We start from the raw sequence: 288,358 nt of genomic DNA on the forward strand, positions 1-288,358 counted from the left end.
GCGTTAGTTACAATCATAATGGTTTCCTTATATACAGCACTACACGTAATGGTTCAATTAGGCACAAAAGCATATCGGTTAGATTTCACATACTTAGACCAACAGTGATACATGTCCAACAACATAGTCCTTAAAATAAGTTGGGCGCTTGGAAACTCTGCCAGACCGCCGGGGACTGGTAGCCAAGTCCAGGGGGCCACACAATTCCTGCTGAGGCTGTGGTACAACCCTAGGTGGCGTTGAAACCAAGTCCCCTGGATCCGCTGCTGCGGGTGGAACCTCCGCAAGTGGAGTTGGCGGAATGTCAGGCACGGCAGTGGTCTGAGTCTGTGGTAAGTCTGGCAGACCCGCTGAAGCAGCTTGGTTCGGCTCAACGCTGGCAGTTTGCGAGAGAGGTGTATGTGGAGCCTCACCATCTGTAGGTGTCTGTTCCGGAGCCACGAGTGATGTGTTGCACGAACAAGTATTCGGCGACCCGCTCGTGCCAGTCTCCCCAGTCCAGGCGCGCCAGTGCCTCTTTTGCCGAGCGCACCATTCTCTCCGCTTGCCCGTTGCTGGATGGATGAAATGGTGCTGTTAGAGCATGGCGAATGCCCAGTCCCAAAAGGTACCGCTCAAAAGTGCCTGATGTGAACTGCGGTCCGTTGTTAGAGACAAGGACATCAGGACACCCATGTGTCGCAAAGAGGGCTCGCAGCACCCAGATGACGGCCCATGGTAGTGGTTGAGGGCATGAGGGCCACCTCCAGCCATTTGGAATAGGCGTCCACCACTACCAAAAAGGTCTGGACGTGAAAGGGGCAGGCCAGATCGATGTGCACCCTCGACCAGGGTGTCTTGGGCGTCTCCCAGGTTTGTCCCTTAGCTGCCGGTGGTGCAGGCCTCGACTCTTGGCACGCTTGAGAGGCGGACACCCAGGCAGTGATGGCACCGTCCATGTTAGGCCACCAGACGTTACACCAAGCCAACACCTTCATTTTGACGATTCCTGGATGTGTTAAAGAAGGATCGAACTTTTTTTATGTATGCAACAACGGCAGCAAGGATACTCATCGCTAAGAACTGGAAAACTCAAGATCTACCCACACTGGAAGAATGGCAGATGCAGCTGATGGACTATATGCAACTGGCGGAGATGACTGGCAGAATCCGAGACCTGGGAGAAGAAAGGATTGAAGAAGATTGGAAGAAATTTAAGAATTATTTACAAAAACATTGTAATTTGGTGGAATGTTAAGAAGGATGCTTGATTATAAATAATTGGCCATCACTAAATTGGTTCGGAATTTGATGATAAATGAGATTAAGAGAGAAAAAAATTTTTTTTTTGGAAAATTGTTAGTTTATATTTAAAGGAGTGGATATAAAATTGCAAATAAGAGGATAATTTGCTTGAAAAAAAAGTTATTAACGATGTAAGTGGGAGCGGGAGATGTGAGGAAGTCCAAAGAAGTTATGGAACATTGTTAAGATAAAAGTAATGTTGTTTATTATTTTTGTATTTCTTTTATAAAAAACCTTAATAAATATCTTTTTAAAAAAAACATTTTGACGATTCCTGGGTGGCCAACGTGCAGAGCCTCCAGGACGCGGTCTCCCCACAGCAGACAGCCGTGATGAGCCGAGAGTTCATGTTGTCTGGTTGCGAACGGCTGGAACTCCGATGCAAAAGGCCCTTGTGGCCACCCCCTCCACGCCCAGTTCAGCACACAGCTGATGGTGCGATCCTGGGCAGATGCGGAGGCCACAGTGGCAGCTGATATAGGCGCTGCTGGAAGATCCTCAATCAGGAGGAGCGATAGAGCAGGAGCCGAGTTTTCCACAAACGCTGGAAGAGGGCAACGGCTGAGGGCGTCAGCATGGCCTATCAATTTCCCCAGGCAATGGACGAGTGGTAGGCAGCCAGGAAAACAGTCCATCACAGCATGCACAGCGAGAGGACTGGTGGAGTTGGTCAATCACCAGCAAGGAGGCCCAGAAGCAGCTTGTGGTCGGTGATGAGGTTGAAAGTTCTGCTGTAGAGGTATTCATGGAACCTCTTCACTCCGGCCACAAGTGCCAGTGCCTCCTTGTCGAGCTGGCTGTAATTCCATTCAGTCGGAGATAGGTTCTTGGAAAAGTAGGCAAGCGATGCTTCTCTTCCGTCTGGAAAACGGTGACTAAGGACAGCACCAATGCGAAAAGGTGAGGCATCGCAGGCAAGCACCAGCGGCCTGACTTCACTGTACTGTACCAGCACACTGTCCGATGAAAGGAGAGCCTTGACTGCGTTGAAGGTCGCCATCTCCCGATGACCCCGGGACCAAGGTATCTTCGTGCTGAGGAGTCGGTGAAGAGGCTCAGCCACCGTGGCTTTGTGGGGCAGGAACATGTTATAAAAGTTCAGCAGTCCCAAGAATGCCTTGTTCTTTGGGATGGGGGCCTGCTGGATAGCGCGGATCTTGGATGTCGTCGGGTGAAGGCCAGAGGCGTCGGTAAGATAGCCCAGGAACTCCACCTGTGGAACAGCGATCTGGCACTTCTCCCTCTTTACCTTGAGCCCGGCCTCCTGGAACCTGGTCAGCACGGCACGGAGGCGCTCGAACAGCTGCTGGTGTGGGTCTGCGGACACCAAGACGCCATCGAAATATGGCACCACGCCCAGAAGCCCTTGCAGGAGATGCTCCATAAGGCTTTGGAAGATGTCAGGAGCCACACTCACCCCAAACTGCAAATGGCGGTAATGAAATGCCCCTCGGTGGGTGACAATTGTCTGGGCTTCAGCGGTGGCATTATCAACGGGCAGTTGTTGATAGGCTTGGGCAAGGTCCAGCTTAGCGAAGACCTTACCCTCACCCAGGAAATGCAGCAGGTGTTAAACAACAGGAACCGGGTAAGCATGCTGCTGAAGTGCCTTGTTGATCGTGCACTTGTAGTCAGCGCAGATTCTCACCGACCCGTCTGGCTTGACAGGCGTGACGATGGGGGTTTCCCACTTGGCATGGTCAACCGGCTCCAAAACTCCTTGGGTGATCAGCTTGTCCAGTTGTTCGTCCACCTTAGTCTTGAGAGCAAAGGGAACCCGGCGTGGCTTTAGCTTGATGGGGGCGACTTGTGGATCAAGGCTAAAGGAGATGGGCGTACCTGTATATTGCCCCAAAGTGCCGTCTAAAACCTCAGCAAAGTCTTTGACCAGACCCTCAGTCTCTGCGTTAGAGATGTAATTGATGCCGGTGACTTCCAGGCCGAGGGCATCAAACCAGTCTAGCCCTAGGAGGCTTGGCCTCTGCCCTTCGACCACCACCAGTCGGAGCAGGCCTGAAAAGTCCTTGAAGGCGATCCGGAACCGGCCAACGCCTACCACGGGAATGTTGTTTCCCTGGTAGTCTCTCAGGTGTACATGGTGAGAGTCGAGTTGCCTTTTGGACACTCTGGGTACCAGTCTTTTGATGGTGCTCCAAGACACAATGGACAGGACAGACCCGGTGTCGATCTCCATGTCACATGGAGCTCCTTCAATGAGCACCGTGACGTTCAGCTTGCATCGCGTATGCGAGTCAGTTTGGCCAATCGTGGTTCCGGACGGGCAGCGACAGTTGGTGAGAGCGAAACAGCTTTCCTTGGCGGACTGGAGTGAAGACTTGGACTTGCAAGTCAGTGGATGGGGGGTGTCGGACAGAGCCGATCGGCAGACCTTAGCGATGTGGCCCCTTCTGGAACACTTCTGACAGATGGCGTCTCTGAATCGACACGTGGCACGGGAATGGTTGCCTCCGCAGCCGGCACATTCCGATTGGCCCTTGGACTTCTGTTTGAACTTCCTGTGCTCCCGCTTTGTCTGGTGCACGTCAACGTCTTCACTGGAGAATGCCCCGTCACTGCTGGCCTCTTCGTGATGCACTGGAACTGGCTTCCTAGCAAGACGTGGGCTGCTGGCCTTGCGGATCTCCAGGGCCAATGGCTTTCTGCAGCGTGAGGTCTGGCTTGGCGAGGAGACGCCGTTGCAAATGGATGTCCCGGACCCCACAGACGATTCAATCCATCAGGGCATCATCTAAGTCTCGGAACTTGCAGTGCTTTGCAGCCTGTCGGAGGGCAGCAGTGTAGTTGTTAATTGACTCCCCCTTTGCCTGGTTCCGGTGGTAGAATGCATGGCGGGCAGCAATCTTAATAATAATAATAATAATAATAATTTTTATTTATACCCCGCCCTCCCCAGCCAAGGCCGGGCTCAGAGCAGCTTTCAAGCAATAATAAAAACAAGTTGAATGAATACAACTTAAAAACAAAATTAAAATACAACATTAAAATATTGAAACATAAAAAGGAAAAGGAAAAAGAAAGAGAGGGAGGGAATCAAATTGGCTCCAAGCCAAAGGCCAGGCAGTACAACTCTGTCTTACAGGCCCTGCGGAAAGAAATCAGATCCTGCAGGGCCCTGGTCTCATGAGGCAGAGCGTTCCACCAGGCTGGAGCCAGAGTTGAAAAGGCCCTGGCTCTGGTTGAAGCCAATCTAACTTCCTTAGGGCCCGGGACCACTAGGGTGTTGCTATTTATGGATCGGCTCCCACGAAACCATCCAGCCACAGCTTCCAAGCATCTGGCCAGTGTGTTCGGGGCCGAGTCAGCTTGGACGGCTTTGGCGCGTAGTGTTGCGGAGCTTCTCTTGAATCGTGTCCCATGATGCTGCCTGGACTGCTTGAGGCGCAACCAATGCTCGGGTCGTCTTGAACACCTCGGGCCCACAGAGGCTGAGGAATAGGCCCCGCTTACGCTCCTCTGACACTTCTGTCAGCTCGTTGGCTTGGAGGTAGCAGTCAAACTGAGGGAGGTAGGAGTCCCATGATTCAGAGGCTGGCGCAAATGGCAGTAGAGGCACAAGTGAAGCCATGATTCCGATGCCGGCGTGAAGGGCGATGGCTGGAAGACAGTACTCTAGCCAGAACAGTCAACTCCGAATTGGTTCTGTCCAGTGATTTCGCTCAATGATTCAGCTCAGTGATTCAGCTCAGTTCAGAGGATGGCCGCATCTGGCTGTGCTCTGATGTCCATCGATCCCATCCTCATTGCCAGTGTTAACTTGTGGGTGAACATATCAAATGACACAGCGATTCTTCAAACAGCTCCTGTTTATTCACAGGCCAGAACAGAACTGAACTGAAGGGTTCAGCCAGCCTGCTTCTATAGAGCTCCACCACAACGCAACTGTAACACTTTCTGTAACTATCCAATCACTGAACGTCACTTTCAATCCCTTATTTGCATATGTGGACCTGAGTGAAAACTATCTACAGTATCCCCCTGCTGGCCCAGGGTGAGAACTTCAGTACATAGCAGACTCTGCAAAGGTTGAAAAGAAAGGCATGAAACAGAGATGATGATGCTCTCGAACAAGCGGCCCCATGAAGTGGCCTGGAAGCCCCCGCCCCCCCCCCGCAGAGGCGCAGACCAAGCCGGGCTGCAAGTCCTCCGAGCCCCCGCCCGCCCGCCCGGGAAGTGGCGTTTCCTCGGGAAGTGCTGCCATTCCCAGCCCCGCGTCGACCCTACACTTCTGGGGCACTGGCGGGGGGGGGGCGTGCTGGACGGGCAGCTGGACTCCGGCCCCGGGGCTGGCCCTGCCCCTGGCGCTGGGCCTCGTCCCTGGGCGGGCGCCTCGCCGCCGGCCGGGCAGCAGCTGCTGGGCTGGCGGGCCGCCTTCCTCCTCCCGCCGCCGAGCCAAGCTCAGCCCTCTTCCCTCCTCCGCCCCCTCCAGTCCGCCCGCCGGCCTTTTAACGCCGCTTCCCCTCCCCGCCGCCGCCGCCGCGCCTCTCCTTCCTCCGCGGGACGCGATGCTGCTGCTGGGTCTCCTCGCGGTGCAAGGTAAGCAGGTGCCAGAGAGCCGGCCCGGCCGCCGCCGCCGCCGCCGCTCTCCCCGGGGCCGGGCCGGGGCTTCTCGGGGCTCCTCCCGCCGACTGAGCGCGCTCGCTTTGTCCCCGCAGCCTTGCGCGTCTCCGGAGCGCTGCGCCTCCCGCCCGCCGGCTCGTGCGCCTTCGAGGGCAGCGCCTGTGGCTACGCGTCCGAGCCGGCGACCCTGCCGTGGACCCTGAGCGAGGAAGGTAAGGAAGATGCTCCCGGTTCCCCTCGGCCTCTCCGGCTCAAGATGGCAGAGGAAGGCACCCACCTCTCGCTGCCCCGTTGCGAAGCCTCCCAGAAGAGACGTCTGCTCGAAGCCGGCTTCTCGCAGCCGCTCCAAGGCCCTCAGGGACCCCCGCAGCTCGGCTTAAGCCATACAAGAAGAGCGCAGACTAGATCCCATCCAAGGGCTAAGCTAACGAAAATGCTTTGGGAACTGCTGTCAGGCAGCTGCATGCTTAAAAAGTTTAAAGAAAGTTTTCAAAACACATGAAGGAGCACCCAAGACTGCGCCAGGGGGCTCGGCCTCCAGACACTGACATACATGGGGGGGGGTATTAATATTTTGCTGAAATAATTTGAATTACCTATAAAGAAGTAAAGTGATGCAGAAAAAAGAAAAAAAGGGGGAAAGTGTAGATTCATGTCAGCTGTACTGCATCATTTGGAAAGGGAGACTAGTGCATGTGCAGATGCACATAAGTAGGGTTTCCTTCAACTGGGAGGGAAAGGTTACTGTGTGCACATTGGCATCTAGCTAATGCTTTTTTAGAAGTCCCTTTCAAATGTCTGAAAAGGGTGAAAATGCTTTGCAGAATAAAATATTATTTATGACATACATACACACAAAGTGAAACCAACAAAACATCCTAAAATCCAAACAGAGAAAAATAAAAGCAGCAGAAAAAATACCACAGTACTCTCCAGAAAAGAATGTATACCCAAAAGCTAGGTGGAATGAGTGTTTCTGTTCTTTGAAATCTGTTTCCAGGGAAAGCCTGGAGCTACCAGTGCAAAGGCCCTGCTCCAAGTACAAGAGTGGCTGGTGAAACCCAGCCAGATGGGCGGGGTATATATTATTATTATTATTATTATTATTATTATTATTATTATTATTATTATATAACAACCTAGCTTCCAAAAAGGATGAGAAGCAATTGTCTGGGGTGGGAGGAACCATTTTGTTGAAAACATTCCATGAGATCTAAAGCTTTTAACTTTCTACAGTGGTACCTCAGGTTAAGAACTTAATTCGTTCTGGAGGTCCATTCTTAACTTGAAACTGTTCTTAACCTGAGGTACCACTTTAGCTAATGGGGCCTCCTGCTGCCGCCGCACAATTTCTGTTTTCATCCTGAAGCAAAGTTCTTAACCCGAGGTACTATTTCTGGGTTAGCGGAGTCTGTAACCTGAAGCGTCTGTAATCTGGGGTACCACTGTATTTGAAAGTGTTATGCAACCTGACTGCTTTCCATCAGCATGTGGTTGGTCACTGCACACCGAATGCTGGACTACATGGGCCACTGGCCTGATCCATATAGACCACTAAGCATTAGCAAGTAGTGTAAACAATAAAATTGCAAAAAAGAAGACAGGTAAAAACAGTTTTCCAAAAGACATTTGGTGTCTCCTTGAGTCAACTCATCCTTCTGGGAAAGCCTGTAGAAATAGGAGAGTTGTGTTTCCTATTAATCTCTCAGTAGTATGCAACCATGTCAGAAGCACAGAATCTATACCAGTTACCGTATTGGCCCGAATATAAGCTGCACCCACAAATAAGCCGCACCTTGAAAAATGAAGGGGGGGGAGGGAAAACCCCCCACAATACCAAGGCTGCTTCCTGGGGAGGAGCCACACCGCTTTGCCGTTAACCTCCCTGATTCTTTCCGGCAGCTTGGGGGAGGCTGGGGAGCGTTGGGCGGTCGCGCTCCCGGGCTGCTTCCTGGGGGCTGCACAACTCCCCCCCCCCAGCAGTCTGGGAACGCAGGGCAAAGGCGCGCAGCCTGCCACTGGAGATAAAGGGGGGAAGCTGCCAGCAAAGCAGCGTGGCTCCCCCGCTTCCCCCCTTCGTTTCCACGGTTTTGGGGAGGCTTTGGAGCAGAGAGTAGCCATGCTCCTGGGCTGCTTCCTTGGGGGGGGGGGAGCTGCACCACTTTGCTGGTGGCATAAGGTCCCGAATATAAGCCAATGCGGGTGGCGCTGTGGTCTAAACCACTGAGCCTCTTGGGCTTGCCAATCAGAAGGTCGGTGGTTCAAATCCCTGTGACGGGGTGAGTTCCCGTTGTTTGGTCCTTGCTCCTGTCAACCGAGCAGTTCGAAAGCATGCCAAAAAGTGCAAGTAGATAAACAGGTACCGCTCCGGTGGGAAGGTAAACGGCATTACCTCCGAACTGCCAACCTTCCAATCGGCAAGCCCTAGGCTCTGTGGTTTAGACCACAGCGCCACCCACATCCCTTAAGGATATTGCTTAAGGATGTTCAAAAACTGAATGAACATAACAAGGCAAATTGTCTTATTATTCTTAAACTTGCACTGAATTAATCAGTAAAATTAGATGGGCAGATGTGTCCCGGTTTTAAAAACATGACTGATTTTGTTTTGTTTTCTTCTCTAGTCAGGAATATAATCTGAGATCTGCTGATCTGCCAGTTTGCTAGTGCTGGAGATAGGCTGCAATAGATGGGCAGCTTGCAAAACAGACCTTGTGTATTATGCCATACGTATTTTTCAAGAGTTTAGTGATGTGAGCTGTGGGGGAAATTATGAAGTTTTGTGTCCTTCTGTGTGTGTGCCTCCAGTTTATGGGCACACCTGCTTGTCCAGGCAATATACTGAAATAATAAAGCCAGCATTATGATTTATAAATAGATTGTAATATTTATAAACATTTCTAAAATAAAAAAGGACTTTGTAAATTATGCTGCAAAATATTTAAATATTGAGTGAGCATTTGTATAGAAAGATTTTTACCAGAACTATTGAATAGACTTTTATTTATTAAGTTTTGAGTTAATGTATAGATGCTTCCAGATAAAAGGTTTGTCGAATGTCAGTTTTTCTTAATTGGTGCACCTGACTCTCAAAAGCCTCTTTGAAACCATGACAGTCTTGGTGCTCATTGCAGCTAAAATGGAAGACTGTTCTCTTTGCCCTACATTGGGCAAAAGGTTTCCTGCATTGCAGGGGGTTGGACTAAATGACCCTTGTGGCCCTTCCAGCTCTGCAATGCTATGATTCTATGAATACTGCTTTAATTGTGTTTTAACACAAGCTCTGGGAACTTCTCAGCTAAAATAGCCTAAAATAAATGCCTAAAATAAACAAATAATACAACTTATTTATTTATTTTATTTTAACACATTTATATTCTGCTTAATATTTCAGAAATATTAAACCAGAGATTTGTGATACCAGCACAGATGGGACACTCCAAATGCAGGTGTAGCTCAGAATACTTGAGGGAACTTTTATATTTCTGACTGAAAGTTCAAATGTTAACTTATTCCATCTCTCTAGCCAAAAGAGAAAAAGAAGGGACACAAATGGTCAGATCAAACTGCTGAAGATTCAGAACAGAAAAGGCTAAATTAGTTGCCACTCTCTGAGGATACCACAATGTCTTCAGGTCAGCTTTTTACAGCTAACAGATGCCTGGATTTTGATCTTCCTTGAACTCTGTGTCTCTGACTGACCAACCTTCTGGCCTCACTTTTTATTCATTTCACTCAGAACAACCCTACCCTCAGTCTCCTAAAGTATCTCTTGTCACCTCTGTTGTTTGGACCACAATATAATTACTTGAGAAAAAATTATCTAAGGGTTTTATTTTCAAATTCTCCACAAGTGCTATAGTGCAACTTTGATGAGTCGCTGGTGGCCATTGATACATATACCGTATTTTTCGCTCTATAAGACGCACCAGACCACAAGACGCACCTAGTTTTTTGTGGAGGAAAACAAGAAAAAAAATATTCTGAATCTCAGAAGCTAGAACAGCAAGAGGGATCGCTGAGCAGTGAAAGCAGCAATCCCTCTTGCTGTTCTGGCTTTTGGGATAGCTGTGCAGCCTGCATTCACTCCATAAGACGCACACACATTTCCCCTTACTTTTTAGGAGGGAAAAAGTGAGTCTTATAGAGCAAAAAATACGGTAATTGCGACCTGCATTTCAAAGTTGCCTGTGACCGATAAAGTGGCTACCCTCTGACCATAGAAGGGTTCGCTTTCCTGTGGTCAGGTGCCCGAGCCACCTGTGGGGCAAGGCGAGGGAGGGTCTGTTATGAAATGAAGATAGGCCATTCTGCTCACTGGTTTCTCACAGGCATCCAGACAGCCACTGTGAGAGCAGGATCATAGAATTGTAGAGTTGCAAACTACTTTTAATGCTTGAAATTCATGCTAAGCATATTGGTATAATTATTCTGGAGTGCTGCTATTTGACATGTTTAGTTTTGCAAATTTAGCTCTGGCTGGCACTGGTGAATGGCTTCTGGAGACAAAGCTGAGCCCAGCTGTTGCTTTATGCTGATAAATTTATAGATACAAATCTGGATCCATTGGCCAGTAATAATAGTAATAATAATGTTGTTGTTTAGTCGTTTAGTCATGTCTGACTCTTCGTGACTGCGTGGACCAGAGCACGCCAGGCACTCCTGTCTTCCACTGCCTCCCGCAGTTTGGTCAGACTCATGTTTGTAGCTTCGAGAACACTGTCCCACCATCTCGTCCTCTGCCGTACCCTTCTCCTTGGGCCCTCCATCTTTCCCAGCATCAGGGTCTTTTTCCAGGGAGTCTTCTCTTCTCATGAGGTGGCCAAAGTATTGGAGCCTCAGTTTCAGGATCTGTCCTTCCAGTGAGCACTCAGGGCTGATTTCCTTCAGAATGGAGAGGTTTGTTCTTCTTGCAGTCCATGGGACTCTCAAGAGTCTCCTCCAGCACCAGAATTCAAAAGCATCCATTCTTTGGCAATCAGCCTTCTTTATGGTCCAGCTCTCACTCCCATACATCACTACTGGGAAAACCAGAGCTTTTACTATACGGACCTTTGTTGGCAAGGTGATGTCTCTGCTTTTAAGATGCTGTCTAGGTTTGTCATTGCTTTCCTCCCAAGAAGCAGGCGTCTAATAATGCCCTTCTTAATTCTTAGCTCATCTATAAGCTCCTTATGCAGCCACACTGGTATCCTGAGATGCCTCACACTTTTCTTTCATGTTGGAATTGTCTGTATTTGGGCCTTCAGTATTTCTCCTTTAAGAAACTCCCATCCATCTTGGACTCCCTTCTCTTCAAGTATTTCTGACCATGGGATCTCACCTAGTAGCTCCTTAAGCTTTTTGAAATTGGCCTTCTTAAAGTCCAGAGTGTTCGCTTTCCCTTGCCTCTGTATCATGAAACCTAGGAGGGCATGATTATTTCCTCTGAAGTTTCTGAGTACCGTATTTTTCGCTCTATTGGACGCAGTTTTTCCCCTCCAAAAATTGAGGGGGAATGTGTGTGCGTCCTATGGAGCGAATGCAGGCTTGTGCAATAGCCGCGCACAACCCCTCTGGCAGGGAGGGATCGCGTGGGGCTAAAGAGGAAGCCAAAGCAGCGAGCAGGATCCATCCTGCTGGCTGCCTTGGCTTGTGCCTTCCGGCAGGGAGAGGCTGCACGGGGCTATGGCTTCTTTAGCTCCACACAGCCTCTCCCGGCAGGGAGAGGTTGCGTGGGGCTAAAGGTAAAGGGACCCCTGACCATTAGGTCCAGTCGTGACCGACTCTGGGGTTGCGGCGCTCATCTCGCTTTATTGGCCGAGGGAGCCGGCGTACAGCTTCCAGGTCATGTGGCCAGCATGACTAAGCCGCTTCTTGCGGACCAGAGCAGACACAGAAACGCTGTTTACCTTCCCGCTGGAGCAGTACCTATTTATCTACTTGCACTTTTACGTGCTTTCGAACTGCTAGGTTGGCAGGAGCAGGGACCGAGCAACGGGAGCTCACCCTGTGGTGGGGATTCGAACTGCCGACCTTCTGATCGGCAAGCCCAAGAGGAGCCCACAGCTCCACCCGCGTCCCCTGCAGGGGGCTAAAGATCCCGCTCGCTGCTCCACCCGCGCCTTGGCTCGTGCCATAGCCGCCCGCAACCCGGGGGCTCAGGGGGAGCCGAGCTGTGTCGCCGGAGGCCTTTCCCCTTTCTCGCTCTCTCCCTTCCTGGCCTTGGGGGAGAGGACGGAGGACTACGCAAGGGGCAGGCACCGCTTTGCCACTCTCCTGGCACTGTTTGTCCCGCGCTCCTGGTTGCATACCATAAGGTCTCGAATATAAGCTGCACTTTAATTTTTCATGGTTGGAATTGGGGGGGGTGAGGCTTATATTCAGGCCAATACAGTAATTACCGTACTTTTCTGTGTATAACACGGCCCCTATTTTGGGGAACTGCAATTTCAGAAAATGGCCCAAAGTTGTTGAGCTTTTTTTTATTTTTTGGGCATTCCTCAGCAGCCCTTGACACAGCAACCAATCACACACCAATTTCCCACAGCCAATGCAAAGCAACCCTTGCCGCAGCCACCAATCACACTACAAATTGCCAGCTCGCAGCTGCAACCAATCACCCATCACCCCTACCCACTACCCGTGTAGAAGATGCCCCCACTTTTTAAACCTTCTTTTTGAGTAAAAGAACCTAGTCTTATACATGGAAAAGTACGGTATTTCCCCAGACTTTTAAGTATTGTGATTTTATAGAATCATCTATAGCATTTTATGGTTTTATGCGTTTTAATTGAATCGAGTATTGGTTCTGCTTCTCCCATGTATTATCCTTTTATGTTTGTTTGTTTTCCCATAATACATTTGTACACCACCATGGGATCAATGACGATGAAAATTGGGATAAAATGTTTCTAAATAAATAAACTATAACTAAAACTAGGAGATTCCCAGTAGCATCAAAGTCCTTTCTTGTAATCTCCCTATTTTGATGGCAGTAATAGTTGATGCAAAACCAAAATTTAGAAGCTGAGCAATGAGTGCTGGATGTTGGACCACGTTTATTTCAGAACCAGGTCATAAAGGTAGAAAAATTATCTAGGTTGCTTTGTGAAGTCAGTGCATGATGGACTCGATACAGCACATTGAAAGTATTCCTGCTGTTGCTAGCCAGATGTTTGGGAACAATACTGTGTTTACAGATATGAAATGATGATGATGAATATGCTTTCCCCTTCCCAGAACTTGTAACGTTCACATAAATGACCTTTTGGTTTAAAGTCATAGGGTTTTAAGTAGCAACTAATCTGATCAAGTCGATGAAATAAATTTGACTTGATTAATCATTTGGTTTTTAATAGATTAATCCATTATTTTTAAAAAATACTTTCATAGCACCAAGCCATCAGCACATGTGCCTAGAAAGATCCCTGTTAGGTATACTTATTCCCTCCACCAGAGCAGCACCTTCCCCTTCCTCTGCACATTTGTCAAGAAGCCAAGACAGAAACTGAGCAGCTCTGCTGAACCCCAGCTGCCTTCTGTCCACCTCAATGATCAAATGGCTAAAGTAATAACTGTCCTGAGTGGAAGTGGCAATTTAAAAACATTTCACCTTCCAGAGGCCCACAGATGAGGAGAGATGAATTAGCTGAGACCTACCGCCAAGAAGATAAGCAATGGCAACCAGAGCAGCTGCCCTGTGATGGCCTGGGAATCTGATTCAGAAGCTGAACCTGAGGAGTCCCCACCTCCAGGGCCGGCTGAGCCGGGGCAGGGGCTTGAATCTGAAGGACCTGCACCTGTGCCGTGTCCTCAGGAGCAGACACTAGATGTATCCACTCTGGCTCCGGAGGTGATCGAGGACCCATTGCTTGCAGGTGCACCTCTCCCAGCCCTGTCAGGGGAAGAGGAGGTTGCCTCTGGGTCCAGTAACCCTCCAGCCTCTCCTGAGCTGCAGAGGCTCAGGACAGAGAGGCGGAGGGAACTAGGTTCTCTCAGGAGGAGTGCTCACCTTAAGGCCAGGAGAGGCGAGTCACCTGTGGGCCGGGACCGCCCTAGGCCTCATAGGAGATAAAGGCCAGTCAGCCCAGTCCCAGGTTGATGGAGCAACGACGTTGGAAACCGGTTTCTGCCAGCACCCGGACCTGTTTTTCCGGAGTTCCCGACCACGTCCGGCTTCTTGCTTTGGACCCCACTTCGCCCTTGGTGGACAGCCTCCAGACCCTTGGCCCAGGACCGGATTTTGTCCATGCCTCACGTTAACCCCCCCCCCCCCGGGACCAGCACATGCCCAGTCTGGCATGTAAAGTGGTACATGCATAGTCTGAGAAGTCCTGAGTGCCAGAATAAAACAAGAAATAATAATGCATTTGTTGTTGTTGGCATCTGCCTGTCTCAAGAGACAATGGAGGGCACCTCCAGGAGTGAAGTCAAACCTTTGTGTTAGCAGCACCCAAGTGACCTCCCCAGGACACAGGCCTGGGCAGTGTGTCTGGAGGTCCCGGGTTGCCCAGATGACAAGACGCTCCTCGTGCAGCCTGGCAAGGGGCTTGGTCCAAAGGAAAGCAGAGCAATACATTTGGCACCCCCTTAGCTGCAGGAGTAGCCAGAAGGAGGCATGCAAGGTGCCGTCCAACTGTCTTAGGGACCCACTCAAGATTTGTGTAGGATTTACTCCTTGGCCTTTTCCTCTCCCAAAAATATCTCCCAAGGCAGTGGAGGGTGGGGATCAGAGTTGTCCTTCTCCCAGATGGACTACTTTCCAGGCTGATGAGCCCCATCTACCACTCACTTCTCTCTACAACATGTGTAGAAACTGCCTTCTTGACCATTGGATGTACTATTTAATCATATGAAAAATATTAATCTTCCTGTAGAGCAATTTGAAAGTGATGCCCATGTAGTTACTCTAATATGTGCACTATCCCTAAATGAGCCATTGAATTCCATCAATAGTACATGACTTTTATTACAGACTGCTTAACTTGTATTGAAAGAAAATATTGGTGGGGGGGGGGAACCACCAGTATTCTTAATGGTTCCATGTCAGGGGGAGTCCTAGTTTAAAATCTTTGCTAGCTTTAGTAGGTTTGTCATATCCTTGGTTCATCCTCAGTTCCCACCTAGGGGGCCCAATCTGGATGAGTTAAATGGTTAAAAGTCCCTCTATATCCCCAAGTTCTGATTCAGAATTTTGATTCAAATCTGGCCCTCTGTTGTTGTTTTTATAAGATATTTATTAAAGATTTTCTTAATACAATAGAAAAAAACAGACAAAATAACATATAACTTTACAATAGCCATATTTTCTTCGCTTCTTTGGACTTCCTCACATCTCTCGTTCCTGCGTTCCAAGTTTATCAAACTTTACCCAGCAATTTATCACCTTGTTTCAATTCTTATTTTATAATTTTCCAATATTGTGTCCCTAATTTTAGATATTTTTACCCAAACCTTAAAAGCTTAATTTTAGCATAATATTTATCCAAAATTTTATCTTTTCTTATATTTTCACTTATCTTCATACAGTGGTGCCTCGCAAGACGAAATTAATTCGTTCCGCAAGTCTTTTCGTCTTGCGAGTTTTTCGTCTTGCGAAGCACGGTTTCCCATAGGAATGCATTAAAAATCAATTAATGCGTTCCTATGGAAACCGAACCGCCTTCAGACCAGGTCTGGGGACAGTCTGTCCCCCGACCTCTTCTGAAGGCTGACGGGGGCAAAAGTCTTTGCTTCCCCCCGCCTGCCTTCCCGGGACAGCGGAGACTTTTCCGCTGTCCCGGGGGCTTTTAAAATGCTGGCGGGCGGCAGCGAAGCCTTCGCTGCCGCCCGCCAGCATTTTAAAATCGCCCAGGGACAGCGGAGGAATTCTCAGCTGTCCCGGGGCGATTTAAAAGCCCCCGGGAAGGCAGGCAGGGGGACAAAGACCGGGAAGGCAGGCAGGGGGACAAAAGTCTTTGCTCCCCCCCGCCTGCCTTCAAAAGCCGTCCGGGGGCTTTTAAATCGCCCCGGACAGTCCCGGGGCGATTTAAAAGCCCCCGGTTAGGCAGGCAGGGGGGGCAAAGACTTTTGCCCCTCGCCCGCCTTCGGAAGAGGTCCTGGACCTCTTCCGAAGGCGGGCGGGGGGCAAAAGTCTTTGCTCCCCCCTGCTTGCCATTCCGAGAGAGCGGGAAGGCAGCGCTGCCTTTTCCACTCTCCCGGAAAGGCAGGCAGGGGGGAGCAAAGACTTTTGCCCCCCGCCCGCCTTCGGAAGAGGTCCAGGACCTCTTCTGAAGGCTGGCGGGGGGCAAAAGTCTTTGCTCCCCCCGCCTGCCTTCAAAAGCCGTCCGGGATAGCGGGAAGCGCTTCCCTGCTATCCCGGACCGCTTTTAAAATGCTGGCGGTGGGGAGCAAAGCCTTTCGCCCCCGCCGGCCTTCCTGGACCTCTTCTGAAGTCCGGAGGGGGGGGAAAAGGCTTTGCTCCCCACCGCCAGCATTTAAAAGAGGTCCCCGAGATTTCCCTATGGGCTTTCGTCTTGCGATGCAAGCCCATAGGGAAAATCGTCTAGCGAAGCGTCGCAAAAAATGAAAAACCCTTTCGTCTTGCGGGTTTTTCGTCTTGCGAGGCATTCGTCTTGCGGGGCACCACTGTATTCCTTTCAACTAACTTAATGGTGCCATATTATTTATAATCTTACATCTTTCTTAACACTCATACAATTTACAATATTTTTGTAAATAGTCCTTAAATTTCTTCCAGTCCTCCTCCACAGCCTCTTCTCCCAGGTCTCAGATTCTGCCAGTCATTTCTGCTAGTTCCATATAGTCTATCAGTTGCATCTGCCATTCTTCCAGTGTGGGCAAATCTTGGGTTTTCCAGTGTTTGGCGACAAGTATCCTTGCTGTTGTTGTTGCATACATAAAAAATGTTCGGTCCTTCTTTAACACCCTCTGGCCGACGATGCCTAAGAGAAAGGCCTCTGGTTTCTTAGGGAAGGTATACTTAAATACCTTTTTCAACTCATTATATATCATTTCCCAGAAAGCCTTAACTCTAGGGCAGGTCCACCAGAGGTGAAAGAACGTTCCTTCAGTTTCTTTACATTTCCAACATGACATGGTATATTTTTGCAAGCTTGACTGGAGTCATGTACCACCTATATATCATTTTCATAATATTTTCTTTCAAGGCGTTACATGCCGTGAATTTCAAACTGGTGGTCCATAACCTTTCCCAGTCAGCAAACATGATATTGTACCCAATGTCCTGTGCCCATTTTATCATAGCCGATTTGACCGTTTCATCTTGTGTATTCCATTTTAACAGCAAGTTATACATTCTTGAAAGTACCTTAGTCTTGGGTTCTAACAATTCCGTTTCCAACTTTGATTTTTCCACCTGGAATCCTATCTTTTTATCCAACTTAAAAACCTCTTTAATCTGAGCATAATGTAACCAATCTCGCACTTTATCTTTTAGTTTCTCCAAACTCTGCAGCCTCCAATTATCTCCATCTTTTTCTAATATTTCCCAATATTTCGGCCATTTGGCCTCCATATTGAGTCTTTTCCGGGCCTTAGCTTCCATTGGTGATAACCACCTTGGGGTCTTGTTTTCCAATAAGTCTTTATATTTTGTCCAGACATTAAACACTGCTTTCCTGACGATATGGTTCTTGAAAGCCTTATGACTTTTAACCTTGTCGTACCACAAATATGCATGCCATCCATAAGCATTGTTAAAACCTTCCAGATCCAAAACATCAGTGTTTTCAAGAAGCAGCCAATCTTTCAACCAGCAGAAAGCTGCTGATTCATAATACAACTTTAAGTCTGGCAGGGCAAAGCCCCCTCTTTCTTTAGCATCAGTTAATATCTTGAACTTAATTCTGGGCTTTTTGCCCTGCCAGACAAATTTGGAAATATCTATTTGCCACCTCCCAAAACACTCCGTTTTATCCACAATCTGTAAAGTCTGGAACAAAACAGCATTTTTGGCAGTACATTCATCTTTATAGCAGCAATTCGGCCCGACAAGGAAAGTTTCAATCTTGACCAACCTTCTAAATCCCTTTTAATTTCAGACCAACACTTTTCATAGTTATCCTTAAATAGACTCAGATTCTTAGCTGTTATGTTTACCCCTAGGTATCTTACTTTTTTAACCACGTTTAACTCTGTCTCTTTCTGAAACCTTTCTGATTCTGAAGGTGTCAATTTTCCCCCCAATACCTTAGTTTTCTGCTTGTTGAGTTTAAATCCCGCCACCCGACCAAACTCCTGAATCAATTGTAATACCCTTTTCGTACTAGATTCTGGTTCCTGTAGGGTCAAAACCAGGTCATCTGCAAAAACTTTAAGTTTATACTGTTTCGCTCCAACCTGAATTCCTTCCACCAACCGGTCCCCTTAAATCATATTCAAGAGCACCTCCAGGACCGAAATAAATAAGAAAGGAGAGATAGGGTAACCTTGTCGTGTTCCTTTTTCAATTTTGAACTCTTCCGTCACCACATTGTTCACTATCAATTTAGCCTTTTGTTCTGAATAAATTGTGTCTATCCCATTCTCAAATCCCCGTCCCACTCCCATCCCTTCCAAGTTTTTCTTCATAAACTTCTATGAAATATTATCAAAGGCCTTCTCCGCGTCTATAAATATTAACACTGCTTTTGGATTAATATTTGTTTGCAAAAGTTCCAAAATGTCAATAATGTTCCTTGTGTTAGCAAACAAATGTCTACCTGGGAGAAAGCCTGCCTGGTCCTTATGAATTACTTCATTTAAAACTTTTTTAAGTCTACTTGCTAAAATGTCTGCAAATATTTTATAATCCACATTTAGGAGGGAGATGGGGCGGTAGTTCTTGAGTTGTGTCTTTTCAGTTTCTAGTTTAGGTATCAATGTGATGAAAGCTTCTTTCCACGATTCCGGTGCCTTCTTCCCCTCCATAATTTCATTGCAAATCTCCATTAATGGATGTATCAGATAGTCTTTCAATGTCTTATAGTATTTGGAGGTAAGCCCATCTGGCCCTGGAGACTTGCCCAATTGCATATTCTGAATGGCTTCTTCAATCTCTTGTTGTGTTATTTTATAATTCAGGATTGTTCTATTTTCTTGAGACAGCTTTGGTAAACCATTCTTTATCAAAAATTGTTCTATCTCAACCTCATTTTGCGGCCCTTGAGTGTATAGTTGTTTGAAATATCTCTGGAAACACTTTCTGATATCCACTGGATTCTGAATATTTCTTCCTTCAATCTCTAGGTTTGTGACCGTATTTAGTTTTTGTCTCTTTTTCAACTGCCATGCTAACAGTTTTCCACATTTATTTGCCGATTCTAATGATCTTTGTTTCATTAGCTTAACTTTCCACTCCACTTCCTGGTTTATCAATTTAGAGTATTGTGTTTGGTGAAGTTTAATTTCTCTCAAAATCTCCTTTGACTTCGGTCTCGATCTTAACTTCTTCTCACATTCTTTAATTTTCTCCAGGATCTTGTCTTTTTTCTCATTCTGTGCTCTTTTCTTTATGGTGTTCTGTTGTATCAGAAATCCCCTCATAACCGCTTTACTTGCGTCCCAGATGATTCTTTTTTCCACCGTAGTGTTCAAGTTTATCTCAAAATAGTCCTTCAAAACTTTTTGGGCCTTTTTAGTAATCTCCTGATCTCTAAACAAATTGTCATTCATCTTCCGTCTGAAGGAGCCGGTTGGAGTTAGTCTCATATCCATCTTTACGGCATTATGGTCGGAGGAGGTCTTTGGGCAGATTTTCACTTTTCTTGTCTTAGGTGCCAGACCTCTAGTTATCCATATTTGGTCGATTCTTGTCCATGTCAATTGGGCTTCAGAAAAGAATGTTCCTTCTCTTCCCAGGGGGTTCTTTGTCCTCCAAATGTCAATCAAGTCCATATTGTCAGTCAGTTCAAAAAATGTTTTAGGTAGTCTGCCATCTTTTGTCACGTTTTGGCTATGTGACTTATCCATGTTGGTTGATGCCACCCCATTCATATCTCCCATCATAATGATGTTGTCATAGTTCAGATAGTCCAGCATTATCTCATGCAGCTTCTTATAAAATTCTGATTTCCCCTCATTTGGTGCATAGATTCCTAATATCAAAAACTTTTCAAATCTGGCCCTCTGGACTGGGAGTTTGTAAAAGGACCTCGAAGACAATGTGTCTAATGCCACATGGATTTGGGCCCTTATTATTGCCTCCACAAGGTTATAATGGAGATGAATAGCATCTGGGTTAGTAAGCACTCTGTACATTTAAAGTGCTGTGTTAATTATAAAATGGTAAAAATGTTCTTTGTGATTATGTGAAAATTATGGTTACATGAATTTTTCACTTGAACTGGTACACTTTAATATAAACCAGCTTAGTCTTATTTATATGAATGCACTTAGGTTAGTTATATGATTTATTTTAAGTTATGTGGATTACAAATAACACATGTCAGGTCATAGTAATGTTAATGGGAGTTTAGGAATTTGTTCCCATATATATTTTGCAGGTTCATTATTTTTCATAAGTGTATTTATGCAATTGAATGGAAACATCAGAGTATTTTTTTTAAAATCAGTAACAGATTGTTCCCTAAATATAGCTACTTTAGTGCTTATTTTAAACTAAGTGTTAAGTCAGGATTGTTATGATTCTACCTTCTATTTTAAAAAGGGCTTTTCACTACAGCTGTCTTATATGGTCATGAAGGCATGAAGAGGTCTTAGTGCATGGTGGTAAAAATAACAGAAAATGAAGCACCATTGTCAAAACTTTCTTTTATTGCTATCCCCTTATTTATGTTTTTACACACCATCTGCTTTGGAGAATGAACAGAATGTCTAATGCTGTGGTCTTCAAACATGTTGCCTCCCATAAACCTTGTCCATATCAATTCATGTGCCTCTGAATAGCTGCCAAGGCATCCAGGGTACCCTGGACCACAGTTTCAAAACCAATGGGCAGATGCATTCAAAAGACCCAGAAACTGTACATGTCAGCAGAAGGCCTGTGCAAGGACTTCCATTTGTACAATGGGGCTTCTCCCTTCCTCCCTGCATGCCCCCCAAATTAGCTCTTAAGGGGTCTAGTGGAACCCCCTAAATAGTGTGCAGGGCCATTGTTCCCTATGTTGTTGTTGTTTAGTCGATTAGTCGTGTCCGACTCTTCGTGACCCCATGGACCAGAGAACGCCAGGCACCTCTGTCCTCCACTGCCTCCCGCAGTTTGGTCAAACTCATGCTGGTAACCTCGAAAACACTATCCAGCCATCTCATCCTCTGTCGCCCCCTTCTCCTTGTGCCCTCCATCTTTCCCAACATCAGGGTCTTCTCCAGGGAGTCTTCTCTTCTCATGAGGTGGCCAAAGTACTGGAGCCTCAGCTTCACAATCTGTCCTTCCAGTGAGCACTCAGGGTTGATTTCCTTCAGTATGGAGAGGTTTGATCTTCTTGCAGTCCATGGGACTCTCAAGAGTCTCCTCCAGCACCATAATTCAAAAGCATCAATTCTTCGGCGATCAGCCTTCTTTATGGTCCAGCTCTCACTTCCATACATCACTACTGGGAAAACCATAGCTTTAACTATACGAACCTTTGTTGGCAAGGTGATGTCTCTACTTCTCAATATGCTGTCTAGGCCTGTCATTGCCCTTCTCCCAAGAAGCAGGCGTCTTTTAATTTCGTGGCTGCTGTCACCATCTGCAGTGATCATTGAGCCCAAGAAAGTAAAATCTCTCACTACCTCCATTTCTTCCCCTTCTATTTGCCAGGAGGTGATGGGACCAGTGGCCATGATCTTCGTTTTTTTTATGTTGAGCTTCAGACCATATTTTGCACTCTCCTCTTTCACCCTCATTAAAAGGTTCTTTAATTCCTCCTCACTTTCTGCCATCAAGGTTGTGTCATCTGCATATCTGAGGTTGTTGATATTTCTTCCGGCAATCTTAATTCCGGCTAGGGATTCATCCAGCCCAGCCTTTCGCATGATGAATTCTGCATATAAGTTAAATAAGCAGGGAGACAAAATACAGCCTTGTCGTACTCCTTTCCCAATTTTGAACCAATCAGTTGTTCCATATCCAGTCCTAACTGTAGCTTCTTGTCCCACATAGAGATTTCTCAGGAGACAGATGAGGTGATCTGGCACTCCCATTTCTTTAAGAACTTGCCATAGGTTGCCGTGCTCGACACAGTCAAAGGCTTTTGCATAGTCAATGAAGCAGAAGTAGATGTCTTTCTGGAACTCTCTAGCTTTCTCCATAATCCAGCGCATGTTTGCAATTTGGTCTCTGGTTCCTCTGCCTCTTCTAAATCCAGCTTGCACTTCTGGGAGTTCTCGGTCCACATACTGCTTGAGCCTACCTTGTAGAATTTTAAGCATAACCTTGCTAGCGTGTGAAATGAGTGCAATTGTGCGGTAGTTGGAGCATTCTTTGGCACTTCCCTTCTTTGGGATTGGGATGTAGACTGATCTTCTCCAATCTTCTGGCCACTGCTGAGTTTTCCAAACTTGCTGGCATATTGAGTGTAGCACCTTAACAGCATCGTCTTTTAAAATTTTAAATAGTTCAGCTGGGATACCATCACTTCCACTGGCCTTGTTATTTGCAGTGCTTTCTAAGGCCCATTTGACTTCACTTTCCAGGATGTCTGGCTCAAGGTCAGCAACCACACTACCTGGGGTATACGGGACATCCATTTCTTTCTGGTATAATTCCTCTGTGTATTCTTGCCACCTCTTCTTGATGTCTTCTGCTTCTGTTAGGTCCTTTCCACTTTTGTCCTTTATTATGGAAATCTTTGTACGAAATGTTCCTTTCATATCTCCAATTTTCTTGAACAGATCTCTGGTTCTTCCCATTCTATTGCTTTCCTCTATTTCTTTGCATTGCTCGTTTAAGAAGGTCTTCTTGTCTCTCCTTGCTATTCTTTGGAAATCTGCATTCAATTTCCTGTGTCTTTCGCTATCTCCCTCGCATTTTGCTTGCCTTCTCTCCCCCGCTATTTGTAAGGCCTCATTGGACAGCCACTTTGCTTTCTTGCATTTCCTTTTCATTGGGATGGTTTTCGTTGCTGCCTCCTGTATAATGTTACGAGCCTCCATCCATAGTTCTTCAGGCACTCTGTCCAGCAAATCTAAATCCTTAAACCTGTTCCTCACTTCCACTGTGTATTCATAAGGGATTTGACTTAGATTGTATCTTACCGGCCCAGTGGTTTTTCCTACTTTCTTCAGTTTAAGCTTGAATTTTGCTATAAGAAGCTGGTGATCTGAGCCACAGTCAGCTCCAGGTCTTGTTTTTGCTGACTGTATAGAGCTTCTCCATCTTTGGCTGCAGAGAATATAATCAATCTGATTTCGATGCTGCCCATCTGGTGATGTCCATGTGTAGAGTCGTCTCTTGTGTTGTTGGAAAAGCGTGTTTGTGATGACCAGCTTGTTCTCTTGACAGAGCTCTATTAGCCTTTGCCCTGCTTCGTTTTGATCTCCAAGGCCAAACTTGCCAGTTGTTCCTTTTATCTCTTGACTCCCTACTTTAGCATTCCAATCCCCTATGATGAGAAGAACATCCTTCTTTGGTGTCACTTCTATAAGGTGTTGTAAGTCTTCATAGAATTGGTCAATTTCAGTTTCTTCAGCACCAGTAGTTGGTGCATAAACTTGGATTACTGTGATGTTAAAAGGTCTGCCTTGGATTCGTATCGAGATCATTCTATCATTTTTGAGATTGCATCCCAGTACAGCCTTCGCCACTCTTTTGTTGACTATGAGGGCCACTCCATTTCTTTTACGGGTTTCTTGCCCACAGTAGTAGATATGATGGTCATCCGAACTGAATTCACCCATTCCCGTCCATTTTAGTTCACTGATGCCCAGGATGTCAATATTTATTCTTGCCATCTCATTTTTGACCACATCCAACTTACCCAGGTTCATGGTTCTTACATTCCAGGTTCCTATGCAATATTTTTCTTTACAGCATTGGACTTTCCTTTCGCTTCCAGGCATATCCGCAACTGAGCGTCCTTTCGGCTTTGGCCCAGCCGCTTCATCAGCTCTGGATCTACTTGTACTTGCCCTCCGCTCTTCCCCAGTAGCATGTTGGACGCCTTCCGACCTGAGGGGCTCATCTTCCAGCGTCATAACTTTTATATGCCTGTTGTCTTTGTCCATGGAGTTTTCTTGGCAGGGATACTGGAGTGGCTTGCCGGTTCCTCCTCCAGGTGGATCACGTTTGGTCAAAACTCTCCACTATGACCTGTTCATCTTGGGTGCCCTGCTCGGCATAGTTCATAGCTTCTCTGAGTTCTTCAAGCCCCTTCGCCACGGCAAGGCAGTGATCCATGAAGGGGTTGTTCCCTATGGGAAACAGAAAAGCTAGTCCTGACACAATGATTGAAAGAGATGATGTTGAATTCCTCCTAAATAACATCTGCAAAGAAAGAAAACACCACAAAACGAAACAAAAAGCCGGGTAGGATAATACACAATACCCTGACATGCAATTGGATGACAATTACATCTTCTGCACACTCTATAAAAAATGGAAATAAAAATAAAAAATTATCAGTAGCACCTTATAGACCAACTAAGGTTGTTCTGGTATAAGCTTTCGTGTGCATGCACACTTCTTCAGATACAGATACAGATAAAAAAAAAAACTTGTGTACAAATAAACAAGATATAGCTTAAGTTAATCCTATTAGATATTAGAAATACAAGGTATTGTGTGGTCAAACTAGGTTTGACTCCAAGTAGACCCACTGAAAATTAATGAACAGCACTGTTAGTTCCATTAATTTCAATAGGTCTACTCTGAGTAAGAGTTACTTGAATTTCACCCATTACTTATAGATGGTAGAAGTTCTGTTCAAAGAAGATACCAGCTGTAAAGGTAAAGGGACCCCTGACAGTTAAGTCCAGTTGCGAACGGCTCTAGGGTTGTGGTACTCATCTCGCTTTACAGGCCGAGGGAGCCGGCATTTGTCTGCTCTGCAGACAGTTTTTCCAGGTAATGTGGCCAGCATGACTAAGTCACTTCTGGCGCAACAGAACGCCAACACCAGAGCAGCGCACGGAAACACCGTTTACCTTCCCGCTGGAGCAGTACCTATTACCGGTAATCTATGTTCTAATTCCTCACCCACAATTCAGGTGCTGCTGAAAGGATATTTTATTTTTTCCTTTATTCAATAAGCAGAAAAATACTGTCATCTTCCACAAAGTAGATAGAGGATGCTACTTTAATGCATTAAATGGACTTATTAAGTGCTAGTAAGTTTCTCACTGGGCCAAGATACAGTACAGTAGTTTGAGCATGTAATGCCAATCCTGGCCTGACTTCACTGACTTCAAAGGCCTTTAAAGCCTTAAATGGCTCAGGACTGCAATACCTCAAGGATGCCTCTCCCCATGTGAACCTACCCGGACCCTGCAATCATCCGAGGCCCTTCTTCTTGTGCCTCCTCTGCAAAAGGTCTGGAGGACAGCAACATGAGAAGGGGCCATTTCTGCGGTGTCCCCCCTTGTGGAATGCTCTCCCTAGGGAGACTCACCTCGCCTTTGGTACAGATCCAGGTGCCAGGCTTTTGGCTAATGAAGCAATCTATGGCCTTTATACTGGGCAGGAAGTATTGTTTTGTTTGTTACTTTGTTATATATTTTTGTGTTTTTATATTGTAAACTGCCCTGTGATCGATGATCACATTGAAGGGCACTATACAAATTTAATAAATAGGGGGAAATAACATTAATTGCATCTTTAGTGAATCTAACTGAATGACTGGGGGGAAAGTTTAGTAGTAGTCTAGTTAAAACTTTTTAAAATAATTGACAACTTATTCTTGGCTGCATCCAGTAATTTAAGTACACTTAAATACACTTAAACCAGTACATCTTATTTTAGCCTGGGACAAGTGTTTATTATAAGCAGAGTGTTCAAATGCATAAAGTCATGGTGCATAATTGTATGCAGAACTGGCAAACTAGACTGCATATGAAAATGTGTGGCAGCTGATTCATCTACGGTGATCACAAGAGTGCTGCAGTTGTATTTGTGTTTAAGTATTTGTGATGAAAAGGGCTCATGTGGCTGAGAGGAGAAATGGGCAGCTGCTTGCATATAAAGAAATCAGATTGGTGAGAGAGCCCTATTAATTTCAAAGCTGGTTTCAGCAACAAATCTTTCTCCCCATCCTCCGTCCATCCCTCTGCTTTTTAATTTGTTAGCGGCAACGCTTTTGGCTTAAGAATACAGCTTCTCCTTTCAGACAGCAAGAAAACTGGAGCGTGTCTGTGGTTATAGTTTCAACTGTCTACACCAGTAGGAGTTTGCAAGCAATCTCAGTTTTTCCCAAATGATTTGTACTCTTTTTTATAACCACCAAAAAATTAAAAACAGAGTTCCATTTCCCCCCTTTATATTGTTCATTGAACTCTAGTTTTCTGACTTTATTTTCTTTAATCAAAATCCATCACAGTGCTGATAAAATATGTTTCACTATACCCAAGAATTTTGCTTTTGTTATTGTTATAGGTTTTGTTGGATGGTATGATTCGGTAATGAACATGTTCATTTTGTTGAATCTTTTTTGTTAGCATCCAAATCTTTATGATGTTCCATGAAAACTTGAGTATTGGATTTTGAAAACACCAAGGTTAGCTTTAAAAAAAGGAGGAGGGGGGGAAGAATGTGTGCCCTACATGTTCTCTTGTGTGTGTGCCTTTATAAAAAGCAACAGCAGTAGGACCTAATAGTTTTGAAATAGCTGCTTTGTCCATATTGTATTGAGCTCATTGAAGCAACCTTCAAGGTATTAATGACAAAGCTGGCTCATTGTACTTAACCATTGTTTGTTGAAAACAATAGTTACCCCATTTATGCATACTGAATAATCATTAGATCAGAATTAAAAATGACATTAAAAGATTAGAGAACTGGGCCCAAGCTAACAAAATGAATTTCAATAGGGACAAATGTAAGGTTCTGCACTTAGGCAGGAAGAACCAGATGCACAAGTATAAGATGGGGGACAACTGGCTTACTAGAAGTACACGTGAAAAGGATCTAGGGGTCTTGGTGGACCTCAAGCTTAACATGAGTCAACAATGTGCTCCAGCAGCAAAAAAAGCTAATGCTATTCTAGGCTGCATCAACAGAAGTCTAGCATCCAGATTAAAGGAAGTAATAGTCCCACTCTATTCTGTCTTGCTCAGACCACACCTGGAATACTGTGTCCAGTTCTGGGCACCGCAATTTAAGAAGGATGTTGAGAAGCTGGAATGTGTGCAGAGGAGGGGGGCCAAGATGATCAAGGGTATGAAAATCAGGCCTAGTAAGAAATGGTGGAAGAAGTTGGGTATGCCTAGCCTGGAAAAGAGGAGACTGAGAGGAGACATGATAGGCATCTTCCACTATCTCAAAGGCTATCACATGGAAGATGGAACAAGCTTGTTTGCTCCTGCTCTGGAGTGTAGCATTCAAGTCATTGGCTTCAAGTTACAAGAAATGAGATTCTGACTAAACATCAGCAAAAATTTTCTGAGAGTAAGAGCTGTTTGACAGAGAAACGAACTCCCTCAAGGGGTTGCAAACTCTCCTTCCTTGGAGGTTTTTAAGCAGAGGTTGGATGGCTATCTGGCATGGATCCTTTGGGTTTCTTCCAACTCTACAATTCTATGATCGACTTATGGAGACTTGTTCATAGTTCAGTATTTTGTGCAAACGCAGCCATTAAGTTTCATCATATTGAGAATGCATCATGTAGGGAAAGTTTTTTGGAAAAATTGCTAACAATATAATAAAATGGTAATGTGGCTGTCATGTTGCAGTTCCCATGGCCACCAAGAGGCAGCCATGGCAACCCTAGTGTGATGATAGCCCAGCAGGCAGGTAAGCAAGCGGTATGGGTGGCAGGAGGCCAAGGTGAGCTGTTTGAAGTAGAGGGGGAAGTGCTCAAAGAGCAGATTGGCAAAGCACTGCCCCCCTCACCATTGATCATGGTTGCAGTGGTGTTTAAAGGAGACCAGGATGAGTTTCAGAAAGCAGCGTCATGAGCTGGCAGGACAGTGGGGAGGAGGAAGAGGATCCTGGCGAGGGGTGCTGCCGTGACTGGGACACACCAGAACAAGCTGGGGGTGGATAAGGAGAGGTTGCAGGCAGGTGTATTTGTGGTATCAGAAGGCAAAAGCACATAAAAGCTTCCACAACCACACAATAAGAAATGCAATTTTTAAAGTCTTGGAGAAATAAAAGGATTTGTTAGAACAAAAAACACCATGGTGGCTTTCCCCACTGGAAGCAATTATCTGTGAAAAAATTAAATATGAAATCTAATTGGGCAACATATACAGTGGTACCTCGGGTTAAGAACTTAATTTGTTCTGGAGGTCTGTTCTTAAACTGAAACTGTTCTTAACCTGAAGCACCACTTTAGCTAGTGGGGCCTCCTGCTGCCACCGCGCCACCAGAGCATGATTTCTCTTCTCATCCTGAAGCAAAGTTCTCAACCCAAGGTACTATTTCTGGGTTAACGGAGTCTGTAACCTGAAGCGTATCTAACCCGAGGTACCAATTTAGAGAGAGCTGTTAACAGAGACAGATTACCAATTAAAATTGAAGGATTTTCAAGAAGTAAAAGGAAAGTTTACTGATTGGTTACAATATTTCCAGTTAAATTAAATATTTAAAAGTGATAAAAAGAAATGATTTACTTATGAAATTTCAAATTTTCAGAGAGAAATAACTGAAAGTGGTCCTAAATTACTATTAAAAATGTATAACTTGCTGTTAGAATGGGAAGCTAAGGATGAAGAGGTCAAGTGTGTTATGATAAAGTGGGCAAAAGATGTAGGACATAATATTCAGATAACAGATTGGGAAAGACTGTGGAAGAATGATCTAAAATTTATGGCCTGTATCTTACTTCAAGAGAATTATATGAAAATGATCTATAGGTGGTATTTAACACCGGTTCAATTGGCAAAAATGTATAAAACAAGAGAAAATAAGTGTTGGAAATGTAAAGAAATAGAAGGTATGTTTCATCATGTGTGGTGGCAATGTAAGGTTATTAAAAGTACTGGGAAATAATATATAATGAATTGAAAAAAAAAAGTTAAGAATAACCTTTGTTAAAAAACCAGAAGCTTTTTTATTACAAGAATGGTTCTACCTAAAGAATATAAGAATTTGTTTATGTATGCAACAATGGCTGCCTAGATATTGCTAGCCCAACATTGGAAAGAAGAAGAAGTCTCCACTAAGGAAGATTGGCAAATTAAGTTAATGGAGTATGCTGAAATGGCTAAATTAACTGGGAAACCTAGAAATCAAGATGATAACAAATATTTTAAAACTGGGAAATATTTATTGTATATTTACAAAAGAAATGTATGCAAGTTAATTATTTAGCAGGATTTTTTTAAAAAAACACTTGTCATATTATAGACAATGTACAAAAATTGGAAGTATTCAGAGATAAAGATTTTATTGATATACGTGAATGAAAATATTATAAAGGAACCAAGGGAGGGGGTGGAGAAAATTCAGGGGATTCAAGTAATCCCACACAGTGGATTCAATATGGATTGTATATATAGTTGTTTAAAATGTTTTATTTTATGCTTTTGTGAAAATTAGTAAGAATGTTATACAAAAAGAGAGGGAGAGAAGGAGAGGCTGGTGAAGGGGCGAGGGAGATGGTGATGGGATCAGGGTCAGGGCTCAAGACCCACCCCAGCAGGACCCAGAGCCAGAGGGAGCTCATCAGCAAGGGTGGTGCTGTTAGTTGAACAACATTTAGCAAATCCACTTAACTCGGTGATGCACAATAATGACTTAGCTTTTGTAGCTCTCCACTTTTATCTCCCAGTCTTTAGGTTAATAAATATGAAAGAGTAAAGGGAATTGCATGCAGTGACAAAATTGCTTTACGGAGCTAACATAACTGTAGTGCAGAGACTTCATCTGCATTTCCGGTTTGCCAGACAGATGATATCGCTTGGTTCTGATTAAATGTCACATTCAATTGAGAACAAACACATTCTTGCTGTATTTTGAGGAGGGGAACAACAAATTCTATAGTGGCATTGACATTTAGATAGGAGACCCCAGAGGACACAATTTTAAACAAGTGGCTGTTTGAGACAGAGAAAATGCTATGCTGCTTAGAATGAACAAACCATTTAAACCCTGAGGGTGCCACTTAAGATATAATTCTGACTGTGGTGCTGTTGTGAATGTACCAAAAATGTAAAATGTCATGGTTTGCATCTACAGAAAAGCTTTCTCATATGTTTAAAGCCAAAATTCTAACCTACAATTGCAGTATGGATTTCGAAGTGTACGCTACTTTGATAATAATATGTTGATCTTGGGTAAAAGCAAGATTATTTTGGAATACTTTGTTTTAATTTGAATGTTAACTGATTACTGCAAGCAGAAATCAATCAGAATGACCTTTTAAAATTCTATTTAGGAATTAAAATACAGTATCTCTTGGCATTTGTTTTTACCTTTTAGGCCCTGAATTTTCACTCTGAGGAAATAAAATTCAATTGATTTTAAATGGAGATTATATACCTAAGTTAAGTGTGCCTGCAGTTATCAACTTCCTTGGAAGTGTGTTTAATAAAGCTATGGGAATAAAGACTGATGGAAGTGTTTCAGTCCTTATGTGGAGGCTGCCAATGAAAAAGGTTTCCGTGTAATGGCACAGCCACAGGATTGGGCCCAAAACATGGTTTGTAGCAACACTGGGGAAGATTTCCCTCCACCAGCCCAATAGTGTAGAGAGGGCTGCACTTTCAGATGTATTTTGAGATTGATCAAACTGAAATCTAGGGATTAGAATGATTGTGTGGATTCCTGGATGCTTTGTTTTCCTTTGGCTCTCTGATTCAGGTCTGGAGGGAAGCTCTCCAACTTCACTGCTAGCTGGCAATTGTCCTGAGAGAGCCTCTGGGCAGCAAAGGACAGAGCGTGCTGTTCTTTGGGATAGGACGTCCACTCTCCACAGCGACACAGTGCCCTAGTTGTGTTGGAAAGAGAGCACGTTGTGTGAAGTAATCATTATAGATTTATAGTTTTATCTATCAGGTGACATGATGCCAGCCTCCCTTTCGTCTTGGACTGCTTCAGCTGTTACTCATGCAGTGCAGTCTTGAGCCTATTTGCCGACAAGCAAGTTCTAGTAACCTCAGTGGAGCTCACAGCTTTGAAACATGCTTAGTATAGTCATAAACATGTACATGTTCCCCTAGATTGTTTATAAAGGCACACAAATTGCTGGGAAATTATTATTATTATTATTATTATTATTATTATTATATTATTATTATTATTATTATTATTATACCCCACCCATTTGGCTGCATTTTTCCCAACACTCTGGGTGGCTTCCAACACATAAAACCATAGTAAAACATCAAACATTAAATACTTCCCTATACAGGGCTGTCTTCAGATGTCTTCTAAAAATTGTATCGTTATCTCCTTGACATTTGGTGGGAGGGCATTTCACAGGGCGGGTGCCACTGCTGAGAAGCCCCTTGCCTGGTTCCCTGTAACTTTACTTCTTGCAGTGAAAGAAATGCAGGAGGCCTTCAGAACTGGACCTCAAATACATATTTGTGTTCTATGCTGAGTGATACTTTTATGCTGAGTGATACTTTTTACACTTTAGTGTTTGTGTGTCTTTTTTTTTTAGGGATGGGGAATTCAGCGTATTTTCTAATTTCATAGAATCATAGAATCATAGAGTTGGAAGAGACCACAAGGGCCATCGAGTCCAACCCCCTGCCAAGCAGGAAACACCATCGATTTAATTTAATTATGGATGCCGCATATAGTTTCTCTGTTACAACTGAATTTTGTTTCTGCATTTCTAGGTCATTATATTTCTGTGGACACCTCACAGGGAACAAATGGTGACACAGCTGTACTCCTTAGTCCTGACCTATATAGCGAAGAGTGGAGCTGTCTTAGACTGATATATCAGATTGCAGCATCTTCAGAGTTACCAGTAGATCCTACTGCCTTAAACCTGTACCTAAGGGTGGAAGGTGAAAGTTTTGACCATTTGCTTTGGACAACCACTGAACGCTCCGAGAGCTGGCTCATAGCTAGTCTAGATATACGAAACAGTACAGACAAATACAAAGTAAGTATAACATTTGTATGCTTGAATATAGTCTACATGCATATACATTGAACAGATATGGGGGTGGGGAGGCTGTGCCCTCAAGGCAGCAGTAGAGCTGTGGGGATTTCCTGCAGAGGTTGTAGTTGACCTCTGTGGGTGAGGGGAGTGGCAAATGCTACCCTGTGTAAGAGAGGGGTCTACTCTTGTGCATTCATTGTATCTCAATGTACACCTGAAAAGAGCTACAGGATTTGTATTATTATTATTATTATTATTATTATTATTATTATTATTATTATTACTACTACTATTACTACTATTACTACTACTATTATTATTATTTTATATTTTCTGAGGAAGACAACTGTTGCAGGAGCTACCAAGGTAATCATATTGGAAAAATCAAAGCTTTTTTGTTGGAATACAAACAGGATTCCTTCCCATTTTGACCTCTGACCAGCGGCAGAGCGCATGCTACCGCTACCCAGGGGTGGGCATGCAGGGCACGGAGGGGCATGGAGCTCGCTCGCTGTGCTTCTGGGCCAAGACCTGGGAGTGGAGCTGTGGGCAGGAGCGAGAGAGCTGCCTCAGCAGCATCCGAGGATGGGGTGGCAAAGTTGCCACCGACTTTCCTTCTCTCTGCCCTGGTGGCCCTGGGCCATCGCACAAGGAAGCTGTCTCCGTGGTTCCTTTGTGCGCAGCTTGTTGTAGGGGTGCCTGGTTGTGCCCCCTCAAAAACATGTTCCCAGGGCCACAGCTCCCTGTCAGCCCCCCCCCCCGCGCTACACCACTGTGACTGACTTCATTTATATGCAAAATGAGATTGTGAAAATGCAGATTTTCACCTACGGGTGGCGGGGGGGATCTGCTGCAGTCATGAGCAGAGGATCCATGGTTCCCCTTCCTTCCCTCCTCCGTGGCTCGCTTTGAAACAGCAAAGCGGGAGAAGAGCAGCTGAGTGGGGAGGAGAGAGGGACAGAGAGCCTGCTTCTTTAAAGGAGCAAAGCGGGAGAGGGGAGGAGCCGCTTACATGAGTGTAAGCGGCTCCTGTCCAGTTGGTTCCTTTAAAGCAAGCAGGCTCTCTGTCCCTCTCTCCTCCCCACTCAGCTCGCTACATAGCAGCAAAGTTTTTCAGCTCGCTAAGCCGGGGATGAGCGGGGAGGAGGGAGAAAAGCAGAGCCTGCTTGCTTTAAAGGAGCAAAGTGGGAGAGGAGAAGAGCTTTCTCCCCTTATACCCCTCTTCTTCATTATTAGCAGCATCCTTCTCCACCCACTCCACGCGTGCTCCTTGTCCCTTGAGTGCTTTTCCTTCCCTCCCCACTTAAAACGTGGTTACAAAGCACGGATCCACATGGATCCTCAGGATTTTTGCACTGGGTCACCCCAAATTCACCATCAGATCACATAGCATGTCCATGGCTACATCTTGCACCAAAAAAATCACGCACCCGCTGTTGCCTGGGGCCGCAGTGGTGCAAAAACGTGGTTACAAAGCATGGATCCCCAAACTCACTGTCAGATCACATGTCTGTGGCCACAGCATGAACCACAAAAATCATACATCCACTGTTTCATTTAGAATATTTTTTTTGTTTTCCTCCTCTAAAAACTACATGTGTGTTATGGTCGGGTGCGTGTTATAGAGCGAAAAATACAGTATTTCTCTCTTTTATATACATGTAATCTCTGAACAGATATTCAGGGACTGTACTAGCTGAAGGTGTTAGGCATTGCCCTTTGTTAATAATAATTAATACTAATTTTATTATTTATACTCTGCCCATCTGGTTGGGTTTCCCCAGCCACTCTAGACTGTTCTTCAATAGAGTCTTGCAAGGAAAAGAGTCATTGTAGAGTCTTAATTCCAAAACTGAGATCTCTGCTGCTTCCTTAATTTTAATAAATGTTATGAAAAATATTAGCACTAAATTCCTGTTTTTGTCTTATTTTGTAGATTGTTCTAGAAGGCATCTTGGGAAGAGATATTTTTGCCAGCATAGCAATTTTTGAAATTAAGATAACTACTGGCTACTGTATAGGTAGGTGACTCTTGTAATAATCGGCTCTAGTTAAAATGAAAATTTGGTGTTTAACTGTGAAACTGGGAACATTAACTCACATTGGTATCACATTAACATCTTCCTTCAGATTGTTTTAGTAGGAATTTATTATTTCCAGAATAAAGTCAAAGTATTGTAACTAACATTTTATTTATCTTAAACTGAACAGCAGCCTAATTACTCTCACCTGTCTAGGGAATGTTGCACCAGTACAAAGTTGCTGCAGCAAAATATCTGGGATGTAACAATTACTGCAGAGCAACTTCATGGTGTTGTCATGCAACAAATGAGGATGCAAAACATTTATGGCAGTGGCAAAAAACTTAATAGAGAGAGACGAAATGATTCACACATATCTGTAGTTGCTTGCGAGGTCTGGTGATGTTTTTGTGGGGGTATCGAACTGCAACAGAACGGGGGGGGGCTCCTTCTCCTTCTTTTATCACATACGGTATTTATCAATTGAGATAAGCCGTCAAGTTTGGAGGCACTGATCCAATTTACTATAATAGCAGATTTGGAGATGAGTGTTACTTTTGCCATTCTTTCTTGCTGAGAATCTTGAACCATGGGCAGAGCTTGTCTGAGGCCCTTGATGGGACTCTTGTTAGAATAAAGTTATAAACTCAAACTAAAAAGCAGCCGGTCCCTGGTGGGGGCCCCTGGCCTCTGAGGCCTGGAGCAAGTGTACCTGGCTACCTTTCCCCCCTGCTGACATGGGCCTGCATGTGGGATTTGGGAAATTTGGTTTCATATCCCAAATCTGCCTCTGATTCCCTGTGTGGTTTGAACCTCAGGTAGCCCTTTGTAATAGTGAGTATAATAATGAGGCATTGTACAAAACTGTTAAATACTTTGTTTTGAAAGCAAAATAATAAACACCAAAGTTTATGGAAATGTGAATGTATAGATTTGCTTCCAGCCATTGCTGCTATTAAGTGAAAATTGGCTATCAATGGTGCATTTGAATTTTTCAAACAACAACTCCTGTAGCACTGGAAAGAAAGAAACCAGCCACATATTAACAGTTTGGTTGAAAGTTTAATGAGTGGGTGATGATGGTAACAGGTGGGAGGAGAGTATGGCTCAACATTTGTATATCTTTGTGAATAAAATAAGAAACATACTTTTAAAAAAATTATTAAAGGACTGTGCTGGTTACCACTAATGCACCAGATGTTTAGGGATATTGTGCAATGAACGGTTGTGCACCATGCTCTCAGAGTTTCATTGTATGCTTTGCAACTGCAGAATGTAATTTTGAAGAAAACCATCTGTGTGGTTTTATGAATCGCTGGAACCCCAATGTAAACTGGTTTGTTGGTGGAGGAAATGTTGGAAATTCACCATCCATCCTTCCAAGAGATCACACTCTTGATGATGAGTTTGGTAAGCAAGAAAGATCATTTGCTTGTTCACTGGAAAAGTGTTTTCATTTCTTGTTTCATCTATATGAGGGTCCTTGTTCTCATGGGAATATAAGAGCACAATTGATTTTTTTTAAAATAGCATACAGCTTTAGAAAGTACACTGGAAGAAAGAGGGAAGGGAGGGGAATATGCAGACTAAATAAGTTAATGGCATTTCTTATATAAAGAGGGCATTCCTCTGGGGGAAAATCTGTTAACACTTTTTCTGGGGGAAACATCTGTTAACAGTTTTTCATGAAAGTCTGCTCCCTAAAATACTTACATATATGACATACATTAGTGCAACTCTGCTCTTGACTATTTTCCAAGTAAATTGTGACCTACATCTTCACTAAATGTTTTCAGGCTTGTTTTTTTTCAAGGGCTGATAGGTTTTTAATTGTATTCCCATTGAATAAATTCAGATACTGTGACTTATCTAGGCATTTTTCCAAAAACAATTTCTCTGGAATGTTGTCAACTGTGCATATAGTCCAGACTAATTATTAATTAGCACTGCTAATTAATTAGAACTTTGCTAATTCTTGATTCTCCTGTTTTTTAAGGAAGCTGAGGCTTTGTAGTAGAGCACAGGAAGCCAGTGTGTTACCCTTCAGATGTTGTTGGACCACAGTCCCCAGCAGGCCCACTCAGCATGGCCAATGGTTAGGGATGATGGGAGTCATAGTCCAACAACACCTGGAGATGTTGGCAGAAGGTCCTAGGTTCAACCCCAGCATCTTCAAGTACAATTGGAAGAGGCCCTGGAGACCCACTGCCAATTCCTAGGCTGACCAAATATGTGAATCCATTTGTACCTTGGTCATTACTTGTTACTATAAAGAAACTCTATTCCATGAACCACACCATTGAGAAAGTGTTAACTGTAACATACTGTGTAAAGAAACATGAATAGAAAGAATATGTAAACCTGTTCTTCATTTCTGTGGAGACTTCGGCTTTTCTGGGCCATAGTATTGAATAACCACGCAAACTCTCTGGGGCAGGTTGGATCTTCTGCTTTTAGGCACTACAGACACAACTAAGAGATGCCTCAGGATGTCCTCTTGGTTTTAATGTATCATGTGGGATTTACTGTTGTTAGTTGTAAGTTGCTTTGAGTTGCCCTGAGCACATTTAATAAATACTAATTCAATAAATAATAAATAAAAATCCAAAAGCAGATGTTGCCCTTTACTTTCAGTGAGATGTAGATACAGATTTTTATTGGGATGCATATTCCCATTCTGAAAGGCAAATTAGACATAATGTTAAATGCATTTGCATTTAATGTACACCAGCTGCGCTGTGTGATAATTGTTGTTATCATACCTGGTAGGGACAGGAAATTTAACCCCTTTCCTGCTGAAGTCCTGACCATCATTGTTCCCAGAAACTGCTATTTGCATTGGGATTAAATGGGTCTGAGAGAATTTGTCCACACAAACAGAACCACAATACAATGGTACCTCTGGTTGCGAACACCTCTGGTTGCGCATGCTGTGGGTTATGAGCGCCGGTAACCCGGAAGTAGCCGCTCCAGGTTGCAAACTTTGCCCTGGGATGCGAGCAGAAATCTACCAGCTCCATCTGGTCCACAGGCTGAGACCCTCCCTGCCTGCAGACTGTCTTGCCAGAGTGGTGCATGCTGTAGTTACCTCCCATTGGACTACTGCAATGCTCTCTATGTGGGACTAACTTTGAAGGTGACCCGGAAACTACAACTAATCCAGAATGCGGCAGCTAGACTGGTGACTGGGAGCGGCTGCCGAGACCACATAACACCAGTCCTGAAACACCTACATTGGCTTCCAGTATGTTTCTGAGCACAATTCAAAGTGTTGGTTCTGACCTTGAAATCCCTAAACGGCCTCAAAGACCCAGTATACCTGAAGGAGCGTCTCCACCCCCATCGTTCAGCCCTGACACTGAGATCCAGTTCCGAGGGCCTTCTGGTGGTTCCCTCATTGTGAGAAGTGAGGTTACAGGGAACCAGGCAGAGGACCTTTTCGGTGGTGGCGCCTGCCCTGTGGAACGCCCTCCCATCAAATGTCAAGGAAATAAACAACTACCTGACTTTTAGAAGACATCTGAAGGCAGCTCTGTTTAGGGATGTTTTTAATGTTTGATGTTTTATTGTATTTAATATATTTTTAATATTTTGTTGGATGCCGCCCAGAGTGGCTGGGGAACCCAACCAGATGGGCAGAGTATAAATTATTATTATTATTATTATTATTATTATTATTATTACACGTACATACACATTTGCTATCTAGGAAAGCAGTCTAAATGTCTGTGAGATGAAACTCCTTTAAATCTAGGCTTACTCATGAAGCTCCCTTCATGTGCCCTAAGGGTAAAATAAAACAAATTGCCACCACTCTGAGCTTTGCAATAAAGCCTGAAACACATCAAAATAAATAGTGAAAGAAGAATATTCTTCCTTTTCTTTTACTAAAAGATAAACATTTTAAATTGAAGCAACTTGACCAGAAGTAGAATTTCTGGCCTCTTTAAACATTCAGAGAATTGTATTTATTAATTTGCCACCTTCTGCCATGCTGAGAAGAAAATAGAATATATTTTTGGTGACAAATAATGCATCTGCTAAATAAAGAGAGCCGTGTTGAGATGCCTGCATTGCAGGGAGTTGGACTAGATGAGCCTCGGGGTCCCTCCCTCCTCTGTTATGCTGGCATGTTGTAGCCCTAATAAGAAATACATTCACAAAAAAGAAAGTGAGGGCCATGTCATCTTTTCTCCTACAAAAGTTTATATTGCCTGTGAAGTTTGTTTCCTCTGTTTCACAATCTAGGGATGAGACGGCAAATTAGAGGCTTCTTCAGAGATGTTAAACCACAAAGTATTATATTTGTTCACTGGAAAGACTGAGTGCAGCAGATGCATTTTGCTCTAAAACTAGAGCAGATGTCAACTCCAGAGGCTACTTTTGCTCATTCAGCAAATTCTGCTTTTTCATGTGATCTTTTGATGACAAAAGGGAGTTCCACAGCTACGTTTGCAGAACTTTATTTGGCAGACGCAAATAATATATGCAACCTTATGTTAGGATGATTCTTTCTGCATTTTTCTTTTCCTGCATAGTTGAGATATACCCTGAACAAACAAAAAAAGCATGATTTTTTAAAAAAATTAACAAGTAATGACAACTGAATTTTAAATTTTAAGTTTTTTATGTTTTTCATATAATTGTTTGTATTGTTTTATTGTTCTATTGTTTGTTTTTTGTTTGTTTTTTAAAGGTTTTATTTTGTTCTTAAGGGGAGGGGTCAGGGCTGCCGGGGAGTGGGCCCCAGCCCACAAAATGGCTGGGGCATGTTCCACGGGGGGGATGCACTGGGACAACCGATCTCAGTGATCACGGGTAGGAGGAGGAGTTACGCTAAGACCAGACCATGTCATTACAGAGGAGGCAGGTTTAGTCGTTGTCTGAGGACTATCCCTGCCTCCGGGTCTGGTCCTGACCGGATGGATACTAGAATCAGCAAGGGATACCCACATGACCTGAAGGTGCTGCTGTGCAATGCCAGGTCAATGATTCATAAGACCACTGCCATCCATGACTTGATCATGGATGGAGGACTTGACCTGGCATGTGTAACAGAGGCTTGGTTGGATGAAGCAGATGGGCCTGTCCTTGCCGCCGCTTGTCCACCAGGTTTCTCTTGCGCACAGCAACCCAGGCCTTGTGGGCAGGGAGGGGGGTTGCAGTGATTTTTAGGAAGTCATTAGTTGGCACCAGGCGTCCTATTGGGAAGACCCAGTTCTCTGAGTGCATGTTCTGGAAGTTGGGCAATAGGGGCAGTACAGGATTCCTTCTGGTGTACTGACCTCCCCGCTGCACCAAGGATTTCCTGCCCGAGCTGCTTCAGGTCATGGCAGATGTTCTCCTGGAGACACCTAGTTTGGTTGTCCTAGGGAACTTTAACATCCATGCCGACACGACCTTACAAGGGGCCGCTCGGGACTTCGTGGAAAGCATGGCCTCCATGGGGCTGTCCCTGAATAAGTCTGGCCCAACCCATAGCCGCGGACATGCCTGGGACCTGGTGTTTACCTTTATGGATGTTGGTGATCTGACACTAAGTAAAAGCGAAACGAAAGAAGTGCCATGGTCAGATCACTTCCTGGTGCAATTGGACTTCTCTGTGACCCTTCCCCTCTGCAGGGAGGTGGAACCGATTTGGATGGTCCGCCCCCGCCACTTAATGGATCCAAATGGTTTCAAGAGAGTGGTAGGGGATGCTTTATCCCGTGTTGATGGCCTTTCAGCTGATTCCCTGGTGGCCCACTTGAATGTGGAGTTAACCAGGGCTATTGACTGTCTGGCTTCGAAGCACCCTCTCTGATTGCATGGAGCCCGGACAGCTCCGTGGTTTTCCACGGATCTGAGGGCAATGAAACAATCGCTGAGACAGCTAGGGCACCTCTGGCGGATAACTCATTCTGAAGCTGACTGGACACGGGTTAGAACTCAACGTCAAGCCTACCAAGTGGCAGTAGTGACGGCAAATAAGACTTTCTTCGCCGCCTGTATTGCATCTGCAGAAAACAGAAGCAGGAGACTTTTTCAGGTGATTCGCAATTTAGCGGAACCACCTGCTACATCGGGGCCTAGTGCGGGCCACATGATCTCCTGCAATGATTTTGCGAAGTTTTTTGCAGATAAAGTCATGCAGATTTGGAAAGAGCAGGGCCGGGGCAGGAGAGTGCTAGAGTCCTGTCTAGTCAAGTTGTGTGGGATCAATTCCAACCTGTTACTTCCGAGGATGTGGACAGGCTGCTTGGACCAGTGAAACCAACCACCTGTCTCCTTGATCCTTGCCCATCCTGGCTTATAAAAGCTAGCCGAGAAGGGCTGGGAGATGGGCTTCGTGGGGTGGTGAATGCTTCTTTCTGTGAGGGAGCCTTCCCAGACCCACTGAAAGAGGCGGTTATTAAACTGCTTCTTAAAAAAATATCTTTAGACCCAGCCAGTATGGCCAACTATCACCCAGTTTCAAATCTTCCATTCTTGGGCAAGGTGATTGAGCGAGTGGTTGCTGAACAACTCCAGGCACACCTGGAGGATGCGGACCATTTGGATCCCTTCCAGTCAGGATTTAGGCCTCATCATGGGACTGAAACTGTTTTGGTTGCTCTGGTCGATGATCTCTGGTGGGCAAGGGACAAAGGTGAAAGCTGTTTCCTAGTTCTGCTAGATCTCTCTGTGGCCTTTGATACCATTGACCACAACATCCATCTGGAGCAGGGGTAGGCAACCTAAGGCCTGGGGGCCAGATGTGCCACAATTGCCTTCTCAATCCAGCCTGTGGAGGGTCCAGGAATCAGCGTGTTTTTACATGAGTAGAATGTGTTCTTTTATTTAAAATGCATCTCTGGGTTATTTGTGGGGCATAGGAATTCGTTCTTTTTTCTTCTTTTTTCCCCAAAATATAGTCCAGCCCACCACATGGTCTGAAGGACGGTGGACTGGCCCATGGCTCAAAAAGGTTGCTGACCCCTAGTCTAGAGGGGCTGGGAGCTGAGGGCACTGTTATACAGTGGTTCTGCTCCTTCATTCTGGGCCGTGTCCAGAAAGTGGTGTTCAGACCCCTGGGCTCTCACTTGTGGGATGCCTTAGGATTCTGTCCTCTCCCCCATGCTTTTTAACATCTCTGGGAGAGATCATCAGGAGGTTTGGGCTGGGTGTTCATCAGTATGTGGATGATACCCAGCTCTACCTCTCTTTTAAATCAGAACCAGTGAAGGCGGTGAAGGTCCTGTGTGAGTGTCTGGAGGCAGTTGGAAGATGGATAGCAGGAAACAGATTGAGGTTGAATCCTGACAAGACAGATGTACTGTTTTGGGGGGACGGGAGGTGGGCAGATGTGGGGGACTCCCTGGTTCTGAATGGTGTAATCATGCCCCTGAAGGACCAGGTGCGCAGCCTGGGAGTCATTTTGGGCTCCCGGGTGTCCATGGAGGTGCAGGTCAATTCTGTGTCCAGGGCAGCTGTTTATCAGCTCCATCTGGAATGCAGGTGAGACCCTACCTGTCTGTGGACTGTCTTGCCAGAGTGGTGCATGCTCTAGTTATCTCTCACTTGGACTACTGCAATGCGCTCTACGTGGGGCTACCTTTAAAGGTGACCTAGAAATGAACTAATCCAGAATGCGGCAGCTAGACTGGTGACTGGGAGTGGCTGCCGAAACTACATAAAGATTAAAAAAAGAACTTATATGGGGGAAATAGTGCAATGTAGTGATAATCTCTTGTAGAAAGAGAACCATTGTTTTACCTCAAGCACTGATTATAGAATTGATGAAGCGCCACAGGCTAGGAGGAGGTGTTTTATTATTATAAACTTCTTCCAGACTCCAAGACAGCACTCAAGGGTACGCAGTCCTTTTTTTTTTATAAATTTTTATTAGTTTTAAACAGCATAGAAGACAGAATAGAAAAAAAAAGAAAAAAAGAGAAAAAAGACATACAAACAAACATACATGACTTCCCCAAACCTTCCCATCACTGCACCCTTATTTTTAAATTAGCTTTAAGCAATCCTTCTTTCAATTTTAAAACAATACCTTTCTTTAAATTTTCTTGGGTTTAAACTTTAACAGCTATAATTCTCTAATTTCATAGCCCTTGACATCTTATCATTCCAAAATTTTACAGAAATTCTTAAGATACACTTTGAATTTTTTCCAGTCCTCTTCCACCGTCTCTCTCCTCTGGTCACGGATTCTGCCGGTCATCTCTGCTAGTCCCATATATTCGATCACCTTGATCTGCCATTCTTCCAGAGTAGGTAGCTCTTGAGTCTTCCAATACTTTGCTAGAAGAATTCTTGCTGCCGTGGTTGCATACATAAAAAAAGTTCTATCTTTCTTTGGAATCGTTTGGTCGACCATGCCCAGGAGAAAGGCCTCCGGCTTCTTTACAAATGTCCACTTTAGGACCTTCTTAATTTCATTATAGATCATTTCCCAGTAGGCCTTAATTCTTGGACAGGTCCACCAAAGATGATAAAAAGTTCCTTCACATTCATTGCACTTCCAGCACTTGTTATTGGGCAAATGATATATCTTTGCAAGCTTGACTGGGGTCATGTACCACCTATAGATCATTTTCATTATGTTCTCTTTTAGGGCACTACATGCCGTAAATTTAATGCCTGTGGTCCATAACTGTTCCCAGTCCGCAAACATAATATCATGTCCGATATCTTGTGCCCACTTAATCATTGCTGACTTTACTGTTTCATCTTGAGTGTTCCATTTCAGCAGCAGATTATACATTTTAGACAAATTCTTAGTATTGGATTCCAATAGCTCTGTTTCTAACTTTGACCTCTCCTTCTGAAATCCTAGTCTCCTGTCTTGCTTAAACATCTCATTAATCTGATGATAATGTAACCAGTCTCGAACTTTAGATTTTAGTTTCTCAAAGCTCTGTAATTTAGGCTTTTCACCATCATATTCTATAATTTCATAGTATTTTGGCCAATCTGATTCCATATTAAGTTTTTTTACCGCCTTGGCTTCCATAGGTGACAACCACCTGGGGGTTTTATTCTCCAACAAATCCTTATAACGATTCCAGACATTATATAATGCTTTTCTGACAATATGGTTTTTAAAGCCTCTATGAACCTTTACCTTGTCATACCACAAATATGCATGCCAGCCGAAGCTGTTATCATATCCCTCCAAATCCAAGACATCTGTATTCTCAAGAAGTAGCCATTGTTTCAGCCAACAAAAAGCTGCTGCCTCATAATAAAGTCTTAAGTCCGGCAGGGCAAAGCCCCCTCTATCCTTTGAGTCAGTTAAAATCTTAAATTTTATTCTGGGTTTTTTGCCCTGCCAGACAAAATTAGATATGTCTTTCTGCCACTTCTTGAAACAGTCCATCTTGTCCAAAATTTGCAGTGTCTGGAACAAAAACAACAATCTCGGCAATACGTTCATCTTAATTACAGCAATTCGGCCTAACAAGGAGAGTCTTAGCCTAGACCAAATGTCAAGATCTTTCTTCACTTCCAACCAACATTTCTCATAATTATCTTTAAACAGATTCATATTCTTAGATGTTAGATTCACCCCCAGATATTTCACTTTTTTTGTTATTTCCAAACCCGTTTCCCTTTGGAAACTATCTTTTTCCTCTATTGTTAGATTTTTTCCCAACACCTTTGTCTTCTGTTTATTTAATTTAAAACCTGCCACTTGACCAAATTTTTCAATAAGTTCCAATACCCTTTTTGTACTGGCTTCTGGTTTTTGCAAGGTCAAAACTAAGTCATCTGCAAATGCTCTTAACTTATAATGTTTAGCTCCGAGCTGTATCCCTTCCACCAGCTGGTCTCTTCTAATCATGTTTAACAGTACCTCCAGGACCGATATAAACAATAGGGGGGATATTGGGCATCCCTGTCGTGTCCCTTTTTCTATCGGAATCTCATCCATCACCATACCATTCACAATTAGTTTAGCCTTTTGCTCAGAGTATATTGCACCTATACCGTTTTCAAATTTTTGGCCTACCCCCATCCCTTGCAGATTCTTCTTCATAAAGCTCCAACTAATGTTGTCAAAGGCTTTCTCCGCGTCCACAAAGATCAAAACTGCTTTTCTGTTTATATTCGTCTCTAAAAGCTCCAAAATGTCTATAATGTTCCTCACATTATCTGACATATGTCTCCCTGGGAGAAAGCCTGTTTGGTCTTTATGAATCTCATCCAGTAACACTTTTTTCAATCTTTTTGCTAAAATGTCTGCAAAAATTTTATAATCCACATTTAAAAGTGAGATAGGGCGGTAGTTCTTAACTTGGTGCTTCTCAGTTTCTGTTTTCGGTATGAGCGAGATAAAAGCTTGCTTCCACGATTCAGGAGCCTTTTTCCCCTCCAAGATTTGATTACACACTTCTTTCAATGGTTGTATTAGCCATTCCTTAAGTGCTTTGTAGTACCTCGCGGTCAATCCATCTGGTCCTGGTGATTTCCCCAATTGCATACCCTGAATGGCACCCTCTATTTCTTGTTCTGTAATTTTCTCATTCAGAATCCTTTTATTATTTTCACTGATCTTTGGAAGTCCATATTTTTTAATAAAATCTTCTATCTCTTGTTCATTCTTTGGCCCTTGTGCATATAGTTTCTTAAAAAAACTTTGAAAACAATTACTGATCTCATTTGGTTTACTGATGAATTTCCCCTCTACCTCGAGGGATGTTACCGTGTTCAGCTTTTGCCTCTTTTTCAGTTGCCATGACAGCAGTTTCCCACATTTATCTGCTGACTCAAAGGTCTTTTGTCTCATTTGTTTTATTTTCCATTCTATTTCTTGGTTTATCAGTTCCATATACTGAGTTTGTTGGTACTTTATTTCTCTTAAAATCTCTTGAGACTTAGGTTTGGATCTCAACTTCTTTTCTCCTTCTTTCATCTGTTCCCAGATTTTTTCTTTTCTCTCATTCTGTTTTTTCCTTTTTATAGAATTTTGCTGAATTAGGAAACCACGCATCACGGCCTTACTAGCATCCCACACTATTCTTCTTTCCACGTCTGATCTTAAATTCACCTCGAAGTAGTCTTTCAATGTCTTTTGGGCCTTTTTATAAATAGCTTCATCTCCAAATAGGGTGTCATTCATTCTCCATCTGAAGTTTCCAGCTGTTGTCAGTTTCATATCCATCCTTATTGCGTTATGGTCGGAGCAGGTTTTTGGGCAGATTTCTGTCTTTTTAACCCTTGGTGCCAGATTACTAGAGATCCAAATTTGGTCAATCCTGGTCCACGTCATCTTTGCTTCAGAGAAGAAGGTCCCCTCTCTTTCCAGGGGGTTCCTTGTTCTCCAAATGTCAATCAAGTCCATGGTGTCAGTCAGCTCGAAAAAAGTCTTTGGTAATCTCCCATCTTTAGAGATTATTTGTCTTTGCGCTTTGTCCATGTTTGTGGAGACGACTCCATTCATATCGCCCATCATTATGATTTTAGAGTCCATGTGGTCCATTAAAGTCTCATGCAACTTCTTAAAGAACTCTGCCTTCCCCTCGTTAGGTGCATAAACACCTACAATCAAGATCTTTTCTCCATGTATTTGAATTTCCACTGCCAGATATCTTCCTTGTTCATCCTTGAAGATCATTTTTGGTTCTAATCTTTCTTTAACATACATCACTACCCCTCTTTTCTTAACTTTGTCTGACGAAATGAATTCCGATCCTAGTCTCTTGTTTATCAGCAGTTTTCTATGTATCCTGGCAATGTGGGTTTCTTGCAGACATATTACATCTAGATGTTCTTTCTTTAATATATGAAATACTTGGCCTCTTTTTCGAGGGTGGTTCAGACCATTACAGTTCCAACTCAGAAGTTGCAGAGACATTTCGTTACTGGGCTTCTTTTCCACCGACTGCTCCAAGTGCTTGTTCCTCGTCTGTCGGTGCTGGGGTCAGGCCAAATGATAAGTTTGTTATATCCAGTACCTCCCTCTCAGTCACAGTTCCTTTTTGAAAATCCTCAGAGTTTCTTTCCAGGAATTGATCTTTCTCTTGGATTGTTTTGATTTTAATCTTTTTCCCTTTGAAGTTAAAGGACAACCCCTGTGGGAACTCCCACCTGAATCGGATGTTATTTGCTTTCAGTGAGTCCACTAGGTCTTTAAATTGGGCCCTAACTTCCAAAAAGTGTTTAGGGATATCTTTGAAGATCTGTATTTGGGAATTTTTGATGATCAAAGCCTTCTGGAAGTGAAGATTCAATAGTTTGTCCCTTTCTTCTTTGGATCTCAGCGTAATTAAACAATCCCTTGGTTTCTTGCCTTGTTTCCTGCCAATCCGGAAGGCTGTAGTTATTACGAATTCGTCTTCCTCACCTTCCAACTCATCCGTCCAAAATTCTTGAAATTTGTCTGTGAGAAATTCCCCAAGGTTGTCCTCTTCCTCCTCTGGTACCAATCTTAATTTCAGATTCTTGCTTTTTCTCTCCAATTCCATAAGTGCCAAAGTAGCATCATGTTCATGTACTTTCTTTGCAATAGGTGCAAATTTTCCCCTGGTTTCCTCGGCAGTGCTCCTAGCGGTCTCGGCTATTTTCCTTGTCTCGGTACTTTCCTGAATTAAACGGTTAATAGAGTCAGTATTTGAAGATATTGCCGTTGTGTTCAGGTCAAGTCTTGTTGTCAACTCCGTCAGTTTCTTGGAATTCTCTGTTGATTGCTTAGTAAGTGCTTCTAAAGATTGATTTATTCTGAGCAGAGCCTGTGTCATAGAATCCATTGATGCCGTTGTGCCTTTTTCCTGTGCAGCTGCAGCTCCTGTTAAAGAGCCTCTTTTTTGAGCTTGCTTTTGAGCTTGTTTTGTTTTGCTTCTTGTTGATATCTCTTCCAGTGGAGTGCTCATAACTCAAGGTCATTCACACAGGAAAGTTGTAAATGGAAAGTCCCACTTTCCTGCCTTGATTTTCTGTTCTAGTCCTCTAGAGGGAGAAGTTGTATCCAGATAACTATAACAAAGAGACAGGGGAGCCAAAAGCCATGCAAAGTCCCGAAAAGAAAAGTTTATCCAACAGTCTTACTTTGTTGCTACTGAAAAAGTTACAAATTTTGCCCTCTAAAGTCCCGATACTTTTGTTTCAAAAAAGGTCTTACTTTGTAGCGCCGCTTTTTCTTTGACAGTTCTCTCCCAGGCGCTCACCGCTCAGGCAGCCCGGCCAGGGGTATCGACAGCGGAGAGTTTCCCTTTCTAAGCTCTCTTCGTTTAGCAGGTTAAATTAAGTCAATCTTCTTCCCCCCCTCTCCCGCTCAAAGAGGGGGGGAGGTCCCCTCAGATATCAGGCTTAACAAATTTCAGAGTAAAGTTCCTTTTAAATATAGCTTATTCCTTTCATTGCTCCTTAAATCGTGCAGTTCCGGGAGGCTGACTTCCTTATTTTTCGCCTTCCCGTTTTCAGCCGAATCTTCTTAATTTACTGAATCCGTTAACTTTATATTTGCCGTTCTTACTCACGGGTTATTGTTGCCAATCGGTAGTTTCAGGAAGGAATCGGCGCTCTCCGTTAATGGCGACGCGGCTTCGCTCCGCAAGCTGGGTTGCGATCCTCAGCACCGCGCTCACACCCGGTGCCGTTCCGGAGCCTTTAAAAAGGCTCTTTCACGATACCGGGGGGCGCAAAGGTGCCCACCGAATCTCCTTGTCCACAGGCTTCAGCGCCTGTGATTTTAGGGGTCCCCCGCTCGCCGTAGCGGGACAGACCCGAACTTACGGAGCAGTCCTGCTTCAGAGCTTGAAGCAAGGACCGCCATTAACGCTGGCGCCGACCGGAAGTCCTCAAGGGTACGCAGTCCTGGCACCTTTTTGTTGTTGCTGTTGTTAAAATGCGTGGCACTTACTTAGAGTTGCTATATCTTAAAGAGCAAAAAAGAGGACAGCCCAAGCTGGGAAGGAGGGGCCCAGCGCCACCAGACCTGCAGCCGCTTTCTTTGGCCTGGGCTGGCAGTGGCTGCAGCGTGCAGAGCAGCCCGAGCCAAAGAAATCCAAAAATAAACAACAAATGTAATCTCCCCCAACACCCAGACATTTCCTTTAAAATTTCAAAATCCCCCGGATGGGCATTTGGCCCCCCAAGAGAGGACATGTCCGGGATTTCCCAGACATATGGCAACTCTAGCACTGCTCCAAGGCAGTGCTAGAGTTGAAGAGTGCTTGAAGTGCTGCTTGAAGAGCAGGAAACATTAAATGCTCGATGATGCTGAAAGAGGAAAGGAATAATTTACAGAGCTGACTCATAAGTAACAATAGCCTAACTACTGTTGTCTATGTTCTGGTAACCTCAAGGTTAGATTACTGCAATGTGTTCTACGTAGGGCTGCCTCTGAAGACGGTTCGGAAACTCCAGCTGGTGCAGAATTCAGCGGCCAGGTTGCTCACCGGAGCAGGATGGTTTGAGCATATTACACCCATCCTGGTCCAACTGCACTGGCTGTTGATTAGTTTCTGGGCCCAATTCAAAGTGCTAGTTTTGACCTATAAAGCCTTAAATGGCTCAGGACCACAATCCTTCAAGGACCGCCTGTCTTCATATGAACCTACCTGGACCCCGAGATCATCTTCCGAGGCCCTCCTTTGTGTGCCTCCCCCTTGAGAGGTGCAGAGAGTGGCAACTCGGGAATGGGCCTTCTCTGCAGTGGCTCCCCATCTGTGGAATGCTCTCCCCAGGGAAGTTCACCTGGCGCCTTCATTATACACCTTTAGGCGCTGGGCAGAAACGTTCCTTTTTAACCAGGCCTTGGGTTGACCTGATCAACATCCCATACCCTTTTAAAATGTGGTTCTTTTGGAGGAGGGTGGTATTATTGGGTAATTGCTTTTATTTTTATTTTATATACTGTGATCCTTTTATGTGAACTGTCCTGAAACCTTCAAGTATAGGGCAGTATATAAATTCAATAAATAATAATAATAATACTAATAACTGCATTTTAAAGACGTGGAATTATTTTATGTTCTATCAACACAGGGTAATATAGCATACTTCTTTGTCACCTTTTTGCGCTAAAAACATATTTTAACAATGAAAAATACTAGAAGTGGGATGTCTCAGGGCTAGTTTTAAAGACATATTGTACTCTGGTTCAGATACTTGATTATAACCTATCAATGCAGTAAATTAGTTATTAAGATGTTTATTTACTTTGGGTAAATACTAACGAATTGAGCTCCTGTCTTTGTATTCTGTATGGTCACAGAATACAACTTTCTGTGTATAGAATTAGAAATGGATATTGCAACAAACTCCCACGAGAATGGTTACCGTAGAGGGAAAAAGAATAAATAGGTGGTGAGTGAGTTCTTAGAATTCCAGAGAGGTAGAAAGTGGCCCCACCTTGCCTGGACAGTGGTCACTGGTCACACTTTTTGGTGCTGAGTACACATGGATCACTGCCTTGCCGTGGCGAAGGGGCTTGAATAAATCGGAGAAGCTATGAGCTATGCCGTGCAGGGCCACCCAAGATGGACAGGTCATAGCGGAGAGTTTTGACCAAACATGATCCACCTGGAGCAGAAACCGGCAAGCCACTCCAGTATCCCTGCAAAGAAAACTCCATGGACAAAGACAAAAGGCATATAAAAGTTATGACGCTGGAAGATGAGCCCCTCAGGTCGGAAGGCGTCCAACATGCTACTGAGGAAGAGCGGAGGACAAGTACAAGTAGATTCAGAGCTGATGAAGCGGCTGGGCCAAAGCCGAAAGGACGCTCAGTTGCGGATATGCCTGGAAGCGAAAGGAAAGTCCAATGCTGTAAAGAAAAATATTGCATAGGAACCTGGAATGTAAGAACCATGAACCTGGGTAAGTTGGATGTGGTCAAAAATGAGATGGCAAGAATAAATATTGACATCCTGGGCATCAGTGAACTAAAATGGACGGGAATGGGCGAATTCAGTTCGGATGACCATCATATCTACTACTGTGGGCAAGAAACCCGTAAAAGAAATGGAGTGGCCCTCATAGTCAACAAAAGAGTGGCGAAGGCTGTACTGGGATGCAATCTCAAAAATGATAGAATGATCTCAATACGAATCCAAGGCAGACCTTTTAACATCACAGTAATCCAAGTTTATGCACCAACCACTGGTGCTGAAGAGACTGAAATTGACAAATTCTATGAAGACTTACAACACCTTATAGAATTGACACCAAAGAAGGATGTTCTTCTCATTATAGGGGATTGGAATGCTAAAGTAGGGAGTCAAGAGATAAAAGGAACAACTGGCAAGTTTGGCCTTGGAGTTCAAAACGAAGCAGGGCAAAGGCTAATAGAGTTCTGTCAATAGAACAAGCTGGTAATCACAAACACTCTTTTCCAACAACACAAGAGACGACTCTACATATGGACATCACCAGGTGGGCAGCAATGAAATCAGATTGATTATATTCTCTGCAGCCAGAGATGGAGAAGCTCTATACAGTCAGCAAAAACAAGACCTGGAGCTGACTGTGGCTCAGATCATCAGCTTCTTATAGCAAAATTCAAGCTTAAACTGAAGAAAGTAGGAAAAACCACTGGGCCGGTAAGATACAATGTAAGTCAGATCCCTTATGAATACACAGTGGAAGTGAGGAACAGGTTTAAGGATTTAGATTTGGTGGACAGAGTGCCTGAAGAACTATGGATGGAGGCTCGTAACATTATACAGGAGACAGCAACGAAAACCATCCCAATGAAAAGGAAATGCAAGAAAGCAAAGTGGTTGTCCAACGAGGCCTTACAAATAGCGGGGGAGAGAAGGCAAGCAAAATGCGAGGGAGATAGTGAAAGATACAGGAAATTGAATGCAGATTTCCAAAAAATAGCAAGGAGAGACAAGAAGGCCTTCTTAAACGAGCAATACAAAGAAATAGAGGAAAACAACAGAATGGGAAGAACCAGAGATCTCTTCAATAAAATTGGAGATATGAAAGGAACATTTTGTACAAAGATTACCATAATAAAGGACAAAAGTGGTAAGGACCTAACAGAAGCAGAAGATATCAAGAAGAGGGGGCAAGAATACAAAGAGGAATTATACCAGAAAGATATGGATGTCTCGTACACCCCAGGTAGTGTGGTTGCTGACCTTGAGCCAGACATCCTGGAGAGTGAAGTCAAATGGGCCTTAGAAAGCACTGCTAATAACAAGGCCAGTGGAAGTGAGGGTATTCCAGCTGAACTATTTAAATTTTTTAAAGATGATGCTGTTAATGTGCTACACTCAATATGCCAGCAAGTTTGGAAAACTCAGCAGTGGCCAGAGGATTGGAGAAGATCAGTCTACATCCCAATCCCAAAGAAGGGCAGTGCCAAAGAATGCTCCAACTACCGCACAATTGCACTCATTTCACACGCTAGCAATGTTATGCTTAAAATTCTACAAGGTAGGCTCAAACAGTATGTGGACCGAGAACTCCCAGAAGTGCGAGCTGGATTTAGAAGAGACAGAGGAACCAGAGACCAAATTGCAAACATGCGCTGGATTATGGAGAAAGCTAGAGTGTTCCAGAAAGACATCTACTTCTGTTTCATTGACTATGCAAAAGCCTTTGACTGTGTCAACCACAGCAAACTATGGCAAGTTCTTAAAGAAATGGGAGTGCCTGATCATCTCATCTGTCTCCTGAGAAATCTCTATGTGGGACAAGAAGCTACAGTTAGAACTGGATATGGAACAACTGATTGGTTCAAAATTGGGAAAGGAGTACGACAAGGCTGTATATTGTCTCCCTGCTTATTTAACTTATATGCAGAATTCATCATGCAAAGGGCTGGGCTGGATGGATCCCAAGCCGGAATTAAGATTGCCGGAAGAAATATCAACAACCTCAGAGATGCAGATGACACAACCTTGATGGCAGAAAGTGAGGAGGAATTAAAGAACCTTTTAATGAGGGTGAAAGAGGAGAGCGCAAAATATGGTCTGAAGCTCAACATAAAAAAAACGAAGATCATGGCCACTGGTCCCATCACCTCCTGGCAAATAGAAGGGGAAGAAATGGAGGCAGTGAGAGATTTTACCTTCTTGGGCTCCGTGATCACTGCAGATGGTGACAGCAGTCACGAAATTAAAAGACGCCTGCTTCTTGGGAGAAAAGCAATGACAAACCTAGACAGCATCTTAAAAAGCAGAGACATCACCTTGCCAACAAAGGTCCGTATAGTTAAAGCTATGGTTTTCCCAGTAGTGGTGTACGGAAGTGAGAGCTGGACCATAAAGAAGGTTGATCGCCGAAGAATTGATGCTTTTGAATTATGGTGCTGGAGGAGACTCTTGAGAGTCCCATGGACTGCAAGAAGATCAAACCTCTCCATTCTGAAGGAAATCAGCCCTAAGTGCTCACTGGAAGGACAGATTGTGAAGCTGAGGCTCCAATACTTTGGCCACCTCATGAGAAGAGAAGACTCCCTGGAAAAGACCCTGATGTTGGGAAAGATGGAGGGCACAAGGAGAAGGGGATGACAGAGGACGAGATGGTTGGACAGTGTTCTCGAAGCTACAAACATGAGTCTGACGAAACTGCGGGAGACAGTGGAAGAAAGGAGTGCCTGGCGTGCTCTGGTCCAGGGGGTCACGAAGAGTCGGACACGACTAAACGACTAAACAACAACAACAACACATAGCCCAGACATTTCTACGTCTTTTTCAATCCAGCATTATGCTTTGGTTTTGGACAAAATTGTTCCTTAGGTTTTACTCATTGGTTGCACCTTTAAAGAAGGGAAAAAGATGTCCTGATCGAATTATGGTCAACATAAAATCTGTGTTGGAAATGCATTGGGAAGCAGGAGTTTGCCAGCACCATAAAAAGAGGCACCCACTGTAAAGCCAAGTCTTTTCATAATCCAGAAGTGGCCAGTAACTAAAAGTTAACAGTTTGAAAAAATGAGCCAGTTACTTCTGCTACTGTTGTATAATTCCTCCCTAGCAACAAGTATACACAATACAACACAAAAACTTTTTATGTTGTTTTAGTATCCAGCCCCACAGCTTTTATGCACATTAGCTTGACTAATGTCTGATATTTTCCTCTCTCCCTCTTTACCCCATCTCCTCAATGAAACAGTTTTTAAACTTTGAGACTACAAGCAGCCGTGGTACTTAACTAGGTCAGTCTGGCCCAGTATTTTTGTATGTGTGCCTGAGGTGGAAAATCTAAATGGATCGCCTTTCTGCATATGTATTAGTCCATCAACCAGTACCCGTGATCTCATTGTCATGTCACACTAAGCCAAACGATGGTTCAGTGCAAATGTGCTGGCTCTTGAGGAGATGGTAGCTGCTTTGCTCTTCCTTGGTCCTTTCAGGTCAGCATGGTGGGGCAGCTAAACCAGAGTTGGGCTTGGCCATGCACACCATACATTTAAGCACTCTGATACCACTGTAAACAGTCATTGCTGCCCCCAGGGAGTTCTGGGAGCTGTAGTTTGTTATAGAGAGGTTAGGACACCCCTGTTACCCTCCCTGAACTACAATTTCTCAGAATGATTTAACAATCAATTTCTCTTCATAGGGAACTCTGAGAACTGTAGTACTGTGAGGGGAACCAGGGTCTCTTAACAACTCTCAGCACTTATAACAGGCAACTGTTCCCAAGAAGCTTTAGGGGAACCTTAGTTTGTTGTTTGAACAAGGGATCCTGGCTAAGCTCTCTCCTCATTACCTGTGACCTGTAGCCAAGATTTGTTTGGATGATATGCTGTATGACACAGAACTAAAAGGATTCCAGGGAGTTCCAGGGTTGTGTTTTGGCTGGAAAATCAGGACACAACGGAGGCTACAATGTCTTTATGAACGAAGGTTTATTTACATTGGCTCCCAGTACATTTCTGAGCACAATTCAAAGTGTTTGGTGTTGACCTTTAAAGCCCTAAACGGCCTTGGTCCAGTATATCTGAAGGAGCGTCTCCACCCCCATCATTCTGCCCAGACACAGGTCCAGCTCCGAGGGCCTTCTGGCAGTTCCCTCACCATGGGAAGCCAAGTTACAGGGAACCTGGCAGAGGGCCTTCTCGGTAGTGGCGCCCGCCCTGTGGAACACCCTCCCACCAGATGTCAAAGAGATAAACAACTACCAGACTTTTAGAAGACATCTGAAGGCAGCTCTGTTTAGGGAAGTTTTTAATGTTTAATAGACTATTGTATTTTAATATTCTGTTGGAAGCCGCCCAGAATGGCTGGGGAAACCATTCTGTCCCTCCTTCCTTTTTGCTCTTTTAATAAAACTCCTGCAAAGGCCGCTGTTCTCTCCTGTGGTTACATCATGTCAACCTCCCCCTCCCAGTTCTCCTGTCTCTGTCCACGCATGGGGGTGGGGACAGTATTTGCATTGTCAATTAATCTTAATGGCCTGTTACTCTTGCTGTCTCTTTGTTTCTTGATGGCACCTCTGTCAGCCAACCTGAACAGGAAAACTGGTATAGCCTGCATTTTTACACTGTGTCTGGCATCTTCCCATAATGCTTCAAATATTTCCACTGGCATTCCTGAAAAACTTGAAGTAGAATGCTCAGTATTTGTTGTTTATAAAAAGTAACGCATCCGATTTACTTCCCACTGTTTATATGTTGCAGAAGCCATTTCATTAAGCATTAAAAGAAGCTTCTCTGATTTTTAGGTCATTATATGTATGTGGACTCTCTCTATGTCAAACATTTCCAGGAAGTGGCTCAGCTGGTCTCACCTAGGACAACAACTCCTATGTCAGGCTGCTTGTCCTTTTATTACCAAGTGCGGCAGGATAGTGGAATTGTGTTCACGGTCTACATGAGAGACATAAATGGCTTTTATGAAGAACTTTGGAAAGCAGATGGTTCTGTGAGTAAGGATTGGGTCTTAGGAGAAGTTGATTTCAGTGCACCATATCCAATGGAGGTAAGGCTCCAAATACTGCACACTTGCATATTCTACAGTTTGAAAAGGACTATCACATGAAAGTGACTTTTTTATGCCATTCTCTTTTCTTCAATATGAATAGTTAAAACTCATACAACTTGAATGTTCCACTTGGAAGTAGATGTCTTCTGACAAATTGCTCTCTCTCCAATATTGCTGTGAAAACTATGTTTAACATGCAGCCATGGAGTGTGTGTACAGACTTGATGCATTAAGCAGTGTATTAATATACAGTGGTGCCTCGCAAGACGAAATTAATCCGTTCCTCGCGTCTCTTCGTCTTGCGGTTTTTTCGTCTTGCGAAGCACGGCTATTAGCGGCTTAGCGGGTATTAGCGGCTTAGCGGCTATTAACGGCTTAGCGGCTTAGTGGCTATTAAAGGCTTAGCAGCTTAGCAGCTTTAAGAAAAAGGGAAAAAACTCGCAAGAACTCGCAAGACGTCTTGCAAAGCAAGCCCATAGGGAAATTCGTCTAGCAAAGCGACGCAAAAACCGAAAACCCCTTTCGTCTTGCGCGTTTTTTGTTTTGCGAGGCATTCGTCTTGCGGGGCACCACTGTACTAAATAGAATAAATTGCTTTTTTTAGAAGATATGATCAATTTCTAGGATGAACCCTAGAAAAATTATGGGTGATCCGTACAGTTCAGACAGCTTTGTGGAAAGTCCTTCTTCACAATGTTCTGCATGGAATGACCATAGGGCTTGTGATGGCTCAGGGTGGGGAGGGGTCTTCCCATGCTGAGGGACTCACATGTTGTCTAAGGGTCCGTCCCAAAATAATTACTATATATTTTAATAATTATTTTTATATTTATAGCCTAACTTTTCTCCAAAGAGCTCCCTCCCTATTTTATTTTCATAACAGCCCTGTGAAGTTGGTTAGGCTGAGAGACTGTAACTGACCCAATATAGTGACACATTGTGGTGACAGTGAGCCTCATGGCAGATTTGAACAATGGTTTCCCAGGTCTTAGAACAACACTCTAACCCTTGTATCAAACTTTCCCTAAAGAATATTCATATTGGATTTCTTCTATAAGAAAAACACCTTGAACTTTGATAGATACACATATTTCTATTTATGAGCACGATCAGGTTTAGTTTCACTACCAACAGTTAAATGTTGGCGAATAGACGCCTGTGCAATTGTCACACATTATGCTGTACATATGGTGTGCACTTATGAAATCTTACACAAGCTGATGTATGCACAGAGCAATCTGTATACACTACTGTATATCAATCTGCCTGCCATTGTTGGTCATTAGTTGCCTTTTATTTGAGTTATATGAACACCTGCCCCTGAAACAGGCATGAAGAACCTTGGCCTGCAGACCAAATTAAGCCCGCCAAGGATCTAATTTGGCCCATGAGGCTTTTTCCTAAGCCACGGTCATCCTCTCCACATGCCCTGTCCTCCTGCCAGACACCTGGAGGCTGTAGTTTCAAGCGTTCCCTCTCATGTGTGGTGTTGGGAGTTGCATAGCTTTGTTGCAATGAAATAATAAAACTATCATTATTAAGCTATTAGTTAATGAATGATTGGTACAACAATGAAGTTTCTCTACTTGGGTTTTGTTTCCAGGTGATTTTTGAAGTTGCTTTCAACAGTGCGAATGGAGGATATATTGCTCTTGATGACATTTCTTTCTCTCCCGTTTTCTGCAGCAATCGGACAGGTATGAATTTCCTCCCTGAGTTTTCTGATTTGCTGTTAGATTTCAAAATGTTACATGAATTTGCAAGTGCTGTACTTAGATGTATCTTATTTAGTGCAACTTTTTTATTTAATTAGTCGTGTAAATTGGGACCATCAGTAACTCAATAACACAACATTAATGGGGAATAATGGTAATATGTCACCTATATCAAATGACCACTGAGTTAAAAGAACTCTCTCCATTTGTATTTCCATTGTACAGTGGTACCTCGGGTTAAGTACTTAACCTGAAACTGTTCTTAACCTGAAGCACCACTTAACCACTCAACTAATGGGGCCTCCCGCTGCCGCCGTGTGATTTCTGTTCTCATCCTGAAGCAAAGTTCTTAACCCGAGGTACTATTTCTGGGTTAGCGAGGTCTGTAACCTGAAGCGTATGTGTCAGGGGCTCAGGAGCAGAGGCACAGGAGAGGGAGGAAATGGAGAGCGAGGGGGAGGAATCCGAGGGGAGCGTAGGCGATGACAGTGGTCCAAGGGATTCCCTGAGTCTCTCCAGCGAATCGGAAGATTCACAGAAGGGGGCGCCTATGGCCAGGGCAAGGGGGGTGCCAAGGGGGACACCCCAGAAGGAAGGGGCCAGAGGGGACTCAGAGAGCTGCAGTTGGAAATCAGGACCAGCTTCCCCACCAGAGCACAGTGGGGGGGAGGAGTCCCAGGTATCGGGACCAGGGTGTTCACCACCAGCGAGAGGAGATGAGTCAGGATTGACCACGCCTCCATCGGAGAGCGCGGAAACGGTCGAGAGGAAGGTTGGAGGCTGGGCACGCGCGCCAAGTTCAAATGTACAGGCGAGCGGCACAGCAGGTAGCCCGGATAGGGAACCAGGTCCTAAAGCCCGCCGAAAGGAGAGACAAGAGTCAGGGGGGTCAGCGTCAGAGGAGTCCAGGAAGGAGGAGACCCCGGGGGGCAGACGGACCCAGAGGAGGAAAGAACAACGGAAGAGGTGGAGTAAGGCCAGGGTCTTAAACTGGTGTATAGGGGGCGGAGACTCAGACAGAGCTTCGCCGGTCTAGGTTCTAGACGTAGAGCTGCACGCTGCGGCTTGTAAATGGAAACTGAACTTCAATAAAGACTTTTTTACATTACAACTGGCTAGCGTTGGTCCTCTGTGAGCTGGGACCTGGAGGCAGCTCTGACAGTATGTAACCTGAAGCGTATGCAACCCGAGGTACCACTGTATTTCTGTTATGTGTAATCCCAAACGTAGCAAACGTTGGTGATTTGGTGTCAAAATTGCATATAGCTAATCTTTTTAAATTGGGTGATATATAAGTATTTCAACAGTTTCAAATTTTGCCAAGTTTTGTTAATACTTTGTGCATGGTAGAGAAGGTGCCACCTTTTCTATTTTAGTGCTAACATGACCCAGGTGCCATTTATCACAGAAAAATATGATGCAGGCCAAACTGTGCTCTTGGCATTCTCCATATATGTGGATATATAACAATTCATCTTTATTGATTTTTTACAACAGAAATGCTTTCTTAACATAAGATCACAATATAAAGTTTCAATTTCTTGTTGATGTACAGTGGTACCTCAGATTACATACGCTTCAGGTTACAGGTTACAGACTCTGCTAACCCAGAAATAGTACCTCGGAGGCCCCACTAGCTAAAGTGGTGTTTCAGGTTAAGAACAGTTTCAGGTTAAGAACGGACCTCCGGAACGAATTAAGTACTTCACCCGAGGTACCACTGTACAATTGTTTCTAAAGCATGATAAAGAAAAAACAAAAATATATTCTTTATTCTTTGACTTATTGATATTCTAATTACCTATGACTTCCTTCCCCTTCTTACTTGGTTCTTTTAGAATTCTTTGTCGAATGCATATCATTGTGAATATAGATTGTTGGTGACCAGCTTATCCACTACTTTTAGATGTTTCTCATTACAATAGTTAATCTAAACCAGGCAAAAATTGCAATTCTCCACAGTGGTCTTTCACTTTGAATGTATTCCAATCTTTGCTAAATTTTTGTTTCGCTTGATCCCTTCTCTGTCCCGTCAATTTATCCATCTTGGTGTATTCAATCAGTTTGATCTGCCAATCTTTTATTGATGGTTTTGTCTCACTTTTCCAGATATTTAGATATCTTGGGATCTCGCTCCCGATAATCACTAAAAGAAATGCCTCAGGTTTTGGGGGAAATGAGATTTTAAACATTTTTTTCAACTCGTTATAAATTAAGTCCCAAAATTCCTTCATTTTTTTACAGGTCCATCAGGCATGATACATCGATTCTACCGCCTCCTTACATTTCCAGCAAAGATCTGAATTATTTTTGTACATTATTGCTAATTTCCTCAGTGTTATATACCAGCGATAGAAGACCTTCATGTAGTTTTCCTTAATAGAATAACAAGCTGTAAATTTAAGGTCTTCCCTCCACAGTTTTTGCCAATCTGAAAGCTGTATGTTATGACGTAGATCTCTTGCCCACTTTATGGTGGCAGATTTTACCTCCTCATCCTTCACCGACCATTCTAATAAGATTTTATACATTTTGGACAGTATTTTATCGTCATTGTATATCAAGTCTCTTTCAAAGCTTGAAGGTTCTTTGTTAAAGCCCCTTTTTTATCCTGTTTGAATAGGTCATGTATTTGGTCATACTGTAACCAATTAGTCACTCTACTTTTTATTTCTTCAAAATTATTGAGTTTTAATTGGTTGCCTATTTCACAGAGAATTTCTTTATATGTAACCCAATCAGTCATTATGTTAACCTTTTTTTACTGTTATGGCTTCCGTCAGTGACAACCACCAGGGTGTCTTTTGTTCCAAGATACCCTTGTTTTTTAACCTTGTTCCAGGGTGTCTTTTGTTTAACCTGACTGCATATAGGGACCTTCTTATTATATGATTCATAAAATCTGTGTGAACTCTCGCTTTGTCATAACATAGGTAAGCATGCCAACCAAAATGATTGTTAAAGCCCTCTAGGTCTAGTATGTCAGTGTTCTTCAATACTATCCATTCCTTAATCCAAGATAGGCATGCACCTTCATGATACAACTCTAAGTTTGGCAGTGCAAAGCCTCCTCTTTCTCTGTAATTTATAACTTATTCTGCCAAATAAATCTTGTTATATCTTTCTGCCAGGTTTTAAAAGGTTTTACACTGTCCACTACTGGGATGGCTGGGAATAGAAAAAGCATTTTAGGCAACACGTTCATTTTTATTGGGGAGATCCTACCCCAGAATGATAATTTTAACCTGTCCCATATTTCCAAGTTTATTTTTATTTCCTTTCAGGTTGGTATATAGTTGTCTTTATAGAGATTTATATTCTTTGCCAATATCCAGATTCCTAGATATTTGAATTTTACAAGTTGTCAGTCCTGTAAGTTGTTGTAGTTTTCTTCTATCCTCCTCCCTCATATTTATTTTAATAACATTTTGGTTTTTTCTTTATTGAGTTTGAAACCTGTGACTAGCCCAAATTCTTTTCTAGCACTATTGACACACTTTCTTTTGGGTTTTCTGTTGTTATAGTCAGGTCATGAGCAAAGGCTTTTACTATGAAGGTCTTATTTCTGATAACTATACCCCTTATGTTCTTTTCTTTTCTGATGTTCATCTTCAGAATTTCCAACACCAAAATAGATAGCAGTGGGGATAAAGGGCACCCCTGTCTTTTACCTCTCTTAATATTATAGTTTACTGTTAGATTGTTATTTATAACTAGTTTAGCTCTTTGTTGCGAATATATTGCATTTATACCTTTATAGAAATTCTCTCCCACTCCTATCATCTCCAGTGTTTTTTCCATAAACCTCCAGGAGACATTGTTGAATGCTTTCTCAGCATCAATAAACAGCAACACTGCCTGTTTTTTGTTTATCACTTCTAGATACTCTAGAGCAGGGGTAGTCAACCTTTTTATACCTACCGCCCACTAATGCATCTTTCTTGATGGTAAAATTTCCTTACCGCCCACCAGCGCTCGATGGAAGGAGGATTCAGTTGTGCCGTAGAATCTCCTACCGCCCACCTAGAATCCTGAAACACCCACTAGTGAGCGGTAGGGACCAGGCTGACAATCCCTGTTCTAGAGTATCTATTGCATATCTTATATTATTTTTCATGTGGCACCCTGGGAGAAATCATGCTTGATCCTCACGGATATACTCTTTCAATATGCATTTTAATCTATTTGCTAGTATGTGTGCAAATATTTTGTAATCGTTATTAAGGAAATATAGGCTGGTAATTCTTAACTGATGTTGGATCTGTTCTCTTAGGGAAATATTGATTTATGTGTTTTTTTATATGTTAGAGGGCTGTCATATTGAAAACTTTAATTTCTACCATATATCTTTAAAATGGAGCAACAGCACAAAAATGGATCTACTTAAGCATGATATCTTGAAGGAGTTTTCATTCTTTTTGATATGTTATTTATTTTTTATACTTAAAAGAAATAAAGACGACTCAATTTGTCATACAGATGTGAGAGGTTTATACCCGCTTGAGTTTTGCCATATTTATTTAGAGCAGGTATTCATTCTGTCCAGTGTGTAGAGACAGACTTCCATAGGTTCACTGGTTTGATTTCCTGTTTCCATGTGTACACAAGGCCATGGGCAGGCAATGGGACCTTAGGTGAAATGGGAGGTCTGGACACATCTCCCCAGAGCCTCCCTTCTTACTTACTTGTTCAGACAACTTGCACTGATGACCTGAGTGGGAAGGCTGCATGGGAGCATGGGAGGCATGCACAGACCTCCCGCCCCCCTGTTGGCCCTGTTGCATGGCTTCCACATATGCACAGGTGGGTGCAGAGGGACCTTTTAACCCAAAGAGAGTCTTCACATATGACTGCCTTGGATAATATGTACAGCTGCCGTTAATGAACAAATAAAACAACATTGATTGTTGTCTTGATGCACTGTTGTTCTAATGCTTGTATTGCTCTGTGTACGCTTGCTTACCATGCAAATTCATTTTATCTCTTCCTTTCTCCTAACTTCCTTTCAGAAATTTCCTTCAGTCCTTCACAGGCAAGTTGCAATTTTGAGGAGGATCTGTGTAATTTTTATCAGGATCGCAAGGATGGCCCTGGCTGGAGCAGGGTCAAAGTAAAGCCTAATGCATACAGGCCAGGAGACCATACCACTGGCATGGGTAAGTGACAAATCTTCTTCACCTGAAGAACAAGCAGAACATACAGATGAAGTACCTCAATGTTCTGAACCCAGTCGCACATTGCCACGAAAGTTTTGTGGGAATTCTGGAACTCCCAGCAATTTTTCCAAACATTTTTCTTAGGTTGGCACAAAGACTAGACAACAGCAGCCCATGAAACAAAAGCCAGAGCACCAAAACAGGCATCACTATATTCTGGTGAAATGCCTTCTAGGGGGGGGGGGGAGAGAAGCTGGTATAAATAGGAGGGGACAGGGGATCTAGCACTACTGTAAGTCTGTAAAAAAACAATCGCAGGGGATTAAGGTACTGAGAAGCTGGTGGGATGGCTTGGTTTGGACCTGTGGGAACTGCCCAGCCTCAGAAACGCAATTCTCCCTCAGCTTAATGTTTCTCAGTTACAGGGTACTTTTTAGGGGTTTGGGAAACACTGGACATTCCTCCAAAGAAGAATGGGTAATGAAAGTGCGGGACACATGATAAATTGCAGATATTGCATACACTGCAGATGAGTAAATTCAAGTTTGGAAACCAATAATATAACAAATAATATGATACACATAATAAGTTTTTACTTACCTGAAAGGCAAAAACAGGATCAGTGATTTACTATGGACAAACACCAGAAAATATTGTTTCTGGGCAGCTGGAGGAGATGGCACACATGGGATGAGGTTTGAATAGCTATTATAAAAACTGACTAAAAGGTGTTTAGCTCGGCTTTCATGCCCCATCAGTTTTCAGAGAAGAGAATCAGTGGTCACATGGTGGTGAATGAAATCAAGATCAAGTGATAAATGCAATTCCTTGATATTCTGAAGTTGCTTTAAGTCCAAAATCCCCTGTTACCAGCTGCTTCATTAAAGGCTTAGTAAATGAAGTACTATTTAAGAACTCTCAGAAATAGCATTTTCTCTGACCTCATTCCTCTCTACGTGTGTGTACATCTGCCTGCCATTTTGGGATTATACTTCATGTATCTGGTGAAGTGGGTATCTATTATCTTCCATAATACATACTATAGTATTTAAGGTGCCATGAGAATTGTTATGTACTGAGTGAATAGGATCCAAACTGCAACAGTCTGATTGGTCCTAGAACAATAGAATCCAAAAGGCAGCAGTCTGATTGGTCCTAGAACAATGCAGCAATATGATTGGTTGGCAGGAACCACCCAATCATGCTCCAGATAGAAGTGAATCCACAACCTGATTGGCTTACAGTAGAATTCCAGAATTAGCCAATCATGTGCAGCCCATTGTGTAAATAATGTATATAAAGCAGATACTTTGAGGGACTTTCATTCATTCCTCCTCACCACTATGAGCTGAATAAAGAGCATGAAATCACTTTGCGACTCTGAGTATATTTCAAGAATCTTTGTTACTTTACCTCAGAATAGCTTTTCTGGTAAAAATGAATTTTACCAAACTACTTCAGATAGAGATTGGCTTAACCTGCAGTCTGTACTCACCTGGGAATAAGCCCCATTGAACTCAGTTGGTGTTACTCACTTCTGAATAGGATTGCATAGGATTGCACTGTCAATCTGGTGAGCAGTGAAGTATGGTCAGTGACACAGCAATATGATCTAAACTATAATTCAGTATCCAGCAATGTGTTCAATAGAGCTTTAATATCTACTGAGGAGCTGCTTGGGGAAAATGTGTTGTGTGATTTAGCGTCACGTCTGGATGGCCTTGGAGCCGAGTCAGCTGCCACCTGAACTGGCGGAGCCAGGGCTTCCTGCAGAGAAAGAAGCTCTCTCATTGTAAGATTGAAATGTCTTGATCTTCAATAACACCTGGTAGTTGTTTAAATGCAATATAGGTGAAACTTATTTGGGAGGTTTTCTTTCAAACACTCATTTAGAAACATGGTGTTATATAATCACTAATGGTTATAACTTGCAACTTTGCCAGCGGAAATTTTCTGTAACTCTAGAATCCAATGAAATGCCTAAAAGTGTCCTAAAATGAGGTGATGGAATGAGTTGGCCAGAAATGTTTTTTAACATTTTATTGTTTTGCAGGTTACTACTTGCTAGCGAATACAAAGTTTACATCACAACCTGGGTACATTGGCCGTTTGTACAGCACTACTTTGCCAGGAAATTTACAGTATTGTCTGCGGTTCTATTATGCCTTATATGGCTTTTTCAAAATGACTGATGCCCTGGCTGTTTACATCTTTGAAGAGAACCATGTGGTACAAGAGAAAATCTGGTCTGTCTTGGAAACTCCCAGAGGAGTCTGGACGCAAGTGGAGATCAGCTTCAAAAAGCCCATGCCTGCCAAGGTAATGACCAGTAATTTCTGTATGTCAGATTGCAGGTTTCCAAAGTAAGGCATGATATTTCCCCCCTTCTATTATATTCCATTGAAACTTCCCTGACAGATGGGAATGTGATCACAGATAAAGATTTAGCCACTAAATGGGTTGAGTAGCAATTGGTTCTAAAGGCAATTTCCCAATTAATCAAACCAAAATTTGATATTTAAATTGGATACAATATGAGCACCTCTCCCAGGAAAGAGAGACACCAGCCACTACCTATTTGCTAGAGGGTTCACCTCAATTTAAACTTTCCTATTGAGAACCCTACAACTGAGGTTAAGAAAAGAAAGGAGCCAATAATAGACAATATAGTTTTGCCTAGTCGTGTGACAACCTTATTGTGTTTGGCTGTTTGAAGGCCTGGACAGGGGGGCTGCAATTATTTACTTGTGGAATAATTGAGCACTGATAAGTCTCCATTAGCACAAGCATTTCTGGTAGGGGGGTGATGTGCTGCACTCTCTGCAAATTGTTTGTCTATTACATGAAATAAGGCTTATTATTATTATTATTATTATTATTATTATTTATTATCTATACCCCACCCACTCTGAGCGGCTCCCAACGGAATAATAATAATAATAATAATAATAATAATAATAATAATAATAAAGAAGCAACATCAAATATTAAAAGCTTCCCTAAACAGGGCTGCTGTCAGATGTCTTCTAAAAATCAGATAGTTGTTTATTTCCTTGACATCCGGTGGGAGGGCGTTCCACAGGGTGGGCGCCAATACCGATAAGACCCTCTGTCTGGTTCCCTGTAACCTCACTTCTTGCAACGAGGGAACCGCCAGAAGGCCCTCGGCGCTGGACCTCAATGTCTGGCCTGGACGATGGGGGTGGAGACGTATAGGTCCAGGTATACTGGACCGAGGCCATTTAGGGCTTTAAAGGTCAGCACCAACACTTTGAATTGTGCTCAGAAATGTACTGGGAGCCAATGTAGGTCTTTCAGGATTGTTTTTTTTTTATTAAAAAAAATTTTATTAAATTTTCAAATACATAGTAAACAATATACATACAAGATCCCTTCACCAAGAAATAATATACAAAAAGGCCAGAACAAATACACCAAAAAACAGTATAGAAAGAAAGAAGTAAAAAATAAATAATAATAAAAAACCAACCGTTCAATACAATTTTTTTGTATAACTAACTGGACTTCCTCACATCTCCTTTACCCTGCATTATTTATAATAAAAATATCAGCAAATTATTACCTTGTTTCATACCTTATTTTGTACTTTCCCAATATTATATTTCTAAATTTAAATTAATTTTTATCAGTTACTCATACCTTAAATTTAAACATAGTGTTACCTTAAATTTCGACCTTTTCTTACTTATAACTTAATTTTCTATTTTACAAAATCTATTTGCTGGAGCTGATGTTTTCTAAATCGTGCAGATATTTAACATTCATACAACTTATATTGTTTTTGTAAATAGTCCTTAAACTTCTTCCAGTCCTCTTCCATTGTTTCTTCTCCCAAGTCTCGGATTCTGCCAGTCATTTCAGCCGATTCCATATAGTCCATCAATTGCGTCTGCCACTCTTCCAGTGTGGGCAAGTCTTGTGTCTTCCAATGCTTTGCAATAAGTATTCTTGCTGCTGTTGTCGCATACATAAAGAAACTTCTGTCCTTCTTTGACACTTTCTGGCCGACAATGCCCAAGAGGAAGGCCTCCGGTTTCTTAGCAAAGGTATATTTAAATACCTTTTTTAGTTCATTATAGATCATTTCCCAGAAGACCCTCACTTTTGGGCATGTCCACCAGAGGTGAAAGAATGTCCCCTCAGCCTCTCTACATTTCCAACATTTATTATCAGACAGATGATATATTTTTGCAAGCTTGACTGGGGTCATGTACCACCTGTATATCATTTTCATAATATTCTCCTTCAAGGCATTACATGCTGTAAATTTTATTCCGGTGGTCCATAACCTTTCCCAGTCCTCAAACATAATGTTATGCCCAATATCCTGAGCCCATTTTATCATGGCTGATTTAACAGTCTCATCCTGTGTATTTCATTTAAGCAGCAAGTTATACATTCTCGAAAGTACCTTAGTCTTTGGTTCCAACAGTTCTGTCTCTAATTTTGACTTCTCCACCTGGAATCCTATCTTTTTATCCAATTTAAAAACCTCTTGAATTTGAGCGTAATGTAACCAATCTTGCACCTTATTCTTTAATTTCTCCAAGCTCTGCAACCTCCAATTATCTCCAATTTTTTCTATTATTTCCCAATATTTCGGCCAACCGGCCTCCATATTGAGTCTTTTCCGGGCCTTAGCCTCCATTGGTGATAGCCATCTCGGGGTCTTACTTTCTAATAAGTCTTTATATTTTGTCCAGACAATAAATATTGCTTTTCTGACAATATGGTTTTTGAACATTTTATGAAGCTTTACCTTGTCATACCACAAGTATGCACGCCAACCAAAAGCATTGTTGAACCCTTCCAGATCTAGGACATCAGTGTTCTCAAGGAGTAACCAATCTTTCATCCAGCAGAAAGCTGCAGCTTCATAATATAACTTTAAATCTGGCAGGGCAAACCCACCTCTTTCTTTCTTTCTGTTACCTCATATTGTGCTTGGTAGAATTTAATTTCTCTCAGAACCTCCTGTGATTTAGGTTTTGATCTCAATTTTTTCTCACCGTCTCTTATCTTTTCTAAAATCTTATCCTTTTTTTCATTCCAAAGTCTTTTCTTTATTGTGTTCTGTTGTATCAAAAACCCTCTCATAACTGCTTTACTTGCGTCCCAGATTATTCTTTTTTCCACCGTAGTGTTCAAATTTATTTCAAAATAGTCTTTTAAGGTTTTTGGGCCTTCTTGACAATCTCCTGATCTCTTAATAGGGTGTCATTCATTTTTCCATCTGAAGGAACCGATTGGAGTACCGTATTTTTCGCTCTATAACACGCACCTGACCATAACATGCACGTAGTTTTTAGAGGAGGAAAACAAGAAAAAAATATTCTAAACAAAACAGTGGATGTATGATTTTTGTGGTTCATGCTGTGGCCACAGACATGTGATCTGACGATGAGTTTGGGGTAGCCCAATGCAAAAATCCTGAGGATCCATGTGGATCCATGCTTTGTAACCACGTTTTGCACCATTGCGGCCCCATGAAACAGTGGGTGCGTGTGTTTTTTGGTGCAGGCTGTAGCCATGGATATGCTATGTGATCTGATGGTGAATTTGGGGTGACCTAGTGCAAAAATCCTGAGGATCCATGTGGATCCGTTCTTTGTAACCACCTTTTAAGTGGGGAGGGAAGGAAAAGAACTCAAGGGACAAGGAGCACGCGTGGGGGGTGTGGAGAAGGATGCTGCTGATAATGCAGGAGAGGCTCCTCTCTGGCGTTGCTCCTTTAGAACAAGCAGGCTCTGCGTCTCTCCCTCCTCCCCGGCAAGGAAACCATGATAGTAACCACTCTGAGAGAAATCAAGAAAAATTACGACCAACACTCTCCCCCAACAAGCGCAGTGAGGTCAAAACACACACACACAGAGAGAGAGAACTGGCCCTAAAGTCGCAGGGCGCTGGAAGTCGCAGGGACGCTGGGGGAGTGAACGGGAAGCAAGAGAAGGAGAAGGAGCCCTCTCTCACACACACAGACACACAGAGTGTCAATTCTAAAGTCGGAGGGAGAGCGCAGGGAGAGTGAATGGGAAGCAGGAGGAGGAGAAGGAGCCCTCTCTCTCTCTCTCTCTCTCTCTCACACACACACACACACACACACACAGCGTGTCAATTCTAAAGTCGGAGGGAGAGCGCAGGGGCGCAGGGAGAGTGAACGGGAAGGAGGAGGAGGAGAACGATAGCTCAAGCACACACACACAGCCCCTATAGTGGCTAATCCAACATCGGACAGCAAAAAACTGCAGGCAGGGACAGAGAGCACGGGGTTGTTTTAAAGCAGCCAACCCCGCTCTGCTTCTCTCCCTCCTCCCGGCTAGGCTGGCTGAAAAGCTTTGCAGCTACTTAGCAGCTCAGTGGGGAGGAGAGAGGTTGTTTTAAAGAGGACGGGGTTGTTTTAAAGCAGCCAAGCCCACTCTGCTTCTCTCCCTCCTCCCCAGCTCAGCTCGCTGCCAGGAGCCGCTTACACCCGCTTTGCTGTTTCAAAGCGAGCCACGGACAGCTCACAACTGCAGCAGATTCCCCCGCCATCTCTAGGCATTCGCTCCATAACACGCACAGACATTTCCCCTTACTTTCTAGGAGGAAAAATCTGCGTGTTATGGAGCGAAATTTACGGTAAGTCTCATTTCCACTTTCATAGCGTTATGGTCGGAGCAGGTTTTTGGGCAGATTTCCACTTTTCTAGTCTTAGGTGCCAGTCCTCTAGCTATCCATATTTGGTCGATTCTTGTCCATGACAGGTGGGCTTCAGAAAAGAAAGTTCCTTCTCTACCTAAGGGGTTCTTTATCCTCCATATATCAATCAAGTCCATATTGTCAGTTAGTTCAAAGAAGGTTTTAGGTAGTCTGCCGTCTTTTGTTAAATTTTGATTTTGTGACTTATCCATATTTGTAGAGACCACCCCATTCATATCTCCCATCATAATGATGTTGGTATAGTCCAGATAGTCCAGAATTGTCTCATGCAGTTTCCTGTAAAATTCTGATTTCCCCTCATTCGGTGCATAAATTCCTAATATTAAAAACTTTTCTCCTTGGACCTGTATTTCAATTGCCAAAATTCTTCCTTGCTCATCTTTAAATAAGAGTTTTGGTGACAGGCTCTCCTTTGCATAAATCACCACTCCTCTTTTCTTAACTTTGTCCGATGAAATAAATTCTTAGCCTAGTCTTTTATTAATTAACACTTTTCTATGAAGCCTAGTCACATGTGTTTCCTGCAAGCAAATAATGTCCAATTGTTCTTTTTTCAATATATGAAAAATTCTTCTTCTTTTTTCTGGGGAATTCCCGCCATTTATATTCCAACTAAGAAGCTGCAGAGACATCCCGGATCAGTCTGTTAGTCCTGTGGTGGCGTCTCTTTCTTTTGGTCCTCTGGTCCCGAGGGTGTAGGTGCAGGTGTAGGTATAGGTGGAGGTGGTGGCCAGGATCCTATTGTTCCTTTCTGTAGGTCTTTCAGGATTGGTCTTATGTGGTCTCAGAAATATTCTTGGCAGCCTGCCCAAAAACATAAGTCTTCCTCACAGACAGCCTGTTGATTGGTTAACAGTAGGTATAAGATAAGGATTGGTTGAGCTCAGCCAATCAGCACTACACGTAATGGTTCAATTAGGCACAAAAACATATCGGTTTCATTTCCCATACTTAGACCAACAGTGATACATGTCCAACAACATAGTCCTTTAAATAAGTTGGGTGCTTGGAAACTCTGCCAGACCGCCGGGGACTGGTAGCCAAGTCCGGGGGGCCACACAATTCTTGCTGAGGCTGTGGTGCGACCCTAGGTGGCGTTGAAACCAAGTCCCTTGGATCCGCTGCTGTGGGTGAAGCCTCCGCAAGTGGAGTGGTCTGAGTCTGTGGTAAGTCTGGCAGACCCTCTGAAGCAGCTTGGTTCAGCTCCATGCTGGCAGTTTGCGAGGGAGGTGTAGGTGGAGCCTCGCCATCTGTAAGTGTCTCTTCTGGAGCCACAAGCGCAGTTGGGGGCACCACGGTAGTGTCCAAGTCCCCAACCCTGCGCCTAAGCTGGTCTATGTGCCAGCGCCACAGGCGTCCGTCTTCGAGTGCCACCTGGTACGAGCGAGGTCCAGTGACTCCCACTACTGTGGCTGGCACCCAAGGAATGTCCCCCACATACGTCCGGGCAAAGACCTGGTTTCCTGGAACAAATGACCGTGGCGCGTTGGCAGAGCCTGGGGGTTCGGCCACGGCAAAGTCCGGGTGCAGCCGGTCAAGCGGTGACCTGAGGCGGCGGCCCATAAGCAGTTCAGCAGGACTCCGCCCTGTGGCTGCATGAGGGGTGATGTGTTGCACGAACAAGTATTCGGCGACCCGCTCGTGCCAGTCTCCCTGGTCCAGGCACGCCAGTGCCTCTTTTGCCGAGCGCACCATTCTCTCCGCTTGCCCGTTGCTGGATGGATGAAAGGGTGCCGTTAGGGCATGGCGGATGCCCAGTCCCAATACCGCTCAAAGTGCCTGACGTGAACTGTGGTCCGTTGTCGGAGACAAGGACATCAGGACACCCATGCATCGCAAACAGGCCTCACAGCACCCGGATGACGGCCTCTGTAGTGGTGGAGGGCATCAGGGTCACCTCCAGCCATTTGGAATACGCGTCCACCACTACCATAAAGGTCCGGCCATGAAAGGGGCCAGCCAGATCGATGTGCACCCTCGACCAGGGTGTCTTTGGCGTCTCCCAGGTTTGTCCCTTAGCTGCCGGTGGTGCAGGCCTTGATTCTTGGCACGCTTGACAGGCGGACACCCAGGCAGTGATGGCATCATCCATGTTAGGCCACCAGACGTAACACCGAGCCAACGCCTTCATTTTGACTATTCCTGGGTGGCCAACGTGCAGAGCCTCCAGGACGCGGTCTCCCCACAGCAGACAGCCACGATGAGCCGAGAGTTCATGTTGTCTGGTTGCGAACGGCTGGAACTCCGATGCAAAAGGCCCTTGTGGCCACCCCCTCCACGCCCAGTTCAGCACACAGCTGATGGTGCGATCCTGGGCAGATGCGGAGGCCACAGTGGCAGCTGATATAGGCGCTGCTGGAAGATCCTCAATCAGGAGGAGCGATAGAGCAGGAGCCGGGTTTTCCACAAACTCTGGAAGAGGGCAACAGCTGAGGGCGTCAGTGGAGTTGGTCAAACACCAGCAAGGAGGCCCAGGAGCAGCTTGTGGTCGGTGATGAGGTTGAAAGTTCTGGTGTAGAGGTATTCATGGAACCTCTTCACTCCAGCCACAAGTGCCAGTGCCTCCTTGTCAAGCTGGCTGTAATTCCATTCAGTCGGAGATAGGTTCTTGGAAAAGTAGGCGAGCGATGCTTCTCTTTCGTCTGGAAAACGGTGACTAAGGACAGCACCAATGCGAAAAGGTGAGGCGTCGCAGGCAAGGACCAGCGGCCTGGCTTCACTGTACTGTACCAGCACACTGTCCGATGAAAGGAGAGCCTTGACCGCGTTGAAGGCCGCCATCTCCCGGTGACCCCAGGACCAAGGTGTCTTCGTGCTGAGGAGTCGGTGAAGAGGCTCAGCCACCGTGGCTTTGTGGGGCAGGAACATGTTATAAAAGTTCAGCAGTCCCAGGAATGCCTGCAACTCCGTCTTGTTCTTTGGGATGGGGGCCTGCTGGATAGCGCGGATCTTGGATGTCGTTGGGTGAAGGCCAGAGGCGTCGGTAAGATAGCCCAGGAACTCCACCTGTGGAACAGCGATCTGGCACTTCTCCCTCTTTACCTTGAGCCCGGCCTCCTGGAACCTGGTCAGCACGGCACGGAGGCGCTCGAACAGCTGCTGGTGTGGGTCTGCGGACACCAAGACGCCATCGAAATACGGTACCACGCCCAGAAGCCCTTGCAGGAGATGCTCCATAAGGCTTTGGAAGACACTCACCCCAAACTGCAAATGGCGGCAACGAAATGCCCCTCGGTGGGTGACGATTGTCTGGGCTTCAGCGGTGGCATTATCAACGGGCAGTTGTTGATAGGCTTGGGCAAGGTCCAGCTTAGCGAAGACCTTACCCTCACCCAGGGAATGCAGCAGGTGTTAAACAACAGGAACCGGGTAAGCGTGCTGCTGAAGTGCCTTGTTGATCGTGCACTTGTAGTCAGCGCAGATTCTCACCGACCCGTGACGATGGGGGTTTCCCACTTGGCGTGGTCCACCGGCTCCAAAACTCCTTGGGCTATCAGCTTGTCCAGTTGTTCATCCACCTTAGCCTTGAGAGCAAAGGGAACCCGGCGTGGCTTTAGCTTGATGGATCAAGGCTAAAGGAGATGGGCGTACCTGTATATTGCCCCAAAGTGCCATCAAAAACCTCGGCAAAGTCTTTGACCAGACCCTCAGCCGAGGGCATCAAACCAGTCTAGCCCTAGGAGGCTTGGCCGCTGACCTTCGACCACCACCAGTCGGAGCAGGCCCGAAAAATCCTTGAAGGCAATCCGGAACCGGCCAACGCCTACCACGGGAATGTCGTTTCCCTGGTAGTCTCTCAGGTGTACGCGGTGAGAGTTGAGTTGCCTTTTGGACACTCTGTGTACCAGTCTTTTGATGGTGCTCCAAGACACAATGGACAGGGCAGACCCGGTGTCAATGTCCATGTCACATGGAGCTCCTTCAATGAGCACCGTGACATTTAGCTTGCGTCGCGTAGGCGAGTCGGTTTGGCCAATCGTGGTTCCAGATGGGCAGCGGCAGTTGGTGAGAGCGAAACAGCTTTCCTTGGCAGACTGGAGTGAAGACTTGGACTTTCGAGTCGGTGAAGGGGGGGGGTGTCAGACGGAGCTGATCGGCAGACCTTAGCGATGTGGCCCCTTCTGGAACACTTCCTACAGATGGCGTCTCTGAATTGACACTTGGCACGGGAATGGTTGCCTCTGCAGCCGGCACATTCCGGTTGGCCCTTGGACTTCTGTTGGAACTTCCTGCGCTCCCGCTTTGTCTGGTGCACATCATCGTCTTCACTGGAGGATGCTGTTTTGGAGAAATCCCATCCTCGTCGCCAGTGTTAAATAGTGGGTAGACATGGCAGACAACACAGCGATTTCTCCAAAACAGCTCTTTATTTTGTAAGCTGGAACAGAAAACTGAACAGCAAACAGCTCAGCCGGCCTGCTTTTATAGGCAGCCAGCTGTCAACATTGTAGCAACAACAACCCAGGGTTTCCCGCCTAAAATAACTGACGTGGACCTGAGTGAAAACTACCTACAGTATCCCCCTGCTGGCCCAGGGTGAGAACTTCAGTACATAACACAACTTGTCTAGACAGGACTCTAGCACTCTCCCGCCCCAGCCCTGCTCTTTCCAAATCTGCATGACTTTATCTGCAAAAAAAAACTGCAAAGAGATGACAGTACCAATAACCATATTTTAAAGCACTCAGCATTAAGTGCCTTCAGCATTTTTGCTTCAAGGCCAGCTAAAAAGACAAGTAGGAGCAACATGAACAGTTTTTGATCAGCAATGGGAACTACTACCGATGATGAGAGAAGTTATCTGCTTTGATATGGGTGCTCTGCAGAATGGGAGAGGTAGGAGAGATCTTGCCTCTGTGTAGCTGCGGCTGTTCATGTGTGTATGTATCTATGTGTTGCCCCTATGGATGAAAGTTGTCAAGGAGTACGGTATGACTTACATATCAAAATCATGTGAGGTGTACAAAGTATGTTTTTGCTTTAGCTCTCCATATTCCTTACTGCTATTTCTACCTGTTTCCATATTCTAGATTTGCTCTTCTCAAAAGAAGCAATGCCTCAAGGTCATTTTATTATTAGGAGTAGGAGTAGAAATAGAAATAGTATCCTCATCACATCTTTAAGATTTCTTCAGCTAAACAAGTTAGTAGCATGGTCGTGTGAGTTTCATTCTGTTTGCTATAAATATAAATAGTGCACTCTCTCTCTCCCCTTTTTTTGGGAAAAACCTAAAATATTACAATAAGAAAAGTGAACTAAATATGCAAGCATTAAATGGCAACTTGGATAAGTGGTAGCACTTCTTGAAAACATTTAGGGGTTATAGTGGGTGGCAAAATAACAGTATAATGCTATGAGTCGAAAGACCAATGTCATATTAGGTGTCATCAACAGGAGACTCATTTTCATTATTGCTATTAATAATACTAAATAAGGTAACACCATGTATGTACACAGTGCTTTGCAAAGTCAAGAGGGGAGGTCCCTGACTCCAGGGGATCACAGTCTATAGTGCAATCTTCTTCTTCTTCTTCTTCTTCTTCTTCTTCTTCTTCTTCTTCTTCTTCTTCTTCTTCTTCTTCTTCTCTGGCAATCACTCATAGCTGAGTAAGATTGTCTTCCATAAACACGGTTTTAACATTGAGTCCGTAAGTGACTGTGGAGGCCAATTCTGGATCCACACGTCCTTCCACAGTGGGGACATAGGTTTCTGGATGGGAGTTGATCACAATTAGGGTTTGCCAAACATGCCTTTCTCTTAGCTTGTTTCTCCTTTTTGCTCTGACTTCAAGCATCTTCAAAGTCCATGACGCCTTTGGTAAAGGCTGTTCTCCAATTGGAGTGCTCGCAGGCCAGTGCTTCCCAGTTATATATAGTGCAATACAGAGGCATTACAGAAGAGACAAAGGGTCCACACAAGTAAGATCACACCTTGAGTGCTGTGTACACAATAATATGTCACCAGCAAAGGGGGTGGCGCATGATTGTGGTTGCAAAACTTTTACATTGAATGAAGAACATGTAGAATTTATAATTTAGTGCACAACATTTTCTTACAGGTCCCATGTGTAATTTCAATGCAAGCTTAATGAAAATCAGTTTATATTTTCCTGTTCTCCAGCTTTATTCCTTCTCATGAATCTTCATGCCTAGCACTTGTTTGAGCTGGCCTGTGGTTGATTTATGCAACTTTGATTTCCTGGTTGTCTATGGAAATAGTAAATAGTCTATACAGCCAAGTTGTATTTTGGCCATCCTTGAATGTCAAATAGAGTGAGAGAATCAGATGTTTCCATTCCATCCTTTTTAGAACCGTCCTGGTTACATAACTTTTGTAGTTGGAAAAACCTTCTAAAACTTTTTAGCAACTTATTTTACTCCATGCTCCTCCACACTGTAAAGAGTACATCATGCAAATATTAAATGAAGTCCATACTTTAGCTTTTGGTGCAGCGTTTTGTGAACATATTTGTTCTCTGAGTCAAAACTGCGTAACGGATGAATGAAAGAACTCTTGTTTCTGAGGCTGTGTAGGGTTTTCCAAGATATGTTTGAATTAGCTGTTTCAGGTAGTTACTGGCTGGAGTATTTTGTACAGGAAAAGTAGCAAGTAGGCCATGGATACAAAATGTGATTAGCCACCTTAGAAAACTCTTGAGTGTGAGTTTAAACAGATAAGCGATAAATCAATAAAGATTTTTAACAGTAAATACAGCTAACAGTTCAACTTAAAACAAAAATAAGAGTATCTGTAGTTAATAGTTCACTCTCTGTCCATCAACAAAGTAAGGACGTCATGCTAAAAAAATCCCTACCATCATGAGAGTTATTTAGCTGGAACCCAAGGATGAAAAGGGGCAGAAACTTTAGGATTTTTTAAACTACATGTTTTCCTAAGGAATTCTACCCTGTCCAGTCAACACTGTTGCTTTTTGGAGGAACAGGGATCTAGGCCTGATTAAGCAGTGAAGATCCCAGCATGTTCCAAATTTCGGGGGGCTGTAAAAATACCAGTACAGTGGTACCTCGGGTTACAGATGCTTCAGCTTACAGATGCTTCAGGTTACAGACTCTGCTAACCCAGAAATAGTACCTCAGGTTAAGAACTTTGCTTCTGGATGAGAACAGAAATTGCGTGCTGGTAGTACGGCAGCAGCAGGAGGCCCCATGAAGCAAAGTGGTGCTTCAGGTTAAGAACAGTTTCAAGTTAAGAACGGACCTCCAGAAGGAATTAAGTTCTTATCCTGAGGTACCACTGTACCAACTTAAAAACAATAGATCATTTATAATAAACATAGACAGTTCTGTCTTGAAACCGGTTTGTCCCATAACTGCTCTAAAGGGACCACTTCCATGTTGTACTCTTCCAATAGTTTCTCAAGTCAGAACTTTATTATTTGCTGTCAGTAATTTTTCCATTGTTGTAGAAAAAATTGGGATTGGCTTTTGCATCCCAACCTCCCAAGGCGCAAGTCCATGATTGGTCAGAGAATAATGAATGGAGGCAGGAACCAGTAGAAGGAAAGCAGGGAAGATCTTTAATTTCCTGCTGCAACAGTGTTCCCCTTCTCTTGCAAAGAGGTGAGGAACCAAAACAAAGGTGTGCAAAAACTTTTAAAGACTTTAGAAATTGCCCAACCCCTTAGCCAAAAGCTACCCCAAAGACATCATACACATCTACAACAGAAATTTGAGAGTGCGGCTTGTCTCCTGTCATTTACTCGTGTCCGACTCTTCGTGACCCCCTGGACCAGAGCACGCCAGGCACTTCTGTCTTCCACTGCCTCCTGCAGTTAGCTTCGAGAACACTGTCCAACCATCTCGTCCTCTGTTTTCCCCTTCTCCTTGTGCCCTCCATCCTTCCCAACATCAGGGTCTTTTCCAGGGAGTCTTCTCTTCTCATGAGGTGGCCAAAGTCTTGGAGCCTCAGCTTCACGATCTGTTCTTCCAGTGAGCACAAGCCACTCCAGTATCCCTGCCAAGAAAACTCCATGGGCAAAGACAACAGGCATATAAAAGCTACCTGATAATGGCTACTAATTGCATTACCTGGCCAGTCTGGGGCATTCTTTTGAGTTGGTAAATTCTTCAATTCTTGAACCCAGGTCACAGGCCTACAGTGGTATCTTGGTTTATGAACTTAATCCATTCCTGAAGTCCGTTCTTAAACCGAAACCGTTCTTAAACTGAGGTGTGCTTTCCCTAATGAGGCCTCCCGCTGCCAGTGCCCTTCCACCGTTTGGCTTCCGTTCTTAGGCCGAGGTAAAGTTTGCAAACCAGGACACTACTTCTGGTTTTGTGGAGTTCGTAAACCGAATCGTTCGTAAACAGGATTGTTCTTAAACTGAGGTACCACTGTACTGGGAAAGTTTCTACAAGATATTTCCTTCTGCAGAGGAAATAGTTAGAGTCATTAGGAGAGCCAAAATGGCTTTTGGGATTGTTCTGTATGCTAAAATAAAGTGTAATTTTCTCAGGAACTATTTCCTAAATTCTGAAGGGTAAAGGATTAGTTTTCTGGAAACTAATGTGAGTTCACTATGTGTGTGCCCCCTAAAATTTTATCATACCATAAATATATTGTAAAACATTCATTTTTCTCCTCACTTTCTTGTTGGTGACTGTGTAAGAAAGGGGGAGGCTAAGATTAATTTCTGTTTAGGACAAAATATTTCCCTGTTGTAAAAAGAATCAAAGAGGTATAGTTTCACCAGTGAAGAAACAGACTTGTAAAATTAAGACACAGGAAGTCTAATTGAATGCTGAGGACTTGCTAAACACATCACTATCCTATTTTTCTGTTCAGGTAGCCATTTCTGTTGCACTGTGTAACTGTTTGAATATACAGGAGATGCAACAGGAATAGTCTCCAGCCGTGGTTTTCTCTCAGGGCTCTTTTCTCCTTCATTCTTCAGTGCTGCAATTGCTGTTCCTTTTTTATCCTTGGACAGAAAAGCATCTGCATAATTTGTCCACATTATACTTTAAACATTGGGATACTGGAGATCTGATATCTGTGACTATATTTTATTTTGGGGTGCATTTATATACAACACAATCGGCCATGATTTCTGGACAATTCACATTACAATTCGGTAACCAAGAAATACAGATACAACCAATTAACATCTACTAAAACAATCAGTATGAAACCTGTATCAGCACAAAGTCACTGATAAGCCAACACAAAGCCTTATGAAGCAAGAACAAAACAGTTGTAAGCATGTGGTCATTATCCACTTCCTGCTGCACTCCCAATTAAATTATTCCCATAGATACTGCCCACATAGCACTATATTCACTCACAAATAAAGTGACGTCGTTGGGTTTTCTGTTGCAGAAGGGGAAATGGAGTCTCAAAAGCAGTACAGTGGTACCTCTGGTTAAGTACTTAATTCTTTCTGGAGGTCTGTACTTAACCTGAAACTGTTCTTAACCTGAAGCACCACTTTAGCCAATGGGGCCTCTCGCTGCTGTCGTGCCGCCAGAGCACAATTTCTGTTCTCATCCTGAAGCAAAGTTCTTAACCCGAGGTACTATTTCTGGGTTAGCGGAGTCTGTAACCGGAAGTGTATGTAACCTGAGGTACTTGGTTGACAAGTGGGTCCTGAAAGAATGAGTAACAAGTTGAACCAGTTTAAAAACATTTGAGAAGTACTGGTATAATGGTTAAAGTGTCATCCTAGGACTGGAAATACTAGTATCAGACATTGGTCCAGTTTTTCTACTGCCTCACCAGGACCAGATTAAATAGGAGGAATGTTTACATGGCTTCACTCAGCAGCTTCATGTAGTAGTTGCCACAGGGGAAATGTAGACGCTGAAGAAGGAAGCTGCCTGACCCCGTAGAGTCAGGAAGGAGGGAGCAAAAGGCTAGGTGAGAGCATAGCTGTCAAGTGTCCCTTATTTGAAGGGACAGTCCCTTATTCCAGCGCCATGTCCCGCTGCTGTCCCTTATTGATGGATGTCCCTTAAATGTCCCTAAAATGATGACCCTTAAATTTCAAAGGAAGCAGCTCCTCTCCCTCCCTGCTTGCCAGCCAGGGAGGAGGGAGGCTCCCACTGTGTTGCTTGGCTGTGTTGCTCACCCAATAAGAAGTCTAAGAACGACTGGGGGGTGCAGCTTGCATGCCTTGTGCTGATCAAATTGGCTGCGTTCCCTGGGGACTCGCCTTTGCTCAGCGCTTCCCAGTGGAGAGGTGACGGTGGTTTTCCTTGAGGCTTCGTTTGGCTGCTTTCTGCCTTTGGCTCAGAGGGGCTCAGAAGTTGAACATACCTGTGCTGAGTGCTTGGATTGGGATCGGATGGATACGTCATCAATGGCCCACTCACCCTTGCCGGTGAAAAGGTCTGTCTGGAGCGGGGGCACATGGTGGGGGAAAAGGAAAGGAGATCTCGTAGGAGGGGGGGAGGCTGTGTGTGTGTGTGGCTAGTTAATGCAAGCTGAGGGGTTTTTTGAATGCTGGACGCCATTTTGTTACACGTGCTGCTGCAAACTTTGCAGTGCAAAGCCAGGCCGGGGAGCCATCTTAAGTTGAGGCTGCATAGGCCTTGTGGTGCATGTGATTCAGATTCTATTCATTTGAACCTCTGGTTACAAAGTTGGTTGGACTGTGTTCTCGAAGCTACCAGCATGAATTTGACCAGACTGCAGGAGGACAGGAAGACTGGAGTGCCTGGAACAGGTGAGGCTGCAGGTCCCTTTGCTGGGTGCTGGTCCCTTATTTTCAAGGCTGCTGGTCCCTTATTTTCAAATCTGTAAGTTGACAGCTATGGGTGAGAGCTGTCCCCAGACGGGGGCTGCTGCTGGTGGTGGGGTGTTGGGGGCACTCCTCACTGTCTTTGGTGTGCAGAAGTCAAGGGTCTGGTTGGGCCCTAGAGAAGGGGGATCAGTGGGGTGGGAAGGAGCGGCAGGGGTTTGGGGAGATTGCGGTAGGTAGGTATCAGCTGTGCAGAAAAACCTGTCTGGTGGGGGAAAGCAAACTCGGATTGGAGAGGGGAAGATTTTTCAGATCCCCTCTAGTGTCCCACACACATCCACACACACACAATAATAAGGAAAGGGTACCTTTGGGGTCACTTTGACTCCTGCTCTGTGCACTTGGATCTTCTCTGGGCGGGATTCCAGGGGCTGGATTCTCTTTTTTTACACACACAAATACTGGGTTCTCCTGCATTTCCGTGCAGTGCATCTGCCAGGGACAGATTAAATTTGCTTAATAAATAAATAAATATATTAAATCTATTAATTGTGCATATTAAATAATATTGACTATGTTGTGAACACTTTAATTAATGATATGGAGCTGCCTGTATACTTCTGTGCTCAACTCATCTTCTAAATCCTGTTCTTCTTTCTGGAATTCAAAGTTCTACCTCTTTCCCAGCCTCTTCTTTGGCAGTGAGGCTCAGAGCAGAGATTCTATTACAGCATTTTGACTCATCCACTGTAGGAAGGTACAAATGTGTGTACTCAACACATTTACAAATTGTAACCATGTTTTCTGATAATTTAATATAACCTCTGTGGAGTGAAAAACAGTATCATTGCAGAAGTGGAAACCCTGATATTTAAAAATTATTCTACATTGTGTGCCTACGTGCAGTTCATGTTTCTATTTGTGATTTGTTTGGTTGTGCCCCGTGAGCTTGAAAGTACAGATGATAAACAACTGGAAACTCTCACCGATTTTGTCCTCACATCATAGATTTTTTTAAAAATCAAACGAGAAGACACATTAGATCACAGTTGTTTTCAGATATTGTGGCATGAAAGAACAAGAAAGATGGCTGAAATAGCTAGTGTGGGTATCCTCTGGGAGACCAGGGTTCAAATCCCCACCTATGCATGAAGGTCACTGAGTGACCTTGGGACAGTCACCACCTCTCAGCCTGTCCAGTCCCACAGGAGGGTAACATGGGGAGGGGGAGAACCATGTGTGCCAGCTTGAGCTCGGTGGAAGAAAAGTGGGATAGAAATGTAATAGTAAAGAAATAATGGCTAGGGTGTTGGGTCTGAAGAAACATAATGAAAGGGCAAATCACTACATTAGCTTCAGTAAGAATGGAAATGATTTGTTGCAATAGTTTCTCATTTGATGTTGAATATATCACAGAAAGCAAGATATGGTACTTCATGCGGTATGATTAAATGTGAGATATTGTTCAGCTGCCATGCTACATTAAATTGAAAAGACTATGCAGATTTAGATCCTCTTGAGAATTTGTAATTTAATTCATGTGATTGTTCATTGGCAAGTTTTTGAGGGACTGTTTGCTTGGAGACTTAAAGTGTATCTGCCAAAGGGCCAACAGAAATAATTCATGCTGGCAGGTCATCTGCAAGATACATTAACCAGTTGAAATGGCAAATGGAAGTATGTAAAGTCAACATTTGAACAGCCCCCACCCAGATTCAAAGTTTTTACAACGTGCACAGGGATTTCAGTTCCATCTGTTATAGATGAAGCAGCAGAATAATTGCAGAGATTGTTCAGATGCTGTTCAGAAAACATATTTATAATTGTATTTGTTGCCTCTTGCAAAAGGGCTTCTTGCTTCAAGCATAAACCTGTCAAGTATCAGTGGAAGAATTACTACCTACAGTGGAGTCTCAGCCAGCAGACTTTGGCCTTTACAGTGGACGCTCGGGTTGCAAATGTGATCCGTGTGGGATGCATATTCACAACCCGCAGCTGCGTGTCTGTGCACGCATGGGTTGCGATTCGGTGCTTCTGCATATGCGCAAAGCACAATTTAGCGCTTTTGCGCATGCGCAACCACCGAAACCCAGACGTAATCTGTTCCAGTACTTCTGGGTTTCGGCGGTCCGTATCCCGAGAAAACGCAACCTGAAGCGTCTGTAATCTGAGGTATGACTGTATTTGCCAATTCTGCTACTAATTATCCTAAAAAAGAATTAGCTTTCTGGTTTATAAAATAGGAGGGGGAACAAATGGTCTTTTGTTAAGGTCTGGCATGCAATTTGCATTATACACTTGCCTACTGCCTTTCAGATAGTACATGGAAAAGAAATTTTTGTTTCCAAATACATTAACCCAGCCCTGGAAGCAATGTTTATTTACTTTAGATTATTCCCCATGGTGGCTGTGTTCCCATAACATGCCATTTGTGTTCAGAGGCTTACCACGGATGGAAGATTTTTTATTTATAGGAATGGAGAAACTCCCCCTTTCTCCTTCAGTTGTTTCATCTTTTAAGTATAGGGTAAAATTGATCAGGTAGCTCCCCTCACACCAATGTATTAATCTAGTTAAATTGTATAGTGTCCATCTTACTGTATTTCCATTCCGGAGACCCAATAATTGCTTCACCTGTCTGCTCATAAGCTTTGCAATCTTATACTATTGGCTTTAATATTTATATGTTGTGATTAATGATGTTATGAGAATACATGCCCCCATGCATAAGATGACCCTTATATTTTGTGGCCGGGGGGTCACCACCGCCAGTCGCTCTACAGCCTGCACATCACCGCAAATTGCACGCATTGCCATGGCCACCAATCATATGCATGGTCGCCACTCAAAGCCCACCTGCCCACTAGACGCAACCACACACGCCTCAACACTGCCGTAAATCAACGTCCAGTTGCCACAGTTGCAGCCAATTGTCAGCAAACCTTGCCGCAGCAACCAATCACAAGCCGAATCGCAGCTGCCAATCTCCTGGCTGTTGACACCAATCGCCCAACCCCCCCATGCTATCCGTGTATAAGAGGACCCGCTATTTTTGCCTATTATTGCTAAGGAAAAAATATCTACACTGAAAAATATGGTAATATTTTGGAGAATATTCTCGATTAATGAGAATATTAGAGAATTTCCATTTAAAATAGAATCTTCATTTGAATGCATTGAAAATTATATAATAATAATAATTTTTATTTATACCCCGCCTTCCCCAGCCAAGGCTGGGCTCAGGGCGGCTAACAACCAATAATAAAAACAAGTTGAATGAATACAACTTGAAAAACAAGATTAAAATACAACATTAAAACATTAGGACGCAGCCTCTTCACAGGAGGTGAAAGGAAAAAGAAAGAGAGGGAGGGAATCAAATTGGCTCCAAGCCAAAGGCCAGGCGGAACAACTCTGTCTTACAGGCCCTGCGGAAAGAAATCAGATCCTGCAGGGCCCTGGTCTCATGAGGCAGAGCGTTCCACCAGGCCGGGGCCAGTGTTGAGAAGGCCCTGGCTCTGGTTGAAGCCAATCTAACTTCCTTAGGGCCCGGGACCTCTAGGGTGTTGCTATCTATGGAGCTTGAGGCTCTCTGTGGGGTATACCAGGAGAGGCGGTCCCGTAGGTACGAGGGTCCTAGGCCATGTTTATTCAAAAACATGTTTATTCATGGGTAAACCTGTTAGGATGGCAACCAAAATCTGTACTTTTATTCAATGGGACAATGCAGTGAATTCACGTTCTTTGATTTTTTGCACCAAACTTGAAATTGAAAATTCAACGTGAAAGACTCACATTAATCACTAAGCCTGCCACTAACCGTATATTTTCCATCAACTTTGAATTCTAATTATGTTGTGTATACATCACTGTATGGCCAAGGCTATAGAATTGCTAAGAATAAGGTCACACCAAAATAGAAAGAAGGCTGTTACACAGGGGTCGGCAACCTAAGGCCCATGGGCCACAAGCGGCCCACGGGGGTGATATTACCGGCCTCCGAGCCGCCTGCTTGGTGAGTCCCCGCGCGCTGCGCTAAACAGACAGCACAGCGTGGGGACTCACTTTTGCAGCACCGGAAATCAAGTTTGCACAGATGCCAGAAATCGCACGCACTCAGGCGAGGGATCTCCACTGGAGTGAACTGGCCCAGAACAGGTAAGCCTTGCTGACCTCTGCTATTACATATAGTTGAAATTACTTACACTAGCAATATCACAGCTTGACTTATTATTTACTAGATTTTTTAAATGTGGGTTGTAAAACTGGTTCTTACATTAGAATTTAGTTTGTGGAGAATATTCGCACCTCCCATCACTAGTTGTGATAAAATATATTTTATTGCCGTCTGATCCTTTGGGATGAAGTACTGCCAAAAATGTAAATAGTAAAGAATATTTTGTACTAGAGCTAGTCAGGATTTATCATACATTCAGAAAAATATAAATGTTACTTAACATAGGCTTGTGCTGAGATGAGACTACATAGGAACGCCTCTCTTTTCAGACTAAAATAGTTCAGATGTCTTCAGCAGAGAACACTAAAAAAGAAAGGCAGGAAAGCTCTCTTCCTAGAAAAAGGAGACTACAAGGACTGATAAAACAAAAGCATTTAAAAAGTAACATCTTTTCTATAAATTTCAGGTGGTGTTTGTGAGCTGGTGTAGAAGCTTTTGGGATTGTGGACTAGTGGCGCTAGATGATGTGTCAGTGAGTTTAGGAAGCTGTCAAGCAGCTGGTAAGTTAATATGCCAATGCAATTCTGGGCAGCCAATGCAGTTCTGGGCTGCATCAATAGGAGTATAGCATCTAGATCAAGGGAAGTAATAGTGCCACTGTATTCTGCTCTGGTTAGACCTTGCCTGGAGTACTGTGTCCAGTTCTGGGCACCACAGTTCAAGAAGGACACTGACAAACTGGAACGTGTCCAGAGGAGGGCAACCAAAATGGTCAAAGGCCTGGAAACGATGCCTTATGAGGAACGGCTAAGGGAGCTGGGCATGTTTAGCCTGGAGAAGAGGAGGTTAAGGGGTGATATGATAGCCATGTTCAAATATATAAAAGGATGTCACATAGAGGAGGGAGAAAGGTTGTTTTCTGCTGCTCCAGAGAAGCGGACACGGAGCAATGGTTCCAAACTACAAGAAAGAAGATTCCACCTAAACATTAGGAAGAACTTCCTGACAGTAAGAGCTGTTCGACAGTGGAATTTGCTGCCAAGGAGTGTGGTGGAGTCTCCTTCTTTGGAGGTCTTTAAGCAGAGGCTTGACAATCATATGTCAGGAGTGCTCTGATGGTGTTTCCTGCTTGGCAGGGGGTTGGACTCGATGGCCCTTGTGGTCTCTTCCAACTCTATGATTCTATGAAATATGCATATGGTGTCCACAGGGTTTCTAAGAATTATCTCTTAATATGTCTCTTATAGAATTCCCTAATTAATTCCATATTTTTCTTTCAGAATATCTCACAACATACCACAGTACGTTATCCTTTTAAAAAAAATTAAAAAGATTTTATTTATATATTTCAAATTGTTATCGGTACATAATTTTCCAATTTACATTTAACTTGACCACCCCTCCCTCCCTGGTTTTCCCCATTTTCCAAAATATGCTCCATGTTGTAGTTATTCTATACCTTGCCTTCTCCAGTGTTTTCAAATATATATTTTATTGCTGATCTTACTGTAAAGCCACTTGCGTTTTAGCTTAGTTTACAGTAGTTTTTTTTAATCCTCGATTTCTGTTTCTCACCACAGTACATTATCATTGCTCAGTTAGTTGTAAAGATACAAATTAAGTCAAATAACTATGCATCTGAGCCTGCCTTTACTCAGTAATATGGAAATGATAAACGGATTCACAGGCTTTACTCATATGTGTATTGTGACATATAGGTTACATCAGTCCCAATCCATGAGCAGCACATGCATGGAAATCTCACCATACCAAGCACATTCCCAGCCTAAACCCATAGGGACACCCAAACACACCTGAATATGCAGGTGTGCTCTATCCTGGGTGCTCTCCTATTAGTGACCTAAAATTAAGTAGTGTGGGAACAGATAAGCTGTGGCTGTCCAAGACATTGTTGGACTGAGCCCTCCTTGGCCCCCAGCCAGCATGGCCAGTGGTCCGCAAAGCAGGGTGTTGTAGTCCAGCAAGATCTGGAGCACCAGAGATTCCCCAGCTCTGAAATATATAATACAAAATACTTGCAATCTTCTGGAGAATCCAGGGCACCAGAGAAATAGTAGCCAGCTCACACTAATGCCAGCAGTTCATTCAGGAAAATGATGTTAGTGGTTGCTGGGAGCACTGGAAACAGGCCTGTGCATCCTTGCCTCCATTGTCCCACAAGTCTGCCTTATAGCCACATCCATAGAGCGGGATGATGTTGCTGATGAGTAATAGCATGTATTCAAAGGGAAGCGGCAAAGAATATGGATGCTTTCCTTTAGCACATTAAATTCCCATTATATCACACTTGTCATGAGATGCGCCTACAGGGTTTCTTCCCTGTCTGCTCTGAAAGCAGGAACTTATGGAAGGCCAGAATGAACTGTGCTTTCTGCATTGTGCAAGATGCAATTTGAGTTCTCCCATGTCAATAATGCTTACTTTCTGGGGTAAAGGTAAAGGTACCCCCTGCCCGTACGGGCCAGTCTTGACAGACTCTGGGGTTGTGCGCCCATCTCACTTAAGAGGCCAGGGGCCAGCGCTGTCCGGAGACACTTCCGGGTCACGTGGCCAGCGTGACATCGCTGCTCTGGCGAGCCAGAGCCGCACACGGAAACGCCGTTTACCTTCCCGCTGGTAAGCGGTCCCTATTTATCTACTTGCACCCAGAGGTGCTTTCGAACTGCTAGGTTGGCAGGCGCTGGGACCGAGCAGCGGGAGCGCACCCCGCCGCAGGGATTCGAACTGCCGACCTTTCGATCGGCAAGTCCTAGGCGCTGAGGCTTTAACCCACAGCGCCACCTGCGTCCGTACTTTCTGGGGTAACACTTCCTAAATGCCACACTGGCATTAGAGATCCAAACTGTGAGTAGGGAAAAAAATCCTATGCAAATATATAATTAAGGTCATATTCTTAAGTCTCCAGGACCAAGGCAGACTATATTTTCCTCAAGTACATTATTTGTCCATAAAGTTTATTTTAGAGTGAAAAGCAGGTGTGTTTTATGGTTTATGTAAAGGGATCCAAAGCCATTTTGCTTTCATAATTTCAGAAAGTAGAAAACCTTGGAATGTGTCATCTGTGTTGCTTTTTAAAACCGACAAATTCAAATAGATTAATGGATGCAAATTTTAGGTAACAGGTAAAGTTGGTGATGACTTCCACCCACAATGCCATATATGTGTGGTATTTCAGACAGGGTTGGACCTACTTTGAACTGTAACTCTGTAAATTCTTTGCTACAGATATATTGCCTGCTTTTCCTGGAGAATGTACTTTTGAGCGAAATGAATGTGGGTTCATTCAGCAAAATAGAAACCGGAGTGGCTGGCATAAGGGAAGAGGTCAGACACCCACCTCTTATACTGGACCCAAAGGAGACCACACTTCTGGGGTAGGTGAGTTAAACTGTAATTTTTTAGCTAGAGGGCATTGACTAAAATATGGAAGATCAGAGAATAAGACAGAAAGTTTTCTTATCCAATACATTTTAGGTAAGGCAGGATATTTTAGGTAAGGCAGGACTCAGAGTTTTTAGAGGGGATAATTTATTTTATAATGTACACGGGTCAATAAACCATAGTTGCTTATTCTGCAAAGAGGACTTACACAGTTAAGAACCCAGACAAACCCCTTTAAACAGATTTACTCTTTTCCTATTATCAAACAAAAAAGCTGATCTTACAATGTAGGTTGCTTTGTGCATTAAAGAGACCTGTAACAGATTATTGACAGTCTCATTTCTTTTTCAGTCACTTCCAATAAGCCTGGGCAGGAAAAGAACAACATTTGAACACTCAAGCCATTATAAAATCTGGATTATTTATTCCAGTACCTTGACATTTTGCAAAGAGTCTGCCTCTTGAGAGCTCTGAGATGGCCAAATTATGAAAAGCTAAGAAATAGGTTGATAATAGAGCTGTGAAAATATTTTCCCTTTAAGTGCAATTTTAACCTGTTGGGATGTCCATATTTTGTGCACCCATAACATACCACCAGTTGAGTGGTATTATTTACTTCAGGAGAGCCAAAGGGAAATATTTCACAGAATTCTACAATTTTGCCTCTACTGTATCTTCAGTAAAAATATTTAAAACATGGGTATAAAAACAACTAGAATTAGTAATAAGTAGTACTGAGGCAACATGAGATGCTAATTCTACAGTTCATAGTTCTGATTTTTAAAATGATGCACAAACTTGTGTTTTAATTTAAATGATCTTGGATTCCTAAATTTTCAATTTTCTCAGCTTCATTGTGTCACAGAAGACTAGCTTAGAAACCAAATAATGTGTTGTTTAACGATCTGTGTACCCCAGTCGGTTTTATACCATCTTCAATGGATTCTGTGTTGTTGCCAAAAATAGATTTCAAATTAGGTTGAAAATATGATACTGATTACCATATTTTTTGCTCTATAGGACACACATTTCCCCCTCCAAAAATGAAGGGGAAATGTGTGTGTGTCCTGTGGAGCGAATGCAGGCTTTTGTTGAAGCCTGGAGAGCGAGAGGGATCGGTGCGCACCAACCCCTCTCGCTCTCCAGGCTTAAGGAAGCTATCCGCAAGCCTTCGGAGCCCGGCCTGTGGATAGCAGCCTGCAGCCCGAAGCCGGAGAGCGCAGTGCTGCGCACCCCTGGCTTCGGGCAACTATCTGCTAGCCTTCAGAGCACGGTGGGAGTTCCCGCCGGGCTCCGAAGGCTTGCGGATAGCAGCCTGCAGCCCGAAATAATTTGTTTTTTCTTTACCCCCCCCAAAAAACCTAGATGCGCCCTATGGTCCGGTGCGCCCTATAGAGCGAAAAATACGGTACTTAAAAAAACACTTCCCAATAATATTTCTCCAAGTTCAAAGAATCCTCAAGCACATTGTTAACTAATGCAATTCTGTGCAGCGATATCCATAGCACCCAACAGCTGTTCTTGCTATTCTTGGTCTCTTTGCATCTCCTGAGATTGCTATCAATTCTTATTTCTTTCAGGATTGACTGGGGTGGTCAAGAGGAGGGGGGAGAATTTTTTTCCTTGACAAAATGAGTAGCAAAGAAGAGTGGAATTGTAGCAATAGAGGCAGGAATATATGAACTTGTTGATTATTAGATGCAGTTGTAGTTTGAACATAAAAAACTGCTGCCACTGATGATTGTGAAATGGCGACACTGTGAGAAAGCCTTGGTGCACTAGGCAGCTCCAGGAAAGTCTAACTGAGCTGTGGACACATTAATTCCTTATGCAGAACAAGCCCCAAGGGTAGGGTACTCATGACAGCATTTATGGAGGTGCGTATCTTTTTCTTTTAAAAAAGGACATTACATGTACATAGAGGCATCCAACATGATCTATGGACAGAAGACACAGCTTGTTTCAAGGGTATTACGACGGACTGTTGGACATCAGTGTCTTACATTTTTTTATCACATGTATGGCTCTGGAACAGGGCTATTAAATGTTTATATGAAAAAGCATGGTGATAAGGACGAGATCCTCCTCTGGAGAAGGCATGGTGAACAAAGCATCACATGGTTAAGAGGCCAAATAGAATACATATGTGATAGATCTCATCAGGTAAGTTAACATTGCAGCAATGGATCCCATGGGGGATGTTTGTGACATGTTATAACTCACTTTTAGTTGCTAACACACATGCTGCAGTCTTGCAACAGAGTCTGAAGCAGCTCAAATGAATGGAAAAGAACCACTGTTAGAATTGGGGTTCCTCACTTCACTTTCACCTTAGGATTCATGGTAAGGAGGATTGTGACCTCTTTGCAATGCAGGTAAATCCACTGCAGTATTATGTGCTTTGGTTCCATAGCCAAGGTAACAGTTTTTTCTTTATGGATTTAGGTAGCAATAGCTTGAGTAACATTGGGTTGTAGTCCCAAACTGGCCCAGGTGTGTTCCCATGTAGTCACTTTTAAAAGTAATGTGGGAAAAGTAATGTGGGGAAAACCGTGTACACATCTAGCTATTTAAACCAACACAGTGAAAATAACTCAGTGGAACAAAAATATTTTTTTCAGCTCAGTTCTCCTGATTGGCCTTGTCTGCAAGTACAAGTAACCTTTGAGTGGCCCAAGCAAGGGAACATGGTGACTCAAGTTAACAGTGAATAACTCTGAACCAGCTGATCATATAATATAGGTGGGCCTTCTTGGCAACAATGCCATCCTTGTACCTGTATGCTCAGAAGTAAACTTCATTGAGTTCCATGGTACTTACTCATAGACCTGGGATACTGCTATAATACAGACCTGGCTGGAGCCACATATGAAAGCTGAAGAAGCAGAAGGGATACAATCCTATGCAAACTTGGAGAAAGTTCAAATATGCACAGTGGAACTTGCTTCTGTAAACATGCTCTGTATGTTGATCTAATGGTGCAATCCTAGGCATACCTGCTCTGAGGCAAGTCCCACTGAATTCAGTGGGACTTACTCCCAGGTAAGTAGGTATAGGATTACAGCCTTAACTGTACCTGAGAAGCTACAATACTGGTAATAATAACTGGAATTTTTCTTTAAGTTAAGGTATCTATCTGCCAGGCAGTCCTAAGAGAATATGTTTAATGTTCTGGATGCAATAAATAAATAATGATTTCATTAAAACACATTGGCCTGGATCCTAGCTAATGTGACTAGAAGGAAACCAGTGTAAGGGAACGTTTTGTCTTCCTTCCAGCACATCCAATGGTCACTGGAGGGTCAGAGAACCCTCCAGAATAACATGGAGTGGGAGGTGGATGCTGAAGTAGGGGGGTGGGGTGGGAAGTTTCCCAAAATTCAGTAGGGTAGTTCCCCCTCCCACATCACAAACCCTCCAGAGAGACTTTTCAGTGGGTACAGAGGGTTGGAGTGGAAGGGGAGGTCCATTTGCATGAACTTATTTGCATTAATTAGGTCCATGACATGATGGCTAAAAATATTTCAGTTGACTGAAGAATTTCTTCTATATATACTTTTCAAATTATTGGAAACTTTACCTTCAAAAATATTTTAAAAATTGTATTTTTCAAAAAATACAGATTATATTTGAAGCAGTTCGTGGAATATCAGTAAGAAGTGACATTGCCATTGATGATATTTTATTTCAGAGAGGACCTTGTAAAGGTAAATTATATTTACTTTAAGTTCTTCTTCACTTCATTTCTAGTCCCCCCCCCCCATTTCCTTGTGATAGATGACTATATGAACTACAAATAAAGCAGTACAGTGAGACAGCTCCTAGTGGCACTTGTGTGTTGAATCCATGTAGATGTAAATATACCCTCAACTTGTTGATGGGGTGCTTCCCCAACCCTCCCAAGCAGATTTGGGGGTGCATGGCACAGAGGAGAGAAAGGAAAAGTCCTATTGCATGAGTGAACCTCTTAAGTCAAATCCTGCCTGATTCTTTTATCAAATGATACCAACTGCTTGAAATTCCACTAGGCCATTATTTGAATGAATTTCATTATTATGGCTGGAATGCTACACCCTCCTACCTGGGAGTAAGCTCCATTAAAGCTGATGTGACTTATTTCCAAATAGACAGGTATAAGTTTGCACTGTGTTTGTTTTTCAATAGTAGCCCATGTTAAAATGATTATCTATAGAATAGTATGCTACTTCAAATATTCTTTTCCTACACCTCTAGAAACAGGAGAAACCATACTGCAATCTTCTGGTTATTCTGCCGATTTTAATGAAATTGAATACTGAGCTCCGCAGAAGCAGATGGAATATCACTTTGCTTATCTACAATAGGAACTGCACAGCTCCCTCCCTGCTCTCAGTTGTAGAGTGATAAATACTGAACTATTTTGCTAGCAGCGTGAAGGTATGGCAAGAATTCAGCCTTGCCAATGAAGTTACTGACTCAGGGTTTCCCTCACTTTGTTTTTTATTGTATTTTATTTTGCATGTGACATCAGTTATTCTAAAGGGCTATTCATTTTGCACAGAGTGTGAAGTAATAGACAAATGTGTTTTTGGTAAACATTTTTGGGCACATAATTACAGAAAGCAAAATGGACAAAATATATAATTTGTCATTGTGTTAACTAAAACTGCATTCAGTGAATGTCTTGTCTTTGGCAAATTATGGATTTAATTTTAGAATTTAGAAAGAATGGAGAAAATATTATTAAAAGCTAGTAATATTCTGTAGGTCAAATGAAATAGTTTTCAATTGTTGTTCAGGAAACCCAATCACTTCAGGGAACCCATTTATAAAAATATTAAGTATCACATATAAACGATTTGGGTAGGTTTTTTTGTTTTTGGCTATTCCTTGCCAAACAATTATTGTAATGAATCCATTTGTCATTCCAGCAGCTAACAGATGAACTGCTGTAAAGGTTCTGTTAAAGTGTTGATTACAATACATAAACAGTGACTTGCATACATTACAGCAGACTGGAATGCAGGTGTGTGTTTTTTAAAAAAAATAGCTTTATAGACTTGTGCAGAATTGTCTTTATCATACTCAGCCACAAACAACCTGCCTTCCTGTTAGAAATAGATGATGCATATTTGATTGCTGAATATTTTATATTTTATAGATATGTATGGGTGTGTGTTTTGTGTGCGCATGCACATGTATTTACATCACGTTTTTCTATAATTTTGAACAAGGTAATAAAATACAATTTAAAATAATTTCTCTGACTCCACTTAAGTGACTAGAAGTGGCTAAAATATATTTTCAAACCTCACCCATGCACTGGTAACTTCCAGACCAGACTATTACAATAGGCTACTTTTGGGGGGGGGAAATCTGGAAAATATAGCTAGCCCAGTGTGTGGCAGCTACTTTCTTAACTAGGGCTTGTTGCAATGAATACAGTCGTACCATGGAAGGAGAACAGAATCTGTTCCGGAAGTCCATTTGACTTCCAAAACGTTCGAAAACCAAAGCACGGCTTCTGATAGGCTTCAGGAAGTTCCTGCAGCCAACTGGAAGCCACGGAAGCCTCGTTGGACATTCGGCTTCCCAAAATAGTTCACAAACCAGAACAGTCACTTCCGGGTTTGTGGCATTCAGGAGCCAAAACATCTGAGAACTAAGCTGTTCCAAAACCAAGGTACGACTGTACTTATGTTATAAGAACTTCACTGGCTTCCAGTTGGTTTGCACATGTAATTCAAACTGTTGCTGTAAACTGTTGGGAGTTCTAGGAACACAAGACCAGCTATTCCTACATAAGTCTGCCTCTGCATGTTCCGAGACTATAATGATCACTGCGCGGATTGGGATTGGGTTGGAAGGCTCTGATGAAGAATGAGTAAATGGGGTGGGAGGAGGCACTAAATGGTGGGAACTTGGGTTAGAAAGGGGAAATTCCCATTTCTTCCTCAACTTAAGCAACATCCAAAAGGGGAGCAGGAATGTTGGCTCTATTCCCCGCTTCCTGTGGAATGGGCTCAGGAGAATCTAGGGGGAGGCTCTGAGCAGTGGGAGGTGGGGGGAAGCAGCAGCTGAGTAGGATGCAATATGGTGCCACCTTTACAGATGGAGCAGACACCCCACCCCAATGGAGTACAGGCAATTCTCGTTTTGCATGGGGGTTGCATTGCGGACCCCCACACGCAGCAGCAGGGCCCACATAAAGCCTTCCGCCCTTTTAGTAACATTTTAGAGTCACTTCTGGCTTGGGCGCCGTGAGCAATCATGCATCCATCGGCCACAGCATGTATGCATTTGCAATCCTGACATTCCCACAAGTAAGAATGCCACAACTTGTCTTTAAAAAGAACTTTTCAAACACCGTTATCACTTCCATCCCACTTACCTAGATGGAAGTAAGATCTGCTTGCTGCTTTTGGGGTGGGAGCCTGGGATGCCTGAAGGCCCTGCTCTAATGGGAAACACATAACATTTTAAGATCATACCTATTCCAGTGTAACCAGGAGAGTAACACAGCAAAGCTTCAGGATCTTCAACCTTTTCTGTTGCCAGCCATTTCAGAATTGATGGTGAAGAAAACTCCTTACCCACACAGTTCAAAGTGAAGTGTTTCATTGCCTCAAGCCAACAAGACAGTTATTTACACAATATACATAGTTACAGGTAGGTAGCCGTGTTGGTCTGCCGTAGTTGAAACAAAATAAAAAAATTCCTTCCCGTAGCACCTTAGAGACCAACTAAGTTTGTTATTGGTATGAGTTTATCTGAAGAAGTGTGCATGTACACGAAAGCTCATACCAATAACAAACTTAGTTGGTCTCTAAGGTGCTACGGGAAGGAATTTTTTTTATTTTGCTTCAACAATATACATTATTTAGGAGATACTGGTGCATCATAGACTACAGACGAACTAAATAAGTACAGCAGAACTTTCCTAACTTTTCATGTTGGTGACATACATTTTAGATATGCATCATTTCAAGCCACAGTAATTCAGTTTCACTAACAAACCAAAGGTTAAACTAACCCTTTTCCAGCCCCGGGAGGAACGTGGGGTGCATTCGCACAACACACCTACATTTTGCAGCCGACACAGTAAGGTGTCCTGACACAGTTTGGAAAGCTCTGAAGTACAGTAACTTGGTCTTAAAAGGTTGTGGTAAAAATGGTAAAGAGACTCGAACTGGAAAGAGATCCAAACAAAACTGCTGGATGCTGCTGGTTATATGTAACACACACACACACACTTTGGGTAAGAAAGCGGGGGTGGGGGGATGAGTCATGCCAGAAGCCTGTGGCCTTCAGCTGTTTCAAGAGGCCCACCCCAGCTGGCGTCCTAACCCTGAACAGAAATCAGACATGGGGCAAGGCAACACAAGAGGCAAAGCAAAGCATTCCATCAACGGTGTCTCTGAAAAAGTTTACACATCACTTGGGAAGACAGGCAAACTAATATCAGTGTACTGGAAGAAGCAAAGATCACCAGTGCTGAAGCAATGATTCTTCAACATCAACTTCGTTGGACTGGTCATGTTGTGCGGATGTTTGATGATCGTCTTCCAAAGCAACTACTCTATTCTGAACTTAAAAATGGAAAGCGTAATGCTGGTGGTCAACAAAAGAGGTTTAAAGACTGTCTCAAGGCAAATAATAATAATAATGTGCTCAATATATTACAGTATAAAATATACTACAGTATAAACACCAACAACTGGGAAACACTGGCCTGCGAGTGCTCCAGTTGGAGAACAGCCTTTACCAAAGGTGTCATGGACTATGAAGACAGTCAAACTCAGGATGCAAGGGAGAAACGTGCTAAGAGGAAGGCACACTTGGCAAATCCACACCGTGATCAACTCCCACACAGAAACCAATGTCCCCACTGTGGAAGGACATGTGGATCCAGAATTGGCCTCCACAGCCACTTACAGACTCACTTTTGGAAAACGTGTTTATGGAAGACAATCTTACTCAGCTACGAGTGATCACCAAAAAAGAACAAGAAGTGCAATTAACACCAACATTTAAATTGCACTAACAGAAATGAGGGAAACGGGGCTTATTCTGTAACAACTGCCTGGCCACCCCTCTCCTTTCTTTTAGAGTGCAGGTGAAAACAATCTGGGAGAGGAGGACAAATGGTTCGAGGAAGTGATTTGTTACTTGGAATTAAATATATTTACGACATTTTGTTAGCTGGTGTTCAGTGTTATAGAAGCAGGAGACAAGGCAACTCACACAATCAAACTCTCATTTCCCCATCCGTATCTCCCCTCTTAAATATCTGTGTCTCATAGGACAGAGAACTCTTGTAGTTGGAGAAGTGCAAGGGCACGATCTGTTGAGTGAGCTTGTAATCTATTTCCACAGCATTGAAATTTATGAATAAATAAATGCATTGCTTGATTGTAAAAAAAAACACCCCAACCACTCAAGGTTGTTTACAAAAAAAATACAACAATAAAACTATCACTAAGGAATATCAACAACGATAATTGAAGAAAATCCAAAAATATAAATTAAAAACTGAAATTAGAATCCACTGGATCCTAGGACAGAGTAGTATAAATTACATAAAATTACCTAACAACCATCTAAAAAAAAAGAAAAAAGCAAAAGCAGCTGCCATTGCCTAATCATTCAACTTTCCCTTCCGTTTGACCAATGCTCCGGATTGGGCTTAGAAGATGACAGCGGGCAAGTGGCCAAAGACAGTGTGAGAAAGGAATTGGGGTCCCCTTAGGGCAAGAAACCCTCTTTGGAGTTAGAAAATCAAAGTAATTATTGGCCATTTGCCAATCTCCCCTTCTCGTACAAGGTTTTTGAGCAAGTGGTTGCAGAGCAGATCCACAAGCTATTGAAAGAAACTGGTTTGCTAGATGAATTCCAGTCTGGGTTAGGCCTGGTTTTGGACAAGACACTTCTTTGGTCACCTTGTATTGTAGCAGGAACCCCCACCCCACCCCAATCATTCTGTTTGTATAAACTTCACACACACTCACACTCACACACTACATACGCCACACTTCTGTTATAAATTCATAGAAAATCAACCATACACCGGATTTGCACTGTTCCATTTTTATTTTATTCCATAATGCAAGGACTATCAAAAGGGGGTGGCTTGGTTCTGGTCAGCCATAGTCCCTTCACCATCCCAGCACATCCACAGGAGCCCTGCCCATGCCAACCCTGATGATCCCAGACAGAAGACAATCAAGATCACAAAGAACTTGCATATGGGAGTGGATTCAGCATGGACTGAAACAAAGGACAATGATCAGATCTTCCCTCTGGGGGCAGGAAACTGCAAACTCCCCTTTGTCTCCTGAAGTGACTCAGGGGGAGGGGGGAAGGGAGGAACCAGCCAGGTGACAAGACACTCAGGTTACCACCAACTCCACTCTCAACCCCTCCTTTCTGTAATGTATGCATGATGTTTCTGGGGGTGGGCTTGATCTAGAGGAGGGGAATTTTGTTATGTACTGAATTGAATAGGATCCAAACTGCAACAGTCTGATTGGTCCTAGAACAATAGGATCCAAAAGGCAGCAGTCTGATTGGTCCTAGAACAATGCAGCAATATGATTGGTTGGCAGGAACCACCCAATCATGCTCCAGATAGAAGTGAATCCACAACCTGATTGGCTTACAGTAGAATTCCAGAATTAGCCAATCATGTGCAGCCCATTGTGTAAATAATGTATATAAAGCAGATACTTTGAGGGGACTTTCATTCATTCCTCCTCACCACTATGAGCTGAATAAAGAGCATGAAATCACTTTGCGACTCTGAGTATATTTCAAATTTCAAAAGTTTTTATAAGACCTTGCACACTATTCTTCTGGGTCTTTCCTCTCTCCTGCAAGTGAGGGGAATACCCTGTTGCAACAGTTCAATAAAGGCCAAGCCTGCAGGCTGCTGTTTTGCTCCAAGTTATCCTGGTTGGTGTCTTTGTTTTGTCCAAGGGAGCCCTCGGATTTTTCCTGCAACAGTATGATGACCTTTGTTAGGAGAGACAGGGTAAATAGGTCCTTGTTAATTCACAACCTCTCAGCAGCTTCAGATACCATCAACCATTGTATCCATCTGGAGCAGCTGTCCGAGTTAGCAACAGGAGAAGGGGCCTTTTCTGTGCTGGCTCCCCACTTGTGGAACGCTCTTTCCAGGGAGGCTCAGGCAAGATCATTCCTCTTCTCCAGGCCTTTGCCTAATTAAACAATCTGTGGGCTTCTAAACTGGGGGGTTGGGATTGTTATTGTTTGTTACCATGGTATGTATTTTTATACTGTAATCCACCCTATGATCCTCAGATGAAGGGCAGTATAGAATTTTAATAATAGTAATTATTATTATCTTAGGTGAGACCTCTCAGAATCTTAAATTGAAGATGCTCCTGAGAAAATAGTTTCTGGGCTAGAATCTACATTGAAAGCAGTAGTGGGCCAAGACTTTGAGAGTTCCCTTGCCTCCTGCTTAGGTTTGTGCTACTGCAGCTAAAGTCGGACCCAGTATATACAGCAAGTGGGGAAAGGTCAGCCACAATGGGGAGGAGGAGCATGACTGCAGTGTGAGATGTTATAACTGCTGGCATGTGTCATCTTTTCTCATCCAGTCCCCCTAACAGTTTTGCTGCACTGCTGAGTTTTATAGTTTCTTTTTTATTTATGTACTTCCTGCCATTTTGCCAAGGAATTCAAAGTTGTTTACAATTTAAAAATTCTAAAATTCTAAAAATTCTCCCACACCAACCGACAATAAAGCAGTATTTGGTCAGGCAATTACCGTATTTTTCGCCCTATAGGACGCACTTTTCCCCCTCAAAAAATGAAGGGGAAATGTGTGTGCGTCCTATGGGGCGAATGCAGGCTTTCGCTGAAGCCTGGAGAGCGAGAGGGGTCGGTGCGCACAGACCCCTCTCGCTCTCCAGGCTTCGCGGACCTCTCCGCAAGCGGGGGGAGCACTCCCGCTGCTTGCGGAGAGGTGCCTGCATGCGGAAGCCTGGGCGCGCTGAGCTCAGCGCGTCCAAGCTTCACGCACCTCTCCGCAAGCGGGGGGAGCGCTCCCGCCGCTTGCGGAGAGGTGCCTGCATGCGGAAGCCTGGGCGCGCTGAGCTCAGCGCGTCCAAGCTTCGCGCACCTCTCCGCAAGCGGGGGGAGCGCTCCCGCCGCTTGCGGAGAGGTGCCTGCATGCGGAAGCCTGGGCGCACTGAGCTCAGCACGTCCAGGCTTCGCGGACCTCTCTGCAAGCGGCGGGAGCCAGCCCTGGGCTCCCACGGCTTGCAGAGAGCTGCCTGTTTGGGGGCTGGGGTCAGGGGAAGCTCCGGCGGGCCTCCCCCGCCCCAGCCCCGCGCCTGGGGGGGAAAATAATTTTTTCCCCTTTATTTCCCCCCCAAAAAACTAGGTGCGCCTTATGGGACGGTGCGTCCTATAGGGCGAAAAATACGGTACTTCTTTTCAGGAGCTGAAGGCAAGAACTCTAAGGTCTGGGCTCCTCTTAGTTCAAACGGTCATTTACTCATTTACTGGTTCTGGGTGGCATCACTGGTCATGTCTCAACACCTCTTCAAGAGAACAGTTCCTATCTCTTGTACTGCTTGAGAAAAGGAGATTGGTAGGCTACAGAGAACCATTACTGCAGCTTATATATAGTAAATCATTCAGTAAGCTGGTGGTCTATATCATCTTGCAAGGAGGATTTTGCCTGGTCAGATGTAAAATGGTCAGGCTTCCAAGTCACCATAACTCCAAAGGCCGATGCTCTAATCTTAGGCACCATTATCTGCAGTACTACTGAACTCAACAGGACTTACTTTTAAGTAGATAGATATACATAGGATTGTGCTGTAAGCTATGATATTTTGAATTAAGATGAAACAATGGAGTTTGTTTCAAAACCAGGTGAAGTGTCTAATGAATTATTTCTACTGAACTTCTTCCTTTCCAAGTGCTTTTCCATTCCTGTTATCTGCAATAAGGTTACAAAAAAAGTGATAATTTCTTAAACTATGTGTTCAGCAGCACAACTTGGTGAGCATCTTGGTCAAATACAGAAAATGTTTATGTGAATTTGGGCCTTTCCAATACATATCCATCCATTTATCCACTATTTCTAATGACTATCCTTTTGATCCTTGATATATTTTTCTATTGGTTTTGCTACAGCCATTCTCTGCACTAGTGACTTCTTTTCTTAACTAAATTAATTCAAATACATTTATAATAATAATAATAAATAATTATAATTTATTATTTATACCCTGCCCATCTGGCTGGGTTTCCCCAGCCACTCTGGGCGGATTCCAACAGAATATTAAAATACAATAGTCTATTAAACATTAAAAGCTTCCTTAAACAGGACTGCCTTCAGATGTTTTCTAAAAGTCTGGTAGTTGTTTTTCTCTTTGACATCTGGTGGGAGTGTGTTCCACAGGGCGGGTGCCACTACTGAGAAGGCCCTCTGCCTGGTTCCCTGTAACTTGGCTTCTCGGAGCAAGGGAACCGCCAGAAGGCCCTTGGCGCTGGACCTCAGTGTCTGGGCAGAATGATGGGGGTGGAGACACTACTTCAGGTATACTGGACTGAGGCCATTTAGGGCTTTAAAGGTCAGTATCAACACTTTGAATTGTGCTTGGAAATGAACTGGGAGCCAGTGTAGATCTTTCAAGACCAGTGTTATATGGTCTCGGCGGCCGCTCCCAGTCACCGGTCTAGCTGCTGCATTCTGGATTAGTTGTGGTTTCCGGGTCACCTTCAAAGGTAGTCCCACATAGAGCGCATTGCAGTAGTCCAAGCAAGAGATAACTAGAGCATGCACCACTCTGGCGAGACAGTCTGTGGGCAGGGAGGGTCTCATCCTGCATACCAGATGGAGCTGGTAGACAGCTGCCCTGGACACAGAATTGACCTGCATCTCCATGGACACCTGGGAGCCCAAAATGACTCCCAGGCTGTGCACCTGGTCCTTCAGGGGCATGATTACGCCATTCAGAACCAGGGAGTCATCCACACCTGCCCGCCTCCTGTCCCCCCAAAACAGTACTTCTGTCTTGTCAGGATTCAACCTCATTTAGCCGCCTTCCATCCGCCAACAGCCTCCAGACACTCACACAAGACCTTCACCGCGTTCACTGGTTTTGATTTGAAAGAGAGGTAGAGCTGGGTATCATCCGCATACTGATGCACACCCAGCCCAAACCCCCTGATGTTTCCCAGCGGCTGCATGTAGATATTGAAAAGCATGGGGGAGAGGACAGAACCCTGAGACACCCCACAAGTGAGAGCCCAGGAGTCTGAACACCACCACTTTCTGAACACGGCCCAGGAGGAAGGAGCGGAACCACTGTACAGTATAAGGGACGTGGATGGCGCTGTGGGTTAAACCACAGAGCCTAGGATTTGCTGATCAGATCAGAAGGTCGGTGGTTCGAATCCCCGCGACAGGGTGAGCTCCTGTTGTTCGGTCCCTGCTCCTGCCAACTTAGCAGTTCGAAAGCACGTCAAAGTGCAAGTAGATAAATAGGTACCACTCCGGTGGGAAGGTAAACAGTGTTTCTGTGCGCTGCTCGGGTTCACCAGAAGCGGCTTAGTCATGCTGGCCACATGACCCGGAAGGTGTACGCCGGCTCCCTCGGCCAATACAAGCTAGATCAGCGCCGCAACCCGAGAGTCGGTCACGACTGGACCTAATGGTCAGGGGTTACCTTTTTACCAATGTATAACAGTGCCCCCAGCTCTAGACAGTCCAGAAGGATGTTATGGTCGATAGCTTCAAAAGCTGCTGAGAGATCCAGCAGAAATAGGAAACAGCTCTCACCTTTTTCCCTAGCCTGCCAGAGACCATCGTCCAGCGCGACCAAGGCAGTTTCAGTCCCATGATGAGGCCTGAAACTGGAAGGGATCCAAATGGTCTGCTTCTTCCATGTGTGCCTGGAGTTGTTCAGCAACCACTCGCTCAATCACCTTGCCCAAGAATGGAAGATTTGGGACTGGGCGATAGTTGGCCATATTGGCCGCATCTAAGGATGTTTTTTTAAGAAGCAGTTTGATAACCACCCCTTTCACTGGGTCTGGGAAGGCTCCCCCACAGAGGGAAGCATTCACTACCCCGCGAAGCCCATCACCCAGCCCTTCCCGGCTAGCTTTATAAGGCAAGGATCAAGGAGACAGGTGGTTGGTTTCACTTGTCCAAGCAGACTGTCCACATCCTCTAGCACTCTCCTGCCCCGGCCCTGCTCCCACGGTGGAGTCTACCTCTTCCCAAATCTGAGCGACTTTATCCGCAAAAAACTTTGCAAAATCATTGCAGTAGATCATGTGGCCCATACTGGGCCCCGATGTAGCAGGTGGTTCCACTAAATTGCGAACCACCTGAGAGTCTCTTGTTGCTGTTTTCTGCAGATGCAATACAGGCGGTGAAGAAAGTCTTCTTTGCCATCGCTACTGCCACTTGGTAGGCTCAACACTGAGCTCTACCCTGTGTCTGGGTCAGCTTCAGAATGAGTTATCCGCCACTGGCGCTCTAGCCGTCTCAGCGATTGTTTCATTGCCCTCAGATCCGTGGAAAACCACAGGGTTGTCCGGGCTCCATGCAATCGGAGGGGGCGCTTCGGAGCCAAACAGTCAATAGCCCTGGTTAACTCCGCATTCCAGCGGGCCACCAGGGAATCAGCTGAAAGGCCATCAACATGGGATAAAGCATTTATATTTCTATGTCTGCCTTTGTGGACAGATAAAATACTCCACTATCTTTTTTCCCCTCTGAAAAAAATGGTATTTAAAATTAAGTCATAAATGTCACATCAACAGGCTTGTAAAATTCTCTCTCCTGTAATGATTATTATGCTGACCTCTGATGGAGACTTCAAGAATATCTAGAATTCACAAGATTATAGGAATGTCTGCTACTATGGAGTTAATAGAATGCAGATCAAAGGTCGAAAGGGGGCAGTTAGGAAACAGCAAGGGAAAAGAACTTGGGAGTGTGACAGTTGGAGAAGAATAAAAAACTGTATAAGAGAAAAAGAACAAAGGAGAGGGAGAAACACAGAAAAGAAGAAAACTGCAAAAACCTTCTACGACAGACTATAAAGTCAGTGATGAGTCACTGACACTGTTGTCACATGACAGTGGTTTGGGGCTGGGTTTATGTTGTTGCTTAGTTAGTGTAGCAGGAAACCCCCCCCAATCATCCAGTTTGTACAAACTTCACACACACTCACACTCACACACTACATACGCCACACTTCTGTTATAAATTCATAGAAAAATCAACCATACATTGGATTTGCACTGTTCCATTTTTATTTTATTCCGTATGACAAGGACTATCAAAAGGGGGTGGCTTGGTTCTGGTCAGCCATAGTCCCTTCACCATCCCAGCACATCCACAGGAGCCCTGCCCATGCCAACCCTGATGATCCCAGACAGAAGACAATCAAGATCACAAAGAACTTGCATATGGGAGTGGATTCAGCACGGACTGAAACAAAGGACAATGATCAGATCTTCCCTCTGGGGGCAGGAAACTGCCAACTCCCCTTTGTCTCCTGAAGTGACTCAGGGGGAGGGGGGAAGGGGGAACCAGCCAGGTGACAGGACACTCAGGTTACCACCACCACCCCTCCCTCAACCCCTCCTTTCTGTAATGTATGCATGATGTTTCTGGGGGTGGGCTTGACCTAGAGGAGGGGAATTTCAAAAGTTTTTATAAGACCTTGCACACTATTCTTCTGAGTCTTTCCTCTCACCTGCAAGTGAGGGGAACACCCTGTTGCGACAGTCTTTCTTCAATAAAGACCAAGCCTACAGGCTGCTGATTTGCTTCAATTTACTCTGGTTGGTGTCTTTACTTTTTGTCCAAGGGAGCCCTCGGATTTTTCCGGTAACATTAGCTAGTTGTGTTAAATTATTTTACTCTATTATTTTTATTTCTAAAATAGCATGTTGGGTTTTAACATTTTACACTGCCCTGTTATTTCATTATAGTGTGATACAGAAACACTTTAATATCAAGGGGTTAGGTATCTTAGTACCATTAAAAAAATCCTTTCATAAAGGTGTTACACTGCAATACTTGGAAGTTGAATGGAATCCGTTCTGGATCACTTCCAGGTTTGCAGCATTCGGGAGCCAAAACTTCCCCAAGTTCCAGGGCATTTGGGATCCAAAGTATGACTACCAACTTTTAAAGACATCCACTCTGAGGACAAAGAACGGGGGGGGGGGGGAGGAATAGGCAGATTAAAATACAGACGTAGCATGTTTTATTCCAGCAAAAATGTAAGCCACATTCACTAATTTAGGACTCTCTATTCTAGTCCCAAAGTTTGTTTTTGTGTGTGTGGCATTTGCATTTCTTTCCCCCTTTGTTTCAAGTGACTGCTGCCTTAAAATGATTTAATGATATATAATGAGTTAAGAAAGGTGTTTAAGTATACCTTTACTAAGAAACCAGAGGCCTTCCTTCTGGGCATTGTCGGCCAGAATGTGTTAAAGGACAGAACATTTTTTATGTATGCTACAACGGCGGCAAGGATACTCATTGCCAAGAACTGGAAAACTCAAGATCTACCCACACTGGAAGAATGGCAGATGCAGCTGATGGACTATATGCAACTAGCCGAGATGACTGGCAGAATCCGTGACCTGGGAGAGGAAAGGGTTGGAGAAGACTGGAAGAAATTCAAGATTTCTTTACAAAAGTACTGTAATTTGGCTGAATGTTAACAAGGATGTCAGAGTAGAAACAACTGTCTACCATCAAATCATATTTTATATTTGAGTCTAACCTAAATTATTGGATTTAAGAGTATAAACAAAATGATAATTTGCTTGAAAAAAATTTCTTTTTAATGATGCAAGTGGAAGCAGGAGGCGTGAGGGAGTCCATAGTAGAATGAAAAGATGTTATAAAGTTTATTTTGTATGTTAAATATGTATTTGTATGAAAAAACCTTAATAAAAAATTATATATATATATAAAAAAATGATTTAATGGGTCATTCCATATCAAGTGATCTGATATTTAACCTTGTGTCATCCAATTTTCTTAATGTTTTGTATACTTTTTGAATGCTCAAAACTAAGTTAGAATCTAAAATGTTAATTTTTAAAATCTCATTTTTTTTAGTTATAAGGCTTTGAAATTTAAAAAAAATTGAGTTTTGGCCTTCAAAACTAAAAATACCAATCTTATTGTATTTTTCATGGGCTTAAAATATATCATATGATGGACCTGCTTTAATTTCAGAGTTAAATTCTAAAATGTAATTTCATTTAGAAGTATAAATTATATTAACATTTCCCAAAAATGATCAGGTGCCTGATCTAGAGGTGTCAATGAGATCACAACTAGAAAAAAATACTTGGTACATACATGTCTGCATTGTTGAGTTCTACTTAGAATAAATGGGTCTCCTTGGAGTAGAATTTAACCGAATAAACAAGACTTCAAACTTCAATTACTCCAGACATTAGAAAATTATCTGAAGGGGAAGCTAATTCCTGGATCCCTGTCCAAAGAGACAGAGCGGCAATGGCCCTCGGAAGGAGCCCTTCAGGCGCCCGGGGGAGAAGCAGGCCTTCCTGGGGCGTCGCGGGAGCCCCCCGCCCGGCCCGGAGACACCGCGGAGCCCGAGAGCCCGCCTTCTGCGCACGGCCCAGTCACGCGCAGCCCGAACCCGCAAACTGCATAATGAAGCCCACGGCCGCCTGCTATTGGCCCTCTGTGACGTCGCGCAGAGAGGCTCTTTACATATCATGCCCCGCCCCCTCGCTCCCGCCGGCCCTCCCCGTGGAATGGACCCCCGTGGCCGCTCTTTCTCAGCTAACGGAAATGCTCCCGAGGCAGAAGGTCGCCCCCGCCAATGACGCGCGGTCCCAGCCCGACGTAGAGCCGCGGCGACCAATGGGAAGCGGGCGCGCGCCGCCGGCTTGCTAAGTCTTCGCAGCGCCCGAGCGCGGGAGCGGCGGCAAAATGGCGACGCCCGCGAAGCGCCGAGCGAAGAGCCCTGAGGAGGAAGCGGAAGGCGGGAGCCCGAGCAGCGGCCGCCCGCGCCGCTGGAGGCGAAGAACGGCCCCGCTGGCCGCGCTGGCCCCGCCGGAGGCCGAGCCGCCCTTCGTGGAGGGCTCCATCCTCAAGATCTACATGGAGAACTTCCTGTGAGCGCGGCGCGCGCCGGGCGGGAGGATCGGGGCCTGGTGGGCGGGGCTTCCCCGCGGGGGGCGGGGCGAGGGGCAGCCCCCCCGGAGGACCCCCGTCCTGACCGGGCGGCAGCGGGAGACCCGGGGGCTTCCCGCGCCTGCCTCCCGAATGGCCCTCCGGGACCCGGGAGGGCGGGAGCCCCGAGCGGGCGGGGAAGTCTCTTTCCGCGCTGCTTGCTTCGCGAATCTTCGACTCGAGGCCCAACAACACAACTTCCCATGTGGCGGCTTAGAAGAAACCGGCAGCGCCCCCCTCCCTGCTGGGCCCCGGAAGGGGGGACCTGACCAGCCTCAGCAAAGGCCCGCTGCCCCTCCGGCTCGCGAGGAGACCCTCCCTGGGCCCCGGGGAGGCGCAGGCAACCCGGTGGCACAAGGGACTGGGAAAGGTCTAAAGGTCCATCGAGGGTCCATATTAGCTAGGTTTCTGGTCCCTTCTAGAACTCCACTTCTGTGAATATCTTTTTTGCCTTCCATGTCCGAAGCTGCTGTTTTCTGAAAGACCCTGGCTATCTGGCAAAATTACATTTTGTAATTCTGTTGTCTAGTCACAGGCTATGTTGAATTAATGCCAAATTCCAATCTCTGTCAACCCAGAGTTCTTACTTTAGTTTTCATTTCAAAATTCATCAGTGTATAGAATATGGGGTCTGCAGATATTTACTCCTAATATATTCATGGGGGGGGGGGCCTAAAACACGAAGGACTGAGATAGTTTTGAAAAAAACACTGGCAAACTAAATATAATGAACTGGTGTTATAATAATCTGCGTTTGATTATTCAGATTCCTTGATTTCCCACTTTCTAAACATTAAATTATAATGGCATTGCCTTTCAGTACTTATGATTCCTGTGTGGTGCTTCCAGGACCCCATTTAAACATGATAGTTGGAGCTAATGGAACAGGTAAATCAAGTATCGTATGTGCCTTATGCCTGGGATTGGCTGGAAAACCTTCCTTCATAGGACGAGCAGACAAGGTGAGGATAACTCTTTGCAATCTTATAGAATGGTATCCTTATGGTAATATGTTTAAAGTGTGGTAACAGCTTAAAGACTGTTTAATATGTTGGATGGAAAATAGAGGGCAGAATTTTGTAGAAAATGCATTGGGCTCTTTTCCCAATTTGACTTCCATATTTTGTGTGTGTGTTAAGATACCTTTATTTTCTAAAGCTTTGATATACTCTGGTGAATTTTATGTACTGCAGCACCCTGGAGAATGAATATAAAATTGCTTACTAATTTTGTGTGCAGCAGCACATAGGGAGCTTCTGGTTGTATTTAGGCGAAAGGTTTCTCCTGATTTTCAGTGAGCTATCCCAAAAGACTGCAGTTAAGCCGAGAGATGATTCTAGCAATAGTGTAACTAAATAGGAACAACCATTAAGCCGACTACATGCCATACTTTAGAACATAATACAAATATGCTCACAGAGCCAGGAAGAATATGCAGGGCTATCCTTACAGGCCTATACCATCTTAGAATGTATTTGGCGGATCACTTGTCTGAAAGATCTCTGTGGGAAAGGTTCTCTGCTCTGGGAAAGGCAACATGATAGGGAGGAACTAGCCTAGAATGTATTCTGAGTTTAGAGGCCCATGAATGTCAATATCATATGCCCTTCCTGGATATTTTAATTGACTCTAAGACAGGGGTCCCCAAACTTTTTAAACAGACACTGTTGAGGCCAGACTATAATTTGAAAAAAATATGAACAAATGCCTATGCACACTGCACATATTTTATTTGTAGTGCACAAAAAAACAGGAAAACCAATACAATATTTAAAATGAAGAATGATTTTAATCAGCATAAACTTACAAGCATTTCAGTGGGAAGTATGGGTCTGCTTTTGCCCAATGAGATGGTCAATATCGCTAACGCTCATTCCTACAACCCAGCCTACACATGGATCTCCCTCACCCCCATGGCCCAGTCTACATGCAGGCCTTCCATGCCCCCATCCCCACAACCCAGCCTATACATGTGTCTGCCTGCACATACCCTCATCCCCACAACCCAGCTTATACACGTTTTCCTAACCCCCTTCCCCACGACCCAGCCTATGCATGTGCTTCCCTAATCCAGATCCCCACGACCCAGCCCACACTCGTGTCTCCTTAAGCCCCATCCTCATGACCCAACTTGCCTGCGTGTCTCCCTATCCCCCACCCACCCACCCCAGCTTGCACGCCTGTCCTCCAAACCCGAATTCCCACACTCTAGCTTGCCTGCGCGTCTCCCTACCCCCCGATCCTCATGGCGGGCCGGCCCATGTGTCGCCCGTCCCCACGACTCCCAACTCACGTCCGGGAGGGGCAGCTGCAGGGCTGGGCCACCCCTCCTCTGGAAGGCGCCATTGACAAAGACGCCGTTCTTGCCCAGGCAGCGCAGGTAGAAGTGGGGTGCGTGGAAGGTGAGCTTGAGGTGGTGGCGCAAGAGGATGCTGGAGCAGCCCATGTTCCTGTCCACAGCACTCTGCGACGAGTTGTACCTGATTGTCATTGTCGCCTGGTGCATCACAAACTCCACATCGCGGCCCTGTAGGCGCTCCAGAGCTGACGGCATGGCCAGGGTGAGGCGGCGCTCTCTCTGGCCGTGGGTGGCTCTCCTGCTCCTCGCCAACTCAGGACTCCTGCAGGGGGCTTTCCCCTCTGCCCGGCAGGGATCCCCTCCCTCTTCTGCTTGGCTGGGCTGGGCTTCCCCTGAGGGGAGGAGTGAGCAGAAGAGGTGCTGCTGCTGCTGCTGCTGCTGCTGCTGCTGCTAAAAGAAACAGGCACCCGCCCGCCCACCCTGTTTGTCTGGCAGCAGTAGCAAGAGCGAGCAAGCTTGGTGTTTCCACCCACTTGAACTGGAACCATTTCCCCCCGCTTTTTTTTTTTTTGCAAAAGGCAGCCTTGCGGTTCAATGCTCTGCCGCTGCTGTTTCTGCTCGCTGGCAGGGGAGAAAAGGCTGTGGTCTTGCTGCCCCACCAGCCCACCCCTCCTGCTCCTACTGCAGGGCAGTGGGGCTGCGGCTCTTCAGCAGCAGAGGCATAGCCCGGCTTTGCAGCACCACCTGCCTGGGCACGAGGACTGAGCCATGTGGTGGGGCTTGCACGAGTCTCGGGGCACACGAGCAGCCAGCGGAGAGCACTGCCGGCAGGAGTCTTCCTTGCTGCTGCTGCCACCGTCGTCTTGCCCCCCCAGCGGCGCTTGGTGTTTTCCAGCACACTGATGGCTTCTCGACATCACTAGTGACTGCTGCTTCCTCCTCCACCACCGTCAACACCCTTCCCTTCTTTTTTCTTCCTTCCTCCCTCCTCTTTCCACGGGTGGCGGAGATGGGGAACATGCTCAGTCAGTCCCTGCACAGTGAGGCTTCTGCGGCTTCCGATTGGCTGCAGGAGCGGAAGCCACGGAAGCCTCGCTGCGCGCTGAGGTAAGTGCGGCGAGGCGTTTCTGTTGAAAAGAATGTGTGCGTGTGAACATTCTTTTCAAGGAAATGAAATGCCGCGCTGTGCTGGGTTTACCTCAGTGCGCGGGGACTACTCAGTCAGTCCCCACGCGCTGAAGGGGCGTTTCGGCTGGTGGGCTGGATTTATGAGCCTGTAGGGCCACATCCAGCCTGTGGACCATAGTTTGGGGCCCCTGTTCTAAGACATGGGAAGACCTGTGGGTTAATTTGAAATGTATTGCCATCTTTCCATTTAATTCATGGTACCCAGAGATTTCCCTCAAGTTTCTTGTCTTCTTTTATGTCAGTTCTGCACCTAGTGAGATTACTCCTGCTACAGTTGCTTCAAAGCAGTTGCTGAGATCTGTGGATCTGAAGGGAAGCCCACCCTCTTGTGTCATCAGCTAGGATGCCTGGGGAGCCTGAGACTCACATGCCCCAGGCCCTTACCCCCTTTGTGGATCTTCATGTAACGATTCCCCCCTCTGCATCTCTTTCGTAGCTCTATTTCGTAGCTTTATCCATAATTCAAATTTATAGTAATTTTTTAAATGAATTATAAACTTTCCCCATTCTTTGTTAAAGTCAGCCTCTTCCTGGTTTCTAATTCTTCCTGCATGCCATCTTGGCATAGTTCATCAGTTTTATCTGCCACTCTTCCTTGGTCAGAGTTGTGCCATCTTTCCATCTCTGGGCTAACAGCATCCATACAGCCATGGTTGCGTACATGAATAATTTCGTTTGCTCCTTTGGGACCTAAAAGAAAAGCTTCTGGTTTCTTAGAAAAAGTTATTTTCAACATTTTCCCCAATTCATTATATATCATTTTCCAGGAATCTTTTATCATCTTACATGACCACCATATGTAATAAAACGTGCCCTTTTTCTATTTACATTTCCAACATGTTTTAGACTTTGATTTATACATTTTAGCTAATTTATTAGGAGTTAAGTACCAACAATACATTATTTTCATATAATTTTCTTTCAGGCTGTAAATTTTAATTCTATTGTCCTTAATCCTTCCCATGCTGCTAATTCAGTGATACAACCAAAATCCTTCGCCCAGTGAATCATAACCCTTTTGACCTGTTCGTCTTTCGTTTGCCAGTCTAATAGAAGTTCATACATTTTAGAAATTAACTTACCGGTAGTTTTATTTTCTAACAGTTCCCTTTCAAACTGGGAGGTTTTGTATAGAAAACCATTCTTTTTATCCATCTTAAACACTTCATTAAGTTGATATTGCAACCAATCGGGTACTAATTCTCTTATGTCTTCAAACCTCCTTAACTTTAACTCTTGATCTACTTCTGTTATTGATTCTTTATATGTTGGCCAGTCATTTCTCATATTTCTTTTTTTCCACCAATATTGCTTCAAGAGGAGAGAGCCATCATGGTGTTTTATGTTCTAATAATTTTTTATATTTATCCCATACTTCATACATCGGTTTCCTTTTAACATGATTCAAAAAAGCTTTATGAACTTTAACCTTAAGTTAAGCGTGTCAACCAAATCTATTATTGCGTCGTTCAAGATCTAATATCTAGCTGTTTCCCAATGATATCCGTTCCTTTAACCAGCAAAGAGAAGACGCTTCAAAATATAATCTCATATATCCGGCAGGGAGAATTCGCCTCTTTCTTTAGCATCTATCAGTAATTACTATTTTATTCTTGGTTTCTTCCCCTGCCAGATAAATCTAGTAATATTTGTTTATTTTAATTTTAGGTTGGTCACTATGTGAAGCGGGGTACTAACAAAGCAGTTGTTGAAATTGAGGTGTGAGTAACAATCTTGTTTCTGTTTCTGTTTGGTCTAAATGTTTTAAATAAATTATCTTACTGCCTTTTTTGCAGGGAGAAGCTGCCACATACCAGATTTTTAACCAGCATTTCATGGCTGTTTTTTTTTTAAAAAACACTTTCCCTTCTCTTTCTTAGGTTTAAGAAACCATCCAAACTTGTTATCACACGGGAAATGTCTGTATCAAACAACCAGTCTGCTTGGTTTATTAATAAGAAACCGTCCACTCTCAAAATGGTAGAAGATCAAATTGCAGCCTTAAATATCCAAGTAGGCAATCTGTGCCAATTTCTTCCACAGGTATGTAGTAATTTTTATGAGAATGTATTGTTCTCTCTTCATTTTAAATTCTAAAGGATTGTATGCTAAGGGAAGAGCAAAATTATTGTGGTAAAGTAAAATTAATGTCAGAGATGCAGAAAATACATATGGATTTGAACATGGCTTTTGTTTGATGCAGTGATGAAAAAATTCTAGTTCTTTATGATCATGTACAACTCATCAGAATTGTTTCAGACATTTAAATAAATAATTTTGCTTTATTTGTCTACTTCCTTGAAGTGATAGAGCCCTAAAATCAGCATCTGTACCTTCAAGAATTATTCTTTGAAATTCTGCAGGACAAAAATTGTGGGTATAATCTTGTGCTCTGTAAGGGTGGGAAATACACAGAGGTGTATTGCAGTCTTCCCTCTGAACAACTTGCCTCTGTTGCTCTTCTGAACTTTATGAGACCTGAGAAGGCCATTCAGTGGCAGTTGAAGCTGTCTTTGCCTCTTGCATACAGAACTCTGTTACTAGCTTTTCTCCAAGTTCTTGTGCACACATTCAGCCCAGAAGTAGTGGTGGGTGGAGAGTTGGCAACAGGTTGCTGCTGGTTAGATGCTAAAGGATTTTCTCTGTTACCAAAATCCCCTGCCTGAGTGACAAATGTGCTCACACCAGGGGAGGGTGGTGGTGGAGGAGGAAGGTGCTTGTAATTAAGAACCTCGGGTTACGAACTTAATTCATTCCGGAGGTCCATTCTTAACCTAAAACTGTTCTTAACCTGAAGTACCACTTTAGCTAATGGGGCCTCCTGCTGCCGCCGCGCTGCCGGAGCCCAATTTCTGTTCTCATCCTGAAGCAAAGTTCTTAACCCAAGGTACTATTTCTGGGTTAGTGGAGTCTGTAAACTGAAGCATATGTAACCTGAGGTACCACTGTATTTTACATTGGTCTGAAAAGTACCTTTTGCTACAAAGTGTATTACATTATTACACAAAGCACCATAGGTATTTGGATTCTTGCTTTGCAGGATAAAGTTGGAGAATTTGCAAAATTATCCAAGGTTGAACTACTTGAAGCCACAGAGAAATCGGTTGGTCCTCCAGAAATGTACAAATATCACTGTGATCTGAAAAACTTTAGACAGCGAGAGCGAGAACTAGAGGTACGTGGCTGATATTTGTGAGAAAGTTTTTCTCACTCTTTTTTACTTTTAAAATAAATTCAAAACAGTTTAACTGTTCTAAAAGGAGAATGTGATAGCAGCAGGCCCCTTCCTTAGGACCAGAGGTTAGGGGTGCTGCTTTCTGATTTTAGTCAGAGCAAAGGTGCTATTTTTGAATTGGCAGCCCAGTCCATGCTAAACATGGAGATGCAGATACTATCTTGCCCATCCTGCCTTTTCATTCCTTGCTCCTACTATTTATAATTTGCTTACCAAGGTTCTTATTTCTCATCTCTCTTTCTCTTGAATTTCATATGTCCTGCTTTCCTATCTCTTCTTAGAAGAACAGGCTGGAGCTTCAGTTTTAGAAACTGACTAAGTAGGAATTATACTTACTTTTGGAACGGGCTGTGTTGATATTTCAATAAATTTGTTTGGGTTTCTCTGTCCCCTTCTTTATCTAATCAGGGTGGCAGAAATCCATGGCAACTGCAAGAGACCGTTTGAGCAGAGGTCTGAGCAGCAGCCAGCACAGCTGAGAGCAGGGAGAGGCATTTGGGATTTTTACATCTCTTTGTTGGTTTCTTTTATAAAATTTATATACTGCTTGATGGGGGGGGGGAACCCCTCACAAAGTGTTTTACACAAAGATAATAAGACAGAGAAAAATTCACAAGCATACTTTAAAACATACAAAAGTTAAAATACAAAAACATTAAAATTACCTCAACTTTCTAGGCATCTGGGTAGCTTGTCTAAACAAGAATGTTTTAGCAGGTGCCAAAAAGAGTGCAGTGAAGGAGCCCTCTTGATCTCAGCAGGCAGGGAGTTCCAAAGTGCAGGTGCTGCCACACTACCAATGTGGAATGGCTGTTGGGTGTTATGTAGCACCTGTAGGAGTCCTAGGTCTGCCAATTGAAGAGGTCAAGTGGGCACATGTGGGGTAAGGTAATCTCGTAGGTAAATTGTCCCCCTAATATAGTAGAGGCAAACCTTCCCATTTGGCTTGCCAGATTATTTTGGCCAAACCATGCCCAACTTGCCCAACACCTGAGCTCATATATGATGTCAGGTGTGTGGCAGGTAAAGTTGTAGCTAGGCCAAAAGGGTCTATGCATGGACCATTGGTGCTTGCAAAGCCTTATGCATGGCATTTGGCAGCCATCAACAACCAGCCAGTCAGCAGAGCTTGCACATTGCTTGGCACCAGGCTTTGGAAATGCCAGCCACCAAATGTCCACTCTTGGGGCTTGCACAGTGCTGTGCTTTTGCCTGTGCAGGTCACCTGCTATAACTGTCATGTGAGGAAATTGACAAGGCGGCAGTCCCACCCACTTGTCAAACTTGGCCCACAGCAGGTGGGGGAGATAAGGATCTGACTCACTGCCTTTCTGGAAGAACTTCCTTTTTTATTTTTAACATATTTTCTTGCTTCTCTGAATTAGCGACTTTTATTCCTGTAATTATTTATCACCTACAAAACATCTGAAATGTTAGGAGGACTGTAGAGATTAAAAGGTGAGACAGTCCCTGTTACAATCCAATAAACGTAGCAGTAAAGAAAACAGAACACAGAGGGAGGAAAGCAGTGGAGCAGCTGCTCTTCCTGGCCCCATCTGTTAGCTAGATCTGTTAGCTCTTGCTCTGTTCTTCCTGCCAGACAGACAGTACAGCCTTCTTATGGCCTCTGGTATCCTGGCTGGTGGCAGAGGTATATTACAGCCCAGTCCTATGCATGTCTACTCAGAAGTATGTCCCATGGAGTTCATTGGAACTTCCTCCCATGTAAATGGGTATGGATTTCAGCTTTACTGGCAGGCAGAGCAATCCTATACTCCAATGTGGGGAGGATGGGGCAATTTACTAAACCAACAACTGCCTTTTTTAAAAAAAGATTTTTTTATAAAAAAAAATTCTTGGGTAACATAAGTACTTAAAGCATCTCTGCTTTCAGTTCAGTCCTTTCTACAAATCAGTTATATTCAACATGAGACAGTAATGGTTTAGACAATATAAGGTTGGGGGAGATGGGGGGAAGAAAAGGGGGGTAGTAAACTTCCATTCTTTTACATACTGTATGTGCCAGGTTTTTGTGTCGGCATCACGTGGGTAGGTTTTCTTTCTATTCATTTCTTGGTTGTCATTGGCAGTGAAGGGGACGGGGGGGGGCAGGGCCTGGTTGGTTGCCTTCAGCTGACTGCAGTGAGTTTTGTTTACATGTTTCAGGGGGAGGAGTTGTTGGGTCAAATTAGCCATGTTGATTCGAATGCTGTTGGTGGGTTCTTGTTGTCTTGTTGGGCTGTGTATGTAATAAAGGGGAGACATACTGAGGTGAAGGCATTCTCTTTTGCTTAACCCCACTCTAGTTTGAATTTGTTGGTTAGCTTTTCTAGTGTTATGGTGCTCCTGGCTGCTGAGAGTAGGTGGCTTATGAGTTCTTTGTGGTGTGAGAGTGCATTATTGTCTTGGAAAATATTCAATAGGTTCAGTTCTGGGGTGGCTTCTAGTAGCTTTTAAGTCCCCACAAATATTCAAAGTAACTTATGTTCAAAAGGGTTGGGTTTGGGGGCAATCCCATTACATGTGGAGGTATGTGCCTGTAGAGTTGCAACCTCTCCAGCATTTTGGTGAGGTTCTTGGGTGTATAAGCGCCATCTTTTGTAGTGTTAGGTACTATCTATCGATAAGCTTCAATGTGAGTTTCTTTCTTCTAGCTGAGATGGATTTAAAGGGAGGTTTAGACCAGTTTAGTCCATTGGGTTGGGTTTTCTTTTTAACCCTATGTTGTGCTCCCATTGCTTTTTGATTGAGATGATGTGTGTGAGATTCTGGAGTAGTATTTTGTATATTGTGGATACCCTCCTCTTGCCATGTCCCTTTACTGTAAGGAGGTTTTTGAAGGTGGTCAAGGGCCTAGTAGTTGCTGCTTTTACTGCCGGGTTATTTAAGAAGGATCAACAATGGCCTTATCCTATGTTTTCAGCCTGGGAGGGTAGGGAAAAACAAAGCTTGAAAAATCCCCAAATGGTTTTAAAATGGCAGATACAGCCACTTAATAGAAACACTGTTAAAGTCTACCAGTCATGGCCAGTGTGCTAATGTTGCACACTGATGTCAGCTAGAAGGATAGAAGGAGGAGACAATGCACTCAGGCTGACAGACACCCCAATTATGCCCTCCTATCCCCAGCACCAAAGCTGCCAGATATGATTATCCCATAGCACCATCCAGAGTGTGATCCTCAATGACAAATTTATGGAGACACCAGGCATCACTGCATCTTGTTTAGTCTTTCTACCTCCCAAGTGCTCACATGAATTGCTTTTAAGTAGAATAGCTGCCAGCTACAAATGGATTGGTTCTTTCATGAGCCAGCATGTTGTTTTGAATGCCCTGGCAACCCAAGGGATCTTTCTTTTAGCCTACCCCCTGCCTAATATGTTGCCTGGTAGGCTTCTCAGCAGCACCCCTTGCCTCCCTTTCTACCCTCTGCTAACTGAGTGCTTCGTACATCCAGGAAGCAGCATTGATGAACTTGAGACACCTGCCCCATCCCCATTCCCAGTCAGAGTGATCAGGCGGTGGTGGGGCCCCCAGCCTCCCTTTCTCACCACTGGGTCTCTTTCTGAGGCCGGCTGAAGCCCAGTCAGTCTAGGGTTCCCTTCTAATATGCCTCAGCTCAAAATCAAAAGTCTCGTTTGTGCAGCATCTGGGATGGAATGGATCTTGAAAGTGAAAGACACGTGCAGGGCTGCTGGCATGGCGGGTACAATTCCAGGGGCATCTTTGGCTTTCACTGTATCCTACAGCTTCTCATCTGCAGATTTCAAGTACAGTATAGGATTGCTCACTGAGGTTGTTAGATACACTGTATTTTGCTGGTGAAATAGTCGTATTGTGTAACTGAAATGTTGTTTTAGGTTTACTGTTTGATTAGTCATTCATGAGTTTAGTGTAGTTCAAACTCCTTTATTTAGTGATTGAATTATTGTGTGTATATAGATTCTGATATTTTTGTATTTATTGGTATGTACTTTTGGTTAGCCACTTTGCCTAGCTTTAGAAAAGAAAATTGGGGTACAAATATTTAAATGAAATTTATATACTTAGTGTTACATTGACTTGATTGTTAACGAGGTTCAGGCTAACCAGGGTTCACGCTTTAACAATTTGATGACTTCTGATTCTCTGGTGTCAAGTCCATGTCAAGTGGGAACATGGCTCGCCTTCATTGTGCTGACAGAAATGTTAAAGTCCCAGTTGTTTTGTCTACACTGTTCATTTATCTACTGGTTCTTATAGCTGAATTATGAACCACGTTTGATTCCATATTAGGAAAAGGAAGTGCATAGTTTAAATATTCAGCAACAGCAGCAGATATCACTGGAACAGAATCATAGTTAAATGCTGTGGAATGCCTCTTTGCTACCCTGCTATCTCCCATTTGCAAGGATTGAGAGGACCTAATGCAAAACATATAACATTTCATTGTTTCTTGATAGATTAGATTACTATTGATACCAAACCTTCATTTTGTATATGGGCTTCTGACTTGCACTCTGACAAGTAAGATCCATTTTCCATTAGAGAAGTGAGGTGCTAATTTGATAGAAATACTAATTCTTGTGTATTTGAGTTTCAAAGAGGGCACGTCACAATTACAATTTAATTGAACCAACTAAATAACTTGAAATACGTATTCTGACAGAATTCATGTAAAGAGAAACATAGCAACCTAGAGAAAATGAAGCAAACAAATGAAAGGTATAAACAAGATGTGGAGCGATACCATGAACATAAACGCCATCTGGATTTAATTGCAATGCTTGAGAGAAAAAGGCCCTGGGTGGTAAGTTCTTTTTTCATTTCTTTTAGACTTTTGGGGAAAAACAAAAACAAGTGTAATGTAACAAGTGTACTTGAATGAATTGTAGAAGTGGATAGAAATAGAAGAGGAAAACAAATAAATCACAATTATTATAAAGATGACAAGATGAATTGCATTTTACATTATTTCTTTATTACTGTTATTAATATCTTTGCCATTCAAGATACAGATCTTTCCAAGGAGCTTACAAGTAACATCAGTAACATATTAAGAAATCTTTAAACAGCAATAGAACAACAAAAAGCCAGTCAGATTTGCAAAGGCCATAGAATGTATATATTCTTTAAATTTATATAATAACCTCTTTAAGGATTTGTCTTCAAAAGTCTAGCTGCTTTTCCTAGGAGAGCATTCAGGGCTATTTGTATGCTGTAATTCTGTAGGAGTGCAGAAAAGGCTAAGAAGGAACTATTGGATGCGGAATTGACATTTCTGGAAATCTCCCATCTTTCCCCCCACCCACACGCTTTTGAAAGAATTCTTGTAGCCATTGGGTTGAAAACTAGTGGACAGTGGCCTAGATCAGAGAGGGAGGACCTGGGTTCCTCCTCCAGATGTTACAGATTCCTATTTCCATGACTGAAGTCTTCCAAAGTGAGAATCCAAAGATCAACTGAGTAGCTACAGGATATTTAAATTGACGGTTCAGGACTTATCTCAAGGACTGCCTGTCCCCACATGAGCCGCCTGGACCTTGCAAGGATCAACATCTGAGGCCCTTTTTCATGGGCCCCCTCCATGTGAGGTCCAGAGGGTGGCAAGACAAGAATGGGCCTTTTCTGCAGTCTTTCCAGGGAGGTGCCTTCATCATACATCTGTTCCTTTTCAACCAGGCCTTGGGCTATTTAACATTCCAAGTTCTTTTAAATGTGCTTATGGGAGGAGAGGTTATGGGTTTGTTCTTGCTTTTTGTGTTCTTATTTTGTATTTTTATGCTGTGAACTGCCCTGAGTTCTTCAGGCGAAGGCGGCATACAACTCCACCTCCTATAGAAGAGGTGAAATAGTCACTGTGAGTGGTAGAGGCAGCATAAGTCCACTTCAGTAGCTTGGAGTACCCCAGACTGTGTGTCAAGCACCTCTGAGCACAACCCAGAGGTGCTCTTGCTGCATAGTCTTTCATTGGCCCAGGAGGTCTTAAACCTACAGACATGTCTGGACATAGCAATCCTGACAAAGACACAATTATTTCTCGTATTGTAGCCGCCAGTAGTTAGTCTAGCTGTGAGCCATACTAGTGCCATACTAGGACATTACGGTCATATGTTTTTATAGCATTCCCCACACCACACTCTATCCTCAATTAGAATAAAAGAACAAAATAGAAATTTAAAAGTTAGACTAAGTATAAGGAACCTGTTGCCCTCTGGATGATAGACATCAGCTCCCATCAGCCACAGCCCATATTGCTAGTCGTCAGGGAAAGTGGGAGTTGTAATTCTGCAACAAGTGGAGGGCCGCGGGCTCCCATTCCATGAGATGAACCTGCCCTCCTTAAGCATAGATGGACAGATGTCAAAGTAATTGCCTGGAACTATTCACCAACTCCAGTCCATCTAACAGGGACATGTTTGCATTTCCTGACAGGTTAAATTTGTTCCTGAACAAAGCAGAAACTTCAGACGACTTGTTTGGGCTATCAAGCACAGAGATGTAATGTCCTCACCGACAACATCAGGGCCTGTTCATTCAGACTGCTGCCTCCTCCATTTTACATGTTACATAATTTGTCTATAATTGTAAGCCACATTGGGTGCCTTGGCAGAAAGGTGGTATATAAATGCATTGAATAAACAATGTAAATTAATAAATCTGTTTGCTTGCATTCCTTCCTAGGTATATGAAGATGTCCGCAAGCAATATGAACAGGTGAAACAAAACAGAGATCGTCAAAAGGAGGAATTAAATGCACTAAGAAAATCACAATCTCCCATGACACATCAGATCCAAGAGGCTGAGAAGCAGTGTGCAAGTCTGAATAACAAAATCCAAGAGAAAGTATGTATTTAAGAGTTCCTTTGTAAGTCTCATGGACATACAAGTAGTTTAGACATGTAGCTGAAGGTACCCTATGTAATGTAAAACGAAAACACTTTTAATGAGCAAAGAATTAGAAAGGAGTCAGTGGAGTAGAATCAGAACAGAAAGTTCTACATGGTCTAGCTTCCTGACACCATCTAAATCACAGTATGCCTCACAAAGAAGGTTGTGCAATGTCTAAGGACATCCTAACTTGCTATTTCACCTGGGGATAACTTGCAGTCCAAAATTAGGTCTTCAGAGCTTGGGCTCTGTCAGGGCCTGGCTGGGGTTCTGGCTTGTTTTATTGGAATTCGTTGAGTTTTTCCAATTCAGAGTCCATGAAGTCAGTGCCTTAAGCTGGAGAACCTGAAATGCAGCAAAGAGAGAAATAATGTCTCTCTTGATCTATCAAAGGCAAAGGCCAAACTCCTAGTATTTATGCTGAGATTGGCCAGCCCAGAGACTTCATATTACCTGCCCATAGCAGGGCCTGATTTTGTATACTCCTATTCCCTTCAGCACCTGAAGTAGATGAACATATAGAGAGCCCAGGACCAACCACTGGGGTAGGTCTCATCTTCAGACTGAGGTTCTTGGTTCAAGCTGCAGAGCTCATAATGAGTGTGACCAAACATCATTCCCCAATCCACCCACCCATAGGGAGTGGTTTGAGTTTCATTGATCTGTAGCCAGCCTTCGGTGCCTTGCCATGGAAGTTTGTGATGCCCCACAGGAAGAAACTTACATGTGAAGTGAGCTACAACCGAGGCATCAGGATACAAATGGCAAAATTTATACATGTATCCAGGTTTATATCGAATCTCAAAAGTTGATTCCATAAAGCTGCAGTTATTTAAACTGCCAACTATATACTTGTTAACAGTAGTGTGTTCAGCCTTGAATTAAGAGGCAACGATTCTTCTCCAGAAATAGTTGTTACAATATGCAATTTAATCCATGGTGTAGTAGAAAAGTTGCCTGTCCATACTGCCTTAGATTCTTTTATTACAATTATAGCTGATTTCTAACTTTAAACAAAAAAAATTCCTTCCAGTAGCACCTTAAAGACCAACTAAGTTAGTTCTTGGTATGAGCTTTCGTGTGCATGCACACTTCTTCAGATACCAGTGTGCATGCACACGGAAGCTCATACCAAGAACTGACTTAGTTGGTCTTTAAGGTGCTACTGGAAGGAATTTTGTTTTGTTTTGACTATGGCAGACCAACACGGCTACCTATCTGTAATTCTAACTTTAAAAATGCTTTGGTATATAGGCTTCAGCTATCAGAGAAACATCTCAGAAATGTAAACAGCATCAAGATGCTTTGGAGTCAAAAGACAAAGAAGTAAGTTTTGTATTGTATTATATTTTGCATTTAACTCTCTCTAAAACTTTAGGGACCGATCAGAAGGTCGGCGGTTCAAATCCCCGCGATGGGGTGAGCTCCCGTTGCTCGGTCCCTGCTCCTGCCAACCTAGCAGTTCAAAAGCACGTCAAAGTGCAAGTAGATAAATAGGTACTGCTTCGGCGGGAAGGTAAACGGCGTTTCAGAATGCTGTTCTGGTTCGCCAGAAGCGGCTTAGTCATGCTGGCCACATGACCTGTATGCCGGCTCCCTTGGCCAATAAAGCGAGATCGAGTGCCGCAACCCCAGAGTCGGTCACGACTGGACCTAATGGTCAGGGGTCCCTTTACCCTTTACCTTAAAACTTTAGTAATTTGAACCCATTGTGTTTCTCCCATGTTGTGCTGATTTTATAACATGTTTAATTTTCTGACAGAGGCATTCATTTTATTCCAATTGAGGATTCTGTAATAGTGACCCCTGCCTTTCTTACTTGCTAGATTCTAGCATATTTCCAGGTAAATAGTTGCAGTCATTAGCGTCATTTGCTTCTATAGCACTTTAGATATAAAAGGTCATGACCTTGTAAAAAATTATGTAGACCAGCAAGTAGGCATCCCAGAATTGGAAAGTGCAGGTAACCTATGATCAGCAATGCAAGCCAATTGGATTTTGTATGATCCTGTTTTGCTTCCAAGCTAATACGCCAGGGGTCACCCAAGTTTGGTACTAGAAAGAATGATAATGGCTGGTGGGTTTTTGGGGTTTTTTAGATAATAAATAACTTCCATTTTATCTTAGCTAGAATATTCTTACTTTTGTAAAAACTTCTTTTATTGGCATGCTTGAGAAATGCTTGTGTGTGTTTTTTAGATTGAGAGAATTATGCAGGCAATGAGGATGAAGGAGGAGGTAGAAATGGACCGACAGAAGAGAATACAAAACACTCGTAAGATGATAGAAGACTGGAATAATGAGCTAAGAAATACAGACAGTCCTGAGAATATTCAACCTCAGATGGATTCAATTAATGCTGAGCTTAACCATTTGCAGGAAGAGAAACTAAATATTGATGGTGAATTAAATCATCTGACAGGAGAAAAGGAGAACTTGCTAAAGGACAAAGATGGTAAATGGGCTTAACTGTGTGCTTGCTGTTAGTACTGCAGTAAGCCCACAACTTACATGGGGGTTACGTTCTGAGGATTGCGCCTGAAGCCAAAATCATGCATAGTCAAAATACATTGGGTTCAGTGGCAGGTGGAATCCTAACGTCTTTTCCCCCCAGATGCCCATCCCTTTTTATTTACTTAATTATTTTTGCCAAGTGGTAAAGCTGAATTTCACAATAGGAAATTGGCTTTGATAATTGACAACCAACCCAAATCCCCAGCCCTGAAGATATCAATTCCCGTTGACTTTCTTTGTTGACATGACAGAGAAGGGGCTGGAAGCAAATGTTCTCAATAGGCTCTTTGGATCCTAGCCTTAGTTAGGTGTGTTCAAACATACCCCCTCCCAGGACTCCCCACCCCCCAGGCAACTCCTAAAGCTGTACGTTGATTCTGATCCTGAAATTTGGTGAATGGTGTCTGGAGCTGGCTTAGAAGCTCCACTGTACATGTGGACCTCCTGTATAATGCTCTGAATCCTGGCCCAAATTTCCAGCGAGGATTTATTCTAGTATGGCAGGGAATTCAGCAGCTGAATTCAGACTGGATGCTTTAAAAAAAATTCCACATAGCTTTCTCCATGGGCTGCTTGCAAAGAGTGGAAAGTACCGGTATATGCTAGGAATTCAGCTTTGCATTGTGATTTCTGCTCGCCCTCCAGAACGATCTCTCCTCTCCTCCTCCTGCATGCTGTTCTGTGGGGTTGCAAGGGGGAGCGGGGAAAGCCTGATTGCGCTAGTGGAAGTTCTTGCATGGGCTTCTGCTAGCAGAAGCAGTTAGTTGGATATGCGTCAAGGGTCTAGCTATGGGTATTTTGTGCAAGACAGCTCTTCCCTCTATAGTGGCTGTAGTTGTGATCATGAAGCCCTGTGAACATGGCTCCTAAAGCTGTCTCAAAATTACAGGAGTAATGAATGGCATTGTGCAGTTTGAGAATATGATGAAGATGAAGGAAGAGAAGCTCAAAAGGAGATTTCAAGACACACACATGGCTCTTAAGTGGCTAAGAGAAAACAGAAACCGGTTCAGAAGAGAAGTCTGTGATCCCATGATGCTTGCAGTAAGCTGATTTGCCTGACTATTGTGTGACTTAGTCATCACTAAAACGTAATACCACTACTGCTTATAAAACTATAATCCATTGTTTTAATGTGAATAGTCGAGCTTGGCATACAGGTACCTTTATGTATTGAGTTAAGTCTGTGGTGTGAATCTTGCCTTCTGCGAAAGTACAGAATACAGTCGTACCTTGGCTCCTGAATGCCTTGGGAGTCGAATGTTCCGGCTCCCAAGTGATTGAAAACCAGAAGTGAGTGTTCCAGTTTTCGAACATTCTTTCGAAAGCTGAACATCTGACGGGGCTTCCGCTGCTTCCGATTCAATCTTTGGAACTTTGGAAGTCGAACGGATTTCTGGAACGGATTCTGTTCAACTTGAGGCTTTGTATTTTGAAAAGTATGTATGTATGTAGTTCATACCATGAACTAACAAAGACATATGACCAGCATATGAAAGTTAAAAGGTCCAGGGTGAGTCCCCACTCTTGCTGGGCTGCTCCAAGAAAGTCCCCCCGCCTAACCCTTTCCTAGTCTTGCCATCAGTGAGGTTTAAGAGCCTTCCAGAAAAGCAGTGCTTTGTAAGAGGATGGGAAAGTTATCATACAGCTTGTGGGGCCTTTAGCACCTTCATTTCTAAAGCTAATTCTGGATCATATAACCTGATCTAATCACTTATTTTGAATGGGTTGTTTCAAACTGCTTCTGAGAATAACCTTTTTGACAAAGTGCAGTATTTTTATCGTTTTCAGTTAGTTTCATTTTGAAGTTACATGGTGGTTATTAGGTCAAACGACACCGCAATCCTGTGGCGAATGGCTCCCCCAGGGTAGGAAGTATGGGGGGCGGACTTACTGCATTTTCTCATTCTCTCCCCAGAGCCATTGGTTGCAATGGAGAGAGGGAAATGAGTTGTACCAGCTTTAGGCCGGTAATGAGGAGGACCCCAGCAAATGAAAGCAGGCCTCCAGAACACTCATTTTGGAGAATAATGCTGGCTACCACCAGGGAAACAGCACCGCAGGGACATGCCCTTCTATGCGGAGCCTTCCCCTGCAGATAGAGAGATGCTTGACCTCAGTCCTAACCATCTGACCTGCTGGCAGATAGGAGGAGGAGGGCTAATTTATTTATACCTCACCTTTTTCTGAGATGGGTTACAGATAAAACAAGAACTATGAAAATGCGGGGGGGGGGGAGCGGGGAATGTTAATAGAATAGAAACTATATACATATGTGTAAGATTGTGGCTGGATCTAGACATGTCAAAGAAGTGTTTTACTTAAACGTACCATAAACTCATACAGGGAAATCTGGTTGGGAAAGATGGGACTCCACAGCGCCCTCTGGTGTCACATTGTTATATTGCATACACAATACATATAAAACACTTTATCTTTACCACTCTAGCTGAGTCCTAGGATTACTCTGTCCATCCATCAAAAGTAAATTTACTTATTAAAAAGCATGCTGCTCAATAAATTTCATTTTAAGAGGTTTTCATAAAAACAATAAAAATTCATCAGCAACATTCAGTAAAACTTGATAAAAGTGTGCATCACAAATAAAGCTTAGCATTGTACAAAACAAAGACAGTTTTTCAGAATCTAGGAAAACACTGGTGAACATGTTTTAAGAGGCTGACTTATTACAGTCCACTAGGGCTGGGCGATAACTGTTTTTCAATATTGCAGTATATCACCAGTTAAACATCATGATATGTCAATATATCACAACATCTCAAATAAGGAAATGGCTATGCAGAGGTGAATAGGACAGTGTCCTGGCAACTGCTACTACTTAATAGTTGGGCTTGGCTACCAAGTGGTGGCATTCAGGACAATCCAAAGTACAGTGATGCATCATAGTGAATACAAATAATCTGGGACTCCCAGATGGCAGGCAGGCCTGCTAGGCGGCAGAAGCAGCAGCAGCCTGGCGGTGGCAGAATCAACAACTGGGGGGGGGGGGCAGAAGCAGTGGCACAATAAGCAGCCTGCAAAGCCCTGCTATGACAGTGGGTGTTGGTGGCAGCCTGTGAGGCCTTGTGGTGACAGCAGTAGTGGTGGCCTGCGAGGCCTTGCAGCAGTGGCAAAAACAATGCCTGCCTGCAAGGCCTTGTCATGACGGCAGTAGCAGTGGCCTGTGAGGCCTTCCCATGGTGTCAGGAGACAGTGGCAGAAGCAGGGGGGACCTGTCAGGCCTCGCTGAGCAGGCTGCCACAACTTCTGCCACCACCTCCCACTACCGCCAGGGGGACTTCCAGGCCGCCACTTCTTGCCACCATGGCGAGGCCTCCGAAGCCCCACTGCTTTTGTTGCCACGAGGCCTCATAGGCTGCCACTTCCCGTTGCTGATGCAAGGCCTTGCAGGATGCCACTACTGCTGTCGCCTCCTGTCATTGCTACAAGTCCCCACAGGTCTCTACCCTGAGGACTCGCAGGCCACTACTGCTTCTGCTGCCAAATCCTGACCTCGAAGGCCAGTGCCGTTACGGCCGCCACTTTCCATCGCCGCCACGAGGCCTTGTGGGCTGCGGCCACTACTGCCACCACCTCCCATCACTGCTGTTAGTTCTCGCAGGCCACCACCACTACTGCTGCTGCCTTCCATCGCTGCCATAAGTCCTTGCAGGCTGCTGCTGCTACTACTACCACCACTATGTATGACCACCAAGAGGCCTTGCAGGCTGTCACTGTGCCATTGCTGCAAGGCCGCCAACTTCTGTCGCCGCCACAAGGCCTCGCAGTCGCCACTGCTTGTTCCACCGCAACGAGGCCTTGCATGCTGCTACTGCTGCCCCCCTCCTGTCACCACCATGAGGACTCACAGGCCACCACTGATTGTGCCGCCACTGCCAGGCCTTGCAGGTTGTCGCCACTACTGCTGCAGTCCTGGCAACTGGTTTCTGCCACTGCTGTTTCTGCCTCCTAGCAGAACTGCTGGCAGCCTGGCAGTCCCAAATTATTTGTATTCACTGTGATTCATTGTCATGGTTTGGATTGTCCTGAATGCCATCATTTGGTAGCCAAGTCCAAAACCAAAAGTCCTGTTGGGATGCATTTTGGCTTGCCTGCTGATGAAACAAACTATGGTGATTGATAATGTTGTCGTTTATCCATTTTAGACCTCTTTAAGTAGTAGCAGTTGCCTGGACATTGTCTTGTTCGCCTCTGTATAGTTCCATCCTTATTTCAGACATTGTGGTAGTTGCAGTGTTGAGCTGGTGATTCTGTGAGGTTTAGCTGTTGATGACATTTCAACATTTAGCTGGTGAGTTATCGTGATACTGAAAACCAGATATTGCCTAGCCATTACACACATTGTGATTTGTGATATATTGCCAGCTCAGATATTATGAAACAGTTATTACGATGTGAACTTCAGACCTGTTTTGGACAATATATTGATATATCGCCCAGCCCTAGTCTCCACCTCATGGATTGTGTGATGAACGGTATTCTGGAGGTTGGGTTCTATCCACAAGAAGCCCTGCTTCTGCATTGTCAACAAGTGACAATCTACTGGTTGTGGAACCACCAGCCATGTCTCCTTAGAAGTTTTTAAGATCAGCCTGCCCTGGTGTCAAGTTGTTCAGGGCTTTCAATACCAACAACATCAACCTTGAAATTGGCTCTGCAGCTAATAGGCAGCTAGTGCAGATCTTTCCACACTGTTAAAATATATTCAAAGCTGGGTGTCCCACTAAGCACCTGCATTTTGCACCAGTTACAGGAACAAGGCATAAGGTGTCCCACATGCAGTGTCTTACAGTAGTCTGATCTTGAGGTTACCCTCCAGAAATGTCCTCATTTGGGCTCCTCCCACATCACCTGGGACTTTCTAAGTTTCCCGGGTGCATCAGGATGGCACCATACTGCAGCATCTCCTCTGCCACGAAGATAACGACAGGGCCACAATGTAACCACCAACATATGTATTAAGGTACTTCTAGAATAATTAGCCACAGCATAATGAGTATTGAGCCATTTTAAAGAATAGAGCACATTTTATTTTATTTCTTGATGCCCATTTAATGTAAGTCATACTTGAAATATATAATTTCATTATAAGTCATTTAAAACACACTACACCAACGATGAAAAAAGAAGTAAGCTTCATTGCATTCAGTGGGACTTGCTCCCAGATATGTGTGCACAGGATTTGAAGCCTCAGTCAAATATCCGTCCTTAACTACATTTGGAAATGTACTTGCCATTTATTTAGAACCCAAGTATCATCTTACTGGCTCCTTTGCCTTCATGCACATTTTATTGTTCTTTTTCTATTAATTTCAGCCACCGTTTGTAATTGTTGGATTTTTTTTCCCCTGCACAGATCAATATGAAAGATCACAAGCATGCTAAATATGTAGAAAATCACATTTCATCCAACGACTTGAGGGCCTTTGTCTTTGAAAGCCAAGAAGATATGGAAATCTTTCTAAGAGAGGCAAGGACCAATTCCTACATTAAAAACAGATTGGTATCGAAGTCCAGACAGCAAAAAGCCTAATAAGTAGGCTCTTGATTGCGTCTCTCTCACCACACTGGTAGCATGAAGCACTGCTAATTTTTCTTTTCTCCAGTGCATTTCCAGCTGCCAACTAAGAGAAGCACATGAAATGTTATATTTTTTAGAAGTCACCTTGTTGAGCAAGAGAGGGAAAAACCTGCTCTACTGTTGCCTGATAACAGTGACTATATGAAGATTCAGTTTCTTTATTCTTCTGATATAAAGTTAATGGGTGCTAGGCTTTTTGGAAAATTCACTTAATAAACAGGGTGCAGATAATTCAAAAAAGAAAAGTGAGGCACTTCTTAACCCTGTCCTCAATTGATTGAAATGGCTTTCAGATAAGGAGTTGTAAAAGGTAAAGGGACCCCTGACCATTAGGTCCAGTCGTGACTGACTCTGGGGTTGCAGCGCTCATCTCGCTTTATTGGCCGAGGGAGCCGGTGTACACCTTCCGGGTCATGTGGCCAGCATGACTAAGCCGCTTCTGGCAAACCAGAGCAGCGCACAGAAACGCCGTTTACCTTCCCGCCCGAGCGGTACCTATTTATCTACTCGCACTTTGACGTGCTTTCAAACCGCTAGGTTGGCAGGAGATAAGGAGTTGTAGGTAGTTCTAAATTAAAGATCCTCTGAAATACTCTCTAATGTTACTATTGTTACCTACTCAAGAGAACTGTTAAAAAGCTCAGTTCAAACATTTGTCTTAGAAAGCTAAGAGTGTTCTCTTGGCATTGATGCAATCTTGTTTAGGTGCGTGATGTTCAGAGGCTCAGAGTGAATGCTGTGTGTGCACCAAGTGAATCTTATGCTGAAAGCAGACCTTGGAAACCAGTTGAAGAACTGTTGTAAGTTTTAAGCTATTTATCTTAAAACCCTACATTATAATAATGGGAATAAGTTATTGTGTGAAAGCAATTGTGCAGTGACCTAGCTGTTTTCACCACGATGCCCAGCATACTGAATCAAATTAATTTAGCTGATTAAATAAGCATTTATTATTTGCTCAATTTTGCCTGTCGTAAGCTTGCAGAATTTGGCTTTTGATGTTACAGAATCTTAATATTTAACCTCAGTTAAAATATGATTGCTCATATTTATTCATTTCTCCAACACTCTTGCTCTGAGAATTGATTATTTATCTTACTAATTGGGGTGAATGTATTTAACTGCCTCTCTTGCCTTCTTCAGCCGATATGGAGTTTTCTCTTACTTGAGAGAGTTGTTTGATGCTCCCCACCCTGTGATGAATTACCTGTGTGAGAAATATCGCATTCATGAGGTCCCTGTCGGCACAGAGAAAACCAGAAATATGATCGAAAGGGTGAGGCATGTTGACTAAGAGAGATAGAAATCTGTAGTGTTTAGGAAGACTCTTGGTGTGATGCGGCTGCCTTTCCCTTAGAAGCAAGCAACACCAGATCAGGAGGCCATGAACTTGTCATACTTTATATAAGCACATTAGCAAAGCACAGTAGCAACAAGCAGCTAAGAAAAGCACATGCAATCAAATTACACCTCTCCTATGTGCTGTCCCTCTGTGTCAAGATGGGTGGTCAGTCTTTTTGCCCCATTGGCAGAGATGAGTTGGGTTTCTTCAAACACTGAAAGTCGTATCTGTTCTTTGTTTCCCAGCAGCAGTGGAGAGAAAATGGTGCTTGATTTTTTGGGGTGATGGTTCTGCAGAAGTCACCAGCCAGATTATTAGCTGGGATTAGAAGGTCTGAGGACAATATACTGATTCTGGCTGAACTGAATACCAGTTAATTTATGGGCTCAGTTCAGAGAGTTTGACTTGACCTGTAAAGCCTTATGTGGTTCAGGATCCCAGTTCCAAAGATCACCTCTCGTCACGTGACCCAGCCTGGAGGGAGATGTAGAGGGGGTGTTCTTCAGGGGTGTTTACTCTCCACCCCACCCCTATTTGTGGAATCTAGTCTTTTAGTAGTTAAGTCAGTCTCTATTGTGTTGTTCATCTTTGACTATTTCGTGTATTGTTGGATAAACATTTTGATATTTTGTGTTAAATGTATTTTAAACTTGACTTATAACTGTACTTACCTGTATGTATTTTTCTTGTAAAGTTGTTTTGAGACTTTTTAATATATAAAGCAACTAACAAATGCAAATAATAATAATAAATACTGTGCTTAAATTTATAACCTGCTTTCCTATCAATTGGATCTCAACTGGCTTACAATAAAATATAAAACAGATAAAGCATCCTAAAGACAATCGTCTCAAAACCACCTGAACACACGCAAAACACAAGCTAAAAAAGTGGAAACAGCAGCAGTTAAGACATCACTTCATTTCTACCTCACATGAAGTTCAGCTCCCAAAGTCTTAGACGGCCAGTAGCCCCCCCCTCCCCGTCCCTTTAAAGTTCAGGCCTGGTGAGCTGCCCTTCATTTGAAGGGAGGAAACAAAGGGGCCTCCTCTCTTGCACTCCCAGTCAGAAGAGGTCTTAAAATGTGCTGAGACAGAAAGCCTTCTTTCTGGGAGCTGTATGTGGCTGTCCCACATCATTGGTTCCCGAGCCACACTGCACCAACATATCTCAAGTAATGATCACAGTCTGTAGTTTCTGCATTTCACTTTATTTCCCTCTCACATTGCTGCCTGCAACTCCACTCCCGCTATCCCGCTGCCATGTGTATGTATTCATGCCAATTTAGGATAACACTGCATGCATCTGATGCGAGTGACTAATCCACTAAAATGTATGCTGTAATAAATTTGCTACAAATTATTTGAATTTTTTGTTGCAGTAGACTAACATTCGGGATGTTAATAGCTATCCCTCTGGAGTTGATATAATTGTACTGTGGTAATTTTGTGTGTGCAGGTCATAAAAGAAACCAAACTGAAAAGCATCTACACAGCAGAAGAAAGATACGTGGTAAAATTGTCTTTTTACACAAATCAGACCATTACCAGTAATACGTCACTGAAGCCGGCACAGTTCCTTACTGTCACAGTGGATGCAGACGAAAGAAGGCAGTTGGAAAATCAACAGAAGGTCAGCTGATTTATCGTGATGGTTTAGGAAAACAGCAGTTCATGTTTTGAAATGTTGGGACTTGTAAATGTTGGGATCCTGCAAAGTCTTTGGTCAGCAATTTTGGCTGGTGTTTTATATCTGTTTTTCACCACATTTAACACTAAAGCTACAATTTGAAAGTCACTTTCAAATATCACAAGAATATTTGCACCTGAACTTTAAAATGCTGAGCACCTTCTTAATTTAATTAACACTGTTAGCATTTGGGGGGGGGGCAGGGAATACTCCCTGTTTTTTAAATGGTTGCCTGTGCACTATAAACACATTATACAATGGGATTTTTTCCTGCACTTTTTACTTTAGGAAATTGCAAGGCAGCTGGAGTTGCTGGATTCTAAAATGGCTTCTCTCTCTAAACGACAAAAACGTATGGAACACAGAGATAATGACCTCAGACAACAGAAAAAGTTGCTACTGGATAGAAAAAACAAAAGGAAGCAATTGGAATCAAAAATTAGTATGAAAAGTGACAGGTATAGCTATTTTGTATATTTATTATGTAGAGAAACAGCACTCAGAAAACTGAGCCAAACCTGGATCAGAACTGTTACTGCTTTAATAGTCCATTGATGATCATGGAGCCATTTAAATGATTAGGAAAACCTCTCATCCTTCTGCTGAGTACTGTGAAATTCTGACTTATGATAAAATTGATATGAGAGATCAAGTAGGAAATAGGGGATTAATGATTTACAAGTCCAATTAATCTTTCCACCCTTTTTAAAAGACTTTAAAAAGGCAAATAGAAATGTCATTAGAATTTACATAATATTTTGTTTATATTATGTATTTTATATTTTATTTATATTCATATTCATATTTTTGCCCTTTAAGTCCTTAGTCCCCCCCAGTTCTTCTGACTTTGCTTACTGGTTTGGACAGTTCCGTTCCCTTTGCTCTAAACTTTGTTCTCTTAGCTACACTGTTACCAGGGGGCAACCGCATAAGCGCATACTTGCATGTGCATTGTATGGTTTGTAATTTAAACATCAGCTGTAAAAAAGAAGGCAGTATGGACAATCAAATTTATTTACTTGGCTTATGAAAGTTATATAAATATTGCATTCCCGGGGGTTGGATTAGATGGCCCTGGGGTCACTTCCAATCCTACAGTTCTATGATTCTATTAAATTGTGGGGAAAGTAAGGAAAGGTATGTGCTGAGAATTGGAAGTTCTGTGTGTGCCTCTTAAAAAATTGTTGGGCGATTTTTCTGTAAGTTAATGTCCACATACTTGCCAAATTACCCATTGGTGCTTAAAAACATGGAAGAAGAATACTTAGGCAGGATTCAGCTAAATTTAAGCACTTTCAAATCTATTTGATTTTAAATTGGAAGAGTTTGGCATATTCTTAGATTTTCCCATTGAAATCAGTGGCTTAGATCGAAAGGTGATCTTGTGCAAGTGGAAGGTACATCGACTCCTGTGAAGGGCTCACCCTCAGCTTCCACCAATTCCTCCTGCAGCCCCAGACACTCTTTTCTGTGCTGATCTGGAGGTTCCGTTAACCCCCAAGAGTGGCTTTCCAGGTCCTGCCGTAGGGAAATGGAAATGGAAAAGAGCAGCCTGCAAACATAATTCCACTTGCAGACCTTTGCGTCCAGCCAAGAGGATTTAAAAATGCTATAGGTAAAGGTAAAGGGACCCCTGACCCTTAGGTCCAGTCGTGACCGACTCTGGGGTTGTGCCGCTCATCTCACTTTATTGGCTGAGGGAGCCAGCATACAGCTTCCAGGTCATGTGGCCAGCATGACTAAGCCGCTTCTGGCGAACCAGAGCAGCGCACGGAAATGCTGTTTACCTTCCCGCCAGAGAAGGTAAATCTATTGATCTACTTGCACTTTGACGTGCTTTTGAACTGCTAGGTTGGCAGGAGCAGGGACCAAGCAATGGGAGCTCACCCCGTCACGGGGATTCGAACCTCCGACCTTCCGATCGGCAAGTCCTAGGCTCTGTGGTTTAACCCACAGCGCCACCCGCATCCCCTCCCCCCCAAAAAATAATGCTATACTTTGGCTGTATAAATAACTCCTTTGGTGTTCATAGAACCTGCTATCCCTTTGGTGGGCAATTTGCATAACATGACAGCTAGGATTTCAGACCTGACCCCAAAAATGGTTAAGAGTTGACAGAATTTAGCTTGAAGAATTGAGCTAATGATGACAGGCATTCCTGTTTTCTCCTGTGCTTGTTAACGTCAGTTAGGACAGAGCTTGTTAATTGAATGATAGGGCAGATGTGTTTTAGAGGCACTATTGAAAATTAGGTTTTTATTTATTGTGAAAGCTTTGTAGACTTTACTCTTTTAAGTTCTTCAGCTTGCACAGGATAGTCTGATTTTCTGTACTTTGGAAGTCAGTTATCATGCCTCCTCATTGTCAAAACATAAATCTAGCCTTCATAGGGTTGAAATAGGAATTTTGAAGTTATTCAAACAGCATTGCCCATAAATCTTCCTTGCACAGTTTGAGACAAATGGAACAAGATGGCGTCAACCTGGAAGAAGCGTCTGAGCAAGCGAATATTGCAGTAAAACAAATTAACACTGAAAAAGTAAAACTCGTCACAGAATTTATGCAACTAATAAAGGTAAACACACATCTCTCAAAGACTGCTGTTGGTACTGTTGGCCTTTTATGAATTTATTCAAATAATGATGATGAACATTTTATTTCTCAATTGCTTGTCACCTAGAGGAGTCCATTAACATCAATGTTGTTATGAGCCTGATGCATGACAGTGCAAATGTTCCAAAGGAATAAAGTCTACAAAAATGCCCACTCAGAAGTATATTACAAGGTGAAGGGTGGGATATAAATTTTAATAATACATAAATAAATAATAAAAAGTGCTTTGCGCTATCATTCTGGCAGGTTGGAATGAATTGTTACTCACCTGGGAAAAGCAAACTTTATTCTCAGTTGCCAAGTGTTTGATCAAACAGAAGAGGCATTGCATCTGGATAAACACCAGATTGAAGAATAATAAATGCTTTTCTTTTTAGCAAAATCTTCTAAATGATACTTGTTTTCCACAGAGTTGTGTGACCTTGAACAAACAGAAAACAGATTTGGTTCTACAGAACATGAAAGCAGCTTTCCACAAGAGCAGACTTGAGGCTGAATATAAAGCCTGCGCTGTCCAGCTACGGGCTGCAGAGGTAAGACCTGCACTCTCACACTTGTTGAATGAGCTTGAAAACCTACTTTTATATATGGAATGCCGTTTAGGGGATGGGCCATTGTCCTGTGTGAGAGGACATGCTCTTCCTGCAAAAGGTGTCTTCAGGTAGGACTGAGAAAGTCCCTCTCTGAAACCCTTGGAGAGCTTTTGCCAATTGGTGTCCCCAATATTTTGCCAGGAGGGATCAGCGGTCTTACTTGCTGCAGGACAGCTTCCTTGTTCATGAGTATATTCAATCAAGATATGCAAAATAATATGAAAAGGCACAATGCTTACCTAGGGCACCAGCATTTCACGTCCTTTTTACACACCCTGTCAGAAAGGGAGAGCAATTTCCTTGATAGTTTCCCTTACCTGCTAAAGGAAGCCTATCCTTGAGTTTTGAGGACTGCAAATGCAGGTAAATAGAGCACCATTAATAGCAGCAATTAACTTCTTTTGTTAGTGAACTGTGCTGATGGTATTTAAAAAAGGCTTTGTACAAGTAGTGGCAGACAGGCAAAATCTGTGGGAGACAAATGCTGCATTTGTGGGTTCTGTCAGCACAGTGATTCATTAAGAAAAGTAAAACATTATCTCTTAGATTAGAATATGTTTTCCTTGCTAACATGCATGAACATTTAAAAATGACACATGCACATTAGCAGATTTTATGTGCTTTTCTTGTTCAGTATAGCACCTTAGATCAAGAACTCTAATATTTATCTTAAGCAATTTTGGTTATTTAATTTTCTTAATGAATGTGAGAGGCAAATATGTCTTTATGACCCATGTGGAACAGTAGGGAGGATTGTTAGCCCCATCTGCTCGTCAGATAATTGGCACAGCCACTTCTGTGTTTGATAACTGTTTTGAGAGAGACTTGATAATTGTCTTGTTTGGATTAATTGATTTTTATTTTATTTTTCGGAACATGTACCGTGGCACATTTGGGGAGAAAAATCCAGAACATACATTGCAGTATTTATTTTAGAATGAATTTTAAGAACACAACTATCATGTTTTCCTTCTGTGTTATTTTTCATAATTAAAAGTTTTGGAATACTGTTAGAGTGGCAATCTTTTCAGCTCAGTTCTGCATGGAAGTGTTAGTCACTGGCTACTATTTTTCAGTAGACTCCCATCCTTTTACTCCTAATGGCGTCAAATAAAGCATATGAGGAAATACCAATACTCTGCCAAATATCTCTTTCTGAACAGGCAGAAAGAATAATTATCCTAAAGACTTAAGTTTATCATTATTATTTTAGATAGTCCAGCATGGTGCATGTTTTACCCTTCAGAAAATTGTTCTTTTGGCAGAATTTCTCTGCTCTTGTTTCACTAGGAGCAGCTCACAGGGAGGGGGCTGCACGTGCCTGAGCTCCCGCCAGCAGCATCTCTAGTGCGAAGGGCGAGGCAGAACTCCTGCCAGAGTGTCCTCACAGCACTTACTGACTCCTGATTTCCTCTGTAACAAGAGCAGAGAGGATGGGACATCCGGAGAGACAAACGTATTAATAACTCCCGATTTGTAACCTGCTTTTCAGCCCAAAAAGTCTTCCAGAGGGGCTTTTGGGAATCCATAATTACACAATCCCTGCCCTTGGGCTTACAACCTAAAAGTCATGACACAAAAGGAAACATGATTGGGAGGGAAGAGGAAAAAAGCAAACTCGGGCACTTGACAGATTAGAGAACTGGGCAAAAACAAACAAGATGAATTTTAACAGGGAGAAATGCAAAGTATTGCACTTGGGCAAAAAAAATGAGAGGCACAAATACAAGATGGGTGACACCTGGCTTGAGAGCAGTACATGTGAAAAGGATCTAGGAGTCTTGGTTGACCACAAACTTGACATGAGCCAACAGTGTGACGCGACAGCTAAAAAAGCCAATGCAATTCTGGGCTGCATCAATAGGAGTATAGCATCTAGATCAAGGGAAGTAATTGTGCCACTGTATTCTGCTCTGGTCAGACCTCACCTGGAGTACTGTGTCCAGTTCTGGGCACCACAGTTCAAGAAGGACACTGACAAACTGGAACGTGTCCAGAGGAGGGCAACCAAAATGGTCAAAGGCCTGGAAACGATGCCTTATGAGGAACGGCTAAGGGAGCTGGGCATGTTTAGCCTGGAGAAGAGGAGGTTAAGGGGTGATATGATAGCCATGTTCAAATATATAAAAGGATGTCACATAGAGGAGGGAGAAAGGTTGTTTTCTGCTGCTCCAGAGAAGCGGACACGGAGCAATGGATCCAAACTACAAGAAAGAAGATTCCACCTAAACATTAGGAAGAACTTCCTGACAGTAAGAGCTGTTCGACAGTGGAATTTGCTGCCAAGGAGTGTGGTGGAGTCTCCTTCTTTGGAGGTCTTTAAGCAGAGGCTTGACAACCATATGTCAGGAGTGCTCTGATGGTGTTTCCTGCTTGGCAGGGGGTTGGACTCGATGGCCCTTGTGGTCTCTTCCAACTCTATGATCCTATGATTCTACTAGTTCTTAGTTATGTATTTGATTCACTCCCAACAATCGAAACAACTTCTGAGAAGTGGCTAAACCTTGATGTTGTCCTTGACTGTTTGGAGCCTAGCAGAGTTCTGGCAGTGTCTCACCAGTTCCTCCATGACCTGAATGCCCCCCCCCCCAGCTGATGCCCTGCTGCCATTATTCACAGCACAGTTCTGGCGGCTCAGCCAAGCTGCTGGTAAAAGCAGGAGCAAGTGGGGAAAGGGAAGATGGCAGCTCCTCTTGCTGTGAGCTGCTTCCTAACCCTTGAAGCATTTTTCTCTCTCCTGTGATTCTGAAATGCCTTCTGTGGATGAATATGTTGCTATACAGAGATTAATAGATCAGACTGGTCTGTGCCTTTAGGTTTATTGATTTATCTATGGCATTTATAGCCCACCTTTCCTCCATTGTTTTCTTCTACTCCATTTTATCCTTGCAACAGCCCTGTGAGGTTAGGCTGAGACACAGCGAGTGGCTGAAGGCCACCCAGGGAGCTTCATGGACTCTTTGGCCACTACACCCCACTGGCTCACTTTCTCACAGACGAGAGATAGCAAGGGGGGAAGGAGGGGAAGAAAAGCAAGCAAACTCCGTGCCAATGCCTCAAGTTCCTGGATATTCAGATCAGATGGTACTTGTGGCAAATTGGCCAGCTCTCTTGGAGTACACACAACAGCCGTCTTTCCCCAGCCCAGGGTGGGGATCAGCACGGGTTTCCCTATTGCTTTGCCATCCCAGGGTGGCTGCTCTTGGAGTCTGGCATTCGCTTTGGCAGCTCCCTGCAGCTGCTGTTTCCCGACTAGTCTTCCTCTCGCTTCTCTTCCTAGGAGGCCACAATGGCAGCCTCCCTCACAGCGCTTGCTGTCTTGGCCTGGGGCAGAGGTCAGGTTGCTCTTCACCTTGGCTGGGCACTTCACTGCCTGTGCAACTCGCCAGCGACCACACACTGTGCAATGATAGTGTGCTAGAAAACTGTAGCCGCCGCTGAAGTCCTAGGCCAGGACACCCTGGGCTGTGTGCGTATGCGTGAAATAAATAAACGCTGGAAATCCAAATAGATGTGTTTTCCTCCATTGAGATGGGTCTAGATTTTATCTTGTGGAAAATGTTTGTGTGAGAAACAGCTTTGTGGACCAATTCACACAATTATTTTTAGGTTGTGAGATGTAGGTTGAATAACACTTGCAGGTGTTGAAAAATTATTTAAGGGTTTTATCTACAATGCTACAGATGATGTATTTACTTAAGGCATTTTGTGCCCCACTCTTTAACCCAAAAGGGTCCTAGAATGGCTTACAAAAATCAGTCGTAGGACTGTCCCTTTGCTCAGGGTGAAAAGGCCCACCACACAAGGAAAAATGAAGTGCAGGAGGGAAAGAGCAAACTCAAGCACAAGGTCTTCAAGGTCCTCTTCTTCTGTGCTGGTTCTGGCTGCCCAGGTACACTTTCCTCCCTCAGAGCCGATCTGGGAGCAGAGCAGTGGACTCTGGCGGAGCAAGCCAGGAAGACAGATCCTGCCAGACAGTTCTTCCCTCAGACTTCTGTCTTGATGGCAGCTGCAGAGCCCACAGGAATGAGCTGGATGGAGCTGCCCTCCCTCCCTTCCACACCTGGCTGGTGTCCTCCAGGGCCCTGTCTACTTGTGGCTCCATTTTTAGTTTTTCAGAGTAATTATTTATTTATTGAATTTATAGCCTGCCCTTCCTCCCAAATTCTGAAGGCCTTGCTTTGGTCAACGTTTTGCTGAGTTTTTCATGAAAATAATAATACTGCCTCCCCCCCTTTTGTCTATTACAGCAGCAGCTTTTGGAGCTGGATGAAAGGAGACGTGCCCTCTTGGAGAACTGTAAAGGTTTAATGAGGAAAGCTATGCAAGCTTGCAACCTTCGTCCAGATCAAAGTATTCCAGAACATTTCAGCAACGTAAGTGCCACAACAAAGGACTGACACACAGACACACACACAACTAAACCCCAGGCGGAGCCATCTTTTGTTGATGGAAACTGTTGCACAATCACATAGGACCATTTTTGCTCTGTTCCGAAAGTGCCTGTTTCCTGGCCTTTATCTTTTAGAACAGTTCAAGAAAATGAATAGGAAAATGTTTTCAAAGTCATCAGTACACCTCATATTACCATATATTTGAAGGCACTTCAATATTTGAATTCAAACATTATACATCAACACCATCATTTAGGATTCCCTGAATCCTTCGACTCCCCTCCGCCCTTCCATGGTTACCATTATCAATCTCTTCCCGCCCCGACTGTCTCCCTTATTTTCTCTATTTGTTTAACAAAGAATCCATTTTTACCATAGGTCTTCGTATATTACAAGCATTACTCATATCCTGCCAAAGTTTTTAGTTGTTTACAGTGTTCTCTTAAGTACAGTCATACCTCGGGTTGAATGTGCTTCAGGTTCAGCACTTTTGGGTTGCACTCCGCGGCAACCCGGAAGTAACACGCTGTGCAGACGCTCAAAATGACATCATGCGTGGAAGCGGCAAAACGTGACCCGCGCACGCACCGGAACAGATCCTGTTTGCATCCCGAGGTACCACTGTACATTGTAAATTTTCCCCATTCTTTTTAAAGTTCTTCTCTTCCTGGTTTCTGATTTTCCCAGTCATTTTTGCCGTTTCGGCGTAGTCCATCATCTTCATCAGCCATTCGTCTCTGGTCGGAACTTTATCGTCTTTCCACCTCTGGGCTGGTAATATTCACACTGCTGTCGTCACGTACATGAATAGTCGTTTCTGCTCTTTTGGAATCTCTGCACTTAAAAGACCTAGTAGAAAAGCCTCAGGTTTTCCCCCAAATGTTATTTTAAACATTTTTTTAACTCATTGTAAATATTTCCCAGAATGCTCCTGTTATCTTGCACGTTCACCACATTTCCAACAAACATTTGGAGCAGTTCTGTACATCTTTGCTAATTTTACAGGTGTTAAATACCACTGATCCATCATTTTCATGTAATTCTCCTTCCAACGCACAGCACACTGTAAATTTTAAATCCTCCCTGACACTTCAAAATTTTGATCCAATAGAGAACTTTATCTAAGTTTGTAACACTGAATGTTTAACTTGGTGAGCAAATTAAGACATGGCAAGGCATAAAGAGGTAACCCTGGGCAAAGCATAGCCTCGGGTGTCTTGGCTTGTAGAAACCTTTCCCCCTCCCCACTCCCTGCATGCTGTCAGGTAACATAGCATATTTAATTGCATGGAATATTGCCATAATAGATTTCTAATATAGTTTAGTAAATAGTATTGCATGATTATAAATTCATTAATAATTATAAATACTGATTGCCTATTTAATGAATCACGTTCATTATTATTAATTAGTGTATATACATTAACTATTGTCCAGTGGAACCTCAGTTTTTGAACGTAATCTGTTCCAGAAGACCATTCGACTTCCGAAACGTTCAAAAACCAAAAAATGAAAGCAGAAGCCTCAATACAATAGGGAAACTCTAAACTGAAGACGCCTAGGACATTTGGCTTCCGAAAACCGAAGCAGTTACTTCCGGGTTTTCAGCATTTGGAAGCCGAAATGTACAATGATGGAGGCATTTAGGTTTGATTGTACCAGAATAAATATTTTACAATCTCAGAAAATTTTGGATCATCATTATATCTATAAATATTAGTTACAGTTAAAATAAACAGGATAGTATCAATCATTGATGTAATTCCCAACAAGGCTTCCTTTATTATAATGATTTATTTTATTTATTAAACAGAATTTATGTACTGCTTAATTTCCAAAAAGTTTATGCGAAACAATATAGACTGCACTAGTTACTAGTTCCCAGGCCCAATTCAAAGTGCTGGATTTAACCTATAAAGCCTTAACAGTTCAGCAGTGCAATACCTCAAGGAACGGCTCTCCCCATATCAACCTACCAGGACCCTGAGATCATCCTCTGTGGCCTTTGTTTGTGTGCCTCCTCCACAATAGGTCCAGAGGGTGGCAACATGAGAACGGAGCCTTTTCTGCAGTGGCTCCCCATTTGTGGAATGCTCTCCCCAGGGAGGTTCAGCTGCCACCTTTATCATACAACTTTAGGCGCCAGGCGGAAACATTCCTCTTTAACCAGGCCTTTGGCTGATTAACATCCAATACCCTTTTAAAATGTGTTGTGGAAGGGGGGGATCATTGGGTTGTTGCAGACCTTAGAACACTCCAGGCAGCCTTTGAAAGCACAGCCCATAGAATGCTTCCTGCTCCTCCTCCTACGGGTGTGGCTGCATAAGGAGCTTACAGATGAGCTGAGAATTAAGGGCGTGTGTGAGAAATGGAAGAAAGGGGAAATCACAAGTAGCCAACCGTTGTAGGGGGAAGGTCAGGCTGGCTAAAGCGCAGAATGAGTTCAGGCTTGTAAGAGAGGTCAAAAATAATAATAAAAGGTTTCTTTGGCTATGTCCAAAGCAAGTGGTAGGTCCTTTGCGTGGAGAAGACAGAGAATACCTATGAAGGAACAATTTCTATTCAAATCCTAATCGAGGTTTTTGCAGGGTGGTTGGCATTGATACCAAGGTCCTTTCTTTTAGGCATTCCTTGCTCTTCCAAACACACTGGATGAAATTGACGCTTTGCTGAATGAGGAGAAATCAAGAGCTTCCTGTTTCACAGGCCTCAGCGCTTCAGTATGTATCCCCAGTATTTAACTCCCACACTGTACTACGTTGCTTAGTAATAACAACAATAATAAGCTAAGCAGCAGGAACAATGTGTTGTCAAATGCCATATTCTGAATCTATTAGAATTCTAAATAGCCTTTTTTCTCAGAGACCACTGTGTTCTGGGCTGCTTCTGATTTTTTTTAAAAGAGGAAAGGAAAAAACATCGATTGCAGGGGGAGGGCGGAGAGAATTAGCTTTGGCTCAAAGTACAATTGATGATAATGATAAGACTGGTTTGGTTAATGCCTCTTCCCAAGCCCTCCCTTGGTCTCTGGTGATGTACTGTGGGGAGCTGAGGAAAGGCGGAATCGTTCACCTCTCCACCCTCATGCTCCCTTTGCACCTAAAAGGCAGGCCCTGCACCCACCCATTTTTATATTTGATGGAGGCTGATCCAGTTTTAAACAAACAGCTGTGCTGCTATTGAATATTTGAGGTTCTCCCAGTTAGAAGTGCAGTGTTGCCTCATATTCTTTTCACTTGGGCTAGAAATGTATTTTGTATTGTGAATGTGTAACCAGGTTCCGTGTCTGTTTTCTATTTCAACAAGTAATGGGCCTTGTAGTTTTCTTTCTTTGGATTGTAAAACGTCTGTATTGTCCACTTGGAAGATGTCACCTCTTAAAGAGAGTCATGTCTTCCTGCCAGGTTGTTGAGGAATGTAACAAAAGGACAGAAGAAATAGCACAGATGACAGTGGAGCTGGAGGAGAAGAAAAAAGAATTGGATGACTATAGGCAGAATATTTCACAGGTATTATGTGTATTGGTTATTATTGCCATTATTTTCACTCCATAAGGCATTATAATATAGGGGAGTGTATAAATATCTGTTGGCCTTCTAAGAAACCATCATCATAAGTACAGTCTACAAATCCATCCTTGCAAGAGGTATATGAATGGCAGTGGTACACGGAGGCACCGGCAGTACACACAGCCACCGGCAGGTTCAGCCAGCTGGAGCACAGGACTAAGGACTTGTGGAACGCCCACACCCCCACCCCCCACTGCCATAGCATGGCAGCACAGTCCTAGCACCCATCCATGGTAACATGGATAGCACATGGCATCCAGTCACCACTGAGTAGCTTCCATGTGCAGTGGGGTGGCTTCATGCACATCAGCAGGTCTGTGTGGCCAATGGGAGTGAAGTTGGAAGGAGCATACTTTGTGTATGACCTGCACAGGGGCTTTCAGCAACCAAGACAACTTGATGAGAATATCCATTCATGCACACCCTGTACATGCTGGCATTCAGTGCACAGGTCTAGTGTCAACACAGCACAGCCTCTGCCTGGTGCTCTTGTTTTCCACAGGGGGGTGACAACTGGCAGTGTAGCCTCCCCTCTTCATTTCCTCCACCCCCAGTCCCTGGATCACAACTGGCGCAGCAAATTGGTGCACATGCACCTTCTAACCCATATGTCAGATGGTCTTTAGGGACACCATTAATAAATAGCATATTTAAAACTTTAACCTCCTGATTGCTGCAGTACAACGATGTGTATTTGCTGTAAAATTGCTCCTCTTAACATGAGTGTTTTTTCTTTTCTTTTTAGGCTAAGGAAAAGTGGCTAAACCCTTTGAAACAGCTAGTTGAGCAAATTAATGAAAAGTTCAGCGGCTTTTTTAGTTCCATGCAGTGTGCCGGAGAAGTGGACCTACATACAGAAAACGAGGTATGATTATCAGTGTTAGATTTTGTCTAAGATTGAGAGGAAATCTCTCCATCTGGATATCTGAATCTTCACACCTTTATTAAAGAATAAGGAATACCCAGTTGTTTTCTCATATTGTCACCTTTGAAACAGTTCTTGGAAGGTAGTAGCAGGCTTTCTTGGAAAGTATAAACTGTTTTGTTTCGAGACTGGCATTAACAATAATGTTCTATACCAAACCCTGCCAAGCAGTTCTATAAGTTTTATTTAAGTGTTTTCAGTTTGAAGCATCTAAACACTCCAAATACATAACAAGTAGTTCCCAGTGCTCTGCACTAGGAATTGAGACCTTGAGTAGGTTTATTTAGATGAAAGGGGCAGAACATGCTCACTTTGGAGTCAGCCCCAGAGAACACATTTGGCAATGCTTGGTTTGGAATGAGCATATGTAGGATACCTTGTGTAGGATACAACTGAGAAGGAGAAATCAGACCAGAAAACAGCAGGGGCAGTTTAACCTCAATAGTCTTCCTTTCTCGCTTGCACTCCTATGGGGATAAGGGAAGTACTGTGTTTTGGGAGTCCCGAGGGGAGGTAAACCCTGCCTTCTGGCCCGAGTCTCACTGATGGAAATCCCTGCAACCACATAGAAATGCATTACACATGCACACAAACCGTGTGTGTGTGTGTTAGCCCTGCATCCACCACCTTCCATGTATCATAATTGGCAAGTATTTTGCCAGTCACAATTTAGCAGTTGGGGAGCAGAAGGGAAGTGCCTATTTGCTATTACAAAATGTTAGTGCTGGTTTGTGCTGCTGTGTGAGCGCAGCCTTTGGCTTCCAAATGGTCTGGAAAAGATGTTGTGCAAGTGCCCCTTCCTGCCTGTTGAGTGGGAAAGCAGTCCCTTCCATAACAGGAGGATTGTGCTAAGGCTCAGTTTGACACTGCTGCAAGTGTGCTTGTGCTTTTTCATGCTAGTACTGGCACATAGTTGGGATTGGGATTGGGTTGTTAGATAAAGCTGAAACAAGACTCCAGTCCATGATTTAGTTAGTTTGGGGGGGGGGGAGAGAGTTGGTATTAATTGTGGTTTGGTATGCTGTCTGAATGACAAACCATAGTTACATCTACCATATTTCTCTGCCTCCTGGAGACAGGAATAAATGTATGGCACTGAGTGCCAAGAAGATGGGAAATGAAAGCAAATAAGCTTTGATTTGATGTGATAGCAGCATTTTCTCTCTTTGATTTATTGTACATGACTATGTGCCAACTTAGGGACATGGGTGGCACTGTAGGTTAAACCACAGAGCCTAGGACTTGCTGATCAGAAGGTCGGCGGTTCGAATCCCCACGATGGGGTGAGCTCCCGTTGCTCGGTCCCTGCTCCCGCCAACCTAGCAGTTTGAAAGCACGTCAAAGTGCAAGTAGATAAATAGGTAGCACTCCAGCAGGAAGGTAAACGGCATTTCCGTGCACTGCTCTGGTTCATCAGAAGCGGCTTAGTCATGCTGGCCACATGACCTGGAAGTGAGATGAGTGCCACAACCCCAGAGTCGGTCACGGCTGGACCTAATGGTCAGGGGTCTACCTTTACCTTATGTGCCAACTTGCAGATCTCTTACACTGCTATCATGTTATGACAGGAGGAATATGACAAATACGGGATTCGGATTAGAGTCAAGTTTCGCAGTAGCACCCAACTTCACGAACTGACTCCACACCATCAGAGTGGAGGGGAGAGAAGTGTTTCGACGATGCTGTACCTGATGGCTTTGCAGGAACTCAACAGATGCCCCTTCAGAGTGGTGGATGAAATAAATCAGGTACATAATGCCAGCACATGAAAGGGTATACTGTATTCATTAGCAAGAGAGAAAATGTTAACATGTTTATTTCTTTTGCAGGGAATGGACCCAGTTAATGAAAGGAGAGTCTTTGATGTGGTGGTTGAAACGGCTTGCAAAGCGAGCACTTCTCAGTACTTCCTTATTACACCAAAGGTGCGTACTTATGTGGGTGCTATGCGTGACAGAGTAGTGATACTCTGAGTAGACCCATGGAAATCAGTTGCCTTAGAGTACGTCTGAGTATGACTTAGTTGGCTATCACTCTACGTTATTTACAATTCTTTATTCAAACAACAACAACAACAATTAATTATTTATACCCCACCCATCTGGCTGGGTTTCCCCAGCCACTCTGGGCGGCTTCCAATTGAATATTAAAAATAGAATCAAACACTAAAAACTTCTTAAACAGGGCTGCCTTCAGATGTCTTCTAAAAGTCAGGTAGTTGTTTATTTCCTTGACATCTGATGGGAGGGCATTCCACAGAGCAGGCACCACCACCGAGAAGGCCCTCTACCTGGTTCCCTGTAACCTCACTTCTTGCAGTGAGGGAACCTCCAGAAGGCCCTCAAAGTTGGACCTCTGTGTCTGGGCTGAACGATGTGGGTATAACCTTCAGGTATACTGGGCCAAAGCCGTTTAGGGCTTTAAAGGTCAGCACCAGCACTTTGAATTGTGCTCGGAAACATACTGGGAACCAATGTAGGTGTTTCAGGACCAGTGTTACATGGTCTCGGCTGCCACTCCCAGTCACTAGTCTAGCTGCCACATTCTGGATTAATTGCAGTTTCTGGGTCACCTTCAAAAGTAGCCCCACATAGAGCACATTGCAGTAGTTCAAGCAGGAAATAACTAGAGCATGCACCACTGGTAAGGCAGTCTGCGGGCAGGTCGGGTCTCAGCCTGTGTACCAGATGTAGCTGGTAGACAGCTGCCCTGGACACAGAATTGACCTGCACCTCCATGGACAGCTGGGAGTCCAAAATGACTCCCAGGCTGCGTACCTAATCATTCAGGGGCACATTTACCCCATTCAGGACCAGGGAGTCCTCCACACCAGCCCGCCCCCTGTCCCCCCAAAACAGTACTTCTGTCTTATCAGGGTTCAACCTCAATCTGTTAGCCGCCATCCATCCTCCAATCGCCTCCAGACACTCACACAGGACCTTCAATAACTTCCCTGGTTCTGATTTGAAAAAGAGGTAGAGCTGGGTATCATCCGCATACTGATGAACACCCAGCCCAAACCCCCTGATGATACATAATATTGATGGGAACATTTTCCAGAACATCTAAAACCTGTTTTAAATCAGTCTATTCATTGACATCCCAAGTGCAATCCAGTGCATAGGTGTGGTTTTAGAAAATCCTTTATGCTTGGGGATTTCCATACTGGAAGCAGCATCATAACCCTTTGAATGCTTCTGTTCTTTGAGACTTGTAGGCAGCTCTGATTTAATTCCATCTCTTTATAATATCAAATAAAGGAGGTTGAAGCAGGTCCTCCAATTTTGGCTCTGGCCCCATGGAATTTCCTCCTGAGGGGGACCCTAACCCTGCAAATATTAAGGGGGAAAGTTAGTATTTTCATTTTGGCAAGCATTTAATTATGCTGGACTAGGATCCAGAGATTCTCTTCCTTTGGCAGAGGGAGTTTGCCTGTGGAAGGACTTATTTTGATAAAAAGGAAACCTTTGGCTCCAACCCATTGTGATTATTATGTTTTAAGGTCTGAAACGTTAAAATGCAGTGTTAATATATAACTAGCAAAATGCATATGTGCCAAAAAGGAGAAAGTAAAATAGCATTTTGTTCCTCAGAAACGCACTATGGCTCATGTGGAAAGTACTGGTGTATATTGACTAAGAAACAAATGGCAATGGACAGACTCTTTGCAATGGAGCCTTCTTTCTTGGTTTGTTGACAGCTCCTGCAGAACCTCACTTATGCACAGAGGATGTCGGTGCTGTTGGTCTACAATGGATCTTCTATGCTAGAATCGAACAAGTTCAGCCTGAAGTGCTTCCATAGGAGACGGCTGCGATTTCTGTGTTCATAAAGGTCTTCCAGGTGCCTTTTGAAACTTGATCAAAATTAGTTGGAAAAGTCCAAATAACTTTTATTTATTTTTATTTTATTTATTTACTTAAATGCACAACTCTCTTGAAGAGACTTACATGAGTATAGTGTATACTTCCTTCTACCTTACAGGTCATTGTCCTCTGCAAGCACTTTTAATATTGGCCACCTTTCAGCCTGCTTTGGAAGTGAATTTGTGAGGGAAACGCCCATGTAGTCTTTCACAGCTTTGTAGCTTTGCTGTATTTAAATTCTTTTTATATGTCTTTTAAATGTTCAGACATAGCTTTGGCAGTTTTTGGTGAACTGGTAAAGATTTCACCAAATTTGTTCAGCAGGAAAATATAACTGTTTTCACTGCCCATGGTTTTGAGCTAAAAGAGACTATGCAAGCTTTTTAAAGATGTGATGTATGGAATTAATGCAAGATGCTCAACTATAAAAGTACTTCACAATTGCTGCTAAGGTACTATCTTAATTTAATTGTGCTGTGGGAGAGGATGAGAGGTTTCAGACACTTGCCAAGAATATAAAATATCCAGTCTGGTTTTTTTCTTTGTCTAATCAGAAACTATTTGTTTAATTGGTGGTTCTCATTTTGTACAATGAACTATACTTAAAAGATGGGATATGCTTAAATTTTAACCCTGTAAACCTTTTTATGTAAAAAAAAAACAAAAAACCTTCTGGAAAAAAGCTACCAAACTATTTTTTGTATAATAAATTTATATTGGAAACGATTCATTACATCTTTGCTACTTGAATCATTGTGCATGACTAAACTAGGAAACTTAACTCAATATTTAGATTCTTTAAATATGAGAAAAATGCAAATAAAACTACCATGATACTCATGTTCAAAATGGGATGAGAAACAGTTTCAGTTGTTTGATATTATCTTGGTCAGCAGATTTCGTCAGACATTAATTTTGTCTTTGTGAAAATGGGGTGTAAAGTTTGTCCAAGACAAACAAAACTGGAAAGGGTGGAATAAGTTTGTCATTCCCTCCTCTGTGATCCTTGGAAGGCTGTCTCTGGGATCATAGGATATATTGGAGCTCCCTTTCTGACACAAGATGAAAGTCTGGTGCCCACTCTGGGCTGCCGCAAGAATATCTGACGCCCTGGCCCTGCCAGTGTTAGTCAGGCTGAAGGGGTGTTCTGAGAATGTCATAGAATCATAGAGTTGGAAGAGACCACAAGGGCCATCGAGTCCAACCCCCTGCCAAGCATCGTTTCCAGGCCTTTGACCATTTTGGTTGCCACGTTCCAGTTTGTCAGTGTCCTTCTTGAACTGTGGTGCCCAGAACTGGACACCTTACTCCAGGTGAGGTCTGACCAGAGCAGAATACAGTGGCACTATTACTTCCCTTGATCTAGATGCTATACTCCTATTGATGCAGCCCAGAATTGCATTGGCTTTTTTAGCTGCCGCGTCACACTGTTGGCTCATGTCAAGTTTGTGGTCAACCAAAAATCCTAGATCCTTTTCACATGTACTGCTCTCAAGCCAGGTGTCACCCATCTTGTATTTGTGCCTCTCATTTTTTTTTTGCCCAAGTGCAATACTTTACATTTCTCCCTGTTAAAATTCATCTTGTTTGTTTTGGCCCAGTTCTCTAATCTGTCAAGGTCGTTTTGAAGTGTGATCCTGTCCTCTGGGGTGTTAGCCACCCCTCCCAGTTTGGTGTCATCTGCAAATTTGATCAGGATGCCCTTTAGTCCATCATCCAAGTCATTGATAAAGATGTTGAATAAGACCGGGCCCAAGACAGAACCCTGTGGCACCCCACTAGTCACTCTTCTCCAGGATGAAGAGGAACCATTGATGAGCACCCTTTGGGTTCGGTCAGTCAGCCAGTTACAAATCCACTGAGTGGTAGCATAGTCAAGACCGCATTTTACCAGCTTCTTTACAAGAATATCATGGGGCACCTTGTCAAATGCCTTGCTGAAATCAAGGTAGGCTACATCCACTGCGTTCCCTTTATCTACCGGGCTTGTAATTCTGTCAAAAAACGAGATCAGGTTCGTCTGACATGACTTATTTTTCAGAAATCCATGCTGACTATTGGTGATCACAGCATTCTTTTCTAGGTGCTCACAGACTGTTTGCTTAATGATCTGCTCCAGAATCTTCCCTGGTATTGATGTCAGACTGACTGGGCGGTAATTATTTGGGTCCTCTCTTTCCCCCTTTTTGAAAATAGGGACAACATTTGCCCTCCTTCAGTCTGCCGGGACTTCGCCTGTTCTCCAGGAATTCTCAAAGATGACTGCCAGTGGTTCTGAGATCACATCTGCCAGTTCTTTTAATACTTTTGGATGCAGTTCATCTGGCCCTGGAGACTTGAATACATCTAGACTAGCCAAGTATTCTTGTACTATCTCCTTAGTTATTCTGGGCTGTGTTTCCTCTGCTGAATCATTTGCTCCAAATTCTTCAGGTCGGGCATTGTTTTCTTTATCGGAGAAGACTGAGGCAAAGAAGGCATTGAGGAGTTCAGCCCTTTCTGTGTCCCCTGTTTGCATTTCACCATCTTCTCCTCTGAGTGACCCCACTGTTTCTTTGTTCTTCCTTTTGCTACAAACATACCCATAAAAGCCTTTTTTGTTGCTTTTAAGCTCTCTAGCAAGCCTGAGTTCATTCTGTGCTTTAGCTTTTCTGACTTTGTGTCTACACGTGCTGGCTATTTGTTTGAATTCCTCTTTGGTGGTTTCCCCCCTTTTCCATTTTTTGTACACATCCTTTTTTAATCTTAACTCAGTTAAAAGTTCTTTAGATAGCCACCCTGGCTTCTTTAGGCACCTTCCATGTTTCCGTCTCATTGGTATTGCCTGAAGTTGTGCTTTTACTATCTCCCTCTTAACAAACTCCCAGCCATCATGAACTCCCTTTCCTTTTAGTATTACTGTCCATGGGATCTCACGCAGCACTTCCCTAAGTTTTATGAAGTCGGCTTTCTTAAAGTCAAGAAATTGAGTCCTAGTATGCTTGGCTGCTCCTTTCCACTGTATAGTAAACTTCAGAAGAGCATGATCACTTGCGCCTAATGATCCTTCCACTTCTACCCCACTAACCAGGTCATCAACATTGGTTAGGACCAGATCTAAAATGGCTGTTCCTCTTGTTGCTTCTCCCACTTTCTGGACAATGAAGTTGTCTGCAAGGCCAGTGAGGAATCTGTTTGACCTTATGCTCTTGGCTGAGTTTGACATCCAACAAATATACGGGTAATTGAAGTCCCCCATTACTACTATCTCCCTTCCTTTTGCATGCTTGGCCATCTGTTCCAGGAAGGCATCATCTATGTCCTCTGTTTGGCTTGGGGATCTATAGTAAACTCCCACAATGAGGTTCCTGTTATTCTTCTCTCCCTTAATTTTGACCCAAATGCTCTCACTTTGGCTTTGAGGTTCTAAATCTTGGATCTCTTCACAGGTATACACATCCCTGACATATAACGCCACTCCTCCTCCTTACTTGTCTGGTCTGTTTCTCTGAAATAGATTGTATCCCTCCATTATTACATTCCAGTCGTGGGACTTATCCCACCAGGTTTCAGTGATGCCTATTATGTCATATTTAGTTTGCTGTACCAAGAGCTCAAGCTCATCTTGTTTATTTCCCATGCTTTGCGCATTAGTGTACAGACATTGAAGTCCATTAATCATCCCCCCGTGTCTCTTATTTAAGGATTTTTTCCTCCCACCACTAGGTCTGCGTGCTGTTTGCTCCATTTGGTCTATGACATTTGGATGATCATCTTCATCAATTGATAGACTCCTACCTTCAGGAGCACTGTCTCCCTCCCCCACATTAGTCAGTTTAAAGCCCTCCTGATGAGGTTTCTGAGATTTTTGGCAAAAACATTCCTCCCAACCGTTGTGAGGTGCAGCCCATCGCTTGCCAGAAGTCCATCTTCAAGAAACTGCAGTCCGTGATCTAAGAATCCAAACCGTTCCTGTTTACACCATTTGCGAAGCCAGCTGTTCACTTCCACTATTTTTCCCTCTCTCCCTGGGCCACGTCGTTCAACTGGGAGGACAGATGAGATGACAATTTGTGCATTTAATTGCTTCAATTTCCTGCCCAGAGCCTCGTAGTCTCTTTTGATCTTCTGGAGGCTATTGCTTGCGGTGTCATTGGTTCCCACATGAACCAAGAGGAAGGGGTATTTGTCAGTGGGTTTTATGATTCCTTGCAGTCGTTCAGTTACATCTTGGATCTTAGCCCCGGGGAGACAGCACACTTCCCAAGACATCTTGTCAGGCCCACAGATCACTGCTTCTGTTCCCCTCAGTAGGGAATCCCCTATCACCACTACACGCCTCCTCTTAGGTCTGGTCGGGGTTCTTCCGTGAGCTGTCCGTTCCAAGGTCGCCTGCACATTCCCTGAGGACTGACTTTGCTGTTCGTCTTCATATACCTGATCGACTGTAATGAGGGAGAGATCCTCAAATGGAGTCTGCTCTTCGTCTTCCAGGGGAGGGCTTTGGAAATAGCTTGGATCCAAAGTCCTCCTACTCCCCTGACATCACCACTCAATGCCCCCCCTGAATAGATTTAGTTCAGTTTGGGTTATTATTTCTAGTAGGCGGGAAGATACTTCAATTGAGAGCCTGGCCAGGCTCTGGAAAAGGCAGCTGAATCGCCTTCCGGTCTCCCCACCCTTATGTGAGGGGGGCAGCCAAATTGGATACAGTCATATTTGAAAATGAATTCAAGATTGAAATTCAGGCATCAAATTATTCTGTATGTGTGTATTCAGTTGATTCTTTATCAGGTATATTCAAGTGTGAGCATTCCTGAAAAAGTTATTCTTAAAGCCTCCACAATACATGAAAAAATAGAGCATAAATTTGAGATTTCAATAGTACTGGGGAGAATGATTGCAAAACATTCCTCCATTGAAAACCCAAAGCAGCAGACGCCTTAGATAAGTCTTCAGATTGATCTTAATATGTCCACATTTTGACAGGGGAATGGGCTGTTGTATCATTTGCCAAAATTCTCTCTCATCTCCAAGTTGTCCAAAGCCTAGTTGGCATTTTGTAGCACAACTTTCCACTTACTACTTTGGCATGTTTCTCACTTTTTTGGGTACTATTGTTTTTAATTCCACTACACAAACAAGAATGACAACAACCCATATTTTGCTGGATCTCTCAGTGGCCTTTGATACCATCGACCATAACATCATTCTGGACCGTTTTGAGGGGCTGGGAGCTGGGGACACTGTTATATAGTGGTTCTGCTCCTTCTGCCGTGTCCAGAAAGTGGTATTCAGACCCCTGGGCTCTCACTTGTGGGGTGCCTCAGGGTTCTGTCCTCTCCCCCATGCTTTTCAACATCTACATGCAGCCAAACTATTTCTTGGGGGATGGGGTGGGCAGGTGTGTGGGACTCCCTGGTCCTGAATGGGGTAACTGTGCCCTGAAGGACCAGGTGCTCAGCCTAGGAGTCATTTTGGGCTCCCAGCTGTCCATAGAGGTGCAGGTCAATTCTGTGTCCAGGGCAGCTGTTTACCAGCTCCATCTGGTATGCAGGCTGGTATGCAGGCTGAGACCCTAGAATCATAGAGTTGGAAGAGACCACAAGGGCCATCGAGTCCAACCCCCTGCCAAGCAGGAAACCCCATCAGAGCACTCCTGACATATGGTTGTCAAGCCTCTGCTTAAAGACCTCCAAAGAAGGAGACTCCACCACACTCCTTGGCAGCAAATTCCACTGTCAAACAGCTCTTACTGTCAGGAAGTTCTTCCTAATGTTTAGGTGGAATCTTCTTTCTTGTAGTTTGGATCCATTGCTCCGTGTCCGCTTATCTGGAGCAGCAGAAAACAACCTTTCTCCCTCCTCTATGTGACATCCATTTATATATTTGAACATGGCTATCATATCACCCCTTAACCTCCTCTTCTCCAGGCTAAACATGCCCAGCTCCTTTACCCTACCTGCCTGCAGGCAGTCTCGCCAGAGTGGTGCATGCTCCGGTTATCTCTCGCTTGGACTACTGAAATGCGCTCTATGTGAGGCTACTTTTGAAGGTAACCCGGAAACTGCAATTAATCCAGAATGTGACAGCTGGACTGGTGACTGGGAGTGGCAGCTGAGACCATATAACACTGGTTCTGAAACACCTACATTGGCTCCCAGTATGTTTCCAAGCCTTGGCCCAGTATACCTGAAGGAGCGTCTCCACCCGCATCGTTCAGCCCGGACACTGAGGTCCAGCTTTGAGGGCCTTCTGGCGGTTCCCTCGCTGAAAGAAGTGAGGTTACAGGGAACCAGGCAGAGGGCCTTCTCGGTGGTGGTGCCTGCTCTGTAGAATGCCTTCCCATCAGATGTCAAGGAAATAAACAAGTACTGTACCTGACTTCCAGAAGACATCTGAAGGCAGCCCTGTTTAGGGAAGTTTTTAATGGTTTGCTGTTTTATCCTATTTTTAATATCCTGTTGGAGGTTTCCCAGAGTGACTGAGGAGGCCCAGCCAGATTTAATAATTTTAAATTATGATTTATACCCCCTCTACTTAAAAAGAGAGATGCTGGAACCACAGGGATGCCCAATGTTTCGTTTACATAGAGACTGCCGATGTGCCTTACTTGGCTAACTATGTTGTTCTGCAGCTCGGCAAACTTATAAAACTTACAAAACTAAAAAGATTAATGTGTTGATAGGAAAGGGGAGGCTGTTCTTTTCCCCCTCCTGATGCTGCAGGTACAGCTCTTCAAAGGACTTTGATTTCCATGACCTTTGCGTAGGGGAGGCCATGCTTTTCTCCACTGTCCTGATTTTGAGAATTCTTCTGTCAACATTGGTACGATGGGCAACATTAACTGTTGCTTTCATCACTTCCCTTAACTTGGAAGCCTCAAAAACACTTGTTAGTAGTATGTATACAGTATGAGTCGTTGCAAAGCACAGTGTGTACCTTTGCAACAGAGCTTTGCAACAGTGTTCTTTCATCATGCAACTACAGCAGAGCTCGTCTTTGGGGGAAAGCTACTGCTGAGACCAAAATCCTAACCAAATGGTCTGCCTTACAGAAAGAACAAGCTCCAGATCATCACATGCACCACCAGAGGCCACTATAATACGCAGTAATGAACTGCTGTGTGGCTGTTTCACCATGCGGGTGATGAGAAGTGCTTGAGAAGGGGGAATACATCTTCCACTTTATATTTGAGTGGGATGCTTGTGTCCCTTCTCAAAATAGTTTTGAGCCACACTGTTACCCCACAGTCCAGAAGTCCCTTGGTAAGTTGTGTAGCATGTAGAATAGTAATATGGATGAAGGGTGCCTGCATGAAACAGCCAGGAAAAAAAAAGAAACAGGCATTGGAGATGGAGAGATAGTAAGTTCAGCCCGGACTCTGAGGTTCAGTGCCAAGGGCCTTCTGGCAGTTCCTTCACTGCGAGAAGCGAAGTTACTGGGAACCAGGCAGAGGGCCTTCTCGGTGGTGGCGCCCGCCCTGTGGAATGCCCTCCTATCAGATGTCAAGGAAATAAACAACTATCTGACTTTTAGAAGACATTTGAAATAAACAACTCTCTGACTTTTAGAAGACATTTGAAGGCAGCCTTGTTGAGGGAACTTTTTAATGTTTGTTGTTATTGTTGTTTTATTATTGTTATTGGTGTTCTGTTGAGAGCTGCCCAGAGTGCCTGGGGAAATCCAGCCAAATTGGGGGGGGGGGGTATAAATAATGTGTTGTTTTTGTTAGTATTGTTGTTGTTATTGTTATTACTGCTGCCACCGCAGAATTGCATATAAGAGGTCAGCTGGCTGTCTTCAATTTTTGATCCTAATGCAGAGACTGAGTTAACTTTCTGTTTAGAATAAATAATATTCTCCCACACCCCCATTACAAACATTTTGTGGCTGGTGCCCACTGGTCAAAAAAGGCTGCCAACCCATGTGCTAAAGAGCCCCAGCCAAAATGGTCAGTGGTCAGGAAGGATGGGGACAAAGGCTTTTGTATTCGGGGAGCAGAGTTTATTGGGAGGAATGTGCTTGGAACTTGGTGTTTTGCAGTCACACTATCCCCCCCCCAACAAACCTTTACTCTTGGAGTGCAAAACAAAAGAAGCTCAGACTTGTCACATCTGCTGCTGAAGCTCAAGCAACTAGTTTCAGTCCAAAGTCTGTTTCATCGTAACCTGTATTGATTTCAAAACTTGTAAAGAGTATATAGACATTCACAAGTGTGCAAATAGGTAGTCAATTTCCTGTTGCAGATCAAGCCAACAAACATCTCTGCATTAATATGTACTTTTGCATCAAATAAAAGAAAGCTTTCCCACCCTCATTGCTGCTGTGGAAAGTGAGAGAAAAAAGTCTGCGCTTTATATTGAAGGCTTTCTTCTATCTGCGTTTCTGTAGTGCCAGCCAGGGAAGAACAAGCAGGAGGAGGAAGCGGGTGCAATGGCGGGGGGGGGGCTTCCCACATTTGGAAAGAGTTTGTTTTACAGTGGTACCTTGGTTTTTCAACAGCTTAATTCTTGAACTGCTTGGAACCCAAACACCTCAAACCCAGAAATGAGTGTTCCGGTTTTGGAACTTTTTTTGGAAGCTGAACATGCTCCAGTTTGAGTGCACACTTCCATTTTGAGCGTGCGCCGTGACCCCAGTAGTGGCTGCCGCACTTCCTTCCCTTCCCTTTCCTCTGCTGGGAAGCGCCTCTTTCCTCAGTGCAAAATGGAGTTGGGCGGCTCCTCGGAATGTAAGTGACTCCGAAGTAGGGAGACTTGGAAGTTGGTGACTTTTCCGCAGCGCGCAGAGAGACGGTGTTTGGGGGGGAGCGTGTGGTGGGGGTACTATGCTGGGCAGGTTGACCTTTCCGCCCCCTCGCCTTCCCTCCCCCATCCCAAGCCCGACCCCAAGCAAGATCCAGGCGAGCCAGCGCAGGGGCTGCATTCACAAGCTTGCCCTGCACGCAGGCTCCAAGCCACCCGGCTGAGCGGCTGGGGGCACAGCCTGGGGCTGCCCCTTTGTAATGTTGCCCAAAGAGGAGACAGAAGCCCAGGTGAATGGGGAGTGTGGGCAGATGCTGGAAAACATGCAGGGGAGAAAAAGAGAGAGGGGGGCTGGCTTGGGCAGGGGAAGAGAACTTTTGCCTCCCTTTCCTTCCCTCCCACTTAAACTCCCCTCTCCTGCATCCAGTTAGCCACCTCCTTCTCCATGCGCGCTCCTCGCCCCTCCAGTTTGAGTGTTTACACACACACACACTTAAACTCCCCCCTCTCCCGCCTGGCCCTCAAATGGCAATGGGTAGATCACTGCTAGTTTTGATACTGGGTAGTAGATTGCAGCCTGGTTTCTTGCTTTCATTTTATGGATCAATGGTCTCATTACATAGTAAAATTCATGTTAAATTGCTGTTTTAGGGGTTGTTTTTAAAAGTCTGGAACAGATTAATCCATTTTGTATTACTTTCTATGGGAAAGCACACCTTGGTTTTAGAACGCTTTGGTTTTAGAACAGACTTCAGAATGAATTAAGTTTGAAAAACAAGGTACCACTGTAATTTCAGCTAATACCGGATTCTGCAGCTCACCTCAGGGGACTAGGTGATGCTAAGATTTTTAACTGGTTCTGTGGCAATTGTACTGGCTTCTCAGCCCAATTCAAGATAAGACACATTGGCCTCTAAATCCCTTGTTCCTCTTAGAGCCTTCCCATCCCCCTGCCCTTCCCCCTTCTATATTTTAAAATCATGGGGAGAGACCCTACTTAGGGATTATTCAGTGAACCAAGTTAAATCTCACAAAGGGCCATTTTGAGGTCTATCCCAAAGCTCTGTAACTTATCTCCGAGTGAAATTCTGCTTCGTCCTTAGAAGATTCTTGCTTTTTTACAGCACAAGGTGTTTTTGGAGGAGAGAGTTAGGTTGTAACCCTATGCAGTGTTGCATAAGAGCATTCCCGACTGACTGCTGTGGAACTTCTGAGTAAGCATGCACCAGATCAGTCTGAAGATGACAACGGTGAGGTAGATAGACTGCTGACCTCAAGTTGTTGTGAATGGTGGTTGCTGTTGATTTTCTAGCTGCTACAAGTTCAGATGCTTGCTCCTTCTGCATTTATTGCAAGGATTATATTTATTGTTAGGTTCCACGACTGTCTGTATGGGTAAGCCTCCTGGGTTCTAAAGAGAGAAGGCACAGCAACAAATCCTCAAACAAACAAACAAACAAACATTGAGGTCTGCCAAGGAACACTGGGAAAGGAAAGGGAGCAGAACAGCTTTTCATTACTTTAAATAAGCAATTCTGGTGAAACCTTATACAAAATATGCAAATAGTTGTTTTATGACAGACATTTAGGCAATGCAGCAGGTATAAGGCAATGAGGAATGTTCAAGTTTTGCCAGTAACTTACAGTTAACTGAAGTACAGCTTATTTTAGCACTATGTTTTTGAGGATGCTGGCATTATAGGTAAAGGGTAAAGGGACCCCTGACCATTAGGTCCAGTCGTGACCGACTCTGGGGTTGCAGCGCTCATCTCGCTTTACTGGCTGAGGGAGCCGGCGTACAGCTTCCGGGTCATGTGGCCAGCATGACTAAGCCGCTTCTGGCGAACCAGAGCAGCACACGGAAACGCCGTTTACCTTCCTGCCGGAGCGGTACCTATTTATCTACTTGCACTTTGACGTGCTTTTGAACTGCTAGGTTGGCAGGAGCAGGGTCTGAGCAATGGGCTCCAGGACAGATGGAGGCGCTGAGCAGGGTGGGCTGGGATGATGAGCGCTTCTTCAGAAGCTATGGAAAGCATCTTGTTCTTTCTGATGGGTCAACAAGGTGCTTTTGAAGGGGCAACATTAGCAATGTTCTTCTGTGCCACTAGATATAACTTTGCCACAGTTGAGCAGCTGTGGATCTTAGACACTTACTTGCCAGCATAAGCACCTTCTAGGTTTAAGCCTTTGTCATTTTGGAGTAGTTGACCTTCAAATGCTTCCTCAGTTTTAGTTATTTCAAACTTTCAATGCATTACAAATTAAACACGTGCTCAACCCTTTCAAATATCTAATCTTAAAATATATATAAAGTTCACCGTTATCTGCTAACCTTTAAGGTTGGTTTACGCATTCTGTGTTCACAACTTGACTCCTCCTCCCTGATTACAGTACTTGCAGCTGAACATGCAAGTTAACTCCGTGGCATCTAAGGTGGTGATGGGGGCAGGGCTGGAAAAATACTCTGCCTGATCTGTGATGCTTGTTCACACTTGCTTGATCTGTGATTCACACTTGCAAATCACCAGTTAATGCTGTAATAATTAGATAATTAACATGATGTATGAACCATTCCCTAAATAATTTGGCTCCGATTTGGACCAAAAGTTGTATTTTAAACTTCAAGCAAACCAGACCTTTCAAACAAACAAACAAACATAGCCAAATGGTTGCAAACACACATGGAAAAATGGTTTAATAATAAATTAAATACGTGTTTTTCAGAATGAAATATTTGTCTCTAGCCAGAAGTGCCCCGAGAGTCTTCTGGCATATTAAAGACAAACATACTTACTGTAGAATTTACTTTCATAGACCTACTTTTAGAGACCAGCTTGTCAAATATGTGAAGTGTTATCTGCAGTTGACTGATGCGTATGACCCATACATTCACAAGGGTACCCAAGAGCTTAAAGGTCATGAAATAGAAGAGGTGCAGTAGGTCTGCGGCTTTTCTTTAATCATTGTAAACCTATTGGTTGCCTGCATTTCATAAACGTCATACACTTGATGGGTACTTTATACCTTTTGATTATGTCAGAATGCTCAATTGAACTCAATGGGACTTATTTCTAAACATACTTGTGTAAGATTAAGCGGTAAATCTATTCGTCCAAGGTGTTAAACATGTTAGAATTATTGGGACGCAAGAGCCTGCTGGATGAGGCCAGTGGCTCCCCTGGTCCAGCCTCCTGTTCTCACTGTTGCCAATCAGATGCCTGCGGGAGAGCAGGGCCTGAGCGCAAGAGCAAATCTCCGTCCTTGTGAATCCCAGCAACTGGTACTGAGATGCAGGCTGGATGACAGTGAATGGAAAACAACCATCCTCTTTTAACGCCATTCAAGTCCATGGTTATCAGTACGTCTTGTGGGAGCAAATTGCATAGTTCAGCTACAGAATATGCTGCATAAAGGAGGATTCCTTTTGTCTGCTGAGAGGGTTTGCCTGCTTCAAGCCATTAATTCCTGCCCCAGGCTGGCTGCATCATGACTACTACATGTAATAACTCAATTTGAGAAGTACAGCACAAAAGTTGCATCCCATGTTGTGTTACCTCAGTAGTGAAGCAACATGTTCTTCACAGCCTCTATCAACCAGTAACTTCCATGGATAGGAAGCCGGAAACTCTGCTATAAAATGGGGGTGGGAAACCTCTGCTCCTCCTGATCCTGTTGAACTCCCATCGGCTTCAACCAGCAGGTCCAATGGTTAGGGGAGCTGTAGTCCTCTGACATCTGAAGGGCCGTGGGTTCCCCACCCCTCAAGTTCTTGTCACAGCAGTTTATATCTGATCCTCCTCTTCTTGTGTTAGTGCTGAGCATAATTTGATTAAGAGAAAACAAGAACCCAACTTGACCCAGGAGTGAAAAATTAAGTCAATGAAAAATTATACCTAAGGGAAGTTTTTTAACAGTTAGTAAAAAATATATGCATCATTAAGCAGATAAACTGAACTTTGTTGGTTGGAAGTCAGTTTAAGGAATTGTCTAGCCAACAACCTGATGCTCAAGTTTGCATAGAGTCCCCCCCCCCCCTTCTCTTCAAAAGCTTGCATTCATTTGTATTTGGTCATCTAATCTCTTTATGTCAAATTAGAAGTGAACCTTTAATTTCCATTTCATTTCAATATAACCACATACAAATTTTATAGGTATAGTTCTCACCCAGGTTGCCTGATGAATGGGCTTAAATTTTGCCACTGGGTGTTTTTGTGAGACTGAAGTAGTTGTGAATGATGTACACACTATATGTTTAAGGCAAATTTTCCCTCCAAAGAATCCTGGGAAGTGTAGTTTACCCCTCACAGCACTACAATTCCCAGCACCCTTTAAAAGGATGGGATGTGCTTTAAATGTTTGGTGTGTACTCAGCCTTGCTATATACAAACGACGACTGCTGATTTGCAAGATTGCTTACCATCCTGCCAGAATAAAAACCCATTAATCCAGACAGAGTAAAGGGCTCATCTTTGTATATACCGTAAATTTCGCTCCATAACACGCAGATTTTTCCTCCTAGAAAGTAAGGGGAAATGTCTGTGCGTGTTATGGAGCGAATGCCTAGAGATGGCGGGGGAATCTGCTGCAGTTGTGAGCTGTCCGTGGCTCGCTTTGAAACAGCAAAGCGGGTGTAAGCGGCTCCTGGCAGCGAGCTGAGCTGGGGAGGAGGGAGAGAAGCAGAGTGGGCTTGGCTGCTTTAAAACAACCCCGTCCTCTTTAAAACAACCTCTCTCCTCCCCACTGAGCTGCTAAGTAGCTGCAAAGCTTTTCAGCCAGCCTAGCCGGGAGGAGGGAGAGAAGCAGAGCGGGGTTGGCTGCTTTAAAACAACCCCCTGCTCTCTGTCCCTGCCTGCAGTTTTTTGCTGTCCGATGTTGGATTAGCCACTATAGGGGCTGTGTGTGTGTGCTTGAGCTATCGTTCTCCTCCTCCTCCTTCCCGTTCACTCTCCCTGCGCCCCTGCGCTCTCCCTCCGACTTTAGAATTGACACGCTGTGTGTGTGTGTGTGTGTGTGTGAGAGAGAGAGAGAGAGAGAGAGGGCTCCTTCTCCTCCTCCTGCTTCCCATTCACTCTCCCTGCGCTCTCCCTCCGACTTTAGAATTGACACTCTGTGTGTCTGTGTGTGTGAGAGAGGGCTCCTTCTCCTTCTCTTGCTTCCCGTTCACTCCCCCAGCGTCCCTGCGACTTCCAGCGCCCTGCGACTTTAGGGCCACTTCTCTCTCTGTGTGTGTGTGTGTTTTGACCTCACTGCGCTTGTTGGGGGAGAGTGTTGGTCGTAATTTTTCTTGATTTCTCTCAGAGTGGTTACTATCATGGTTTCCTTGCCGGGGAGGAGGGAGAGACGCAGAGCCTGCTTGTTCTAAAGGAGCAACGCCAGAGAGGAGCCTCTCCTGCATTATCAGCAGCATCCTTCTCCACACACCCCACGCGTGCTCCTTGTCCCTTGAGTTCTTTTCCTTCCCTCCCCACTTAAAACGTGGTTACAAAGCACGGATCCACATGGATCCTCAGGATTTTTGCACTAGGTCACCCCAAATTCACCATCAGATCACATAGCATATCCATGGCTACAGCCTGAACCAAAAAACACACACACCCACTGTTTCATGGGGCCGCAATGGTGCAAAATGTGGTTACAAAGCATGGATCCACATGGATCCTCAGGATTTTTGCATTGGGCTACCCCAAACTCATCGTCAGATCACATGTCTGTGGCCACAGCATGAACCACAAAAATCATACATCCACTGTTTTGTTTAGAATATTTTTTTCTTGTTTTCCTCCTCTAAAAACTACGTGCGTGTTATGGTCAGGTGCGTGTTATAGAGCGAAAAATACGGTAATCACCCGTTTTGTTAGACCAAATGGCAAGAAACAGACAAAGACCATTTCAACCTGTACAAAGCAATGGTGATTGCCTCTTTCAACCCATTCAGCTTCAAAGCGGTAATGGCATCTAGATGGGGTTGTCTTTTCTGAAAGGATGGTATCTGCAGCTTGAGTTGTAGGACAATCCAGCAGCTGAGACTGATGGACCAGCTGCAGCCTCTCCTGGGCAAAGGCAGCCTGGCCAGTTGTCCATGGCCTAGCAAAATAGACATGGCCATAATTTCAAGGTGTTCCCTGCAGCCTTCATTTGAAGACTGTTAAGAACCAGAATCTCCTGCTGGTGCAAAATGTGGCTGCTTGGATACTGACTGCAACTAGTCAGGAAAATATCTCATAACCATCTCTCCTGAAACAACTTTCCTAGTTTTTGCAGAGCCACTAATCCTACTTAACAAGGACAACCCTCTCTTTGAAGCACTGTCAGAGGACAGTTTGAAGGAGTGTTTGGTGCAGTCCAAAGGGCAGCCGTGGCCTTGAAGGTGCCCATCAACGAAATATAGGGGGAAACAGACACAGCAGGTGCCAGGCTCACCCGACCACCTCCCCTGTGAGCATGAGACATTGTGCAGAATTTTTCAACTTTCAAATTCCAAAAAAAGGGTGGCAAAAAGTTGCAACATGACTTGGGAACTCAAAAGATATTATAGTTAAATTAATATAAATTAGTTTTGCTGGTTAAGTAAAATGTGTGCAAAATTGCATATTTTATTTTATATAGCATTAATATTGTGTAGTGGTATTTAGCATTAGCTGACATTTTCTTAAGGCAAAATTAAATTCTTTGGTTTTCCTAAAGCAGTTTATGTGCTTCTTCATCAGACATAGACTTACCAAAATAAATGTTGTCCAATCACAAAAATAATAGATTTGAATTCCTCACACCCAAAAACATATTTTTAAGACCCTTCACTGAAGAAATTTGCAAAATTTAAGTTTCACCCCCTAAAATGACACACCCTGGTAACACAATGTATTTCTATTTAAATTGTAGCAATAATATCTAAATTCGCATCTATACATATCAATCCGCATATGCAAATCTATGTCCATTTTTTGTGATGCTTACATGGCCAGCCAGGTGCCCTGCAGGTTTCCAAGCACAATTCAAAGCCTGAGGGGCAGCCAAGGTTGTTCCCTTCAGGTGTTTTGGACCACAATGTTCATCCTTCCTAACCACTAGTTATGCTGGCTGGGGCTGGGGGAGGGGCCATCTTGGCTGCACCTTTAACGTCCTCTATGACTTGGAGCCTTCAGAGGAGAGGTGGATCAGCAGCTGGAGAAAGGGCATTCCTTTTCAGTGGGGGGGGGGCAGTTGGTGGCGTGGCCTCCCCACAAAGACTTCTATGGCACCCTTGCTACTGTTGGGCTTCAGGGGGCAGGTTAAATTTTTGCCTAGGCGGTTCAGTTGAGAGGCAGTGTGGTGTAGTGGTTGGTACTGGACTAACCACTACAGGGAGATCAGGGTTCAAATCCCCACTCAGGCATAAAGCGGACACTAAATTCTGTGCAGTCATTCATGGATGCAAATCATTCCAAGTAACATGTTTGTTTTTATTTATTTTATTTTTTATTATTGGACAATTTATATATACATATGTACAAAAAACACCTATGACTACTTTTTTTCTTTTTTACAATTTCATGTGATTTACAAAAACAGGACAGGAAAATAACTTAGAAAGGATACGAATACTGTACAAAAATAAAATGGATTAAACTTGTAAAGGTTGGTATTTTACAGTGTTACAGATTGTTAATCTGTAGTAAAACAGCATTTGAAGAGTATGTCCGGTTTGGTGCATACTGGGCTAAGTCCATCAGCAAACAGAAAAGAGACCTGTATATAAGTCATCAAAATTGTTCACAAAAGATGTTGTATAGCTATAGTTTTAAAGCCATGGCTTCTCTAGAATGGTCTTTCTGAAGTGAGGAGAGGAGCCATCTTCACGTCAGCACTCCTAAGAATTTCCAGAGTAACGTGGCAAATGATGTTCCCAGAAAACTTGATCTTTTGTTCTTCTCAACAGCTGCAAAAGTCTCTTCCTAAACTCCCTTTTGTTAAGAACCAATAATAACTGATTTTACTGCATTGTCAAGTTTGACCATGAAATTTACTGCTTGCTTTTACACCGAGAGAGACAAACTTTTCCTATTTTTCATTTCATTTTGTTAGTGGTTAATAAACTTTGGGTAGCTTCTGAGGTTACTTTTGGAAGACTCCTAAGAAGCAAGACTTGCACCCCAATGCGAAGCATATTCAGTTGGAATCAAGTCCTGTGGATTTCAGTGAAACTCGCTTTCAAGTGTGTTGAGAACCACAGCTGAAGAAGCAGGCCTCTGCTTCCCAGAGTAGACTCTGAGGCTTGCCGTGTGTGGGCCTTTTCTGGGGCATGAGTAGGTTCAATTACCTTTCTCACAAATCTTTCTCATGCATATTTGCGTCTACATACACTTGTCAGCAATCACAGGACCAGAAACTCTTATTACTGCTGCTCTGCAGCGAGTGAGAGAAGGAATAATTTGCAAGGAAGAAACAGGACAGCATGTCCCTAATCGTGCCGACTGATTTCCCCTCCAAGCCACCACACCCTAGTTTCTCCCATGTGGCTTGGGGAGGAAAGAAAGTGGTATGGGGGTTAAAGAGAAATCCTTGCAAATTATCTTTTTCTCTTGAATCATGGCAAAGAAGCAGAATCCTCAACTCTAAAACATGTGGCTCCACCCTTTTAAGACCTTCTCATGCACACCTATATCTGCTCAAAGTAACACAGGAAGCATTCCCACGTCCATCTGTGGTCCAAGGACTGGTACAAATTATGGCCCTGCTTGATGTGGGGGTGGCAACTGCTCCCCCTCAGTGCAGCCACGATGGCTCTTTGTGGTGACTGGGTTGTCCGTTACCAAAAACTGAAATGTTGCTTGTTGCTGCTCAACACACTTCAGTGCAGATGCTGTGGTGACAAAACCCTTCACCTGCAAGTCAGACAACCAACCCACCACAAACTGGTGGCCACACTGACAGCTGCCACCAATAAGCAGCGTGGTCATGCATACGTCACTGCAGTGACAATGAAGGGCTTCACAATTTTTAAAAATATAGATGGAAGATCTATTAAGAGAACAAACCTAAATTTAAGATTATACATTCCATGGTAGGCTTAGCACCCAAGAATGTTTTTTTAAGAAAGAACATAATTCACATGTTGGTTTTGTTTTAAAACAATTATGCCTAAAAGCTGTGCGAAATTACATTTTAGGGCACAGCAGATGCATCATTAGAACCTGCTTGGCTGATGTGGTTAAGGCAATGCCATTTCTGTAACCTACACATAGGAGCAATGTGGTGAGCACACTGGGAGGAATTCAGCACAGAGCTAAGCTCCATCTGCACAAGCCTGTCTGCCTCTTGCACCTGCCTGCCAGCTTCTCGGGGGGGGGGGGCTCCCCTGAACCAATGCAGGGCCCACAGGGGGAGCAGGGAAGTCCTGGGGTGGACTTCTGCTGGCAGGACTACTTAGCTGAATGCAGGCCAGTGCTCAGCCACCATAGACTTGCCAACTCAAGGGTCCAGACTATAATCTTCCTGGTGGGCTATGTAGTGTGAGATCAAGGAAATGAACCCACACCCATCAGAAAAAGAGGCAAGTGCCCTAATCACTCTGCAGCCACACGACAGTTTCTCATGTGCCTAAGCGACCTGATCATTTGTCAAGGAGGGGATGTTCATGTGCCTGTGGCTTTACAGTCAAGGTGAAATAACAGCATTCAGCATTCAGGCTCTATTTCGCTAATACTGCATTTGTCCTACCTGAGAGCAACAGTCGACAGTTCTAATGACTGTTGAAGGAGTAGGACTAACTGAGAGCAGAGGCTCTTGAGAACTGGTCTTGGATAGAAGGGGAGGTTGGCTGGAATAATCCCATGTTGTGAGTGGCTGGCCTAGCGCATGATCCTCACCCCCATCAAACAAGGCAGCATTAACAGTACTGGAAAAGCAGAATACTTTTTACACTAGAGCGATAGAAATAGCCAGGCTATCTGTTTTTATAAGGAAGAACAAACATCCCTATGATTTATTTTGGACACCAGAAATTAATTTTGGTTTATCGTAAAATAAAACGTTTCAAAAAGCTGAAACGGAGGTAGAAAGTGTGCTTGGTTTCCTGACATGTCTTCACTGAAGAAAACTCATCCCTTTTTGCTTTTGAAATCCCATAGATTGTTCAAGTGCCCCTAACACCTTTACTTAGAAGCCATTCACTTCGCATAGACAAGAGGTTTTTTTTATTTTATAATGAACCACACAGGTTAAAAATGCTAGATGCATACTGAGTTCTAAGTGCTGGAAGCCACGGACGATTGTAGAATACTCTACTCTCTGAGATGTTTGTTTATTTTTATTTTTTTCTAGGAAGCTAGCTTTTTATCAGGTGAAACAAGAAGATTCTGCCATTGCAGGTGTACTTTACAAGAGTTGTATGTACAGATTCTTTACAAAGATGGGGCAAATTGATCCCAGTATAATTCCACTGGCTGCAGGGTGATTATGTCAGGGATAAATCTGGCCCTAGATAGGACAGTTGCACCTCTCTCTCCTTGCGAAGGAGGAGTAAAGAACATAGAACCAGTAGAATGTTTCTGGGTAGCGGGGAAAGTCTGTAAACATAATTCTCCACCATTACAAGAGATGGGGGAGGGAAAGTTCATGCTTTAACATTGAGGAAGATGGCGTCTTGGCTAGATGCAAGGGTTTCTGTTCTCCCAAGGACGCTTTCACTCCTGTTCTCAAAGAGCAAGCCTTAGCATTAACGGACGTAGTATTGCCATTATCATTCAATGCATCAAGCCTAACACACAGGGTAAGATCACAAGGTACATAGTGGCAGAGTTCATGTCCTAAGAAATATTTTGACATACCCCCTGTGTGGTAGGTTCAATTACCTCGTTGTTGTTGGTTGGTTGTTTTCTTCTCATATTCTGTACAACAGCTGCAATTTATGAAAAGGTAGAAGTCTCTTGGAAAGTGGTTTTAAAAAACCCAACGAGTCTTCAGTGTCTTGTCTCTGTTAGCATAGAGAATGTTGTGTAAGGAGAGGGAGAAAGTTTTGTTCCCTCCAGAAATGCACACAGTTCCCACTGGCTGACAGGAATCTGGCAACTGGATGAAGAGAATGCACCTTTCAGAGAGAGAGACATAAGGAAAAAACCTTTACAAAAGTGGTAGCTTATAAGGATGGTAGCTGCTGCTTATGCATCCATTCCAATGAAACGCAGCAGAATAAAGCACTGTTAGTGGTATTTATAGAGTACAGTACGGTACATCGTTTTCAGATGAAAGTCAGCTAGAAGTGGGGGCACTGCTGTTGGTCTCATACCTCTCCCACATTCTCTACAATGACTTTTTCACAAATATACCCAAATGGCAAATGAAGAGCAGAGCCACAGAAACACATGATACAAGCTTATATCTTGTTTTCCTTTTTGCTTAGTCATTGGTTTGTATGCATGATTTCACTCAAAAAAAGAGCAACATATAATCAAAAGTGTAGCTCATTTTTTTTAAAAAAAAAACAACAACCTGGATATACAGAACAGTTCTTCTTCAGTATAAATTTCACCTCCTTGTTTGTACATCAATCAGCTAATAAGAGCAACAGATGTAATGGTTTTTTTCTTAACAGTCTTGAACAGGATGGACCATTGAGAGAGACACACACACAGAGAAGTGAATCTTCTTCTAAAACATGTGCTATGGAGTTGGGTTTCTGTTCTGTTTCCTTTACTTGAGAAATACTTAAGTGAGCTGGAAAGTGGTTGTACTAAACTTTTTTTGTTGTTTTTGTTTTCATTTAAATACAAGCAGCATTACATTAGTCAACAAAACATGCCCATGACACAGCAATCACAAAGAGCTTGGAATCACTACTGTGGTGTCACAGGTCAAACCACCAGTCAGACATATATACACCAGTGTCAATTATTTAAACTACAAAAAGAAAAGTTGCATTATTTCTGCTGATGCCCCCTCCCCAACGCCCACCCAGCAGTGACTGATTTAAGACTGTTGTTGGTAGCATAGCAGGGTGGAGAGGATGAAAATGTTAATCTTCCGGCTACATGTGCTTTCAAAATGCAAGTAGGGGAATATTTCTGTACACTGGCAGATGTATTTGTGCTGATCAGTTATGCCTTTCTCGACAATGGTTGTCCCCCCCCCACCCCCATTGTAGTCTGTTATTCAAAAGGAGGCAGAGCTGGCCTTTTTAGATCGCTTGATCATGCTGGGGTGGAACTCAGTGTGGCGACGCGCATGCTTTGTCAGGTGGTCGCTCCTCATGAACCGCTTCTCACAGAGCGGGCATCGGAACTGCTTCTCCCCAGTGTGGGTTCGGTAGTGTCGCGTCAACTCATCAGAGCGGGAGAACTTTTTAAGGCAATCGGGCCATGTGCAAGGGAACGGTCGCTCACCTGTGGGAAGGGAAAGAAGAAACAAAGCAGTTAAAGGAAGCAAATTATGATAACTAAGGCTGGTTGTTTAAATCCTAGCATTTGATTCCTTAGAAGAAGTGCAGGGAACCTTTGGCTCTTGCCCAAGATGTTGCTCAGCTACAACTCCCATTCGCCCCAGCAAGCATGGCCAACAGCCAAGGATCCTGGGAGCTGTAGTTCAGTAACACCTGCAGGGTCAAAGGTTCCCCCACACTGGCTTAGAAGGTCATCCAATATATTCAAGTATTTCAGCACAAGTAATACTTTGAGGATGCTCCATTAAGGTAAGTAGGTGCTGTGAACAAAATAAGTTCGGTATCTCACAAATTATTGCACTATCACTGCAAAAAGTGTAGCAGGAATCAAAAGCCTGAACTGCAATAAACCCCAACAATGGCACCTCCAGTTAAAATACTCCTGAGAGACATGGCCAAGAGGCCAGACAGCCCTATTCTGCACTGAGTTCCAAATTGTCATGCCAAGAGATGTATCCCACTCTCTCACTATCTTAAGCTGCTGAGCAGCTACTTGTATCAGATATTAAAATATTACCTCTACCACAGGGCCACAGCTTCTCTCATCCACACTCAGATCCATAGCATTTCATTTCCAACACAGTACTAAGAGATACCCAAAGTGATTATCTCGTACTACAACTGGGCAACGCTATCCTATACAGGTCGGTGGGAGATCCCACAGTGGAGGAGCCATCACATCCTAAGCTCTGCCAGGCTCAGGGTTGGTGTAGTTTTATGACCATGGGGTGGTGGTGGTAGGGAGAACAGAAGGGCTTTACGACTAGCTCCAGAGCTTCCTCAACGCACCCTCAACATGCCCCTTTTCACCTCCCATGCTGCCAGAGCGCTGGTGGCAGTGGAGCAGACTTCTGCCTCTGCTGACAGGAAGGAAATTCCAGGGCAGCCGGCATTCCCCAGGAGCTTAGGATTGCTGTCTTAACCTGCAAATTCTCGGCAGTTCTATGTCAGTAGGGCATGATGACCAAGGATCTTACTGTGACCTAATTACTTTAAGAGACAGGAAGCCAGCAAGCCATGCCTAAAAATGGTACTCCAACTCTTTGTCATCCTTCACAGCAATTTCAATTTGGAAACCACGTATGAGAAACAAAGAAACACCTTGCAATTTTTAAAATAATAAGCAAACAACTTATCCTTCCTTATTAATGTTTTTCAGTTTGTGTTTTGGTTGGATCTGGAGGCATTTGCTTCCTTCCCTCGCTCCCACGCCCTGTATTATTAAAAATAAAGGCAAGTATGAGTCAACTTTGGTCAGACACACCAAATGCAGACACTGTTAGGTCTTCAAAGAAAACATGAACAAACTGAGTCCATGATAACTCCTCCAAGAAGAGCAATCCATCCACATTATGGCTTGTCCTCTATGCTTGCTCCTGCAAAAGCCCTTGCTGGACCCCGAGGTGCTTGACAGCTTCTGCCCAGTCTCTGACATCTCCTTTGGGGACAAGGGAAGGGGCTCAGGAGTGCAGTGGCAGCTCCGCTTCAGGCACTCTGGAGGAAGAAGATGCTCTGGACTCATTCCCATCAGGGTTAATGCCCTGCTCCTCCTTCAAGGAGAGGGCAATCCGACTGTTGCTGCTGGATCTCTCGGGGACTTTGGGTGCCATGACCACCTCCATGGCTTGGGAGTTGGAGCCACTGTGCTACTGTCGTTTTGCCCCTACCTGCATGGCTGGTTCCAGAGAATAGCTCTGGGGTACTACATGTCTACATTTGGGCAGCTGGGGAGCAGGGTGCTGCAAGGCATAACTCCATCCCCCACACTATTTAGCCAATGAAGCCTCTGGGAGATCCCTTCAGGAGGTTTGGGGCACAGTGACATTGGTATGCTGATGACACACAGTTTTTCTATTAAATCCAATAGGCATAAGCTGAATCAGTGACTGGATGCAGCGATGGAGAGGATGAAGGTCAGCAGACTGGAGCTGAATTCTGCTTAGACAGAGACCCTTTGTGTAAGTGGTTCAGAAGCCTGAGAACTGAGGAGCCTGCTTTTTCTGGGAGGTGTTGCCCTCCCCCTGAAAGGACAGGTATCCTGCTTTGGGGAGCTCTTGGAACCATATTTGCCCATGGAGGCCCAGGCAGCTTCTGTGCTGAAGCCCTTTGTCTTGTGCATCAGCTGCACCCTTTTCTGGCCACTGGGACACGTGTTGGATTACTGCCTCTGGATTACTGCAGTGGACACTAGGTGGGGCTTCTCTTGCAGCCCAAGTGACGAGTGACACTTCTTATCAGGCACATGCCACGCAACTGGGGCAGTTTTAAGGTTCTGCTGCTGACATGCAAAGCCCTAAATAACTCTGGCCCAGTTACATGAAAATCCCTCTTCCCCACCACTGCTCAGTAAGAACACTGCATTCAGCTAATGGAAGCCAGTTAGTTTTGCCGCCGCCTGAAGAAGAAGAAGAAGAGTTTGGATTTGATATCCCGCTTTATCACTACCCAAAGGAGTCTCAAAGAAGAGGAAGAGTTTGGATTTGATATCCCGCCTTTCACTCCCCTTCAGGAGTCTCAAAGCGGCTGACATTCTCCTTTCCCTTCCTCCCCCACAACAAACACTCTGTGAGGCGAGTGGGGCTGAGAGACTTCAGAGAAGTGTGACTGGCCCAAGGTCACCCAGCAGCTGCAGGTGGAGGAGCAGGGTAGTGAACCCCGTTCACTAGATTACGAGTCCACTGCTCTTCACCACTACACCACACTGGCTCACACTGAGGCTTCTCAGCTTGTGGTAATGCCAAGATGGGCTTTTCCACTGGTGGCCCCCCATATTGTGGGATGCCCTCAATCATTAGGGTGACCATTCTGGTGGCTCCTGAAAACAGACCTGCTCCAGCAATCATTCCCAAGAACTTCTGATCTCACTGTTTCAAGTGTGCTTTCACTGTTTCAATTGTCGTACTTTTTCACTTGCCTGGGTTGTTGTACATTTTAATTAAGGATGTTTTAATGCCTTGCTGGAATCCTTAAAGTGTGTTTTAATTATGTGTGGATCTTATGATTGATTTTATAGTTGTAAAGCACTTAGAAGTCGTTCTGGCATGTAAGTGGTATACTGTATAAAAAATAGTAACAATTAATTATATATAGGAGGACAATCCAGGATTGGATGCAAAGTTTTTCCTGTCCCAGGAACCTTTGTGTCTATATATCCAGCCCTGGAAAAAATATTAAGCTAAAAGCTTGAGAACAGGAGACCTAAAAAAGCAGCTCACCTGGTGTGGACAAAATAATAACCATAATGTCAGAACACCCATAGATTTCAGTAGCATTGTTATCACCATGACACAATTTCTCACATCCCATACAGGAGCATCTTCAACATTTCAAAATTCTGTACATATTAAGAATATTGTGTGCACTTCTCAGATTCAAAGATGTGAAACCAGCCAAATAATATAGCTGATAGAATGCTCCAACACTGTACTCCAGTGTAGTACATGAAACTTGATCCAAATAGACAGGCCTATTAATTAAATAATTAATTAAAGTATATACCACTTAATGCCAAAATAGGTGTCCAAGTGGTTCACAAAGTATAAAAACTTATATTAAAATAATAAAAATTCTTCATTAAAATACACAATAAAGCCATCCCTTTAAAACAATACAGCAATTATTCAGCGCAGAGTTATGCAGAGTTATGGACAATGTCTGCCCCTGTGATTTCTATGGAACTTAAGTGTGCATAGCTGGGCACTGATATGTGGCTGAGCCACACTGAGCCAGTGTGGTGTCGTGGTTAAGAGTGGTGGACTTGTAATCTGGTGAACTGGCTTCGCGTCTCCGCTCCTCCACCGGCAGCTGCTGGGTGACCTTGGGCTAGTCACACTTATCTGAAGTCTCTCAGCCCCACTCACCTCACAGAGTGTTTGTTGAGGGGTAGGAAGGGAAAGGAGAATGTCAGCCGCTTTGAGACTCCTGAAGGGGAGTGAAAGGCGGGGTATCAAATCCAAACTCTTCTTCTTCTTCTTATTCTGATGGAAGGAAACATCTATTGTAGTTCTCAGACTGCAATGCTCTGCACACCTCCCCACTGAGACTTCCTTTGGAGCAAATATGCACAGGATTTCTAAGTTAAATATGCTAAAGGGGGGATTATAGATGTATCCCAGAAAGATGGCCCTCAAAACTGTGCTTGGGACACTGCAATAGTTAGCTGACCCTCACATATGTGGCAGCTACCAAGAAAGTCAAACTTCTAAATCCTTCCATGCTCTATTGACTTGTTTTGTTTGGAGCACTCACCCAAATAGTGAGATATTTTCCTCAATCACTGCCAAAAATGAATGGGTTTTGTTGTTAAACACAGAAGTGGAATGGAATGTTGGTCAGAATATCATTTACTGTAAGGTCTTCCGAACATTCCACTTGGATGGATGCCATGCAGTGCCAGCCAAAGATTGCGAACAAGGAGAGCTTAGTTTTCTATGAATCATCTCTACAAACCTGTGCTGATTTTCTTCCCAGCATCTCTTTCATGTGCACCAGCTGCTTGTAAGATGTAGAAGTGATTAATTATTTCTGTATTTATGAGCTGGTTGACTGTTCCTCACTTGGCATCTTAATAAAGTCAACCATAGCTGTGAGGAATGAGACTAAAAAGGATTCCATATCCCAACTAAATAGAGAAAAATAAATCTGCTCTATCTATTGCCCTGGAGGATTTGATTAAGTAAACTGAACTGCCCCCTCCCCCTCCCCACCAATCACCTTTGACACATCAACAAGGACAGATGTGATTGAGGGTGTCAAAGCACATAACTAATGACAAATGCTACCCAAACCATTTACGGGAAGCAAACAACCACTAGGAATAGCTTTTACTCCTACAGACTGTTCTCAGAGACACTAACATTAACATTATGAATCTGTGATGATATAACCTGCCAGATATCCATATCCACTCGCTGCTTCCAATCTCAACATTTAACAAGATCTCAAAATAACATTTTAGCCTCTCAGTGGGTAGCAAGCTGAACCTGTACAAAGAGAGTGCTCCTACTTAGGCCTGAACTGTCCAGATTCTGTGGCAAAGCAAGATACTGATTTGTATCAGGAAACTTCATATTCTGCTCTCAGTATAAGTTATGCAAATCAGACTACGTACATATGCACATTTGCTTATTTTTCTGAACAAATGAACACATGTAGAAGTTAGGCAAGAAGTTGTTGATTTTTAAGGGCAGAGAAAACTTGCAGAGGGCAAAAGAGTTGTTTACAGTTACCTGTGCCGTTTCAGAGCTGCGTTGGCACAGCAATGTACACTCGGAGCTTCAGCACATGTGGACTTTCCAATTAAATTCAACGGCATGAGGAGATCTGCACATGTAAAGGGGTTTGTGCACAGAGCCACACCTTCTTCTCTGTCAAGCTGGGTGTGTGCATCACGGTGTCCCTGTATCCACAAAGGATCACTGAATTCAGACGACGGCATATTCTCAAATACAACTCTAGAATCCCATGGGCTGGAAACTTGTTTTCCAAAAGCAAAGCAAAACCAAACCACAAAATGCAAACTGTAACTATTAGGAATCCAGGAGCTGCCTCAGACACCATGCTGTAGCCTAACTGAAATCCCAGACTTGCCAGTCATGCCAATATAAGCAGATTGTGTGAGAGAAGAAGCATCACTAGGTATAAATGAAGTAGCAAACAGATTCTTAACAATAACAGCAAAGGGCAGGTTGTTATCCAACTCTGAAAGTCCTATCGAGTCCCAGGAGAAATGCAATGGGGATTGGTGGATGTTTCATTGAACTCCAACATGAAACCCCCTAAATATATTGTATTTATGAGTGAAAATGGTTTTAAAGCTGAAGGATGACAATAGCAGCTTTGAGCCCACGTGCTCAGAGAGGTGATAAACCGAAGAAGCAAAATGAGAGGCACTGTTTTACTGAGAAGCTTGGTTCAGCGGGAATTGTGGATTCCCCACCCCCCACCCCAGACTCCCTGCGTCATCAGGCTTTGCCCCGAGTGATGAGCATCATTGTGGTGGACACAGAACACCCCTCTTGGGTGAGTCAGCAAGAATCCCAGCACATGATGGTCACAAGCAGGAAGCTGCACATTCCCCCAATTCAATCCAGTGCCACATCTAACGCAACAAATAACTGGCTGAATTGTGGGTATCTCCCACTGAGAGTAAATACTCTCATCCAAATTAAATTAAGTGTGTTCTGAGAAGTCCATGTCCATCCCCTTTCAGCAAGGGTTAATTAGGTCTGGAGTATTCATTTTAACATTACAGGAAACCTTCATGCCTTTTCAGTAAAGACCATGGTATCTTGCTAAAAATGGATTAAGAACACACACCTTTATGGCTGGGCTTCCACCCTGTGGCATGGCAGTTAATGAACTCAGGATGTCCCAGGAACACACCACTGGTATCTATTGATGTGAAATATCACTTAGGTACAAGCCTGGAGCCTTTGTGAAAAAAGCCCCCCTACCCAAACATACAATCAGGGTGAGGCAGTCAGGTCTGGTTTTCTCCACAAGGCACCCCACCTCCTTCTTGAAGTTACTACACACCGCTCTGTTCCAGTCCTTGCGCACAAGCTGTTCCAAGCGTCTCCACAGCTCAGTCTTTCTGCTGCTTTGCAGGGGCTGCCCAGACTCTTCTTTCCAAGACGCACTGGGCCCCAGGATGAGCCTCAGGAGCAGGCTCCTTCCTTCCCTGACCTAGGCTTCAGCTAGACTCCCCTTCCCTTCTCTCTCCCCTCATTTCCCGGCTTCCAAGCCACATTTATTGTTTTCTTTCGGGACTAGACAGGAACCCTCTGTGGAGAGAGGTACCAGCCAGTGCCTTTCTATTTCTGAACCAATTTAGTCGGGTTCAGAGATTCAAAACAAAGTCATACTTTGGTGCAAGGGCTGCATTGCTGGCCCCTCACCACTGCCTGGAGACAGATTCATTGCTACAAAGTGTGAGCAAAATAACATTGGAGAAGGATTCTGTGTGCTCTTGCCCCCTTTTGTGATGGAGCCCCCACCTGTTACAGCTAGAAGGCCTAAAACTTGAATCATCACCCTATTTTTGTTTTCCTTACCCAACCACTGCATCTCAACTTTCCTGTTTTTCTCTGTCTGTTAGTTTCCCAATTTTTCTCTAATCTGGCTCTAGATTGCATTACATTACACATTGGAAATAACACTTTGAAAGTTATATTTCCCCAAAGCAAAGCTGGATCTTTCAGACTTCACCTCATTGTTCACTTTAGGCCACTTTTCCTCTTTAGTCTCTGCCATCTATCGCCACAACTGCAGTTAGGAATGTGGGAGCGCCTGCCTGGGAATGCTTTATTAACCCTTCCCACCCACCCCCCTGTGTTTCTGGAGTGGCCACAAAGCAGCTTTTGCTGCTCAATGGGCATGCTATCACCCTTCAGCTTTTATTAATTTAGAAATAAACATCACAGTTGCAGCAATGGTGCTGACTCACTGGTGCAAACTCACTAATATTGATCCATGCTAAAGAGAAATATAGTTAGGCGTGTCCATGCAAATATGTACTGGCAGGCTAGGAGACCTGGTAAAAGACAAAAAAACAAACCATTAATAATAGATATGGAAGGATCTAAACTTCATTCCCCATGAGGCATCTCTGAGGGCTTAGAAATAGGAGAATGGTTGTCTAATCATTGGGCGGGATTCAACACATGAGTCCCATCAGCAGGAGCCCTGTGCAAGGGCCCCCACTTACTTGTGCAATGGGGCTTCCCCCCTCCTTTCCCTGCAATTGGATTGGGGGGCAGAGCACCCCCAGAACAGTGTGCAGGGAAAGAGGAGGGGTTGCTCCATTTGGAAAGTTAAAACGCTTGCCTAGACAGAACGATCACCTGCATGTGATGTTGAATTCCTCCCATTATTTCATAATGGTAGTATTATAAAAGATGAGAACACTGGGAAACACTGGCCTGCAAGCGCTGCAGTTGGAGAACAGCCTTTACCAAAGGTGTCATGGACTTAGAAGACACTCGAACTCAGGACGCAAGGGAGAAACATGCTAAGAGAAAGGCACGCTTGGCAAATCCACACCGTGATCAACTCCCGCCTGGGAACCAATGTCCCCACTGTGGAAAGACATGTGGGTCTAGAATTGGCCTCCACAGTCACTTACGGATTCATTGTTAAAACTGTGTTTATGGACGACAATCTTAATCTTACTCAGCTACGAGTGATCGCAGAAGAAGAAGAAGAAGAAGAAGAAGAAGAAGAAGAAGAAGAAGAAGAAGAAGAAGAAGATTATAAAAGATGAACTGGTAGCTTCAGAAGCAGCTAACAAATCAAGGAGTAAACTAAGGCATCTCATTATGTGGCCAGACAACTATTATAGGCAGAAGCATGTTTTTTTTTTAAGTGTTCTCAAACAGCATCATAATGTGGTCGCCTGGGGATACCTCAGAACATTTCTGCTATCCAAGTCCTCTCTTCTGCTGACCTAACCAAGGCAAAGTATTGAGAGGCATATTGTGGAGCCGTATCCACACTTGGGCCCAACCTGGGAGTCAAACAGATGAAGCAAAACATAGTGACAGCTTGCACGGATCTGGAACGCCATTTGTATTACTGAGAGAGCATTGACTGAGCAGGCCACTCAGACAAGCTCCAAAGGAGATCCAATACCCTGTTTCAGCACAACATGTTCAGAAACCAGATTCTGAGCATTTCATTTGTCACCACTAGGACACTCCACTTACAAAACACTCCACCCGCCTACAAAATGACAGCACAATCCTCTCTATACGTGCCTACTCAGAAGTAAGTCCACTGAGTCAAGTCTGGATAACTTCCAGCTCAGTGGGTGCAGGATTGCAGCCACTTTCCACTAACTGCTGCATGGGGGGGGGGGGGGAATAGCCATCAGTGTATTTTAAGCTCTTCTTCCCTGAGAGTCAACAATCAAAATGCCTCCCAAATACCATTTATTTTAATTTCAATTTATTTAAGACATTTATATACCACATTTCTTAACAGTATACATCATATAAAAACATTCCACAGAAAATGGAACAATAAAACAACAGAAAATATCATAAAACCAAACACTACCTTAGTCATATGCCCAAAGTCCAGAAGGAAGGTCCCTGTCTAATCTCATCTGGGAGGGAGTTCTACTGAATGAACAGAAGGCAGCACATGGTTTCTGGTCACTTTCAAAGGAAAATAACAAGGACTGGGCACACAATGCCCTCAGGCAGATGTCCTTTGAATTCTGGGCACTCAACTTTCTATGGACAACTCCAAGACTAAATTTTGCTAGACAGAATGGAGTGTGCAACAAGCCCTCTGCTAAAATAAGTAAGCCCGCGTTATGCTGTGCTCGAGAGAAGAGTCCTGACAAACTGAATCCAAGAATGAAGCACAATATTATTTTAAAGAAAGAATGGCAGACTTTTCTCGTAATGAAAGACGTCTGTGTCAGGTTTACCCTGACTCTTGCTTATGCAGACAGGTGAAATAACACATACCTTGGGTGGGGGGGCAGTGGAGAGAACCAAGGTGAGCAATGGGCTGGAAATCGTCAAGGGCTCAGGGCATTCGCTCTGTCAGAATGTACATGGGCAACAGAAAGACTCTCCATAACCCACATGTATTAACCAAACTCCACCGCCAGGAAAATACTATGATCCAAGTTCCGACTCTGTTGTGGTGCTTATAAAATGGGTCTTCACAGCTGCTTTCATAGACAGCAGCTAACGGAAAATGGATGTGAGCTGTGGGGATTTTCTGTACTCTTCTTTATGATTAGCAGGATTCTCTGAAACACAAAGCAAGCAAACTACCCTTCTCTTCCTAAGTCCTCATTGACCTGCTAGCAACTGTTGGATGGTAGTTAAAAAAGATAAGCAGAGTACAGTGGTACCTCAAGTTAAGTACTTAATTCGTTCCGGAGGTCTCTTCTTAACCTAAAACTGTTCTTAACCTGAAGCACCACTTTAGTTAATTGGGCCTCCTGCTGCTGCTGTGCCGCCGGAGCACGATTTCTGTTCTCATCCTGAAGCAAAGTTCTTAACCCGAGGTACTATTTCTGGGTTAGCGGAGTCTGTAACCTGAAGCGTATGTAACCCGAGGTACCACTGTACAGCGGGAAGTGGTTGTATTTCCCACACAGGAATGTTATTGGACAATAACTCTCTTCATCCCTGACCATTGGGCAGGCTGGCCATGCTTGGAGTCAAACATCTGGAGGGCCACAGCTCTCCCCATCCCTTTCCTACAGAACAAACTGAGTTAGTGGATGGACACTGCTAGGCACTGATTTTCCCCCAAACAGCAGGGCATTCCAGGCACCTGCAAGTTCACTGGACTCATGGTGGGCATGAAAATGTCATGCCTCCGAGGAGCACTATTCCCTAATGCCAAAGGAAACACATTGCCTTCCTTTCCCTGCCCTTTGGATTTCTCCTCCCTCTTCTTCACAAAATAACCCTTTTTCTCACCACCTAAAGACTTCAGAGTCCCATCCGAGCAACAGATTACTGAGGGCAGGGAAACCATAATGGAAAAGCCCGACCTCAGCGGAAGAAGGAGGATCCAACATGGCGGCGAAGGTAGTCTCCGAGTAATTTCGCTTACTCTTATCAAAGTTTTAAGTGGTTTTATGCGGTTTTTATCCTCCCTTGTTTTTATCCGTGAGTTTTAATGATCTGCTGGCTGTGCTGGCTGTCTTTTAGTATCTTTTAGTATCCCGCTACTTGTTTTATCTTTGTTTTCTTTTTATCTGGGTGGCTCCGACGCCCGGACTTGCCGCCACGGCTGCCGCCGCCTCCCTAACTGGGAGAGATAAGTGAAAGGTTCTCCTGGGCATAAATCCTCTGCCCTGTCGACCAGCTCTTTCCTTTAGCTTTTAGTTTATTGCACACTACGAAGTGAATTTTGCCCGATTGCTGGAACCGAGCTGTCTCAAAAATCCTAGGAACAAGGAAAAGGGGAAGGAAGAGGCTTGAACTGACTGCCTTACTGTGAGTAATTTTATGGCACCACTCTCCTGGAAGTGGTAGTATTCTTGTGAGGAAGACTAAAGGATTTAAGGAGCTCCCCAGCTCCTGCAAAATTGATTTATGGGCCATGGAAAACGTCCAAGAGACTCTGACGAGGCATTATCCTCTCCAAGGCCTAAGCAATTAAGGAAGGGTTCACCTAAAGGAGGGAGAGGCCCCAAAGAATGTACCTACTCAATAGCAACTCAAAATCGTTTCGATCCTCTAACTGCCCTTGAAACAACATCAGAAGATGAGGCCCCTGAGACGTTACAAATTGGAAACGCTAATGGTAACACAAATGGGGATAGTTCCTATCCAAAGGAGGAATTGGTAGCCGAATCGGACTGCACAGGATGCGAGCAACTCCATCTAATAATTAGAACTCTAAACTGTATATTTAAAAGAATTGATGGCCTATCCTCTCAGCTGCATAGTCTTCAGCAAAAACTGGATCACCAGCCGGCACAGACAGCCCAAGAGGGGGCAGTAGATGTTCCATTGCGCCGGCAGAAAGCTCCACCAAACACCGATTGTATGAAGAACTGCAAATACAATCTCAACCCCGCACTGAATCGCCAATCCCTGATTCTACATCCAAGGAAGATTTCCCTAACCTTCCGGGGAAGGGACCTAAGTTGGACAACGCTACATGGGACTAAAGAGCACCTCAGATGGCTTCTAAAACTCGAGGCATCACAAATAGATCTTTGTGCTGTGCTTCCCTTAGTTAGCCAGAACAGATATCAGAGAGTGATGCTGGCTTTCCACTCTGCAAAAATCCCCTCTCTTATTATTAAGCAAAAAGTTTTTTTTGAATAATCTTGGTATTTTTCCAACGAGAGTTTTCATGGATTCCAAAATTAGACCCCTCCTATCAGAGGGATTAACCAAGGAGACGGTACAACCCTCCCGCCCTGAACCACAAAAGAGGGCTGAGCTGTACACTCCATGTCTGGGCCAGTCTCATAGTAACTCCACTCCTACAACCAAACACTACGAGTGTGCCAGTAACTCTTTGACACCCCAGGAGGAAAGAGAGCTTATCGCCTCCTTTGGAGAGTTACCAGCGATGGAACAACAAGATATTATAAACAGGCTGGATTTACTTAAACTTCAGCTCCTAAGGATCGCCTGCAACGGAGTTCCTACGAATGATACCCACTCTAATTTAGCGGTGCCATGCCCCATGGAGGTGGAAACAACAATTCCCCAATACCCAGCATATAAGGTGCCCTCTGCAGTAGATGGGAAGGTCCCACTGCTGGAGGCAGACTCTTCTCCTCCCCTTCACGCTGGTAACTCATCCCTGCTTTTAATAGACTTATCTGTTCCCTCTGTGATTAACCGATCCAAGAATGGAACTCAGGATAACACCCCCCTGGATAAATCGTTGTCCCTTCACCCCTCCATGCCGGACTTGGAATCAACATACATCGAAGACCATCCACGTCCTGAGACGGTAGTGGCCACCTCAAGTAAGGCTTCTCCACCAAAAATCCAACAATCATGTGAGGAAGACACCACAGTGCCGCGAGTCACCACAGAGTGGACTGAAGACCCAGCAGGACATATAAACCAAATGATCACAAGTGGATCGGTTAGATCCCCAAAGAGGACAGCTCCAGCGGACTTGGCAGGAGCCTCTTCAGGGCCTAGTTGGGCCCGACAGCTAAAAACATCAAATATTATCTATATTCACAATAGCTCAAGAGGCACACCTGCGCCAAAAGGAGAGAAGTCATCTACCATTAGTCAAAGGAAAATTACTGACTTCTTTAAATTTGACAACCCACCAAGATCAGCGTTCCCCCCTTCTCCATTGTGACTACCCAAACCTCAGCCAAACTCTCCCCCGTTCTCCCTTTTAAGCTGGAACATAGCAGGTTGGAAGGGGAAAAAATTCGACCCAGACTTTGTAAAACTAATAAACTCACACCAAGTAATTCTCCTGCAGGAAACATGGGAAGAGGGGAGAGTAAATATTAATGGGTTTGATGCTATATCATTACCAGCATGCCCGTCCACTAAAGGAGGCCGGCCTAGTGGAGGATTAGTCATAGCAATTTCCTTGAAAATACGGGCAAAACTCACGCTTGTAAATGCTTCCACCCTTGCAATTACAGCCCTGATTACGGGGAAAAACTTCGAACTTGCTATAACAAATGTTTATCTTCCTCCTGGAGGCAACATTGCTGACTTATACAATAAATGGGGAATCCTGGAGGAACATCTTATTCTTTGTCACTCCAAACACCCCAATATACCCAATGTTATAGCAGGGGATTTCAATGCTCGCATTGCAACAAACTGGGAGTCCTTAACCAAAGCCAAATGGTGGATAACCCCTGAATTCATTAATGACCTCTCCCTCCACAATCAAAGACTCTCCAAAGACAAAAGGGTAAATGAAGCAGGAACCCTTCTTTACCAATTGGTACTACGTCTAAACTTAGTGATTCTAAACGGGAACTGCCCACCTGACATACCGGGTGAGTTCACATACATAAGCCCCTCTGCAAACAGTGTCCTGGATTATATGCTGGTATCTCATGATATATTCCCCAAATTTTCCCATTTTAAAGTTGAAAATATTCAACTGAGCGACCACCTACCGTTGGTCGCCACAATGACTATAGACTGGACCCCAGATGGAGACAGACATCCAACACATTTGATTACGAACCCAGTACTGCAAGTCAAAAGTGTAAAATGGTCCGAACTTCATGCTCAAAAATTCTCAGCATATTTACAAGAAGGACTAAAACAAGCATATTCAGGATTAATTGAGGATTATCATGATTACGACCAAACCCTAAGACTATTCTCGAATCTGTCGGAAGATCTAACGTCTTTTTTCTCTGTCCCGACGCATATAATAAATCGAACACAAAGGAAGACAGGTGCATTGTGGTTCAACAGTGCTTGTAAACAGGCTAGACAACTTCTTGGTAACATCTACAAAGAGTATAAAGCCTCTGGGGCAACGGTCTTGCCAAAAGAATATTTCCAAGCAAAATCGGCCTACAAGCAAATTCAAAAGGGTGCCAGACTGGAATGGCAAGCGAATCAATGGCGGGCAATTATAGAAGCCTCATCATCACGGAACACCAGACAATTTTGGCTCCTGGTAAATAAAAGAACTAAAAGATACCCTTTAACTATTATTCCCGCCCCGGTTTGGGAATCTTATTTAAAAAAATTACTTTGCCACAACTGACTGTATCGTCAACACAAGAGACAAATTTCAAGATCAGCTTCCCCTCTGGCCCCCTACCGATCCGGAAGACATCCATGACTTGATCGTCAACCTTAAAACAGGGAAAGCGCCTGGGCCAGACCTGATCCCAGCAGAAGCTATAAAATACCACGCAGACTGGTGGGCCAAGGTCCTGGCGAACATCTTCGATGCAGTTAACAACTCTGGAATGATTCCGGAAGTATGGAAGGACGCTGTTATCGTTCCAATCCACAAAAAGGGCTCACCAGATGACCCGGGGAACTACAGGAACATCAGCCTGCTCTCAATAGTGGGGAAACTGTATGCCCGCTCCCTGTTGAACAGACTAATCCAATGGGCCGAAGAGAAAAAATTAATTGGGCCCGAACAAGCCGGATTCCGCCCAAAACAGTCAACAATTAATCATATTCTAATTTTACAGCATCTTGCCTGGAAATATTCCACCCCAAAAGGTGGCCAACTCTGTGTGGCATTCATTGACCTGAAGGCAGCATTCGATAGTATCCCCAGGAGCATCCTCTGGGAAAAACTCACCCGCTGGGGCATTGACAGAAGGCTTCTCTGGCTAATAATCAAACTCCATGAGAACTCAGCGGCCAGAGTGAGATTCACCCCGGAGGGTGATCTCACGAATTCAATTCCCATTAACAGAGGTGTCCGACAGGGTTGTATATTGGCTCCACTCCTGTTCAATTTGTTCATAAGTGACATGAGGACTCCCCTGATAGAGGCCCAAGAAAGGATTCATGCACCCCGCCTAGCACTTTATCGCTGCCCCTTGTTACTATATGCGGATGACGCAGTCATTCTTTCTTTTTCTAGAGTAGGTCTCAGGAGGGCCCTAAAAATTTTTGGATCATACTGTCACGCAAATTCCCTTACAATTAATTATGGAAAATCTAAGATCCTGATTTTCTCAAAGAGCCGGAAACTCCATAATTGGAGAATTGATGGGAGAGTCATCGAACAAGTCTATAGATTCCAATATTTGGGAGTCTGGTTACAACATAACCTCAGATGGAAGGCCCATGTAGCCTATGTTACAAATAGAGCCAAATCTATCTCCTTGGCGATCTTGCGATTCTTCTTCACCGATGGGGCCCTTCATATCCCATCGGCGTTGAAAGTCTTCAAGGCCAAGGTGATCCCGACGATTGCTTATGCCATCTCAATTTGGGGGACTTTTGCCAACCTATCTCACCTGGAGGTCATTCAAAATCAGTTTTTAAGAGGGATATTGAAACTGCCCAACTGTGTAAGTAATACAGCGTTACGCATGGAACTTAATATTGTATCCCTGGAAAATGCTCTGTGGAAGCACATACTTTGTCACTGGTTATCTCTATGGCACAATCTCCCAAACTTGTACTTGATACAATGTATGTGGAGAGATGATTTCCAGAGCCCATGGGTAAAAAAATTACAGCTGAAAATAATGGCAATGGGAATCTCCCCATCCAAATTACTAGAGCAGGATATAGTTCCAGCTAAAAGAACAGTAACCTGTAAGCTAGAGGAGATGGACTTGCAGCAGAAAATGATCTTGGGCAATGGTACCTGCTCACCTCTAAATCTTGGTTTATTACCCCTCTTAAGGCTCCCAAACTATTTGAATTCTTTAACTTCCTCAGCTCATAGATATGCCTTTGTAAAGGCAAGATTCAACACCTTCCCATCGAACGTGCTGAGAAATAGATTCTCCAATGGACAGATATCGCTCTTATGTGATTGTAATTGTGGGGCACCAGAATCGTTGCATCACATAATTCTTGATTGTGCTTTTCACTTATCGGCCAGGAGCAAGTTTCTTGCTCAATATCTTAAGGGAATTGCCGATGATACGACTGAAGCCAAATTGAGATATCTATTAAATGATGATGACCCCCTAAGATCACTCATGGTTGCCAGATTCTTGATCAGCGTCCTATCCCTAAAGAAGAGAAACGGACTCCTGTGTGGCTCGGATAATCCCTTTAAACCATGATCTATGTTTTAGGATGTAATTAGGTGATATCACCATTGATGTCTTCTATCAATTTATGAGCAGAGGGCGATGTTTATGCTACAAATTTGTTGTAATGTATGATGTTGGTCTTCTGTTTTTGTTTTGCTTGGTTCTTGTCTGTTTTTTTTTTTTTTTGTAAGTTTTGGCGGTTTTAAATTTGGAGGTTAAAGTACATTATGGTGGTATGGGAAACTGTTGTGTGACGGGCCAATGGCCGTAATAAAGATCAATTCAATTCAATTCCCGACCTCAGCTCACAGTACAAAGGATATCTATACAAAAAGAATGGATTTATACAAATCCCATGGAAAGAACTGTATTCATTGTGCTACATGGGGTTATTATTGAGGGACTGGTACTGGTTAAATATCAAGTACAGTGGTGCCTTGGGGAGCGGAAGACAGGGAGCAAGTTAACAACGGTCCTGAATTTTGCCAGGAAACATTGTTGACCAAGAGCTCAAGATGGAGCACAGATGGGGAAACGTGTGGCTCTCCAGATGGTCTTGGACTCCAGCTCTTGCCAGACCCAAGCAACATGGCCGATGGTCAGAGATGCTGGGTACTGGAGCTCAGCAACACCTGGAAAGCTCCATGTTGTCTTAGCCCTGCTCTAGAAGAAAATAAAAAACAGAGCTACAGAGCTCTACATCTATGGATGGAAACCAAACACATCCAGACCCCAGAGTATAATGTTCCCTAGGGGCAGAGCAAGAATTAGCCATACTGTACTCACAAACTTGCAGCGATGGAACACTGCTGTTCCTAAAACTTACAGAGATTATGCCAGTGGCCTGAGGAAAATTACTGCCGAAGAAGGTCAGTTGTTTGTCTTGTATGTACTTTACTATCCTGCAGTTGGCTGGCTAGCCTTGAATCTGCCTACTTGGCAACAGTTTCAGTAGATCAGCTGGAGGGAGGCCTGTAAATTAAAGTGAAGTCCAGACACAGAATCCCTGCAAACAAATGGCTGGTCTGGCAAATGCTGTGATGTGTCCACGTGGTCAGAGTATACTACACGACATTCATTTTATTACAGTAGTATACTCTAAGGGCACAGAGATAAGGCCAGAAAAGGGGGTTAAAACCAAATCCTCCGGACAGCTGATACTCCTTGCTTCCATACCTTGGCCATTTAAGAAGTGCACTGCGCATAAAGCAGTGCTTTAAACTTATTATGCTGCCAAATAGGCCGTTTTACTTACAAAAAAGTCCAAGAGGTAAATATAGAAGTTACAATCAAACACTGATAGCTAGATCCCCCACATGAGACCTGAAACAAAATGCTGCCTGCTTCCTCTCCCTTTAATGGGGGAGCTGCTCTTCTCAGGCTCCCAGCAACCAGCCTTGCCCTCGATGGGGCTCCAGCCGGCCAGCTCAGTCCCTTTCCCTCTCTTAGTCCATTTCGCTTTTCAAACTGACACTCAATATTTTATGGCTCCTGGAGGCGACTAAGTCCTCATTGGGCTCTCTTTTTTAAAGGAGGGGGAGGTAGGGAGGAAGGCTGGTCCCTTTTGTGTTTTAAAAAAGGTATTGCCTCTGGCATCTCCCACTTGTTTCTCAGTGGCTTTGCTTTGGCTCAAATCTTTGCTGCTGGTCTTCAACTACGTGAGAAAGAGTGCCAACTACATTTTAAAATTGTGTTTGGGTGTTTATAATATTTGTTGTTGTTGTTGTTTAGTCATTTAGTTCTGTCCGCCACTTCGTGACCCCCTGGACCAGAGCACGCCAGGCCCTCCTGTCTTCCACTGCCTCCTGCAGTTTGGTCAGACTCATGCTGGTAGCTTCGAGAACACTATCCAACTATCTCATCCTCTGTCGTCCCCTTCTCCTTGTGCCCTTCATCTTTCCCAACATCAGGGTCTTTTCCAGGGAGTCTTCTCTTCTCATGAGGTGGCCAAAGTCTTGGAGCCTCAACTTCACAATCTGTCCTTCCAGTGAGCACTCAGGGCTGATTTCCTTAAGAATGGATAGGTTTGATCTTCTTGCAGCCCATGGGACTCTCAAGAGTCTCCTTCAGCATATAATATTTAACCAGCAGCAAAATTAAGAATTAAAATATTCCTCCAGAATGCTAATAACTTTCTGAACTAAAAGAGGTTTGGGCTCCCCAGCCGATCTTAATTTATAGGAATGATAGCTGGTGACACTGCATAGCCACACAGGTTTGACAGCATAGGGAACAAGCCAATGCCCACCTAAATCCCAAATCCACACCCAAATCCAGAGACCCTAATTTGAATGCCAACCCTGGCTCACTGCTCAGATCCATAGAGAGTGCATGCCTACATTCTGCACATGCTCTCCTCCCTCCTTCGTGGAGTTCCCTCTTCAGAGGTGGCCCAGGGCCATGGGCATAGCCAGGGGGGGCATGGGGGCAGCTGCCCCCTGAATAAATAAAATTCAATAAAAATACATAACAAACTGAGGTTTTGCCCCCCTAATAAAAGGCCTGCCCCCCAACAAATATCCTGGCTACGCCCATGCACCTTAAGACCTTAAGAGCTTCTTTCAAGCTCAAAAAAGAGAGGTGGGGTGCATTTCCCTTTGAAATGTGCATCCCTCACACATATATACCCCTTTTGGCACTTGGGGGAATTTAAAGAGCAGTTTCAGGGATAAGGAGGGCGCCTGCCACTTGGGAGGGGTGAAGGACCAGATACACATATGGAAGGCAAGTGTATGCTTCTCTATATCCTTGTCCCCAGCTGCAGCCTTAATGTTACGAGTCATTAGGATACGGATTGAAAAGGAAATGAAAACAAAACAAAACATGCATCATAAAGCTTTTACAGACATCTAAGGTGCAATCACATTTGGGATACAGGTTACATTTCTAATTTGCACCACAAAAAGGGCTAAAGCATTTGGAGCTCTTTTTTAAAAAAGATGAATTGGAGCATGCATGGTAGACAATTTTTAAAAAGTGACTAGTTTGAAGAAAATACAGAGGACTTTCTCTCCCTTTCATAATACTAGAAACCCAGGCTCACCCAAAAATTAATGATTTACTGTGAATGTGCAAATTGCTGCTCCCTGCCAATGGGCAGCAACAAACCACAACCCTTGATTTAACATTACAGATGCACCATGGATTGTGGTTTGTTTTGCTCATACAAACCACAATTGGTAAGTCAACGACACACCTTGACTTTGCAAAGTGGCTTGTTTGGAGCAAAAAAAATCACAACCCCCAGTTGGAATATCAAACTAAATCCTTTATCACTGTTTGTTGAAGTGGGAGCAATCTGTGCATTCAAGGTAACTATTTACTATGGCTTACCATGATGTATCACTGATTGGCAATAGGTTCAGGGTAGGAAAGAAAAGAAAAGAAGTATTTCCTGCAACACAACCAACTTATAGAACTCAGCATATAACGTGCTACAACTATTATCTGTGATAGCTAAATGGAACCCCAGTGCTTCAGCAAACAGCTGTGGGTGCGTGTCCTTTGCAACCCTGTCGGTGGGCTCCTCAGGGGCAAACAGAACACCGGGATCCTGCAGATGATTTAGTGTGCTTCCATTTACTGTTGCACATCAGCCTGAGGGAGCTTTTAAACAGATAAAGTGAAAACTAAGGAAGGAAAAACGGAGCTCTTAGAAAGGTTGCATTCACCCCATAAATAAAAGGGGTATAGGAAGAATTAATGAATGTTCCCCACAATCCCCAAACTCAAGAATCCAGTTACCACAAACAATACAAAGAAAACACTCCGAAATACCTTGCATTCCTCTTTGTCTCCCAAGGCCTCTGGAATGTGTGGCGTTCCTGCTTTCTTCCGAGAGTGCGTAGGGTCTTCTGAGCTCCTGCGCTGTCCAAGCACCCGCCCACCAGCTTGCATCACACAAGGCTGTGCAGCTCTTGTCAATCTTAGCCAGAGATGTATCCAAATTGCCCAGAAATGACTGAAGTCTCAGTGGATGGGTGAGAAGTATAGGAATGTGTCCAGATCAGGATTTCTTCCTTGTTCCAGAATGCTGCTGTTATCCCCCAATGTTTGGCCATGCTACTCCTTCATTCTTCTTCTGGCATGGATTATCCCAAGGAAATGATTCCTGGCTGGGCAACAGAGTCTGAACACCCAGTTCCAAAGACTCAAGATTAAGAATTCCACTCTCACGGAATCCTGAGGTTTACAAGCATCTGGATACTTCATGGCCAGCTGGCAGCAGATCTGCAAAGCATCGTTTTCCTTCATATATGTGATAAATAGTCAGCTTGTTAGGAAGCCACAAAGATACTGATGCTGGTGAGAAGAAAATGCATTTAGATCCACAGTATGTGCATTTCTAGAGGCATGGTATCTGCTTGCTAGGAAAACATGGCCCATAAAGAAGAGTGATTAGACCAGAGAAGCCACTGAGACACAAAACCGTAGCTTCATAGACTTTAGCATCGATATCTCAACTTTAGCAAAATTGTTTTTCTTACTTGGAAGAAACAAAGGTAATTTGAACAGTGCAGGACAGCCAAGCAGCAAGAATGGAGGACAAGGTCTCTGGATTACTCAAGTGTGGATACAGCATTTGGGTTAGGTATCTACCTGTCCCTGAGAGACATTTCTGTTGCTGCACAGCTGCATTCTTTAATCTATACAAGGAGTAAGGAGTCTCCTGTATTAAAAACCACAAATTTCAAGATGGGAAGATGTTTCCATTTTTTTGAAAATTGATATACTTAATATGCTTGCTGTTTTCAAAAGCTTCAAACTTTCTTTGTTTTTACTGATTTACAGAATTGAGAACGCTGTAACCATTTTTCTTTCCTTTTTGTATGGTTAAGAAAGAGAAGCATAACCCACTGACTTCGCAAGATGCAATAAATATGCTGCAGATTGCTGTTCTGGTTCAGAAAGTGCAGGGTGACATTGGTTGAGCCCAAACATTCCTAGGCATTAACAGTTTACATATTACAGGAGCCAGTCTACATATTATATGAGTCAAATATTTTGAAATATTAGGGAATGGGCTCTTTGCAAGCAATTGGAAAATGGAAGGTCCAGATATTAGAATCTTAACTTGATTTCCAAAGCCATTGCAGTCTTGGGATGGCAGTTCAGTTCAGCAAATACTTGCCTTCTTCCATATGTTCTGGTCATCATCTCCAGATCCCTTGACCCCATGAAATACGACTGATGTTAACCGGTGGCAGGGCTTTTTCCGATGCCCAGCCTGTGGAACACTTTGCCAACTGAGATATGTCAGGTCCCATCACCTTATTGTTTTAGTCAGCCAGCAAGAACATACTATTTAACACCTGCCAAACTAGTGAAAATGTTGAAAAAAGAAAAAGGTAAATGCAATGAAGTAGAGGGATCCTTTTCCCACATGTGGTGGTCCTGTAAAGTAACCAGGGAATTCTGGGAAGTAATTTACAATACATTAAAAAAGATATTCAAAAAAAATTCCCCCCAAAGCCTGAGGCATTCCTTTTGGGAATGGTAACAACAGAAGTCCCTAAAAATCAAAACAAAAAAATATTATTACTATATGCCACCACTGCTGCTAGAATCTTATTGGTACAAAGGTGGGAACAAATACAGCACCCACCAAGGAAGAGTGGCAGTTTAAAATGTTTGAATATGCAGAATTGGCAAGCATAACGAACAGGGTAAGAGAAAAAGACGATAAAGAATATAAGGACGATTGGAAGATGTTTATTGAATATTTTAAGAACCAGTATAAACAAGTAAATACCACCTAGCAGGTCTTGAGTAAATCCAGCAGAATAGGAGTTAATAGAATTTAATAGAAGAAGATATTCAAAGATTAAAAATTTTGAATACGCGATGGGGGGGAGGAGACACCAGGAAAAGGGTGGAAGGGGAGTCACCAGGTATTTAGTCGTTTGTCGAGATTGGTATGAAAGCTGTACAACTGGGGGGTGGAGGGAAGGGGAGGTGGGATGTGTGCCTTTTGTTTCTCTCTTTCTCTCTCTCTCTCTCTCTCTCTCTCTCTCTCTCTCTCTCTCTAATCTTTTAGATGGTTTACAGCTATTTTAGAAATTATTATTGTGGTTAGTTCATTATGTTAATAGTTTGGTTTCAGGACTGTGCCAAGGAACAGGAACTACAAGATATGCTTCAAAAGTTGTGTAATGTTTTGATTTGTTAGCTGCATTGAGTTTCTTTTGGTGTTTTTAAATTTGGTGTTTTTGAAAGTTAAAATATAGAGAGGGGTGATTGTGTGTGTGTATCTATATTATCTATATAGAGATAAATAAACAAATAATGTGAATATTATACAGTGCTACGGAAAAGTAATGTACTTCATTTTCTAGAAAGCACAAACAAATACAGAACATGCTCTTTTCTGCAAAGGGACAACAGCAAAAAATCATTAATGCTGGCATTTTCAGAATATCCATTTGTGGCAATTATAGTTACCAATTTTGGTGTGAAAGAATGAAGCTTATGAGTAACTCTGACTCTTATTGCTCACTGCTTTCCTCTTCAATATGCATTTTACCCCCCTTAGGATACAATATGTGTGTTTTATACTTGAGATGAAGAAGAAATGAACATTAGAAAACAAAGTTTGTGAGTAATAGAAGCTGATCTTGCCATTTAATCAGGCATTATCAATATAGTATTAGAGTCAAATATAATGCATTTCACTATTCACTAGCATAAGAGTATTTTCACTAGCATAAGAGTTTTGAAAATAAAAGGATTCTTGCAAAGAGAAATCCTTACTGTCGCGCCAGTCACCTCAAGTAGGCATTGTGTTCACAAGAGCATATCCTCGATCCATCCATTCACACACTGCATTTCTCCCTGTGAGTGAATAATAGGGGAAGGTTGGGACTTCTGATGTGGAAGACACAACTTATTGTGAGAACTTTCTCTCAAACACAGGATAGAAGTTGAAACCACATGTAACTTCCATCTTATCCATGATAACTGCAGCACTTTGAATTTAATTACCATCATGGATTTAGACCCAAAGTTCTATTAAAAAGATACCAATGTTTGCTTGTTTTTAGTGTGTATGCTAGAAACGAGAAACTTACATGGAGACCTCAAATGGCACACATATAATCAACATCCTGTGAGGCTTTCTAGACGCTGCTGGACTGCAACATCCCTGAGCACTACCAGGCTGCCAGAGGCTGAGGATAGCTGCACTGGGGATTGAGTGGCAATGACATCAAAGAGTACCACCAGTAATAATTCAATTATAATTTAAATGATTTAAGGGTTTGCCAAGGTAGTTGTATAAGTTTAAATACCAGTAGAAGGATAGGAAACCATTATCTGTATTGAGATCCAAATGACACGTATTGAACTTTTCAATTACTTGTTATTCCACAGTTTTACCATGAAGTTCATATCCATTGCTAACTTTGCGATTTGGGGCTTTGTTTGTTCCTTTGTTATGTCCCATGCAGCCCTCAAAGCAAGATGTACTTCTGACCCCAGAAGGGAGAAAGAGCCTGTTTGGGAGACAGCTGTGATTATCATGGTTTACAGACCCATAAATGCTTTTTTTTTAACTCTTTCACCTTAACTCACACACTATGACCTTCCACAACTTTCAGAGAGATTTTCAGCATGGTTAGGGTTACACTGATGCAGATCCCCCACAGCAGAGTTAGAAACTCCTAATGGCTCCTTAAACCAAGTTTACAGTCCCCAAACAGAATGTCTAGTTGCCATTTGGGGGCAATATGGCTCTCAAGTCTTATTCTTCAAATGATGGGCTGACTGTGATTGATTCTCAGTTAAATATCTGGCCAGTTCAGATGGCAACCTGAGCTCAGTTAAGAGGAAAAGTCACATTCCACATATATATTGGCCTATTCCGATATTTTTTCTTAATGGCAACTGCTCCTGTTCAGACTGCACAGAAAAAGCATTTTGGCTCCAGAAATTCATTCTGAATGTGCAGATAAAATATAACTGATAGAATTCTACAGGATGGAGTATTAATGTGAGAGAACAGTCCAGATCCAATGATTCCCAGGCACTTGCTGCCAGGTGGTGGAGGTGTCAGTTGCCATCCTGGAACCCTGGAATCTTTCCTTGATCGCAGGTGGTTGAGAGCCAGGGGCAAAATGTCCACAGTGTCCACAAGGACCATGCAAGTGCCTCCAGGCCCCCCTCCCACTTGGACATGGAGCAGATACACCCTAAATTTGAGGAAGCCCCTTCAACTAGAATAGTATGCCCTGTGCTCTGGTAAGTTGCTCAGTACAGCTGCCCTCATAAACTACAGCACAGACTGAATGACACCTGTAGTTTTGCACTGTATAATGAATAAAAACTCACTGAAAAATTTTTTACTTGAAAGGGGGATTGAGCAGGATTCTGACACCGTTCTTCAGAATAAAATGTGAGCGCATGCATTAAAAATGTAAGACAATGGAGCAGCCAAGGGTTTACCTGCACCTTCTTTACACAGTGGCTGTGAAAGGCTGCATGGGAAATTGGATTCAATGGCCCAGAAAGCAAGTTCCAATGAAGAAAAGGGCCTATTTAAGTATACATTAAAAGTTGTATGTAATAAAAGCAGAAATGTGCTTTTTTTAAAAAAAGAGATCCCCAATGTCCAATGGGAGCTAGCCCATGGAGTGGGGGCAGGCAGGCAGGTACCATTGAGGAAATGCCACCATATAGCTACGGAACACACAGTATATGTCATGGGCCTCATGGGGTTTTAATCAGGCAAGGAAGCTTTACACTCAAATGTAGAGTCCAAGTGTTTTGTTTGCTAAGGACACAGACTTAAACCTTTAAACAAGGCTCCTTTGATTTTCTCATTAATACAATGGTATTGTTTCCCCCCCCCCCCACACACACTATAAATAAAAATAATTCAACTTTACACTAGAAAATGTGGGGGATTTACTAGCAAAAGGAATACTTTGTATGGGGTGGGGATATTTAACCACTACAAGCTATTACTAGCTGTAAATAACTCAGTGATACAAATGAATTTCAAAAAGCAAAAAAGAGCATAGAGTTTATTATTTCTCACCCAGAACACTTCTCCAGCTAGTAAAAGGCAGAGAACAAAATCCTTGGTGGGAAGTAGAACATAAGTTTGAATGTATGTATGTACATAATGTATGTACGTAAGTGCATGTATGTACACACCTAGCAGGTCAATTAATAACGCAAGTAATTTGCATTCCTAACTTGCAGACCATTGAGCAGATGTCATTATCGGTAGAATATAAACCAGTGGCAGGTAGGGATTGGGGAGAATTTCAATCCAGTACACATTTCAAACCAAATCTATTAAATCCATACTTTGCAAAATAATATGATAACTGAAACATTTTAATTGCCAAAAGCACATAAATCCAATCCAATCCAACTCTGATGTGACTGGTTCAGCATGGGCACCAAAAGCTAGTGGGACACCCTCAGGTGATGGACTTCTGTACATTCACAAATTAACTGGAACTCCTGCTCTACTAAGGAAACTGGCTGGTGTTGCTCTTGCTCTATTCTTTCCGATGTTCTGCGTTTTAACCACAGGAATCACTGCTGAGTGACACACGACCCTCCTTTTCCTGTCCATCTTCCGTTCTGAACTGCATACGATGCCAGTTCTGTCAGCAGGAAAGCGGCACTGGGACTCCCTCCCACAGTAGACAGAACTAGGCCAGAAAGACACTTCAGCGGGAGTTCAGCCAGAATCCACATTCTGCCACTCCCTCCAGGAGAAAGATACTTTAGTACACAGATGTTTGCAGCACTACTGGTCTTGTGTCAGTTCCTAAAACAAAGATCTCTTCCTCTTCCAGTTGGCTTTTAAGGGGGGAAGTTGTGGTGGGAAAATAATCTACAAGAAAAATGCTAATATTGAGCAACATGAGTTTCTCTCTTGCCTCACTCAGTCTCTCCCCTTATCAGGCCAGCTTCAACTTTTAAAAAGCCATGCAGATTGTATGCATCATGCAGTGCTCTCAGCCAAACCTTAAAATCTAAAAACACAGCTTTTAGAATTTAGAATTAGAATTTAATTGCTAAAACAGACACCTTTTTAGATTACTAGGTTAACATGCTGCAAAACTGCTATATCATCCAACTCAGGGCACAAATTATCCTGTTTTATGGATAATTAGGGTTGTGAATTCAGCATTTACCCCTCTCTCCCAGTCTATAGACACTGCCAAGGCAAGTACCAGTTGAATGTAGGGTACACCAATGTCTAAGACTAAAAATATAGACACCCATTTTCTTAGGACTTGAGTCCAAATGTATAACCACATAACTATGAAAGAGCCATGTTCTGCCACTGCCATACCACAGAAATACACAGCCCTGTGTGCTATCATACCATTATTAGAAGCTGCCAACACATGTGCGCACACAAATGGATAACATGTCCTTTGCTGGGAAAAGTGACATTCACCAATCACTTGGTCTTTCACAAAAGCTTGACTTAAACATGCACCTGTGAAGCAATTCATTTTTCTTTTGGCGATGCACATTGAATACTGCAATGAAAAACCAGCTGTGTTCAGTAGCTGAGGGTGTGACCCGTACAGTGGGTTGGGTTCTAAACTGGGAATAAAACAGTAAGCATTCCCCTAGAAGTAACACTTTACTGAAGACACACTCAACCGCTGATTCTAATACCTAAGACATCAGGCAGTCAAGCAACATGTCTTCATTCAAATGTCTCAAATGAAGATGGCTACTGTATTATTGAGGATTAAATGAAAACTGAAAGTCATCTCAAAAGATAGATGGGAAAGTTTCCAAAGACAGAGACTTCACACTCTTATCCCTTTCTCTGCCCAGTCAATCATACATGAAAATGCAGTGAACATCAGGATCACCCATGCGTCTTTTCACAAGAGTTCAGAAAGGACATCATCAATCCACAACAACTGCCCAAACCAGGCCACGCCCAGTGAGTTCTATGGAACCAAGATGTGCCATGGAGGCCCAAGCAAATGCAGCTCTAGAAAATATGCTATTTGAGGAGACAGCTGAGGAGGAATGAAGTTAGCTTGCCATTCTCTATTTTACTTCACTGAAATATAATTCTAGACAACACAATACAAGATCTGCAGGCAGCCCCCTGGACAGATGCCCTGGCAAGAAGCAAAGAGTCATCATGAAATCAGATGCATCCCTTAGAAGCTCTAGCAGTGCATGCCTCTCTGTCTCCCTCTCCCAGCTCTTGCATTCCTTCCATCCTCAAATAAGCATTTTTGGACTAAACAGCTCCTCTACTGGCCTGAGCTTCTCAGTGTACGCACACCTAAGCGAGAGGGGAGGGGGGAACCCGAGGCTCCGGAGCTGACAAGCCCGTGAAAACACCCTCTGCTCTCCCACCCACCCACCCACCCACCGCCTTGACGTGCCGTTTGCAGCGACACCCTGTACCCAAGCGAAGGCAGGCTGCTCTCTCCAGCGCCGCCAAGGCGGAAACGGGCCGGGAAGCCCAGGAGAGCGAAAATCACCGCCGCATCTTTAAGAGGGTTCAAACGAGGACAACCGACATCTTTTCTTTAAAGGCAAAGCAGCAGCAGCGGCGGCAGCGAGAGCAGAGCCCTGCTTGCCTTTATGTAACGGAAGCATTTCTGCAACAGCTTCAGCCCCGACCCCCCCCCCGGACCCCCCCCCCCCACTAACCTGTGTGCACTCGGTAGTGGGCTTTCAGGTGGGACGACTTGCCGTAGACCTTGCCGCACCCGCTGTAGGGGCACTTGTGTCTCTTTTCGGCGGCCAGCTTCCCTTTGGCGGGCGCCGCGCCGCGCAGCAGCGAGAGCGGGTCGGACCCGCCGCCGGCCTCCTGCCCCTCGGCGGGGCTGTGCGACGGGCTGGAGCCGGACTCGGTGGTCACGTCGCTGTCGGATCCGGCGTCCTCGTCGGGGCTCTCCACGCTGTCGCTGCAGATGGAGGGGGTGGGCAGGGGTCGGTACTTGTTCAGGTCCAACAAGCTTTTGGCAATGGTCACCAAAGTGCAATAATCCTTCCAGGCGTCCCGGGGGTCGTTCATCTCCTTGGTCACGGCGGCGGCGGCGGCGGCCTCGTCCTCCTCTTCCTCGGGCATCTTCAGCAGCTCCGCTTGCCGGGTCACGTCGGGCTGGGCCGCGGAGCGGTTGGAGATGGACACCAGGCACTGGGCAGCCACGAAGTCCATGTACGCCACCGCGGACATCCTGCGGGCGCCGATGGGCCACGCTTCCCCCGGGGAGGGGCGAAGGCGAGCGGCACTGGGGGCTGCGATCTCCGGGCGGCTCCGGGCGCTGCCTTCAGGCTGCGGCTCGCGGGGGGAGGCGCTCACGCCGAAGGATCCACTTCCGCGCCTCGACGTTTACATAACCACGACCATCCGTGACCGCCGCCCCCCGGAGAAAGAGGGAGAAGCGCCGCCAGCCCCACCTTTTGACCTGGCCGCCCTCGCGCCCTCGACGCCGGCCAACTCCGGGAGGGAGCGCGGGCTGGGCTGCGATCCTGGCGGCGGCGGCGGAGGCTGCTGCCTCCTCGCCAGAAGAGTGTCACAAGTGGCGATTTCAAGTAATTCAAGTAGCACCGAGGGGTGTTTCCCCGCTCGCTCCCTCGCTGGCTCGCTCGCTCTCGCGCCGCCTCCCGCCCGGGGAGAGAGAGAGAGAGAGAGACAGCTCCCCTCAGGCGGCGCCCGGCCGGACCCTCAGCCGCTGCCCGCCTCCCGCCCGCCCGCCGCCGCCGCCGCTGCTCCGCGCTGCTCCGGCCGCCTCTTCGCCCAAGCCCATCCCGCGGCAGCAGCGCCTCCGCCGCCGCCTCCGCCCCGCCCGCAGCACCCGGGCGGCCGCCAGAGCGAGCCCACTCTGTTTACCTTCTCGCGCTGCCACTCAGAAGGCCTTTTGGCAGGGGAGGCGGGACCGCCAGCCCGCGCCGCGGCCAATCCCGGCCTCCGCTCGCCAAGCCGCGTGCTGCTCCCGAGACGCGCACACCCCGCTTAAAAGGGCGACGCGCGCCGCTCCCGCCCGCGCCCGCCTGGGGGGCGGGGCTCTCTCTCCCTCCCCCCGGCTCGCCCCCGGCGCCGCGCGGCGCCCGCTTCGGCCCCGTTTCCCTCCCGGGGCAGCTCTCCCCCGTCCTGCCCCGCGCCCTGCACTTTCGGCAGAGATGGGGTTAACTGGCCCACCCCAAGTCCTTCTAGTCCCAGCAACCAGCGGGCCAATCGAAAGTGATGGGGTTGATGTCACTCGCCGCGGCTCCGCCAATCAAAAATCCAAGCCGAGCAGTTCTCACTTGTAAACTAGAGAGGTGGGAGCAAAGGCAAACTTCAGAGAGTAGGTTTGGCGGGGAGGGGGGGGGGATTATGTAAGCATGAGCAAAGCCTGTTCCTGGCGTTCCCACAGATGGTGTGTGGAATGAGTATTTTATTAGATTACGTGGTAGGCCTTCAAGTCTCTGGTTAAAAACAAAACCTACCTTACTCCCAAGGTATTTGCTCAGGGCATCCTTGTGGAAAGAGGTCTCCCTGCCTTCATGAAGTCACTGCACAAAAGCACTTCGAAAATGATGCAACAGGTAGGGAAAGAACCAATTCATGCCTAGTGGACAATTAATATTTCTTCTTTACATAGGTCTACCCACAGTCATTGCCTGGGCAAGATACCTCACGGAACTGTGGGAGTAGGCCACACAATTGCACAGGAATACCCCGCCAAAGCCAATAACATCTTCTGCGAGGACATCCATAAAATTTTCCCAAGGCGAAGGCCCTGCCTCCAAGGCAATGGCATTCATGAATGAAACAATGTAGCACCACTGATATATGTGCCATGAGAACCATTTTAGGACCTTCCCCATGCTTTGTTATTGATTTTCTTCCCTTTCTTCCATCAAGGAACTCTAGGTATCTTGCATGTGGTTTGTAGGCAGTCTCCCATTAAGGTGATGATCACATCCAGACCTGCTTAGCTTCTGCAAGCTTACCATTCAGGGAACCCACCTAGGTGCATTATTGTGTCATTGGATGTGCATAAAGGGTTGTGAAATGGTGGTGATAAAATGTGTGTGTCATACACAGCAACAAGAAGTCCTTTTTTCTTGAATGGACAAGTCTTCTAGATACAGATAAGTAGCATGTGCCCAAAGTTGCAAAAGTAACTTAAACGTAGTGGATGAAAATGTTGATCAAATTAAGTTGTGGGATTTCTGGTAACAAATGGCCTAAAGTCATTCATCTAAAGATGGGATGAATTGAGGTGGCCACATTTCCTCCTGGAATCCATTTATAAAACTGTCAACAGCAACAAGGGATGGAATCAGAATTGGCTTAAAAAGTCATCTAGTCCAAGTTCTACTCAGTGCAGAATTGGCAATGCAGGAGCAGAATCAGTGACATGTGGCCTTTCAGCCTCTTCTTAAACATCTCCACCACCTCCTGAGGCAGTCTGTTCTCCTGTCAAACAGCCGTGGCCATTAGAGGTTTCTCTTATGCTTAACTAAAATCTGCTTCCTTTTAACTTTCACTCATTGGTTCTAGTTCTGCCTGCTGGAGCAAGAGAGAACATGTCTGCTCCATCTACTCCATAAAGGTCCTTCAGATACTTGAAAACCACTACCATGTCGTCTCTTAATATTCTCTTTTCCAGGCTAAACATATACAGCTCTTTCAATCATTCTTTAAAGGACTTGCTTTCCAAAATCCCTCACCAACCTGATCATCCTCTTTGTTCATACTCCATTTCTTAATGCCCTTCTTAATGTGGCGTCCAGAACTAGACAGTGTACTTTAGACATGGTCTGAACTGTGCAGATCCTATTACAACCCCGTGATTTGGGCACTATGTTTCTGTTACTGTAGCATCACATCACACTGATGGCTCTTGTTCAGCCTGTGATCTTCTAAGACACTTACATTATTTTCGCTAGTACTGCTGCCAAGCCAGGTCTCCCCCATCTTTTCTTTTCTTTTTTTTGTACCATTGATTCTTTGTACCTAAATGCAAACCTTTGCATTTATCGCTGTTAAATTTTGTCTTGTTGTATTGACAATTCCTAGACAGAGATCCTTAGCTCTATTATGGAACTAAAGTTCCCAGAGTTCCAGACAATCATGTCAAAACATTTAAAAATGAGTAATTTGATTATGTAATGCATTCAGTTGTTCATTATAATAACCATTGTCAAGTCCTAGTAACATTTCCAAAGTGGCTAGTGAAGCAGGTAGATTTTCTGTCCCAATGTGCGGATTCACTCCGCTGACTGCCCCCAATTAAATATAGTGGACCTACCTCACAGTACACCAATTACATTTCTACAATTTACCTTAGTGATTCAGAGTCTTAGGCAGAAGCTGAACAAACAAACAAGAGTTTTATTTACAGAGAGAAGTTTGTGAAACAAAGTTGGGCCAGGCAATTTGTTCTTTCAAGTAAAAGGTAACTTATCACTTAAACTAAATACAAGGATGTCACGGGCTTAAACACAATAGTATGTGCACATCTTTTCTTAAACTTCAGTTGCTAAAAATCAGTTGTTACACTTCAGGTAGATGCTCAGGTTTCCAGAATAGGTGGTAAAATGCTTAACCCAGTTTCTTGTTCCTTTACTTAGTTATGAGAGGTTTTAGTTAAATACTTTTGATGCTGCACAGCTTCCTTCACAGATTAGCAATTTGGTTCCCGAGTGAGGGTCACTTTTCCTCAGTTCCCCTCTCTCTTAACAATCTCACTCTTGAGGTATCCCAGTTAGTATAACAGACCCAGGGGGTCCCCACAGCTCTTGTTATTGGTTTGAGGGTCGTCTTTTCCCAGGAGATCTCTGGCCTCCTGACTGGAAGGAGACCCAAGAATAAGAGTGTCTTCCCACAGTTTCTTCCTCTCCTGCCTCAGACTCAACCCTCCAGTTTAAATCCTTTTTTACTTTCCCAAGACCCTCAACTGGGTCTTCCTATCTAAGCTGAGAGGCTCTTTTCTCTGGCTTTAGATGTTCTCCTCAGAATGGATGTTCCACTCAAAACAGAACCAGTTCTCCCTCAGACAAACCTCTCCTGATCCCTATCTCTCAACCTGAGCCCTATGTCTCATCTCAAATCAAGCCCTATCTAAGTCTGTCCCTCAGAAATGCCTTCTTTTACTTTCCCTCCGAAAGTGCTGGCTCCGCCTCCCTCTGACTGGCTGTCTTGGGAGCAAATCAGAGAGAGGCTCCAGCCCTCTGGTGGAATTCTGAGGGACTGCATCTCCAGATGCTGGTCTGGCTTTGCTGTCACAGGTGCTTATTAGCTAATCAGTTAACTAATGGACGGGTGCTCCCGTTGTGGCAAAGTCTCTTGTGTAGACAGCTTTTGCTTGAGATGAAGTTCAAGTCATGAAAGTACTTTGAGATGGCTACTGACCAGAATGAAGAAAACAAACCATAAGCTGCCTCTAGTGGAGGGACAAAAAAGAGGACTATAGTGACCTTAGGGTAAAGGAGTGACAAACAGATCAGCATTCAGGTCAGAGTGCCATTCTTGAATAAAGGCAGGGACACTGTGAGAGTAAATGGGAGGGAAGGGAAAAGAACATTATTTATTCTTATAGCATATAAGCAAGTTCCAGATAAATGTGAACCAAGAGAGAGTTAACAGCTTCCCCCTTCATTCATTTAGATGTACATGGCAATCTATACCTGAGCTTAGTGCAGATGCATTTCCTGTTCTTTGTATCTTCCCAGCAAGCTTTACAGATGGGGTAGTGGAGCCTGAAATACAATGGACTTGCCCCGTGAATTCACAGGCCCATCTCACAGTGCCTCTCTGACAGTTTGACTTCTTCTTAGTCTTTCAGCAAAATATGTTGGGGTTCAGAGAGATAAGAAGGCAGTGTGATGTAACGCAAACACTCATTTTCTTCCTGCTTCCTTTACCATGCCAAAGGATAGAAGAAACTCCTGGACTTTTCAGTTCTTGCATCTGTGGTGCTAGGAGCAAAACCTCCTGACTTTTCCATCCCTTTACGCTCTTCTATAGGCTTCAAGAATCTGTAGTTTCAGGAAACAAAGCAAGCAAGCAAACAATAAATACTAGTTACAAAGAAACTCTGTCCAGATCTCATTGGCCACACAAAATGAAGAGGAAGAAGAAGGAAAGATAAAAGATATAAGGGAATGTAATCGGGTATATATAAAATAAAAAGGTTTACAGGATTTCTTCAGTGCTGAAAGAAATCCATTCAACCAGTTCTCAGTGGCAAGTATGCTAGGCATCAGGAGGAGGAGGAGGAAGTAAAAGTAAAGAAAAATGTAAATAAAAGTTAGTTACAGACTCCTAAATTGAATAGGAAAAGGATTCATTATTCAATAGCAAAAGAGTAACAAAGAAGTAAAGATATATTTCTAAACAGAGAGCATAAGTTGAGCAAATTATTTTAAAAAACAGAAGGGCTGAAATGAGACATGGATAAACTAACATGTCAAGAATTAGAAAAATGCAAATGACATAAAATTAAAGAATGAACTAAAGAATATATGGGTGAGATCTAATGTTGCACCAGCATATGTAGCAGGTCCTCTCCTTCTTCTTCCCCTCTGCCCCCCACCAGCTCTTTAGTGTCCCCCCCAACTCTCCAGAGGATTTGACCTGGAGGGGGGACCGAAGAAGGAAGGAGAGAAAGGGGAGGTCCTGTTGTGCAAGCAGAATGCCATAATTGAATACTGTATCATCCAATGGAGAATTGGTTAATGTAAAATTATCTAGGATGCGTGTTGCTTGCCCTATTGCTCAAGGCTGTTAAGACCACTTTCAAGATAAGTTCCAAAGGAGAGTGACTGTGAGAGTATTGTCTTATTTAGGAGATTAAGACATAATATATCCAACAGTTTGGAACTGAAACTAATCTATAAATATTAAATATTGTATATCAAAGTATTACAGTGCAAGTCTATGCATGGCTACTCAGAAGTAACTCCCATTGGATTCAGTGGGACTAACTTCTAGGTAAATGGCATTGGATTGCAGCCTTTATGACACCTTATAATAGCTATGTAGGATGTACTAAACTGAATCCTGAGAACTTTTCAGAAGTGATATGATCCTTATCTATTCAGAGTGAAAAGTTTGAAAAATTAAATGAACTGTTATTGTATATGGTTCTCTTGGTTGATTTTGCTTTCATTACTTATTCAACAAGGGCTGAATCATAAAATAAATGCAGAATATCTAAAATGTGTTTTTATTTTCTGACAACAGGCTTTTGAAATATTGGATAAAACTGATGTTGGACTGAAATTTCCTTTCATAGTGGATGGCAAAATTTTAATAATCTGATATATTTATGTTCTGAAATTTTACACAGTTTTAACACTGATATTTCAGCAATGCTAAAGAATATGTAAAAACCACATTATCACAAGGGGCTTCTATGGTGTTATGAGTGTGTGCAAGGTCTTTCAGTCTGAACCTTCAGTGACAGTTCAAGATGCTTATTGGTGAAGAGGCATCAAGTTATTGGTGGGCAGATATGACTACTCCGGCTAGATTTAGCCAGCGACAAGGAAAAGTGTTTAAAAAATTCTAAGTATCAAGAGCTTTGCTACTTTTGGGCCTAGGTTTTTTTTCTTGGTTGACCTTTAAATCATTTAGCTATAACTGCATGTATACTTTGCACTGTATTTATTATTAATCAGAAAAAAGACAGCTTTCTGTTTCAAATGCTTTCTAGGATCCATTGGCTTTAGTGTGATGGAAGGTAGTCTAGGTTTCAGAGCATTCAAAATAGGTCAGAGGAATCTGAATTCAGAATGCATCCAATTGTGTTTAAATAGCAATGTAGTAAGTGCCTTAGTAATACAGACAGCTCATAGTTTCAGCTAAGAAAATCACATTAAAAATATATATTACAGAACATGTTCCAGCTAACAAAGTTACACCCTGTAGGAAAGAGCCCAATTTTAAAATAAAAGCTGTCGTAATAAAATTGAACCTTGCTCTGGTAGTTTCTACTCTGACTAAAGGATATTTCCATATTTCACTTCATCAACTCAACATGGGGAGTTTCTAGGCTGATTGTGTGGCCTTTGGAAAGAGCTGGTCTCCATCAGGCTATGTACACATGGCATCTTATTCTAGAATCAATGGAGACTGATTGCTTGTTTTTTTGTTTGTGGTCCTCATGGAGTCTAGAACTATTGCATATTTTTGTGCTTTGTTGTTTAGTTGATTAGTCATGTCCAACTCCTCGTGACCCTGTGGACCAGAGCACGCCAGGCACTCCTGTCTTCCAATGCCTCCCGGAGTTTCATCAAATTCATGTTGGTCGCTTCTATAACACTGTCCAACCATCTCGTCTTCTGTCATCCCCTTCTCCTTGTGCCCTCAATCTTACCCAACATCAGAGGTTTTCTTTCCAGAGAGTCTTCTCTTCTCATGAGGTGGCCAAAGTACCGTATTTGAGCCTCAGCTTCAGAATCTTTCCTTCCAGTGAGCACTCAGGGCTGATTTCCTTCAGAATGGAGAGGTTTGATCTTTTTGCAGTCCATGGGACTCTCCAGCACCACAATTCAAAAGCATAAATTTTCCGGCGGTCAGCCTTCTTTGTGGTCCAGCTCTCACTTCCGTACATCACTACTGGGGAAACCATAGCTTTCAGTATATGGATCTTTTTCGACAAGGCTTTTTGAGATGCTATCTAGGTTTATCATCGCTTTTCTTCCAAGAAGCAGGCGTTTTTTAATTTTGTGACTGCTGTCACCATCTGCCGTGATCACGGAGCCAAAGAAGGTAAAATCTGTCACTACTTCCATTTATTTCCCTTCTATTTGCCAGGAGGTGATGGGCCCAGTGGCCTGATCTTCATTTTTTTTGATGTTGAGCGTCAGACCATATTTTGCGCTCTCCTCTTTCACCCTCATTAAGAGGTTCTTTAATTTCTCACTTTCTACCATCAAGGTTGTGTCATCTGCATATCTAGGGTTGTAGATTACTTCCGGCACTCTTAATTCCAGCTTGTTGGATTCCAACTCCCATCCTGCCTGACCTTTGGCCATGCTAGCTGTGGCTGATGGAAGTTGGAGCCCTGCAGGTGGGGTGGGGAGGGACAGATTCCCGAGGACTGGCCTGAGCCCTTTGTTTCTGCTTTTGAGTGGATAGTTGACTAGATAGCCTGTAGAGAGCAGACACGGTGCTCTCCAGAGGTTGATGCACCCCTGGTCCCATCAGCTTCAGCCAGCATGCCCAATAGTCAGGGATCATGCGAGTTATGGTCCAACAACATGTGGAGGGCAGCGCCTTGACTTTGTTTGATAGAGGATAGCAGGTGTCCCTGCAGACCCCTTGCTCAACACAGCAGGTGGTTCCTGGGGTCACCTGCCCCTACATTTGGCCTTGTCACCAGTATTATCCACTGAGTGGTGCTTATTCCAAAAACCCCTTTGACTTATTCAACTTTGACGCACAGGAGGACATGCAGGAAACACATGAAGAATCTAGCAGCTTTCCCCTATCTGAAGGTCCTAGGAAGGGATATGAATAAAAAGTGGGTGAGGCCTTGGACATAATTATGGGAAGAACATTCCAAGGCGTTGGGCGGGTGGGCAAGAACCGAAGAATGTGAGATGAAGAGACAAAGAGGGAATTGATCCTGTTGTCTGTCTCGAGTGAGGCATCATGAAGGGATGCAAGGCTCTTCAGAACTGCCCTAGTGCAACTGCTTCTGCTAATGACACATTTTAGGAAATGTACTCTGTACAGTAAATCTGCAGAAAGCAGAGGCGGGGAGGGGCGGCGAAGTGGTGGGAGGGCTGAAACGGTGCTGCTCTCTGCCTTACAGGAAGAACAATTCTCCACATCGAGGGATGTGAGCAAGTATTCGGCTGCTTGCACGTACAGTATAGGGAACTGGCTACGTGTACCACGTTTCTTACAACACGGCGAAGTTGAGGTCCCCGAAGCGTCCCCGAGCCCCTCCACACAACTTTGTTTGCCGAAGTTCAGCAGCCTTCGCCTCTTTAATGCAGAGCGAATGGTGGTGGGGCCGCACCAAGCGACTGCACTGCAGGCTGCAGATGTACGTGCACCGAAGCCACGCGCTGCTCAGGCAAAAGTACAGACATCGCCCTTTTAAAGCTGTTCTGCAGGCAGCAGAAGGGAGGGGGAGGAGGAGGAGGAGAGTTCATCTGAGGACACAGTCCCAGTTCTCAGAAATCCCTTCGCTGCTGGAACATCGAGCTCCCTTTACTGCAGTTGAACAAACTGCCCTAGATTGGGGGCTGGTAAGCCCGCCCCCAGCTCGTGCAGGAAGCGCAGGGAGCCCGGACCCACGTGAGCCGCACTGAAATTAGCACCTCCACCTCAGAGACAGGCAGGCAGGCAGGCAGGCGGGGGGGGGGGGCTGCGTGACTTCTGGCCCCGGCCGTCATCCGCCTGCATGTCAGTCGGAGGAAACGCCGGATCACCGCGTCCCTTTTTTCGCCCTGGGGCGCCGGGGAAGCTGCTGCAGACCTTCTTTTCCACCCCCCCGCGGGGCTCCCTGTACTTTTTTATTTTTAAGGGCAAATGCAAGATCTGACAGCCTGGCACGTTTGCTCGGCACAAAAGCAACCAGGTGCCTCCCACACCCTCTCCGCCCCCCCCCATATAACAGCTCCCAGGGAGGGCGAATGCGGGGAGAGCGGATGGCTTGCTTGCGAGGAAGAGGAGGTCGCTCCCCCCTCGTTTTCTCACGCGCGCAGCCACCTACTTGCGGGGGGGGGGCTTCAGGATACGCCGCCCACGCGGGCTTAAGAGAGAGAGAGAGAAATAAATAAACCCGGGCTGGTACATATTTATAAATAGCACGATTAGACACAGCAGTACACGCTGGGGGGCACCACAGGGCCCTCCTCTTAAGAAAAAGGCCGCCCCCCCCGTAGCACGCGTGTACGCAAATGACACATTGGCCGTGATGGGGGCTGTTTTTGCTGCTGCTTCTGCCTGCAGCTTTTCCCTGTGAGTCAGAGGGATGCGCTTCCTGGGGCTGCTTTTTCGAACACTTTGTTCCATCCTCCCCCCGCCCCCCCCCCCGCATCAGAGGCGCTGCCTCGTTTCAGTCACCAGAGCCGCACGTTGGTCCCCCGCAGCCCCTCTGGAGGTGACCGGACACGTGCCCCGTGGGAGCCGCGCCCGCAGCTCGACCCCCTTGCCGAGCCCCCCCCCCCCGAAGAAGGAGCCCCAGAGGCGCCCAGAGAGAGCAGTGCGGGTCCCGCGGCCAAGCAGCGAGGAATGGGGCACACGCCTCTCTCGGCGCCTCGTCTTCCCTCCCTCCCCGGCCCCGCCCCCGGCCCGCCCCCTCGGCGCGACTCCGCCCCGCTTCACCTCGAATAACCCTCTGTTCCCTCCTTGGCCAGCCCCGCCCTTCGCCTCGCAGACTCCGCCGCGCGAGGCCCCCGCCCCTCCCTCTGCGCAGGCGCCCCCGCAGTGCCGCGCGCGCGCCCGGGAGGCGGGAGGGAGGGAGCAGGTGGGCTCCGAGGCCGCGCTCGGCCGCCCGCCTCCCGCCTCCTTCCCGGGCGGGGGCTTCGGCGGCGACTGCGGGGCTTGGGGGGGGAGAGGCCCCTTGCCTCTCGGCGGGGATGGCGGAGGAATGGCGCCCCCCCGGGAGGGAGATTCCTCCTCCTCCTCGGACGGAGCAGCCCCAGAGCCCTTCTGGCGGCCCGGCGGGCCCGAGACGCGCTTCCAGGCGGCGCTGCGGAGCTCCGAGGAGGAGGCTTGGGCTTGAAATCTGGGCAGATGCGGAGGACTCGTGGGGGACGGGAAGGGAAGGATGGGGGCGCCCCGTTTCTACGCTCCATTCGGGCGGCCTAAGCACACCTGCAGGCAGACGGGGGTGGGGGTGTGTGTGTGTGTGTGGAGTGAGTGTTGTTTTTCAGCCAGACGTTTTTGGGGGCGGGGAGAACGATCAAAAGGGATAGCACTTCTCCAAACAGAACAATATTGCAAAACCTTTCTTGAAAACGTGAGATGGAGTAATGGGGAAAAGTGGTCCTCTTACCTATTTGAAGCTTGAACTACAGGATGGAGATAAGGGGAAGGCATGAGCTTCACACAGGACTGTTTGCAGCCCAGTTTCTTATACAGCCTGACTGGTTTCATAGGTCTCCAAATTTGCTTCTACCTCTTCAAAGTTTGACATGACAGTTCCTCAAACAATAGGCCCAACTTCTACTGACTAAGTGTCAATAGTGCATTTCTGTGTTTTCTACAGGCCTCTCTTCTCTTTAGGAGATTATAGCTAGGGAGGTCATTGCTAAAAAGCTCTACAGCTGCACATTTCTACATCTCAAGAGTCTCATGTGTTAACAAGTGTGCAGGGCATATTTGCATTGACAGCAGAGCAGGGCTGCACTTTTAGCCTTGCCCCCCCACAGGTCTTCCTGCAATGACTGGATGGGATAGTGGTCTGCAGAGAAGTTCCAGCACATGGACACCTGCTCGTGTAGGAGCACCACACGACTCAGGTTGGGCAGGTGTCCTGATTGTGTGGAGCTCCCAGGCATAAGCAAGTGCTCCCTCACTGGAATGTCTCTGCAGACAACCATACGCAGCATGTGGTTGCACAAAGAAGACTCAGTGGCCAAGGTGGTGCTAAAAGCTCATTGGATGATCTTGGGTACGTCATTATTTCTTATTGTAATTTATTCAGGTGGTTGTGAGGAGGAAATGGAATAACCCTGTGTATGGCACCTTGACCAGTAGTGAGGTATGGAAGGGAGAGCTGGACTATCAAGAAGGCTGATCGCCAAAGAATGGATGCTTTTGAATTCTGGTGCTGGAGGAGACTCTTGAGAGTCCCATGGACTGCAAGAAGATCCAACCTCTCCATTCTTAAGGAAATCAGCCCTGAGGGCTCACTGGAAGGACAGATCGTGAAGCTGAGTCTCCAATACTTTGGCCACCTCACGAGAAGAGAAGACTCCCTGGAAAAGACCCTGATGTTGGGAGAGATGGAGGGCACAAGGAGAAGGGGATGACAGAAGACGAGATGGTGGGACAGTGTTCTCGAAGCTACCAATATGAGTTTGACCAAACTGCGGGAGGAAGACAGGAGTGCCTGGCGTGCTCTGGTCCAGGGGGTCTTGAAGAGTCGGACATGACTAAATGACTAAACAACAACATGGCACCTTGAACTCTGCTGAGGGAAGAAGGAATACAATGGTGAAAAGGAAGATAATCAGTAAGCAACAGTATCCTATCCTAACTCTAGAAACCATTATTCAGACATGATCACGAACACAATGCCATTGCATCTCCCATGCCACACCTCATATTTGCCTTAGAAGAATTTGGATTTGATATCCTGCCTTTCACTCCCTTTAAGGAGTCTCAAAGCGGCTAACGTTTTCCATTCCCCCCCCCCACAACAAACACTCTGTGAGGTGAGTGAGGGTGAGACTTCAAAGAAGTGTGACTGGTCCAAGGTCACCCAGCAGCTGCATGTGAAGGAGCAGAGACGCGAACCCGGTTCCCCAGATTACGAGACTACTGCTCTTAACCACTACACCACACTGGCTCTTACTTGGGATCTTGCAGAGTTTAGATGCTTTAATGCAGTTGCATGGTTGCTACTGTGGTGCAAGGTGGAAGCGAGTGCAAGACCACTTGCAGTGCAGTTCTAGGCATGCCTGCTTGGTGGGGAACCTTTTAAAGCCTGAGGGGCACATTCCCTTCTGGAGTGCTGCATATCAGCAATGGGTGCGGTCAAAGGCAAAGTGGGAGGAGCAACTGAGGTGACTCTTACCTCCATCTGCAAAAAATATGTATACACACACACTTCTTACCAGCCTCTAGTCAAGCAAGTAAGAGACAGTCCACTGGTGCAAAACCCCTCCAGGAATTGCCAAGCAGAGTCAGTGAAAGGTGCTGGTTGTGGGGAAGAGTCATGAGGGCTTGAGGATCACCTTTTGCCCTAGGGCTGAAGTTTACCACCCCAGATGTATAGGACTGCAGCCTGAGCTGGTATCCTATTCAGCTCACCCACTTTCACATTAGATAGGTTGGGGTCTTAAGAGCAGAGGACCATACGGCCCACTTCAGGTGAACCTAGCTTGCCTGAGCAATGAGATGTGAAGGATCACTCTTCCCTTTACAGCTGTCAGTTGGTTTAAGATCCTGGTTTATGCTAGCCATAGATTCCCAGTTTTGACAAAAGGGGAAACTCTGTTTAATCAGAGACTTCCTGGTTTATTCCTAGTTCATGTAAAGGGCCTACCTGTAAAGTTCATGTAAAGGCCTGCAAAATTAAGAGATGAACTGTAACACCAACAGTTACCAGGGAGATCTACTCTTTACAAGGAGCTGCAAATGACACATCTGGATTTTATATGGTACTACTGGCTTATCAACTCTGTTGCGTCTTATCCTTTTAAAATATTTTTATTAATTAGCTCTTCTAACTGAGTGCCGGCACAAAATCCTGTTTTTGTGCAAATCACCTGTAAATGAAATGTGTGGTCTATTACTCAGTCAACAGTGAAATGGCAGAGCTTAATCTATTCTCGTCTGCTTATTTGGATTCTGGAACCTCATTGCAGTCTAGCAGTCTTAATTAGGTCAGCATTGCATGCCTTTTCTTTGACTCCCCTCCCCCCACCAACCTCCCCCCAAAACACTTCACAAATGCAGCTCCATTTCTACGTTGTATTGCGATGAGGATACTTTTACTGTTTATAAACTGTAGCAAATAACATAAATAATTGTCAGGAAGTGAACTCAATTTACTGTTCTCACCATCTGAGGAAGGTCACCTTAAGGTTTGCAGTCTCTTCCAGACAGTCTTGGAGAAAAGTGATCATTTAGATCCATTTTAATCCAGTTATGGAATGGAAACAGGATTGGTTGGTGCCCTCGTGGATGGTTTGGGCTGGGGAGAGGAAGAGGGCACCTTTTTGGCTCCCCTGGACCTCTCGGGAGCCTGCATATGGCACACAACTCCTTGTTCCAGCTCCATGTTTTCCTTTGCTTGGCATATCCCATGGCAAAGATGATGAGTACCATCTGTGATCGGAATCTAAGACTTATCCTAACAACAACAACAATGTTATTATTTATACCCCGCGCATCTGGCACATTTATTCCCCAGCTACTTTGTGTGGCTCCCAGCAGAATAGTAAAAACAGGATAAAACAATAAATTAAAAAAAACTTCCCTAAACAGGGCTGCCTTCAGATGTCTTCTAAAAGTCAGATAGTTGTTTATTTCCTTGACTTCTGATGGGAGTGTGTTCCACAGGGCAGATGCCACTACCGAGAAGGTCCTCTGCCTGGTTTCCTGCAGCTTTGCTTCTCGCAATGAGGGAACCACCAGAAGGCCCTCGGCGCTGGACCTCGGTGTCCGGGCAGAACAATGGGGGTGGAGACGCTCCTCCAGGTATACAGAGCCGAGGCTGTTGAGGGCTTTAAAGGTCAGCACCAACCCTTTGAATTGTGCTCGGAAACACACCTGTTGCTCTGCACAGGTTCAGGCACAGGTCCATGCTTTGCAGTGCCATGTCCCGTCTTTCCCTGTAAAAACTCTCTTTAAAGCTGAAGCGCAAGAAATGGCAATTCAGCTTTTCCACAGATTTGTGTTTGCTCCAATTATACCACTCCCACCCACTTTCTGCATGCAGAAGCTGGCGAGAGTGGCTGTTAAATTTTGCTCCACCAGGCCTGAGGGCAGCAGGCTAGCTCTGGAGGCACAGGCTAGGGCACACCGCTGTGGGTCCTCCTACAGAAGGAAAGAGCCAGGGGGCTCAGCAGGAACAACCAGATAGCTGCCCCTGCTCCCCACTGCCAGCATTCATCAACTGAAGTAGTCACCAAATTCTGCCTCGGGGGGGTGGGTGGGGGGGTGAGAAGAGTATAGGGCATCAACTATCTTATGCACCTTGCAGTTCCAGCTGCTTTGTTGTTGAATTATGTTTAATCCAATGACTGCTGCAGCACATTGTTGCTGGCTTTTAATTCCAAAATGCTACTTGTTGAAATTCAGGATATATGTGGAAAAGTCCATCCAGTCTCTTCAGCATAAATGCAAAGAACTATTGTCCTGTGAACTTTAGACCTTCTCGGATAATCCATCACCCTAGTAATCACTTGCTCCTATGCCAGTAGCTGGAAACAGAGCAGAGGCAGTGGCAAGTTTCAGAGCTTGGATATTTCAACAGTTGTATTTGTATCTGAGAGTTGATATTCCTGGCAATGACTTTGTTTCTTCACTTAGTACAAGCTGTGGTATGGAACAAGAAAAATGCCAACTGTTGATTTATCAAAAGAAGCAATATTTTAATATTAGCTCATTGAATCACCCCCTTTCAATAAAAAATCATTTTGACAGATCAAGTAACTTGGGCCCATAACTGTGCGCAGCCATGGGCTGCAAAGGTGATGTAGCTGCAGCAGCTATGGGTACAAAGCATGTGGGATAAGTGTGCTGCAATGTTACTAGTAGATTGGATTTCCATGTCACTACTGTGTACAAGGGCAATTGACATGATCGCCCCCTCTGGTGCTGTGGAATCCATTTTGGTCCTTGGTATAATGAGGAGCTGTGATTGATGAAACAGATTAGGCAAGGGTTGGAGTGTAAGTGGTGTAAATCTCTCTCAGGAGCTGACTGAGTACATGTTCCAGCTCATAAATGGGCCTACTATGTAGCAGTGAGGGAAGAAAAGAGATCCTCCTTCATTGCCCCTACGGCATCCTTGGGAAACTGCCTGGCAGAGTTGTTTCATGTGGTCTGGAGGTTGGTTGTTCCTGTCCAGCAAGGTGGCCTCTGGAGCACGTGGTGACCAACTGTAACTGGATGACAGTTGAGGTGCTGCAAGTGTGACAAGGCCAACTGAGATGTCCAATGCAATGTCGAGCTCCGTGTTGTGGGATCAGTTTCAGTCAATGTAGCCTGATGATGTGGACAGCATACCTGCTCCCTCTGGCTTATTAAAGCTAGCTGGTGTGGGGTGACTGAATGGGTCAGAGGTGCGGTAAGCAGATACTTGCATGATGGAGTGGAGTCTACTGTCTTTAAAGAGGTGGTGGTGCGCCCACTTCTAAAAAACCCACTCTAGCCCCAGTGTAATAACTATAGACTGGTCACCAACACCCCTTGCTTTGCAAAGTTGGTGGTGGCACTGAATTACGGTGGTTCCATCTGTATCTTCAGACTCGTGTCCAGAGAGTAGCACTGGGTGAGTGTTCCTCAGCCCCCTGGCACTTTTGCTATGGGGTTCCACATCATCCTGTTTTCTCCCCAGTGCTGTTAAATATGTAAAAAGGTATAGGACTCCTGGATGTTTAAGTCCAGTCCAAGGCGACTATGGGGTTGCTGCGCTCAGCTCACTTTTCAGGCTGAGGAAGCCGGCGTTTGTCCACAGACAGCTTTCCAGGGCGTGTGTCCAGTAGAACTAAACCACTTCTGGCACAATGGAACACCATGATGGAAGCCAGAGCGCACGGAAAAACCATTTACCTTCCCACCACAGCGGTATCTGTTTATCTACTTGCACTGGCGTGCTTTCACACTGCTAGGTTGGCAGGAGCTGGGACAGAGTAGCGGTAGCTCACCCCGTCGCATGGATTCGAACTGCCAACCTTCTGATTCGCAAGCCCAAGAGGCTCAGTGGTTTAGACCACTGCACCACCCGTGTTCCTATAATGTGCATATGAAGCCAGTGGGAGTGCTCCTTTAGAGTTTTGGATCAAGATGTCATCGGTACACTGATTATACATAGCTCTTCCGCTCCATGAGTCAGAAGAGGCTGTGTGAAACACATATTAAAAAGTACACATATTAAAAAGTGAAATGAGAATACCGGTAAACCTTTAAAATTAGTACTGTGTTCTTGTGTTCACAATTTGGATTTCAGAACAAGAAGCTATTAGTACTTGGGCAATAAGGATTTAGGGGAACACCATGTATTCTAGCAAAACAATGGGTGCTACTTTAAAACAACTAAGAAATTTATTGTGGCATAACCTTCATGGTCTAGTCAACTTCTGTGGATTTTGGGTGCTATGAAAAGGCAGAAAATTGTGAGTTGTTTTATTTATTGTTGTTGTGTTTTTCTGCCAGGGAGGGGGAGACGTTCTTGTGGGATGTTCAGACCCAGGTGCCAAGATAACTTGGCTGGCCTTGGATCATTTACACCACGACTTGATCGGTGGGTGGGTGGTTGCTGAATGTCATTTGGTGCTCTGCCTCAGGCAACGAAATGTCTTGGGCCAGCCCTGCATATGTGTAATGCTTTATGCAATGCCACAACAATACTTGGAATAAATCATATTTTGCAAGCAGAATAAATTGCTTTAGTGTTGCTAGAATTTAAGAACCTGGAAAATTTGTGTGTGTGTGTGGGGTATTATAAATCAAATCGTCTCTGTGAAGTCAGTTATCATTTATTGTAGACTTGCAGTTTTTGCCATGTTTGTTGGTTCTGAAAGCTGGCAGCCTCCTGACAAATTCCTTTAGCTTTACACCTACAAAGGAAACACAGAAACCAAGACTGAGGTTGAGTAAATATTGGGGCATGGTGGGGAGAGAGACTAACCAAGGTGGTTTACAAAAGAACATATTCATTATGGGGACAGTCCATTCAAAGAAAAGCAATTCTAACTGCCACTGATCCGTTCACTCTCACTGAGTTTAGTCGGGCTTAATGCTTAACTTGGCTGGATCGTGCCCAGTGTTTCTCCTAGTGCACTGATGTTAGGGGAAAGCCCTTCGTTTCAAAAGAGCATCTCTAGATCATTTGGGTATGATAAAAGCAGCAAAGAAAACTGCTTTGAAAGAATCCCTTTGAAGCAGAAATCAAAACATGGATACTCCCAGAAATTAATTATGAATATTTGGGTACTAATGTGGCAACAGTATTCATACAGAAGATAATCCATTCACATGCAGAAGGGTGAACAGAATATGGTTCTTTCCCTCCTCCCCCGTCTGAACATGATCAAAGCCTTCCTGTGGGTTTGCCAAGTCAGTGGAAGCAGATGACAGTCAATAATGGAAAGAGGAGGTGGCATTTTTAAATACAGTGGCTGCACATGAAAAGTGTGATGAACAGACAAAAGTGGTTTGCATTTATATCACATGAGCTGCACAAACTTGATGCAACCCTGTGAATAACTTCAATAATATCAAGTTTCTAGAATGAACTCTAATGTATACAGTGTATTTCCCATGAAAATGGGAGGAGGCTGCATTGTCACTCAGCCACCAGGTACGCTTCCCAAGGCAATCTCTAGTTTCCTAGACAAAGGGGCTGAAGGAAGCGAAGTGAAAGGCTCACTCTTTCAGGCTCCACTCCCTCTGATCACCTCCATCGTTCCTGTAACAACACTGGGGTGCTGGTGGGGTCCCTTATTTCCCAATGAGAGCAGCACCCAGTATCAGAAGAGGAAACAAATGTCATGTATTTCTTTTGGTTTTGCTACCGCTTAACCTATTGTGATATTAACACTTTGAAATATGGGGTTGGATGCTGGAAGGGCCCAAAGGAGTGCAAAAGTGTCAGACTTTCCAAGTGTCGCTATTTTCCTTAGATGTCCCTGATTTATAGAAGCTCTCCCAGTTTCTGATTTGATCCCAGAATATCCTGCTTTTCCTTTGGATGTCCCTATTTTCATTGGAGAAATGTTGGAGGGTATGGAGTTATCCAACCCCCCAAGCTGTCTGAAGGCAATTCTGTATAGGGAAGGATTTTTTTTTTAATGTTTAATGTTTTATTATGTTTTTATATATGTTGGAAGCTGCCCAGAGTGGCTAGGGTATACAGTAAAGTGGTCATCATGGAATGGGATGTCCCTATTTTCATTGGAGAAATGTTGGAGGGTATGAAGTGTCATCCTCTGCTGTTGCTAGGTGCTTCTCTAATAAGGAAATGGGAGATCAACCCAGTAGTTTCTGCTTCATCTTAGGGGCCTCTGGGACCATTTCCCATTTTTCAACAAGAACAATGTCCCACTGTCCTAGTCCCACTGCCTTTTCCAGACAGAGCTGGCTGGTTTCTGTGGGGGAGCAGAAACAGGCTAACTCCTCTCACTCTATTCAGCGATGGATATTGACAGATACCTAGAAATGCCAAACACTAATGCCAGGCCCAAGGTATACAGGCATGACATGAATCAAAAGAGTGATAATGACCATGCTCAGATCAAACTCTGACCTGGTAGGGTGAAATGACGGGCAGAGCCAAAGGACAGCTCATTTACCTATGCCAGAGTCACCGGAGTGGTGCCTGCATTCTGAGCTGTTCCCACCGGTGCCTCCTCTAGCACCCATGAAAGGGCTCAGTAAATGCTCCCTCCAAAATCCATAGCACATGAATGACTGTTTCCTCTTCCTGATCAGCTCCTGCTAGCTCTGACTCCATCTGTCTGATACCAGACACATACCCTTAAACATATCCACCACCTTTTACTGGATGCCAGGGTGGGCCTTTTCATCCCTAGAATGTTTGTGCCATGTGAAGAAGCCTAGAGCTTTAATTCTTCACTGCACCAGGGCTCTGCAGTGGAAGAGCCAAGGGGAGTGAAGTGGAAAGGTGGACATCTAGCAGGCCGGTGGCTCTCAATTTGCATTGAAGACAACCAATTGCAGGAGAGATCTCAAAAAGCTTTTCCATAGCACTGACAGTAATGTAAGAATGTCTTCGTTGCCATTGCAATGGGGAAGTGTCATCTGTCAGAACTGTTCTGTGTGGTGAATACCCAGCAAATTCTGGCTGCTTTTTCCTTCTAGCTAAGTTGTCATCTGCCTACTTTAACAATTTTCCGTGTGTACTGATCTTGCAGACAGAATTGCTTGTATATTTTTCTTGACACTTGAGCTGCGATTTGATTAGAGAATTAACAGTAACTCCAACCCAGCACCAGTAGGATGCTGTCCTCCGATTTTCATCTAATGGATAGGAAAGGAGAAGCAGACTTGCTGCAGGGAATAGCTTACTCACTTAAAAAAATAAAAAACAAGGAAAGATGTATGATCTAGTGCTGTAGAGGAGAAATATGCAGCCTTCAAAAAATTAACAGAAATAAGAATGAATGCTACAACAGCAAAATGTTCGCAAAATGGCAGGAGGAATGGGAAAAGCTTAGCTTAGTTTAAAATTATTTTAACAAAGCTTACAATGTGGTAGGAATCAGGAATGTCCAGAACTAAGGGATGTCCAGAACTATTGTGCATCCATATTTCAAGCCACATTCACTATCACAAATATACAAGTGTTGTAAAAGTGTAGTTTCTAAAAAATGGAAGAACCTCCCCGAGAAAAGGAACATGAATTCTGTGCAACGGGTGAGTCAGAACTGCACATTTAATGTGTAAAACACAGCCTTCTAGTCTGGGCTTAGTTTCAAGAAGTATCGCCCACAAATTTGGTGTGTGTGGATGGATTGGTAGTAGCGCAGGAATGAGTATGTTACAAGTTTGACTGCATTTTGCCAGGTCAAAGCCACATGGTAGAACTTGGTTCTTCCTCTGTTTAAGCACTGATATGTCCTCGATGGGATGTACTCAAGGGTGGCGCTTGTCAACCATCTTGATATATTTTGCAAGTTCTTTTCTTAATCTCTATTATTTATAAATTTCATTTCATTTATGAATTGCTTCCCATGTGACATCCTGAAGCGATTTACAATGTAAGCACATATATAAAAGGGTTGCACACATAAAAAAAACAGTTAACACAATTGTATATATGCAAACAATTAAAATTATAAATAAAAAACAGTTTAAAACAACAATAACACATGTATAAAATCATGCAAATCCATGACAGATACCAACTGGGATTAAGATTTTAGAAGGCTTGTTGAAAGAGTAATTTCCTTAGCAGGTGCTAAAAAAATAATAGAGAAGGTGAATCATAGAATCATAGAGTTGGAAGAGACCACAAGGGCCATCGAGTCCAACCCCCTGCCAAGCAGAAAACACCATCAGAGCACTCCTGGCATATGGTTGTCAAGCCTCTGCTTAAAGACCTCCAAAGAAGGAGACTCCACCACACCCCTTGGCAGCAAATTCCACTGTCGAACAGCTCTTACTGTCAGGAAGTTCTTCCTAATGTTTAGGTGGAATCTTCTTTCTTGTAGTTTGGATCCATTGCTCCGTGTCCGCTTCTCTGGAGCAGCAGAAAACAACCTTTCTCCCTCCTCTATGTGACATCCTTTTATATATTTGAACATGGCCATCATATCACCCCTTAACCTCCTCTTCTCCAGGCTAAACATGCCCAGCTCCCTTAGCCGTTCCTCATAAGGCATCGTTTCCAGGCCTTTGACCATTTTGGTTGCCCTCCAGGTAGGCTACATCCACTGCGTTCCCTTCATCTACCAGGCTTGTAATTCTGTCATAAAACGAGATCAGGTTCGTCTGACATGACTTATTTTTCAGAAATCCATGCTGACTATTGGTGATCACAGCATTCCTTTCTAGGTGCTCACAGACTGTTTGCTTAATGATCTGCTCCAGAATCTTCCCTGGTATTGATGTCAGACTGACTGGGCGGTAATTATTTGGGTCCTCTCTTTTCCCCTTTTTGAAAATAGGGACAACATTTGCCCTCCTCCAGTCTGCCGGGACTTCGCCTGTTCTCCAGGAATTCTCAAAGATGACTGCCAGTGGTTCTGAGATCACATCTGCCAGTTCTTTTAATACTCTTGGATGCAGTTCATCTGGCCCTGGAGACTTGAATACATCTAGACTAGCCAAGTATTCTTGTACTATCTCCTTAGTTATTCTGGGCTGTGTTTCCCCTGCTGAATCATTTGCTCCAAATTCTTCAGGTCGGGCATTGTTTTCTTTATCGGAGAAGACTGAGGCAAAGAAGGCATTGAGGAGTTCAGCCCTTTCTGTGTCCCCTGTTTGCATTTCACCATCTTCTCCTCTGAGTGACCCCACTGTTTCTTTGTCTGTTGTGCAAAGGGAAGGTGTTCCACAGGAAAGAGCCCAATTCTGACATCATGCAGAACAGACCTTTCGGTAGGATGGTCTCTGCAGGATGCCTTCTCTTGCAGAATGCCATGTTTGACTGTCTATAGGGGATGCAGCCCCTTAGGTATCCTGGTCCCAAGCTGTATAGGGCTTTGTATACCAAAACTAGCCCCTTGAACCTTGCCCAGTAGCTAATTGACAGCCAATACAAATCTTGGAGCAGTGGGGTCAGAGGATGCTGATATTCTGCTCCAGTGAGCAATGGAGCTCCCCACTTTACCCTAGTTGCAGCTTCCAGGTCAACCTCAAACGGCAGCCCCACACAAAGCACATTGCAGCAATCCAACCTAGAGCTCAAGTTGCCTGCGGGTGGAGCTTAACAGGATCCCAGCAGCCTTTGCTTCCCACCCCCTTTCCTTTTCTCTCTGCTTCCTAGAACAAGCTGCTGCAAGAGTCTCATCTGCAGGAAAAGCCAAATGAACTGGATCTCTCCAAAAATAGATTTTCATAACCTGATTTTGCTAACCCAAAGATTGCATGATCTTTTTTGCAAGAAAACCAAGTCCTTTCTTTTGAAGCATTTGGAATCATTTTATCTTTGTTTTACTGCCAACAGATGGAGACTTGTCTGCTGTAACTCCTGAAACTCTATGAGTAAAATCTTCACTTATTTGCAATACTAGGTGTTGGTGATTTATTCTAGCCTAAGTGTTTTTGTGGAGAATGTTTGTTTAAAGGTGGATGAGGGCAGATGTAAATCTAACCAAGTTTTAATGTGCTTGGTAGCACTTGTCATTGTGCTTAATTCTGCTATAAGAGAGAAAAGAATCTCTCTTCCAAATCTCTCTCTCCAACAGCATCAGGGACAGGATGCTACCCAAGAGCACCCCACAGCACAACTGCCAGGGGGCCGAGAGATAACCACCCAACACTATTATTTGAAACCAACTCTGGAGACAGGACTTTAGTCACTGCAAAACAGTGTCCCCAATATCCGTCTTACACTGTTGGTTTGGGAGGCTACCCTAGTCCACTGGCGAAGCGCATCGCCCCAGTGTCTGAGGTGGACTTGTCCAGTTGTGCTGGGGGCGGGGCGCAGAGGGCAATGTGAGGAGGGTGCAGCAGGTTAGGCAAGCACCCTTCCAATCCGCCCAATCCGACTGATGGGAAGGGCACATGCCTATTGCGTCCTCCTGATGCCCTGGCAGCCCCACACTGGCAAAGCAGCGTGGGGCTGGCAGGGGTGGTGTGAGGAGCAAAACGTGCCCTGGGAAAAACTGTGCCTGGGGCAATGGTCCCCTTCGCCCCTCCCATGCTGTGCCTTTGCTTTGGTCAATGGTATCAAAAACCTCTGAAAGACCAAATAAGAATAGCAGGGTCATATTCTTCCTGTCCTCTCTACGAAGGCCATCTATCTGGGTGACCAAGGCCAATTCATTTCCATGACCAGGCTTGAATCCCTGTTGGAACGGGTCCAGAGAACTGGTTTCATTGCAGCTGTTGCACCACAACCCTTCCAATCCCATGTCCTGGAAATGGAGTATTTGCGAGCCGGCAGTAGCAGTCACAAAGCCCTGGGTCCAGGGTTGGTTTTTTCAGGAATGGTCAGATCACCACCTCTTACATATCATCTCTGTGTATATGATGTCGTTGGACAAGATCAGGAGGAACCTGGAATTTGGGGCTGTTGTTATACTGATGGCACCTATCTCTGTGCTCCATTTCCTGTAGTCCCTGTCATGCACTCTATTTGTACAGTGCCTGCTATTGTTGAGGGATGTGAGGCTAGAAAGCGCAGGCAGCCTGGAATAAGAGGAAGAGAAAATGCATAAGCCTTTCCTTAGCCTCCTGCTGGGTTAGGTGTTCTGAGGGCTCCTTGTGGGGAGCACTGTTGTCCAAATTGGTCCTGACTGTGATTGACAGGATTCTGAGCTTTCGTGATAACAGCCGCAGTGACATCCTCAAGTTGCAGTTTTGGAAAAAAAGGCATGCCGCTTCCAATTCTTGTTACACGGGATTTCTTCCCTCACTCCTCTTCATAGCTTGGAATGTTTGCCTTCTATAGCCCTTGCACCCAGATTTGCAAGGCATGCAAAGACAGAAAAGATTGGTTAGTTTGTGAGGAAGAAGGCTGTCAGAGCTTCATGCTAAATCTGGTGCCTGCTGGGGTAGAGATTTGTTACAATTTGCATGGAAAGGTCACAAGGGAGGATGACAACTTCCCTTGTTTCACCTAACTTCCAACACTCCCATTTTATTTTTTAAAGGAAACACATTGTAAGAGCTGCCTCACGAATTCCTGGCAGGAAATGTCCATGCGTTCTGTAAATTTTCAAAAATGATTATTACACACTAGTGGTTTTTGAACATCTAAAATACCTACTTTATACTGTGGCCAGGCCAGTCACAGGATACGATGTGCCTATGCAGCCAATCGCCTCTCCCAGCCCAAGCCCTGGTCTTTGATTATCTCTCTGCTTGCTATATGGAACTGACTAGGATGCAGCTACAGTATTGTGTAACAGAAGCAGCAGCTTTTAGAACTGCCTCTGTTCAAGGCAGGCCCTACCATTCAGGCAGAGCAAGGCAGCTTCAGGTGGTGGATGCTGAGTGGCAGGGAGTGGCAAGAGGGGCCACCTGGGCTATCCTATGCTCCCTATGCTAGTCTGCTGCTCTCAGGTGCAGTGGAGGACCCTAGTGGAGGACCCTGTCGTGTCAACAGCATTGAAGTAAGATTCATCTGTCAGTGCATTCAGTTTCTGTATGTGGAATTTGGGGAGGGTTTTTTTCTATCTTGCCCCTTGCTGCAAGCAGCAAAGTGTCTTGGAGCAGCCCTAGGCCTTTTAAGAATAAATACATAGGAGGGATTATGTGCACGCCACCTTCGAGAGACCATTCTTCCAACTGCTTTGCAAAGCTGTGCTGAATGTGCAACATCAGTGTGGGATAAGCTCATGCATGGCATCTGAATGCATCTGCAAATACGGATTTTAAGATGCAAGACATAAAATAAGGTTCATATTGCTTCTGACCTTTGGCAAGGTCTTGGAAGTGTGTGAACAGTTAATCACTGACCATTCTGAATAATAAAGGTTAAGATGTGGTAGCTAATAGGTTTAATTGCACAGATGAGGGCTTGGAAGGGACAGTAGAATATTTATCTCCATTTGTAAAGGAAACAGATTCTTGTCCATTTTAATCCAAAACACTAACCCGGTGAATTCTGTGTTGAATTATTTTGTGCAATCCCACTGAAATCAATGAGATTAAGATAGGGCAGTGAAAAATCTTGGTGGAATCCAGCATTCAGAGATGTGTGACACAAAAAATACTGACGCACTTTAACTGCCTTCTGCATAAAGCACATGTGAGCGCATTGTGACTGGGCAGAGAATTGTTTCCTTGGGCTTGCCTTAGCTATAATTAAATTGAGGGAGGAGGGGAGAAGCCGTTTCAAGTGGAGAACAACAATACAGCTCCTAGGGCAGAAAGTCAGCTAATTCACTGACCTTGATCTCACATCCATGCGCACTCCTGTCTCTGTGTGTTTCCAATGTAGATGGAGCAATCCTCTGACTAATTCTCCGTCTCTATTGTGGGGCTTCTGCTGCTGCTGAGCTCATGTTGTTGATCTTGTTTTACAGCAGTCCTGCCTGTTGTGCAGAGAACAGAATGTTCTCTTCTGTGAACTGAGGTTGAACTTATCCAGCCCACTTTGTCTCAGGAACCACACACTTATAGGGGAAAGAGAGGAGAGAGATTGATTTTGTTTTTAATTTTAAAAAGTCATAGGATTTGGTTTCATTTGAGCTATTTAGGATTTTGTTTCCTGTTTATATGAAAACACAAACACTTAAAAATCTGAGCAAACATGCTTTTAAAGGACAAACTGTTAATGTAACCCTAGCTGCTTCACAGAAATGGAAAAAAGGATTCTTGGATTGTTTCTTTTTGGTATCAAGGCAGAGCTGAGCATTGCAAATTTGTTTTCCTTTCCTACATTTCTCCTGATAGATTGCATGCTTCCCTTCCAAAGCTGGAATTTCAAACTAAACTCACATTCAGGAGTAAACGGGTGGAGCCGGGAGCCTCTCTTTAAGCTCTATTGAGTGCAGTGACAGCAAAATTGGGATACAGAGATTCAGAACATCATCCTGCTTATTTTGGGTTCATCAAAACAATGTATGACTTTAAGAAGTGGTTTGCAGTGCAGGCAATTTCTTTGGCTGGCTTATCCATATTGTGAAAAAACAGTGTGCACTGCAGAAGAGCAATTATATCATCCATTTGCTGCTCTAGCAAGTTGCTAGGGAAGCATCAGAATTTCATAGGAGCACTGGAATCCAAAAGATGCACCTCCAAAAGCTGGCATATTTTGCATTATATTGTGACCAAAAGGATACTTCAGTATCACATATTAAAGAGTTTTTCATTTTGAATAAGAAACTTTATTATTATGGTCATTTTTCATAAAGAATGGTTATTGACATGTGCATATGAAATGCAGTAAGAATAATGAATGTAAAAAAATAAAAACAAAAATAAAATGAGAGGGGAAAACCAGGTTAAAACTGAGAATGCAGTGCCACGTACATTTATCATATACAAGAAGAAAAAGGTGAGTCAAATTAGTTCTGGATAAAGCCTCTCAACATATTTATCTATGGAGCAAGGGGTTTATTGGGCTGTGCAAACTAGTTAGCACAAGAGAAAAACTTATACCAAGTCAAATAAAAGTAGTCTATTTTTGATGAACTATTAAGGACTCTCCGTTTGTGCGCCAGGTGTTCTGGCAGTGCAATATCCCATACTTTCGCAGGCCACTCCTCTCAGGAAGGTGGTGAATTGGATTTCCAATGGGAAGCCACTGGCATTCTGGCTGCAGTAAGTAGCATAAACGCAAGAGATTTGCACATGATGGGTGAGTTGGTACCAGGCTCCAAGGACAGGAGCGCCAGGGCTGGGTCTGGAGACAGTCCTGAGAGGTGATGGTGGAAATAGTGTCAAAAATCTGGGTCCAGAATCTCTGAACTGAAGCAATCCCACCACATATGAAGCAATGTTCTAGTGTGACCACAACCCCAACAACATAAATTAAAGCAACCGTTGCCATTTCTGGATAAGCGCAGTGTAATCCTTTCTTTTTTAAAAAATATTTTTATTAGTTTTCCATTTAACAATGCAATCATATCACATTAATTACTCCAAATTAAACCAATACATATCATAAAAATCCAAATATGTTGCTGAATTTTAAATTTTTGTTGGGGGTACCCCTACTTCGAGTTCAGAAAGGGTCCAATCATCTCATATTTCTGCTGCTTTAATATTTCACAAGTCCCATCTTCCACTCTTCCTGTTGTTATCATTTTTCTTCTTAATAACCTCTGAGTTGTTTCTACAAGCGAGATGAAGCAAACAATATTATGTTTCTGTGTGGGCTTACACGTTGATCCAAAAGTCTACTGGAAGGATTTTTTTTATTTTGTTTCGACTATGGCAGAGCAACACGGCTTTGTTGTTGTTGTTTAGTTGTTTAGTCATGTCCGACTCTTCGTGACCTCATGGACCAGAGCATGCCAGGCAATCTTGTCTTTCACTGCCTCCCACAGTCTGGTCAAACTCATGTTCGTAGCTTCAAGAACACTGTCCAACCATCGCGTCCTCTCGTCCCCTTCTCCTTGTGCCCTCAATCTTTCCTAACATCAGGGTCTTTTCCAGGGAGTCTTTTCTTCTCATTAGGTGGCCAAAGTATTGGAGCCCAAAGGGTGCTCATCAATGATTCCTCTTCATCCTGGAGAAGAGTGACTAGTGGGGTGCCACAGGGTTCTGTCTTGGGCCCGGTCTTATTCAACATCTTTGTCAACGACTTGGATGATGGACTCAAGGACATCCTGATCAAATTTGCAGATGACACCAAACTGGGAGGGGTGGCTAACACCCCAGAGGACAGGATCACACTTCAAAACGACCTTGACAGATTAGAGAGCTGGGCCAAAACAAACAAGATGAATTTTAACAGGGAGAAATGTAAAGTATTGCACTTGGGCAAAAAAAATGAGAGGCACAAATACAAGATGGGTGACACCTGGCTTGAGAGCAGTACATGTGAAAAGGATCTAGGAGTCTTGGTTGACCACAAACTTGACATGAGCCAACAGTGTGACGCGGCAGCTAAAAAAGCCAATGCAGTTCTGGGCTGCATCAATAGGAGTATAGCATCTAGATCAAGGGAAGTAATAGTGCCACTGTATTCTGCTCTGGTCAAACCTCACTTGGAGTACTGTGTCCAGTTCTGGGCACCACAGTTGAAGAAGGACACTGACAAACTGGAACGTGTCCAGAGGAGGGCAACCAAAATGGTCAAAGTCCTGGAAACGATGCTTTATGAGGAACGGCTAAGGGAGCTGGGCATGTTTAGCCTGGAGAAGAGGAGGTTAAGGGGTGATATGATAGCCATGTTCAAATATATAAAAGGATGTCACATAGAGGAGGGAGAAAGGTTGTTTTCTGCTGCTCCTGAGAAGCGGACACGGAGCAATGGATCCAAACTACAAGAAAGAAGATTCCACCTAAACATTAGGAAGAACTTCCTGACAGTAAGAGCTGTTCAACAGTGCTGCCAAGGAGTGTGGTGGAGTCTCCTTCTTTGGAGATCTTTAAGCAGAGGCTTGACAACCATATATCAGGAGCGCTCTCTTGGCAGGGGGTTGGACTCGATGGCCCTTGTGGTCCCTTCCAACTCTATGATTCTATGAGCCTCAGCTTCACGACCTGTCCTTCCATTGAGCACTCAGGGCTGATTTCCTTCAGAATGGAGAGGTTTGATCTTCTTGCAGTCCATGGGACTCTCAAGAGTCTCCTCCAGCACCATAATTCAAAAGCATCAATTCTTCGGCGATCAGCCTTCTTTATGGTCCATCTCTCACTTCCATACATCACTACTGGGAAAACCATAGTTTTAACTATACGGACCTTTGTTGGCAAGGTGATGTCTCTGCTTTTTAAGATGCTGTCTAGGTTTGTCATTGCTCTTCTCTCAAGAAGCAGGCATCTTTTAATTTTGTGACTGCTGTCACCATCTGCCGTGATCATGGAGCCTAAGAAGTAAAATCTCTCACTGCCTTCTTCCCCTTCTATTTGCCAGGAGGTGATGGGCCCAGTGGCCATGATCCTTGTTTTTTTGATGTTGAGCTTCAGACCATATTTTGTGCTGTCCTCTTTCGACCTCATTAAAAGGTTCTTTAATTCCTCCACACTTTCCTCCGTCAAGGTTGTGTCATCTGCATATCTGAGGTTGTTGATATTTCTTCCGGCAATCTTAATTCCGGCCTCGGATTCATCTAGCCCAGCCTTTCGCATGATGAATTCTGCATATAAGTTAAATAAACAGGGAGACAAAATACAGCCTTGTCGTACTCCTTTCCCAATTTTGAACCGATCAGTTGTTCCATATCCAGTTCTAACTGTAGCTTCTTGTCCCACATAGAGATTTCTCAGGAGACAGATGAGGTGGTCAGGCACTCCCATTTCTTTAAGAACTTGCCATAGTTTGCTGTGGTCGACACAGTCAAAGGCTTTTGCATAGTCCATGAAACAGAAGTAGATGTCTTTCTGGAACTCTCTAGCTTTCTCACCGGCAAGCCACTCCAGTATCCCTGCCAAGAATACTCCATGGACAAAAACAACAGACCAACACGGCTACCTACCTGTAACTAGAACTATGTATCTCCTTGTACATGAGAATTATTCACATAATTATACTGTTATTCACATAATTATACTGTTATTATGAGAATTATTGCTAAAATATGTATTGTTGGGCCTACAATGATCTATATTTTTAGGATCCGGAGTTCTTTATTCTTTTTTGCTTCCCTGATTTATAATGTATTTCAAGAAAAGGATAAAATATCTTTAGGACATGAGTCTGACTTGAATCACTCCTCCCCCAAGACTGCTGCTAACATTTAGAAAAGCAAACCTGTAGGAGATCCTGTGCATGGTCTGCCATGTCATGTCTAGTTTGGCCCTTGTCCTCTATTTTTAGTTGCTGTGTCATGCTTGTGCAAACCATGTCCTCCAAGAGTTTCCTCTTCAGCTATTGCAAACTAGCAAGTGGTGTCATCTTTAAGCTCTAGCATCAATACTTTTCCCTGGCATGAATTCTTATTTGTGGGCGAACACATACATATTTCTGTAATTTTCAATTATTCATTTTAACGGTCATTTGTCATTTAAATAGACAGGTTATGGTTATAATGCATGCACCTGGACCTTAGCTTTTGGACCATGTATTTTCATGGTTACAAACTTGTTGTGTGGTAGAATTCTTAGGAAATTAATGCATGAAGAGGAAAACACCATTTTAACTGGATCAACAATGTCAAGAACTTTGCCTTTCAGCCATAGATCACTAACTCTGATTTAGTTTTATATTTAGTTGTGATTTCCTGCCATAAAAACACTGCTGTTTTGTTGTGGGTTTTAAGTTCCCTTATCCTTATATGAATGTTATGTTGCTTTCATGGAAAAATTCTGCCTTCAATAAATTATAGACTGTGTCCAGCTAACTTGTTCCATTAGCACAAGGATTTCTGTTTGTGCTATGGACCTTCTCTCCTTTCTTACACCTTTGCCACTCCAAAACTTGCTCTGGTTCACCCCTACCCTCCAGAGCATATTAGGTGAAGGTGTGGGGCACACATAGGGAGTGTGCTGGGAAGTTCTTTTGCACAAGCAAAAAATCATTGCGCTGATTTAATGAATTAGTTGGATACCAACCTATGTGGGCTTTTTTAAATGTGTTAAAATAAAGTGTGTGTTTTAAAGAGCTATAAAATAATAGATAAATAAGTCTTATGGCAAAGTCTTTTGACTTGCAGAATGGGTACTTTTTATATGACACCTACGTGCTTGTCATAACCACCTCTTGCCATATGTCTATTTTTGTTTATGCCACATCTCGGCCTTTCTGTTCTCTCCTTTCTTGGCATCTATTGACACATGTACTCAGTGAGGGTGTTTATGCACTGGCAGGTTATCAGGGATTTAGCACATGTCCATGATCTGTCTACAGGATGCTTCTCTTGACTAATTCCTAACTAAGATTTACTGGATCAGGCCCAGGAAGTTGTCTCAGAAATACATGCTGTTGCTTGGGATGTTCTTTGACTTACCAATGCCAGATGTTTGCATTTTCACCCCCTCTGCTTTGTTAACGGGCATTTAACGCTTCGGGGCATTTATGTAATTGTCAAATTCTGTCTTTTTTGCTTTTCATTTCCATCTGGCGTTACTCTCTGGGAGTGCGCTGCTGTACTCAGGTCCTCCTGGTGACTTCTCATAGGCATTTGGTTGGCTACTGTGAGACCACAAGGCTGGATTAGATAAGTCTTTGGCAGGATGTAGCCGGCTCTTCTTGTTTTCTGTGGTCACTCGTCACCATTCTCCCCCTTACAGCCCCATGTAGATATATGCCTGACAACTTCAGATAACACTTCATGAAGCGTCAAAGTGCATTTTAATTTACAAAAGCTTATGCTGTAATAATCCACCTGTTAGTGTTGAAGGTGCCACACAATTGTCACTTTTGTTGCAAGAGGCCACCCCAGCTACCCCTCAGGACCCTCCGGCTTGAATCTCTCAAACCTGCACTGGCCCCTTCTCCATCTGCTTGATGGGTACAGTGTGCGGCTTTGAGTCTGAATAGACTCAACATATTTCTCAGAGCACACTGAACATCTGGATAGCACACAAATAAATCTTCACAAGCTAGCTGAATGTTTACTCAGAAGTAAATCTCATTGTGTTCAATGGAGTTTACTCTCCAGGGATTGTTTAGGGACAGCAGCCTAAATAACAGGAACAATACATTCAGACAATCTGAACTCAAAATCTACCTGAGATTAGAAGCCACACACCCCTGAACAAACTAAGCAATCTACATTCTTTCCAGCCCGTCTTTACTTCTTAGAAGCTACACACAGAGAAATGTAGATCTATGCTGATAATGGATCTGAGGAATTACACTCAAAGTGGTGCTGTTTATACTATCTACTCACAATCAGTAAATATGACAACAATGAACACCATTTACTCAGATACATAAACTATATTTTAATGGATGAAGGCAGGAGCAAGGGTGTCCAGGCCAGCTGGCATGAGAGGACTCTGTCAGTCTTCGTTTAATGTAATATATTTGTTTAAGTGCTTAAATTGTAAACCATCTTGGCAGAAAGGCGGTACATACTGTATATAAATCCCATCAGTAAAATGCCCTTAGTTGGTGCATTTCATGTTTCATGGTTCTTATTGAAACACAGGGGTTTGTTTTTGGTTCCCACAGTAGAAAAGTTAAACTGTACAAATTTCTATAAAACTCCTGCAAAGAATTAACCCCTTTAACAATACCAGTTTCATTTGCAGCAGTGACTTTTTTTAACTTGTCAGCTCCCTCATAATATAATTGCTGAGTATCCATGTGTAGCTGGTTGAGATTCTTATGGCTTAATTTCCAAAGTTGGTTGAGTTCACAGATGCTTCCAACAGGCAACTTTTACAAGCTGTTTTTGTACATATATTTCTGTGGTTCTTTCATTGGGAAATATATCTCAAGTCCATCAAAGTAGATTTTTGACATTTGTGTTTTAAAAACATCTTTGTAATCCACCAGATAATTGACCGTTTTCAAGTTGGTGCTAATATATCAAGCACTTCATTCTGTCTAATACTGAGGAAAGGACTCTGCCCCCTGATTTCAACTAATTTGATCAATGTTTGACAGTGCAACCAAATTTCTTGAATAATGCAATATAATTCTGTCCTACATGACTCCAATGGTACTGGCTTTGCAATGGTGCTGGCTGTCCTACCTACCCCTGCTGACCCCCTGGGGTGTTCTGCTGCTTCCCCTCAAATGCAGCCTTTTATATCCATAGGAAATGGACCCAACCGACACTTAAGGTGACCTGTACTTATAACACCCAGTCACATTCCCCTCAGCATATATATTTTTCCTTTTTTCCTTTTACTCCTCCCACCTCTGCAACTACAGAGTCCTGCCCAGGACAAACTTCTTAAGCACAGACTGAGTTAACAAAATTTTTACTTTACAATAAAGTTGTTAAGAAGGAAGTGGGTTGCTGTGTGCTTTGCAGGAGCCCTTCCTTAATTACAAGTTAAGTCATATCAAAAATACACATGTAGTTTGATTGTTGCTATGGTGATAATAAGCTGATGTCACAGAACAACTTTTAACAATTGATTATGTGTGTTGTCTCTTGCCAAAATGAATCATTGCAAAGAAGTTGTATCTGATTACTGAATGATGAAAATTTTAATAGTTCATGCTCCTAATGTTGACCCTCTGCTTTTTGCTTTCTTTTAAAATGTGGGCTTGCATTTGATCTCTCTGCCCTCTCCTGTTTTTAGACACAGCTCTGCAGGGAAGGGACAGGGATTGCAGCTGTCGGTGAGGGGTCTCCCTGCCCCTGGTCCTGTCAGGGCTGGGCCCAGATGTTTTGCTGTCTGGTGTGGAGGGGCAAATGACACCCTCAGGTACGTGCTAGTGCCCAAGGCTGGTCCAGTTACTTTACTCAGAAGTATCTCCCTGGCAAGCCTGTGCAGAGCTTGCTTGAGGTCTGCAATGGGAGTCTTTTTAGAATAAAGTTATAAACTCAAACAAAAAAGCAGCCGGTCCCTGGTGGGCCTCTGGTGGGGCAACTTCGCTGTCTGAGTGTAGCCAGCTGTCCCTGCCCCAGCCTGCTGACTGGGTGGGGCAGATCCACTTCACAAGCTTTATGGCAGACAGCAGAGTATTTGCTGCTTTTCCTCAGGCCACAAAATGTATTGGGCTTCTTGCATGTTCTGTGGGAGGTGCATCTAGTCAGCCATAGCTGTGCAGGATTGCCAGTAAGAGCAGACTCAGACTGGTCATGACCTCTCACCTTTGGGGAGGGAGGAAATAAAGGTTGTTTCCTGCTCCTCACTCTCCCCTTTGAACCATGTAGAATCATAGAGTTGGAAGGGACCCTGAGGGTCATCTAGTCCAACCCCCTGCAATGCAGGAATACGCAGCTGTCCCTTACGGGAATCAAACCTGCAACCTCTAACCAGCTGAGCTATCCAGCTGCTAAACTGAGCTGGGGCTCCAGACTCAGACCGCGTGTTTGAGGCTAACTTTTGTCCCTTGCCTGTGTTGCTGCTGCTGTGGTGTTGAATGATGAGTGAGACCTGTGATTATTGTAAGTAAAGCATTTAAACTTACTAAAGTTGTGGTCTATTCAGTCTAAGGGGTAAAGGGAGGGGAGAACTATAAATGCTTAATACTGGCACAATTCATATTTCTCATTCTTTGCAAACATGTCATAAATATGTTTTAAACTCTGCTTGGGGGTTGTTTTGGCTAAAGAGCGAGTCAAGCCCTGCACACTTTTTTTTTAAAATTCAGGCAGTCAGCCATTTTTCCTTTGTAGTGGGACTTCAGGATTAATTGGTATTCCCCAGTTATTTCCCAACATGTTTTGCATTCCTGTGGGCTCTTTTTATGTTACACATGGCAGCTGTGAATGGCTTCAGACAGAGTGAAGGTAGTTTGGGGATAGGGAAGAGATGGCTTGACGCTTTCCTTTCCAGTCATTTTGTCCCCTCAAAATCACCCCCAGTGGCTTTTTTCCTTGAGAGACAAAGCATCTGGAGAGGTGGCGCTTCACCGACACTGGTACCCAAAACTCAAGCCAACTTCCCCAAAGCTTAGTTTGAGGAAATTGTAAATAGCTACTGTATACTGAATCATGCCATCAGTCCATCTAGCCCAGTTTTGTCTACTGTGGTGCAAAATTGTGAAACTCAAAGAAGTTGAGAAAGTAGTTCTCAGAAAAACAACTGTTAACTACTAATTGCAAAACTGTCTCTACCCAAAGCAAAAACAGAAAACAGTTCTGCAAAACATTTTCAGAACTTGCAACTATATCTGTAGCTATAGCTGCACACACCAATTTCTGAGCGGTGAGAGATTTCAGGATTTCCAACACTTACCCAGGGTTCAGCTGCCTTGGAATTAAGGTCAGCAGAGACTGCGGTGTCTTTGGGATACATATATGGTTTTACTTATACATTCTGAGCATATGATGTAAGAGCTCAAAGCATTAACACCCCAACGGATCTTGATGCCCCATTAGGTTTTGAGGGAAGGCCCCACCGCAGACCATAGCTTGGGGATTCAGCTCAAAGAGAAGGTTCGGTGCCTCTGTATCCTTTTAGCTCTTGGCATAACCAAAACTCACCCACAAACTACCCTCCCTGGCCTGCTGATCTCCTTCTAGGTTCATATGGCATCCAGCTGAGCAGTGGCGAAGAGCAGTGGGGGTGGAGAGCAGGCGGGGGCGTGGCTGGCGCGCGTCCCAGGGGTGTGACACGTGTCCTGGGGATGTGACGTGTGTCACGGGGAATGGCGAGGATGGGGTGACAAGGACTTTTTAAACTTTCCCACCATATCCCAGAATACAGTTCGTACAGCATCATTGCTACATCATTGCTACATCACTGACATGTCACAAAAGGGGAGGAGAGACAGGGGCTACACTAGTTTAACCCTGGCAGACATGTCCAGACAAGTCCTTGGTACAAGATTAGCATAAGCAGACATGGCAGGGCAAGACCCAGGTATGTTTGGATCCCTTGGCAAATCTGGTGATGGGATTAGGCTTTCCTTTGCCAACAATCAGCTCAGCAATTGTCACCTCTGGGAACTTCCTGGAGTCCTTTTTCAATAGGAAAATAGCTTTGGAATGGAGGGAACTGGCAAAGGAGTTGATTTTATATTATTTTTAAAGCTAGGTAACTTCCCTGAGCTGTCAAGTCAAAAGGATACATTTATGCATAATATTTGTAACATTTAACAACTTTAAATATGTGCTCCCCCCGTAATTTCCGTAACATTTTTCCAACTTTGTTCTGTAAAATAAAACTTTCTTTTTTGCTCAACTTCTGTCTGAGTCTCCAAGTTTACCCTCTCTCACGCAAAAATATTTAAAATAACCCATGGTGTTTGAGTGTAGACGTATACAGAGGAGGTGATTCACCATAACTGGTGCGCAGCCGTGGGATCTGCTGTGCTCCCTGCTCCAGCTCTGGTCAAACTATGAATCCCACTTTCTCAGCAGATAGAAGCATTCACATAGGGGAGATCTAGTCAGGGATCTCTTTTGTTTTGTCTAGTTGGGCTTGTAATTGGATCTTCCTTTTTAAAAAATGCAGCTGCAACACCCCCCCCCTACAGATCAGGATGCTGGTGGTGGTCCAGGGGAGGGGGTTTAATTATATAACCTGAATGCTCCCCACCCATATTGTTATTTGCCCACTGAAGTAATCAGTTCTTGTATAGATCTTTTTTTTCTTCAATTTTTTTTATTGCTTTTCCGATTTTATAAGAAAACAAGACATTATAAAACACAACAAATGAAAAAACATTATAGTACAAAAGGAAAACAAAAAAGTTATTTCTTCCAAAATCCAAATTACCTTAAATTGTTAATTGACTTCCTTGAGTCCCCCTTAACTGAATTCCATTGTATCACCTTGTAACAGTTCTCCAAAATCATATTTCTATTGAAATTGACTCCTACCATTTACTCCTCTCTTTTAATAGTATTATAATCCTTAATGTTATACAACACATTCTTGAACTAGTCCTAAGCCTATTTATTACTTTCAAGTGACTTCTAATTATCTTATATTACAATATTTAGCTAGATATTCTTTAAATTTCTTCCAATCTTCTTGTGCCTCCTCTTCTTTCTGGTCCTGGATTCTTCCAGTCAGGTCAGCCAGCTCCAAAAAGTCCAACATCTTCATCTGCCATTCATCTATTGTTGGTATTTCTTGTGATTTCCAATTTTTGGCCAATAAAAGTCTTGCCACTGTGGTGGCATACAAAAACAGCCTAATATCTTTTTCGGGCAGTTCTAATCCTATTATTCCAAGGAGAAAGGCTTCTGGTTTCTTAATAAATGTATTTTCCAACATTTTTTTCAGTTCATTATAATTTCCCCCCCAGAAGTCTTTCTCCTTAGGACACGTCCACCACATATGGTAAAAGGTACCTTATTTTTCTTTACATTTCCAACATTTGTTATTATTAGTATGGTACATCTTTGCTAGTTTCACTGGGGTTAAATACCATCTATACATCAATTTCATGATATTTTCTTTTAGTATAGTACATGCAGTAAATGTAACCCCTTTCTTCCAAAGCCTTTCCCAATCTTCCAACATTACATTGTGTCCAACATCTCTTGCTCAGTCAATCATCACATATTTAACTTGTTCTTTCTTTGTATGCCATTCCAACAATAAGTTATACATTTTAGAAAGATTTTTTACATTGGTATCTAACAACTCCGTTTCCAATTTGGATTTTTCTGTTGCAAAACCATTTTTCTTATCAATCTCATACAGTTCATTAATTTGATAATGTTGTAACCAACCATCTAATTTATCTTTAATTTGGTCAAATGATCTTAAATTAAATCTTCGTTATCTTCCAACAATAAATCAGCATATTTCAACCATTTACTCTCCATATTTAACTTTTTCTGGGCCTTTGCTTCCATTGGTGAAAGCCTCCTGGGTGTTTTTCTTTCTAAGAGATCTTGATATCTTATCCAAACATTATATAAAGATTTTCTGATTACATGATTTATAAAACCTTTATGGGCCGTTATCTTGTCATACCATAAATATGTGTGCCAACCAAATAAATTGTCAAATCCTTCCAAATCTAACAAATCAGCATTATCTAGTTGAATCCATTCCTTAATCCAGCAGAAAGCCTCGGCTTCAAAATATATCTTCAAGTCTGGCAGGGAAAATCCCCCTCTTTCTTGTATAGATCTTGCATAGTTTGCTTCAAAGGGAAAACAGCTTTGAGGGAGTGGGAAATTCAAGTAAAAAATCCAACACTGTGAGTGATGGGGAAAGGTATCATAACCCTGTTCTGAATGATGCATTTATCTTCTTTTTTTAAAAAAATTGGAAAATCTGTTCACAGTTCTTCCCTCTAGTCCTGTCCCACCTAGTTTGGAGTGTGTTTATTCATTGCTGTAGGACTGGATTAGGGAATTTAATTTCCTTGCAAACTACTAGTGTAGCACCCTGCTTGTGGTTAACGCTTAGCTGGAATGAAATATTCAACGCAGCAATAGAGAAATTAAAATAATAATTTATTTGTCAGACAAATAAATGAGAGGCACAGTGGTATATGGTTACCAAGCTCTGGCCTGGGCTCCTGCCATTATGGCCAGCACTTATATTCCCTCAGCCCAGCCTCCTTGCTCCTCCTTTGGCTGCCTCTGTCCAATCAGCCTGGTTGAAATTCCCATTGGCTGTTTGCTAGAACCAATCACAAAAGATACACCCATTTCATATTACCTTTTATGGGAAATAAAAGCTATATATTCTTCTATCTATAAATGACAAATAAGTAATCATATATCTTACATTTGTCTCAACAAGGAACCTTAATTACCAGCTCACCTCTTGCCCTCCTTGCCCTATTGTCCTCCAAAACAGATGGTTAATAGTTTTAAATTTTTATCTTAAACAGATGTCAAGGATCTTGAGTTCACATTCTCATGCATCATCAATGAAAGATCTCCTTTTTGGAGGTCTTTAAACAAAGGCCTGACAACCATATATCAGGAGTGCTCGATGGCGTCTCCTGTCTGGCAGGGGGCTGGGCTCATTTGCCCCTCTGGTCTCCTATTGCAATATGACTCTATGAAATAAGAATTTAACATTTCTTTCTTTCTAGATCCTTTGCATAATTACATTTAAGCTAATATATTTCATACATTATCATAGGTAGCCTTTTTAAAAGAATAAACCTTCTCAAAGTAAAAAGGAACAGTTTACAGCCTCAAAATAAAATAGGAAGAAATCTCTTATTCTGTTTATACCCCATTCTCCAGCCAAGCCAGCTGCTTTTCCATTTGCTCTTGGCCTTTTAACCTTAGGAAGAAGATATGGCTCATTTTACTATTTACCAACTCTTAATTTGTAGGGTCAGTGTAACCTTGCTCTTAGCCTGTAATTCCCTTTTTTACGACTTTGAGAATTGTTTTCTGCTATAAATCAGGGGCCCCCCTTGTCCAGGAGGATAAACATCTTGCCAAGGTTTTTAGGCAGCTGGTCTTCTGCCTGGCATGAAACATTTGAAAATCTTTAAGCTCATTTTAAAATATAGATCCTGATTAATATATAAGCCTTGATAAAAATGCAGGCTATGATTAGATGCCTCACTAGAAAGTGAAGTGTAAGTTCTGCTCTGCAGGTCAGGAGACCTGCTTCCTGCAGTGGCCGGGGCACATTCTGTAGCAGAACTCCACTGAATTTCACATTAAAGTGTGAGTTCTCTGGGGGAGCGGAAATGTGGGAAATAAATTATACTTTACCCTAAGTTTGGTTCTGGCTCATTTCTCCCCACTCCCTTTGCAAAAGAAAACCATGGACAATTTCTGTATTCTATGATGCTCAGTAGGCTCTTACTGCCTTTTTTCATATGGGTATGAACAGGCTCATTCTATGGCAAACTCCAAATTTATTTTGAAGGGGCTCTGAAGAACATGCAGCCCCAGTACTATTTTATGCTCACAGTCTCCCAAAGGTTGCATGTGCATACTGTCCTGGTTCTGCCATCCTAGTGAAACTCGTCCTTAAAAATGCTGGGAATCAAAGGACACTGCATTATATATGGATTATATCTACTATATACAGATGGACACTGAGGTGTTATCTACATAGCCTTGGGCTAGCTTTCATTTCTGTGTGAGTTCCCAGGGCATGGACTAAAGGCACAGGGTGCAGTATCCTTTGCTGGAGTTAAGGAGGCAAGTAGGAGCGTAGCAGGGGTGGACTTGGGTCTTTCACATTTCAGCAGTACCCGGGGTGAGTCCAACATTTGGGGCCTCGCCCCCCGCCTTCTGTTCTGCTCAATTCCCTATGTCACAGTTGCAATGCCCCTGGGCTTGGCACCCAGTGCAGCAGAACTGATCGTGCTGCCCTAAATCCGCCTCTGGGTGCAGCAAGAGAGTTTTCACTGCTGGAGCAGAGGCAAACTCTGGGGAGGCAGGAGGGTTGGGTGTCATAATAGAGGCGTGCAGGAACGTTTTGGTATGTGGTCATGACAAAAATAAACCCCAAGCACCCTCTTGCCCGTCCCCCACTTCTGCCAGCTGTCCAAAATCAGCCACAATAACTGGTGTGGCAGAAGCAATATTCAGACTCTGCAGTTTACAAATGTGCTGGAATTCCTCTGACATTTAAGACTGTTCACATCTTTATCTCTTGTATTTCTCGCCTGCGTTTACCATTTCTTTGGTGTGACCTGTTTGGTGGGTCCCTTGCTTGTCTTTTGCCTAAGATGCAAATGTTAGCAATTTGAGAAATAAAATAAAATTTCACATGGGAAAAGAGCTGCCTCCTACTGGGCGAGTCCATTTAGCACAGTACTATTCTGCATGGACTCCACAGGATTTTAGGCAGGGCTATCCCAGTTCTCTCTGGAGTCCTTCTGCATGTAAGCAGATGTTCTGCCAGGGAACCACAGCCCTCGCTGGGAAGGCCCACTGGTTTTCTGCTGTTGTCACAGTTCTGGGGCCATAAGGGAAGGCTGCTTTGGAATCCCACCTGCACCTCTTGAACCTGGGAGAAGGAGGGGGAATATAATTATAAATTAGCTCTTTGCCCCCTTGGGCTGGGTGTCTCATTGGCATGAGTGGATTACCATATAAGGAGAGAGAGTGGGGGGGGCATCCTGTGGAGGAAATTTTGTCCTCTCTTCAAGGCCTGGAGATTGCAGCCTGACTGGGACAAAGGGGTTTATCTGGAGAGCGCAGCTGAAGCAGCTGGACCTGAGGCCTACTTGATAAGCTTGTCGCTTGTGGTGTTCCAGGCAGGAGGGAGGCTCAGCCTGAGGGATGTTGAAGGAAAGATCCCAGCTGGAAGAAGACAGAGGCTGCCTCCAGGCAGATCTTTTACCCACTGGTGTGCATTTGTAGTGGATTGGGACTGGACTGTCTGCACCTCCTCCTGCTTCATCAATAGTTCTGTGCACCATTGCCTTTGCACTTGCATTGCCCCCCCAACACTCCCGCCCTTTCAACTGTCAGCGCTCTTGCCAGCACTAGCCTTCCCACCAGCTACTGCCTTGCTGAAGTTGGGCATTGAAGAGGGTGGAGGGTTGGAGAAAAAGGCTCTGCATTCCTATTGCTGCCCGACCAGAGTCAGGGAAGGATGTCTCCACCACGCCCAGCTAGGAGGCGGCACATGGATCAAGGACCTAAAGCAGGTAAACATGTCTGCTGCTGAATTTCACAGAGGAAAGAGTGACACCCTGTGGTGAGATTTATAGATTGACTCTGGATATGGAAAGGAGCTTTTCAAGGGAATTTGAACCAGATCTAACCTAAGCAAATTTACAGTATCTCTTCACTAACCATTAACAAAAGCATATCTGGAAGATTCAGAGATCAAAGCTGAAATAAAAACTAAAATCGTGAAGTATAAAAATAGAACACAGACATAAAATCTTAAAACATTTTAAACAGCATCAGAATAAAACTTGCAACAGTAAAAAAGTGCAAATAACTTAGAAAGCATTAAAATGGAGGAAATAAAAAGGTATCCATCTCATTGCATGTGCCTGGCTAGCCTTTCTGGGGAGGGCATCCAGCAACCAGAAATTGTTGGCATCTGCTTGCCTTGGGAGACAATGGAGTGTTCCTCTGGGGGTGAAGTCAAAGTGCTCCATTAGCAGCACTGAAGTGGCCTTCCTGGGACACAAGGCTGGGCAGTGTGTCTGGAGGTCCTGGGCTGCCCAGATGCCAAGACCCCCCCCCTCAGCCTCACTGATGGGGTCCAAAGGAAAGCAGAGCAATGCATTGGACACCAGCATGGCTGCAGGAGGTGCCGGTGTGGGAATGTTGAGGGTGGCAGGATATATGGTTTCCACCAAGTAAAGTACTCAAGTCTCATTATATTCTGTGGCTGGAATTAAATAAACAGAATGGGATTGACTTAATGTGCCTTGCGCAAGGACTTCTGATAAAGAAGCACCTTTGAGTTTGCTGGCCATTCGTCACTTAACTTGGTAGAATTCTTCCAGTCCTGAAAAAAGTAAATTTCAAATTTATGACAAGAGGATAATTTTCAGTAAGAATAACTGAGTTCATCTCCTGGAATCCACAGCAGACAGCTCTTGAAGCATGAAGCCCAAGAAAATTTGTGCTGACTGTTACAAACAATTAATTGTATTACATAGAAATGAAATTCAGAGCTAATCTGAAAAGAAAAGGAATAAACTCATCATGCAGATGCATTGCAATAGATTCCGTTGTACAAAGTCAGTTAAACAATTGTTTTGCATTACGTTACTCATTTTACCACTGGCAGCTCACCTGAAGCACTAACCACAATAAAATGAACTATGTATTGTTTGTGAGGTTGAGTGCCTCAGCTTCTAAATGACATTTGAGGGGATTAGACAAATTAATGCAATAAATGTCAGGTAGTCATGCTGGACATACCCTACCTTTTTTCCTTTTCTTATTTATTTATATTGGGTTTTATTAACAAGAATAATGTTATACAAATAAGTAAACCAAGTTATCTCATGTCATTTGTATATTACAAAAATAGCATAATAAATGTGTAAAAATATCTACAAAATTTGTTTCATTATTAGTGTTCAGTGTATAAGTTCTTGGTTCATGAATTGGTTTCAGCAATTAGGAAGAAGAAGAAAAGGGGCGAGGAAGAGGGGGAGGGGAATGGTGAGTGGGGCGGGGTCAGCTGGTAATACTTCTATTCTTCTACTTAGTGGGGGGAGGGGTGGTGCCAGCGTCACTTGTATTCACTTGTTGTATTTCCTTTTGGTAATTTTTTTTATTCAAATTTATAACAAGACATATTATCCAAAAACATATCCTTATTCCCCCTCCCCATTTTTCCTCCCTCCTCCCCACAGAACCCACCCCCACCCCACCCCCGACTTCCCTCAGTTCCAGTCTTTGGTTTCTCCAATAATGCTGTTTTCTGCATGTTACAAAGTTGTATAGATCCTCAAACAGTTTAGCTGATTATTATCAGTAAAAAAATTATGAATGTTTATTCCAAACCTGCCAAGGAGTCCAGTTCGCTTTGTTGCGTCTTCAGATACTTTGTGAAAGGTTCCCATTCATCCTTAAAGTCACAGTTATCCTTGTCCCGTAGCTTATATGTCAATTTTGCCAGTTCTGCATAGTCCATCAATTTTTCTTGCCATGATTTTTTAGTTGGGGTTTCTTCAGTCTTCCATCCTTGTGCTACCAGAACTCTCGCAGCCGTTGTCGCATACATGAAAATGTTTTTCAATTTTTTTGGCAGGTCTTTCCCTACAATCCCCAACAAAAATGCTTCGGGTTTTTTAACAAGTGTTAAATGGAACATTTTCTCCAATTCATTGTATATCATTTCCCAAAATTTTTTAATTACCTTACAATCCCACCATATATGATAAAATGTTCCCTCCTTTTCCTTACACTTCCAACATATATTTGAACTAGTTTTGTACATTTCCCCTAACTGCACTGGTGTTGTGTACCATCTGTACATCATCTTCATGTAATTCTCCTTCAATAGGGAACAATCTAAATTTTAAGTTAGCTTCCCATAATTTAACCCAATCTTCCATCATAATGTTGTGACCTACATCTTGTGCCCATTTAATCATAACTGATTTTACCTCTTCATCTTTCGTCTCCCATTCTAATAGTATGCTGTATGCAGCCTTCAGTAGTTTCACTTTCCCTTCAATCACTTCTGTTTGAAACCTAGATCTAGTATAACTAAATCCTTTCTTACTGTCTTCTTTATGTGTTACCACTTGTTGTATTTCCTTGGTGGTGAGAGAGGTTGGGGTGGCCTAGGGTGTGGTTGGTTGTCTTTGGTTGGTTGTAGTGAGATTTGTTTTTGTGAGTGTGCATTTTTGAATCAGGCTAGCCAGATTGATTCGTATGCTGTCGGCGGATTCTTGTTGTTGTTGTCGTCTTGTTGGACTGTGTATGTGATAAAGGGGAACATACCAGGGTGAAGGCGTCTTCTTCTATTTGTCAGTTTCAGTTTGTTGGTTAGTTTTTCTAATAAGGCTATTTCCCATACTATTTGATACCTTTGGTCCATGCTTCCTCCTGACAAGTCTCACCAGTGTCTGGCTATGATGTTTCTGGCTGCTGAGAGTAGGTGGGTTAGGATCTCTTTGTGGTGTGAGTGGGTATTATTATCTTGGAAGATGTTTAGTAGGGCCAGTTCTGGGGTGACTTCTAATACTTGCTTAATTATTTTGCATATTTCTTGTATGATTGTTGTCCAAAAGAGTTGGATTTTGGGACATTCCCACCACATGTGGAGGTATGTGCCTGTGGAGGTGCATCCTCTCCAGCATTTGGTGAGGTTCCTAGACATATTAGCATTATTTTCTGTGGTGTAAGGTACCACCTGTGAGTTTCAGAGTGAGTTCTTTTCTCTGATATGGATTTAAAGGGAGGCTTGGACCACATTCCAGTCCATTGGGTGGGGTTAATCCCATAGTCTATGTTGCCTTCCATTGTTTTTTGATTACATCAAGAGGGTTTGTGGGGTTTTGGAGCAGTATTTGGATATTATGGATACCATCCTTTTGTTGTGTCCCTTCATTGTTAGGAGGAGGTTTTCAAAGATTGTCAAGGGCCTAGTTGCTGCTGATTTTACTACTGGGTTGTTTAAGAGGGCATGTAATTGGTACAGTCATACCTCAGGTTACGAACGCTGCGGGTTGTGCGTTTTCGGGTTGTGGACCGTGCCGAACCCAGAAGTACTGGAATGGATTATTTATTGGTTTCAGCACTCGCACATGTGCAGAAGCGCAAAATGACGTCACGATCATGCACAGAAGCGCCAAATTGCGTCACGTGCGTGTGCAGATGCGGCGCTTCAGGCTGCGAATGCTGCGGGTTGCGAACGTGCCTCCCACATGGATCATGTTCGCAACCCGAGGTATGACTGTAGTGTGTTAGCCAGGGCATTTGAGTGTTCCCTAGTTTGTCTTGTATTTCTTGTGTTGATATGGGTTTGTTATTAGGCAGTATAAGCCTTTGGCTTGCCAGGTTTTTATCTGGAGGTTTTGTGCTGTGTGGTAGAATAGTGGGTGGTGTGGGGATTTTCCTTACTTTGTTTGGAGGAATGGGTATGTTGTTGTGGGGGTATTTTCAATTGTGTCTCTTTCTAGATGTACCCATTGTTTCGTCTCATTTTCTAAAATATTCTGTGGTGTACTTGGTTGGCAAAGTAATATGATTCTATGTTGGGGATTCCACATCCTCCTTCTGAGGAGGGGAGGTGCAGGTATTTGGGACTTATTCTTGTTTTTTTGTGAGAGAATATAAATGAATGATTTTTTTCTGCCATTTGCAAAGTTGGGCTGGGGCAATCCAGACTGGGAGAATTTGGAATAGGTAGGTTAATTTTGGGAGGGTGATCATTTTGATCATGGCTATTTTGTCTGAGAGAGTGAAGTTGGAGTTGTTCCATTTCTTCATGATTCTACTTTGAGGTTCTGCTTCAGTGGTTTTGGGATTGAGACTATGTCGGAGGAGGTCCAGGATTTGGGGACAGACAACCCAGCATGGACTGGATGAGAGCTAACAAACTGAAACTCAATCCAGATAAGGCTGAGACACTGTTAATGCTTCCCTAGACCGGATGGCTGGGAGGTTGTCTGCTCTTGATGGGGTTACATTTCTTCTGAAGGAGCAGGTTCGTAGCTTGGGGGTCTTCCTGGATCCTGTGCTGTCACTTGAGGCTAGGTGACCTCAGTGCTGTGGAGTGCTTTCTGTCAGCTTCACCTGGTGGTCCAGCTGCAGCCTTATCTGGACAGGGATAGCCTATTGCTGTCTATGCTCTGGAAACCTCAAGGTTAGATTACTGCAACACATTATATGTAGGGCTTCCTCTGAAGATGGTTCAGAAACTTTAGCTAGTGCAGAATTCAGTGGCCAGGTTTCTCACTGGGGCAAGACGGTTTGAACATATTACACCGATCCTGCTCTGACTGCATTGGCTAACATTTAGTTTCCAGGCCCAATTCAAAGTGCTTCCTTTGACCTTTAAAGCCTTAAATGGTTCAGGACTGCAATACTTCAAAGGCCTTCTCTCTCCATATAAGCCTACCTAGACCCTTCTTCATGTGCCTCCTCCAAGAGAGGTCCAGAGGATGGCAACATGAGAATGAGCCTTTTCTGCAGTGGCTCCCTGTTTGTAGAATGTTTTCCCTAGGGAGGTTTGCCTGATGCCTTCATTAGATACCTTTAGGCACCAGGAAAAAAATGTTCCTCTTTAACCAGGCCTTTGGCTGATTGACATCCAATGAACTTTTTAAAATGTGTTGGGAAGGGGGGGATTATTGGGATGCCTTTGCTTTTATTTTTATTATTTATTACATGTTTTTAGATTGTGCTTTTATGTTGTGATCCGCCCTGATACCTGCATGAATAGGCTGTATACTACTACTATCCTTTGGAAGCGCCCCCCCCTTGTAACTCAACAAACCTGCTGTTCCTGGAACTGGGTGTGAAGAGTGCAGCTGAATGGGACACAGCTGTGGGCATTTTTTCAGCCGGAACTCACTGGAACTCAGGTGAGCACCATTACCATTCTAATAGAACGAGGGAGGTGCTCATGGATTTCTCTTTTTCCAGAAAAATCACACTGTGAAGTACGATATGGATTTGTAACTGGCTGACTGACCGAACCCAAAGGGTGCTCATCAATGGTTCCTCTTCATCCTGGAGAAGAGTGACTAGTGGGGTGCCACAGGGTTCTGTCTTGGGCCCGGTATTATTCAACATCTTTATCAGCGACTTGGATGATGGACTCAAGGGCATCCTGATCAAATTTGCAGATGACACCAAACTGGGAGGGGTGGCTAACACCCCAGAGGACAGGATCACACTTCAAAACGACCTTGACAGATTAGAGAACTGGGCCAAAACAAACAAGATGAATTTTAACAGGGAGAAATGTAAAGTATTGCACTTGGGCAAAAAAATAATAATGAGAGGCACAAATACAAGATGGGCAACACCTGGCTTGAGAGCAGTACATGTGAAAAGGATCTAGGAGTCTTGGTTGACCACAAACTTGACATGAGCCAACAGTGTGACGTGGCAGCTAAAAAAGCCAATGCAATTCTGGGCTGCATCAATAGGAGTATAGCATCTAGATCAAGGGAAGTAATAGTGCCACTGTATTCTGCTCTGGTCAGACCTCACTTGGAGTACTGTGTCCAGTTCTGGGCACCACAGTTCAAGAAGGACACTGACAAACTGGAACGTGTCCAGAGGAGGGCAACCAAAATGGTGAAAGGCCTGGAAACGATGCCCTATGAGGAATGGCTAAGGGAGCTGGGCATGTTTAGCCTGGAGAAGATGAGGTTAAGGGGTGATATGATAGCCATGTTCAAATATATATAAGGATGTCACATAGAGGGGGGAGAAAGGTTGTTTTCTGCTGCTCCAGAGAAGCGGACATGGAGCAATGGTTCCAAACTACAAGAAAGAAGATTCCACCTAAACATTAGGAAGAACTTCCTGACAGTAAGAGCTGTTCGACAGTGGAATTTGCTGCCAAGGAGTGTGGTGGAGTTTCCTTCTTTAGAGGTCTTTAAGCAGAGGCTTGGCAACCATATGTCAGGAGTGCTCTGATGGGGTTTCCTGCTTGGCAGGGGGTTGGACTCGATGGCCCTTGTGGTCTCTTCCAACTCTATGATTCTATGATTCTATAAAATGACAGTGAAACATTTAAAACTTCCAAAAGTCTGATAATTATTTATTTCCTTGACATCTGACGGGAGGGTGTCCCACAGGGTGGGCGTGACTACTGAGAAGGGCAGGGGAACCTTTTTCAACCCAATGGCAGCACATGCCGGGGGGGGGGGGAGAGGTCTAAGTGGGCAGAGCAACATTCAAGCCATGCAGATGCCTGAGGTTTCTACACCCCCCATCTCTCTGTAGGCAAGCAAGTGACAGGTTCCAGCCAGGCAAAAGCACTTTTGTGTGTGGGGGGGGGATGGGATTTGGAGCAGGGCTGGCAAGGAGTGTTTTCTGGAGACGAAGAATAGTGTGGGTAGATTTCTGAGAGTAGGGCTGAGAGACATGGTGGGCTGCCAATGCCTCCTGGGACTGCGGTTTCCCATGCTTGACACAGAGCTCCCCAGTTCTGAATACTGTACTTACCGGTACTTTTAATTTCACAGGTGGCGGCTGATCCAGAAATACACCTAGAATTCTGGATCAGGGCACATGTCCATTGAAGACTTACACTTAAAAGTAACCATTAAGTCCAGAGAAGGGAAAGTATGGGCATAGGCTGATTTATTAAATACTTTAATGAATAAGTAAAAACAATGTCACATAGCAGTCCTCAGTATGATCATGCTTTCAAGGTATATAAATCATTTGTGTTTAGAGAAGACATCATGATTTCTGATGCAGAAGAGAGAATGGGTAGATTAAACTTACACACACATTGCTATTCCCTGTCTTCCACACTACCCTTTCTGACCATAGAATCAGGCCTGGCAGAAAAAAAAATGTGTATTAAAAGAAAACTAAGGGCCACTTTGAAGCTTTGGATCATTTCTTTGGAGTGTTCTATGTTCTGCAATGCTTTGGGATTTTACAGTCTTTTGAAATGATACTTGAATCTGCTAAAAATAACACCCTGAGACTATGGAGCAAAACTAGTTTGTTTAAAAGCTCAACTTAAAAGCTTCCAGTAACAACATTATTTCCCCTCCCCGGGCTCAGTCTATTTGTCAAGCTGCTAATATTTGATTTGGATCAACAAATGAGGCATAGGTGTGACTAGGCATCTTTTCCCAAGTTCTTTATTTTCAAACCCTCTTCCAGAAAAGTTTCCCTGACATCAATTAGCTTGAAGACCTCATCCTTGTCCCAGCCCTAAACTTTTGCACTGGTACTTCTCCCTGCACAGGGAGTGCCCAGTTCTGGTACCCTCAATTCAAAGTACGGTACCCTCAGTGCAAAGTCAGGCTTTGTTGACGCAGCAGATGTTACGACTGGGTTGTAAGGTTTTGTGCTATGCAAGTACTCACGTTACTTTGTGGGTATTGAATTGCAAAGCTGAACATTTTTCATAGCTACATTTATCAAGAACTGGGCAGCTGCAGAGTCTAAGATATTCACCTGCCAACAACAAATGTTGTATTCTAAGGCTGCAATCCTATAACCACCTACTTGGAAGTAAGCCTCATTGAACTCAATGAGAATTACTTTTGTGTAGACTGTTACAGGATTGAAATGAAAGCCATCTAACCTAAGAAACATAGACTCTAGTGTGGAGAGCCAGTGTGGTGTATGGGGTTCGCGTCTTCTGCTCCTCCACCTGCAGCTGCTGGGTGACCTTGGGCCAGTCACACTTCTCTGAAGTCTCTCAGCCCCTCTCACCTCACAGAGTGTTTGTTGTGGGGGAGGAAGGAAAAGGAGAATGTAAGCCGCCTTGAGACTCCTTTGGGTAGTGATAAAGCGGGATATCAAATCCAAACTTTTCCTCTTCTTCTTCTCTACAAGACTTTACCAAAACGCATAAACACCTTCCCCCAAACTTTAGAAATTATATGAAAGGTTACTTTCCAGAGTCTTCAGCAATTTTACTATGTTGTATTAATGGGTTTTATTTTCTTACTGACAATTGTTACAATTTTAGGAATTTGCAGCTTGCTGCTACTTGGTGACAGACATATGATAAAACTAGTAATGAAATACCTTATTTGAAAATATATAATTATTTCAACCAGAAATGCTATAGGTTCAAGACCTTCATCGTTCAATACTTCATTTCGTATAATATTAAAGTGCTATTAAATTAACATATTGGAAAATAATATGAAAGACCAAAATTGGTAATTCATTCTAACTGGATTCATTGTTACAGGCAGGCAATATTGAAATGTTAAACTCCATAATAGTCCAAAGAAATTAATGGAACTATGCATGCATTTTCATCGGCACAAAATAAGACTGAAATTTAAGGTAGAAGAACTATTTCGGTCAGCATACTATTATTGTGAAAGAATAATGTTATATAATTCAATATCTAAGACAAGTGTATATCCAACTATAGAATAGTATCATTTACGTAAACTGGAAACAACAGAATGGATCACTATATGAAAATATTTTAAAAATACTGTACACAGTTTCCTTAATTGTCCAGCATATGTAAACAAACAGCTAACTCAACTGAGTTTTAAAATATTACTTTAACATTAATTATCTTATCTTTTGCATAACATGCCAGTTTGTTCTTTCACACTATCACAGCTCACAGTGGCTCATTAGATAATTATACATCAGCTCAAAGACAGTGGAGCTCTACGGAAGAAATGGAAACATACAGTAGCTACAGATGGTGACTCCTTGCCCAACAAATGCATTTTCCTTTATATGTATCATAGCAATCTGGCTAGCAGAGCCCGTTGTTCAGTGTAACATGTGCTGTATTACTGAACGTCACTGACAAATAAGCATATGACTATATAAGTGCAAAGTCCAATGCTCTTCTGTAACGTTCATTAATTCAATCCCATGCCACCACTTATTTTGTACACACACCCCTTATTTGAACATCTGAGGATTATCTAAACCAATTTGTGTGCTCCCATCTAATCTCATATCATTGTGGTCCTCCTGCTCACCTGATACTTGATTATTCAGACATTTATGATCTAACCCAGCCTGCAAGCATTTGGATAAATGAGGCTGAACTTTATAATGTACATACAACAAGCTGTGGTTATAAGATAAAAGATAAAAGTTTATTTCCACTTTAGAAATTAACATGATCGATAGTACTGAATACTCAAAAGACGATATTGATAGCTCACAAAACTTGGAAAAACAGGAGCCATTCACAGTGGACCTCAGAAGGGGTATCAGTTTAGAGATAATGGAAACAATTCCAGGAAAACTATATTTTGTAATCACACTGCCTGTTTCAATGCATATTTTGTGTGCCCATCTACAGAAAGACATCTTTTTGAAAAAAAGAAAAGCTCCACCTTTGCTCTCTGCAAATACGCTACCCCTATGGAATTGGCAACAGAGGCAATATATACTGTAAGTGAGAATTTTACTGCTGAATTACTGCTTGAGTGAAGTGCTGCAGTTTGTTAGCATAGATATGAACATACCCAAAGATTCCTAGTTCCAGATCCCTGGAGTTCAAGTTCTTGTTTAATAAAGTGCTATAGGCTAATTTTCACACAGACTCTGGTCCAGGAATCTCTAAATTCAGGAGTCTAATAAAGAAGCTATGGGGTGAAATGACAGAGTGTTCACTGGCAGTCTTGCTGATCATAGTGGACATGTAGGCTTGTAGAGTTAAAATGTGTTTTCACAAGTGACACAAAGATTGCAATTTTGTCCCTAAGACTTGTAAAACTGATAAATGTTGTGATACTGTATGCAAAAAGGGAGACACTTTTAAATTTGACTGATTCCTAGAAAGGAATTCAAATTATCTGGTGGGTGCTTTCTTAACCCTGCTTTCTTGTCCTTGTGAACAGAAATACTTTTAAGGCCACTTAAAACAGAATTCATTTTTGTTGTCACATTCATGTAAAAACTCACACTAGCTTTTGAAAAGAGCACATAAAGATGGTTCACATGTATTTTGTTAACAAAACCTACAATTTTTGCGCATGCTGGCCATTAAGAAAAAATGTGGTCCATATTTTTGTATTTTAGAATTCAGTGGGAATCCTGGTGTAGCATTTAAAGCACTACTGCTGATTGCCAGTTTTTGTCATAGAAATTCCAGCGATCAGCTGAGGTCTGACCTTTCCCACATTAGTATATGGACTGGAAAGGGTCACACTCGTTATTTTAGTCAAAGAAATTTACACCATGATGACAGTGGTAAGATTGGTGGCATTTATGATGCCACCTAGATATGCTTAATATGGGATAGAAAAGTGTCACTGAAGAAAAACAGAAAAATGGGCAAGTGGTTTTCAAGAAAGCATTTGAAGAGTTGTTTTATAGAGGTAGCTTCAGCTCAGGTTAAACTGAACTGTTCTGCAGAGTGGACAGGTGGGGGGAATGTAATGCGTTTATATCATAATTCCGCGATCCAGGACAGTCTAGGCCTTAAGCAGAATCAAGACAGAGTGCTACTCTATTCTGACCAACTCAAAATAGACCCAATTTGACAACTGAAGAAGCATCCAAATACGCTCAGTGGGAACGGGATCCAAAACTGTTCAGCAGCACATCACAGATTAGGTTCTAGTGACTAGTCTCTGGCTGCTTAGCCTGGAAGAACTGTGGTAAATATGAAAGTAGCCTTAGAAAGTAGAATTGCAAGCTGAAAAGGCAACAATTCCTTGCCACAAATCCTAGATGTACAGACAAATGCATGATTTACACACACACACACACACACACACACACACTAACTGGCATCAGCAAACACCTATCTGAAATCCCCTCAGGCAGGGACGGGAAGCTGCATTGGGGGAAATCTGCATTGGGAAAAGAGTGGATGGGCACTTTTAACTGTCCTTTCCCAAAGCTACTTTTCTAAAACACACGCATACTAAGAGGCATCAGAGTCCGTATAATGTGAAGTTAGTCACAAAGACAGAGGTAAAGTTGGACATTTGAAATAGACTGCCAAAGAAAATTGCTTCATCCAATCAGCACATCTGAAGTGACATTTGCTATGCATTCAAGTCAGAAATTCTGTGATGAGTTCTTGTTACAGAACAACACACACTTTAAAAAGAAGGGGTAAACAATGGATTAATAAGGGGTAGAGACCTTTGGCTGGAACCCAAAGAAGTGAGGAAGTTGCGCAGCATCTTGTCATTTAAACCAGCATGCAACTCTGTTGAGTGAATGCTGCTGCTCATAATGCTTCCATCTTCACGACCACATGCTAGTAGTGTCAGAGGAACTAGATTAGAGTAATGCAGATCTTCAGAGGTGTGGTTCTATATGGTGCTTTGTTCTCCAGTTAAGTCCTTATAAACAGTTAGGCTGGGGTGGCTGAAATTATCCAATTAATGTGGTCACTGGCCATTGGAGCTCAGAATAATTTTCAAAATCTCCTTCAAAACCTCACATATATGGGGGGGGGGCACCAGGTGGAGCATTGGGAGATGGTCGACAATAACATCTCTCCGACCCACACGAGGTAAATTAAGAGGCTGCTATGGGAAGTATGCAGCCTTCCCGCCCCCCCAAGGAGATGGGGGGGACTGCCTTGCCAGCGGTGTCCATAACGCACCCCTTGGCACAAGCCCTCAATGAGGTTGGCTCTTCCTGACGCTGTCTCCAATCAGCGTGTGCTGGTTCGCTTTAGCTCGAAAATATAATTGGAAACATATAATTGGAAAGAAGCTAAAGCACATACATCAAGCAAAGTTCGGGAGATAAGACTGCTGATTAATGGATCTCTGTTACCGGAGCGACGGATGGGACAAATAAATCAAGTGATGAACCACCATTAAGAGACTGGTATGTTTGGAGTGGAACAGAAGGGGGGTGGAGGAAAAAACTTTGCTTTTCTTTGTCTTATGTGAATATTAATAACCCTCCACCCCAGAAAGAAGATCGTTGCATTTTATTAATCACAAACAGGAATTCAAGAACTGTGTGGAGTGGATTATAGATTAAAGAGATGACTGGTAAACAACGGAGAACGGAGGAAAATTTTATTACGCAGCTTTAAATGGCGTCTCGCTAAGACAGGCTTGTCTAAGAAAGACGGGGGAAGGAGGATCAGGATCATCGGAATGTGAATGATGATTGGAATGTGATCTTAACCTGACAGAGCCCTCCTGATATACTTGGCAAGCCTGAGAAAATTAAAGGACAGACCGAAGATAATTTTTTTATGGAAGTGTGGAATGGCTGTCCCTAAGTGATATGATCTTTGGAGAGTGTAAAACCCACACAGAGGATGTCTGTTTCCAACCCGCTTGTGAAGATTATCAGAGATCGCAAAGAAAGGAATATATGATTACAACAAGAAGATGAAGAAAGTAATAAAGAGACTATCTGGATAGAACTGGATAGAACTGTTTAATTAAAGCAGCAATATAAGTGATGCTTGGACCCCCGTTCGGAGCTTGATGTATGGGTACCCCCAACAAAATTTAAAAATCTGGCTGTATAATATGGAACTAATGTGATTTGGAAATAATGTGATTTGATTGGCCTGTTAATAAAAATTATTTTTTTTAAAAAAAAAAACCTCACATATATGTTGTCAGAAACAAAAGAGAATGGCACATTTACAGAGCTGGTAGCAGCCCTGGCATATTGCTAAGTAAGGATTAAACTATTTCTCCAAAATCATTTCACAATTAAGGTTTTCTTCTTCTGAATGGTACTGTGCTCTTTTTGCTGTTTTAGCCCCTTGCCTAGCACGAACCACATTTAATCCTATTGCAAACATGGTTGGAGGGTGGGCCTGAGGGAGACAGAGGGGGAGATGGCTCTTGCATACCAGGGCAGGGTATTATTGTTTCGCTATCTTGCCTTTCTAGACAACGGAAGCATACTTAAAGGAATGGCTTTTGCAGTTACCAGAAATGTTAATTTCACTCTGGTGCTTCAATTAACTTCTAAAAAGGATTTGTTTTGTCACAGAACATCATTCAACATCTCCAGCTGTTCTGTGCTCACCCAAGTTCAGACCACACGATACACATACAATACTATAAACACCAAAATGTTCAGTTATAACCATGCCTTAAAATGAAATAATGGCAGCTAAATGGAGGAACTGGTAGAAGAATATGGCAGTGACAATGAATGAAAATAGTTTGAAAATAGTGAATGAGATGGGCATGGTGCACAGAACAATGAGAACAGGATGCCAGTTCTTCTTTTTTACTACCTTCTCACTATGACATTTTAACAAAGTCCTGTGAAATACTTTCTAAACTGGTACCCGTGCTTAAAAAAATAAATATTTACTATTCCACTTAATTACATTCCTCCTGAGCTTGCTCAACAGTGCTAAAAATCCCATTTAAAACAGGAATTCATGTGACTATACATAAATTCTTCCCTTTCCCTCATGCTGCTATACAAAAGGCATATCTTTTCGTCCCTTCTTGAAAATATAGACATTTGTGCCACTGCAAGTTAATACAAAAAGGATACAGGTGAATGGTGAGCGTGTTAGCTAACTTCTTTTTACAATGATCAGGCAGAAGTATAGGGATGTGAGAAATCTGGGGAAAGTTGACGGCTACTTTGTTTTCAGTTTCTGTAGAGTAATACAAAGATGCCCTCACTAGCTGTCACAGCGATGGTACTGAGGTGGAAACCAGCATCGTCAAAACACCCTCTTTGTATGCATGTTATTTTGTTTCTCTTTCAAACCAATATATCCCTATTTTGAAAGGCAGATTTCTTAAACTGCTCACCCATTTATTTATTTTTAAAAATGTCTCTATAATTTTTCCTTCCCCCCTCCCCCTCCCATTAAGTGCAAATGCCAACTAGGTCAAGATACAGAACCTCAGTGCTTGACATTGACGTTATGAAAGTGCTAACTTCACTGTTGGCAGATGCCAGCTGTTGCTGACCTATAATGGTCTGAAGTTACTTCATTCTGCTAATGAAAAAACTGGAGAGCAGACAAGTCTCAGACAGTTCTTCTTGTTATGATGTACATATTATCTCTAACTATGCTTGCTCTCAAAGCTATGGAAGGCACCTGTTCTAGAGAGTCTTCTCATTGATAAGGTGTCCGACCTGTTCTCTGGTCTGGATGACTTGCTCCTCTGGAATGTACTTCGGAGGCTCGTTGCATTGCGCTGCCTGTCAAGTTTATCACTGATGGAGTAGCTTTTCTTTGTGTGTGCATACAACAAGTTGGACTCATCTGCAGAGTAACTGTTGGCCCTCTCTATTTTTGGAAGAGGGATATTGTTGGACAATGTTCTAGATGTATTGCTATCTTGAGATGACAAGGGAACTGCTTTTTTGTCTTTGGTTTCGGTATCCTCATTGTCAGAGCTTGGGTGACTTAGTTCCGCTTCCCGCTCTGGGTGGCAGCATCCTAAGTCATCAATTTTGTCTCCATGAACTCCAGGAAAACTCGACCTTTCTGCAATGGTTTGAGGAGCACTGACACACCTTGTATCAATGCAGTCTGTAATGCTTGTGTACTCTGCTGTTTTGACTGGCACTCCAAGGCTGCTGAAATAGCTCCGAGAAGGAGAGAACATGAAACTGTGAGATTTTACTATTGGTGCTTCCTCTAAAATAAATGGGGTTGTAGCCAGGTATCGGCTGCTTTTAGACCTCTCCAAAGTATGGTACATGGGAGGATCTGATTCCCATGGGTTTGAGCAATCTGCAATTTGTGAATAGTCTGAAGAAAACACTCTTGTTTCCATCGATTGGTCTTCATAATCAATACTCCTGCCAGAAATTCTATCACCTGGAGTACTGCTGACATAAGCACTACTGGAGACAACACTGGAAGCTATCTGAGCTTGGAGAGCTGGGTCTCCAGTCCCAAGGATGTTCATTGAACTGTCAAGGGGTTCTATGACAGACTGCAGCTCATCCATGGCTGAGACATAAATATCTATGCAAGAGGAAGGCCGTCTGGAGTCCGGGGCAATTGACAGAGTGCTTGTAGGCACTAAAGAAGGGATTTTTTGCTCTTTTGAGACAGAGTGAGAACTACTGGCACGGTGGAGGCTGAGGGACCTTTCTTTGAAAATGCTTTCAAATTTCTCCAACCCGCACTTGTCCTTCATGTTCACTGCATAGAAGGAGTGACTTCGCAAGCGGGGAATGACTGTTGGAGAGGTTGGTGACATGGACTCCTCCCCCGTGGGATCAATGCTTTCTTGAAGTTTGTATGTGTTTCCCTCCTGGCTGTTGAAGCTGCTCTGTCGGACAATGTAGGCTGTGTCAGTACAGTCAGAGGATGTTCGAGACCGTATCTTAGTGGCCTCCCCTCTGTCTAGGCCAGTAAGCTTATCTAAGGCTGTAGCCATTCGCCCTATCATGTCTTCCAGTTGAGCAAGCCGGATGTCTACAGTCTGAAGTGAAGCCTTCATGCAATGCTCTCGTTCATTCACTTCTTCTAATCGCATGGCCATATTCTCTACCCTACAAAAGAAAAGTAAAAAAGGAAGAGAGAGGAAAGCATAGTTAATTTCAGACTGAACAAATAGGTTAGTATGATTTACTAAACTTCAGGTTTCTTGCATCCAATTTAACAGAATGGGAATGATGGTGCTAACATTGAAAGATTTTGAAGAGATATGGGATTTATTAATGGATTGGTTACAGCTCAACCAACTAAATGATATTTTCAAAACAGATAAAAAGAAAGGTTTTAGTTATGAGATTTCAAGATTTCAAAAAGATCTGTTAGAAAACAATATTAAATCACTGTCGAAAATGTATACACTCCTCTTGGAATGGCATACAAAAGATGAACAGGTCAAGTTGGTAATGATACACTGGGCAAGGGATTTGGGGTATAATATTCAGATTTCAGATTGGGAAAGGTTACGGAAAACGGATTTGAAATTCATGGCATGTTGACTTCCGGGGCCGGCGTGAAGGGGAAGCTCCGCAGAAACGGGTCATCCGCTACAGTGAAGCGGAGACCCTTGCTGGAAAACCACAGGCAGCGTTAGCCTGTGGCCGTGGGACTCAGCGGGCACCATTTGCGCCCCCCGAAACGTCAAAGGAACCCCGTAAGGGGCTCCGGAGTGTGAAAGGGCTGGCGAGGTGCTGTGAGTCGATCGCTCTTTCTGCGAAGTGAAGCCGCGAAGCTGCTGTCGGTGAGCGCTGACCTTCTTCCTGGGACAATTCGGCTATAAAACAACTACCCGTGAGTAAGACGAAGTTTATTGACCTGGGGGCTAAATTATTGGAAATTCGGCACTCAAGCGGGAGGTGCAACCAGGAGGTCCGCCTCCCGGCTCTGTACAAAGACCCAGAGCAAAGATGTTTAACTTTCTAATGCCTTGGAAACTACGTCTTTAAAGGGCATTAATCTGAGCGTCAACTGAATTTAGCCTACTTTTTTACCCGTGGATTTTACCTTTTACTTGTGGATATATCCCTGCTTTCTTATGGATTTACAAAATCTCTGAGAGACCCCTGCAATCGGGCTGCCAGACTATTAGTGCTACAAAATTGCTAGAACTGTCAATTGGTTAGAATTGTTACAGTGGATTGCTACATTGAATTGCTATGCTGGAAACTCGCACCTTTTGAGACATTGTAAGTATTTAAGGTTCGCTCTGCAAAAGATTAAAGGACTAAGAAGGTTCTTAGGAATTGGAGGCTGTTTGACATTGATATTAATATTTGAGAGACTTTAAACAACTTGAAAAATTGTATGAACAGTAACTTTCTCTCTTGCAAGAAACAGATCCCCCTAGAGGAACATTGAAATTGTGCAACTGCTGGGGGATTTTTCCATTTAGGGACTTGTGGATTGCCATGGGAATTACTAATCGTGAGACTGACCTTGGCGCATAGACAGTGGTGGGATGAGTTGGAAAACAAGATCAGGCAAAGCCAAGACACAACAAACTACTATAACTTCACAGCTATCATCGGTTCCTATTGTCTCCGTGACACAACAGGAAGACTCAGAGCAAGAAAAGCAAGAAAGGCCTGAAGGAATGGCCACAGGTGGAGACACATCAGTATTAGATAAAATTCTTGGAAAATTAGATGATCTGTGTAAGCAAGTGAATGAACATTCATCTAAATTAGACCAAAATACAGCCAGTGTAAATAATCTGACTCAACAAGTCGGTTTAAATGCACAAGCTGTTGGGAAACTCTTGGAAACCACTACTGAAAACCGCAAAATTGCGGAAGAGGCCCAACGGAAAGTGGAGGCCGTGGAACGGGAAATAAAACCTATGCGTAAACAGATTGGTGATCATCAGGCATACCTGTCTATGGTGGAATTAAAAAGTAAAGAAAATAATCTGAGATTGAGGTCAGTCCCAGAACTTGAAAAGGGAGATCTAATTGAATATTTGACAAAAGAATTTGCAGAATTTTGGTCTTTGGAAGAAGATAAAGACTTTAAAATTGTAAGTGCATTTAGACTTGGAAAAGGAGGGAGGAAGGTAAAGTCTAGAGACTGCCTGATCTCCCTCAGAACGAAGGAAGAAAGAGATAAGATACTGAGTGCACATTTTCAAAAGACCTTAGAAATTCAGGATATTAACGTGGAAATCTACAAGGACATCCCGAAACACTTACTGGAACTTAGATCTGATTACAGAGATTTGGTGACACTACTGAGAGGCAACAGCATCATCTTTAGATGGGAGTTCCCCCAGGGACTATCTTTTACTTTCAGGGGGAAGAAAGTTAAAATCAAAACAGCTGAAGACAAGGAAAATTTTTTGAGCGACTACGGAGAAGACCTTCAGAAAGGGACTGGAGGTGAACTAGGAGCCTTAGGACCTGGACTACTAAGTTCTGTACCTACACCTTTGGGTTCTGTGGACTCTGAGAAAGTGATACCACCGCCAAAGGAAGAATAGATACACTTCAACATGTCTCTGCAACTACTAAGTTGGAACATTAATGGCTGTAACTCCCCGGAGAAAAGGAAGAAGATATTTCATTTATTAAAAAAGGAACAATTAGATCTAATTTGTCTACAGGAAACACATGTGATTAGGCTTCATAGGAAAGTCTTAATTAATAAGAGACTGAGTCAAGAATTTATTTCATCTGACAGAGTGAAGAAGAGAGGAGTTGTCATCTATGCAAGAGAAAGCCTATCACCAAAATTTCTTTTTAAAGATGAACATGGAAGAACTTTGGCAATTGAAATTCAAATACAAGGAGAAAATTTTTTGATCTTGGGAATTTATGCACCAAACGAGGGGAAGTCGGAATTTTACAAGAAGTTGCACGAGACAATGCTGGAGTATATTGACTACAATAACATCATTATCATGGGAGATATGAATGGGGTGGTATCTACGAATATGGATAAAGCACAAGGCCAAAATATAACAAAAGAGGGCAGACTACCAAAGACTTTTTTTGAACTAACTGACAATATGGACTTGATTGACATTTGGAGAACAAAAAACCCCCTAGGAAGAGAAGGGACCTTCTTTTCTGAAGCTAAAATGACATGGACAAGAATTGACCAAATATGGATAACTAGAGGACTGGCACCGAAGACTAGAAAAGTGGAAATCTGCCCAAAAACATGCTCCGACCATAATGCAGTAAAGATGGAAATGAGACTAACTACGACTGGTACCTTCAGATGGAGGATGAATGACACCTTATTAAGAGATCAAGAGATTGTTAAGAAGGCCCCAAAAACTTGAAGGACTATTTTGAAGTAAATCTCAAAACTACAGTGGAAAAAAGAATAATCTGGGACGCAAGCAAGGCAGTTATGAGGGGGTTTCTGATACAGCAGAATGCAATAAAGAGGAGAGCTCAAAATGAGAAAAAAGACAGAGTCTTGGAAAAAATAAAAGAAGGAGAGAAAAAGCTAAGATCGAAACCAAAGTCACAGGAGATCTTGAGAGAAATTAAATTATATCAAGTACAATATATGAAATTAGTAAACAAGGAAGTTGAATGGAAAATTAAGCAAATGAGGCAAAAAACTTTTGAATCGGCAAATAAATGTGGAAAACTGCTGGCATGGAAGTTGAAAAAAAGACAGAAGTTGAACACGGTCACCAACCTTGAGATAGAAGGGAGAAACATACAGAATCCTGTGGAGATTAGAAAGTGCTTCCAGAGATACTTCAACAACAACAATATTTTATTACGGCCATAGGCCCATACAGGTAAAAACAACACATAAATAACAGCTTGTGCACGTGGGGAAAAAAAACAGCCGCTAAAACACCACAGTAGCAATAAAATACTATAAAATAGAATGGCATACTACGCCTTAGTTAGCTTGTAGTGCTCCTTGGCGTCGCTTTTGGGTAAGGACAGCGACCAGGAACCTAGCCACATTCAGGGTCGTATGGGTATCCTTATCCTGCAAGATTTGAGCAAGGTGGAATTTTGGTGGGGTACCCTCTAGTTTCTGTATGATTGATCCCAACAAATTTGCCCGTGGCACATTGAACAGGGGGCAAGTGAACATGATGTGCTGGAGCGACTCCGGCGTCTCTTTATCACATTCGCACGTGGCGGGGGGTTGGCCCTTTGAGAATCTATGTCTCAGGACGTTAGAGGGAAAAACGTTGAACCTCGCTTTGGTGAAGGCCAGTCTATGGGCAACAGTCGAAAGGGAGGAGAGGTATGATGGAACACAGTAAGTTAAAGTGATACCAATGTTCTGGGGCGAACAAACACCTCCCCCCAGCATATAATTTCGCTGTAGATCGATGTCATCCAGTCTTTGGCGGATCAGTCTTTGAGCAGTAATTTGGTCTAGTTTTAGGGAATCTGAAGGAGAGATTCCATAACTCAAGAGTTTGGCATGAATTCTACTAGTCCAAAGGCTAGAGAATTCATCTCACCATAAGCATTGGACAAGGTAGTGGTTTGGTAATCTATGCCACAATGATAACCAATAATTGAAGACTTGCTTCCACAGGCAAGTTTCTAAGGATGCGATCTTCAGTTCTAGTCACATGGCTGCGTTGCTTACGCACAGGGGGAGCATTAGGAGCCGACGCAGGAATTGATTTTGCAGTGTCTCAAGAGGAGCAAGATCTGTCATCACGGCCCAAAGCGGGGCAGCATACGCAAGCACGGCAACCACTTTTGCCTTGAACACCTTTAGGGCCGAGGGAACATGCAAAGCTCCATCCGAAAAAAAGAATCGGAGGAGCGCATAAGACAGAGTTTTGGCCTTGTTAAGTAGGTGTTGAATTTGAGCTTTCCACCCCAAATTGTGTTGAAAAATAACACCTAGGTATTGAAATTTTAGGACTTGCTCTATTTTTGCCCCACCAAGCTTCCATTCGTATAATCTCCGGCTTCTGGAGAAAATCAGAATCTTGGATTTAGCATGGTTGATGGTTAATTGGTTGAGTTGACAATACGTGGCAAAGATCTTCAAAGCTCTGGTTAGTCCAACACGTGTATAGGATAGAATTACCGCGTCGTCCGCATATAAAAGGAGTGGGCAGCGGTAGTCCGCAAGTCTAGGCGCGTGTGTACTTGGAGATGAGTTAACTAGGGGTGCTCGCATGTTGCTGATGAATAGGCTGAATAGACAGGGAGCCAATATGCATCCTTGGCGCACACCCTTGTTTATTGGTATCGAATTTGTGAGGTCGCCCGCAGGAGTAAGTCTCACTCTAGCAAGGGTACCTTCGTGGAGCTGACTTATAAGCCATAGGAGTCTTCTATCGATGCCCTGTTTCGCAAGTTTCTCCCATAGAATATTTCTAGGAACGCTGTCAAAGGCTGCCTTTAGGTCTAAGAAGGCAGCACAGAGGTAGCCCCGGGGGGGAGAGGAGTACTTTCGTGCCAGATGGTAAAGAACTATCGCATGATCGGTTGTAGAGCGTTTAATTCTGAACCCTGCTTGTTCGTGGCCAATCTGATTAGTCTCATCTACCCATCGCAATAGTTTAGTCAGCAAAAAGCTGGCATAAATTTTCCCTATAATCGAAAGGAGGCTGATGTTACGGTAGTTTTCCGGCTCCATTGGAGAACCTTTTTTATGAATTGGTACTATAATGGCCTCCTTCCATATTTTAGGGATGAGGCCAGAAGCGTTGATTGCATCGAAGGTTTTGGCCAAGATGCCAGCCCACCATTTTGGGTGTAGTTTAATGGCTTCAGCAGGGATCAGATCGGGCCCTGGGGCTTTACCCGGTTTCAGCTGAGCTATTAGCTTGGCTATTTCGTCAGGTTCGGTGGGAGGCCAAATAGGTAGGTGGGTAAACAGATGCGTCAGGTGGTCGGAGGGAGCATCTGCCTGTGAGAAGCATTTCTTCAGGAACAATTCCCATGTCGGTGCAGGGATGACTGCCCTTGGGTATTTCCTCACCCTTCTGTTGATCAAAGACCAGAATTCCCTGGATCTGTGTGATTTTGAAGCAGTAATCAAAGCCTGCCAGCGATTGTGTTGCCACTCACGTTTGGCAATTTTCTGCGTGCGTTTGTAAACTAGCTTGGCTTGTGCATAACTAGCTGGCAGAGTAGCTGCATCGGAGGTCTTATATACATTATATATAGCACGGAGGCGCTGTCTTGCTTGTTTACACTGAGAATTATACCAGGGGGCACCGTAAGTATATTCATTTCGATTTAATATTTTGGGTGGTAACCTGAAGAAGGACGTAAGATCAGTCGTATGATGGTGGAAGCATTTCAGCACTATGCTATGCTCGTCTGAGGCAGAGCCTATGTTAGGATGGGGCCCGAGGATTACTTTTTGAAAGAATTCCTGGTACCTTTGAGCCTGGGTCTCCGACCATTTGATTCCTCTTACTTGGAGAGATTTGTTGGTTACCATCTGGGTCGCATGTCTATGAGCCTCCGACTGCCAGTTCAGGGAGAGCTTGGCTACAAGGGGAAGATGATCACTAGATTGTATATTCTTGATCTTAAAGGTGGAAATGCACTTAAGTAGATCCCTGGAGACCAACAGGTAATCGAGGACGCTGTTTGATTTAACGCTCAGGTGGGTAAAATCCCCAGGAATGTCAGGGAGACATGTGCCATTTAAGGGGACCAGATTTAAACGGATGGCCATTTGATAGAGGAGTACTCCAGCCTCATTTGCTCTGTGGTCTTTAGAAGTTCTCCTCATGATATGTTCCAGATCATAATTATCAAGGTTTGGAGTAACCCACCATTTGACTTTGGTCAGCGAGTCCCAGTTTGCTGCTGTGCGGGCGTTAAAATCGCCACCTATTATGGCCGGGGTATTAGGAAACTTAACATAGCATGAGAGCAGATGCTCTTCTAGCGAGCCCCATTTAGAGCCAAGTTCGGGGGAAGAACCCCCAGGTGGCAAGTAGACATTTGTGACTAGAAGTGAGATCTTTCCCCCCGCAATCAGCCCGGTAAGGGCGTAAGGAGGCAAGGCCTGTACTAGGGTAAGTTTAGAATGTAGGTTGAGGGAGATGCCTATTATTAGGCCCCCTTTAGGGCGGCCTCCTTTCAGGGAGGGGCAGGCAGGGAGTTCTAGAAGCTCAAAGCCATTTAGGACAATTTTCTCTACTTCCCACGATTCTTGGAACAAGATGATATGAAACAGGTTAATATACTCCAAGAATTCTGGATCAAGTTTTTTTCCCCTCCAGCCCGCAATGTTCCAGCTGAGGACTGATAGGGGGGAGTTCCTGTTGTGTCCAATTCGCTGTCATTTCAGGGAGAGATGTGTGTCCTTAGGGGGCAGGGCAGACCCCACAAAAAAGTCAGTTATTTTACTTTGCATGGCTGGCACCTGCTGAGGGTACCTAGTCTTGAAGTTGGTAGTGAGGTGTTCTGACTGGTGTAGCAGGACGGGTCTCCTGCTGGCTGACCCAAGGGCGGACACTTCAGTGGGAAACTCCACAGGATTTGCTGAGACTGCCCCACCGCGAGGTCTAAAGATCGCCGATGAAACCATTTGATTTATATGTCCGGCCGGGTCTTCAATCAAATCCGGGCCATTTTTGGATGTAGGTGGAACACTCCCCTGGCCTGGTGCTATCGAAGATACTGGGGATGCTTGGCGTACTGGTACCGTTTGTATGTCGGGTCTATGCCGCTCAGGGGAATATGAGGACTCCAGTTCCGGCATTGATGGATTAGTTGGTAAGGAATTGTTTTGGTGGAAGGAACTCTGGGCTACACTCTTCAGCGGGGAACTCTTGGAGGGTGAGTCAAAATTTATCAAGAGTAGAGATGGGGGGCCTACTTGTGAGACGAAACCTGGATCTGCCAAGCATCGGTGGGCTTTGCCCTCAAGTGGGGGAGGCATGGGTTTAGGAACTGGACTAAGGTAAGGAAGACTTCCTGCTTCCTTAAAACACGGCACCGAAGAGCTGGCAGGATTATCCTGAGAAGTGAGCAGGACTTTTCCGTTCTTCTGGACATGTATGAGCTGATGATTAAGTACTTCTAGTCTATCAATTATTTCTTGTTGTTCCCTCGGTGGGAGGTCGCCAAAGGTGGCTAAAAGCTCTCTTTCCTCCGGCGGGGTCAGAAGATTACTTGTGCCAGTAGGTTTCTTTAGAGCTCGTGGGGGCGTATAGTAAGTCCAGTTTCGGTGCGGATGGATATCCTCCGGGAGAGGAGGCTCGATGTCCCGAGGTGCTCCCGACCTCTCCGCCAGAGTCCGCTCCTTGCCGTGCCCGGCGAGTAAAAGGGGGTGGATCTTACTATCCATAAAAACTCTTGTTGGGGTGATATCGTACCTAGCCAAGAGTGATTTCTGCCTGATGATAGCTGAAGGGATCCTTGGAGAGTAAAACGCAAGCATCACTTTCTGTGGCCTGAAGTGCTGGTTCAAAGGTAATACTGCAATGAGATCACATTGTGTGGTTTCTATGTTTAGGAGATTGCTTAGATGCTTTTTGACCCCATCCAGAGTGAGCCACCTTGCTGACCCTGCTCCAATGTTTAGGCAGATTTTCTTAGGTTGCAGGGACAATGCTTGATGTTTCAGTGCAGGGTTTGGTCTGTATTTAGGAATCACACTTCCTTTTTTGGTTGAGGATAAGGTTCTCCGGAACTTCAATTCCCCCGTATCTACCGATGGCTTAGGCTTTGACCAGAGGTTATCAATTTTCTGTTCGAGGTTACATAGCTGGGAGGATAGCACATCAATCTTCTTGAATATGCAATTAAGGGTTCTGACCACAAGATGGAGATGTTCATGTTGTTCTTGTCTTGCGCAGTCCTCAGTTCCGGTGTTTTGTACCACCTTCAGTGGGACACTCCTTCCTCCTCCAAGCTTGCCGTTTGCAGTTTTAATCTGAGGTGAAAATAATTCCTCTGGTGTTGACATTGTTTCTGGGGACATTAGAGGGTAGAAACGGTTCTGGGTTTTCACCCTATAGCAGTGTTCTGTGGGGTCACTCCATTTGCCAGACACGGGGGGGTCGGTTTTTGATTGTTTGGCTCTTGGGGAGGGCAAAGCCTCGTCACAGTCTCTTAGGCGTTTGCCTTGACCCATCGTTATGAGTCGTTTAAAATGAGTCGTTTAAAATGAGTCGTTTAAAATAGCAGTGGTTAAAAGGTGATAAAAAGTAATAGAAATAGCAATACAGCTGAATGTGAGCTGGCGGGAAACCAGTGAGTCGAAGGCTGCTTCCAAGGCTGCCGGAGAATACAATTATCTTCTCATTAAAGCTGATTTACGATGCAGGCTTCACAGTTATCGGCAATGTGAACTCCTGGCATGGACTCCAACACCCTGGTACAGTCTTCAGCAAGAACTTGAAAGGCTGGGAGCCGCAACACAAATTTAAGGAGGATTCAAGATGAGCTCCGGCAAATGCGTCTTACCTCATCGCCATCTTGGAAACGCCCCCCGAGATACTTCAAACAACTTTATACACAGGGGCCGCAGAAAGAGATTGCTATAGACCAATTTTTAAGAACTAATGGATTACAAAAATTATCCCAAGAAAATAAGACAATATTGAACTATGAGATAACGGAACAGGAGATTGAAGGTGCCATTAAGAACATGCAATTGGGCAAGTCTCCAGGGCCGGACGGGTTAACCTCCAAGTACTATAAGACTTTGAAAGACTATTTAATTCAATCACTAAAGGAAGTGTGCAACGAGATTATGGAGGGGGAAAAGGCACCGGAGTCGTGGAAAGAAGCTTTCATCACACTCATACCAAAATCCGAAGCTGAAAAGACACAACTTAAAAACTACCGTCCCATATCCCTGTTAAATGTGGATTATAAAATTTTTGCAGATATTTTAGCCAACAGACTGAAAAGAGTGTTAAATGAAGTAATACATAAAGATCAGGCAGGCTTTCTCCCAGGCAGACATTTGTCTGATAACACAAGGAACATTATTGATATATTGGAGTTATTGCAGACGAATACTAATACAAAAACAGTGTTAATTTTTATTGATGCGGAGAAGGCCTTCGATAATATTTCTTGGAGTTTTATGAAAAAAACCTCAAGGGAATGGGTGTGGGACGAGGGTTTGAAAATAGTATAGAAGCAATCTATTCGGAACAAAAAGTAAAATTGATAGTTAATAATGTGGTGTCAGAAGAGATTAAAATTGAAAAAGGAACACGACAGGGTTGCCCTATCTCTCCATTGCTATTTATTTCGGTCCTGGAGGTGCTCTTGAATATGATTAGGAAGGACCAGTTGGTTAAAGGTGTTCAGGTCGGAGCCAAGCAATATAAACTTAAAGCCTTTGCAGATGACCTGGTTTTGACGTTGCAGGAGCCAGAATCTAGTACGAAAAGAGTTTTAGAACTGATTCAGGAATTTGGTCAGGTGGCAGGACTTAAATTAAATAAGCAAAAAACCAAAGTATTGGAGAAAAATATGATTTTTACGGAAATAGAAAAGCTTCAGAAAGAGACAGATTTAAATGTGGTGAAGAAAGTGAAATACCTAGGGATAAATATGACAGCCAAAAACCTGAACTTATTTAAAGACAACTATGAAAAACGTTGGTCAGAGGTAAAAAAAGATCTAGAAGTATGGTCAAATTTGAAGCTCTCCTTGTTGGGCCGAATTGCTGCTATAAAGATGAATGTATTGCCAAAAATGTTGTTTTTGTTTCAGACCTTGCAGATTGTGGACAGGATGGACTGTTTCAAGAGGTGGCAGAGATATATTTCTAAATTTGTCTGGCAGGGCAAAAAGCCCAGAATAAAATTTAAAATACTGACTGATGCTAAAGAAAGAGGGGGGTTTGCCCTGCCAGACATGAAACTATATTATGAATCAGCAGCTTTTTGCTGGCTACTTCTTGAAAACACTGACATTCTGGATTTGGAAGGGTTCAACAATGCGTTTGGGTGGCATGCATATTTGTGGTATGACAAGGTTAGAGCTCATAAAGCATTTAAGAACCATATTGTCAGGAAAGCAGTTTTTAATGTCTGGACAAGATACAAAGATTTATTAGAAAACAAGACCCCAAGGTGGATGTCACCTATGGAAGCTAAGGCCCTGAAAAGACTCAATATGGAGGCCAAATGGCCGAAATATTGGGAGATACTAGAACATGATGGAGATACATGGAGATTGCAGAGTTTTGAGAAATTAAAAGACAAAGTGCAAGTTTGGCTACACTATTATCAAATCAGAGAGGTCTTTAATATGGATAAGAAAATAGGTTACCAGGTGGAAAAATCGAAATTAGAAACGGAATTGTTAGAACCTAAAACTAAGGTATTGTCAAGAATGTACAACTTGCTGTTAAGGTGGAATACTCAGGATGAAACGGTCAAATCAGCTATGATTAAGTGGGCACAAGACATCGGTTATAACATTATGTTTGCTGACTGGGAACGGTTATGGACCACTGGTATGAATTTCACGGCATGTAATGCCTTGAAAGAAAATATTATGAAAATGATTTATAGGTGGTACATGACACCAGTCAAGCTTGCAAAGATATATCATGTGCCTGACAATAAGTGTTGGAAATGTAAGGAAACTGAGGGAACATTCTTTCACCTCTGGTGGACATGCCCCAAGGTTAAGGCCTTCTGGGAAATGATCTATAATGAACTGAAAAAGGTATTTAAGTATACCTTTCTTAAGAAACCAGAGGCCTTTCTTTTGGGCATTGTTAGCCAGAAGGTGTTAAAGAAGGATAGAACCATTTTTATGTATGCAACAACAGCAGCAAGAATACTCATCGCAAAGTACTGGAAGACACAAGATTTGCCCACCTTGGAAGAATGGCAGATGCAACTGATAGACTACATCAGTGTTTCCCAACCGGTGTTCCGCGGCACACTAGTGTGCCGCGAGATGTTGCCTGGTGTGCCACGAGATGTTGCCTGGAGGGAGGCGGGCGAGGGCGTTTGCTTCCCGGAGGACGGAGCGAGGGCGCCCCCTGCTGGGCCAGGGCTCACTCTCCCCAGAGGGTAAATCTGGATCAAATGGGGCGAGGGGCGGGCAGAATTCTGGGGGCCACTGATGCCCTACAGACCCCCCCAAGTCCTCCGGGGCGCGCGCTCTGCTGGGCTCTTTTCGGTCATCGTGCTTGTGGGAAGCCGCCCCTTCCCTGGGCGACGCGCCGCCTCGCGACTCCGGAGTCAGTCCCGCGGGCTCTCGGAGGGACTCGCGAGCGACGGCGCGGCGGCTCCGGGGCGCGCTCAGCTGGGCCGCCGCGCGCCCCCGCGCAGCCCCTGCTGCAGCTGCCCGGCGTGGAGCGCGACGCGGAGCTGGCCGGGCTTGGAGGCGCCCAGGTAGGGCCGAGCTGGGCGGGGGCGGGGAGGTCTCGGTCTGCTGCGGGCGCAGGAGGGCGAGCGGGAGAGGGGGAGCCGTCGGGTCTCCTGGAAGGAAGCGAGGCGGCGGCTGAGGGGGATGCAGCCCCGTCCCCAGCAACAGGCGCTCCTCGAAGTGAGGCCACAAGTCGGGGCTCGGACAGGGCCTGGAAGCAGCGGCTCCGGCTCTTGGGAGCGGAGAAGGGGACTTCGAAAGCGGCCTGGAGGAGAAAAGCCCCGATGCAGCGAGAGCGGGGAGCGTGCTGCCTTGTCCAGGCCTCCTCGCTTTGTGCTGTCCGCTGCCGGGAGCAGGACACGGGGGCTCCTCGTTCGCATGCTTTCCCGGGTGATCGGTGAGGGTTAGGGTTAGGGTCCCTCAGTCCCTCGCTTTGCTGCCTCCTCCCCCCCACCCCCAAAGCTTGGAGGTTCCCCGGCAAGGGGGAGGGAAAAAAATTGAAAGTTACACTTTCGTGCGTCCCTCCCGGCGTGACGCTGCGCGCTGACGTCACGGGGCTGTAATGGTAGTGTGCCTCGATATTTTTTTCATCAAACAAGTGTGCCTTTGCCCAAAAAAGGTTGGGAAACACTGGACTACATGGAACTGGCAGAAATGACTGGCAGAATCCGAGACTTGGGAGAAGAACAAACAGAAGAAGATTGGAGGAAATTTAAAGATTATCTGCAAAAATATTGTAAACTATTTGAATGTTAAAACGATGCAGGATATAGAGATAGTGTGGCATTAGTGACAAAATTGAAAGTAACGTGCAAAGATGTTGTATAAGTAACAAGTAAAGAAACATAGCAAAATTAATCAATGACGGGGATTAGAAGATAAGTGGTTAGCAGCGGCAATGGTTAATTTAAAAGAAATTAAGTAACATTAAGATCAGTCAAAATAATGGAAGAGTTTGCTGAAACTAATTTGGAAATTGGAATACAGGAAAGGGAGATGTGAGGGAGTCGGGAAAGTAAGGTACATGAAATTAAGAATTGAACTTATATATTTTTCTTTGATTTTTATGTGTTATATTGTTTATTGTCTGTTATTGTGTTGTGTTGTTTTGTTTGTTATGATAAAATCTGTTAAAACCCTAATTTTTTTTTTTAATGAAATTCACAGCATGTTGTATGCTGCAAGAAAACTATATGGAAATGATGTACCAGTGGTAAACTAGCAAAAATGTATAAAACAAGTACAAATACCTGCAGGAAATGTAAAGAAAAAGAAGGTACCTTTTATCATATGTGGTGGTCATGTAAGGTAATAAAGGCTTTCTGGGAGATGATCTATAATGAACTGGAAAAAATGCTTAAAATAACCTTTGTAAAAAAATACCTAGCAGCTTTTCTATTAGGAGTTATAGGTACCAACATCCCAAAGGACCAGAAAAGACTTTTTATGTATGCGAGAACAGCAGCACGGATGCTACTGGCTCAGAGATGGAAAGAAGAAAGAGTCCCTACCAGAGAGGAATGGCAAGCTAAGCTGCTAGACTACGCTGAAGTGGCAAAGCTGACCAGAAAGCTCAGGGACCAAGAAGACAAGAAACTGAAGAAAGGATGGGGAAAGTTTACAATTTATTTAGGAGACCACTGCAAGCAGATGACATTAGCAGGATTTTAATCCCACTTGTAATGTAACAAATATTATGGACAATATGGATAAATGCAAAACATAGACTATGAAATAATACGCAGCTGGAAATGTTGACAATAGGACCCATGGAGGGGATGGGGGGGGAAGTCCCAAGATTCAAAGTAATCTCTTTTTATGGATATTTATTTGACATTGTAATTAATTTGCATTTGTAAAATCAAATAAAAATGATTTCAAAGTAAAAGATTTGATATGGGCAGGGGGGGGGGGGGAGAGAAAGAGGAATTTGGTGCTTTGCAAAAAACCACCAAACAAACAACCCTCTCATGTTTGCTTATCCAGATATCCCCCGGGGTGTGTGCCTTCTGGATTTGTGTCTTGTTGTCCAAACTGGAATTGGGAAGGTGGTCGCTCTCCCACCTGCGAGGACCCTGCATTTCTCAGGACAGACCTCCTGCCCCTCCCAGTCAGATACAGAAACATTGCTGGCAGCCAAAATCAAACCCCAAGCTCTGCAGAAGGAGAGCCAGCTCTTGGGTGGCCTTTAAAAGCCTTAAGGGGGAAAACTAAGTATGATGGACCTGCATTCTGTGCCCTTAGAACTGAAGCAGCCAGCTGGGTCCAGGGCAAGACAAAGCTTAGGAGGACGTGGTTGGTTCTTTGGGAACCAGGAACTCTCTTCCTAATGACTGGGGAGAACAATCCCACCAGTGGGAAGAGTAGAGCAAGGGCCGATGGTGAGAGAGGAGGAGCCAAACGCCACTGCTTTTGGCTCCGCCCCTGGTTCCTCCCGAAACAGGATGTGAGGTCGTGTATACGTTGCACATTGAACACTTGTCGTTGGGCCGCTGCAATGTTTAGCATGAGTTGACACGTCTGACTCAAAATGTTGCATTATTTTACAACAAACTGATCTGTATAACTTTTATATCTTTATAATGTAAGGAGATGATGTTCAGAAAAGTGAACTGATAAGAAAAAAATCCAGAAGACTGATGCTTATGCAGTCAAGCATAAATAATTTTACCATTTCTGCATACTGGTTAAAAATTTCATTTTTAAATATTTCATATTTAATTTTAATGGCTGAGCTACACCTTTAAATTATGAATATACATATGTTTGGAAGCCTCAGGATGTGCTACAATATTTATTAATCTACTTATTTAGGAGAAACTTAACAAAAGAAATGAATAAAAAATATGATTTACAATTTTTTTAACCCTGTTTTTTAATTTTTTTAAATCTACCCTAGTTTCTTGACAGTAAAGCCTTGTTTAAAGTTTTTTTCCTTTCAAAAGTAACAAATTTCAAAATATACACTATGTAAGAAACCAAAATGAAAAATCTTTCACCTTTCAGAGGTAACTCGGATTCTTTCATCATTGGACGAATTGAATCTATCATCTTTCTCTCTGAAATACTCTTCTATACATTGTTCTTCAAAATCATGAACTTTTTTCAGTTCATCATCAGTTATAAAAAGCTCTGTAGAAGACATATGAGGCAATGACAAAGCAGCAGTTAAAAGCAGTTAATTAGCTATCATCACAAGGTTTTGAAAGGCACTGCCTATTTTGTGGCTTTAAAATTGCATATCCCCCCGCCCCCTGCCCCCACAAAGAAATCACATTTCAATCATTTTCAGGTTTGTAACATACATACGGTACATATTTCCATACATATTTCAAGTGCCACACTTCATGCAGGACATGGTGGCTTTCAGTTTCAGGTTACAGACGCTTCAGGTTACAGACTCTGGTAACCCAGAAATAGTGCTTCAGGTTAAGAACTTTGCTTCAGGATGAGAACAGAAATTGTGCTCTGGCAGGGCGGCAGCACTGGGAGGCTCCATTAGCTAAAGTGGTGCTTCAGGTTAAGAACAGTTTCAGGTTAAGAACGGACCTCCGGAACGAATTAAGTACGTAACCAGAGGTACCTCTGTACACTCTTTGTGCTCGTGTCCTTGTCAAACCAAAAGAGATAAAAGGAAGAATATGTTGCCTCATGTACAGGGTTAGCCAACCTTTTAGTTTCCAGGTGTTGTAGGGCTCCAGCTCTGACCAGGAACTAGGGAAACCAGAGGCGCCATCTTGTGAGGGAGATGCTGTGTGTGTGATGTCACGAGTGTCTCTTACAAGCTTTTTGAAGTTTGGGAGTGCCCCACAACAAATATTGGTGCCCCCAAAAGGGTTTGGCCCCCAGGAGTTGGCACCTGTTCAGGGAAGTTTTTAATGTTTGAAGTTTTATTCTGTTTTTAGTTCTCTGTTGGGAGCCACCTAGAGTGGCTGGGGATACCCAGCCAGATGGGCGGGGTATAAATAATAAAATTATTATTACCTCTGATGGAAACTGTAATCCAGCAACATTTGAAGGGCACCAAATTGGCTCTCCTTGCTCTCAGCTGATTATTACTGCACACAAAAGCAGCTGTGTAAAGAAACGCCTGAGCAGTTGAGGACTGTGATGCCCGTTTCCCCACTAGTCAGGGTCCTTTGGCTACCCTACTAGTGTGACAGAGCCACAAAGGGCCTTGGCAACATCTAGCTCCGGTAGTCACATTCCTGCCAAAAAAGAAGGTTTTGGTGCAATGGCAAAAGGTCCCCAAAGAGGAGTCCTTAGGTAGGGAGTTTGAAAGCCAGGGCAAAGTGACAAAGAAGACCTTCTCCTGCATTGATGCATTTCAAAGGCGATTATACTCACTCTAATGTGTGGGATGCCATTGAAAAGTATTTGGAGATTGCAACTGGCCCAAAATGCAGTAGTCAGGCAAGAGTTCTAAAATGCAACGGGCTGAAGTTCTGTTTTTTACATTTAAAGCTCTAATGGTCTGGCACCAGGATATCTGAAGGACCATCTCCTATTCAACACCATATACGTATGCACTGAAGCGATCTTTGGAGACCGTTCTGGGTCTTCCATGCAGTAGGCTGCTGTGTGGGACACAGCCTTCTCAGCAGTGGCACCTACATTGCGCAGCTTGCATAGCTCTCTCCCAGCTGGGTCTTGCAAGACTAATTGAGACTTGTTTCAGGGAGCATTTGAGATAGCCAATATGAACTTTTGCTCAATGAACTGTCATCCTATTGCTGCTTTTGTTTACATAGTTTGATTGCTTTTTTATTTGACTGTTTTATATATTGCTACTAAGCCACCATTTGGATCAGGAGAGACACCATGCTTCACTGGCAGATCCCATGCTTTTCATGCAAAAAGCTCCCAGTTCAATGCCTGCCATCTCCAGTTTAAAGGATCAGGTACCAGGTGATGGAAAATATTTTCTTTTAGAAACCCTGGAGAGCTGCTGCTAGTCAGAGTATACATTATTGAACCAGATGGACAGATAACCTGACTTTGTATATTTCTATGGCTGCCAACCCTACAAACTGCAGAATATGTCCTTTTGTGATCCTGCCAATGGGTGTGTCCTGTCATGCAATCACTCCAGATAGGGCCTTCTCTGTGGTGGTGGAATCCTGTCTGTGGATCTTAGAAGTGCATCAGTTTTTGTTGCCAACTCAAGATGCACCTCTTTGCTCAAACTTTGTGTTGTTTTTGGCATCTATTAACACCAGAAATTGTAAACTTCTGGTTTATCTAATAGCTATGGGTTATGGGTAGTATTTTTGTGATTTTATTGTGAATTGCCCTGTGATGCTAACTGAATTAAGAGCAATTTCTAACAGGAAGGAAGGAAGGAAGGAAGGAAGGAAGGAAGGAAGGAAGGAAGGAAGGACGAAGGTGGCATTTTACAGCTCCTAGTGCATGGGAAGGGAAAGTACATCAAACGAAGGTATATAAAACAAATGAAGTGCTAATGCCCTTGCTATGATTCTTGACTGCTCTCCAAATCAAGACAACTAAGCAGAGCTGAGTATATTTTCCATATGTTTATTGTATCTATGACGGAGAAGATGAATTAAACTTACTCAGTCCATAGTCCGTTTCATCAGGGTCGCTATCATGCTTCCGCCATCGACAGCATATGTGCTGAAATATCATAGTCATGTGACTGAAGATGATGAGCGGAGGGGGCAAGACTGGTCTTTCATGGAATGTCATAATAAGCTGATACCGCTGAAACTTCCATACTTGGTTAGATATCGATTTAACTTCAAAAAAGGTGTTGCTGAAGCAGAAGGAGAGGAAGAAAATGCCTTCTGATAAACAGAACTACCATCTAAAATTTCACATGCAATATAGGGGCCATTCCATACATTACACAGCCCCAGACATGAGTGTATACTCAGCAGGGATCTGCAGCTACTCATGGCTCTCTGGTAGATGTACCAGAATAGTGGCCTTTTAAAACACTTGTTCGCTTTATTCACATGTTATAATGTTAGTTTCATACTTTAAAAGAATCTTAGGGCTACATCTACAAAAGTAATTTCATGATAAGGCAACAGAAACAAAAACTTGTTGTATACCTAAAGCTTCTTAAATACAACTGTTAGGCCACCCACTTCAAAGACATTCTTTTTGCCACATTAAACTGTTTTTTTACATTATCTGGTGAGGACAACAGCAACATTACTCCTAGCTGTCATGTTCCCAAAATAACACAGGAAGCTTGGAGCTTATAGGAGAAGCTCACTCAAGAGCTCTCAGAAAAATGAGATAAACCTGGCATGGAAAGGGGCCACAGCATGGGCTCTTCCCACATGTGCCACCATCATGCTCAGCAGTGTTGGAAAGAGCAGAGCACTAATGCTCCCAGACCACCAATTCTGGGACAAGTAAAAAACTCACAAAACAGCAGTGCAACAGTTCTTAAGAGGTCCATTATTGCCTAGTCCACAAAGTTTACAGAGTAAGCTGAGCTGCTTCCAGGTTTGAGGGGCCCTCAGCTAAATGCCCTCCATGGGTCCAGGCAGCAGCGACAGGTGGCAACAAGGGGCAATTTAAATAGAGTGTATCACTCTGGTGCATTGTGGGAAATGGCAGCTCATGGTCATGAACTGGGGTCAACACTGGTTCATGCTCTTGGCTGGTGTGGGGCTCTGAAAGAAGCCCAAGGATGCTGTTGCTGGTCCTGGATGCAAGCAGCCTAGTAATAGTAATAGTAATACTTATACCCCATCCATCTGGCTGGGTTCCCCCAGGCTATGTGGGTGGGGGGCACTTTGGCTCATAACATGCACTGTACATGAGCAGTGAGGATTTTAGCTTCCTCCTAGAAACCAGTCCTCATCTCCCCCCATGAAGTGGCTCCTGATATTTTTCTTTAACGTAGCCCCAAGGCAGCTCCAAACTGACCAGACTGGTGCAGGAAGGGGGCAGGCTCAGTCTTTTCCTAGGAAGCCATCTCCTGCCCACCAGAATATCCCTCAGTTGCTTTTTGTATCCCCCACGGAAAGGAAAAGCAGCTGGGGAGGCAATTTTGACCAGAAAAATGGCTAGCGGGAGAAGAGCAGCAGCTCAGGCTTGGAGTACAGAGGGGGAGACCTCTGCTTGGAACTCTGGAGAACGGATGCCCATCACTGTAAAATCTGACGTAGATAGACGAGGAGTCTAACTTAATACCAGGCGGTTTCCTGTGTATTCAGCTGATTTGATGAAATTCGAAGCAATTTGGGGCTCTAAGGAAGTTGTAAAATACAATAAAATGGGAAGATACATATTTCCTATGTCTCCTGCATCTTATCTAGTTATCCACGTGGAAGGTTGCTAGGTCAGATCCCTGTTTCTGACCAGAAGAGAACTCTCTGAACTATTAAAAAACAAAAGATAATTCATTATATTTTTACCACTTTGTGAGTTTACATTCTCCTGATCTGAGCTGTTAACCATGTAAATGCACTGAGCAAGTAATATGAGCTGTTAACCATGTAAATGCACTACCAACACTATCACTATAACCCCATCTTAGAAATTCCAAACTTGAGCATTGAAAGTTCCTGAAACATTTACTACAGTCACTGAATTTTAAAACAATAGACACTCACTTAAAAACGGCGATGAGGAGGTTCACCAGAAGGATGTTTGCAACCAAGAGGTAGCAAGCCATGATGGCAGGAACGATCCATGCTCCTGTTTTGCAGGGAGGCAGCTGGATTATTTTCCCATCCTCTCTGGTTTCATTCTGACCACAAGGAGCTGGGAAGAAACAAGGGAGGAGGGGGATTAAAAAGAATCCCAGTTTTCAAAACCTTAACAGAAGTTATCAAATTTTTAAAGGCACCATCAAAAGTTTAAAAAGCACAGGAGCATTCACTCTCCAATCATTCACTGAGATAAAATCTGCAAATCTTCCAGAGAATATCCACTCCTATGGCTATTGAAATTTGTTTCTTTAAGGTAGGTTCTATATATTATTAGATTTCCCATTTATACATCTCAAAGTAAACATTTTACACAATACCATATGTCTGTTGACTTCCCTTCTTCTCCTTCCATACTTCTTTTTACTTATCTATCATTCCTGCATATTTTACTATAACCATTTTAGTCAATTCTCCAGTTTACGTCATTCAGTTATTAATCTCACTGTTGATTTTATCTTAATGCTGCCACTGTTTTCAGTTTAAGGTGGGTTCTTTAAAGCAGTTTGCTGAGAAATACAATGAAGTCTTCTGAAGGAGCTTTCCCTGGCATTTCCTTTTGTTTCAAGATGTTTACTGCATGTTCTAAAACAGCATTCAGTAAATTATGGACATGAACTGATTAAAATATGTTTTTGTTCTGCTATAATTTTTTTGATTTTGGTAATATATAGATAGTGTAGCAGAGCTCCTCAAAAGAAGTAAGCAAAGAGATCATTTGACCAGCGCCGGATGGAAAAGTAAGAAAGAAGGTTTCTGCCCTCACGATTCATGGCGGTAGGTCTCCACTGCCCTTTGGGGCAGAGGGGAAGTTCAGGCAGGGAAAGCCAGGATTTGGGAGGCAAAAATCCTGACCATGTTCGCCAATGGGGTCTGGGGAGTTCACTGCACCCCACTGTGCCACTTAAGGCCGTGTTTGCCAACTTAAAGGCAGAATGGGTATGAAACTCTGTCTCCGGCATGATTTGTGATTGGTTCCTCATTAATTTGGAATATTGGCATTAATCAAGAGATGCTCCTGAAATGACATATGATAACGGGCTGCAATCAATCATCTGCAAAAAGGACTGGGTTTGGATCTTTGAAGGTATTTGATTTTTCTGAAGCTTGAAAACCCTTAAAACCGGGAAGGAAGGGGCGCATAAGGTGCTTTGTGCTTTCATTTGGTTTCCAAATCTTTTTTTTTTCTTGTCCTGCCCTGCAAAATGAAAGAGATGTGTGTAGCCGTGGCTGTTATTCTGTTATTCTGTCTGGCACCAAAGAAAAGAGGGGGGAAGCTTTTGATTTATGCTCGAGAAGGAATTTAACAAGGTTTTATTATGCCCCCCCCATCAATCGAGGTTGAATGGACTTTATTTAAAATTATCTTTGGACTGGAGTGTGAGGGAGCAATGCAGAGTAAAAACCAGAAACTTTTTTTTATTGGGTATAGTGGGTAAAAGATACTGAGACAAGATAAAAAATTGTTCTGCAGCCAGAATTTTGTTAGCCCCAAAATGAAACATCATGAAGTACCATCAAAAGAAGAGTGGCAGATGAAATTGATGGACTTTGCAGAACTAGCAAAACTGACAGGAAGAATCCAGAACCAGCGAGATCAAGAATTCCTAAAAGACTGGAATAAATTTATATTATATTTGAAAGACATCTGTAAGCAATTAACATCACTAGCAGGGTTATCAGAAGATTTGTAAGATGAAATTACTACCTATTCAGAATGAGTAATTTAATATTTTAAGTAATGATATAACAAGAATAGGAAAAGTAGTGAAATGCAAAGATGCAAAATTTAATTTTGTAAACCATTAGGAGTGAGGGAGGGAAGTCATTAGGCTCAGGTGAGCCAAAAAGATATAATAAGGTAATATCAGGTTACGCAATGTAATTATATGTAAAACCAATAAAAATTATTATAGGGAAATAAAGTGCAATGCAAAGTAAGAAGATGAGTGGCTGCTAATTAAATCTGGCAAGAGGCTATATTTGAGAGAAGACTTTGTCTTTAGCTGTGTGTCAAGGAAGAACCCCAGAGTGGAATTTCAATGGAAGAGACTGGGCATGTTATCTGGGAGTTATTTATAGCTGCAGCCTGTACACAAGTTGGTGAACAGCGGAAGGAATATGGAGTGTGAACTGACTTTGTTTACTGCAGTGAACTGAACTAAGGAATATAGCAACTAACTCTCCCAACACACCAGGTCCGAGAACAACGTTTATGAAGGACTAAACCCGTCAAATGGATTTTATATTTTTGAGAAACAGCAGAGGTGCTGTATGTAAGGAAAGAATAATGGTCAGCTGTGAGAATGGACTAACATCAAGAGAAGGATTAAGTGGATATTAAAGAACAGATGAAGTGCCTACAAGAGGAAGTGGTGGACATATGTTTGCGACAGGAGTGGGAAACCTGTTTTTTTAAAAAAAGAAATTGTATTAAATTAAATTAATTTGGTTTAATCTCTAATAATTTGGAACACCAATAAAAATAAGATATATAAAAAGGAAAAGTAAGAAACACAGAAGCATCATAGAAATTTTATTGACATGTTATTTTAATTCTGGTCTGCAGAGAGTATCCCTAGAAATGATGGTGGAGGGAAGATGAATATGAGCTATGTGTGTTAGCTCATTACTTTGGGTGGCGATGACAACTCCTTATAGGCTGTCAGTAGAACAGCAGTTACAACAGTCCATCACAGACGAAAAATGACAGGATCATAATATGGTATGTCTAAGTTGTTTAGACCAATCTACTTCTTCAGGCAGGTTCCTCTGTATAACCAGCCCTCCTCCAGATTAGTTTGGCCAAAAAGCCTCAATATAGCACAACCAGGTGAAGAGACCAAGGCCTAAGAAGCTTGTGAGATGAGAAATACATCTAGCAGAATCGACTCCAGTTCCCCTGTTTAATCTGTACCTTTGTTGGACCTGAATACGTAAGAGGAATTCTGGCAGTTGCAGTTTGCCATATGGTTTTACTCAACATTTTTAAAGCTACTTCTGGTGTTCCTGGCAGTCTCTATAAGACACTTTGTTCCCAGAGGTCACTAGGCCAACCCCTCACCTAACCTCCCAAGTCCAGGTGTAATGGTCCTCACAAAACCTTCTGTTACGGCATCTCAGAGACTAGGAAGACTCTCAGAGGCCAAGGACACATTCCACACAGCAAAAACACCTGGGGAAGGTGTCCTGGGGAGGAAGCAGGACCCGCAGATAGTCCCAAGGGCTGGACAGTGATGCCTGGAGGGCTGCATTTGCCTGGCCTGATTTTGCCCACACACTTCAGCAAAACAGTGTTGGTCGCTGCCACTTGCTGAGAGGGGAAAGACACAGAAAGCTCAGGGCAGTGATGGTGCGGCAGCTGGAGGGTCAGATTGGCTCCCCAGCTGCACCTCCCCCCGCCCCCGGTAAGTGGCACCTGGAAGCCAGATGGGCCACACTGCTCAGCCGGCACCAGCCGGCACAAGACACATGGGGAGAGATCTCCTGAGCTTATAACCCACTGCAAGTGGAAAGTTAAAATACTAGATATATATTGATCCAGGGAACATAGCATTCAGAACAAATACAGATGAGTAAATAAGAGCTCTGATACCCTCCTTCACCAACTCTCCTTTCCAGAGCTATCCTAAATGTTTAAACTGTGCTTTCATTCTCTCCCTCACCTTCTCCCTCAACTCTCTGTCTCTCAACTCCTCTTCAACTGTCATTCCCAACAGACACCTTCCTCCTGTCACTCACTATGACTCCACCCAGCATTCAATCACAGTCTCCTGCTGTCAACTCACTCTTCTATTGTTTTTCATCACCTCCAAGCCCAGCTGGAGGAAGCTGCTCGGTGCACATATGGGATTACAAGGGCACATTATTTATTTCACACATAAACATTATACAGTGGTACCTCTGGTTGCATACGCTTCAGGTTACAGACTCCACTAACCCAGAAATAGTACCTCAGGTTAAGAACTTTGCTTCAGGATAAGAACAGAAATCGCGCAGCAGTGGCGTGGCGGCAGCAGGAGGCCCCATTAGCTTAAGTGGTGCTACAGGTTAAGAACAGTTTCAGGTTAAGAACTGACCTCCAGAACGAATTAAGTACTTAACCTGAGGTACCACTGTATATATCTTGATTGCCAAAATATCTCAAAGCAGTGGGAGCGGGGAAGACAGCTTAATAAGCCGGAGAGCAAGGAAGGAATAGATGTCAAAGGGGAGACCAGGGCAAGGCCCATCTGCTGAGAGCCCTAGAACACCAGGAGGGGTTTAGCAGTGCTGCGGAGCGGCCATCCCATGCAAGGGGTGCTGCAGCACACATGGGCAGCGTGAGGGCAGAGCAAGGGGACCGTGAGCTCCTGGGGCTGTAGAGATAGATCAGGAGTGCTGAATGGTGCCCACACACCCTGCCCACTCTGCCCCTGCCCTGTCATACCATTCCACTGCCCCAGTTGCTCCTTTAGAGCTTCAAATGGCTGTTATATATCAGGATGATAGCTTTTAAAACCTGCTTTAGAAAAGGTTAATGAAAAGTTGTTTGCTGCTTTAGCCGCATGAATACAATTTAGTCTGAAGTATGCGTCTCTGTGGCTGCTAACCAGAATGTTGGTGGTCCAAGCCCACCCAGGACAGCTGTGGGCAGGATTCCTACATTGCAGAAAGTTGGGCTAGATGACCCTGGGGGTCCCTTCCAATGCAACCCTTTTGTGATTTTACATTGGGGCTCTCAGAAGCAGGTTGTTCACACCCTGCATTCTTAGTTTTTCTGAAGCTTGTTTCAAGCAAACCTGGACAACGGCTTATCAGGATTTCAAAATTAGACTTGAAAATAAGTATTCCACATGTGACCTGACATCAACAAATAGAGTTACAATTACAGCTTGGTCAGCTGCACTGGCAGACCTTGGCATCTCAAATTTCAATGGCGCCCCATGCAATGCCAAAATCTGGAAGGGGTGGGGAGGCTGTGGAGAGGACGGTGCCTTAGCCCTGCCCCACTGCACAGCCACTCATGGGGGGCTCTGAATTTATAGAACTTTGGAGTCATAATTCTTATAATCCATGATTGAGGGAGCGGTCCCATGCACCCCCGGCCCCTCAGCCCCCCCCCAGATGGTGCCCCGAACTCCAAGAAGTCAACAAAGTACTGTGAATGAATCCAAAGCTTCATTGATGCAAATTAAAAGTCTAAGAAGAATTCTATATCAAAAGCCTGTCATGAAAATGGATGACCGAGAGAAGTGCAAATTTTGGATATGTTCAGTCTTTCTCCCCGCCCTCTGTTTAACCTTCACTTGAATTGACTGTTAGTCAAGGAAGATTTCTCTGGGATCCTTTTGAATAGGTAGCCTCTTACAGAAAATTAAAAATTGAATTAATTCTGTTGAACAAAGTTCACCAGCATAGAAATAATTTTTCAGTCCAGAGCAATTAATAAGTAAGGCTGTGTGCACATCATACATTTAAAGAACATTCTCCTTCCCCCGAGAATTCTGGGAACTGTAGTTTGTTAAGGGTGCTGCGAATTATAGCTCTCTGAAGGGTAAACTACAGTTCCCATGATAATTTTTTTGGGGGGAGAAATGTGCTTTATGTCCTTTTAATGTATAGCATATAGACAGCCAGATAGGCCTCTCCTTTTCTGCTGTCCTCTTCAGATTTTAATAGGTGTCCTGGCTCTTTTCTTTTCATTCCTTTAGCAGGCCTTAACTTTGTGTTTGAGAAGGGACCCCAAGGATCATCCACTCCAACCCCTGCAATGCAGGAATCTCAACTAAAGCATCCAGGACAGATGCCCATCCAACCTCTGCTTAAAAACCTCCAAGGAAGGAGAGACCACAATGTCCCGGGTGTTATGTACTGAAGTTCTCACCCTGGGCCACCAGGGGGATACTGTAGATAGTTTTTACTCAGGTCCGCATATGCAAATAAGGAATTGGAACTGACGTTCAGTGATTGGATATGTACAGAAAGTTGTTACTGTTGCTTTGTAGTTGAGCTCTATATGGTGAGCAGGCTGGCTGAACCCTTCAGCCCAGTTCTGTTCTGGCCCGTGAATAAACAAGAGCTGTTTGAAGAATTGCTGTGTCTGATATTTCCACCCACAATTTAACACCGAGGGAGACCGTTCCCCTGTCAAACAGCTCTTCCTGATGTTTAGTCACAATCTGCTTTCTTATAAGCTTGAATCCTACTCTTCAGAGCAGGAGAAAACAAGCTTGCCCCCTCTTCCATGGGTCAGATACTTGAAGATGGCTATCCTATCTCCTCTCCTTTTCCAGGCTAAACATACTCAGCTCCATCAAGCACTCCTCATAAGCCTTCGTTTCCAGACCCTTGATCATCTCGGTTGCCCTCCTCTGCACATGTTACAGCTTGTCAATATCCTAATTGCAGCGCCCAGAATTGGACACAGTATTCCAGGTGTGCTCTGACCAAGGCAGAATAGAGTGGGACTATGAGCTTCCTTGATCTGGACACTAGACTTCTGTTGATGCAGCCCAGAATAGCATTAGCTTTTTTTGCTGCTGCATTACGCTGTTGACTCATGTTAAGCTTGAGGTCCACCAAGACCCCTAGATCCTTTTCACATGTACTGCTAGTGAGCCAGGTGTTCCCCATCTTATATTTGTGCATCTGGTTCTACTTGCCTAAGTACAAAACCTTCCATCTGTCCCTATTGTAATTCATTTTGTTAGCTTGCGCCCAGTTCTCCAACCTGTTAAGGTCATTTTAAGTTCTGATTCTGTCTTCTGCAGCATTAGCTCCCACTCCCAAGCACTGGTAGAGGAAGGGGGTGTGAGAGGCTAGCAGCGCCCCTCCCCCGATGCTCACCGCGTGGGCAGCGGGAGGCTAGCGGTGTCCCCCTGATGCTCACCGTGCAGGTGGTGGGTGGTTATGGACGCTCGCTGGGCATGCAGCTGGCCCTGCCCCCGTGAGCTGGCCAGCCCCACTCCTGCGCCACTCTGGGTGCCAGAGCAGGTAGCTTCGCCTCTGTGCCCAAGTCTGGTGTCATCTGCACATTTGATGAGCATCCCCTCAATTCCTTCATCCAAATCATTTATATAGACGTTGAACAACAACGGGCCCAGGACAGAACCCTGTGGCACCCCACTTGTCACTTTTTTCCAGGATGATGAGGAACCATTATAGAGCACTCTTTGAGTTTAATCAGTCAACCAGCTACAAATCCACCTAACAGTTACCTCATTCAACCCACATTTTACCAGATTCCTTGTAAGAATAGTATGGGGGTCTTTGTTTTACTGAAGGGGTCACATTGGTGGGCCACATTCTGTCAGGTGTCATCTGTTGGGGGACACAGGCTGGCAGTGTGTGGACCCAGAGACTGTGATGGGCAAAGCAAAGACAAAAGTGTTTTGGTTTAACTAGTCTGGAATAACAGCCATGTTGCTCCCATTTCCATCATGACTATTTCAGAAGAGAATTGAGAGAGAGAGGGAGGAATGAGAGGGATGAAAGGCCTCAGAGTTCATCAAAACTTGTTTGCCATGATCACCTGCATGGTATAAATAAGTGAAGTCTCTGTTTGGGAAGACATCCTATGCATTTTTGCATTTCTGAATTTTATCCCATGCTCTGGACTAGGTACTCATGTAAATTTGCAGCCCACAGATAAAATGCTAGTTGGATAAAAAATTATGAAAGTGAGGGAACAGTGGAACACTGGAAAACTGTTTCTGCTTGGTTCTGCTCACAGTGGCATATTTTCAGTCCTTGTCTACATCCTCTATCTCCCGTGTTTATCATCTTTTTGTGATGCTAATTTTTCTTGGCTTCCTCCATGTTCTTTGTGTAGCTTCCTATCAGATCCTCTGTCTCTGGTCACTAGAGAGCCAAGAGAGTGTGGCTGCTTCAGGCCACAGCACCCAAACTCCAGCGGGTGCAGAATGCTGCGGCAAGGCTCCTTACGGGGTCCTTGCCACGGGATCACATTCATCGAGTGCTTACCAGCTGCACTGGCTCCTGGTGGAGTACAGGGTCAGGTTTAAGGTGCTGGTTTTGATTTTTAAAGCCCTATGTGGCCTAAGACCCATGTACCTATGGGACCGCCTCTCCTGGTTTGCCCCACGGAGGACCTTAAGGTCCACAAATGACAACATTTTGGAGGTCCCAAGTCGCAAGGTGGTTAGATTGGGCTCAACTAGGGCCAGGGCCTTTTCAGTAGTGGCCCCAACTTGGTGGAACACTCTGTCACAAGAGACTAGGGCCCTGTGGGACTTGACATCTTTCCACAGGGCCTGCTAGACAGAGCTGCTCAGCCTGGCCTTTGGTTTGGACTCAGTCTGACCCTTATGTTTCCCTCCCCTTATGGTTTTGATCTATGGGCTTTTATTAAAAGGAGGCTGCATTTTAAATTGCATTTTAACCTGTAAAATGCAGTTAAATTGCATTTTAACCTGTAAAACCTGTAAAAAAATTGGGTCTCCCCCCCCACATTATGATTTTACTGTAATTTTACTGGTGTTAGCTGCCCTTGGCCCAGCTCTGGCCAGGGAGGGCGGGGCATAAATAAAAATTATTATTGTTATTATTATTATTATTATTTCTCCAATATGATTACAACAGCCATGACACAGAACTTGTTTTTTTAAAAAAAGATGTGTTTTGCATGTGGGTTTTGAAATTTGCTCATTTGTAAATCATTGCTCTAAAATCCATTTCTCATTTGACTCAGTCCATGTGTGAGAGAAGGACGTTGCCTCCTGTTTAGCAGCATAAACACATTCTAGGGAAAATGATTAGAGGTTTAGCAAGAGGGTCAGAGAAATTCAGTGGGCCTCAAATAATAATAAAAATGACTCCTGTGTCAAATAATTATGAATGCACCTTCTCAACAAATACATTTCATTCCCAATCCCAACTGCACAGTCTACAATATCCATGCACATTCCATTTCTTCCCCATTCAAAAAGAATTCAGGCATTTATTTATGGACACTTCACCACCACAAAAACCACAGAGAACATGCAGCCAGTTTGTAAATCACTATGCATTGCTTCACAGAGGTTAAGACGAACATGGGGCACATCTGTGGCATGGAGAGGCTGCCAGCTCATGCCCCCATGCGCTAACCTGGCCAGCCTGCAGCCATGCTTCACAGAACAATGCAAAGTAACAAAATAAAAAAACCCAAACAAAACTATACAAACAAAACAAATGTAGTATTTGTATATTTCTCAAATTCAGTGAATTTTTTATATAGTACAGGCCTAAGAAACGTGGATTTCTCAATGAACCCAGAATTTATGGCTAGCAAAGAAGTGATAGAAAATGCAAGAAAGAAAGAGAAACCAAAATATTGTAATGTCTGATGGCTCTAAAGAGCGTGTTGAGCTTGTAGGCTGGTGCTTGGCTGACATTTGAGAAAGTACAAACACTCCAGTGTAAAGAGTCAACTGTGGCTGATTTAGCTTAGGCCAGAGTGGAGAATATACATTTCCAAATAGTGCAAAAACAAACATTTCAGAGAAATAACATGTAACGTTGTGTGGTTTAACCAGCCATGGGTTGTTCTTCTTGACAACCATATGTCAGGAATGCTCTGATGGTGTTTCCTGCTTGGCAGGGGGTTGGACCCGATGGCCCTTGTGGTCTCTTCCAACTCTATGATTCTATGATTCTGCATGTGCTACATGTTTTAGAGACAATATTGCATTGTCATAGATGAGAAATCACAGCATGTTTGACAGCAGACTGCAGTGCTAGACTTACGTCCCTGCATAAGAACAGCTGAAGGAGCTCAGGAGGAGGTTCTCGTAAGGGATCATATTCTCCAGCCCAGATTTCTTCTCTCTCAGGCAGATCCAGACTTTTACCTGCCCAAAATTACTCTCTGAATGTGGTAGACATTTCCTCTTTGTCTTTCACTTTTAAAGTCTGTTTTGTGCAGAAATCAATCTCAGTAACATAAACACTCGATCATAGGAGCCAACTCCAGCGGGCCATGTGTGTGTGTGTGTGTGTGTGTGTGTGTGTGTGTATAGTTGTAGGGGCCAGGCACCCACAAGGTCAATGAGCAAAGCTGGGGAGAGGCAGCCAGCCAGCCAGCCAGGCTCTGCAGTGCTGCCTCCGAGAGAGAATGGTCCAGCTCCACCCTCTGCAGTCAGAGAGGGAGGCACCCTTTTCCGGCTGGGGGGTGGTCTCTCTGCCTCCGAGTCTGAGCCCCTCCCTACAGAAAAGGGGGCCTTGTTGGCTGTGGAGAGGAAGAGGAGCCACCACCACTGGCCGCCATCAACGTCTCGTGCACATGCCTGCACATAGTGCATGTGATGTCATACGCATGATGCGCAACGTCCACTGCGTTTTTGGAGGAGCCGACATGACAATGACGGGCACCTGCAATAGCGAGAGCGAGATGGCATCCCTGCACTGGATGCTCATGGAGATTTAACAGATCCTTTCAAATGTTTGATTAACACAAGAGCTGGCAAACTCTGTTTTCCATAGAATCATAGAGTTGGAAGAGACCACAAGGGCCATCGAGTCCAACCCCCTGCCAAGCAGGAAACACCATCAGAGCACTCCTGACATATGGTTGTCAAGCCTCTGCTTAAAGACCTCCAAAGAAAGAGACTCCACCACACTCCTTGGCAGCAAATTCCACTGCCAAACAGCTCTTACTGTCAGGAAGTTCTTCCTAATGTTTAGGTGGAATCTTCTTTCTTGTAGTTTGGATCCATTGCTCCGTGTCCGCTTCTCTGGAGCAGCAGAAAACAACCTTTCTCCCTCCTCTATGTGACATCCTTTTATATATTTGAACATGGCTTTCATATCACCCCTTAACCTCCTCTTCTCCAGGCTAAACATGCCCAGCTCCTTTAGCCGTTCCTCATAAGGCATCGTTTCCAGGCCTTTGACCATTTTGGTTGCCCTCCTCTGGACACGTTCCAGTTTGTCAGTGTCCTCCTTGAACTGTGGTGCCCAGAACTGGACACAGTACTCCAGGTGAGGTCTGAACAGAGCAGAATACAGTGGCACTATTACTTCCCTTGATCTAGATGCTATACTCCTATTGATGCAGCCCAGAATTGCATTGGCTTTTTTAGCTGCCACGTCACACTGTTGGCTCATGTCAAGTTTGTGGTCAACCAAAAATCCTAGATCCTTTTCACATGTACTGCTCTCAAGCCAGGTGTCACCCATCTTGTACTTGTGCCTCTCATTTTTTTTGCCCAAGTGCAATACTTTACATTTCTCCCTGTTAAAATTCATCTTGTTTGTTTTGGCCCAGCTCTCTAATCTGTCAAGGTCGTTTTGAAGTGTGATCCTGTCCTCTGGGGTGTTAGCCACCCCTCCCAGTTTGGTGTCATCTGCAAATTTGATCAGGATGTCCTTGAGTCCATCATCCAAGTCGTTGACAAAGATGTTGAATAAGACCGGGCCCAAGACAGAACCCTGTGGCACCCCACTAGTCACTCTTCTCCAGGATGAAGAGGAACCATTGATGAGCACCCTTTGGGTTCGGTCAGTCAGCCAGCCAGTTTCAAATCCACTGAGTTAAATCCATAGTCAAGACCGCATTTTACCAGCTTCTTTACAAGAATATCATGGCACACCCTTTCTGAATGCATAAGTTTAAGACAGCACAGGGGCTCAATAATCCTCAGTATTTATATTTTATTTATTTCAAAACTATTATAAAGTTCTCCAAGGTAAGTATGTTGCAAGCTGTTTCACAACCTGACTAGAGTTAGTAAGAGGCATCTGATGTGGTTATCACCTTAGGAGCTCAAATAATGAGTAACAGCAGTTACTTAAGAGTTCAAATAATCAGTATCAACAGTAAAACAGATTTATCTGAATCTCTATGTAAGGCTTTAGCACTTCCCATCCTGTTAAAAGACATTTACAGCCACAGTCAGCTTTTGTCTTGCCCCTTCTCCATTTACATGGTTCTAAACTACAATCAGCACACACCACTTTAGAAAAAAGCACACCCCCAGGCAAATTTCTGCAGAATGTGTTGCACTATGCCACATCCTTAGTACAACATCAATAAATGGCCACTTATAGAGGAGCAGATGTTTGTTGAAGGAAACCCCAAACTTTGTGACTCTCCCTATCCCCACTCTTCCCTTATACTCACAAAAGGAAGATTCTTGCAATATATGAAAAAGATGGAAAGACAAACTCAAGAAGAAAATTGCATGGATGCCATCCCTATTTTTGTTTGCTTGCATGCAATGCTATCTTTGAGAACAAAAGAGGAAGGATAATTTGAAAGAGGAAATCCCTTTTCTAAAGATAGTTTAGATATTTAAAACCATTAGGATGAAAAGAGCATAATGGTTTTCTAGCAAAAATTCCATTATGCAGATATATTGTGAAGCAGGAGGTTAGGATGAATGCCAGAGCTGATGACTACACTTTATCCAGACATGAACAACTGGAGAAACCAACCTGCCTCTTGCTACAATCCACGTTCTTGAATTCTACAGGAACCCATGAGCTGCCCTGCAGAAGCCCAGGCTCACCTCAGGGAGGCCCTTGATGTCACAGGGGATCTATTAGTACAGATGGAATCACCTGGACCCACCACTGGAACAAGGCCTCATTATGAAATGCCACCCACATGTACATTCAAGTGGCGGGAAGGTAAATGGTGTTTCCGTGCGCTCTGGTTTCTGTCACGATGTCCTGTTGTGCCAGAAGCGATTTTGTCATGTTGACCACAGGACCCGGAAAGCTGTCTGTGGACAAACGCCAGCTCCCTTGGCCTGAAAGCGAGATGAGCGCCACAACCCCATAGTCACCTTTGACTGGATCTAATTGTCCAGGGGACCTTAACCTTTTTTTTTTTTAACATTCAAGTAGAAAAGGTGTGCAAATTTTCTCCAGCATGCCTGTGCTAAGCGTAGTCTTGTTCTTGCATTGCAATGGCTGCACAATCTCAGGCTAGCCTGGTCTGCCCTTGCATGTTGCCCCGGGTGGCACCAGGAGGATTAATTAAAACAGAACTCTGCGTTTTCAGATGGCCAGACAAATGAATTCTTAGGACAACAGAAATGTATGGAAACATTTAGATTGGAAACACATTAATAACATTTAACCTGTGCATAGTGCTTTCCAGAGTTCAAAGTTGTTCCCATTCATTATCTAGTTGTAATCCTTACAGCCACCATAGAATGTAAGTAATGCAGCTGGATTCAACTCAATAGTTGTATTAGTGAGAGACAGCACAATGAGTCACATCACCACAACCAGACTTTCCACACCTGTCTTCACCAAATCAGCTCTAGGGCTTCCAGAGAACTCCCAGAACAGTGTGGGGGTGGGGGTGCATTCAATTTGGCAAGCAGAAATGCTTACACTGATGGAATCATTGCCTTAGCGTGACATTGAATTCTGCCCGATTCTTACCATCCACCCTGTAGTTGGGAGGACTGAGGCTAAGACAGTGGCTTCCTTCAGGCCAGCCACTGAATTTGTAGTGGAGATAGGAAGATATGACCAGGTACCTCCTCTTAGCCAATGTGCTACACCAGCTCTAAACCATATACAAGGCAACCAACTTTTGTTGCTTAAATAGTTGGATGACACCTATAATCTTCTAATAAATATTTTGCCAGTATCTCAGAGTGTTAATAGCAGCAATCAGGCAGGTCAAAAGATTACAGCTGGCATAAACCAGCCCAAGATCCAGAAATAACTTTCAGAACCGAATGTTCTGAAAGTTTAGTAGCTAACTGGGTTTCATGTTTATGCTCCAGAAGCAAACTAGGGGGTGGGGGGAAATGAAGCACATTGACATGATCTACACTGCAGTCTTAAATTGGCTTAAGAGTCACTCCCTCTTCCCAGGAAACTTGCATCTAAAAAAATTTGCAGCATTTTCACACAAACTACAATTCCCAGGATTCTTTTGGGAGATGCCATGACTATTAAACTGGTAGAAAACCATTGCACGGTCATCATGTAGATATACATGATGTCTTAGATCAATATACATTATGTCTTAGATGTACCATTCAATGTATCATGAATAATAAAATTTGTTAGTTTTAATGTGAATTACATGTGTTGAAAAGGAAATGCATAGCTTAGCAAAGTTATGGTTATTAGGAAATGTTGTTAATATGACCTTGTGAAATTAACAATTTAAGTGGCAGGCATGAACATAATTTTTTCATTATACTTTCCTGTCGTGTTTTGAGTCCTCTATCTTGAGCCATTTATCGAGAGTGTTAAAAATGATCTGGTAAGATATCACCTGATTGGAGTTTGATACCTGACTTTGGAGTATGAGAATCATAAACGTGCTTACGGTCTATCTGGTCTGCAAACACTTCCCCATAGATCATCCAATACGGCATGTAAAAAATATTCTTTGCCAGTTTCCAGGAAGGCTCCTCATTGGGAAAAAGTATCGCCTGTCTTGCAACACCAAAGCTCATCAGAACCACCAACATAATAATGACAAAATACATCATGTCTATCATCTGAAAAAAAAAGAAAAAAGAGAGAGACAGAGAGAGAGAAATATATCTAGTTTGTCATGCTGTAAGGTGAGTGAAAATGTTTATGAAGCACAAAGATCAAATTGGTGTTACAGATTTGGGAGGGGCACCCCCCCAAACCCTAGAAATTAATGAATGGTAGGATTTCGATTATTTGGGACATGAAGGGAAGAACACACGCTCCAGGGGGATTCCTGGGCGAGCCTATGCAAAATGACCTGGCCAAGGTAGGGCCATTAAGAAACAATATGGGGCCATTGAGAGCCATTGGCAAGGCAAGAAAATTCCTTTCCCCCTGCCCTGAGGTGTGAACAGAGACAGGTGTTTGTTTGTTTTTTAAAATAATTTTTATTAAGTTTCATATTACCAAATTAAACACATCAAACCAATTAATCCAAATTATAACAATCCATATCATGTAATCCAATTATTTTCCAAATTATAATTTTTTGTGGGGGGTACCCATGCTTCTTGATTGGCAGGAGTCCAATCCTCAAATATTTGTGCAGCTTTCATCTTAAGAATGATATTTCCAGTCCCCTCTTCTCAATCCTTGTCGTTACTCATTTTCCTTTTCATTCACCTCCGAGTTGCTCCGCAAGTGGGTTGAAAAAAACCAGTCTTATTTGTGTTTCTGTGTGGGCTTTGTACTGCTCTCTCGTAAATCACTCTCATCCAATAGTCCAGGCATTTCCGCTTGAGCAAGCAATCACCATTTTGTCATTCCAATGAAATACAGTCTAAAAGCTTGGTCTTTAACTTTCCTGACCTGTTGCATCGTAAATTAGTCTTTTTCCAGGAGGGCTGCCCCTTCCAGATCGCAATCTCCTCGAAAATAATAAATCTTCGGCTCGCCCTCCCCAAGACCAAACCTTCTGCAACATAGGTCTCGTATCACATCTCCATTCTAACTGCGTCACAAATAGAGCCCTCCTTCTTTCCAAATCCTTCACAGAGTAAAACCTTTAAGTTCATATTATTCCCACACAATTCATTTTTAGTCCCGTTTGCATTTAGTTGCTGTGACAGATTTTCTAAGAGGGAGGGTTATTAGTTAATCACATAGAGCAAAAAAATAAAAAGTCGTTTCCCCCCCCTTTCAGTTCCGTTGCATTCCATTCCATTCCACATACCATGTCTGTAGTACTTTGATGTAATCTTCCGTCTCAGTCTTCTTCATTTCGGTGGTAAAATTGTTAGCAGATAAGAACCTCCTGCCTCTCTTGAAGCATGTGTGTTATCTTTCACCAATTTTTTTCCTTTTAAGTAACGCAACTAGTTTCACACCTGGAAGCAGCTTCGGAGGAGTTTCGAGGCCCGCTGAGGGTTGTGCACCCAGTGCCTCACCCCCTCCTTCTTCCGAACTCGGGGGTGATTTATGGCAACAGCGGGTGAAAACTGCATCTCTCCCCCCTGGAGAGATGAAGGGAGACTGATTTACTCCCCATAACCAGCCTCTAATTACCTCATGCGAGCTGGATAGATGTTAATATCCACCATCTTCCAAGGCGCCCCTAGCGGCCCCCCCGAACAGAGACAGGTATTTGGAAGGTTGCCAGGGTAACTGGAAAAGTGACAGGGTGACAGGAAAAGTGAGTCATGAGCAAGGGTTGCTGGGAAGAAGAAGCAGGAAGACTGGGATCCATCTTGGGCAGGCTGACTGGGAGAGATGTCTTGGACTCCAGGGCTGCACTGTTGAATTACAAGCCCCTCTTGAGATGCTGTAATATTTGGACTCCTTGCATGCAGAGTGAAGGTGTAAATTGGTGAATAAACTATATTTCTTAAAGCTATGACAGTCTCCAACATTTCTCAATTCTCCAAAGGACTCCAGGCCCTGAGTGAGTGCCATGGGCTCCTCCCACCGCTTGGCAGAGGGGGGAGGTACAGGTACCTGACTTTTGTAA

The 288,358-nt window shown here is 43.9% G+C and overlaps 4 protein-coding genes and 4 long non-coding RNA genes across 27 annotated transcripts in view; 3 read left to right on the forward strand and 5 right to left on the reverse strand.

Annotated features, from left to right (window-relative positions):
• Nucleotides 1-5,772: 5,772 nt before the first annotated feature.
• On the forward strand, nucleotides 5,773-91,646 carry MAMDC2 (MAM domain containing 2). Of its 7 annotated transcripts, XM_081930574.1 has the most exons (14): nucleotides 5,773-5,838; nucleotides 5,958-6,074; nucleotides 31,729-32,000; nucleotides 33,937-34,021; nucleotides 35,294-35,431; nucleotides 54,617-54,873; nucleotides 56,480-56,573; nucleotides 61,601-61,747; nucleotides 63,801-64,066; nucleotides 83,811-83,904; nucleotides 86,591-86,743; nucleotides 88,650-88,909; nucleotides 90,369-90,453; nucleotides 90,980-91,646. In XM_081930574.1, exons 1-14 carry the CDS (start codon nucleotides 5,808-5,810, stop codon nucleotides 91,042-91,044), a joined length of 2,064 nt encoding a protein of 687 aa, XP_081786700.1. In that variant the 5' UTR covers nucleotides 5,773-5,807; the 3' UTR covers nucleotides 91,045-91,646. The 7 variants fall into 7 exon arrangements, with proteins under 7 accessions (XP_081786700.1, XP_081786703.1, XP_081786705.1 ...); XM_081930577.1 differs by lacking the exon at nucleotides 35,294-35,431; XM_081930575.1 differs by lacking the exon at nucleotides 5,958-6,074 and having other exon boundaries at nucleotides 5,780-5,838.
• Nucleotides 91,647-104,693: 13,047 nt separating this feature from the next.
• Nucleotides 104,694-169,236, forward strand: SMC5 (structural maintenance of chromosomes 5). 7 transcript variants are annotated; one of them, XM_081930433.1, is made up of 25 exons: nucleotides 104,694-104,893; nucleotides 105,772-105,913; nucleotides 110,107-110,159; nucleotides 110,319-110,481; nucleotides 111,479-111,613; nucleotides 116,322-116,462; nucleotides 118,337-118,498; nucleotides 119,798-119,869; nucleotides 120,743-120,998; nucleotides 121,947-122,101; nucleotides 126,435-126,548; nucleotides 127,365-127,459; nucleotides 127,803-127,935; nucleotides 129,460-129,633; nucleotides 129,979-130,148; nucleotides 132,142-132,265; nucleotides 132,714-132,836; nucleotides 137,147-137,272; nucleotides 139,915-140,010; nucleotides 140,695-140,799; nucleotides 141,605-141,724; nucleotides 143,353-143,532; nucleotides 143,614-143,709; nucleotides 145,485-145,627; nucleotides 168,659-169,236. In XM_081930433.1, the coding sequence occupies exons 1-24, from the start codon at nucleotides 104,709-104,711 to the stop codon at nucleotides 145,614-145,616; spliced, it is 3,252 nt and encodes a 1,083-aa protein (XP_081786559.1). In that variant the 5' UTR covers nucleotides 104,694-104,708; the 3' UTR covers nucleotides 145,617-145,627; nucleotides 168,659-169,236. The 7 variants fall into 7 exon arrangements, with proteins under 7 accessions (XP_081786559.1, XP_081786560.1, XP_081786558.1 ...); XM_081930434.1 differs by lacking the exon at nucleotides 168,659-169,236 and adding an exon at nucleotides 154,024-154,050; XM_081930432.1 differs by lacking the exon at nucleotides 168,659-169,236 and having other exon boundaries at nucleotides 145,485-146,376.
• KLF9 (KLF transcription factor 9) lies at nucleotides 165,834-195,591 on the reverse strand. The gene is made up of 2 exons (XM_081930774.1): nucleotides 194,627-195,591; nucleotides 165,834-166,735 (listed from the first exon to the last, which is right to left on the reverse strand). Exons 1-2 carry the CDS (start codon nucleotides 195,153-195,155, stop codon nucleotides 166,506-166,508), a joined length of 759 nt encoding a protein of 252 aa, XP_081786900.1. The 5' UTR covers nucleotides 195,156-195,591; the 3' UTR covers nucleotides 165,834-166,505.
• LOC309380690 lies at nucleotides 175,716-183,409 on the reverse strand. Its single transcript, XR_014173034.1, has 2 exons — nucleotides 183,274-183,409; nucleotides 175,716-177,313 (listed from the first exon to the last, which is right to left on the reverse strand). It is a non-coding gene; the product is annotated as an uncharacterized lncRNA (long non-coding RNA).
• Nucleotides 195,592-197,384: 1,793 nt separating the features above from the next.
• On the reverse strand, nucleotides 197,385-230,824 carry LOC309380695. Its single transcript, XR_014173044.1, has 3 exons — nucleotides 230,135-230,824; nucleotides 220,358-220,582; nucleotides 197,385-199,951 (listed from the first exon to the last, which is right to left on the reverse strand). It is a non-coding gene; the product is annotated as an uncharacterized lncRNA (long non-coding RNA).
• LOC309380752 lies at nucleotides 206,866-212,216 on the forward strand. Its single transcript, XR_014173108.1, has 2 exons — nucleotides 206,866-207,114; nucleotides 209,169-212,216. It is a non-coding gene; the product is annotated as an uncharacterized lncRNA (long non-coding RNA).
• Nucleotides 230,825-244,828: 14,004 nt separating the features above from the next.
• Nucleotides 244,829-249,387, reverse strand: LOC309380670. Its single transcript, XR_014173006.1, has 2 exons — nucleotides 249,201-249,387; nucleotides 244,829-248,061 (listed from the first exon to the last, which is right to left on the reverse strand). It is a non-coding gene; the product is annotated as an uncharacterized lncRNA (long non-coding RNA).
• A 10-nt stretch (nucleotides 249,388-249,397) lies between these two features.
• TRPM3 (transient receptor potential cation channel subfamily M member 3) overlaps nucleotides 249,398-288,358 on the reverse strand; it is a gene marked incomplete at its 5' end in the record, with an annotated part of 408,936 nt that continues 369,975 nt past the window's right edge. For 5 of the 8 annotated variants that reach the window (XM_081930366.1, XM_081930360.1, XM_081930367.1 and 2 more), the window contains 5 exons: nucleotides 249,398-252,088; nucleotides 267,289-267,421; nucleotides 269,863-270,062; nucleotides 271,882-272,032; nucleotides 286,259-286,433. In XM_081930366.1, coding sequence (XP_081786492.1) covers nucleotides 250,642-252,088; nucleotides 267,289-267,421; nucleotides 269,863-270,062; nucleotides 271,882-272,032; nucleotides 286,259-286,433 — 2,106 coding nt within the window. In that variant the 3' untranslated portion in view covers nucleotides 249,398-250,641. Of the gene's footprint in view, nucleotides 252,089-267,288; nucleotides 267,422-269,862; nucleotides 270,063-271,881; nucleotides 272,033-286,222; nucleotides 286,434-288,358 lie in introns of all 8 variants that reach the window. The other 3 variants (XM_081930365.1, XM_081930362.1, XM_081930363.1) reach the window with 1 other exon arrangement.

The sequence above is a fragment of the Podarcis melisellensis genome (genome assembly GCF_964234715.1).
Source record: "Podarcis melisellensis genome assembly, chromosome: 11".
Lineage (NCBI taxonomy): Eukaryota > Metazoa > Chordata > Lepidosauria > Squamata > Lacertidae > Podarcis > Podarcis melisellensis.

Bases quoted from the DNA above. Each gene is read 5' to 3' on its own strand.
- MAMDC2 (XM_081930574.1), top strand. From the start codon at position 5,808: ATGCTGCTGCTGGGTCTCCTCGCGGTGCAAG. The intron at 32,001-33,936 runs GTAAGTATAACA...CTTATTTTGTAG, and splicing joins ACAGTACAGACAAATACAAA to ATTGTTCTAGAAGGCATCTT. The intron at 54,874-56,479 runs GTAAGGCTCCAA...TTTTGTTTCCAG, and splicing joins GTGCACCATATCCAATGGAG to GTGATTTTTGAAGTTGCTTT.
- SMC5 (XM_081930433.1), top strand. From the start codon at position 104,709: ATGGCGACGCCCGCGAAGCGCCGAGCGAAGAGCCCTGAGGAGGAAGCG. The intron at 110,160-110,318 runs GTGAGTAACAAT...TCTCTTTCTTAG, and splicing joins GCAGTTGTTGAAATTGAGGT to GTTTAAGAAACCATCCAAAC. The intron at 141,725-143,352 runs GTATGATTATCA...ATGTTATGACAG, and splicing joins ACCTACATACAGAAAACGAG to GAGGAATATGACAAATACGG.
- KLF9 (XM_081930774.1), bottom strand. From the start codon at position 195,155: ATGTCCGCGGTGGCGTACATGGACTTCGTGGCTGCCCAGTGCCTGGTG. The intron at 166,736-194,626 runs GTTAGTGGGGGG...CCCTTCCCACAG, and splicing joins CCACTACCGAGTGCACACAG to GTGAGCGACCGTTCCCTTGC.